A 283,385-nucleotide genomic window follows, 5' to 3' on the forward strand; every position below is an offset into this window, starting at 1 on the left:
AAGAGTTAAGCATGGAATGCCTGGAGCTGTTTTGCATCACCCCTCCATAGAACAAAAATATCATCAATGTACCGTTTCCAAATAGTAATGTTCGACAAACATTTTTGAGAGGATTGAGAATTGACTGTTTCTCCATGTAACCCATATTCACATTAGAACAGTTAGGAGCCATAGGGGATCCCATCGCAGTACCCTTCGTCTGAATAAATAAATAATTTAGAAACATGAAATAGTTGCGTGTGAGTACTATTTCAGCCAATGTTATAATGCATGCACTTGAAGGGTTCACGTTACAGAAAAAAATGTTTGATGGCTTCAATGTCACTCCCGTTGAATATTTGTGTATAACAACTCAACATCAAAAGTAACTAACAAAGTATTCTCAGGGAGAGGACTCCAATGCTACCCACAGTTGTGTCAAGTTGGCTGGATGTCCTTTGGGTGGTGGACCATTCTTGATAGACACGTGAAACTGTTGAGCATTAAAAAAACAGCAGCTTTGTAGTTCTTGACACAAACTGGTGCACCTGGCACCTACTACCATACCCTGTTCAAAAGCACGTAAATATTTTTTGTCTTGCCCATGCACCCTCTGAATGGCACACATACACAATCCATGTCTCAATTGTCTCAAGGCTTGTGACATCAAGAAGGGATCATAGCTTTCACCAGGATTCATATACACAGTGTATATTTCTCTCAAAACTGGAGGTCACAAATGTAGCCAAGTTCAAACTAACATGCCTCCAGTGTTTGTAGTTGCATTCCTCTTTCTCACCCTTGTGTCCTGCATCCCTCCTGCCAAAGATATCTCATGTAGTATGGCTTTGGCATTCAGATATTGAAAAGTTTTTTTCAGCTAGCTATCAGTTGATATTCAAATATTCATCAAATATTTCAAAATATAGATTCTGTCACGCCTTGGTCATTGTATTTTGTGTTTTCTTTAATTATTTGGTCAGGCAAGGGTGTGACATGGGTTTATGTTGTTGTATTTCGTATTGGGGTTTTTGTATTATTGGGATTGCGGCTGAGTAGGGGTGTTGTATGGGCTTGGCTGCCTGAGGCGGTACTCAATCAGAGTCAGGTGATTCTCGTTGTCTCTGATTGGGAACCGTATTTAGGTAGCCTGGTTTCGCTTTGTATTTCGTGGGTGATTGTTCCTGTCTCTGTGCAGTTTCACCAGATAGGCTGTAATTAGGTTTCACGTTCCGTTTGTTGTTTTGTATTTTGTTAGTTATTTCATGTGTCATTTTTTCTATTAAAGTCATGAGTAACCACTACGCAGCATTTCGGTCTGACTCTCTTTCTACAAACGAAGAACGACGTTACAGAATTACCCACCAAACTCGGACCGAGCAGCGTGTTAACAGGCAGCGACAGCTTGAACAGCGAAGGGAGGACGTTATGGACAGCAGAGGAATGGAGTATACGACGTGGGAAGAAATAGACAGGTGGGCGGTCGACCCAGAGAGAGTACCGGAGCCCGCCTGGGATTCGCTGGAGCAATGCGAAGAGGGCTATAGGCGAATGGAGTCACAAAAAAGACACGGCAGCGCAGAGCGAAAACCGAAAGTCACCCCCAAATATTTATTGGGGGAGGGCTCAGAGAGAGAGTGGCTGAGTCAGGAGTCAGACCTGAGCCAACTCTCCCGGTTAATCGTGAAGAGCAGTTGCAGTGGGAGAGGCTGCACCACTTGGAGAATTGGACATGGGAGGAGGAACTGGACGGAAAAGGACCCTGGGCTCAGCCTGGTGAACATCGCCGCCCCAGGGAGGAAATAGAGGCGGACAAAGCGGAGAGGCGCTGGTATGAGGAGGCAGCACGGCGACGCGGATGGAAGCCCGAAAAGCAGCCCAAAAAAATTATTGGGGGGGGGGCTTAATGGGAGTATGGCTATGCCAGGTAGGAGACCTGCGCAAACTCCCTGTGCTCACCGGGGGGCTAGAGAGACCGGGCAGGCACCCTGTTATGCTATGGAGCGCACAGTGTTTCCAGTGCGGGTGCATAGCCAGGTGCAGCACATACCAGCCCTTCGTATTGGCCGGGCTAGAATGGGCATCGAGCCAGGTAAGCTTGGGCAGGCTCTGTGCTCAAGAGCTCCAGTGCGCCTGCACGGTCCGGTCTATCCAGAGCCACCTCCACACACCAGTCCTCTGGTAGCAGCTCCCCGCACCAGGCTTCCTGTGCGTGTCCTCGATCCTGTAGCACCAGTTCCAGCACCACGCACCAGGCCTTCTGTGCGCCTCGCCTGTTCAGCACAGCCAGAGCCTTCCTTCCCTCCTGCGCTGTTGGAGTCTCCCGCCTGTTCAGCACAGCCAGAGCCTTCCTTCCCTCCTGCACTGTCGGAGTCTCCCGCCTGTTCAGCGCTATCAGAGCCTTCCTCCTCTACAGCGCTGCCGGAGCTTCCTGCCTGTTTGGAGCAGCCTGAGCTGCCAGTCTGCAGGGAGCTGTCAGTCTGCAAGGAGCTGTCAGTCTGCAAGGAGCTGTCAGTCTGCAAGGAGCTGTCAGTCTGCATGGAGCAGTCAGAGCTGTCAGTCTGCATGAAGCAGCCAGAGCTGTCAGTCTGCATAAAGCAGCCAGAGCTGCCAGTCTGCAAAGAGCTGTCAGTCTGCAAGGAGCTGTCAGCCTGCATAGAGCAGCTAGATTCACCAGTCAGCCATGATCTTCTAGATCCGCCAGTCAGCCATGATCTTCTAGATCTGCCAGTCAACCAGATTCTTCTAGATCTGCCAGAACCAGTCTCTTCCAGATCTGCCAGTCTGCATAGAGCAGCTAGATCTGCCAGTCATCCATGATCTTCTAGATCTGCCAGTCAACCAGATTCTACCAGATCTGCCAGTCAACCTGAATCTTCCAGATCCGCCAGCCAGCCAGGATCTACCGGAGCCTACTACCTACCTGAGCTTCATCTCAGTACTGGGCTTCCTCTCAGTACTGGGCTTCCTCTCAATACTGGGCTTTCTCTCAGTACTGGGCTTCCCCTCAGTTCCGGGCTGCCCCTCAGTTCCGGGCTGCCCCTCAGTCCCGAGCTGCCCCTCAGTCCCGAGCTGCCCCTCAGTCCCGAGCTGCCCCTCAGTCCCGAGCTTCCCCTCAGTCCCGAGCTGCCCCTCAGTTCCGAGCTGCCCCTCAGTCCCGAGCTGTCCCTCAGTCCCGAGCTGTCCCTCAGTCCCGAGCTGCCCCTCAGTCACGAGCTGCTCCTCAGTTCAGTGGGGTTCTGGGTGAGGACTATTGGGCCATGGTCGGCGGCGAGGGTGGATTTTCCCAGGACGCGAAGGGGAGGAACTATGACTTTAATGGAGTGGGGTCCACGTCCCAAGCCGGAACCGCCACCATGGACAGACGCCCACCCGGACCCTCCCTATGGTTTTGAGGTGCGTCCGGGAGTCTGCACCTTGGGGGGGGGGGGGTTCTGTCACGCCTTGGTCATTGTATTTTGTGTTTTCTTTAATTATTTGGTCAGGCCAGGGTGTGACATGGGTTTATGTTGTTGTATTTCGTATTGGGATTTTTGTATTATTGGGATTGAGGCTGACTAGGGGTGTTGTATGGGCTTGGCTGCCTGAGGCGGTACTCAATCAGAGTCAGGAGATTCTCGTTGTCTCTGATTGGGAACCGTATTTAGGTAGCCTGGTTTCGCTTTGTATTTCGTGGGTGATTGTTCCTGTCTCTGTGTAGTTTCACCAGATAGGCTGTAATTAGGTTTCACGTTCCGTTTGTTGTTTTGTATTTTGTTAGTTATTTCATGTGTCATTTTTTCTATTAAAGTCATGAGTAACTACCACGCTGCATTTCGGTCCGACTCTCTTTCTACAAACGAAGAAGGACGTTACAGATTCACCTGGTCAGATATGTCATGGAAAGAGCAGGTGTCCTTAAGGCATATACACTCAGTGTACAAAACATTATCTCACAATCAATTGGGGTTCCCAAATTTAGTACGTTGTGAAAGAGACCCTGGTCTCAATGGTGACTCCCTGTTTAAATAAAGATCAAATAAAAATTCTAAATGTTCGCTGTGACAGAACGTTTTCTTTCAGAGAACCTTGTGATTTAGCTCTACCTCGCTCTCCCTGAGTGAGAGAGGTGCACACTGTGACAGGCAGTCTAACTGAGTCAGACAGGTTTAGGTACTTTAACAAATTTCCCCTTTAAAGCTGCTGTCATAAACACACACATCAAATGATAGTCGAAAACATTCACACATGCAGGATGAACAAACCTTCTACACAAATGTCAGATTCTCTCACTCTCTCACACACGCACTCACACACTCACACACTGACCTCTCCTCTCAGGGTGTGGAATGTAGGGCAGGGTGTGTGATGTTGGGCAGGGTGGTGTGGGTGGGGATAGTGAGATCAGCCCTAACATTTGACTTCTTGGCCTTCTGGGCTCTGACACCCCTTTGCTCCTGGTACCGCTCAGCATAACCCTTACACACTGCCCGGCATCTGGTTACACACACACACAGAGAGACACACATTAACACACACACACACAGAGACATTAAATAACACACACTAACACATTTCTTATTGGTTACTCACGTCTTCCTGCGAGGTAGAAGTGCTCCAGGGGCAGGACCTATGTGCTGCGGCCCAGTCTGGGTGCTCTCTGCTGGGTCTCGGCCAACTTGCTGTGGGGGTCCGTCCTGGATAGGGGGCAGCACTACCTGAGGAGGGAAGAGGGGCAGATGTGTTACAGAGAGGACAAGTTAAAGGCCTGTGTGCATGTTTGCTATGCCATACTGTAAAGAGCAATGTTCTCACCTGAATTCTCATTGGTGGATGTGGACCAGTCATTTCCTGGTAAGGTGTAGCCTTGTAAACATCCTTCTCAGTTATTCCATATCCCTGCCTCTGCCCCTGGCCCTGGGATAACATAAGAAGCAGTTGCTTGTCATATAAAACCTTTCACATATACATACTAATCAGAGCTGTCCTATTGCTTTTATAGAGATCTCACTCTGCAATATTTACAAGGATTCAGCTCCCCACATTTAAAGCGAGCATGTAGTTTGGCGGTTTTTAAACTCACGTTGAGGCCACTCTCAGAGGAGCAGCCACAGCAGTACAGGACAGGGTGCCAGGGGTAACCCATCGTTGGGTCCTACAGAAAACAAACAACAGGTAAGGTTTCCTACCTACACACACAGGCCTTAGTTTATCCTTTACAGGATATCATTGCTTTAGTCTAATAGTGTGAGATTTCTTGTACTTATAGAGAGATATAAAAGTCAAGTCGGGGTGTTTGTAAGCATGCCGTTTGTGTACATACAGTCAATTATAAAGGGCATTGGAGATTAGAGGGTAGTGAAGTGTTTACTCTACTCACAGGCATGTTGTTGTATCTGCAGGGATAGGGCACAGGGTGGTGGTTGGCCCCACCCCAGGCACCATGCATGGACAGACCAGAGTTACTACTGCTGTTAGTGTGGGGAGAGCTAGAGATCACCCTGCCATGGAGAAGGAGAAGAAGAAGCCAGACAACCATTGTTCTGAAGTGATGTTTGTTCTACGTTGTTGTATCTTTATGATGGTACACTTTTAGTGCTACAGTATCTAGAACCTAAAAGGGTTATTTGGCTGTTACCACAGAAGAACTCTGAATAATAAGTTTAGTTCCAAGTAGAACCATTTTGAGTTTCATGTAGAACCCTTAACACAGACTGTTCTACATGGAACCAAAAAGGGTTCTACCCGGAACCAAAAAGGGTTCTACCAGGAACCAAAAAGGGTTATCCTATGGGGACAGCCGATGAACCCTTTTGGAACCCTTTTTCAAAGAGTGAAAATAGCCTACCTCTCCAGATCTTCTAGTTTTCTCAGCAGGCGGTTGTTCTCATTGAAAAGTTGTGCTCTCTGCTGATTAAAACTCTCCTGGCTGTCCAACAGAGCCAGCTTATCTCGCCTAAAGAGGCACACAACACAGTCACACCCTAACTCCGTGTAGCATGTCGTTGTGTGTTCTGGACTCACTCTGTCTTGTCAATTTGTGTTTTGTGTTCTGGACTCACTGTAGCTTGTCATTCTGTGTTCTAGATGGGTTCTAGACTGTTGCCATAATAACATGTTCTAGACTAACTGTAGCTAGCCAGCTAGCTAACGTCCACTGATTAGCTGCACTGGAGAAACTATTACACTCAACTGAACGACTTGATTAGTGTAGTGTTAGCTAGCTACATAGCTGTCTTTGCTGTCTTCGTATCTTCGTATCCAAGATAATTGTGTAGTTTAGGTTTAGAGTGTGTAGTCTTAGAGTGATTATCTTAATTTACCGAGGTTAGCTAGCCAGCTATTTGTCGTCCTTAACGTTGGAGACTCTGCTAGCTAGCCAACAGCTAGCCAACAGCTAGCCGACAGCTAGCCAACGTCTACCGAATAGACTCACAACCCGGTCGCATTCACAGGTAGTATCACATTTTCATTTCATTTCATTACAGTACAACGGTTTGATTTGTTTGATCGTAGCTAGCTACATAGCTAGCTACATAGCCGTCTTTGTATCAAAGATAATTGTGTAGTCTAGAGCGATTTTCTAGGTTAGCTAGCCAGCTATTGACGTTCTTTTAACGCAATGTAACGTAAACAACACTACTAGCTAGCCAGCTAGCCCCCGAATAGCAGCACTGCAGAAACTATTACACTCAACGGAACGACTTGATTAGTGTAGTGTCAACAATGCACCCACTGCCAGCTAGCCTACTTCAGCAGTACTGTATCATTTTAATCATTTTAGTCAATAAGATTCTTGCAACGTAAGCTTAACTTTCTGAACTTTCGAGACGTGTAGTCCACTTGTCATTCCAATCTCCTTTGCATTAGCGTAGCCTCTTCTGTAGCCTGTCAACTATGTGTCTGTCTATCCCTGTTCTCTCCTCTCTGCACAGACCATACAAACGCTCCACACCGCGTGGCCGCGGCCACCCTAATCTGGTGGTCCCAGTGCGCACGACCCACGTGGAGTTCCAGGTCTCCGGTAGCCTCTGGAACTGCCGATCTGCGGTCAACAAGGCAGAGTTCATCTCAGCCTATGCCTCCCTCCAGTCCCTCGACTTCTTGGCACTGACGGAAACATGGATCACCACAGACAACACTGCTACTCCTACTGCTCTCTCTTCGTCCGCCCAGGTGTTCGCGCACACCCCGAGAGCTTCTGGTCAGCGGGGTGGTGGCACCGGGATCGTCATCTCTCCCAAGTGGTCATTCTCTCTTTCTCCCCTTACCCATCTGTCTATCGCCTCCTTTGAATTCCATGCTGTCACAGTTACCAGCCCTTTCAAGCTTAACATCCTTATCATTTATCGCCCTCCAGGTTCCCTCAGAGAGTTCATCAATGAGCTTGATGCCTTGATAAGCTCCTTTCCTGAGGACGGCTCACCTCTCACAGTTCTGGGTGACTTTAACCTCCCCACGTCTACCTTTGACTCATTCCTCTCTGCCTCCTTCTTTCCACTCCTCTCCTCTTTTGACCTCACCCTCTCACCTTCCCCCCCTACTCACAAGGCAGGCAATACGCTCGACCTCATCTTTACTAGATGCTGTTCTTCCACTAACCTCATTGCAACTCCCCTCCAAGTCTCCGACCACTACCTTGTATCCTTTTCCCTCTCGCTCTCATCCAACACCTCCCACACTGCCCCTACTCGGATGGTATCGCGCCGTCCCAACCTTCGCTCTCTCTCCCCCGCTACTCTCTCCTCTTCCATCCTATCATCTCTTCCCTCTGCTCAAACCTTCGCCAACCTATCTCCTGATTCTGCCTCCTCAACCCTCCTCTCCTCCCTCTCTGCATCCTTTGACTCTCTATGTCCCCTATCCTCCAGGCCGGCTCGGTCCTCCCCCCCGCTCCGTGGCTCGATGACTCATTGCGAGCTCACAGAACAGGGCTCCGGGCAGCCGAGCGGAAATGGAGGAAAACTCGCCTCCCTGCGGACCTGGCATCCTTTCACTCCCTCCTCCCTACATTTTCCTCCTCTGTCTCTGCTGCTAAAGCCACTTTCTACCACGCTAAATTTCAAGCATCTGCCTCTAACCCTAGGAAGCTCTTTGCCACCTTCTCCTCCCTCCTGAATCCTCCCCCCCCTCCTCCCTCTCTGCAGATGACTTCGTCAACCATTTTGAAAAGAAGGTCGACAACATCCGATCCTCGTTTGCTAAGTCAAACGACACCGCTGGTTCTGCTCACACTGCCCTACCCTGTGCTCTGACCTCTCTCTCCCCTCTCTCTCCAGATGAAATCTTGCGTCTTGTGACGGCCGGCCGCCCAACAACCTGCCCGTTTGACCCTATCCCCTCCTCTCTTCTCCAGACCATTTCCGGAGACCTTCTCCCTTACCTCACCTCGCTCATCAACTCATCCCTGACCGCTGGCTACGTCCCTTCCGTCTTCAAGAGAGCGAGAGTTGCACCCCTTCTGAAAAAACCTACACTCGATCCCTCCGATGTCAACAATTACAGACCAGTATCCCTTCTTTCTTTTCTCTCCAAAACTCTTGAACGTGCCGTCCATGGCCAGCTCTCCCGCTATCTCTCTCTAAATGACCTTCTTGATCCAAATCAGTCAGGTTTCAAGACTAGTCATTCAACTGAGACTGCTCTCCTCTGTATCACGGAGGCGCTCCGCACTGCTAAAGCTAACTCTCTCTCCTCTGCTCTCATCCTTCTAGATCTATCGGCTGCCTTCGATACTGTGAACCATCAGATCCTCCTCTCCACCCTCTCCGAGTTGGGCATCTCCGGCGCGGCCCACGCTTGGATTGCGTCCTACCTGACAGATCGCTCCTACCAGGTGGCGTGGCGAGAATCTGTCTCCTCACCACGCGCTCTCACCACTGGTGTCCCCCAGGGCTCTGTTCTAGGCCCTCTCCTATTCTCGCTATACACCAAGTCACTTGGCTCTGTCATAACCTCACATGGTGTCTCCTATCATTGCTATGCAGACGACACACAATTAATCTTCTCCTTTCCCCCTTCTGATGACCAGGTGGTGAATCGCATCTCTGCATGTCTGGCAGACATATCAGTGTGGATGACGGATCACCACCTCAAGCTGAACCTTGGCAAGACGGAGCTGCTCTTCCTCCCGGGGAAGGACTGTCCGTTCCATGATCTCGCCATCACGGTTGACAACTCCATTGTGTCCTCCTCCCAGAGCGCTAAGAACCTTGGCGTGATCCTGGACAACACCCTGTCATTCTCAACCAACATCAAGGCGGTGGCCCGTTCCTGTAGGTTCATGCTCTACAACATCCGCAGAGTACGACCCTGCCTCACACAGGAAGCGGCGCAGGTCCTAATCCAGGCACTTGTCATCTCCCGTCTGGATTACTGCAACTCGCTGTTGGCTGGGCTCCCTGCCTGTGCCATTAAACCCCTTCAACTCATCCAGAACGCCGCAGCCCGTCTGGTGTTCAACCTTCCCAAGTTCTCTCACGTCACCCCGCTCCTCCGTTCTCTCCACTGGCTTCCAGTTGAAGCTCGCATCCGCTACAAGACCATGGTGCTTGCCTACGGAGCTGTGAGGGGAACGGCACCTCAGTACCTCCAGGCTCTGATCAGGCCCTACACCCAAACAAGGGCACTGCGTTCATCCACCTCTGGCCTGCTCGCCTCCCTACCACTGAGGAAGTACAGCTCCCGCTCAGCCCAGTCAAAACTGTTCGCTGCTCTGGCCAACCAATGGTGGAACAAACTCCCTCACGACGCCAGGACAGCGGAGTCAATCACCACCTTCCGGAGACACCTGAAACCCCACCTCTTTAAGGAATACCTAGGATAGGATAAGTAATCCCTCTCACCCCCCCCCTTTAAGATTTAGATGCACTATTGTAAAGTGACTGTTCCACTGGAAGTCATAAGGTGAATGCACCAATTTGTAAGTCGCTCTGGATAAGAGCGTCTGCTAAATGACTTAAATGTAAATGTAAATGTTGTGGCTCTATGTTATATGGTCTAAACTCACTATAGCTTGTTGTTCTATGTTCTAAATTCACTGTTGCTTGACATTCTATTTTCTGTGTTCTAGATGCACTGTAGCTGTCGTTCTACACTGAGTGTACAAAACATTAAGAATACCTGTTCTTTCCATGACATGCAGTGCATTCGGAAAGTATTCGGACCCCTTGACTTTTTCCACATTTTGCTACGTTACAGCCTTATTCTAAAATGGATTAAATAAAACAAATTCCACAACCATATACACACACAATACCACATAATGACAAAGTGTAAACATGTTTTTGGAAATGTCTTAAAATGTATTAAAAATAAAAAACAGATACCTTATTTACATAGGAATTCAGTCCCTTTGCTATGAGACTCGAATTTGAGCTCAGTTGCATCCTGTTTCACTTGATTATCCTTGAGATGTTTCTACAGCTTTATTGGAGTTCAGCTGTGGTAAATTCAATTGATTGGACATGATTTGGAAAGGCACACACCTGTCTATATAAGGTCCCACAGTTGACAGTGTATGTCAGAGCAAAAACCAAGCCATGAGGTCGAAGGAATTGTACGTAGTACTACGTAGAACCACAGGATTTTTGAAGAAGTTTGGAACCACCAAGACTCTTCCTAGAGCTGGCCTCCCGGCCAACTGAGCAATCGGGGGAGAAGGGCCTTGGTCAGGCAGGTTGACCAAGAACCTGATGGTCAATCTCACAAAAAAGTTAACTTGGAAAGACCATGGTAACACTGCAAAAAGACTAGAAATCATGGTGAATAGCAATTAACACAGGATGCAGTCGAAATAGCAATAGCCTTCAATTCCTTCTTTATTGACTCTGTCAGGGTACTGACACAGAACTCCTCCACTGGTTTCTTGGGGTCAGTGCTAGTAAATGACGCTCAACCTGTCTTCATCATAAGGGAGGTTTCTGAGTCAAAGGTGAATAGCTCACTAAAGAACTCTAAAGCCAAAGATGTGTTTGGGCTGGACTCTATCTTTCTTAAAAACTACAAAGAGTCACTCATTGGCCCCATTACTAAGGTCATCAACACATCTATTGGTCTCTGGGTGTTTCCAGGGGTACGGAAGTCGGCCATAATAATGGCCATCTTTAAATCAGGCGACCCTGCTGACATGAGTAACTACAGGCCCATTAGTAGAGAAACCTGTGCTTTCAAAGCATGTTGAAAAGTGTGTAGCAGAACAACTGATTGCCCACCTCAACAACAGCCCCTTCACATTACACTCCATGCAGTTTGGCTTCAGAGCGAAACACTCCACAGAAACGGCCAACCACTTTCTTCTGGAAAATGTGAAGTCCAAGATGGACAAAGGGGGCATTGTTGGGGCTGTGTTTCTGGACCTAAGGAAGGCTTTTGATACTGTTAACCATGAGATTCTCATCACAAAATTGTCCAAGTTCAACTTTTCCCCCGATGCCTTGAGATGGATGAAATCATACCTTGAAGGCAGAACTCAGTGTGTCAGAGTGAGCAATGAGCTGTTGCCTACTCTTAGCTATGATGTGGGCATGCCCAAAGGGTCAATACTGGGGCCCCTCCTGTTCAGCCTGTACATTAAAGATTTGCCTTCTGTCTGTACTGGGTCTGAAGTTCAAATGTATGCAGATGATATAGTATATATGTGCATGCAAAGAGCAAACAACAAGCTGCACAAGAACTCTCTAATGTAATGGCTAAGTTACAAAGTGGATAAGTGACTCGTGTTTGCATCTCAATGTAAAAAAAACTGTTTGCATGTTCTTCACAAAGAGGGCAACAGATGCTACTGAGCCAGATGTCTATGTGTCAGGGGAAATTTTAAGTACCTTGGCATCATAGTTGATTCCAACCTCTCTTTTAAAAAGCATGTGAAAAAGGTCATTCAAATAACCAAATTCAACCTAGCTAATTTCCGATTTATACGAAATTGTTTGACTACAGAGGTAGCAAAACTGTACTTTTAATCTATGATACTCCCCCACTTAAAATACTGCTTGACTAGTTGGGCCCAAGCTTGCTGTACAGCATTAAAATCTATTCAGTCTGTCTACAAACAGGCTCTCAAAGTGCTTGATAGGAAGCCCATAAGCCATCATCACTGTTACATCCTCAGACAGCATGAGCTCCTGAGTTGGGAAAATCTTGTGCAATACACCGACGCATGTCTTGTATTCAAGATCCTAAATGGCCTGGCTCCCCCTCCACTCAGTATTTTTGTTAAACAGAAAACCCAAACATATGGCAGCAGATCCACAAGGTCTGCCATGAGAGGTGACTGTATAGTTCCCTTAAGGAAAGGCACCTTCAGTAAATCCGCTTTCTCTGTGAGAGCTTCCCATGTCTGGAATACACTGCCATCAGACACACATAACTGCACCACACATCACACATCCATAAAATGCATGAAGACATGGCTAAAGGTCAATCAGATTTGCGATCATAATCCCCAGCTGTGTATTGCCGTTTTCCATGTTGTCTGGAGCTTGTAAGGTGTGGAAACACTTGGTTGCTTTTATGAATTTTGTCTTGCTGCTTTTTGTTCTATGTTGCTCTGTCTGTATGCTATGTCTTGCTTGTCCTATGTTGCTCTGCATGTGCTCACTGCTCAATGATTGTCTATATTGTAATTGTTTTTAATAACCTGCCCAGGGACTGCGGTTGAATATTAGCCGGCTAGCTAAAACCGGCACTTTTACTGAAACGTTGATTAATGTGCACTGTCCCTGTAAAAATTTAAAAAATAAACTCAACTCAGCTCCAGAGTTCCTTTGTGGAGATGGGAGAACCTTCCAGGCCTTTATGTTAGATTGACCATGCGGAAACCACTCCTCAGTAAAAGGCACATGACAGCCCGCTTGGAGTTTGCCAAAAATGCACCTAAGGGACTCTCAGACCATGAAAAACAAGATTCTCTGGTCTGATGAAACCAAGACTGAAGTCTTTGGCCTGAATGCTAAGCGTCACACCTGGAGGAAACCTGGCACCATCCCTATGGTGAAGCATGGTGGAGGCAGCATCATGCTATGGGGATGTGTTTCAGTGGCAGGGACTGGGAGATTAGTCAGGATCGAGGCAAAGATTCATGGGTGGGGGGGGGTGCAACTCAGTATTAACTTCCGGACTTGTCTCAGTGCTGTTTGTTGTTACTTGGCTATAATATAATAATAATATATGCCATTTAGCAGACGCTTTTATCCAAAGCGACTTACAGTAATGTGTGCATACATTCTACGTATGGGTGGTCCCGGGGATCAAACCCACTACCCTGGCGTTACAAGCGCCATGCTCTACCAACTGAGCTACACAGGACCACGCTATCTGACAAACTTTTCAGTTTTTACTTTTAAAACATTCCTCACTCAACTTTTTTCATTCAACTTTTTAAGCCCGGATGTTTTATCTGGACATGGTTCTACAGGACCTACACCAGCCGAAGCTAAGTAGTAACATTAAGACTATGCCATCTAATTGCAGTCGCTTTATTCAAAATATACAGGATAACTATCGCCTTATGATGAGGATAGCTTCAGATGCAATTGTTAGGCAAGGGCAATTTAAGTGCAGGAAAAGATGAAACAATGTCTGTGCCACCAGTAAGTACAGATAGTAGTATAAATCCCCCGCACAGTTCCTTTTTCTAATGGCTTCTGGAAAGAAATGATGTCGGGAAACTCAACCGGTGTCGCTCATTCAGCCGACAGAAACTTTCAACCAGTTTTCCCCATTAAGCAACGAGTCGGAGCCAGAGGCCAAGCCTTTCTCAGGTCTCTCCTCCACCTGTTACGGGGTCTGAGCTGCCAAAGCCTCTCACCATTAGCTCTGACCAATTTAAAACCCTAGTCATTGGCAACTCCATTACCCACAATATTAGACAAAAAATAATTATCCAAAAAATAATTATCCACGGTTTACCAGGGCGCAGGGCTACCGACGTAAAGGCTACGTAAAGGCTGACTAAGGCTAAAACTGGCGAGTGCAGAGAGTAAAGGGATATTGTTATCCACGTCAGCACCAACGATGTTGGGATGAAACAGTCAGAGGTCGCCAAGCTTCAGTGTGTAAATCATCTAGAAAGATGTGCTGGCATCGAGTAATTGTCTCTGGCCACCTCCCAGTTAGGGGGAGTGATGAGCTCTACAGCAGATTCTCACAACTCAATTGCTGGTTGAAAACTGTTTTCTGCCCCTCCCAAAAGATAGAATTTGTAGATAATTGGCCCTCTTTCTGGGATTTACCCACAACCAGGACCAAGCCTGGCCTGCTGAGGAGGGACAGACTCCATCCTAGCTGAAATGATGCTCTCATCTTATCTATGAACTAAGACAGGGCTCCAACTCCCCTAGCTCCACAATGGAATAGGGTGCAGGCAAGGCAGCAGACTGTTAGCCAGCCTGCCAGCTTAGTGAAGTCTGCCACTAGCACAGTCAGTGTAGTCAGCTCAGCTATCTCCAGTGTCTGTGCCTCAATTTATGTTGAGCAAAACAAAACATGGCGGTGCTCACCTTAGCAATCTCCCTCCTCCGTTCCTGCCATTATTGAAAGATCTCATATTAGGGTTACTTAATGTTAGATCCCTCACTTCCAAGGCAGTCATAGTCAATGAACTAATCACTGAACATAATCTTGATATATGATTGGCCTGACTGAAACATGTCAAGACTGATGAATTTACTGTGTTAATTGAGGCCTCTCCTCCTGGTGACTCTAGTGACCATATCCCCCGTGAATTCTGCAAAGTAGGAGGTGATGCTAACATTTATGACAGCAAATTTCAATTTACAAAAAAATAAATAAAAGACTGTGTTTTTGTCTTTTGAGACATGAAATCTATGCAGCCTACGTAATCACTTTTAATAGCTACTGGTTACAGGCCTCCTGGGTTGTATACAGCGTTCCTCACTGAATTCCCTGAATTCCTATCGGACCTTGTAGCCATGGCAGATCATATTCACATTTTTGGTGACTTTAATATTCACACGGAAAAGTCCACAGACCCACTCCAAAAGGCTTTCGGAGCCATCATGGACTCAGTGGGTTTTGTCCAACATGTCTCTGGACCTACTCACTGCCACAGTCATACCCTGGACCTAGTTTTTTCCATGGAATAAAGATTGTGGATCTAAATGTTTTTCCTCATAATCCTGGACTATCGGACCACCATTGTATTACATTTGTAATCGCAACAAATAATCTGTTCAGACCCCAACCAAGGAGCATCAAAGGTCGTGCTAGAAATTTTCAGACAACCCAAAGACTCCTAGATGCCCTTCCAGACTCCCTCCACCTACCAATGGATGTCGGAATACAAAAATCAGTTAACCACCTAACTGAGGATGTTAACTTAATCTTGCGTAATACCTAAGATGCAGTCGCACCCATAAAAACGGAACATTTGTCACAAGACATTTGCTCCCATACAGAATATACCCGGGCCCTGAAGCAACCTTCAGAAATTTGGAACGGAAATTTCCGACTAGCTTGGAAAGACACTATCGTAAACTGGCTGGCTCACTTCTCTCCACTGGGATTCTCTGCTTCTGACCCTATTCAAATCAAATGTTATTTGTCACATGTGCTGAATACAACAGGTGAAATGCTTACACACAAGTCCTTAACCAACAATGCAGTTTTAAGAAAAATAAGTGTTAATTAACTTTTTAAAAAATAGATAAGTAAAACATTTAAAATAAAAGTAACACATATTTAAACAGCAGCAGTAAAATAATATTATTGAGGCTATATACAGTGTGTACCGATACAGAGTCAATGTGCGGGGGCACCAGTTAGTCAAGGTAATTGTGGTAATATGCACATGTAGGCAGAGTTAAAGTGACTATGCATAGATAATAAACAGAGAGTAGAAGCAGCGTAAGAGAGGTGGGGGGGAGCAATGCAAATAGTCTGGGTAGCCCTTTGATTAGCTTATGGCTTCGGGATAGAAGCTCTTAAGAAGCCTTTTGGACCTAGACTTGGCACTCCGGGGCCGCTTGCTCGCTTTAGGTCAGGAGTATCGTCAGACACAGTGTCCTCCAACCCACCCCTGTCTCAGTCGCCAGTATCTATGCTGCCGGGGGTTAGGGTCAGTCTGTTATATCTGGTATAATTTTCCTGTCTTATCTGGTGTCCTTTGTGAATTTAAGTATGCTCTGTCTAATTCAGTCTCTCTCCCGCTCTCATTCCACTCCCGGAGGACTTGAGCCCTAAGATCATGCCTCAAGACTACCTGGCCTGATCATGCCTAGCTGTCCCCAGTCCGCTTGGTCATTCTGCTCCTCCAGTTTCAACTGTTCCGCATGCGGCTAGGGAACCCTGACCTGTTCACTGGACGTGCTACCTTGTCCTGGACCTGCTGTTTCCGATTCTCTCTCTACCGCACCTGATGTCTCAACCTCTGAATGCCTGGCTATGAAAAGCCAACTGACATTTACTCCTGAGGTACTGAATTGTTGCACCCTCTACAACCACTGTGATTATTATTTGATCCTGCTGGTCATCTATGAACGTTTGAACATCTTGAAGAACAATCTGGCCTTAAATAGCAATGTACTCTTATAATCTCCACCAGGCACAGCCAGAAGAGGACTGGCCACCCCTCAGAGCCTGGTTCCTCTCTAGGTTTTTTCCTAGGTTCCTACCATCATGCTTCTACATCTGCATTGCTTGCTGTTTGTGGTTTTAGGCTGGGTTTCTGTACAGCACTTTGTGACATCTAATCTAATGTAAAAAGGGCTTTATAAATACATTTGATTGATTGATTAATGTTTTGTACACTCGGTGTATGTTCTGTGTTCTAGATTCACTATAGCATGTTGTTCTACGTTGAAGACTCACTGTAAAATTGTATTTTTATGTTCCAGTAACTGTAGCTTGTCGTTCTACGTTCTGTGTTCTAGACTCACTGTAGCTTGTCGTTCTACGTTCTGTGTTCTATACTCACTGTAGCTTGTCATTCTATGTTTTTGTTCTAGAGACTCACTGTAGCTTGTCATTATGTTTTATGTTCTACACTCACTTTAGCTTGGAGTTCTATGTTTTGTGTTCTAGACTAACTGTATCTTGTCATTCTATGTTCTGTGTTCTAGACTCACTGTAGCTTGTCGTTCTCTCTCATCAGCTCCTGCAACAGGCTCCTGAGGCTGGTCTCAGAGCAGGAGGAGCCTGTCCTGACCCCGTCCAAGTCTTTTGCATGCTGAGGAGAAGAACTCATATTCCCAGGGAACTTTGTCTCCAGCCCAGAACCCCCTGCCCCAGCCTTGTGGGCTGAGGAGAGGTGCTGCTGTAGCAACAGGTTCTCCTGGCGCAGCCGGCAGATCTCTCTCTGGAGGCTGACCACCAACTTCTCACGCAGGTCCTGGTGTAGAAATATGATGAGTAGAATGGATATTATATAAATGGAATGGATTTCCTAGAATCAATATTCTAGAATGGCAAGAATGGATATTCTAGGATGGGTAGAATGGATATTCTAGAATGGGTAGAAGGGAACTTGTAGAATGTACTAAAATAAATAGAAAGGATTTTCGAGAATGGGTAGAAAGGATGTTTTAAAACTAAAATGTTAAGTTACCCTCTTGACCATGGGTCTATTCTTGATCCGTTTGGCTCTGCTGGAGTATCGAAGTGTGTTCAGGGTCTCCTGGAGATTTCCCAGGGTGGGAGACACACACGCAATCTAGGACAACATATACACCAGATTATTTTGGGGACAAGCCCACAGACATAAAGATTATTTTTAATACACACACAAACTATAGATCTACAATACCATGAGAGTGATACCAGATCCTCCCAGCGAATCAGAGAGCAGCTTGGTGAGTTTACTGTCGCGGTAGGGAATATGGCCATTCCTCTTAATAGGATCCACCAGAGACGAGATACACTTCCCTGTAGAACACACACGTGCAGACACACACACACACACACACACACACACACACACACACACACACACACACACACACACACACACACACACACACACACACACACACACACACACACACACACACACACACACACACACACACACACACACACACACACACACATTCAAATGTTTGGGGTCACTTAGAAATGTCCTTGTTTTTGAAAGAAAAGACAATTTTTTGTCCATTAAAAATAACATCTGGAGCATCAGCAATTGTGGGTTCGATTACAGGCTCAAAATGGCCAGAAACAAAGACTTTCTTCTGAAACTCGTCAGTCTATTCTTGTTCTGAGAAATTAAGGCTATTCCATGTGAGAAATTGGCAAGAAACTGAAGATCTTGTACAACTTGGATTAGCTAACACAACGTGCCATTGGAACACAGGAGTGATGGTTGCTGATAATGGGCCTCTGTACGCCTATGTAGATAATACATACAAAAATCCGCCGTTTCCAACTACAATAGTCATTTACAACATTAACAATATCTACACTGTGTTTCTGATCAATTTCATGTTATTTTAAATGGGCTTTTCTTTCAAAAACAAGGACATTTCTAAGTGACCCCAAACCTTGAACGGTAGTGTACATGCATACATACATAACATTACACACAGACAACAATACGCATTCAAACACACACACAAAAACAACGATGCTCAAACACACATTGACACACACAACAGTAACATTGGTACCCAGAGTGAGCAGACTGCGGTTGATGTTGCCTGTCTCTTCCAATAATTCCTCTATAGAGTCTCCCTCTCTCACCCTCTCACTGCCTGCCAGGTCTACTACGCACAGCTTCCCCTGGGTTGACATGCCCTGGCAGAGAGAAGGAGGGGGAGAGAGAGAAAGAGAAGTGAGGAAGAAAGGGGTAACTCTCTCCACCCAGCCTTGCTAGATCTACCATAGAGACAGAGGGAGTGTGTGTGTGTGTGTGTGTGTGTGTGTGTGTGTGTGTGTGTGTGTGTGTGTGTGTGTGTGTGTGTGTGTGTGTGTGTGTGTGTGTGTGTGTGTGTGTGTGTGTGTGTGTGTGTGTGTGTGTGTGTGTGTGTGTGTGTGTGTGTGTGTGTGTGTGTGTGTGTGTGTGTGTGTGACTGGTGTGAAATGGCTAGCTATTTAGTGGTGCGCGCTAGTAGCGTTTCAATTGGTGATGTCACTCGCTCTGAGACCTTGAAGTCGTTGTTCCCCTTGCTCAGTGGAGGCAGATGTTGATGTGTTCAAAGGGTCCCTGGTTTGAACCCAGGTTTGTGCAAGGAGATGGACGAATAACAAGACTGTTACATTGGTGCTGTGACCTTGATCAATCAGTTGGAATCTGCCCAGCTGATGGGGTTGCTGCAGAGAAGGAGGAGATCTAATGGGGCTGAGTGTAACTGGTGTGAAAAAGCTAACTAATTAGCGGTGCGCACTAGTAGAGTTTCAGTCGGTGACGTCACTGACTCTGAGACCTTGAAATAGTTGTTTCCTTTGCACTGCAAAGGCTGCAGCTTTTGTGGAGCTATAGGTGACAATGCTTTGTGGGAGGCAAGTGTTGTGTTCAGAGGGTCTCTGGTTTGAGGCAAGGAGAGGGACGGAAGACTGTGTGCGTGTACCTTGATGTGGACAGTTAGGATGGAGTGACTACGGCTGGAATGTTCATTCTGGGAGTGAGAGGAGCTCTGTCTGTTCTGCATCCCTAAGGGAGAGAGATGGGGGGTTACAAATTAACAATTACACTGAGGGAGAGAGATGGGGGTACAAATGAACTATTACACTGAGGGAGAGAGATGGGGGTGCAAATTAACTATTACATTAAGGGAGAGAGATGGGGGTAAAATGTAACTGTTACACTAAGGGAGAGAGATGGGGGTACAAATTAAATGTTACACTAAGGGAGAGAGATGGGGGTACAAATGAACTATTGCATCAAGGGAGAGAGATGGGGGTACAAATGAACTATTACACAAAGGGAGAGTGATGGGGGGGGGTACAAATGAACTATTACACTGAGGGAGAGAGATGAGGGGTACAAATGAAAAATTGCATCAAGGGAGAGAGATGGGGGTAAAATGAAATGTTACACTAAGGGAGAGAGATGGGGGTCAAATGAAATGTGTGTGCTGTTACATTGTTACATTAAGGGAGAGAGATGGGGTTAAAAATTAACTGTTACACTGAGGTAGAGAAATGGGGGCGGTAAAAATTAACTGTTACACTTAAGGGAGAGAGATGGGGGGTTTAACTGTTATCCTAAGGGAGAGAAATGGGGGTGTACAAATGAACTGTTACACTGAGGGAGAGAGATGGGGGTACAAAAAACTGCTACATCAAGGGAGAAAGATGGGGGTAGAAATGAACGGTTACACCGAGGGTGAACTTGTTATCCTGAGGGAGAGAGATGGGGGTACCAATTAACTATTACACTAAGGGAGATAGATGGGGGTACAAATTAACTGTTACACTGAGGGAGAGAGATGGAGGGGTACACATGAACAATTACACTAAGGGAGAGAGATGGGGGGGTAAAAATAAACTCTTACACTAAGGGAGAGAGATGGGGGGTACAAATTAACTGTTATCCTGGGGGAGAGAGATGGGGGTACAAATGAGCTGTTATCCTGAGGGAGAGAGATAGAGGGGTACAAATTAACTATTACACTGAGGGAGAGAGATGGGGGGGTTGAAATAAACCATTACACTAAGGGAGATAGATGGGGGTACAAATTAACTGTTATCCTGAGGGGGAGAGAGATGGGGGTACAAATTAGCTGTTATCCTGAGGGAGAGAGATAGAGGGTTACAAATTAACTATTACACTGAGGGAGAGAGATGGGGGAGGTTCAAATGAACCATTACACTAAGGGAGAGACATTGGGGGTACAAATGAACTGTTACACTAAGGGAGAGAGATGGGAGGGTACAAATGAACTGTTATCCTGAGGGAGAGAGATGGGGGGTACAAATTAATTGTTATACTGAGGGAGAGAGATGGGAGGGTACAAATTAATTGTTACACTGAGGGAGAGAGATGGGGGGTACAAATTAATTGTTACACTGAGGGAGAGAGATGGGGGGGGTACAAATTAATTGTTACACTAAGGGAGAGAGATGGGGGTTACAAAGTAACTGTTACACTAAGGGAGAGAGATGGGGGTACAAATTAATTGTTACACTAAGGGAGAGAGATGGGGGGGGTACAAATTAAATGTTACACCGAGGGAGAGAGATGGGGGGTTACAAATTAACTGTTACACTAAGGGAGAGAGATAATAATAATAATAATATATGCCATTTAGCAGATGCTTTTATCCAAAGCGACTTACAGTCATGTGTGCATACATTCTACGTATGGGTGGTCCCAGGAATCGAACCCACTACCCTTGCGTTACAAGCACCATGCTCTACCAACTGAGCTACAGAAGGACCAGATGGGGGTACAAATTAACTATTACACTAAGGGAGAAAGATGGGGGGTTACAAATTAACAATTACACTGAGGGAGAGAGATGGGGGTACAAATGAACTATTACACTGAGGGAGAGAGATGGGGGGTGCAAATTAACTGTTACACCGAGGGTGAGAGATGGGGGTAAAATGTAACTGTTACACTAAGGGAGAGAGATGGGGGTACAAATTAAATGTTACACTAAGGGAGAGAGATGGGGGTACAAATGAACTATTGCATCAAGGGAGAGAGATGGGGGTACAAATGAACTATTACACAAAGGGAGAGTGATGGGGGGGGGTACAAATGAACTATTACACTGAGGGAGAGAGATGAGGGGGTACAAATGAAAAATTGCATCAAGGGAGAGAGATGGGGGTAAAATGAAATGTTACACTAAGGGAGAGAGATGGGGGTCAAATGAAATGTGTGTGCTGTTACATTGTTACATTAAGGGAGAGAGATGGGGGTTAAAAATTAACTGTTACACTGAGGTAGAGAAATGGGGGCGGTAAAAATTAACTGTTACACTTAAGGGAGAGAGATGGGGGGGTTTAACTGTTATCCTAAGGGAGAGAAATGGGGGTGTACAAATGAACTGTTACACTGAGGGAGAGAGATGGGGGTACAAAAAACTGCTACATCAAGGGAGAAAGATGGGGGTAGAAATGAACGGTTACACCGAGGGTGAACTTGTTATCCTGAGGGAGAGAGATGGGGGTACCAATTAACTATTACACTAAGGGAGAGAGATGGGGGTACAAATTAACTGTTACACTGAGGGAGAGAGATGGAGGGGTACACATGAACAATTACCTGAGGGAGAGAGATGGGGGTACAAATGAACTGTTACACTAAGGGGAGAGAGATGGGATGGGGGTACAAATAAACTGTTATCCTGAGGGAGAGAGATGGGGGGTACAAATTAACTGTTACACTGAGGGAGAGAGATGGGGGGTACAAATAAACTGTTACACTAAGGGAGAGAGATGGGGGGTACAAATAAACTGTTATCCTGAGGGAGAGAGATGGGGGGTACAAATTAATTGTTACACTGAGGGAGAGAGATGGGGGGGTTCAAATGAACAAATTAATTGTTACAAATGAACTGTTACACTGAGGAGAGAGATGGGGGTTACAAATTAACTGTTACACTAAGGGAGAGAGATGGGGGTACAAATTAATTGTTACACTAAGGGAGAGAGATGGGGGTACAAATTAATTGTTACACTAAGGGAGAGAGATGGGAGGGTACAAATTAACTGATCCTGAGGGGGAGAGAACTGTTACACTAAGGGAGAGAGATGGGAGGGTACAAATAAAGATGGGGAGGTTACAAATTAACTGTTACACTAAGGGAGAGAGAGATGGGGGTTACAAAGGGGGTACAAATTAATGTTACACTAAGGGAGAGAGATGGGGGTACAAATTAATTGTTATACACCGAGGAGAGAGATGGGGGTTACAAATTAACTGTTACACTAAGGGAGAGAGATGGGGGTACAAATTAACTATTACACTAAGGGAGAAAGATGGGGGTTACAAATTAACTGTTACACCGAGGGAGAGAGATAGAGGGTTACAAATTAACTATTACACTGAGGGAGAGAGATGGGGGGGTTCAAATGAACCATTACACTGAGGGAGAGACATTGGGGGTACAAATGAACTGTTACACTAAGGGAGAGAGATGGGAGGGTACAAATGAACTGTTATCCGGAGGGAGAGAGATGGGGGTACAAATTAATTGTTATACTGAGGGAGAGAGATGGGAGGGTACAAATTAATTGTTACACTGAGGGAGAGACATTGGGGGTACAAATGAACTGTTACACTAAGGGAGAGAGATGGGAGGGAACAAATGAACTGTTATCCTGAGGGAGAGAGATGGGGGTACAAATTAATTGTTACACTGAGGGAGAGGGATGGGGGTACAAATTAATTGTTACACTAAGGGAGAGAGATGGGGGTTACAAAGTAACTGTTACACTAAGGGAGAGAGATGGGGGTACAAATTAATTGTTACACTAAGGGAGAGAGATGGGGGTACAAATTAAATGTTACACCGAGGGAGAGAGATGGGGGTTACAAATTAACTGTTACACTAAGGGAGAGAGATGGGGGTACAAATGAACTATTACACTAAGGGAGAAAGATGGGGGTTATAAATTAACTGTTACACCGAGGGAGAGAGATGAGGGGTTACAAATGAACTGTTACACCGAGGGAGAGAGATGGGGAGTTACAAATTAACTGTTACACCGAGGGTGAGAGATGGGGGTAAAAATTAACTGTTACACTAAGGGAGAGAGATGGGGGGTACAAATTAACTATTACACTGGGGGAGAGAGATGGGGGGTACACATGAACTATTACACTAAGGGAGAGAGATAAGGGGTACAAATATGGGGGGGGTACACATGAACTGTTACACTAAGGGAGAGAGATAAGGGGGTACAAATATGGGGGGTACACATGAACTATTACACTAAGGGAGAGAGATAAGGGGGTACAAATATGGGGGGTACACATGAACTGTTACACCGAGTGAAAGAGATGGTGGGTACAACTAAACTGTTACACTGAGGGAGGGAGATGGGGGGTACAAATGAAATATTGCATCAAGGGATAGAGATGGGGGTAAAATGAAATGTTACACTAAGGGAGAGAGATGGGGGTCAAATGAAATGTTACACTGAGCGAGAGAGATGGGGGTACACATTAACTGTTACACTGAGGGAGAGAGATGGGGGTACAAATGAACTATTACACCAAGGGAGAGTGATGGGGGTAAAAATTAACTATTACAATAAGGGAGAGAGATGGGGGTAGATATTAACTGTTACACTGAGGGAGAGAGATGGGGGTAAAAATTAACTGTTACACGGAGGGAGATGGGTGGGGTCCAAATTAACTGTTACATTAAGGGAGAGAGATGGGGGTTAAAAATGAACTGTTACACTGAGGTAGAGAAATGGGGGCGGTAAAAATTAACTGTTACACTTAAGGGAGAGAGATGGGGGGGAATTAACTGTTATCCTAAGGGAGAGAAATGGGGGTGTACAAATGAACTGTTACACTGAGGGAGAGAGATGAGGGGGTACAAATGAAATATTGCATCAAGGGAGAGAGATCGGGGTAAAATGAAATGTTACACTAAGGGAGAGAGATGGGGGTCAAATGAAATGTTACACTGAGCGAGAGAGATGGGGGTACACTTTAACTGTTACACTGAGGGAGAGAGATGGGGGTACAAATGAACTATTACACTAAGGGAGAGTGATGGGGGTTACAAATTAACTGTTACACCGAGGGAGAGAGATGAGGGTTTACAAATGAACTGTTACACCGAGGAGAGAGATGGGGAGTTACAAATTAACTGTTACACCGAGGGTGAGAGATGGGGGTAAAAATTAACTGTTACACTAAGGAGAGAGAGGGGGGGTACAAATTAACTATTACACTGGGGGAGAGAGATGGGGGTACACATGAACTATTACACTAAGGGAGAGAGATAAGGGGGTACAAATATGGGGGTACACATGAACTGTTACACTAAGGGAGAGAGATAAGGGGGTACAAATATGGGGGTACACATGAACTGTTACACTAAGGGAGAGAGATGGGGAGGTACAAATGAACTGTTACACTGAGTGAGAGAGATGGTGGGTACAACTAAACTGTTACACTGAGGGAGGGAGATGGGGGGTACAAATGAACTATTACACTGAGGGAGAGAGATGAGGGGGTACAAATGAAATATTGCATCAAGGGAGAGAGATGGGGGTAAAATGAAATGTTACACTAAGGGAGAGAGATGGGGGTCAAATGAAATGTTACACTGAGCGAGAGAGATGGGGGTACACATTAACTGTTACACTGAGGGAGAGGGATGGGGGTACAAATGAACTATTACACTAAGGGAGAGTGATGGGGGTAAAAATGAACTATTACAATAAGGGAGAGAGATGGGGGTAGAAATTAACTGTTACACTGAGGGAGAGAGATGGGGGTAAAAATTAACTGTTACACGGAGGGAGATGGGTGGGGTCCAAATTAACTGTTACATTAAGGGAGAGAGATGGGGGTTAAAAATTAACTGTTACACTGAGGTAGAGAAATGGGGGCGGTAAAAATTAACTGTTACACTTAAGGGAGAGAGATGGGGGAAATTAACTGTTATCCTAAGGGAGAGAAATGGGGGTGTACAAATGAACTGTTACACTGAGGGAGAGAGATGGGGGTACAAAAAACTGCTACATCAAGGGAGAAAGATGGGGGTAGAAATGAACGGTTACACCGAGGGTGAACTTGTTATCCTGAGGGAGAGAGATGGGGGTACCAATTAACTATTACACTAAGGGAGATAGATGGGGGTACAAATTAACTGTTACACTGAGGGAGAGAGATGGAGGGGTACACATGAACAATTACACTAAGGGAGAGAGATGGGGGGTACAAATAAACTCTTACACTAAGGGAGAGAGATGGGGGTACAAATTAACTGTTATCCTGAGGAGAGAGATGGGGGTACAAATGAGCTGTTATCCTGAGGGAGAGAGATAGAGGGGTACAAATTAACTATTACACTGAGGGAGAGAGATGGGGGGAGGTTGAAATAAACCATTACACTAAGGGAGAGACATTGGGGGTACAAATGAACTGTTACACTAAGGGAGAGAGATGGGAGGGTACAAATGAACTGTTATCCTGAGGGAGAGAGATGGGGGTACAAATGAACTGTTACACTAAACTGTTATCCTGAGGGGGAGAGAGATGGGAGGGTACAAAAATAAACTGTTATCCTGAGGGAGAGAGATGGGGGTACAAATTAATTGTTACACCGAGGGAGAGAGATGGGGGTTACAAATTAACTGTTACACTAAGGGAGAGAGATGGGGGTACAAATTAACTATTACACTAAGGGAGAAAGATGGGGGTTACAAATTAACTGTTACACCGAGGGAGAGAGATAGAGGGTTACAAATTAACTATTACACTGAGGGAGAGAGATGGGGGGTTCAAATGAACCATTACACTAAGGGAGAGACATTGGGGGTACAAATGAACTGTTACACTAAGGGAGAGAGATGGGAGGGTACAAATGAACTGTTACCCGGAGGGAGAGAGATGGGGGGGTACAAATTAATTGTTATACTGAGGGAGAGAGATGGGAGGGTACAAATTAATTGTTACACTGAGGGAGAGACATTGGGGGGTACAAATGAACTGTTACACTAAGGGAGAGAGATGGGAGGGTACAAATTAATTGTTACACTGAGGGAGAGACATTGGGGGTACAAATGAACTGTTACACTAAGGGAGAGAGATGGGAGGGTACAAATGAACTGTTATCCTGAGGGAGAGAGATGGGGGTACAAATTAATTGTTACACTGAGGGAGAGGGATGGGGGTACAAATTAATTGTTACACTAAGGGAGAGAGATGGGGGTTACAAAGTAACTGTTACACTAAGGGAGAGAGATGGGGGTACAAATTAATTGTTACACTAAGGGAGAGAGATGGGGGTACAAATTAAATGTTACACCGAGGGAGAGAGATGGGGGTTACAAATTAACTGTTACACTAAGGGAGAGAGATGGGGGTACAAATGAACTATTACACTAAGGGAGAAAGATGGGGGGTTACAAATTAACTGTTACACCGAGGGAGAGAGATGAGGGGTTACAAATGAACTGTTACACCGAGGGAGAGAGATGGGGAGTTACAAATTAACTGTTACACCGAGGGTGAGAGATGGGGGTAAAAATTAACTGTTACACTAAGGGAGAGAGATGGGGGTGGTACAAATTAACTATTACACTGGGGAGAGAGATGGGGGTACACATGAACTATTACACTAAGGGAGAGAGATAGGGGGTACAAATATGGGGGTACACATGAACTGTTACACTAAGGGAGAGAGATAAGGGGTACAAATATGGGGGTTACACATGAACTATTACACTAAGGGAGAGAGATAAGGGGGTACAAATATGGGGGTACACATGAACTGTTACACCGAGTGAAAGAGATGGTGGGTACAACTAAACTGTTACACTGAGGGAGGGAGATGGGGGTACAAATGAAATATTGCATCAAGGGAGAGAGATGGGGGTAAAATGAAATGTTACACTAAGGGAGAGAGATGGGGGTCAAATGAAATGTTACACTGAGCGAGAGAGATGGGGGTACACATTAACTGTTACACTGAGGGAGAGAGATGGGGGTACAAATGAACTATTACACCAAGGGAGAGTGATGGGGGGGTAAAAATTAACTATTACAATAAGGGAGAGAGATGGGGGTAGATATTAACTGTTACACTGAGGGAGAGAGATGGGGGTAAAAATTAACTGTTACACGGAGGGAGATGGGTGGGGTCCAAATTAACTGTTACATTAAGGGAGAGAGATGGGGTTAAAAATGAACTGTTACACTGAGGTAGAGAAATGGGGGCGGTAAAAATTTACTGTTACACTTAAGGGAGAGAGATGGGGGAATTAACTGTTATCCTAAGGGAGAGAAATGGGGGTGTACAAATGAACTGTTACACTGAGGGAGAGAGATGGGGGGTACAAAAACTGCTACATCAAGGGAGAAAGATGGGGGTAGAAATGAACGGTTACACCGAGGGTGAACTTGTTATCCTGAGGGAGAGAGATGGGGGTACCAATTAACTATTACACTAAGGGAGATAGATGGGGGTACAAATTAACTGTTACACTGAGGGAGAGAGATGGAGGGGTACACATGAACAATTACACTAAGGGAGAGAGATGGGGGGTACAAATAAACTCTTACACTAAGGGAGAGAGATGGGGGTACAAATTAACTGTTATCCTGAGGGAGAGAGATGGGGGTACAAATGAGCTGTTATCCTGAGGGAGAGAGATAGAGGGGTACAAATTAACTATTACACTGAGGGAGAGAGATGGGGGGGTTGAAATAAACCATTACACTAAGGGAGATAGATGGGGGTACAAATGAACTGTTATCCTGAGGGGGAGAGAGATGGGGGTACAAATTAGCTGTTATCCTGAGGGAGAGAGATAGAGGGTTACAAATTAACTATTACACTGAGGGAGAGAGATGGGGGGTTCAAATGAACCATTACACTAAGGGAGAGACATTGGGGGTACAAATGAACTGTTACACTAAGGGAGAGAGATGGGAGGGTACAAATGAACTGTTATCCTGAGGGAGAGAGATGGGGGTACAAATTAATTGTTATACTGAGGGAGAGAGATGGGAGGGTACAAATTAATTGTTACACTGAGGGAGAGAGATGGGGGTACAAATTAATTGTTACACTAAGGGAGAGAGATGGGGGTTACAAAGTAACTGTTACACTAAGGGAGAGAGATGGGGGTACAAATTAATTGTTACACTAAGGGAGAGAGATGGGGGGTACAAATTAAATGTTACACCGAGGGAGAGAGATGGGGGTTACAAATTAACTGTTACACTAAGGGAGAGAGATGGGGGTACAAATTAACTATTACACTAAGGGAGAAAGATGGGGGGTTACAAATTAACTGTTACACCGAGGGAGAGAGATGAGGGGTTACAAATGAACTGTTACACCGAGGGAGAGAGATGGGGAGTTACAAATTAGCTGTTACACCGAGGGTGAGAGATGGGGGTAAAAATTAACTGTTACACTAAGGGAGAGAGATGGGGGGTACAAATTAACTATTACACTGGGGAGAGAGATGGGGGGTACGCATGAACTATTACACTAAGGGAGAGAGATAAGGGGTACAAATATGGGGGGGTACACATGAACTATTACACTAAGGGAGAGAGATGGGGGTACAAATTAATTGTTACACTAAGGGAGAGAGATGGGGGTACAAATTAAATGTTACACCGAGGGAGAGAGATGGGGGTTACAAATTAACTGTTACACTAAGGGAGAGAGATGGGGGTACAAATTAACTATTACACTAAGGGAGAAAGATGGGGGTTACAAATTAACTGTTACACCGAGGGAGAGAGATGAGGGGTTACAAATGAACTGTTACACCGAGGGAGAGAGATGGGGAGTTACAAATTAGCTGTTACACCGAGGGTGAGAGATGGGGGTAAAAATTAACTGTTACACTAAGGGAGAGAGATGGGGGTACAAATTAACTATTACACTGGGGGAGAGAGATGGGGGTACGCATGAACTATTACACTAAGGGAGAGAGATAAGGGGGTACAAATATGGGGGTACACATGAACTGTTACACTAAGGGAGAGAGATAAGGGGTACAAATATGGGGGTACACATGAACTATTACACTAAGGGAGAGAGATAAGGGGGTACAAATATGGGGGGTACACATGAACTGTTACACTAAGGGAGAGAGATGGGGGAGGTACAAATGAACTGTTACACCGAGTGAGAGAGATGGTGGGTACAACTAAACTGTTACACTGAGGGAGGGAGATGGGGGTACAAATGAACTATTACACTGAGGGAGAGAGATGAGGGGTACAAATGAAATATTGCATCAAGGGAGAGAGTTGGGGGTAAAATGAAATGTTACACTAAGGGAGAGAGATGGGGGTCAAATGAAATGTTACACTGAGCGAGAGAGATGGGGGTACACATTAACTGTTACACTGAGGGAGAGAGATGGGGGTACAAATGAACTATTACACTAAGGGAGAGTGATGGGGGGTAAAAATTAACTATTACAATAAGGGAGAGAGATGGGGGGTAGAAATTAACTGTTACACTGAGGGAGAGAGATGGGGGTAAAAATTAACTGTTACACGGAGGGAGATGGGTGGGGTCCAAATTAACTGTTACACTAAGGGAGAGAGATGGGGGTTAAAAATTAACTGTTACACTGAGGTAGAGAAATGGGGGGTGGTAAAAATTAACTGTTACACTTAAGGGAGAGAGATGGGGGGGAAATTAACTGTTATCCTAAGGGAGAGAAATGGGGGTGTACAAATGAACTGTTACACTGAGGGAGAGAGATGGGGGGTACAAAAAACTGCTACATCAAGGGAGAAAGATGGGGGTAGAAATGAACGGTTACACCGAGGGTGAACTTGTTATCCTGAGGGAGAGAGATGGAGGGGTACACATGAACAATTACACTAAGGGAGAGAGATGGGGGGGTACAAATAAACTCTTACACTAAGGGAGAGAGATGGGGGGTACAAATTAACTGTTATCCTGAGGGAGAGAGATGGGGGGTACAAATGAGCTGTTATCCTGAGGGAGAGAGATAGAGGGGGTTGAAATAAACCATTACACTAAGGGAGAGACATTGGGGGTACAAATTAACTGTTACACTAAGGGAGAGAGATGGGAGGGTACAAATGAACTGTTATCCTGAGGGAGAGAGATGGGGGTACAAATTAATTGTTATACTGAGGGAGAGAGATGGGAGGGTACAAATTAATTGTTACACTGAGGGAGAGACATTGGGGGTACAAATGAACTGTTACACTAAGGGAGAGAGATGGGAGGGTACAAATAAACTGTTATCCTGAGGGAGAGAGATGGGGGTACAAATTAATTGTTACACCGAGGGAGAGAGATGGGGGTTACAAATTAACTGTTACACTAAGGGAGAGAGATGGGGGTACAAATTAACTATTACACTAAGGGAGAAAGATGGGGGTTACAAATTAACTGTTACACCGAGGGAGAGAGATGGGGGTTACAAATTAACTGTTACACCGAGGGAGAGAGATGGGGGTTACAAATGAACTGTTACACCGAGGGAGAGAGATGGGGAGTTACAAATTAACTGTTACACCGAGGGTGAGAGATGGGGGTAAAAATTAACTGTTACACTAAGGGAGAGAGATGGGGGGGTACAAATTAACTATTACACTGGGGGAGAGAGATGGGGGTACACATGAACTATTACACTAAGGGAGAGAGATAAGGGGGTACAAATATGGGGGGTACACATGAACTGTTACACTAAGGGAGAGAGATAAGGGGGTACAAATATGGGGGGGTACACATGAACTATTACACTAAGGGAGAGAGATAAGGGGGGGACAAATGACATCTTTACACGGGAGATAAGAAGATTTTGCAATTTTACAGATTCTGCACGTTTCCATGGGATGGAGAAACATTTTGGCCATGTTAATATGATCTGTGAGAATGACTAACAAAATCAATGTGGCCCGTCTAAGCAGTCGCTTATGTCGCTTTTGCCTCGGCCGCCTCTGAGCACACACACCAGGACAAAAAGTCTTAGTGGCGCAGGCAGAGACAGAAAAATAACATTATTTTTGTGGTGTTGCAATGGAGAAAATAATCAAATAAATGTATCTCCCTCACCTCCCTCCAGTATTCTCATGAAGCTGTCCAGGTTGTGGAACTCTACTACTGACAGGTTCTCTACGTAGAACCCTTGGGTTCTGCTGCCGCGCACTGCCAACGAGTACGGCAGACATGGGTTCAGCAGGTCATGCACCTAGATAGATACACACAAGTGGATTTTGAACACACAGTTACTATTGTGTGTGTGTGTTTGTGTGTAACTCTTGTGTGTGTGTGTGTGTGTGTGTGTGTGTGTGTGTGTGTGTGTGTGTGTGTGTGTGTGTGTGTGTGTGTGTGTGTGTGTGTGTGTGTGTGTGTGTGTGTGTGTGTGTGTGTGTGTGTGTGTGTGTGTGTGTGTGTGTGTGTGTGTGTGTGTGTGTGTGTGTGTGTGTGTGTGTGTGTGTGTGTGTGTGTGTGTGTGTGTGCGTCTACCATACCATACATACCTGTTCATTATAGATCTCCAGGTATGAGGCATAGAGGTGAAAGCCCTCCTCTGATTGGCCAGCCAGCTGAAGAAGGTATGACAGAGAACGCTGCATTAGACCTGCCAGCAAGGCGTCATGAGAGCCCTCCAAGAACTGGAGGAGAGGAAGCCAGGAAAGGGTGAGAGGTCAAGTACAGACGTAAGGAAATAGGGAAGGATGCATTTCTTTAAGAAGTTTAAAAGATCCTCTGAAGACAGGAGTCATGCTTCACCTCAGAGTCTCTGTCCTTTTTTTAACGATCAACTGTTTAATATAATTGTATTTTTGTTTAAACAAAAGGACGAATGTAGACAAGACTCTGTCTTTGTCCTTATTAACTACTGGATGAACAGGGGTATTACTGACCCTTGTTCAGAGCCGACTTAGCTAGTATGAGGAAGCTACCTCTTAGTACTGACCAGAGAGTGTGGCCCAGTGATGGTGTATGTTTTTCCTGACCCTGTCTGTCCAAAGGCAAACACAGTACAGCAGAACCTGCCATAGAGAACAACAGATGAACAGATGAAGATGATGGTGTACCTAGTCATTCAACTGTTGTTTCTGTATTGTGTAGCAAAATGAGATGTTGAACTAGCTTGCAAGTGAGTGACTCCAAAGACTAGAAGTAGCGTGTGTCGCCTCCGGCAAAGTTGCACTACAAAATCATTTAGATTTTTATTTGATATATTCTTAGACCTTCTCTGAAGGCTTTGAAGGCCCTGACGGTATGCAACCGCTACCAACTCACAAGCTATGATGTGTGTTTGACTACAACATTTTCTCCTGAACAACTACCCATGAGCCCCCTGACTGTCTCTCACCCCTGGACCGCCATGTCTATGAGACGAGTCATGCCACACTCTTGAAACATGGCATGCTGGGAACTCTCCGGGCCCAGGACCACATCAAACACAAACGCCCTCTCCTGCCCCGACGCACCCACCTGGGAGAAAGGATGTGTGATTGAGGGATGACTGAGTGAAAGGAGAGCCAAGGGAGAGAGGGTGTGTGAGAGAGAAGGATGAGAGAGAGAAGATGATGTGTGAGAGAGAAGGGAGAGAGAGAAGAGGATGTGAGAGAGAGAAGAGGATGTGAGATAGAGAAGAGGATGTGAGAGAGAAGGATGAGAGACATAAGAGGATGTGAGAGAGAAGAGGATGTGAGAGAGAAGGATGAGAGACATAAGAGGATGTGAGAGAGAAGAGGATGTGAGAGAGAAGGATGAGAGACAGAAGAGGATGTGGGAAAGAGGATGTGAGAGAGAGAAGATGATGTGAGAGAGAGAGAGAAGAGGATGTGAGAGAGAGAAGGATGTGAGAGAGAGAAGGATGTGAGAGAGAAGAGGATGTGAGAGAGAAGGATGAGAGAAGAGGATGTGAGAGAGAGAAGGATGAGAGAGAGAAGAGGATATGCGAGAGAGAAGGATGAGAGACATAAGAGGATGTGAGAGAGAGAAGAGGAAGTGAGAGAGAAGGATGAGAGAGAGAAGAGGATGTGAGAGAGAGAAGAGGATGTGAGAGAGAGAAGGATGAGAGAGAAGAGGATGTGAGAGAGAAGAGGATGTGAGAGAGAGAAGAGGATGTGAGAGAGAGAAGAGGATGTGAGAGAGAAGGATGAGAGAGAGAAGAGGATGTGAGAGAGAGAAGGATAAGAGAGAGAAGAGGATGTGTGAGAGAGAAGACGGTGTGTGAGAGAGAAGGATGAGAGAGAGAAGAGGGTGTGTGAGAGAAAGGATGAGAGAGAGAAGAGGATGTGCGAGAGAGAAGGATGAGAGACAAAAGAGGGCATGATGTGTGTTCATGTGCTTTTCGGCATCACCAGTAGACTGTGTTGGTCTGGACAGTAGACGATGGTCTCATCTCCCCTGTTATGCTCATCTTCAGTCAGAGGCCTTACCCTGTAAACACACACAAACAGACACAATAGCTCACCAATAGCTCATCACTACACATATACAGTAGTGATGAATAATAAGATACCTGACGGCCACGATAACGTTGGACTCCACCTGTATCTCGGTCCTCTGCTTCTCTCTTTCTGGCACCTGGCTGGAGAAGGAGCGTTACATTATACTAAACATTTTCCCCATCCCCCTCTTCATTTAGCTTTAGCTGATGTTCTTACATAGACTTAGCAATACCTATGTTGTTGTGCTTTGGAAAGTGCAATTGTCAAAATATAAACAACTGCAGTGCAAACTCTGGAATGCTAAATGTGGGCCACATTCTAGTAGAATGGGCTACATAGTGGTTCAATTGCATCAGACTGATCTACAACATGTAATAATCCTTTTACAGCCAATGGAAGGAAGGAGTGGTCAGAATCAGACTAGACTTGTCCCAGTCCACTACAAACCGGTTCTTACTGGTTGGTTTGGTGTTGGTGAAGTGGGTTAGCCCCAGGTTGGATACAGTCCTGACCTGCTGGTCTCCTCCTCCTGCCCCTCATATCCCCCTGAGACACAGAAACTCTTCTGTCTCTCTGTTTTCTACTTCCAAACATCTTATGTGACATCACAATCTCATGATAGAATACTAAACACAAAGGAAGGATAGCACAGTAGAATTAGAATGCATTTATAATTTGTATCTAGAATTGTGGAGTAGAATTAACTTCACTAGACTCACTAATTTACAGAACCATTTAAATCATTGCCCAGCCTTTCTGCTCAGTGCTTTCTGATGTCTTTGCTCAGCTGAAGTCAGAAGTGATGAGGAAATAGATCAACTCTTGAAGGGCAATGGAAGCTGATAAAAGATATTCTTTCAAAATAACTGCTTCTGTACGATTGTGGCTAGATGGAGTAAAGCATTTTAGCTAAGCCTAACCTATTTCCTAACCTTAACATAATTTTCATAACCTGCTACATTAATTATCCTAACCTGCTATGTCAATTCTCCTAACCTGCTACGTTCATTCTCCATCTAGCCACAACCGTAGCAGCCTTTAGTTCTGAGAAAGCATCACCACACCGGTTTAAAGATCGAAGATTGAAGGAGGATTTTATATTATGGGATATTGGCATAGAGAATGATAGAGATATCACCTTTATATATGTCCCATTATGGTGTCTGTGAGCGCACGGGCAGTGCCATTGAGCCAATCGCCATTTTGAAGTCGTCAATTTTCGTCTTTTAATATTTCCATGAGTTGGCAAACAAACTGAAACAAACTGCATACTGCCACCTAGAGTGTGTTGTTTAAACAGGTATAAAGACAAGGTTGGGAATGTACTGCCACCTACAGTTCTGGAACATTTGCTCACAAGTATAATTCATTGGCTGATCCCTCCTGATGACTATGGACTCATGTGATCCTTTCTTAACCCATAGAAAGTCCAACCCAGTTGACTACTTTAAAATGGTGGTTGCCCTCAATGGAAATGTCCATGCCAAAACGTTTTTTATTATCCATCGAGAGTCCTCTAACTCTATGGATATTGGTAAATGAGTTAGACATAGGTCCCATTCAACTGCTTAGAAGTTGCATGCATCAACCAATGGTTGCGTGCCATGTCATCAACTGTGTCATGGATAGTCTGATTGCTATAACATATGATGTGGTTAGCTGATATGTAAACTACCTATCCAGGTGTTGTCAGATCTTGTAACATCTAAACAGTGGAACGCGACCATAGACACCAATTAGGTTTGGTTTTATAGCCTAATCCCATTGTGATTACGTCATATGGGTCCAGGGACCATTTTGAACCTGATTTTGCTAAGTGGGATGGAAAAGTCGAAGTGGGTTCCTTTGGACGTCCAACGCTGACATCATCTCACTGAAGTTGAAATTTAAAATGGTAAATTCTAAGTGGGATCCTTGGGACGACCATTCCCTAAACCCTAACCCTTACCCTTAACCTAAACCCAACCATAAATCTTACCTAACCTTAATCCGTACCCTGTTTTACATTTCAACTTCAAAGAGGTGATATCAGATTTGGGTCGTCCAAAGCATCCCACTTCGGTAGATGCCACAATAATTACTTAAGTTCCTCTCTTCACTTCAGTTTGTCCTAAATTCATGAAGAGTGAGGTAACGACAGTGCTCCCTTCCATTTTCTCAGTTTGAGCTTGAGTCAGAGCACAGATAGAACAGTGAGCCACATGTTTCAGCAGATGTATTAATCTGAAGCATCTGGTTGGCATTTCCACTCACCACCAAATATGGTTATGAGAGGAAGCCCAGTGGCTGGCAGTGGGAGAAGATCAAGCAAGATAGATTTTGGCTGACATTATGCTAATTTCCTCATCAATGAAACGTTTGATCACTATACAGTTTTCTGTTTCCTAAACTAAACTCAGCAAAAAAAGAAATGTCCTCTCACTGTCAACGGAATACATTTTCAGTAAACTTAACATGTGTAAATATTTGTATTAACATAACAAGATTCAACAACTGAGACATAAACTGAACAAGTTCCACAGACATGTGACTAACAGAAATGGAATAACGTGTCCCTGAACAAAGGGGGGGGGCGGTAAAATCAAAAGTCAGTATCTGGTGTGGCCACCAGCTGCATTGTCATGCTGTAGGGTCATGTCAGGATGAGCCTGCAGGAAGGGTACCACATGAGGGAGGAGGATGTCTTCCCTGTAACACACAGCGTTGAGATTGCCTGCAATGACAACAAGCTCAGTCCGATGATGCTGTGACACACCGCCCCAGACCATGACGGACCCTCCACCTCCAAATCGATCCCGCTCCAGAGTACAGGCTCTTTTCTTAGGTCTTGCTTCCTGTATCCTTGGCCTGTGGAACAACTCCAATACGACCTCTGCCGCTGTTTGTTGTTTTAACAAAAATAAAACAAATAAACAAGAACTTGTGAGTATTGATTCAATGAACAATTCTTTCTAATCACTTTATATGCTAATATATACCGAACTTCCTTCTGAAGTGTTTTCTTACCAACATTCGGAGAAAGGTTACTAGAGACCTGTGGGTGCTGGGTAGGCTGTGGGGTGGAAGTTGTGGCAAGGGTAGAGATCACGGTGGGAGTGAAGCCAACAGCTCGAGCCAGAATGGTTGCTTATGGAATACGGATGGATAATTCTGGGTGGTGTTTATTTGTAAAGGACCACATGAGGCGGCCGGTAGCTGGGTCAGGGGCAGACAGATGGTCATACACAGGGGGTCAAAAAAGGCAACAGTACAGGTTGATGATAGGAAATCCGATAGGCTCTGTTGCCGCGACCGGGAAGGCCCAGGGGGCGACGCACAGTTAGCCTAACGTCGTCGGGTTAGGGAGGGTTTGGCCGGTAGGGATATCCTTGTCTCATCGCGCTCCAGCGGCTTCCGGGTTGGATACACGCTGTGTTAAGAAGCGGTGCGGCTTGGTTGGGTTGTGTTTCGGAGGAAGCATGGCTTTCGACCTTCGTCTCTACCGAACCCGTACGGGAGTTGTAGCGATGAGACAAGATAGTAACTACTAACAATTGGATACCACGAAATTGGGGAGGAAAGGGGTTCAAATTAAATAAATAAATAAATCAATTAAATTAAATTAAAATAAAGTACATTACAATGATATATTTCACTCTATGCGGACTGAATGCTGAGTTAAGGCTCCCAGGCTTGCAAGGACAGACCAGATACAAATTCTATTAGCACCAATGTGTGAAGTTAAAGGTGTCGAGGCCATTGGGCCCAACAAGTGGCAGGAGTCTTTGAACAGCAGGAGGGGGCTTGAGAGGACGCTTCAAAGACCATTCAGTGGCATTTTCTACAAGAAATCTGGCACCAGAAATAAAAGCTTCTCCCAAGTGTGTGACACCTAGTCCCGTTGCCTGCTGCAGTGCTGCTTGGATTCCACCTGGCGATATGATCACAATCTGCTCTGGTCTGTCTCCCCCTGTCTGGTACAGGTACCTCCACCACACTCACCCCTCACTCCAAGCTTTCGCTCGCCTCCAGCACACATGCACTGTTGGGGCGAGTGACTCTGAACCTACAATGGCCAAGTTGTTATATATATTTTTTTTTCTTGTGCATTTTGCTATTTCTCTCATGACTCCTGAATACTTTGTTGACTACAAAATTTCCCCCAACCGTGGGACAGACATTTGGGACTCTGACTCTCTATTGGTTACACTGACTTTTGGCCTCACATCTTATTCTAACCACCTCTCGCCAGCTTTGCATTCATGTTACCAGATGAAATATGACTATGGCGTTGGAAACCGGGAACTCCTAGAAGTTAAGATGGCTCTGCAGGAGTGGAAGCACTGGCTGGAACATCCCTTTTTGGTTTGGACTGACCATAAGAATTTAGAATACCTCCACACTGCCAAGCGCCTTAACTCAAGGCAAGCCCGTTGGGCCCTGTTATTTATCTCCTACTGCCCAGGGTCCAAAAATGTGAAACCGGACTCCCTTTCCCGCCTGTACAGTTCTGCTGCCACACCCTCTGAATCAGAGACCATCCTCCCTGCCTCATGTTTGGCGGCTTCGGTTGTCTGGGGTATTGAGGCGCTGATCCGCAAAGCACAACGTTCCCAGCCGGACCCTGGGGGACCGGATGTTCATTCCTGATTCGGCACGGCCTCAAGTCCTAGAATGGCTCACTCCTCCAGCCTTACCTGTCATCCTGGTGCTCGTCGTACCCTGGCTTTCCTCCAACAATGCTTCTGGTGGCCTACCATGGCTCCTGATGTCTCGGCATTAGTCGTCGCTTGCATGGTGTGTGCTCAAAGCAAAGCTCTGTCTGGCCTCCTTCAGCCACTCCCTGTTCCTCATTGCCCCTTGTCCCATATTTCCCTTTTTGCTAGTCCTCCCTGTTTTGACCCCTGCCAGCCTCTACTCTGAACCCGCCTGCCTGACCACACTGCCTGTCCTGACCTCGAGCCTGCCTGCCACCCTGTACTTCCTGGACTCTGATCTTTTTATGATAATTTGCCTGTCCACGACCATTCTCTGTCCTGCTGCCCCTTGGATTATAATAAATATCAGAGACTCTAACCATCTGCCTCCCATGTCTGCATCTGGGTCTCGCCCTGTGCCCTTATAATGTTGTTGTCTTATAGGTCTCTCTTTATGTAGTGTTGTGTTGTCTCTCTTGTTGTGATGTGTGTTGTCTCTCTTGTTGTGATGTGTGTTTTGTCTTATATTTATATTGTATTTTTCATTTTTAAACTGCAGGCCCCCATCCTCGCAGGGGGCCTTTTGGTAGGCCGTCATTGTAAATAAAAATGTGTCCTCAACTGACTTGCCTAGTTAAATGAATTGTTAAATAAAGGTTATAAAAATAGTGAGGTTGCTCGTTAGCTACCTGGACTAGCCAGTGCCTAAATTACGGCTAGAGACAAATGATCAGCAATTGGAGGGAGGCATCTTTCCCAGAACATATTACTACTTAGATCAAAAACAACAACAAACATTTCTAAACAAGCTTAAGGCTTTCCTACATGTATATAAAACATAAAATAATGGATCAAACTTTATTGGACTATATCTAACAAAATTTAGAAATGTCAAATTTGATACATTTATCTTAAAATGATTTTGATGGAATGACTTTATGATACAGATTCAACTTCTCGCCCCATAGTACCCTAATGTTAGCTGCACATGAAGATATTGACTAATAAAACTCTATGTAGTAGGTTTTTGTAAATTAAACAAATATACAGTACCAGTCAAAAGTTTGGACACACCTATTTATTCCAGGATCTTTCTTTATTTGTATTATTTTCTACATTGTAGAATAATAGTGAACACATCCAAACTATGAAATAACACATATGGAATCATGTATTAACCAAAAAAGTGTTAAGAGCTTCTGGTCAGCGGGGTGGTGGCACCGGGCACCGGGATCCTCATCTCTCCCAAGTGGTCATTCTCTCTTTCTCCCCTTACCCATCTGTCTATCGCCTCCTTTGAATTCCATGCTGTCACAGTTACCAGCCCTTTCAAGCTTAACATCCTTATCATTTATCGCCCTCCAGGTTCCCTCAGAGAGTTCATCAATGAGCTTGATGCCTTGATAAGCTCCTTTCCTGAGGACGGCTCACCTCTCACAGTTCTGGGCGACTTTAACCTCCCCACGTCTACCTTTGACTCATTCCTCTCTGCCTCCTTCTTTCCACTCCTCTCCTCTTTTGACCTCACCCTCTCACCTTCCCCCTACTCACAAGGCAGGCAATACGCTCGACCTCATCTTTACTAGATGCTGTTCTTCCACTAACCTCATTGCAACTCCCCTCCAAGTCTCCGACCACTACCTTGTATCCTTTTCCCTCTCGCTCTCATCCAACACCTCCCACACTGCCCCTACTCGGATGGTATCGCGCCGTCCCAACCTTCGCTCTCTCTCCCCCGCTACTCTCTCCTCTTCCATCCTATCATCTCTTCCCTCTGCTCAAACCTTCGCCAACCTATCTCCTGATTCTGCCTCCTCAACCCTCCTCTCCTCCCTCTCTGCATCCTTTGACTCTCTATGTCCCCTATCCTCCAGGCCGGCTCGGTCCTCCCCTCCCGCTCCGTGGCTCGATGACTCATTGCGAGCTCACAGAACAGGACTCCGGGCAGCCGAGCGGAAATGAAGGAAAACTCGCCTCCCTGCGGACCTGGCATCCTTTCACTCCCTCCTCTCTACATTTTCCTCCTCTGTCTCTGCTGCTAAAGCCACTTTCTACCACGCTAAATTCCAAGCATCTGCCTCTAACCCTAGGAAGCTCTTTGCCACCTTCTCCTCCCTCCTGAATCCTCCCCCCCCCTCCTCCCTCTCTGCAGATGACTTCGTCAACCATTTTGAAAAGAAGGTCGACGACATCCGATCCTCGTTTGCTAAGTCAAACGACACCGCTGGTTCTGCTCACACTGCCCTACCCTGTGCTCTGACCTCTTTCTCCCCTCTCTCTCCAGATGAAATCTTGCGTCTTGTGACGGCCGGCCGCTGGCTACGTCCCTTCCGTTTTCAAGAGAGCGAGAGTTGCACCCCTTCTGAAAAAACCTACACTCGATCCCTCTGATGTCAACAATTACAGACCAGTATCCCTTCTTTCTTTTCTCTCCAAAACTCTTGAACGTGCCGTCCTTGGCTAGCTCTCCCGCTATCTCTCTCTGAATGACCTTCTTGATCCAAATCAGTCAGGTTTCAAGACTAGACATTCAACTGAGACTGCTCTCCTCTGTATCACGGAGGCGCTCCGCACTGCTAAAGCTAACTCTCTCTCATCTGCTCTCATCCTTCTAGATCTATCGGCTGCCTTCGATACTGTGAACCATCAGATCCTCCTCTCCACCCTCTCCGAGTTGGGCATCTCCGGCGCGGCCCACGCTTGGATTGCATCCTACCTGACAGGTCGCTCCTACCAGGTGGCATGGCGAGAATCTGTCTCCTCACCACGCGCTCTCACCACTGGTGTCCCCCAGGACTCTGTTCTAGGCCCTCTCCTATTCTCGCTATACACCAAGTCACTTGGCTCTGTCATAACCTCACATGGTCTCTCCTATCATTGCTATGCAGACAACACACAATTAATCTTCTCCTTTCCCCCTTCTGATGACCAGGTGGCGAATCGCATCTCTGCATGTCTGGCAGACATATCAGTGTGGATGACGGATCACCACCTCAAGCTGAACCTCGGCAAGACGGAGCTGCTCTTCCTCCCGGGGAAGGACTGCCCGTTCCATGATCTCGCCATCACGGTTGACAACTCCATTGTGTCCTCCTCCCAGAGCGCTAAGAACCTTGGCGTGATCCTGGACAACACCCTGTCGTTCTCAACCAACATCAAGGCGGTGGCCCGTTCCTGTAGGTTCATGCTCTACAACATCCGCAGAAAACATGCCTCACACAGGAAGCGGCGCAGGTCCTAATCCAGGCACTTGTCATCTCCCGTCTGGATTACTGCAACTCGCTGTTGGCTGGGCTCCCTGCCTGTGCCATTAAACCCCTTCAACTCATCCAGAACGCCGCAGCCCGTCTGGTGTTCAACCTTCCCAAGTTCTCTCACGTCACCCCGCTCCTCCGTTCTCTCCACTGGCTTCCAGTTGAAGTTCGCATCCGCTACAAGACCATGGTGCTTGCCTACGGAGCTGTGAGGGGAACGGCACCTCAGTACCTCCAGGCTCTGATCAGGCCCTACACCCAAACAAGGGCACTGCGTTCATCCACCTCTGGCCTGCTCGCCTCCCTACCACTGAGGAAGTACAGCTCCCGCTCAGCCCAGTCAAAACTGTTCGCTGCTTTGGCCCCCCAATGGTGGAACAAACTCCCTCACGACGCCAGGACAGCGGAGTCAATCACCACCTTCCGGAGACACCTGAAACCCCACCTCTTTAAGGAATACCTAGGATAGGATAAGTAATCCCTCTCACCCCCCCCTTTATAAGATTTAGATGCACTATTGTAAAGTGACTGTTCCACTCGATGTCATAAGGTGAATGCACCAATTTGTAAGTCGCTCTGGACAAGAGCGTCTGCTAAATGACTTAAATGTAAATGTAATGTAAATGTAAACAAATCAAAATATATTTTATATTTGAGATTCTTCAAAGTAGCCACCCTTTGCCTTTATGACAACTTTGCTCTTTGTATTCTGTCTACCAACTTCATGAGGTAATCACCTGGAAAGCATTTCTTTAACATGTGTGCCTTAAACATTCATTTGTGGAATTTCTTTCCTTTTTAATGTGTTTGAGGCAAATAGTTGTGTTGTGACAATGTAGGAGTGGTATATGGAAGATAGCCCTATTTGGTAAACGACAAAGTCCATGTTATGGCAGGAACAGCTCAAATAAGCAAAGAGAAATGACAGTCCATCATTACTTTAAGAAATGAAGGTCAGTCAATCCGGAACATTTCAAGAACTTTGAAAGTTTCTTCAAGTGCAGTCACAAAAACCATCAAGCGCTATGATGAATCTGGCTCTCATGATCACCACCACAGGAAAGGAAGACCCAGAGTTACCTTTGCTTCAGAGGATAAGTTCATTAGAGTTAACTGCACCTCAGATTTCAGCCCAAATGAATGCTTCACGGAGTTCAAGTAAAAGACACATCTCAACATCAACTGTTCAGAGGAGACTGCCTGAAGCAGGCCTTCATAATAAAATTGCTGCAAAGAAACCACAACTAAAGGACACCAATAATAAGAAGAGACTTGCTAGGGCCATGAAACACAAGCAATGGATATTAGCCTGATGGAAATCTGTCCTTTGGTCTGATGAGTCCTATTTTGTTATTGTTGGTTCCATCCGCCGTGTCTATGTGAGACGCAGAGTAGGTGATTGATTTAGAATTCAAGGCACACTTAACCAGCATGGCTACCACAGCATACTGCAGCGATACCCCATTCCATTTAGTTTGGATTAGTGGGACTATCATTTGTTTTTCAACAGGACAATGACACAACACACCTCCAGGCTGTGTAAGGGCTATTTGACCAAAAAAGGAAAGTGATGGAGTGCTGCATCAGATGACCTGGCCTCCACAATCACTCGACCTAAACCCATTTGGGATCGTTTGGTGTCACGCCCTGATGTGTTTCACCTGTCTTGTGCTTGTCTCCCTATTATCCCCTGTGTACTTATACCTGTCTTCTCTGTTTGTCTGTTGCCAGTTTGTTTTGTTCATCAAACCTACCAGCATTTTCCCCTTGCTCCTGTCTTGTCTATAGTTTCTATTTCTAGTTTTCCCGGTTTTGACCTTTCTGCCTGCCCTGACCCTGAGCCTACCTGCTGTCCTGTACCTTTGCCCCACTACTCTGGATTACCGAACTCTGCCTGACCTGACCCTGAGCCCGCCTGTACCTTTGCCTGCCTGTGTTCGATTTAATAAACTTTTGTTACTTCAACACTGTCTGCACCTGGGTTTTACCTTCAAACCTGATCGTTTGGGATGAGTTGGACCGCAGAGTGAAGGACAAGTAGCCAACAAGTGCTCAACTTACGTGGGAACTCCTTAAAAAAAGCATTCCAGGTGAAGCTGTTTGAGTGAATGCCAAGAGTGAGTGTGCAACGCTGTCATCAAGGCAAAGGGTTGGCTACTTTGAAGAATCTAAAATCTAAAATATATTTTGATTTGTTTAACTCTTATTTGAGTACAACATGATTCCATGTGTGTTTTTTCATAATTTTGATGTCTTCACTATTATTCTACAATGTTGAAAATAAAGAGAAACATTGAATAAGTCAGTGTGCCCAAACTTTTGACTGGTACTTTATGATGATCGATTAAGGATAAATACATCTTCATAATCCCGACCTCAGTGGTTACAGCCTACAATCTATTATCCCACGCGTTAGTGGGTGAGAGGCTGTAAACACAAAATATGTCTATCACTCAAGATTTCTTAGTCTTATTTCAGTTCGTATAATGTTAAATATCACTGTGTGACTTATTACTATTAAGGCTCTAATGGGATTCAAACTCATGGTCTCCCGTTTACTAGACAGCCAATTTAAGCAACTAAGTCATAGCACCACTGAATCCAAGATGGCGTAGCAGTCGAACGTCTTGTCGTGTCGTATCCCTTGTATATATCGTTTTTTAAATTTTTTAACATATTTTTCTTCGCATATCTTTTAAAACATTTTGTTAAACCTCAACTTCTAAATACTCTCCTGCAACCCGCCTCACCCAATGTAACTAATTTTTCTAAAGTATTTATATCTACTTTGGATCCGGAACCTCTCAACTGAAGCTAGCCAGCTATCAGTCAGCAAACCATTGCTAGCGGTCTTCAGCTAACTAACTTTCTAGCCCTTGCTATCTCCTTGCTTGCTAATTCGGCCTGCTAACTGCTAGCTTGTTTAGCCCCGGTCCGCTAACTGCTACCTTGTTTAGCCCTGGCCTACTAACCATCTGAATAGCCGCGTCCCAAACACTCACTGGACCCATATTTACTTTCTATCTCTTTTCGATTTTTAATTTGTTAATACCTTCCGGTAACCTGCATCACCCAATGTGATACGGAATCACCATTATTTTTAATTTTTAGAACACACTCAAGAACCTCCAGAAGCTAACCAGCTAACTAGCTACAAGATATTTAGTCATTGTTAGCCACTGCTAGCGGCTTTTACCTTTTGCACAGCCAGACAGTTTTCTAAACCTGGATAACACTCGCCAGTCCAGCTTCCCTGCCCCATCCACCGCTGCCCCCCTGGACACTGATCACTTGGCTACATAGCTGATGCATGCTAGACTGTCCATTAATCACGGTACTCCATTCTGCTTGTTTATGTTTTATCTGTCGGCCCCAGCCGCACTCAGGCTCTGTGTGTAGTTAATCCGACCCTCCCTCCCTGCCTAGCCAACGCCATTTTACCTGCTGTTGTTGTGCTAGCTGATTAGCTGTTGGTTTCTCACCTACTGTTTTAGCTACTGTTTTAGCTAGCTCTCCCAATTCAACACCTGTGATTACTGTATGTCTCTCTCAAATGTCAATATGCCTTGTATACTGTTGTTCAGGTTAGTTATCATTGTTTTAGTTTACAATGGAGCCCCTAGTTCCACTCTTCATACCCCTGATACCTCCTTTGTCCCACCTCCCACACATGCGGTGACCTCACCCATTACAACCAGCATGTCCAGAGATACAACCTCTCTCATCATCACCCAGTGCCTGGACATACCTCCGCTGTACCCGCACCCCACCATACCCCTGTCTGCGCATTATGCCCTGAATATATTCTACCATGCCCAGAAATCTGCTCCTTTCATTCTCTGTCCCCAACGCTCTAGGCGACCAGTTTTGATAGCCTTTAGCCGCACCCTCATACTACTCCTCCTCTGTTCCGCGGGTGATGTGGAGGTAAACCCAGGCCCTGCATGTCCCCAGGCACCCTCATTTGTTGACTTCTGTGATCGAAAAAGCCTTGGTTTCATGCATGTCAACATCAGAAGACACCTCGCTAAGTTTGTTTTACTCACTGCTTTAGCACACTCTGCTAACCCTGATGTCCTTGCCGTGTCTGAATCCTGGCTCAGGAAGGCCACCAAAAATTCTGAGATTTCCATACCCAACTATAACATCTTCCGTCAAGATAGAACTGCCAAAGGGGGAGGAGTTGCAGTCTACTGCAGAGATAGCCTGCAAAGTAATGTCATACTTTCCAGGTCCATAACCAAACAGTTCAAACTACTAATCTTGAAAATTACTCTCTCCAGACATGTCTCTCACTGTTGCCGCCTGCTACCGAACCCCCTCAGCACCCAGCTGCCCTGGACACCATTTGTGAATTGTGAATTGAAAGGAACCCACCAGGTACAACCCTAACTCTATAAACAAGGGCACCCTCATAGACGTCATCCTGACCAACTGGCCCTCCAAATACACCTCTGCTGTCTTCAACCAGGATCTCAGTGATCACTGCCTCATTGCCTGTATCCGCTACGGAGCCGCAGTCAAACGACCACCCCTCATCACTGTCAAACGCTCCCTAAAACACTTCTGTGAGCAGGCTTTTCTAATCGACCTGGCCCGGGAATCCTGGAAGGACATTGACCTCATCCCGTCAGTTGAGGATGCCTGGTCATTCTTTAAAAGTAACTTCCTCACCATTTTAGATAAGCATGCTCCGTTCAAAAAATGCAAGCCCAAGCCTCTCCAGGTTCTCCTTTACCCAAATCCAGATAGCAGATGTTCTGAAAGAGCTGCAAAACCTGGACCCGTACAAATCAGCTGGGCTTGACAATTTGGACCCTCTATTTCTGAAACTATCCGCCGCCATTGTCGCAACCCCTATTACCAGCCTGTTCAACCTCTCTTTCATATTGTCTGAGATCCCCAAGGATTGGAAAGCTGCCGCAGTCATCCCCCTCTTCAAAGGGGGAGACACCCTGGACCCAAACTTTTACAGACATATATCCAGCCTGCCCTGCCTATCTAAGGTCTTCGAAAGCCAAGTCAACAAACAGGTCACTGACCATCTGGAATCCCACCGTACCTTCGCCGCCGTGCAATCTGGTTTCCGAGCCAGTCATGGATGGTTTCCCGTCCTTGGACACTGTGCTATCTAACTTCCAAACGAGCTTCAATGCCATACAACACTCCTTCCGTGGCCTCCAACTGCTCTTAAACGCTAGTAAAACCAAATGCATGCTTTTCAACCGTTCGCTGCCGGCACCCGCACGCCTGACCAGCATCACCACCCTGGATGGTTCCAACCTTGAATATGTGAACATCTATAGGTACCTAGGTGTCTGGCTAGACTGTAAACTCTCCTTCCAGACTCATATCAAACATCTCCAATCGAAAATCAAATCAAGAGTCGGCTTTCTATTCCGCAACAAAGCCTCCTTCACTCACGCCGCCAAACTTACCCTAGTAAAACTGACTATCCTACCGATCCTCGACTTCGGCGATGTCATCTACAAAATTGCTTCCAACACTCTACTCAGCAAACTGGATGCAATTTATCACAGTGCCATCCGTTTTGTCACTAAAGCACCTTATACCACCCACCACTGCGACTTACATTTACATTTAAGTCATTTAGCAGATGCTCTTATCCAGAGCGACTTACAAATTGTATGCTCTAGTCGGCTGGCCCTCGCTACATATTCGTCTCCAGACCCACTGGCTCCAGGTCATCTACAAGTCCATGCTAGGTAATGCTCCGCCTTATCTCAGTTCACTGGTCACAATGGCAACACCCATTTGTAGCACGCGCTCCAACAGGTGTATCTCACTGATCATCCCGAAAGCCAACACCTCATTTGGCCGCCTTTCGTTCCAGTTCTCTGCTGCCTGTGACTGGAACAATTGCAAAAATCGCTGAAGTTGGAGACTTTTATCTCCCTCACCAACTTCAAACATCTGCTATCTGAGCAGCTAACCGATCGCTGCAGCTGTACATAGTCTATCGGCAAATAGCCCAGCCATTTTTACCTACCTCATCCCCATACTGTTTTTATTTATTTACTTTTCTGCTCTTTTGCACACCAATATCTCTACCTGTACATGACCATCTGATCATTTATCACTCCAGTGTTAATCTGCAAAATTGTAATTATTCGCCTAGCTCATGCCTTTTGCACACAATGTATATAGACTCCCCTTTTCTTTCTTTTTTTTCTACTGTGTTACTGACTTGTTAATTGTTTACTCCATGTGTAACTTTGTGTTATCTGTTCACACTGCTATGCTTTATCTTGGCCAGGTCGCAGTTGCAAATGAGAACTTGTTCTCAAATAGCCTACCTGGTTAAATAAAGGTGAAATAAATCAAATAAATAAATATAACAGCATATGTAGCATATGTATCATGCACTACGAGTTTACAGATTCGTTATAATTTTATTTGTAGGCTAGTTTGGGATCTAATATTTATACAATCAAATCAATACTATGGAAAATTATTTGATTGAATAAAATACAATAGCGTAATCATAAACTGCTTGTATATAAAACAATTGCTAGCTAATAGGCCAGGAATGTGTGTTCATGTCTCCATAGACCTCTATTCACATATGATAATAATTCTTACATCAATTCTACATCAACAACAATGTTTGAAAATATAACTATTTTAGACTATTTCACTTTGTAAGAGCCATAACCTGTCATTTTTAAGTAAATGGTCTTACCTCTGCAGGAGTCCTGTGCGTAATCCGTGTTGTTGTTGGTGGTATCCACGTAGGAAGTTGACCAGTTATGGCCAGTGTAAAACGCGCTCATCTCGCTGGCACAACTCACGTAATCTTCACCAAATGACATCGCTCCAATATTATTCTACAGACGGGAGGGAACTTGCTGCAACGACATGGAATGGTGTGACCTGAGTATTTAAAGACACGACACCTCGATATCCAAGGACAATGAGACCATGGTCGGAATATCAGTTTTTTATACCATGGGAGGGAGAGATCTACCTGTTCTCATAACCTCCACCTCCCATCCTCGGCCTCCCCAGAGGTGGGGAGCTGTGCGTGCCTATGAAGCGCACACGCTCCTAAAAGTCGTTAACTCTAGCCGGCTAATAAGGTGTCCTTTTTGAAGTCCAATGAGCTTGTAATGGGCCCGTTTACGCCACTGAGCCAGATGGACACATTGCCAGCCCTGACACGATCAGGGAAAACAGTGATCACCCCCTGACACATTTTGTTCAGAGAGATGTGGAGGGGATAGTGTCATAGGGAAGTGAGTATGTCTGCGCATAATCTTTCCATCTAGACCAGACCACCAAAAGACAATATAGGCTAGGGTAGACTACCACCAGAGAAACGTCCCACTGGGCCAAACACTAGTTGAATTATCGTTGTTTCCACATCATTTCAACAAAAACATATTTTAATGGGATGTGGAAAACTGATTGGATTCGCAAAAAGTAATCGATATAAGGGCATTTTGTCACCCAACTTTTAACATAAATCCAATGAAATTGTGACATCTTTGGGTGATTTCACTTTGAGTTCACATCAGTTGACTACTAAAACAAATTAAAATAAAACAAATAGACGTTGAACTGATGTCTGTGCCCAGTGACTAAAGTGTATATTGAGAAGCCCTGGAGTGTCGGATCAGTTAGGTCTGAGTGGATGTGGCAGGTCGGGATACTAGTCGTTGTTTTGGCTACTTGGTCGGGTTCTTTTCCATCGATTTGAGATCAAACCGTCGGATAACGCAGGTTGTTAGTGATTCTGGACTTTCACAACAAGTCTATGGCTGTAACAGTGCCGGACACACACTGTAGAATAGCCCCTGTTCTGAGCCCTGACCATCTAATGATTATTGAAGATGAAATATGACAACAAAACCGCAGATATTTCTATGTAATGCATACATTTATGCTGTAGTCCACTGACCATGATAGTATGTACATTCGTAAAATGTAAATGTTGGTGTACATTTATAGGCTAGGCTCACTGTTATTCTTGCTATTCAAAATGAATGAAATGTTTGCTTTCATCTTGAGACAGGGCCCTCCAGTAGCCTATGAAACAGTCCAATGAATTATGTCTCCTTAAAGAAAACAGCCGAACGAATTGTATATAGCCCTATGTCTCCTAAAAGCACTGTATTTATGTTTCATTGTTGTAGGCTAATTACGCAACATTCGAGGAAGACACTGAGGAATAATAATATTGTATACTTCTTATTGCTATAAATCGGTGCAACATGATACATCTGAACAAAACAAAAAACTTTTATTTGTATTTTAGTTTGTTGGTTACAAACTGAATTAGTCACAAAACGTCTACAGGCATATTAAAGAACATGGGAAATTAACTTTATTAAATCAAGTTGGATTAAATTTACATCACATTCTCATTTGGAGCCTCACGTGATAAACCAGAGTATCGTTAATCCCTCACATGACCGAATTATAATGGCTCTGTCATTCATAATCTACATCGAAACCATTTAGGCCTATCGAAACTTCCATCCGAGACTGGGCCCATGTCACCCCTCTGTAAAGAGGACTCTCGTGTTCAGGCAGGTCCAAATTAAAGTGGATAATTAGGAACAATATGCGTTCAGTCCCCATCAATTCATAATTATAATGCTGGCTAAATTATCAATCTACAATATGGTCTACTGTATAACCGTGTATCAATCTTTATACAATGGCATTGTTGAATACTCGGCTTGAAGGGCATTCTAGATAGTGCATTATTTCCCTATAAGCAGACTTGTAGAATACAATGGTTATAGTTCATTCTTACATGTTTGATCTGCTTTTAAAAAACAAAAGTCGAATTGAAAATGTTGTTGGCATTGTTGAATTCGATTCCCATAATAGTAAAATAGGACTGACTGGTTTGGTGAGCGAAACCAACGGTAAATGTGTTCAATTATAGCCATGTTAAAAATGAATTACTCAACTCGAAGCTCTATGTGTTCTATGGAAAATAATGCAACTCAGTTGACGGTTATTTATTTATTTTATTTTTTACCTTTATTCAACTAGGCAAGTCAGTTAAGAACAAATTCTTAACGCGTCGTGAAACACACCTTCCACATCATTAATTATTCTCCAGCGAACGCATGGCCCCTCATGATTATCCCTTATATCAGTCTATAATATTACATCATAATCACATCACTGAGAATAGGCTATACCGGTCTTGAAATTCACATTCCAATTTCATATGAGTGACACCTGTCTACCGCTAGCTATTGGACTAGCTATGAGCTATAGTTACAAACTCCGACAGTTCATGTTTAAAAACTGGTGGCAAAAATGTGACAATCCGATTATGTAATTGGAATATGCCTACATTTCAATGGATCATAGAACTTGTTATTTTAGGGATAGTGGTTTGGTATGAATGCCAGGCTTATTTGTTCATATTTTAGCCACTGTGCCATCTAATAGAATAATTAAATAATGTTATGATTTCAGATACGTACCTGAAAAGGGGTTTTAGACATTTCGAGAGTTTGGGACTATAAGGTTGTATTGGCAAAAATAGGATTCTGAGACAATTGTTTAAAATGGTGTTATTTTGTATTCTTTTGAATAAAAAAAACAGGAACTGGGGTATTTAGAGTATTATTTAGTTGGAGAATATTGAACAAAACGAGGCTTTGGCATTAACTCAATTTAGGCAAAAATGCAGATAGAACCAACGTTCCCGATGTATCATAAGGTTGTGTCTACAAAGGGTTTGGAATGTCTCAACTGGCACTTTTAATAACATAGCATTACATTTCTTAAAAGACAACATTAGGGTTGGATCAAGGCTTGTCTTGAATAGAAGCCTACTGCTTCTCACTTTCCAGGTCATCATTGTAAATAAGAATTTGTTCTTCATTGACCTGCCTGGTAAAAAGTAAAGGTTGAATAAATAAATACAAATCTAAATGTAAAAGGGAAATCTGTGATTGCTACATCCATGTTTGGAGTTGAAAAACAGTTATATATAGCTCACCCACTGATTCTTAAAGAATAAAGTACAAATGCCTTGTGAGCTTTAGTTCATCTGTCGTACCGTGTCAGAACCCAAAATATAAGATCATTTGAAAACAATGCCAGTGTAAACAAACACTGTATTTCCACAAAACATTGTTACAACTTTAATATTGATGTTATGAATAGGTCAGTCCTTGCATCTCTGTCTATGAATTTGAAAGTTATCAAATGTTTCCAGCCTAGTCCCTCAGCTGTTTACCAAAACAGCAGCAGATTGACAGCTGTATTGTTTGAATGCAGATTGCCCCTTTAAAGCTCCTTCATAGATTCACAACTTCAATTCCACCTGTGCTCTCATGGCCCCAGCACGTAGCGAGGTAAATGGATTAGCTGTTAAGGTTTTCTGTCGAAGGAGAGGAGGACCAAAATGCAGCGTGGTTATCTTTATACATCTTTAATAAAGATGATAACGAACAATACAAAAACAAAAACGTAACGTGAAAAACTGAAACAGCCCTATCTGGTGCAAACAAACACAGAGACAGGAACAATCACCCACAAAATACCTAAAGAATATGGCTGCCTAAATATGGTTCCCAATCAGAGACAACGATAAACACCTGCCTCTGATTGAGAACCACTCTAGGCAACCATAGACTTTTCTAGACAACTCCACTAACCACAATCCCATTACCTACAAAAAAAACCTAGACAAAACCAACACATAATTCACCCATGTCACACCCTGGCCTGACCAAAATAATAAAGACTACACAAAATACTAAGGCAAGGGCGTGACAGTACCCCCCCCAAAAAGGTGCGGACCCCCGGCCGCACACCTAAACCCATAGGGGAGGGTCTGGGTGGGCATCCGTCCACGGTTGTGGCTCTGGCGCGGGACTTGGACCCCACTCCAACATAGTCTTAGTCCGCGTCCTTAGATTGGCGATCCTCGCCGCCGACCTTGGCCTAGTAACCCTAACAAAGGGCCCCACTGGACTGAGGGGCAGCTCCGGACTGAGGGACAGCTCGGGACTGAGGGATAGCTTGGGACTGAGGGGTAGCTCGGGACTGAGGGGTAGCTCGGGACTGAGGGATAGCTCGGGACTGAGGGATAGCTCAGGACTGAGGGATAGCTCAAGACTGAGAGGAAGCTCAAGACTGAGAGGAAGCTCAAGACTGAGAGGAAGCTCAAGACTGAGAGGAAGCTCAGGACTGAGAGGAAGCTCAGGACTGAGAGGAAGCTCAGGCAGGTTGATGGCTCTGGCAGATCCTGTCTGACTGGTGGCTCTGGCAGATCCTGGCTGACTGGCGGCTCTGGCAGATCCTGGCTGACTGGCGGCTCTGGCAGATCCTGGCTGAATGGCGGATCCTGGCTGAATGGCGGATCCTGGCGGCTCTGGAAGATCCTGGCTGACTGGCGGCTCTGGCGGATCCTGGCAGACTGGCGGCTCTGGCGGATCCTTGCAGACTGGCGGATCCTGGCAGACTGGCGGCTCTGGATGCTCCATGCTGACTGGCGGCTCTGGCTGCTCCACGCTGACTGGCGGCTCTGGCTGCTCCATGCTAACTGGCGGCTCTGGCTGCTCCATGCTGACTGGCGGCTCTGGCTGCTCCATGCAGACTGGCGGCTCTGGCTGCTCCATGCAGACTGGCGGCTCTGGCTGCTCCATGCAGACTGGCGGCTCTGGCGGCTCCATGCAGACTGGCGGCTTTGGCTGCTCCATGCAGACTGGCGGCTCTGGCTGCTCCATGCAGACTGGCGGCTCTTGCGGCTCCTTGCAGACTGGCAGCTCTGGCAGCGCTGGACAGGCGGGAGACTCCGGCAGCGCTGGACAGGCGGGAGACTCCAGCAGCGCTGGAGAGGAGGAAGGCTCTGGCAGTGCTGGACAGGCGAGGCACACTGTAGGCCTGATGCGTGGTGCTGGCACTGGTAGTACTGGGCCGAGGACACGCACAGGAAGCCTGGTGCGGGGAGCTGCCACCGGAGGGCTGGTGCGTGGAGGTGTTACTGGATAGACCGGACCGTGCAGGTGCACTGGAGCTCTTGAGCACCGAGCCTGCCCAACCTTACCTGGTTGAATGCTCCCGGTTGGCCTGCCAGTGCGGCGAGGTGGAATAGCCCGCACTGGGCTATGCAGGCGAACCGGGGACACCGTGCGCAAGGCTGGTGCCATGTAAGCCGGCCCAAGGAGACGCACTGGAGACCAGATGCGTAGAGCCGGCTTCATGACACTTGGCTCGATGCCCACTCTAACCCGGCCGATACGAGGAGCTGGTATGTACCGCACCGGGCTATGCACCCGCACTGGAGACACTGTGCACTCCATAGCATAACACGATGCCTGCCCTGTCTCTCTAGCCCTCCGGTAAGCACAGGAAGTTGGCGCAGGGCTCCTACCTGGCGTCGCCATACTCCCTGTGTGCCACCCCCCCCCAAGACATTTTTGGGGCTGACTCTCGGGCTTCCATCCACGCCGCCGTGCTCGTCTCTCCAACTCCAACTCCATTCTCCTATAACCCTCCTCACACTGTTCCAGTGAATCCCAGGCGGGCTCTGGCACTCTCCCTGGGTCGACCGCCCACCTGTCTATTTCCTCCCAAGTCGTATAGTCCATACTTCGCTGCTCCTACTGCCGCTGCCTGTCACCACGCCGCTTGGTCCTGTTGTGGTGGGTGATTCTGTTAAGGTTTTCTTCCATCGTAAGAGAGGAGGATCAAAATGCAGCGTGGTTATCTTTATACATCTTTAATAAAGATGATAACGAACAATGCAAAAACAATAAACGTAATGTGAAAAACCGAAACAGCCCTATCTGGTGCAAATAAACACAGAGACAGGAACAATCACCCAAAAAATACCTAAAGAATATGGCTGCCTAAATATGGTACCCAATCAGAGACAACGATAAACACCTGCATCTGATTGAGAACCACTCTAGGCAACCATAGACTTTTCTAGACAACTCCACTAACCACAATCTCATTACCTACAAAAAAACCCTAGACAAAACCAACACATAATTCACCCATGTCACACCCTGGCCTGACCAAAATAATAATGACAACATAAAATACTAAGGCCAGGGTGTGACAGTACCCCCCCCCCCCCAAAGATGCGGACCCCTGGCCGCACACCTAAACCCATAGGGGAGGGTCTGGGTGGGCGTCCGTGGCTCTGGCGCGGGACTTGGACCCCACTCCAGCATAGTCTTAGTCCGCGTCCTTAGATTGGCGATCCTCGCCGCCGACCTTGGCCTAGTAACCCTAACAAAGGACCCACTGGACTGAGGGGCAGCTCCGGACTGAGAGACAGCTCGGGACTGAGGGATAGCTCGGGACTGAGGGGTAGCTCGGGACTGAGGGGTAGCTCGGGACTGAGGGGTAGCTCGGGACTGAGGGATAGCTCGGGACTGAGCGATAGCTCGGGACTGAGGGATAGCTCGGGACTGAGGGATAGCTCAAGACTGAGAGGAAGCTCAAGACTGAGAGGAAGCTCAAGACTGAGAGGAAGCTCAGGACTGAGAGGAAGCTCAGGACTGAGAGGAAGCTCAGGCAGGTTGATGGCTCTGGCAGATCCTGTCTGACTGGTTGCTCTGGCAGATCCTGACTGACTGGCGGCTCTGGCAGATCCTGGCTGACTGGCGGCTCTGGCAGATCCTGGCTGAATGGCGGATCCTGGCTGAATGGCGGATCCTGGCGGCTCTGGAAGATCCTGGCTGACTGGCGGCTCTGGCGGATCCTGGCAGACTGGTGGCTCTGGCGGATCCTTGCAGACTGGCGGCTCTGGCTGCTCCATGCAGACTGGCGGCTCTGACGGCTCCATGCAGACTGGCGGCTTTGGCTGCTCCATGCAGACTGGCGGCTCTGACAGCTCCTTGCAGACTGGCGGCTCTTGCGGCTCCTTGCAGACTGGCAGCTCTGGCAGCGCTGGACAGGCGGGAGACTCCAGCAGCGCTGGACAGGCGGGAGACTCCAGCAGCGCTGGAGAGGAGGAAGGCTCTGGCAGTGCTGGACAGGCGAGGTACACTGTAGGCCTGATGCGTGGTGCTGGCACTGGTGGTACTGGGCCGAGGACACGCACAGGAAGCCTGGTGCGGGGAGCTGCCACCGGAGGGCTGGTGCGTGGAGGTGGTACTGGATAGACCGGACCGTGCAGGTGCACTGGAGCTCTTGAGCACCGAGCCTGTCCAACCTTACCTGGTTGAATGCTCCCGGTTGGCCTGCCAGTGCGGCGAGGTGGAATAGCCCGCACTGGGCTATGCAGGTCGTATAGTCCATACTTCGCTGCTCCTACTGCCGCTGCCTGTCACCACGCCGCTTGGTCCCGTTGTGGTGGGTGATTCTGTTAAGGTTTTCTTCCGTCGTAAGAGAGGAGGACCAAAATGCAGCGTGGTTATCTTTATACATCTTTAATAAAGATGATAACGAACAATGCAAAAACAATAAACGTGTAACGTGAAAAACCGAAACAGCCCTATCTGGTGCAAACAAACACAGAGACAGGAACAATCACCCACAAAATACCTAAATAATATGGCTGCCTAAATATGGTTCCCAATCAGAGACAACGATAAACACCTGCATCTGATTGAGAACCACTCTAGGCAACCATAGACTTTTCTAGACAACTCCACTAACCACAATCTCATTACCTACAAAAAAACCTAGACAAAACCAACACATAATTCACCCATGTCACACCCTGGCCTGACCAAAATAATAAAGACAACACAAAATACTCAGGCCAGGGCGTGACATTAGCCATGGTTTCGCCACTAGATGGAATCAGATGCACATGCATGCGCGCGCACACACACACACACTATCCTCGTGGAGAACTCACATTTAATTTCCATTCAAAATCTTATTTCCCTAACCCTAAACACAACCCTAATTCCTATTGTAACCTTAACCATAACCACTAACCCCCCCCACACACACACACACATACACATCTCCTCACAAGCCAAGACCCACAGCCCAATAACAATCACAGGTGTGCAAACACAGCTAATGAAAACAAACCTACTAACAAACAGACAGCAACAAGTTGAAAACACTGAAACACAATGGTACAATGGTATGGTTTTGTCTCTGTTTGTGTATCGATTGTAGTTTGCTGAACCTTGCTTGAGACCCGAACACTAGGCTTTTGCTCAGCAGCTCAACAACCTTGTTGCACACAGGAAACCCGGTTGGAATACAGTCGGTCACATTTGACTGAAGTTGAAGTAGAAGAGTCCAGAGCCAGAGCCTTGTATTGAGAATATAAAGCTATTTTGAGTGATATAAATCAGAGATTAACTTCTGGATGAAGGGTCTACTGTGTAATAACAAATAGTTTTTTTTATTCATGACGTTCCTGATGATTTAGATATTTTTTGCTTTCAGAGGGCATAGAGAGAGTAATGAGTTGAGCCATCTCAAACATTACACAACAAAACCACCAGTGTTTGTCACCAGTGAAAGTGGATCCTCAGGTGTGATTGACGTTCCCCCTCCTCTTCTCCTCCTTCCCTTTCCCCCCTTCCCCAATACACAAACACCCCTCCTCTCCTCTGCGTTTGATGTGGAATCTCCATCCATATTTCCTGTTATCCTGAGAGATTTTGAGGCCTAATTCGTGTGTGTGTGTTGAAGGGGAGAGTCCTGGCCTGCTACCAAAGCTTCAGAGAGCCTCTGTGGGCATCAATAGGGCCCCTGGAAACCCTGAGAGCCTGAGATCCAGAGCCTGAGTGTGATCCATCCCAACCTGGCTACAGATGAAAGGCAGAAACCAGGCATGGCATAGGAGATATACTGCAGAATGCCTAGGGGGATGACCCACATATGAATGGACTTGGTTTAAGCTTGAATCACAAACGTACTGTATGCTCTTTACGTATGTGTGATGAATTTAAAACCATAAAATGGTTTAAATAATTAGATATCAAGTGTAACTAAAACACAAAATATTTTTTCATGATTCCCACCTGGGTCAGGCAGAAAGTTGGCCTACCATAATGGAAATTAACCCTTAAGGAGCGCAGGGGAAGAATATATATTTAAATATATATATATTTTTTTATAATAAGAAAGTTTTTCTTGAAAAGTGAAATCACAAGACATGACAGTAAAACTACAATAGCAACATTCTCTGATGGTCACCTATTGCATGCACGCAAATCCTTCTAACTATGTCTGTTTTTTTTCTGTGGCTGAAACATGGGCTACTCACAGAATGAGGTTTGGCTCATTCTCGAATTAGATTCATGTGAAATCAATGTGGCTTTTATCAGCTCAATCATGGTTCACAGATTTTTGTAATAGTTCGGTCATACACCTTGGCCCAAACCCTTGAATCTCTAAATAGATGGTGCTTTCCAATCACATTATTTTGGGTCTGAGATTACGCAATTTTTCTAATGCAGTAGGCACCAACCCTGGTCATAAGGAGCTAAGCCTATAGTGTTGCATGGAAATGTGCATGCAAAGGACAATTGACATCACATTGTATTGCACAAAGCATGGGATTGTGGTAGCCACATTCAACATGATTTTGACAGTTGGCAACTTTGCAAAATATTGTAACATGATAACATGTCACTCAGCTACTAAAGCATTGTTTTTTTTGTTCTTAAATTCTTAATGGAAATAAGAACTTGTTGGCCTATATTTTTAGATTCCTACAGCACCCGTTGTCACAGGAAGACCAGAAAGATCATGAAGTACAACAACCACCCAAGCCACTGCCTGTTCACTCTGCTTACCATCCAGAAGGCGAGGTCAGTACAGGTGCATCAAAGCTTGGACCGAGAGACTGATAAACAGCTTCTATCTCAAGGCCATCAGACTGTTAAACAGCAATCACTAACACAGAGAGGCTGCTGCCTACATACAGACCTGAAATCATTGGCAACTCTAACAAATGGATCACTAGTCACTTTATTAATGCCACTTTAATAATGATGTTTACATATTAATGTAAACATACTAATGATGTTTACATACTCATCCTAGATGTATACACTCTATTTTATACCTGTATTGCATCTTGCCTATGCCGCTCTGTCATTGCTCATCCATATATTTATATATATATATATATATATATATTCTTATTCCATTCCTTTACTTAGATTTGTGTGTATTAGGTATCTGTTGTGGTATATTTAGATTACATGTTAGATATTGCTGCACTGTCGGAACGAGAAGCACAAGCATTTCGTGTCACGAGAATTTTCAATTACAATTATAATAACAATCAATCAATAACTCTGACCAATCCCTGATATCTGTAAGACCACGGGTTTAATAATAATTAGTCAAAGACTCAGCTTATGAAAAAAGATAGTACCGTTTATTCAGAGAACGTTCTAAAGTCAAGAATACAAAAACATCCATTTTATAGCTGCGCACATACTTCCACACAAGCAGTAGGTATCCTATGCACATACATACACACAAACAGCAGGTGAGTTTTTACCTTCTCCACAGGTCGCACCACTTTGTATTACTACCCAGCCCACAGTTCCATTCCCCCAAGATTAGGGAGACCTTGAGAAGTACTCAAAAAAAAAAAGTAAAGTACTCACTGTCCTCTCCCAAGTCTCTCAAGAGGCCAAGCCAGGTCGGCCCAAACACAGTTTTAATTGTTCTTCGGTATTTTACTAGGCACACACACACACAAGTTCAAATCCTAAACTACGCCTTGCTCAGACAGTCTGTGTTTTCCCATTATACAGATACACATCATCAGATTATAATTTTATTATTCTAATCAATTTAATACAGTTATAAAGTTTCAGAGTGCAATTATTTGTATCATTATCTTTCACATATACATATACATTTTTAATTTCGCTACACTCCCAATTACATCTGCTAACTGTGTGTATGTGCCCAATAAAATTGGATTTGATGTATTAATCATTAGGCTATAGAAGCATTGGTCTCTCGAGTGGCACAGCAGTCTAAAGCACTGCATCTCAGTGCTAAAGACGTCACTACAGACCCTGGTTCGATTTCAGGATGTATCACAACCAGCAGTGATTGGGAGTTCCATAGGGCTGCGCACAATTGGCCCAACGTTGTCGCTAACCAGGGTAGGCCGTCATTGAAAATATTACGTAGTTCTTTAACTTACTTGCCTAGTTAAATAAAGTTTTTTTTTTAAATGTGCTTTATTCGCAATAGGCCTAGCATTCTGCAGTGCAAAAAGTTTGGAAAACAAAACAATATCATAAAATAAAGATCAAGTAAGGGATTATGCGTCACCGCCAGGTAATAACCATGTAGGAAAACATAGTTATAATATCATTGTGCATGGACTTCTGACGCTTGAGTGACAGGCAAACTAACCATTAACTACCCAACCAGTGTCCACCAATAGCAGAGGGGCAGAATTAACGGAGATCCACCCTTAGCAGCAGTGGAAAAGGGATGTTTATGATTTTCAGGGATTCAGTCATTTCAACCTAACTTCGCTTTTCCACTGTAAAACAGAAGTAGGTACTCCGCTCACGCGTCTTTCTTTGGGTGCCACATTAACTGAATGGAGATCCGTATTTCATGTTTACTCTATAGTGGTTCGGACTGAGTTTGCGGATCATTTCTAACGTCGTTGATTCGGCATTTAGCAATTTTACGAATAACCTGAGTGAGATTTGGAATAACAGCCCGTCAGGTAAGAGTTGTGTTTGCGAGTAACATATTAATTAAATTAGTGATAACCAAGAAACGTTACAGAATGGCCTGCTGCAGGCCAGTACAACGTTACTGTGTTAAAGGTTGTGGTCAACCCTTTTCTACATGTTGACTCAGCAGAATAGAATCATGAACACCTTCTCTCAAACGGATTTGTTTTTGCCATAACGGAGAGCTGTCAATCAAACTCAAAGCTACCATGTAATTTAACGGCTCAGAATGATTCTATGATTTGATCTCTCATGGAGCCAGTGTTGTTACATAGCCTACAATGCGCTGTTCTTTAGTTCACAGGTAGTTACGCCGTTGTAATGGGATAATACAAGTCATTTACTTTGTCTTGTCTTGTTTTAGCCTTTTGACAGCATTTCATCATAGCTGTTATTGCCGACAACACTAAAGCAGGCAATGTCGGTTGACCAAGGCAAACAGAGCAACCTAGTAATTTGTGGATGTCCAAAATCAATTTATCAATTTCGTATGATATGTTACAAATTGCAATTCGTACAATATGTTACGAATCTAATTTGCAAACGTATGATACGTTATTAATTCCAATTTGTGGTGGCTAACGTTTGCTTGTTGCCTAGGTGGCACCGAGTACCTACTTCCGTTTTACAGTTAGCTAGGCTAGGGGTTAGGGCAGAGCTGCCAACTCCCGAATTTGCGACGAGACATCCGCATTTGACCCTCTTCTCACGCTCTCACGGCATACCTCTCACAATATATCTCACACGCATTGAAAAGTACGGCTTTTATTTGTCTAATTAGTCAGCGCGTTAACTTTTCAACTGTGCTCCAAATCGATGATACGAAACCCAGGACTCACTGGAAAACAGTGGTAATTGTTACTGAGTGGACTATCCTGGCTAAATAAATGATCGCATATTTAAAATAGGAGCACCTGAGTCTCCAATTTAACACCATGAGCGGAACCTTTATCATTGTCCTGTCCTACCACAGCACTGTCAACCGCGGCATATGATTGGTCTAGTTATGTAGGGTATCAAGGGGATTGGACGCATGTTTTAAAGAAACGCCCCTCAAGATTAGAGTGAAGTTGAATGGAGAGAAACAACGACATCGATTTAATCCGCACCTGCATTAGTCCCCTTGTTTGGTGATGATTTGCATTTAGGCTGTGACAAGGAACAGGCAGCAGACAGAGAAACTATGAAAATAATTTTGTCTAAAAGATTGTGAACCCAAAGCGTACATTTGATTCTAGAGGGGGGACAATAAATATAACAGTTATTTGATTCGGAAGTGGGGGCAGATTAAAGGCATTTTGTCTTCAGGAGATTTGATTTTTTATTTACTTATTTTAGTCGGATCATTCTTAACAATTGGCTAAAATATAGGGTAATTAGTGTGCTTGTCAGCAAGAACACTACTGCTATTCCCCAATTTTGTCACATTAGTCATTTGAAATCTGATATACCTACCTTTGTCTTTGAAAATGAATTATATGAGGCTATGTAATTATCTGAAAAAAGTGCCCGCACTTCAAATGTCATCCCTCAAAATCTAAAAATAACCATTTTGAGTTTAATGTTTAATATTTCATTTAATGTTCAAAGCATCCTGAATACACCTGACTTGTGGTTTTTATTAGGGTTAGAGGTTAAGGTTAGGGTTAGGAGTTAGGATTAGGGGAAAAGTTAGCTAACATGCTAAGTAGTTGCAAAACAGCAAAAATGTACTAAGTAGTTGTAAAGTTGCTGTTTAGCTAAAAAGCTAAAGTTGTCTAAGACGTGATTCAAACGCACAACTTTTGGGTTGCTAGAAGTTTGCGTTATACACCCACCCATCCTCCCTGACCAAGCTCCCCTCCTTTTGTTTTTGGCTTAAGTAACCTTCAGTCTTATGTAACTATAACATATAACATACGTAACATATTGACTAATTTGAGTGTCCCAGATTTACATTTACGTCTTCGAGCCCAGAATGAACATAGTTAGCCTACTCATATCAGTATGTTGACTATTTAATATTATAGCCAATAGATGAAATCATCCCTCCCTGATACACGACCTTGTCGTCATCAACACAGCATGACTCAGGAGTATAAAATATAAAATGGTTGTGAGTAGTGCCGCTCGTTTACAGTAGAAACATTTATGTTATTTTGTGGGCGTGTTTGTAACATCCAGCCATCCATCACCTCTTGTAGAATGTCCCGTGAGCAGAAGGCGGTGGAGCGCGCGAGGAAAGCGTTCCTCACTGGGAGGTCGAAGCCCTTAGAACACCGGATCCGCCAGCTGAAGAACCTCCAGAGATTCCTCTTGGAGAGAGAGAAGGAGATAGCTGAGGCGATCAAGAAAGACCTGAACAAGGTAGAGAGACAAACAGACAGACACAGAGTGAGTGAGAGAGGAGTATGTGTGTGTGTGTGTGTGTGAGCATGTGCATAAATATATTTGTGTTTGTCTTTGCAGCGTATGTTTGCACAAGCACTAGTGTGTCTGTGTGCATGTATCTATCCTCATCTATGTCCATATCCATCTTCTATCCTCCATTCATCCAGAGTGAGGCAGGCACCCAGCTGTATGAGACACTGGGCCTGGAAGGGGAGATTGTCCTTGCAGTGAAGAAGCTGGCAGAGTGGGTTGCCCCCCGGCCTGTTGAGAAGAACCTCCTGACCATCTCAGACACTGTTTACATCCAGCCTGAACCGCTGGGAGTGGTGCTCATCATAGGAGCATGGAACTACCCCTGGGCCGTCACCATACAGCCACTTATAGGGGCTATCGCTGCAGGTAGGGGGGAGTGGGGGGGTTGGGTAGTGTGTGTCTGTGTGTGTTTTTGTGTGACCTATCCCCAGACCATTCATCCATCTTTGCTTCTCTCAGGTCAGGTCCTTTTAATCAGTATTACACAATTGTCCTCTCAGCCTCTTACCTATCAAAGACAGGTTCAAAGTTCCTTGATTGTTATTCATTTGTGTGTGTGTGTTTGTGTGTGCTTGCATGCATGCATGCGAACTCTGAGCACTGCCACCATCAGGGACTTTATCCTCCAAGGGTGAGACTCCGTCCTTGTATTGTGTCAGTCATGATCGTCTAGCCCTCCATCTTTCCCCCTTCCAAGATGGCCACCAGTGAATGTACTTCTGAATTATTTACATTTATGTTTTATTCACGTTTGTCTGTTTTAAAAGCTTGTTGCCAATGATCACTCTGTTGTTTGTATACAAGCAGCACCACAGTAAACACCTGAGAGGTATACTACAATGTTAGCCAGCTAACGTTGATAAACAACCAGAAATAACCACACATTTTCTGGTTAATTAAGAAAGCTTCACTTAGACATGTGTCTTTGTACTCCCTGACGAATGATATGCTACCGAAACGGGTCAGAGTTTTAAAATCGTTGTTCCATTGAATGAAGGCATTTTAATTATATGAAGAGTGCCTTGGTCCTCCATTCTTTTTGATGACCAATTTATCCCAATTTATGACCAATTTACACCTTCTACCTACAAAGACCTAGCAGGGTTATAATCATCCAATATCATACACAGCACATCCAATATCATACACATCAACCTACTCAGATTTACGACACACATAATATCTTGACCCAATTTTCTAACATCTGTGGCATTGGCTCACAGGCAAATAGGCAAGGGAATAAAACACATATTGCTAGAACCTGTTTCTTTAGTTCTAAACATCAGACATTTGAAATCTCTAATCTTGACCGTAATACCTCTTATGGCAGTAACTTTACAAGCACTAATTATGGTCAACTTAGACTGAGAATAGTATCTAGTTATGATAAGGGGTGAAATAAGTATAGCCAGTTATAATTGTAATGGTTTATCAGATTATAAAAAAAGATGATCAGTCTTTACGTGGCTAAAAGAAAAGGAATATAACATATACTATTTACAGGAAACTTACTCTACATCCTTAGATGAAGTTGCGTGGAAAAAGGAAAGGGGTGGTGAAATAATTTTCTGTCATGAACAAAGGAAATCAAAAGGTGTGATGATTTTAATTAACAAAAAATTGGATCTGAATGTGCAAATAGTCAAGAATGATTCGCAAGGAAGGTGAATCTTTTTGAATATGAAAGTGGACAAAAAAGTGATTTGGCTCATTCATCTATGTGGTCCAAATTAGGATGATCCATACTTATTCAAAAATATTTATACCAATTTATTGAATTTACAGGCAACAAATGATCAAATCATTATGAGAGGAGACTATAACTATCATAAGGAAATTACAAATATTATGGACACCTTTAGAAATAGTGGATATTTGGAGACTAAAAAACCCTGACCACGTGAGATATACATGGAGGAGACTTAATCAAGCTAGTCGCGTTGACTACTTTTTTTGTCTCTTTCTCTCTTGCATCAAAGGTTAAAAAGGTTTTAATCGGAGACAGAATGTGATCGGATCATCATCTAATTGGCCTTCACATAACTCTTATAGAATTACCATGTGGATAGGATATTGGAAATTGAATCAATGTTTACTGGAGAACCATTTATTTTTAACTAAGACAAAATAATTTATAACTGAATTTTTCCAGTATAATATAGATTCAGCAAATCGCCTTATTGTTTGGGATACCTTTAAATGAGGTCATTCAATTCGATATTCATCAATAATAAAAAAGCAGTTTCTGGCTAAAGAGACCAGACTAACAAGGGAAATATATGAACTAATTGTACAGGTAGATAGCAATAAAAACAATACTACAGAGATACAAAATAAGTTAGAGGAAAAAGAAAAAGAACTGGAGGAACCTATTCAAAAACAATCTAATGTAATCTATTACGAAAATAAAGCAAACTGGATGGAATATGGAGAAAAATGCACCAAATTCTTCCTAAATCTCCAACACAGGAACGCTAACAAAAATAATTTGCAGAAACTCGTTACTGAAGACGGAGTCATCTATGATTTTCCTCAAATTATATTTTAAAAGAGGAAGCTAAGTAATTTAAGCAGATGTTCTCTTTTCCTTCTCATCCTCACCCACTGAATGACTATTATTGTAAGGAAATCTTTCCAAATATTACAAAAATGGAGGGTGAACAGATTTTTACCTTGTCAGCTTGGGGATTTGAACTTGCAACCTTCCGGTTACTAGTTCAACGCTCTAACCACTAGGCTACCCTGCCGCCCAATTTCCAACAATGCAGTAATAACCAACGAGTAATCTAACCTAACAATTCCACAACTGCGACCTTATACACACAAGTGTAAAGGGATAAAGAATATGTACATAAAGATATATGAATGAGTGATGGTACAGAATGGCATAGGCAAGATGGTATAGAGTACAATATATACATATGAGATGAGTAATGTAGGGTATGTAAACATTATACTAAGTGGCAGGGTAGCCTCGTGGTTAGAGCATTGGACTAGTAACTGAAAGGTTGCAAGTTCAAATCCCTGAGCTGACAAGGTACAAAATCTGTCTTTCTGCCCCTGAACAGGCAGTTAACCCACTGTTCCTAGGCTGTAATTGAAAATAAGAATTTGTTCTTAACTGACTTGCCTAGTAAAATAAAGGTAAAATAAAATTGTTTATAGTGGCTAGTGATACATTTTTACATCAATTTCCATTCATTTCCATTATTAAAGTGAGCTGGAGTTGAGTCAGTATGTTGGCAGCAGCCACTCAATGTTAGTGGTGGCTGTTTAACAGTCTGATGGCCTTGAGATAGACTGAAAAACAGCTTCTCTCTCTGTACTGACCTCGCCTTCTGGATGATAGCGGGGTGAACAGGCAGTGGCTTGGGTGGTTGCTGTCCTTGATGATCTTTATGGCCTTCCTGTGACATCGGGTGGTGTAGGTGTCCTGGAGGGCAGGTAGTTTGCCCCCGGTGATACGTTGTGCAAGAGCTCACTACCCTCTTGAGAGCCTTGCGGTTATGGGCGGAGCAGTTGCCGTACCAGGCGGTGATACAGCCCGACAGGATGCTCTCGATTGTGCATCTGTAGAAGTTTGTGAGTGCTTTTGGTGACAAGCCAAATTTCTTCAGCCTCCTGAGGTTGAAGAGGCACTGCTTCTCCTTCTTCACCACGCTGTCTGTGTGGGTGGACCAATTCAGTTCGTCCGTGATGTGTACTCCGAGGAACTTAAAACTTACTACCCTCTCCACTACTGTCCCGTCGATGTGGATAGGGGGGTGCTGTGTTGTTGTTTGTGTCGCACTGCATTGCTTTATCTTGGCCAGGTCGCAGTTGTAAATGAGAACTTGTTCTCAACCGGCCTACCTGGTTAAATAAGGGTGAAATCCTATATTTTTTTAACCAGTCTTACAATTGGAAGAGAGCGGTGGGTCTATGTAGCATCTAGATCTTTGGAGTTTAAGTGGTTTGGCCCACATCCAATTATCTTTATTTCTCTGGTTAAGCCTTAATTGAGACGTAACAGTTGAGTCTTCCAGTAACAAGTTCCCATTCTGATTGGATTGGTAGTGGAAACACTTTGAGGAAACATCTTTTCTGATTTTCTTTCGTCCTAGTTCCTCCTGGTTCTTGTAATGGAGAAATGGCACAATATATTTAACAGACATTTAGCATTCAGCCAAGTAAATAGCTGTTGGCATTGAGCTTGGACTGTTATTGATTAATGTCTGTGTGTTGGGCTGGACTTTATTCTCTAACCCTGCTATCAGTTACCAGAGGCAAGGTTATGGCCGTTCACTCGGTGAGAGTTCTGCATTGCCTTACAGAAGGCCCTTTGCACACACACACCAGTCATCCCGGTGGATGGTGGCTGCAGAGGGACATATAGTACTGTAATATCATATGTGATAAATATATTTTGTAAAGTGGTCTATTGCAATGACTGTGGTATGTGGTTGTTTTCCATACTAAACTTCTTAAATACACTTAAGAGTGTCTGCCAACTCAGAGTTTCCCAAACTTGTCATAGCCCCCCCCCAACTGAATAAAATGTAAATGTAATGTCATAATGGCTCTGCAGGTGTGAACTAAACATTGGATTAGACTCAATAAGAGATAAGTAAACATATAAATAGAATAAGGATCTCTTTTTATGCCAGTAAATGCCAACACATTCTGTCTGTCCGACTCATAAGGTATCACTCCAACTCCAACTTTGTTTGTCTGCCCCAAGACTTATTACCCAGTGCTAACCAATAACTCCATTGGTTGTCTTAGCATTCTTAAGCTAATGCTAATGACAACTGTACTATTCTCTGTGACAGGAAACGCTGCTGTGGTGAAGCCATCTGAGGTGTGTGTCCACACTGCCAAGGTTATGGGGGACCTGCTGCCCGCCTACATAGACAAGGTAACACACATGCACACGCAGTCACATACTAGGGGGTTGAACGTTTAAACATCTTAATGCTAAGAAAAATCCCAAATAGAAAAAATATCTTTATTTCCCTCCCCCCATAAAATTCAAATCACAGTGCAGCTGGCTCACCTGTGCTTTCTCAGTCTTTGGTCTGTTGCGTGTAGAATATTCTAGCCTTCATTGATGATAGGCCCAAGAAATTGCAAAATACAGCATTCCATTGCGATATGTAGCTTTTGATTGCCAATAGATAGGCCTAGTGCATGGTTTTGACTCTGTCTGCCTGGTGGCCTACCTGCCTATACTGTGCCCCTTTCTCTCCGTCCCTCGCTAGCTCGCTATGAAAAACGTTTGTGTTCTCGGGAGTACAGCAACTAATCAGTCATCTCCGTTCCAAAAATACTGAATCTTAGGAGTCGATTCCAAGCGGAAGATGTGTTTTCTTTCTACTAAATGTCTTGGTAAGACATGGCATTTAACTAACTTTAAAGTACTTTTTTTTAGGAGAGAGTGGTCTGACTCTGCATGCAGGCAGGCTGTCTACAAGCAGCTCGAGATTATTTGATTGACATTTCTGTTTGCCTAGTGATTGACGTATGAGTCCCATTTCAGAAATGGCATTCCTTTATAGACAAGTAAAATGCCTGTTCAATTGCGCTTCGAAAGTTTCTTGAGAGAAGGATTAGTGTCGGCATTTAAAAATCCGTATTGTACCCTTACCGCTGTAGGGGTGGCAGATAGCCTAGCGATAAAGAGTGTTTTGCGAGTATCCGTAAGGTCGCTGAGCCTACTAGGTGACAAATCTGTTGATGTATAAACAGTGTGTATCTACTGCCCTGTTGTGGTGGCAAGTAGCCTAGCGGGAAAGAGTGTTGGGCCAGTACCTGAAAGGTAGCTAGTTCAAATCCCCTCAGTGACATGTCTGTTGATGTGTCCTTGAGCAAGGTACTTATCCCTAATTGCTCCTGTAAGTTCTTCTGGACAATAGCATCTGCTAAATGATCTGTTATGTAATCTGTATATAGCATAATGTGTTGTAAATAACAATGTGTTTTTCCCTGCACCTCTAGGAGTTGTACCCAGTGGTGACAGGGGGTGTATCAGAGACCCAGGAGTTGCTGCGTCAGCGGTTCGACCATGTGTTCTACACAGGGAACAGCATGGTGGGGAAACTGGTGATGGAGGCAGCAGCCAAACACCTCACCCCCGTTACCTTGGAGCTGGGGGGCAAGAGCCCCTGTTACATCGACAAGAACTGTGACATCCCCATCGCCTGCCGGTAAGAGAACAGATACAGAAACGGACAGACCAATACAACTTTCTAAATCTCTTCTGTTCCTCATCTTGTCCCTCCCTCTCTTCCCTCTTCTCTCTCCTGTAGTCGTGTGACATGGGGGAAGTATTCTAACTGTGGGCAGACGTGTATCGCTCCAGACTACATCCTGTGTGAGCCCAGCATCCAGGACCGCGTGCTGGAGGAGATCAAGAAGTCCATCAAAGTACAACTCACTATGTTGGGAGTATAAAAAGGAGTATATATCTGGCTTCACTAACTAAGCATTGAGTAACAACCATAAAGGATACTGACAGTTTTTGTTGGAGTGAAAACGGAGGCCTTTTCCCTGAAGTTTTTTTCCCACAAAACCAGTGCTCTCACAAGCTTATTATAATTATAGACAGGTGGGTGGTTTAGCAACAAAAACGTTGGTTTAAAATCAAAAGGAAATCAACTATATTTCATCTCCAAATGTTTATTGAAAACATAAATACATTTGCACAATGAGCACTTGTTATCGCTCAAATACATTGTTACTAGGGATGCACCAACTTTATTTAACCAGGTAGGCTAGTTGAGAACAAGTTCTCATTTGTAACTGTGACCTGGCCAAGATAAAGCAAAGCAGTTCAACACAAACAACACAGAGTTACACATGGAGTAAACAAACATACGATCAATAATACAGTAGAAAATCTATATACAGCATGTCCAATGAGGTAGGGTAAGAGAATAAATAGGCCATAGTGGTGAAGTAATTAAACACTGGAATGGTAGAATGTGCAAGAAGAGATACTGGGGTGCAAAGGAGCAAGATAAATAAATACAGTATGGGGATGAGGTAGATTGGATGGGCTATTCACAGATGGGCTATGTACATGTGCAGTGATCTGTGAGCTGCTCTGACAGCTGGTTCTTAAAGCTAGTGAGGGAGGTAAGAGTCCAGCTTTAGTGATTTTTGCAGTTCGTTCCAGTCATTGGCAGCAGAGAACTGGAATGAGAGGCGGCCAAAGGAAGAATTGGCTTTGGGGGTGACCAGTGAGATATACCTGCTGGAGCGTGTGCTACGGGTGGGTGCTGCTATGGTTACCAGTGAGCTGAGATAAGGCGGGGCTTTACCTAGCAAAGACTTGTAGATGACCTGGAGCCAGTGGGTTTGGTGACGAGTATGAAGCGAGGGCCAGCCAACGAGAGCGTACAGGTCGCAGTGGTGGGTAGTATATGGGGCTTTGGTGACAAAACGGATGGCACTGTGATAGACTGCATCCAATTTGTTTAGTAGAGTGTTGGAGGCTATTTTGTAAAAGATATCTTTGAAGTCGAGGATCGGTAGTTTTGGCTGATACCGATATCCAATATTTTCCTTGCCAAAAAACCTGATACCTATACCCGATATTTACAATTTTAGCGACCTTTTAAGCATTCTAGTACAGTTAAATAGTTGAAACACACACACACACACACTTACCAAAAAAAAGTTATTTTGTTGGCATTTATGTCCCGATTACCAGTAAAACACAATCAAAGCCTATTTCTTTCACTTACTTGCTGTGCTGTTTCGATTTCATCATACATCAAGCAGTGAGGTTTCAGCTCTGTCTGTCTGTGGCCTCTCTTCCTCGGTGCGCACTGTCACTGTGTCCTTTTTCCATCTTGTCCAGCTGTGTCTAACATTTCACGTAAACCCTGTTTCTTGTCTGCATCGAAGTAGCGGTCCTTGTACCTTGCATAGAGCATGGTGGTGACACAGTAAAGAGGCTCAGAGAGAATTAAACCAAATTGCTTGTTCACAGCCTCTAGTGGAGTACTTTTCTAAGTTAACCCAACGGTCTGTGTTGGCAGTTTCAATGGTTTCAATGCCATGACAGAGGGTATCACGTCTGCTGCAGACGCAGTTGATGAGCTTATTTCTCCAGTCAGTTGATCGAATGGCGCTAGGAGTGTGTTCATGTTTCCAAGTTTCAAACATGTTCTCAAATGCCATTGAAATGGCAGCAGCGGTATGAGAACCAGCACATTCTGGAGCATGCAATACGGCTTTCCTTAGTACAAAATTCTTTGTCGACCACTGTGCTGTCAAGCTAATAGCAGCGACGCCCATAGCAAGTAGCTCGTGGATGTACGTTTAAGCAATACTGTGTAACTCTGGTAGGGCAACATCTGAAAAATAATTCCTACTTGGTATTGTGTACCAGGGATAGAGGTGCTTGACCAGTCATCGAAAGCCAACATCATCCACAATAGAGAAAGGTTAATTGTCAAGGGCAGTGAATTCCATTATCTTGAATGGATTTCGCCTTTGAGTTGTCTCGCTGAAATGTTCTTCCTCTTTCAAATGACTGCTCGACTTGTTGACTGCTCGATCCACACAGCAGACATTGTGGGCTAGGTTAGGAATGCTGTGTTGCACGTGTAGTGCTATAATATTCGTGGCGCCATTACGTCATCTAACTACGTTATGTAGGTATGCACGTCAGCTTTGACATCAATTTTGCACATCAGCGTTAAACTAGACATCAGGCCGATGCAGATGTTTGTATTTTTAGCAGATTACAGTATGCTTACCGATATATCGTGCATCCCTAATTGTTACAGTTGTTAGTTAGTGATCCAATTTTTGACATAATGGCACATAAGTCAAGATACCATGTCTTGTTTTCAGGTGTTAAGAACAAGATGAAACTAGCTAAAATATTACAACCTACGATTTCCCACATTACAGCTTCTTGGCATAATTTTCACATCATCATTTTCATGACTTTGTCAGGCAACCTATATATTATGTAATGTACAATTGGTCAATTGTGTACATGTATTTTCCTTTCAGGCCTTCTACACAGAGGACCCCAAGACCTGCCCCGACTACGGACGCATCATCAACCAGCGCCACTTCAAACGCATCATGGCCATGACAGAGGACAGCACCATCGCTATAGGAGGGGATAGTGATGAGTCAACGTGCTACATAGGTACTACTTATGACAAGCATAATGCTACATAGATACTGTACTACTTATGATAGGCAAAGTTACCTAAAATGGCGCCAGAGAAGAAGGCTGACGTTTTATGTGCCCCCAACCAGTTGTGTTTTTTGTTAGTTTCTTTGCATTGTTGTTTTTTAAAACTTATTTTGTACATAATGTTGCCACTACAGTCTCTTATGACCGAAAATAACTTCTGGACATCAGGACTGTGATTACTCACCACGGACTGGCAGAAACCTTTTTTCCCTTTAACGACTCTGACGAGCCCGACTTGAATGATATACTGCTCTCCCAGGAACAGGCCCAGATCACCATGATTTGCGTGAAGAGAAAAAGTGACCAAAGGGCGGGCTGCCTTCTGAGAATTCTGAGAATCAAATGAACCCCCATTTCCTTCCATTCTGCTAGCAAACGTGCAATCTTTGGAAAATAAAATAGAAGACCTACGTGGAAGATTAAACTCTCGAGCTATTGCTAGCCTGAGGTAGAGTATCTCATGATAAGCTGTAGACCACACTATCTACCTAGAGAGTTTTCATCTGTATTTTTCGTAGCTGTTTACATACAACCACAGACTGAGGCCTGGCACTAAGATAGCATTGAATGAGCTGTATTCCGCCCTAAGCAAACAAGAAAATGCTCACCGAGAGGCGGCACTCCTAGTAGCTGGGGACTTTAATGCAGGGAAACTTAAATCCTTTTTCTATCAGCATGTTAAATGTGCAACCAGACGGGGAAAAACACTCTGGACCACCTTTACTCCACACACAGAGATGCATACAAAGCTCTCCCTCGCCCTCCATTTGGCAATCTGACCATAATTCTATCCTCCTGATTCTTGCTTACAAGCAAAAATGAAAGCAGGAAGCACCAGTGACTTGATCAATAAAATAGTGGTCAGATGAAGCAGATGTTAAACTACAGGACTGTTTTGCTAGCACAGATTGGAATATGTTCCGGGATTCCTCCAATGGCATTGAGGAGTACACCACATCAGTCATTGGCTTCATCAATAAGTGAATCGATGATGTCGTCCCCACAGTGATTGCACGTAGATACCCCAACCAGAAGCCATGGATTGCAGGCAACATCCACACTGAGCTAACAGCTAGAGCTGCTGCTGTCAAGGAGCGGGAAACTTATAAGACATCCCGCTATGCCCTCCGACGAACCATCAAACAGGCAAAACGTCAACACAGGACTAAGATTGAATTGTACTACACTGGCTCTGACGGTCGTCGGATGTGACAGGGCATGCAAACCATTACAGACTACAAAGGGAAGCACAGCCGAGAGCTGCCCAGTGACATGAGCCTACCACATGAGCTAAACTACTTCTATGCTCACTTCGAGGCAAATAACACTAAAACATGCATGAGAGCAGCAGCTGTCCCGGAAGACTCTGATCACGCTCTCCGCAGCCGATGTGAGTAAGACTTTTAACAAGTCAACATTCACAAGGCCGCAGGGCCAGACGTGTACTGCGAGCATGCGCTGACCAACTGGCAAGTCTCTTCACTGACATTTTCAACCTCTCCCTGTCCGAGTCTGTAATACCAACATGTTTTAAGCAGACCACCATAGTCCCTGTGCCCAAGAAAACTAAGGTAACCTGCCTAAATGACTACCGACCCGTAGCACTCACATCTGTAGCCATAAAGTGCTTTGAAAGGCTCGTCATGGCTTACATCAACACCATTATACCAGAAACCCTAGACCAACTCCAATTTGCATACCGCCCCAACAGATCCAGAGATGACGCAATCTCTATTGCACTCCACACTGGCCTTTTCCACCTGCACAAAAGGAACACCTATGTGATAATGCAATTGATTGACTACAGCTCAGCGTTCAACAACATAGCGCCCTCAAAGCTCATCAATAAGCTAAGGACCCTGGGACTAAACACCTCCCTCTGCAACTGGATCCTGGACTAACTGACGGGCCGCCCCCAGGTGGTAAGGGTAGGTAACAAGACTTCTGCCACACTGATCCTCAACACAGGGGCCCCTCAGGGGTGCATGCTCAGTTCCCTTCTGTACTCCTTGTTCACTCATGCCTGCACGGTCAGGCACGATTCCAACACCATCATTAAGTTTGCCGATGACACAACAGTGGTAGGCCTGATCACCGACAACGACGAGACAGCCTATAGGGAGGAGATCTGGCCATGTGGTGCCATGACAACAACCTCTCCCTCAACGTGATCAAGACAAAAGAGATGATTGTGGACTACAGGAAAAAGAGGACCGTGCACGACCCCATTCTCATTGAAGGGGTTGTAGTGGAGCAGGTTGAGAGCTTCAAATTCCTTGGTGTCCACATCACGAACAAACTAACATGGTCCAAGCTAGAGGTCGACCGATTATGATTTTTTTCAGCGCCGATACCGATTATTGGGGGACCAAAAAAGCTGATGCCGATTAAAAAAGAAAATGTATTTGTAATAATGACAATTACAACAATACTGAATGAACACTTATTTTAACTTAATATAATACATCAATAAAATCAATTTAGCCTCAAATAAATAATGAAACGTTCAATTTGGTTTAAATCATTAAAAAACAAAGTGTTGGAGAATAAAGTAAAAGTGCCATGTAAGAAAGCTAACGTATAAGTTCCTTGCTCAGAACATGAGAACATATGAAAGCTGGTGGTTCCTTTTAACATGAGTCTTCAATATTCCCAGGTAAGACGTTTTAGGTTGTAGGTATTATAGGAATTATATGACTATTTCCCTCTATACCATTTGTATTTCATTAACCTTTGACTATTGGATGTTCTTATAGGCACTTTAGTATTGCCAGTGTAACAGTGTAGCTTCCGTCCCTCTCCTAGCTCCTCCATGGGCTCAAACCAGGAACGACAACAGCCACCCTCGACGCAGCGTTACCCATGCAGAGCAAGGGAAACAACCACAGGCTCAGAGCGAGTGACGTTTGAAACGCTATTAGCACACGCTAACTCGCCAGCCATTTCACTTTGGTTCCACCAGCCTCATCTTGGGAATTGATATGCTTGAAGTCACAAACAGCTCAATGCTTGACGCACAACGAAGAGCTGCTGGCAAAACGCACGAAAGTGCTGTTTGATTTAATGTTTACATGCCTGCTTCTGCCTACCACCGCTCAGTCAGATACTTAGATACTTGTATGTTCAGTCAGATTATATGCAATGCAGGACACGCTAGATAATATCTAGTAATATCATCAACCATGTGGAGTTAACTAGTGATTATTGTTTTCATAAGATAAGTTTAATGCTAGCTAGCAACTTACCTTGGCTTACTGCATTCGCGTAACAGGCAGTCTCCTTGTGGAGTGCACAATGACTAGTTAACTGTAAGGTTGCAAGATTGGATCCCCCGAGCTGACAAAGTGAAAATCTGTCGTTCTGCCCCTGAACGAGGCAGTTAACCCACCGTTCCTAGGCCGTCATTTAAAATAAGAATGTGTTCTTAACTGACTTGCCTATTTAAATAAAGATGAAATAATGGTGTAAAAAATAATAATAAATTGGTGTCCAAAAATACCGATTTCCGATTGTTATGAAAAAGAACTTGAACTTGAAATCTTCCCTAATTAATCGGCCATTCCGATTAATCGGTCGACCTCTAATCCAAGCACACCAAGACAGTCGTGAGAGGGCACGACAACACCTATTCCCCCTCAGTAGACCGAAAAGATTTGGCATGGGTCCTCAGATCCTCAAACGGTTCTATAGCTGCACCATCGAGAGCATCCTGACTTGTTGCATCACTGCCTGGTATGGCAACTGCTCGGCCTCCGACCGCAAGGCACTACAGAGGGTAATGCGAATGGCCCAGTACATCACTGAGGCCAAGCTTCCTGCCATCCAGGACCTACCACTATACCAGGCGGTGTCAGAGGAAGGCCCTAAAAATTGTCAAGGACTCCTGCTCCCCCTTCACCGCTGCTGCTCTCTGTTGTTATTCTTTATTTATTCTTTAATAACTCTAACTACATGTACATATGACCTAAACTAACCGGTGCCCCCGCACATTGACTCTGTACCGGTACCCCCCTGTATATAGTCTCGCTATTGTTATTTATTGCTGTTCTTTAATTACTTGTTAGTTTTATTTTGATTCTTGTCCTTATTTTTTAAAACTGCACTGTTGGTTAGGGGCTCGTAAATAAACATTTCACTGTAAGGTGAAATGTTGTATTCACCTGTTGGTTTCCCATGTGACTAATAAAATTTGATTTGATTTGATGATACATACTTGTAGGTTTCACTTTTCCTATCAAAACTGCCTCAACTCCTTCCAACATTCATAGCTGGCTAGAGACACTATTCAATCTCCATTTTTACAATTTGTTGATTGTTTGTTTTGCCTTTTGTTTTCCTTTGAAATTCTTTCTGTAATACAAGTTGAATAACGTATTTGTATTATATGACTGTCATAGGACTCCATAGGTATCACATACATTACAGGCCCATGGTTATTATATACACAAACAAATCCCACTACATTATTTAGTACCAAGCAGTTAGTGTTAAGCCCTTATTTGTATATCCAGTTGATGTATATCTATGCTCAGGGCATCACATACCCAACAGTTGGTTACCCTGACACATCTAGTTGTGTATCTATGCTCCCCTCCTCAGCTCCTACAGTACTGCTATGGGGTTAAAGTTGGTGTCCCATCTAGTTGATGTATATCTATGTTCTGCCCACTACATGCCCTGCGTTTGGTTACCCTGACACATCTAGTTGTGTATCTATGCTCCCCTCCTCAGCTCCTACAGTACTGATATGGGGTTAAAGTTGGTTTCCCATCTAGTTGATGTATATCTATGTTCTGGCCACCACATACCCTGCTGTTGGTTACCCTGACACATCTAGTTGTGTATCTATGCTCCCCTCCTCAGCTCCTACAGTACTGATATGGGGTTAAAGTTGGTTTCCCATCTAGTTGATGTATATCTATGTTCTGGCCACCACATACCCTGCTGTTGGTTACCCTGACACATCTAGTTGTGTATCTATGCTCCCCTCCTCAGCTCCTACAGTACTGCTATGGGGTTAAAGTTAGTTTCCCATCTAGTTGATGTATATCTATGCTCTGGCCAGACCATACAGTGCTGCTACTGGTTTCCCTGACACATCTAGTTAATCCATATCTGTCCTCCCTCCTTCTCAGCTCCTACAGTACTGAAGGACGTGCAGGTGAACTCCAAGGTGATGCAGGAGGAGATTTTTGGTCCCCTGCTCCCCATCCTGACGGTCAGTGGAGTGGACGAGGCCATCAACTTCATCAACAAGGGAGAGAAACCCCTCGCCCTCTATATCTTCTCACCTGATGACAAGGTAACTACTCACACATGCACACATATAGAGAACACACAAGCACATGCTCAGCAACTATTTCTCTTTAAAACAATGGTGGGCAGTTTTTTTCATTAAAATGTCTCATTCTCTCTCACTCCTCTCACCCCTTCTACTCAACCCTCCCTCCCTTGCTCTTCTCTCTCTGCATCCCCCTTCTCTCTCTCTCTCTCTCTCTCTCTCTCATCCCATCTCTCTCTTTAGGTGATAAAGAAAGTGATAGCAGAGACCTCCAGTGGAGGAGTGTTGGCTAATGACTGTCTTGTGCACTACTCTGTCAGTGCACTGCCCTTTGGTGGAGTGGGTAAGTAAGGTTCACTATATAACACATCAACAAAAAATTGCAGTTTCACACGGAGTCAAATGAGAAGAGATATGTGTTCTTCATGTTTCCCCCTGTAGGTAACAGTGGAATGGGCAGCTACCACGGAAAGTTCAGCTTTGACAACCTGAGCCACCTGAGGGGCTGTCTTATCAAGCAGCTGAAGATGGAGGGGGTTAACGACATGCGCTACCCTCCCCATACTGCCAAGAAACTGTTCTGGGCACGCTTCTTCATCCTCAAAAATCCAGACCTGGGGTGGTTAGGACGCATGACGCTGCTCGCTATCATCGCTGTGGTGGCTGCTGTGGTGCTACAGGTTAGGGGGAAGGAGGAAACTGTGTGTGTGTTAGGGGGGGGGGTAAGAAACGATTTGGGAATTGTAGATTGAGTTTCACTGATTGGTGGATGTTTGTGTTTCTGTGTGTTTCTTCAGAGATATCTTCAGTGAGATCAAACAAGTCTACCCGTACTTCTGGCCTGATGTTACTCTGGTGACCCGCTGGACCCTGGAACAGAGTTGGGTCTAAAAGTGCTAAATGAACTTTGACGCGGTTAAGATTCTGTCTGCTTCAAGATAATAATCATCCGTAACTATAGTAATGTCAGGTTGAACCTTTAACCCCTCCCCAATAACCCCTATCAGAATTACGCAATTCTGCATGAAGCCATTTCAGAAGGATTACCTTGCTAATGCTTACTAACATTAGCTAGCCGCAACAGATTTTATGAATGTGATTTTTTATCTGATTTATAGCACTTTAATCAGTGTAATATTATGTGAATTTGTTAGTTAAACCTGTCCGCTTTTTATTTTAAGCCTTAAAACTTTGAAATGTTTGCTGCTTAGTAACATTTTGGAAAATGTATCAAAATAAACAATGCATACCTCTTATAAAAGGTTATAACTGGTCATATCGCTGCGCTATGAAGAAGCATAGCTGACCTATATGCAAGGTTCTCTAAGGATTGCATAAATTCCTTTCATATGAATGAATAATCATGAAGTATTGTGTGTTAATATTGTACTACTATTACACATGCTTGTATGTTTCAGTCAGCCTCAGAGAAGCACAACTCTAGTTCTGTTATCATTTCAGTTTTTAATTTCAACCTTTAGAAAGAGATTGCAATGGAGATGTATTTTATTTGAAGTAGAACTTTAACATTCCCTGTCAGTGATTTACCATGCTTTACCAGGGCAATTGTTCTGATTGTTGCATTGTATTTTTTATGTTTCACATTCACACTATGTGCCTGAAACAAAACCAAATAACCAATCAAGTACCTTTAGAGAATTACACCTTCCATTTCACCACAGAGTTCTTAAAATATTTGCCTGAAGAACTTGTATTCAATAGCTCAGGGTGTAACAAAGTATGACAACTACTATGCCTGAGCAACAATGAAGGAGTAACAGCGTATAATTTCAATGTTTTGGTATTGCCTTCAGAGCATTCCCATGGCATTGATTGTAATTAATTTGTAATAAATCCGTTTTTATGTCCTTCACTTATTGATTGCGGTTGTGTTATTGATAGGGAATGAGAGGAATATCCAGTGGTGATTTTAGCATGTAAATCTTGGCGGGGCAAACTCCCCCCAAATTTTTTTAAGGCATGCCAGCAAAGGCACTACACAACACAAGACTAAACAATACATGGATTGCACTATAACGGTGACAAACGGTGCCCACAAACGGTTAGGGCCTACATAAAGCTGTCCCAAGAGCAGAGCTTTCTTTTCAGCACCATTGAGTGAATCTTTACCACCGCTACACCTGGCTTTCAGCGGAACCTTGTCTGGAAGCGAAAGAGTTCATTCAGCCTCATTTACTGCCTTTTAAAAACACTCATTTGATATGGCTGACTTGCTTAAACAAATGTGGTTTCTACTGCAATTGATATGTACAAACTATGGCATAAGGGAACAATGAGTGGAGAGGAAATCCCTAATTTTGATTACGACATTAATGAGCGAGCTAAGACGGACGTAGTCGTAACAATTTGTTCAGCACTTTTTAAATGTAAAGTGACAGAATTCAGAACATGGGCCGTTCTTACAGTATTCTCCCTGTACACCAAGTCAGAACTGTAGGATAAGTAAAGGGGGCATAAAAGCAGACAATGAAAGCTCTTAAGAGTATTCGATGATGACATTTCTCTAAAACAGGCTACATGTAAACCACCAAGTCAGAAAAGATGGCTAAGTAATGAGGGGGAAAGGAACCAAATTATTATGGTGAGGCACATGGGCTACTAACAGCTTACAACACAACATATACTTATAATTACTTTCTTAGCTACATTATACCTATCTCACTGGCATATTACATCATTTTTGCAAGCAGCATTCAAGACATTTTTGGACTCACCTTGTTGTGCTGTCCTCACTTGAACAGGAAGGTGGCGCAGTGGTCCTTTTTGTGGCACATTTTGTCATAGAACTTTCAATACAACTAGGAACTCTGAAAAAAATCAAGGTTGAATCATGTCAGAGATCTTCGGGTCGGAGTTCTAGAAAGAGGCCCGAGTTCCCAACTTCAAATTCACAGGCTTGGACAACATACCCTCTCCACCGAATAGCAGGCTAGTGCTTATGCACCGAATAGCAGGCTAGTTAGCCACTGATTCCTTCCAAATCACATATTTTTGAATTTGAACTTGTCTAATGTTTATGTCCAATGGCCGAAGGAGCACCAATATGTTTCATCTATAATTTTTCTTCATATTACATTTACATTTACATTTAAGTCATTTAGCAGACGCTCTTATCCAGAGCGACTTACAAATTGGTGCATTCACCTTATGACATCCAGTGGAACAACCACTTTACAATAGTGCATCTAAATATTTTAGGGGGGGGTGAGAAGGATTACTTTATCCTATCCTAGGTATTCCTTAAAGAGGTGGGGTTTCAGGTGTCTCCGGAAGGTGGTGATTGACTCCGCTGTCCTGGCGTCGTGAGGGAGTTTGTTCCACCATTGGGGAGCCAGAGCAGCGAACAGTTTTGACTGAGCTGAGCGGGAACTGTACTTCCTCAGTGGTAGGGAGGCGAGCAGGCCAGAGGTGGATGAACGCAGTGCCCTTATTTGGGTGTAGGGCCTGATCAGAGCCTGGAGGTACTGAGGTGCCGTTCCCCTCACAGCTCCGTAGGCAAGCACCATGGTCTTGTAGCGGATGCGAGCTTCAACTGGAAGCCAGTGGAGAGAGCGGAGGAGCGGGGTGACGTGAGAGAACTTGGGAAGGTTGAACACTAGACGGGCTGCGGCGTTCTGGATGAGTTGTAGGGGTTTAATGGCACAGGCAGGGAGCCCAGCCAACAGCGAGTTGCAGTAATCCAGACGGGAGATGACAAGTGCCTGGATTAGGACCTGCGCCGCTTCCTGTGTGAGGCAGGGTCGTACTCTGCGGATGTTGTAGAGCATGAACCTACAGGAACGGGCCACCGCCTTGATGTTAGTTGAGAACGACAGTTTGTTGTCCAGGATCACGCCAAGGTTCTTAGCGCTCTGGGAGGAGGACACAATGGAGTTGTCAACCGTGATGGCGAGATCATGGAACGGGCAGTCCTTCCCCGGGAGGAAGAGCAGCTCCGTCTTGCCGAAGTTCAGCTTGAGGTGGTGATCCGTCATCCACACTGATATGTCTGCCAGACATGCAGAGATGCGATTCGCCACCTGGTCATCAGAAGGGGGAAAGGAGAAGATTAATTGTGTGTCGTCTGCATAGCAATGATAGGAGAGACCATGTGAGGTTATGACAGAGCCAAGTGACTTGGTGTATAGCGAGAATAGGAGAGGGCCTAGAACAGAGCCCTGGGGGACACCAGTGGTGAGAGCGCGTGGTGAGGAGACAGATTCTCGCCACGCCACCTGGTAGGAGCGACCTGTCAGGTAGGACGCAATCCAAGCGTGGGCCGCGCCGGAGATGCCCAACTCGGAGAGGGTGGAGAGGAGGATCTGATGGTTCACAGTATCGAAGGCAGCCGATAGGTCTAGAAGGATGAGAGCAGAGGAGAGAGAGTTAGCTTTAGCGGTGCGGAGCGCCTCCGTGATACAGAGAAGAGCAGTCTCAGTTGAATGACTAGTCTTGAAACCTGACTGATTTGGATCAAGAAGGTCATTCTGAGAGAGATAGCGGGAGAGCTGACCAAGGACGGCACGTTCAAGAGTTTTGGAGAGAAAAGAAAGAAGGGATACTGGTCTGTAGTTGTTGACATCGGATGGATCGAGTGTAGGTTTTTTCAGAAGGGGTGCAACTCTCGCTCTCTTGAAGACGGAAGGGACGTAGCCAGCGGTCAGGGATAAGTTGATGAGCGAGGTGAGGTAAGGGAGAAGGTCTCCGGAAATGGTCTGGAGAAGAGAGGAGGGGATAGGGTCGAGCGGGCAGGTTGTTGGGCGGCCGGCCGTCACAAGACGCGAGATTTCATCTGGAGAGAGAGGGGAGAAAGAGGTCAGAGCACAGGGTAGGGCAGTGTGAGCAGAACCAGCGGTGTTGTTTGACTTAGCAAACGAGGATCGGATGTCGTCGATCTTCTTTTCAAAATGGTTGACGAAGTCATCTGCAGAGAGGGAGGAGGGGGGAGGAGGATTCAGGAGGGAGGAGAATGTGGCAAAGAGCTTCCTAGGGTTAGAGGCAGATGCTTGGAATTTAGAGTGGTAGAAAGTGGCTTTAGCAGCAGAGACAGAGGAGGAAAATGTAGAGAGGAGGGAGTGAAAGGATGCCAGGTCCGCAGGGAGGCGAGTTTTCCTCCATTTCCGCTCGGCCTTCCGGAGCCCTGTTCTGTGAGCTCGCATTGAGTCGTCAAGCCACGGAGCGGGAGGGGAGGACCGAGCCGGCCTGGAAGATAGGGGACATAGAGAGTCAAAGGATGCAGAAAGGGAGGAGAGGAGGGTTGAGGAGGCAGAATCAGGAGATAGGTTGGAGAAGGTTTGAGCAGAGGGAAGAGATGATAGGATGGAAGAGGAGAGAGTAGCGGGGGAGAGAGAGCGAAGGTTGGGATGGCGCGATACCATCCGAGTAGGGGCAGTGTGGGAAGTGTTGGATGAGAGCGAGAGGGAAAAGGATACAAGGTAGTGGTCGGAGACTTGGAGGGGAGTTGCAATGAGGTTAGTGGAAGAACAGCATCTAGTAAAGATGAGGTCGAGCGTATTGCCTGCCTTGTGAGTAGGGGGGAAGGTGAGAGGGTGAGGTCAAAAGAGGAGAGGAGTGGGAAGAAGGAGGCAGAGAGGAATGAGTCAAAGGTAGACGTGGGGAGGTTAAAGTCGCCCAGAACTGTGAGAGGTGAGCCGTCCTCAGGAAAGGAGCTTATCAAGGCATCAAGCTCATTGATGAACTCTCCGAGGGGACCTGGAGGGCGATAAATGATAAGGATGTTAAGCTTGAAAGGGCTGGTAACTGTGACAGCATGAAATTCAAAGGAGGCGATAGACAGATGGGTAAGGGGAGAAAGAGAGAATGACCACATGGGAGAGATAAGGATCCCTATGCCACCACCCCGCTGACCAGAAGCTCTCGGGGTGTGCGAGAACACGTGGGCGGACGAAGAGAGAGCAGTAGGAGTAGCAGTGTTATCTGTGGTGATCCATGTTTCTGTCAGTGCCAAGAAGTCGAGGGACTGGAGGGAGGCATAGGCTGAGATGAACTCTGCCTTGTTGGCTGCAGATCGGCAGTTCCAGAGGCTACCGGAGACCTGGAACTCCACGTGGGTCGTGCGCGCTGGGACCACCAGATTAGGGTGGCAGCGGCCACGCGGTGTGGAGCGTTTGTATGGTCTGTGCAGAGAGGAGAGAACAGGGATAGACAGACACATAGTTGACAGGCTACAGAAGAGGCTACGCTAATGCAAGGAGATTGGAATGACAAGTGGACTACACGTCTCGAATGTTCAGAAAGTTAAGCTTACGTAGCAAGAATCTTATTGACTAAAATTATTAAAAATGATACAGTACTGCTGAAGTAGGCTAGCTGGCAGTGGCTGCGTTGTTGACTTTGTAGGCTAGCTGACAGTGGCTGCGTTGTTGACACTACACTAATCAAGTCGTTCCGTTGAGTGTAGTAGTTTCTACAGTGCTGCTATTCATATGACAAGGATTGAAAAGGATTTGCAAGAGATTGTCGACTTGATTCATGAAGACTGCTTGTCTAGCTTGCTAGCTAAGATTTTGAAAGTATGATGTTGACATGATCAGTCCAATCAAAGCTCCAGTACATAAAACATGATTTGACATCATTTAATCTGTGGCCAATGACCTTGAGCCTTCTTGGATGTGCACTTCTAATGTAAACCTATGGCAACAACCAAGTGGCTTGAACTTTCTAGCTGTCCCTGTTGATTTGGCAGTGACGCAGTGTCCCTATGAGTGAGAGAACACTGAGCCAATAACGGTGCAACTTGAGAACATTATCAACCATTATGCTCTGTATTTTCTGCTGGCTGCCCCACCACCAAAGAAGGCACTGAGCTAGGCTGAAACAACTGCATTTTGGAGCTGCCTTACTCAAGAAAGCAAGAAAAGAGACTATGTTTGCATGCAGCTTTATTAACTCAATCAGTTTGCCAACTGATATGTGATACATATTATTTTAATGTATTTATTTATTTGCTTAATGGGGGGCTCTGCCCCACCTGCCTTGAATGACGGGTCGCCACTGGGAATATCAGATGATCAGGTTTCTAAATAGATCCACAATGTCAGTAGGACATTCCATTTGTGGGGTTTGCTATGATAAATATGGCCAGTAGGTGTTGCTCTAACTACTTGACTACAACTTTGAAGAAACCTGCAAGTAGTTATTTTCTACACCTTCTCTGTCTCTCTACCTCCCTCTCTCTCTCCCCATCTCTCCCTCCCTCACTATCATTCCCTTTCTTCATCTCTCAGGTGGAGGGTCAGAGTGTGTGTGTGTGTGTGTGTGTGTGTGTGTGTGTGTGTGTGTGTGTGTGTGTGTGTGTGTGTGTGTGTGTGTGTGTGTGTGTGTGTGTGTGTGTGTGTGTGTGTGTGTGTGTGTGTGTGTGTGTGTGTGTGTGTGTGTGTGTGTGTGTGTGTGTGCGTCAGAGTGTGTGTTTTCATTAATGTATGCATCTATCTGGCTCCTGGGAGTGTGTGCAAGTGGTAGTCATGGATTTTCCTCTTTACCTCTCCAGTCTCCTCTCTGTTTTCATCCACTGCTCAGGTAAGACATTTGAGGTTTTTGTGATTGTGTATTTCTGAAATAATCCAAACTTGGAAAATGGCGCAGAAGAGGATGGCTGTAGTTTTACATGCCCGTAATCAATTGTGCTATTTTGTTTTTTTTTTCATTGTTCGTAACTTATTTTTGAACTTATTTTGTACATAATGTTGCTGTTACCATCTCTTATGACCAAAAATAACTTCTGGACATCAGAACATGGATTACTCACCACAGACTGGAAGAAGCTTTTTCCTTTAACGAGTCCGGGGAGAAAGATATACTGCTCTCTCGGGAACAGGCCCAGAGCCACGTCATTTGTGTGAAGAAAAGACAGAGGAAAAGAGGATGCAGATCAGGCTGCCTTTTGAGAATCTGTAGGCGAGCGAGTAAACTCCCACTGCCATCAATTCTACTTGCTAAAATGCAATCATTGTAAAATAAAATGGATGACCTACAATTACGATTATCCTACCAACAGGACATTAAGAACTGCAATGTCCAATGTTTCACCGTTTTGTGGCTGAAAGACGACACGAACAATTTATGCTAGAAGGATTTTCAATGCATCAGCAGAACAGAGAAGGTACGTCTGGGAAGACGAGGGGTGGGTGTGTGTCTTTTTGTCAATAAGAGCTGGTGTGCGATGTATATGTTAAAGAAGTTTCGAGGTATTGCGCGCCTGAGGTTGAGTACGTTATGACGAGCTGTAGACAACACAATCTACAAAGAAAGTTCTCATCTATATTATTCGTAGCCATCTATTTACCACCACAGACCGATGCTGGCACTAAGACCGCTCTATAAGGCCATAAGCAAACAAGAAAATGCTCACCCAGAAGCAGCGCTCCTGGTGGCCGGGGACTTCAATGCAGACAAAATTTAAATCAGATATACACAATTTTTACCATCACGTCACATGTGCAACCAGAGGAAATAAAACTCTAGACCACCTTTACTCCACAAACAGAGATTCATACAAAGCTCTCCCTCACCCTCCATTTGTCAAATCTGACCATAATTATATCCTCCTGATTCCTGCTTACAAGCGAAAACTAAAGCAGGAAGTACCAGTGACTCGCTCAATACGGAAATGGTCAGATGGCGCGGATGCTACTCTACAAGACTGTTTTGCTAGGACAGACTGGAATATGTTCCGGGATTCATCCACTGGCATTGAGGAGTATTCGACCTCAGTCATCAGCTTAATCAATAAGTGCATTGACGACGTCGTTCCCAAAGTGACAGTATGTACATACAGTATAGCAACCAGAAGCCATGGATTACAGGCAACATCCGCATCAAGCTAAAGGCTAGAGCTGCTGCTTTCAAGGAGCGGGACACAAATCCGGACGCTTATTAGAAATCCTGCTATGCCCTTAGACGAACCATCAAACAAGCAAAGCATCAATACAGGACTAAGATTGAATCCTACTACACTGGCTCTGATGCTCGTTGGATGTGGCAGGGCTTGAAAACTATTAAGGACAACAAAGGGAAACCCAGACACTAGCTGCCCAGTGACGCGAGCCTACCAGATGAGCTAAATGGCTTTTATGCTCGCTTCGAGGCAAGCAACACTGAAGTCCCTGTGCCCAAGGAAGCGAAGGAAACTTGCCTCAATGATTACTGCCCCGCAGCACTCACGTCAGTAGCCATGAAGTGCTTTGAAAGGCTGGTCATGGCTCACATCAACACCATTATCCTAGAAACCCTAGACCCACTCCGATTCGCATACCACCCCAACAGGTCCACAGATGACACAATCTCAATCGCACTCCACACTGCCCTTTCCCACCTGGACAAAAGGAACATGTATGTACGAATGCTGTTCAATGACTACAGCTCAGCATTCAACACCATAGTGCCCAAAAAGTTCATCACTAAGCTAAGGACCCTGGGACTAAACATCTCCCTCTGCAACTGGATCCTGGACTTCCTTGGGGCCGCCCCCCAGGTGGTGAGGGTAGGTGACAACACGTCTGCCACGCTGATCCCCAACACTGGGGCCCCTCAGGGGTGTGTACTTAGTCCCCTCCTGTACTCCCTGTTCACCCACGACTGCATGGCCAAACCTGACTCCAACACCATCATTAAGTTTGCCGACGACACCACAGTGGTAGGCCTGATCACGAACAACAATGAGACAGCGTATAGGGAGGAGGTCAGAGCACTGGTAGTGTGGTGCCAGGACAACAACCTCTCCCACAATGTGAGCAAGACAAAGGAGCTGATCGTGGTCTACAGGCAAAGCTGGTCCGAACAGGCCCCCATTAACATCAACGGGGCTGTAGTGGAGCAGGTCGAGAGTTTCAAGTTCCTTGGTGTCCACATCACCAATGATCTATCATGATCCAAACACACCAAGACAGTTGTGAAAAGGGCACTACAAAGGTCCCGAGATCCTCAAAAAGTTCTACGGCTACACCATCGAGAGTCTGGTTCTGGTATGGCAACTGCTTCGGCATCTGACCGTCATTTATATAATGGCCACCGGACTATTTACATTGGCTATGTTGAGAGGTATCTTGCAAGTAAGCATTTCATTGCACTGTTTACACCCTCTGTATTCTGTATATATGATATATTTGACAGTAAGGATGCTTGCCATTTCAGGAGGCATAGTTCCTGAAAAAGAGTAAAAGAGAGTACACCAGGGATATATCTCAGGATAAATTTGTCCAGGATGGCTGTAGTGCTCCAAGCAACAAGGCGCACTTGTTGGGGCAACACGAGATGCAGTTCAGCCTTTAGAGGAAGCAGAGCTTCAAGTAGGTTGTTGAAAATTTTCTCTGGTATGCTGGGTGTTTGGTGGTATAGATGAAGAGTGACGCAAAAAAACATGCTGTCAATCAGATGACTTTGACTTTGAAAGAGTACCTGCAGGTCCAACCCCACCATTCAGCATCCAGTCCACACATCTACCCGCATCAGTCCTCCGCTCCTGTATGGACTACTCTACCACCAGCTGGGCCTCTATCCATGGCCATGACACCAGTGCCCGGCTGGGCCTCTGTTCATGATATCCACACCTATGCTCGGCTGTCCCTCGGTTAGACCGATCCTCTGCTCCTTACAGGCTAGGCATTATGATAGAGCCAGCGATCAGTCGCTCTCCATTTTCAGTTAATTATATATAATTGTAATTATTTGTGTTCAATTGTTTGTCCCTGTGGTGTTTATTTAACTGTATATACAGCATCATACTCAAGTATTCTCCCCTTCCTCTTAATTCACACTGTAATTACATTTCACCCAATTATGGCAGTCTTTGAATGGTGTATAAACTATTTAATGTTCCTGCTTGTGTGCTATGTGCACTGATTTCAAACAATTAAGATTATGTTTATCATTCTCAGTCTTCCTCCAATTCTGTCTTCAATTACTTCCTTGATTTACAATCAAAACAACTTAGCTAACAAAGAGACAGGTTTTCATAATAAAAAGTTATGGATGATGATGATGACAGATTTACAGGCTGAGAGGAACGAGGATTGGAAAAGAAAGCAATAAAACTGATTCAAGGCTAAATACAGCAGCCGTGTTGGGATCAAATAAAATAAAATGTATTTATAAAGCCCTTCTTACATCAGCTGATGTCACAAAGTGCTGTACAGAAACCCAGCCTAAAACCCCAAACAGCAAGCAATGCAGGTGTAGAAGCACGTTGGCTAGGAAAAACTCCCTTAGAAAAGCCAGAACCAAAGAATAAACCTAGAGAGGAACCAGGCTATGAGGGGTGGCCAGTCCTCTTCTGGCTGTGCCGGGGTGGAGATTATAACAGAACATGGCCAAGATGTTCAAATGTTCAAAGATGACCAGCGTTGTCTAATAATAATCACAGTGGTCGTCGAGGATGCAACAGGTCAGCACCTCAGGAGTAAATGTCAGTTGGCTTTTCATAGACGATTATTCAGAGTATCTCTACCGCTCCTGCTGTCTCTAGAGAGTTGAAAACAGCAGATCTGGGACAGGTAGCACGTCCGGTGAACAGGTCAGGGTTCCATAGCCGCAGGCAGAACAGTTGAAACTGAAGCAGCAGCACGGCTAGGTGGACTGGGGACAGCTAGGAGTCATCAGGCCAGGTAGTCCTGAGGCATGGTCCTAGGGCTCAGGTCCTCCGAGAGAGAGAAAGAAAAAAAGAGAAAAAGAGAATTAGAGAGCGCATACTTCAATTCACACAGGACACCGGATAAGACAGGAGAAATACTCCAGATAAAACAGACTGACCCTAGCCCCCCGACATAAACAACTGCAGCATGAATACTGGAGGCTGAGACAGGAGGGGTCGGGAGACACTGTGGCCCCATCCAATGACACCCCCGGACAGGGCCAAACAGGCAGGATATAACCCCACCCACATTGCAAAAGCACAGCTCCCACACCACTAGAGGGATATCTTCAACAACCAACTTACCATCCTGAGACAAGGCCGAGTATATCCCACAAAGATCTCCGCCACGGCACAACCCAAGGGGGGACACCAACCCGGACAGGAAGATCACGTCAGTGACTCAACCCACTCAAGTGACACACCCCTCCTAGGGACGGCATGGAAGAGCACCAGTAAACCAGTGACTCAGCCCCTGTAATAGGGTTAGAGGCAGAGAATCCCAGTGGAGAGAGGGGAACTGGGCAGGCAGAGACAGCAAGGGTGATTCGTTGTTCCAGTGGCTTTCCGTTCACCTTCACATTCCTGGGCCAGACTACACTAAATAATAGGACCTACTGAAGAGATGAGTTTTCAATAAAGACTTAAAGTTTGAGGCCGAGTCTGTCTCTCACATTGGTATGCAGACCATTCCATAAAAATGGAGCTGTACAGAAGAAAACCCTGCCTCCAGCTGTTAGCTTAGAAATTCTAGGGACAGTAAGGAGAGCTGCGTCTTGTGACTGTAGCATACATGTAGGTATGTAAGGCAGGACCAAATCGGAAAGATAGATAGGAGCAAGCCCATGTATTGCTTTGTAGTTTAGCAGTAAAACCTTGAAATCAGCCCTTGCCTTAACAGGAAGCCAGTGTAGAGAGGTTAGCACTGGAGTAATATGATCACATTTTTGGGGGATCTAGTCAAGATTCTAGCAGCAGTATTTAGCACTACCAGAAGTTTATTTAGTGCTTTATCCGGGTAGCCGGAAAGTAGAGCATTGCAGTCGTCTAACCTAGAAGTGACTAAAGCATGGATTAATTTTTCTGCATCATTTTTGGACAGAAAGTTTCAGATTTTTGCAATGTCTTGATATGTTCGTCAAAAGAGAGATTAGGGTCCAGAGTAACACCGAGATCCTTCACAGTTTTATTTGAGACGATTGTACAACAATCAAGATTTATTGTCAGATACAATAGAAGATCTCTTTGTTTCTTGGGACCTAGAACAAGCAACTCTGTTTTGTCCCAGTTTAAAAGTAAATTTACATTTGTAGCCATCCCCTTCCTTATGTCTGAAACATAGGCTTCCAGGGAGGGCAATTTTGGGGCTTCACCATGTTTCATCGAAATGTACAGCTGTGTGTCAACTGCATAGCAGTGAAAGTTAACATTATGTTTCAGAATGACATCACCAAGAGGTAAAATATATAGTGAAAACAATAGTGGTCCTAAAACAGAAGGTTGAGGAACACCGAAATGTACAGTTGATTTGTCAGAGGACAAACCATCCACAGACACAAACATATCTTTCTGACAGATTAGATCTAAATCAGGCCAGAACTTGTCCGTGTAGACCAATTTGGGTTTCTAATCTCTCCAAAAGAATGTGGTGATCAATGGTATCAAAAGCAGCACTAAGGTCTAGGAGCATGAGGACAGATGCGGAGCCTCGGTCTGACGACATTAAAAGGTAATTTACCACCTTCACAAGTGCAGTCTCAGTGCTGTGATGGGGTCTAAAACCAGACTGAAGCGTTTCGTATACATTGTTAGTCTTCAGGAAGCAGTGAGTTGCTGCGCAACAGCCTTTTCAAAATTATTTGAGAGGAATGGGAGATTCGATATAGGCCGATAGTTTCTAATATTTTCTGGGTCAAGGTTTGGCTTTTTCAAGAGGCTTTATCACTGCCACTTTTAGTGAGTTTGGTACACATCTGGTCAATAGAGAGCCGTTTATTATGTTCAACATAAGAGGGTCAAGCACAGGAAGCAGCTCTTTCAGTAGTTTAGTTGGAATAGGGTCCAGTAGGCAGCTTGATGGTTTAGAGGCCATGATTATTTTCATCAATGTGTCAAGAGATATAGTGCTAAAAAAACTTGAGTGTCTCCCTTGATCCTAGGTCCTGGCACAGTTGTGCAGACTCAGGACAACTGAGCTTTGAGATTGAGATTAAAAGAGGAGTCCGTAATTTGATTTAAAGAGGAGTCCGTAATTTGCTTTCTAACGATCATGATCTTATCCTCACAGAAGTTCATGAATTTATCACTGCTGAAGTGAAATCCATCCTCTCTTTAGGAATGCAGCTTTTTAGTTAGCTTTGCGACAGTATCACAAATACATGTTGGATTGTTCTTATTTTCCCCAAATAAATTGGAAAAATAGGATGATCGAGCAGCAGTGAGGGCTCTAACAGCCTGCTGCCTGGCCTGCACCCTATTCCATTGTGGAGCTAGGGGAGTTAGAGCCCTGTCTATGTTCATAGATAAGATGAGAGCACCCCTCCAGCTAGGATGGAGTCCGTTACTCCTCAACAGGTCAGGCTTGGTCCTGTTTGTGGGTGAGTCACAGAAAGAGGGCCAATTATCTACAAGTTCTATCTTTTGGGAGAGGCAGAAAAAAGTTTTCAACCAGCGATTGAGTTGTGTGACTCTGCTGTAGAACTCATCACTCCCCCTAACTGGGAGGGGGCCAGAGACAATTACTCGATGCCGACATATCTTTCTAGCTAATTTACAAGCTGAAGCTATGTTGCGCTTGGTGACCTCTGACTGTTTCATCCTAACATCGTTGGTAACAATATCCCTATACTCTCTAATATCCCTATACTCTCTACATTCGCCAGTTTTAGCTTTAGCCAGCACCATCTTCAGCCTTAATGTCGGTAGCCCTGCCCCCTGGTAAACAGTGTATGATCGCTGGATGATTCGTTTTTAAGTCTAATACTGCGGGTAATGAAGTCGTCAATGACTAGGGTTTTCAATTTGTCAGAGCTAATGGTGGGAGTTTTCGGCGCCTCAGACCCCGTAACGGGAGGAGTAGAGACTAGAGAAGGCTAGGCCTCTGACTCCGACTCACTGCTTAATGGGGAGAACCGGTTGAAAGTTGAATGAGCGACACTGGTTGAGCATTCCTACAGCATTTCCTTCCAGAAGCCATGAGAAAGTTGTCCGGCTGCGGGGACTGTGCGAGGGAATTTATACTACTATCTGTACTTACTGGTGGCACAGACGCTGTTTCATCCTTTCCTTCACTGAAATTACCCTTGCCTAATGATTGCATCTGAAGCTGGGCTTGCAGCACAGCTATCCTCACCGTAATGTGAGTATACTCAACAGTGAGTATGTTCATTCTTGGTAGAAATTGCATCCCGAATTCGCTACACTTGTTAATTGCTGGTGGCACAACCTCGACTAACTTGTTGGACGACGGCTTCTTGAATATATCCTCTGTAAATTTACCCCGAATTAGCCTGGTAAAGGTACTGCTTTTTTCTCCATTCCTTTTCACTTCATATATTTATCGTCAATGTTTGAATAATCTTCATTGTTAAAGTTAGCACCACACCCTGGTGGTCTAGTGGTTAGGATTTGACGCTTTCACCCCTGTAATCTGGGTTCGATTCCTGGTTAGGGAATTATATTTTTGCCTCTCGGCGTAATGTTTTTGATGGTGATGAGTAGAAGACTGCTACATAGGCTACAACAAAAAATGTCATATCTTTTTTTTGTCTCAATGGGAGAATTACATCCTAATGAATAGCCAGCTTGCTCTGGTTCATGACATTGGTGGGACCTACAGATTCTCAGACTACCCATCCATCACCTTCCATCCAAAGACAACCATTTTATTTTCCTATTTCAGAGGAAATTATATAATAACTCAATGCATTCATGCAACACTGAGATGAAACCTGGCAGCCCTTGCCTTAACAGTGCCCTTTGCGTGTTTATTACAGCCTGAGCATGTGTGTGAAAGGGGCTGATGAATTGTGATATCCACTTTATCTAGACCAATAGTCAGATTCAGACTCTCTCATAATAAAGAGGAAAGAAATATTTCTGACTAGGCTACTGTTGGTGCTCAGCTCACCCCTTCCCTCTCTGTCTTATTTATTCTGTCTTTCTTCCCCTTGCAGAGATGGATTGCGTGCCTTGGCTGAGCTGCGCAGCTGCTGCAGAGATCTCACGGCGGCGCAGATGAAAGTATCGGTCTGGGCTTTGTCGCAGCACCGAGAGCTCGCCCCTTCGGCCCCGTCTCGTGATCATCATCACATCCATCGCCAAAAACGCCGTGCCGTGCACACCCACGACAACCAACATTCGAGCGGATGATAAGAGAAAAGCCGATAGGTCGATAAATAGCCTAAATATGGCGTCTATAACCGCATTATAACCGTAAACATCGACTGACGGTAGGGACTATTGCCTCGATAACCTAACCGCGCAACAGAAGAGGAGGAAAGACGCACTTGTTCAGGAACATCATTGTGTAGGTCGGGTCGGAAGATGTATGCAGCAATGCAGACTTTACTCAATTAAGCTTGTCAATGAATCGAGGCTATATCAATCTGCATGCCCCTCTGTCCATCGCGCTCTCTCTTTCTGTTCTGATTAGGTCCGTCCATTGAGGTTTGTCTGTCTGTCTGTCTGTGTTTCCATACAGAGGCTGCTCACTGGCCCAAAGAGACATGAGACAACTGCAGGAGGCAGGTAACTAGGCAACAATAGAAACACTGCACGCGCCACGGCGGGATAACATGGGGTACAAGGTAAGCGCGAGACCCCCCCCCCCCCCCCCCACTGCATCCTATAATGACTAGTTGTCTTTGATTCAACATGCATCTAACGTGCTTTGAATATATATGTTGTTATGGAACAGTGCCTTATTGTATATTATGGAAGGAAAGTAGGTAGGTAACCAACTACTGGAAATGTACCAGTGTTGATGGAAATGATGTTTTTTCATGTTGAAAAGCAGGGCTATGTTGGTATATTGGATTTGATAGCTAACGGTTAATCGTTTTCAGGGTTTCAGGTGTGACTTAACACTTCGGTTTTTTTGTGCGGTGGTGGTGAATGAGTTTGGTCCCAGATCTGTTGGTCCTCTTGCCAACTCCATTGCTCATTATCAATCCAAACATCATTGGCATGACAATGAGTAACAAGGAGTTGGCATGATAGCAAAAACAAACTGGTATTCAGGTTAGTACATGAGAGCATTATGAGGCATACCCAAATCCACGAGAGGGCAAGTTGAAACTTGCCCGTTTTAGTTTTATGTCCCTATGTAAAAATAGCAAAAAAGCTCTAAATGATTGAGTGACAGTTTGGCGCAAAATCTGTATCTTCGCTGAGCTGTGTCAGCACCATGGACAGAGCGTTCAGCTGTATGTGTAAGGGGGCTGTGGAGAGCCACTTGGGCGGTTAGGTATGACTCTTTGGGTTTCCATAAAACGTGGGAAAATCTCATCTGTGGTAGGCTAAGTGAATAAATGATAGGCCTCAGTCTGTAATATCTGATTTTCATTTATTAGGGCAAGGTCAAGTTTACTCTTGAAGCTGCTTCACTCAACTCTGCCTCACGCCCCACCATTACAGAGTTTAGTTAGCTTCTTAGCTAGCTGTAAAAATTGTTAGTGTTATTAACCTTAGCCTATTTAGCTAGCGCGAACCAGCTAATCTGCCACTACCATGTTAGAAATCAGAAATTGGCTTCGCAAAGTACTCAAACAAAGCCAAAAGAGAGCGATGAGCAGCAGCATCAAACCACCTAGCCCAGCATCTAAGCTCTAGCTATTTCTGAGTGCAGAGCCTTCCCCCTCTTCCACAAGCGCCGCCAGGATAACAGCTCCACAGCCCCCTCCACCTCCAACTGTTCCTGACGATCATGGAACAGAGGTACCAGCCCAGGTTAGCCTAGAATCCTACCATAGCCACAGGTTTTCTGTCCCAAAACGTTCATTAAATAGCATTTGGAATGGCATCAAACACATGGACATCATGTGTTTGATGTATTTGATACAATTCCACTCATCCCGCTCCAGCCATTACCATAAGCCTGTCCTCCCCAATTAAGGTGCCAACAACTGAAAAGGTAAGAAAAGGTAAGAAAGAATCTAGCTGTTTTTAAACATATTTTTAATCTGCTTTAGTTTGTAGTGCTCTGTCCATGGTGCTGCTAGAGAGCAGCTGAGATTTCGCGCCAACCTGTTACTTCTTTGGTCAAATGCATTTAAACTTTTATGTTTATTGTGGAATAGTGTGATATAAACAGAATACGTTTTTTGTGGTATAGTGTGATGTAAGCAGAATTCAATATAATTCCAATGCAAAATTCCAAATGACGCCCCTGGGTATAGCTACATATATAAGGAGGTCCTACATATGCTGAGCACTAGTTGGCTGCTTTTACTTCAATCTGCGGTCCAACTCATCCCAAACCATCTCAATTCGGTTGAGTTTGGGTGATTGTGGAGGTCAGGTCCTGGATGCCTGGTCAACAGCTCCCCCCTCCCCCCCCCCCCCGCAGCTACTCGCCCAAGCCCCCCCCAGCTTCTCCTTTACCCAAATCCAGATAGCAGATGTTCTGAGAGAGCTGCAAAACATGGACCCATACAAGTCAGCTGGGCTTGACAATCTGGACCCTCTATTTCTGAAACTATCCGCCGCCATTGTCGCAACCCCTATTACCAGCCTGTTCAACCTCTTTTTCGTATCGTCTGAGATCCCCAAGGATTGGGAAAGCTGCCGCGGTCATCCCCCTCTTCAAAGCGGGAGACACCCTGGACCCAAACTGTTACAGACCTATATCCATCCTGAACCTGCCTATCTCAGGTCTTCGAAAGCTAAGTTAACAAACAGATCACTGACCATCTCGAATCCCACCGTACCTTCTCCGCTGTGCAATGCGGTTTCCGAGCCGGTCACGGGTGCACCTCAGCAAAGCTCAAGATACTAAACGATAGCTGTTAATGCAATATAGATTGTTTCATACCTTTATCAACCTGATATTTTTTTTACTAGGCCTACTACTTGGTACCGCTGTTTTGTTCTGTTAACATTCATTAATTCACATTTGCAGTTGTGTCGGTATTCTAAGCCAAACTGCTGTCTGGAAATTCTTACACAGGGACACTCAAAGTCAGTTAAATTAATACTTGTTTATTGTCAGTGCACTGGAGAGGTTCCAACCAACTCAATGCACTATAGTACACATGTCAATCAGGACCTCTGCCTGGGCAGACCCAGCAGTTGTCTTATATATGGCTATACACAGACAAATTATATTTACATGATTTAGCATAATTAATCAGTCATTATCATTTTGTTTCATAACATGTGACAGACCAACACCTCACGAGGCTTTTTCTCTCTAAGCTGAGACCTTGAAACTGAGATATCTTTAGTTCCTTCTCAAAACATGGTCTAGGTGTACTGCCAAATTGCAACTACTGATAGTGGGTATTTGTACAGTCAGCCACTTGCATGAACACAGAAATTGGTTATTAGAACAGCACATGAATAGAAGACAGAAGTTAGTTATACGAAAAGCACAAACATTAACATTTCCTTTACACTGCTATTCAGTATTTTTTTTTTGCATGCATGAGTAACTAGGCTGTTACTTTAAGCATACAGTTTGCATTATTTTGTTAAGACAGCTGTATGTTTGGCTGCATTCACTGTTCTTGTAGCCTATGTTCATTACTAAAATAGCATTGTTTTAAAACCTCTTGGGGCTAGGGGGCAGAATTTTCACTTTTGGATAAATAGCGTGCCTAATTTCAACTTCCTGCTACTCATGCCAAGAATATAAGATATGCATATTATTCATAGATTTGGATAGAAAACTCTCTGAAGTTTCTAAAGTTTCATGTCTGTGAGTACAACAGAAGTTATGTAGCAGGCAAAACCCCGAGAACTAACCGTTCAGAATATATTTTTTGGGAGGTCTCTGTCTGTTCAGTGATTTCTCGTTGGCAAACAATATTTCTTAAGAACTGGTTTTCAGTTCCTACCGCTTCCACTGGATGTCACCAATCTTTGGAATTTGGTTGAGGTTATTCCTTTGTGCAATGAAGAAGTAGGCCAACTAGGAACTTGGAAACACTGTTGAGAGTTGCGCAAGAAGTGAAAAGTAGCGCTGGTTTGTTGTCTTCCTGTATTGAACAACAGATAGACCCGTCTACAATTTGATCGATTATTAATGTTTAAAAATACCTAAAGTTGTATTACAAAAGTAGTTTGAAATATTTTGGCAAAGTTTATAGGCAACTTTTGAAATATTTTGTAGTGACGTTGCGTGTTTTGGAAGCTGTTTTTTTCTGGATCAAAGGTGCTTTATAAATTGACATTTGGATATATATGGTCGGAATTACTCAAACAAAAGGACCAATTGTGATGTTTATGGGACATATTGGAGTGCCAACAAAAGAAGCTCGTCAAAGGTAAGGCATGTTTTATATTTTATTTCTGCGTTTTGTGTAGCTCCTGCAGTGTTGAAATATGCTACCCTCTTTGTTTGCTGGTTGTGCTATCATCAGATAATAGCTTCTTGTGCTTTCGCCGAAAAGCCTTTTTAAAATCTGACATGTTGGCTGGATTCACAACGAGTATAGCTTTAATTGAGTATCTTACATGTGTGATTTAATGATAGTTTGATTTTATATCATTAAAAAAAAATTTGCCGCGCTGCATTTTCCCTGTTTTTTGCCCAAGTGGGACGCGACTGTCCCGCCTATCCGTAAGAAATTTTAATGTCCATTGTGCTGATACAGATTTCGTGTGGAACGCTGTTTGGGTCTTTGCGTGTCAAATAAGCTTGTTGACCAATCAGGTCCTGAATATGACTGCACGTCACATAATAATTTAACGCGTTCCTAAATTTTTTACATAGTTATTACACATTGATTACACTATCACTCGTATTTCATATGTCACAACGATTCATCGATACGTATGCTATGATGCTGGTAAAGTTGTCTTGCGCACCTACAGTGCTGGTCATAAAAGAAAGCAAGCTAGCTCATGGATGCAAACAATGTTCTTCCCCAAAAACATAGCAACATCTGTTTTAGTAGCTATAGTAGTTTTAGTAGTTCTCATTTGATTAATGGTGGTCTGACCCATATATGTGAAGCTAGCCACAATAGTGGACTTTGCAGTTAGCTTTCAAAATAAAAGTATGTAATTGACAATGATACAAATAGAATTATGCCAAAATTGAATAGTTCTCAACGAGGTTGAAATGTTGTTATATGAAATCAACAAAAGACAATTTGTTGAAATCACACTGGATGTATTAGACTTTAGAATTGCATTGGGTGCATACTTATTTCACTGTACAGCCTTACCTATGGATTGTGGATCAAGGGTATCAGTCTACTCAGTGACACCCAGAGAAACATTAGCGTCATAGCTCTTATTGCGGGACTCTGAAACAACTGTGAATTGAGCCACATTTATTGTCAAGCCATGTGTATTGAACACTATTCCAGAGGAAAAATGATGTTTCGGAGTGGGAAAAAATATCTTGGGTATTGAGTAGACTGATACACCATTTCATTGATCCCCAATACTTAGGTAAAGCTGTACAGTGCGATATGAATGTCAATACATAAAATAGGCTGACTGGGGAGGTGATTTCACATGGTCACAGTCCTGCGATAAGAGCTACAACGCTAATATTTGCGTAAACTCTTCACAGTTGTGTTCTGCGGGTGTCACCGAGTAGACTGGTAACCCATTTCATTGCTTCACATTCCAACCATGTTTAACATTATCTAGTCTAAACATGGCATAATTCCACCAATTGTAACCTTCTGCGTCACTTTCAGAGGTTGTTTTATTTTGAAGGAAAACCGCAAATTCCACTTGTGCCTAATCCTTACTTTTTCCAATTTCACAACACATAACCCAGTCAGGTCAAGCCTCATTAGCCAGATTAAACTAGCTGGCTGTTTATAATGTTAGCTTTGGGCAACAGGATTAAGTAGCTGGCTAGCGAATTATTTTAATAACTGAAGTTCAATTTCAATAGGCGAACAACAAGTGGCTAACTAGCTAATATTTACTCACAAGGATTCCTAAATCATTGTTAAGGACAATGAAAATGACGGCAGTTTCTACTGGTCATTGTTTTTTAGGCTTGATGTATTGGTGCAAGCTAGGTACCAAGAAGTTAGCTAACCCAGAAGTTGCGGTCGAACAAATAATGCTTTATTACCAATGCGTATTGTAAACACATCATTCGTGGCTGGTGTTTGCCTGTTTGCAGACTTTTTTGTACTGTTTTGACAGTGCTACTGATAGTTGTGGCGCTTGGCTTGCATGTGCAAATTCATCACACACAACATTCTAATAGAATTGTTATTTGACAAGTCAAATTGGAAGCTTATTTGACGTGTCAAATAGTGTAATTTGACGTGAATTGTTTTGACACGTAAAGACCCAAACGGCGTTCCATAATTTCGAGACAACTGTCACTTGAAAAGCACTCAATGGTCTCTATGTCTCGACATTTGAACATGTTTATTGTGGTATAGTGTGATATAAGCAGAATTACAAATAATTCCAATGCAAGAACCCCAGAAAATGTATCAATTTTAACTTCCCCTTTAGTCACTTTATCCTGGTGCTGGGTCTGTTATAAGGGTGAGATCATGTGTGATGCCTCCTCTTGGCACCATGGTGCTGGTGGTGCCATTTACATAACTACTTCCTTTAAACCATATTATGCAATTTCACTAAATCGTTTAAAGGGGAATAATGTCAAAGTTTGAAAATGTGTCTAAATTCCTAAACCCCTCTGACTTGTAGGTTCGCAGTGTATGTACACTATGTCTGTTAACAAAACAATTTCTGGACTCAAAGATTTCCAACCAAGACCACAATTCTCACTCTCATGGATGATAATTAACCAAAATTCAGAAATCCTGAAACCTCAGCGTCAGCAGTGGACAGTATTATTAGCTTCTTCAGGATCTCTAGAACAAAATATGTACAGTTGAAGTCGGAAGTTTACATACACCTTAGCCAAATACATTTAAACTCGGTTTTTCACAATTCCTGACTTTTAATCCCTGATTTAGGTCAATTAGGATCACCACTTTATTTTAAGAATGTGAAATGTCAGAATAATAGTAGAGAATGATTTATTTCATCTTTTATTTATTTCATCACATTCCCAGTGGGTCAGAAGTTTACATACACTCAATTAGTATTTGGTAGCATTGCCTTTAAATTGATTAACTTGGGTCAAACGTTTCGGGTAGCCTTCCACAAGTTTCCCACAATAAGTTGGGTGAATTTTGTCCCATTCCTCATGACAGAGCTGGCGTAACTGAGTCAGGTTTTCAGGCCTCCTTGATCACATACGCTTTTTCAGTTCTGCCCACAAATTCTTTATTGGATTGAGGTCAGGGCTTTGTGATGGCCACTCCAATACCAAGACTTTATTGTCCTTAAGCCATTTTACCACAACTTTGGAAGTATGCTTGGGGTCATTGTCCATTTGGAAGACCCATTTGCGACCAAGCTTTAACTTCCTGACTGATGTCTTGAGATGTTTCTTCAATATATCCACGGAATTTTCCTAACTCATGATGCCATCTATTTTGTGAAGTGCATCTCCTTCCTGCAGCAAATCACCCCCACAACATGATGCTGCCACCACCGTGCTTCATGGTTAGTGTCATGTTTTGTCTTATATTGTCTTGTCATTTTGCTTTTCCTTCTGTTCGTTTTCCCCCTGCTGGTCTTTTTAGGTTCGTTCCCCTTTTTTCTCTCTCCCTCCCTCTCTCTCTTCTCTCTATCGTTCCGTTCCTGCTCCCAGCTGTTCCTATTCCCCTAATCAATCATTTAGTCTTCCCACACCTGTTCCCTATCTTTTCCCCTGATTAGAGTCCCTATTTCTCCCCTTGTTTTCCGTTCCTGTCCTGTCGGATCCTTGTATATTGTTCACCGTGCTGTGTCTTTGTATCGCCCTGTCGTGTCGTGTTTCCCTCAGATGCTGCGTGGTGAGCAGGTGTCTGAGTCTGCTACGGTCAAGTGCCTTCCCGAGGCAACCTGCAGTTTAGGATCGAGTCTCCAGTCTGTTCTCGTCATTACAAGTGGAATTGTTCTTTATGCTTTATTTACCGCTCCGAATTGTCTAGGAGTATTGAATATTTACTTTACTGGATTAAAGACTCTGTTTTCGCCAAGTCGCTTTTGGGTCCTCATTCACCTGCATAACAGAAGGATCCGACCAAAGAATGGACCCAGCGACTACAGACGCTCGTAACACTGCCGTCGAGATCCAAGGAGCCATGCTCGGCAGACACGAGTAGGAATTGTCTGCTGCTCGTCATGCCATGGAGAACCTGGCCGCTCAGGTTTCCGACCTCTCTGGACAGTTCCAGAGTCTTCGTCTCGTGCCACCTGTTACTTCCTGGTCTGCCGAGCCTCCGGAACCTAGGGTTAATAACCCACCTTGCTACTCCGGGCAGCCCAAGGAGTGCCGCTCCTTTCTCACCAGTGTGATATTGTGTTCTCTCTCCAACCCAACACATACTCTAGAGAGAGAGCTCGGGTTGCTTAAGTCATTTCACTCCTTACTGGCCGGGCTCGAGAGTGGGGCACAGCTATCTGGGAGGCAAGGGCTGATTGTTCAAACAATTACCAGAACTTTAAAGAGGAGATGATTCGGGTTTTTGACCGTTCAGTTTTTGGTAGGGAGGCTTCTAGGGCCCTGGCTTCCCTATGCCAAGGTGATCGATCCATAACGGATTACTCTATTGAGTTTCGCACTCTTGCTGCCTCTAGTGACTGGAACGAGCCGGCGCTGCTCGCTCGTTTTCTGGAGGGACTCCACGCAGTGGTTAAAGATGAGATTCTCTCCCGGGAGGTTCCTTCCAGTGTGGACTCTTTGATTGCTCTCGCCATCCGCATAGAACGACGGGTAGATCTTCGTCACCAAGCTTGTGGAAGAGAGCTCGCGTCAACGGTGTTTCCCTGCTCCGCATCGCAACCATCTCCCTCCTCTGGCTCAGAGACTGAGCCCATGCAGCTGGGAGGTATTCGCATCTCGACTAAGGAGAGGGAACGGAGGATCACCAACCGCCTGTGCCTCTATTGCGGATTTGATGGACATTTTGTCAATTCATGTCCAGTAAAAGCCAGAGCTCACCAGTAAGCGGAGGGCTACTGGTGAGCGCTACTACTCAGGTCTCTCCATCTAGATCCTGTACTACTATGTCGGTCCATCTACGCTGGACCGGTTCGGGTGCTACATGCAGTGCCTTGATAGACTCTGGGGCTGAGGGTTGTTTCATGGACGAAGCATGGGCTCGGAAACATGACATTCCTTTCAGACAGTTAGACAAGCCTACGCCCATGTTCGCCTTAGATGGTAGTCATCTTCCCTGTATCAGATTTGAGACACTACCTTTAACCCTCACAGTATCTGGTAACCACAGTGAGACTATTTCTTTTTTGATTTTTTGTTCACCTTTTACACCTGTTGTTTTGGGTCATCCCTGGCTAGTATGTCATAATCCTTCTATTAATTGGTCTAGTAATTATATCCTATCCTGGAACGTTTCTTGTCATGTGAAGTGTTTAATGTCTGCCATCCCTCCCATTTCTTCTGTCCCCACTTCTCAGGAGGAACCTGGCGATTTGACAGGAGTGCCGGAGGAATATCATGATCTGCGCACGGTCTTCAGTCGGTCGCGAGCCAACTCCCTTCCTCCTCACCGGTCGTATGATTGTAGTATTGATCTCCTTCCGGGGACCACTCCTCCTCGGGGTAGACTATACTCTCTGTCGGCTCCCGAACGTAAGGCTCTCGAGGATTATTTGTCTGTGTCTCTTGACGCCGGTACCATAGTGCCTTCTTCCTCTCTGGCCGGGCGGGGTTTTTTTGTTAAGAAAAAGGACGGTACTCTGCGCCCCTGCATGGATTATCGAGGGCTGAATGACATAACGGTTAAGAATCGTTATCCGCTTCCCCTTATGTCATCAGCCTTCGAGATTCTGCAGGGAGCCAGATGCTTTACTAAGTTGGACCTTCGTAACGCTTACCATCTCGTGCGCATCAGAGAGGGGGACGAGTGGAAAACGGCGTTTAACACTCCGTTAGGGCATTTTGAGTACCGGGTTCTGCCGTTTGGTCTCGCCAATGCGCCAGCTGTTTTTCAGGCATTAGTTAATGATGTTCTGAGAGACATGCTGAACATCTTTGTTTTTGTCTACCTTGACGATATCCTGATTTTTTCACCGTCACTCGAGATTCATGTTCAGCACGTTCGACGTGTTCTCCAGCGCCTTTTAGAGAATTGTCTCTACGTGAAGGCTGAGAAGTGCTCTTTTCATGTCTCCTCCGTTACTTTTCTCGGTTCCGTTATTTCCGCTGAAGGCATTCAGATGGATTCCGCTAAGGTCCAAGCTGTCAGTGAGTGGCCCGTTCCAAGGTCACGTGTCGAGTTGCAGCGCTTTCTAGGTTTCGCTAATTTCTATCGGCGTTTCATTCGTAATTTCGGTCAAGTTGCTGCCCCTCTCACAGCTCTTACTTCTGTCAAGACGTGTTTTAAGTGGTCCGGTTCCGCCCAGGGAGCTTTTGATCTTCTAAAAGAACGTTTTACGTCCGCTCCTATCCTCGTTACTCCTGACGTCACTAGACAATTCATTGTCGAGGTTGACGCTTCAGAGGTAGGCGTGGGAGCCATTCTATCCCAGCGCTTCCAGTCTGACGATAAGGTTCATCCTTGCGCTTATTTTTCTCATCGCCTGTCGCCATCTGAACGCAACTATGATGTGGGTAACCGCGAACTGCTCGCCATCCGCTTAGCCCTAGGCGAATGGCGACAGTGGTTGGAGGGGGCAACCGTTCCTTTTGTCGTTTGGACAGACCATAAGAACCTTGAGTACATCCGTTCTGCCAAACGACTTAATGCTCGTCAAGCTCGTTGGGCGTTATTTTTCGCTCGTTTCGAGTTTGTGATTTCTTACCGTCCGGGTAGCAAGAACACCAAGCCTGATGCCTTATCCCGTCTTTTTAGTTCTTCTGTGGCTTCTACTGATCCCGAGGGATTCTTCCTTATGGGCGTGTTGTCGGGTTGACAGTCTGGGGAATTGAAAGACAGGTTAAGCAAGCACTCACGCACACTGCGTCGCCGCGCGCTTGTCCTAGTAACCTTCTTTTCGTTCCTGTTTCCACTCGTCTGGCTGTTCTTCAGTGGGCTCACTCTGCCAAGTTAGCTGGTCATCCCGGTGTTCGAGGCACTCTTGCTTCTATTCGCCAGCGCTTTTGGTGGCCGACTCAGGAGCGTGACACGCGCCGTTTCGTGGCTGCTTGTTCGGACTGCGCGCAGACTAAGTCAGGTAACTCTCCTCCTGCCGGTCGTCTCAGACCGCTCCCCATTCCTTCTCGACCATGGTCTCACATCGCCCTAGACTTCATTACCGGTCTGCCTTTGTCTGCGGGGAAGACTGTGATTCTTACGGTTGTCGATAGGTTCTCTAAGGCGGCACATTTCATTCCTCTCGCTAAACTTCCTTCCGCTAAGGAGACGGCACAAATCATCATCGAGAATGTGTTCAGAATTCATGGCCTCCCGTTAGACGCCGTTTCAGACAGAGGTCCGCAATTCACGTCACAGTTTTGGAGGGAGTTCTGTCGTTTGATTGGTGCGTCCGTCAGTCTCTCTTCCGGGTTTCATCCCCAGTCTAACGGTCAAGCAGAGAGGGCCAATCAGACGATTGGTCGCATACTACGCAGCCTTTCTTTCAGAAACCCTGCGTCTTGGGCAGAACAGCTCCCCTGGGCAGAATACGCTCACAACTCGCTTCCTTCATCTGCTACCGGGTTATCTCCGTTTCAGAGTAGTCTGGGTTACCAGCCTCCTCTGTTCTCATCCCAGCTTGCCGAGTCCAGCGTTCCCTCCGCTCAAGCGTTTGTCCAACGTTGTGAGCGCACCTGGAGGAGGGTGAGGTCTGCACTTTGCCGTTACAGGGCACAGACTGTGAGAGCCGCCAATAAACGTAGGATTAAGAGTCCAAGGTATTGTTGCGGCCAGAGAGTGTGGCTTTCCACTCGCAACCTTCCTCTTACGACAGCTTCTCGTAAGTTGACTCCGCGGTTCATTGGTCCGTTCCGTGTCTCCCAGGTCGTCAATCCTGTCGCCGTGCGACTGCTTCTTCCGCGACATCTTCGTCGCGTCCATCCTGTCTTCCATGTCTCCTGTGTCAAGCCCTTTCTTCGCACCCCCGTTCGTCTTCCCTCCCCCCCCTCCCGTCCTTGTCGAGAGCGCACCTATTTACAAGGTACGTAGGATCATGGACATGCGTTCTCGGGGACAGGGTCACCAATACTTAGTGGATTGGGAGGGTTACGGTCCTGAGGAGAGGAGTTGGGTTCCGTCTCGGGACGTGCTGGACCGTTCACTGATTGATGATTTCCTCCGTTGCCGCCAGGATTCCTCCTCGAGTGCGCCAGGAGGCGCTTGGTGAGTGGGGGGGTACTGTCATGTTTTGTCTTATATTGTCTTGTCATTTTGCTTTTCCTTCTGTTCGTTTTCCCCCTGCTGGTCTTTTTAGGTTCGTTCCCCTTTTTTTCTCTCTCCCTCCCTCTCTCTCTTCTCTCTATCGTTCCGTTCCTGCTCCCAGCTGTTCCTATTCCCCTAATCAATCATTTAGTCTTCCCACACCTGTTCCCTATCTTTTCCCCTGATTAGAGTCCCTATTTCTCCCCTTGTTTTCCGTTCCTGTCCTGTCGGATCCTTGTATATTGTTCACCGTGCTGTGTCTTTGTATCGCCCTGTCGTGTCGTGTTTCCCTCAGATGCTGCGTGGTGAGCAGGTGTCTGAGTCTGCTACGGTCAAGTGCCTTCCCGAGGCAACCTGCAGTTTAGGATCGAGTCTCCAGTCTGTTCTCGTCATTACAAGTGGAATTGTTCTTTATGCTTTATTTACCACTCCGAATTGTCTAGGAGTATTGAATATTTACTTTACTGGATTAAAGACTCTGTTTTCGCCAAGTCGCTTTTGGGTCCTCATTCACCTGCATAACAGTTAGGATGGTTTTCTCTGGCTTGCAAGCCTCCCCCTTTTCCTCCTAACATAATGATGGTCATTATGGCCAAACAGTTACATTTTTGTTTCATCAGACCAGAGGACATTTCTACAAAAAGTATGATCTTTGTCCCCATGTGCAGTTGCAAGCCGGAGTCTGGCTTTTTTATGGCGGTTTTGGAGCAGTGGCTTCTTCCTTGCTGAGCGGCCTTTCAGGTTATGTCGATACAGGACTTGTTTTACTGTAGATATAGATACTTTTGTACCTGTTTCCTCCAGCACTCCAGCATTTCCACAAAGATCCTTTGCTGTTGTTCTGGCATTGATTTGCACATTTCGCACCAAAGTACGTTCATCTCTTTTCATTTTCCCATAATGTCAAGCAAAGAGGCACTGAGTTTGAAGGTAGGCCTTGAAATACATCCACAGGCACACCTCCAATAGACTCCAATTATGTAAATTAGCCTATCAGAAGCTTCTAATGCCATGACATACTTTTCGGGAATTTTCCAAGCTGTTTAAAGGCACAGTCAACCTAGTGTATGTAAACTTCTGACCCACTGGAATTGTAGACAATTGTTGGAAAAATGACTTGTGTCATGCACAAAGTAGATGTCCTAACCGACTTGCCAAAACTATAGTTTGTTTACAAGAAATTTGTGGAGTGGTTGAAAAATGAGTTTTAATAACTCCAAACTAAGTGTACAGTGGGGAGAACAAGTATTTGATACACTGCAGATTTTGCAGGTTTTCCTACTTACAAAGCATGTAGAGGTCTGTAATTTTTTATCATAGGTACACTTCAACTGTGAGAGACGGAATCTAAAACAAAAATCCAGAAAATCACATTGTATGATTTTAATTCATTTGCATTTTATTGCATGACATAAGTATTTGATCACCTACCAACCAGTAAGAATTCCGGCTCTCACAGACCTGTTAGTTTTTCTTTAAGAATCCCTCCTGTTCTCCACTCATTACCTGTATTAACTGCACTTGTTTGAACTTGTTACCTGTATAAAAGACACCTGTCCACACACTCAATCAAACAGACTCCAACCTCTCCACAATAACCAAGACCAGAGAGCTGTGTAAGGACATCAGGGATAACATTGTAGACCTGCACAAGGCTGGGATGGGCTACAGGACAATAGGCAAGCAGCTTGGTAAGAAGGCAACAACCGCAATTATTAGAAAATGGAAGAAGTTCAAGATGACGGTCAATCACCCTCGGTTTGGGGCTCCATGCAAGATCTCACCTCGTGGGGCATCAATGATAATGAGGAAGATGAGGGATCAGCCCAGAACTACACGGCAGGACCTGGTCAATGACCTGAAGAGAGCTGGGACCACAGTCTCAAAGAAAACCATGAGTAACACATTACGCCGTCATGGATTAAAATCCTGCAGCACAAGCAAGGTCCCCCTGCTCAAGCCAGCGCATGTCCAGGCCCGTCTGAAGTTTGCCAATGACCATCTGGAGGATCCGGAGGAGGAATGGGAGAAGGTCATGTGGTCTGATGAGACAAAAATAGAGCCTTTTGGTCTAAACCCCACTCGCCGTGTTTGGAGGAAGAAGAGGGATGAGTACAACCCCAAGAACACCATCCCAACCGTGAAGCATGGAGGGGGAAACATTAGTCTTTGGGGATGCTTTTCTGCAAAGGGGACAGGACGACTGCACCGCATTGAGGGGAGGATGGATGGGGCCATGTATCGCGAGATCTTGGCCAACAACCTCCTTCCCTCAGTAAGAGCATTGAAGATGGGTCGTGGCTGGGTCTTCCAGCATGACAACGACCCGAAACACACAGCCAGGGCAACTACGGAGTGGCTCCGTAAGAAGCAGCTCAAGGTCGTGGAGTGGCCTAGCCAGTCTCCAGACCTGAACCCAATAGAAAATCTTTGGTGGGAGCTGAACGTCCGTATTGCCCTGCGACAGCCCCGAAACCTGAAGGATCTGGAGAAGGTCTGTATGGAGGAGTGGAGCAAAATCCCTGCTGCTGTGTGTGCAAACCTGATCAAGAACTACAGGAAACATATGATTTCTGTAATTGCAAACAAAGGTTTCTGTACCAAATATTAAGTTCTGGTTTTCTGATGTATAAAATACTTATGTCATGCAATAAAATGCTAATTAATTACTTAAAAATCATACAATGTGATTTTCTGGATTCTTGTTTTAGACACCGTCTCTCACATTTGAAGTGTAGCTATGATAACAATTACAGACCTCTACATGCTTTGTAAGTAGGAAAACCTGCAAAATCGGCAGTGTATCAAATACTTGTTCTCCCCACTGTATGTAAACTTCTGACTTCAACTGTATTTGTTCTAGACACTGTCTTCCTGAAGAGAGACAAATACTCTCTTATTGCCCCTATTGTACATCTAGTTAATCTGTCAATGAAATATGGGTTATTCCCCAATGCTTGGAAGTCTGCTGCAGTGATACCTGTTTAAAATCTGGTGACCCAACACTGGTGGATAATTACTGACCTGTAAGCATTATTACAGTGCTATCAAAAGTAGCTGAAAGATGGTTGGCTGATCATCCTACTGATCACCTCAATCAGGGCAACGCCATACATCAAATGCAATTTGGATTCAGAACTAACCATTCTACTGAAACAGCCAATTGCTTTTTTCTGGAGTGCATTAAATCTAACCTGGACATAGGTGGTGAAGTCAGCACAGTCTTTTTGGAACTTAAAAATGCATTTGATACTGTGAATCATGAGGTCTTCCCAGTGCTTAATTCAGGGGTGTCAAACTCAAATACCCAGTGGGCTAAATGTAAAACCTGAACAAAGTCACGGGCCAACATTGAACAAATTAACCTTTTAATATGGACCCAAACAAGTTTTGCTTTAACATTGAATATGGAACAAGCATCGCTTATTACCATACAATATATAATTTAATAGTGGAGACATGCAAAATCGAATTTCAAATGAAAAAACACATCAATGGCATTCATTTATTAAATAAATACAATTTAAATAAAAATTGTATGCCTCTTTTCTATTTGCAGCCTTCTGATTTAAATACCAAAATAAACTTTTTCCACTGGCTAATAATTTTACAAATAAAATGATAATAAATCAATCAACCATTCAAGCCCATGCCTTGTAGCAAGAAAAAGTGCATAAAGAAAACGTTAATTATTGCACACTGGTCTAATCTGATGTGCCCAAGCCAGATACCTGGCATCTCTTCTTGGATGCTAGTTCATCAATGTCTGGGCTCAAGCTCTGAGCTGAAGAAATCCTCAGTATCGAGCGAAGATGTTCATCAGTCAGACGTCTCCTGTGAGTTGTTTTGGTCATCTTCATCGAGGAGAAATGTTGCTCACATAGATAAGTGCTGCCGAACATGGAGAGCATCTGAGCAGCTTGGGTGCGGAGCTGAGGCATTGTGTTAGGGATGAACCGTGGAAACTGTGCGGCGCCCACAACATCATACTTTGACTTCAGCGTGTCGTTGCACTGGAGTTCAATCAGCTCCATTTGGATGTTGGTTGGTGCATTTTCCACATCAACTGCGAAGGGATTACTAAGCAGTTCAAACTTGCATTTCTGGGCATCGAAGTCGGCAAATCGCCGGCTAAACTCAGCGGCGAGAACACTGAGTTTTTCAGCAAACTGTGCGCATGGGAACACGGCGGTAGAGATGTGCGCTTTTATGGATTGGCAGCAGGGAAAATGGCAAGGGTTTCCTTGCAGCATCTGATTCTCCCACAGGCACAGTTTAGTTTTGAAGGCCCTCACTGCAGCGTACATGTCTGTGATGATGCGCCCCCGCCCCTGAAGCTGCAGGTTCAGCGCATCGAGATGGCTCGAGATGTCACAGAGAAAGGCCAGCTCACACAGGAACTTTTGCTCCCGGAGCTCTGCTGTATCCTTCCCTTTGGTTTCCATGAATTGACATATTTCCTCACGCAGCTCGAAACATCTGTTCAGTACTTTTCCTCTGCTTAGCCATCTCACCTCTGTGTGATACGGCACGTCTGCGTATTCCGAACCACACTCCTCCAGAAAAGATTTAAACTGGCGGTGATTTAGACCTTTGGCTCTTATAAAGTTAACTACCTGTGTTACTGTGGTCATAACATGTTCCATCTTTAGGGCTTTGGCACACAGTGCTTCCTGATGTATGATGCAGTGGTAAACAGTTAGCTCACCTACACAGTTCTCTTCCCGCATCTTCTCCCAAACCATGCCCACAAGTCCACTCTTTTTACCGCACATCGCTGGCGCACCATCTGTCGTTAGTCCAACGAGTTTATCCCACGGCAGCTTTATTTCAGTTACACATTTGGAAACCTCAAAGATTTCCTTTCCTGTGGTTGTGCCATGCATTGATTTGAATCCTAATAGCTCCTCCGTAACACACAGATTTGAGTCCACTCCACGGATGAAGACTGACAGCTGAGCAGTATCAGATGCGTCGCAGCTCTCATCCACAGCGAGGGAGAACGCAACAAAATCTTTTCCCTTTTCCATCAGCTGGTCATACAGATTGGTGGCAAGATCACATGTGCGATCAGCTACTGTGTTCCTGCTCAGGCTCACGTTTGAAAATGCTTGTTTTTTCTCTGGACATACGAGGTCACAAACCTTCATCATGCACTTTTTCATGAACTCTCCCTCATTAAAGGGCCGGGCTGATTGTGCGATCTCTGCTGCCACTATATAACTAGCCTTTACAGCAGCCTCGCTTTGTGATGTGGCTTTTTTAAACATATTCTGTTGTGAAACCAAACTTCTTTTCATCTCCTCTACTTTCTGGCTCCTTTGAGTCATGTCCACGTCCGTGTATTTGTCATGGTGTTTCGTTTCATAGTGTCGTCTAATGTTGTACTCCTTACTTACAGCCACGTTGACTCCACAAACAAGACAAACAGGTTTGTCTTTTACATATGTAAACAGATTTTCTGCCTCCCACTTGTCCAGAAAGCTCCTGTTTTCTGCCTTTCTTTTCGCCATTTTTGGGAAGGGTTAGCTCGCTGACAGTTGTAGCGTCTATGTTGCTATGACTACTGTCACAGAGGAGAGAGCGTTTCTGGGTCCTGTCCTGATTGGCGTGCGAAAACAGCAGAGCATTATGGGATTCGTAGTATTAGTGGTGAATGCGCTGTATAATACCGGCGGGCCAGCTCTAGTAGTAATTTGGTATTGTCTCGCGGGCCAAATATAATTACCCCGCGGGCCAAATTTGGCCCACGGGCCAGAGTTTGACACCCATGGCTTAATTTGTCAATTGGGAGGTGCCAGAACAAAAAGTGAGCCTGAGAGGGGGGTGACCTGGATGGCTCTGAGGTACTTGAACGCATGAAAGAAAAAGGCACTCTTATAATAAAGCATTACATGCATTATCATCTATTTTGCGTACTGGCATGGAGTAGTAGAGTAGAGAGAGGCCTTTGCTGAAGTTACACACGTGGACATTTTTAGTGGCCTAGGGTCCGGGGAAAAAATTGGCCTTCATAAAAGCATTTCACACAATTCTACCTAATTTTAGATGACTGGAGGAGACTTTAGCAAAATCTTTTTTAATACCTCACAAATTATCGAGATGACAGGCTATACTTTGCAACTGACAAACTGAGAATCTGAGATCAATGAAAACGACTTTGTCTTGAATCTATCAATAGTCCAGACCTAGCTGTTTGGAGACACATATTGTACAATATGAGGAGGGAATTATAGTCCTAAAAAAGCTTTTGTTTCATTGACTCAACTCAATAATGTACAGCTCACTCATCAGCGATGGCCGTTGCGCTTGAGCCAAAAGCTCTCTTGTTTTACTTTGAAAAACAATGCTGTTCGCTCAGTAAGTCTATTTGGAAGTTGATAACATGGTAGCCTACAGAGAAACTAGTCTTCTCTTTTCAGCAGGATCCATTTGCTTTCCAACCTGTGTTTTCCAGTGAGTGAATTTGAAATATCCTGAATATTCCTGAATAGTCACAATGAATGAAAGATTACATGTAAAGACATTGTACATTTTCCCCCTTTTTGTCCCCCTTCAACCTCTCCCAGAATGCCACCAAACACATTTACAAAGAACGTCATTGAGTTACATATCAGAGAACCAAACAAAAGTATACAACAATGTTACTTCAATACAAGCAAAAATGTAATAGCCTAACAATTTCAGGTGATTAGGTGATCCTATAGCAGTAATCTCAAGGGGTGGGGGTGGGGCCAAGAGCACTAATCTGGAGGAAGTGTTTGGAGGATAGGATATCATCGGGTCCCAGGTGGAATAAAATTAGTTATACTTATTTTTTTCTAATTTTAGGAACAGCATCAGATCTTTGAGCCAAAGAGAGGCTAAGGATAGGATTGATAGATTTACAATCCAACAAAATCCTTCTGTGAGCCAACAGGGTGGCAAAAGCATCTAGTTGTCTATTGGTCAGAGAACGATTGTTGTTTGCTACTCCAAAAATAGCCATTTCTGCACTAGGCTGCAACTTTATATCAAATGCTTCAGAAAGTGTTTTTAATGTAGTGGACCAATAATCTGCCTTTACACATGTCACATCAATATGTGGGTAGAATTTGGATAATCTGGCCTTGCTTAAATGGATACGGTGAAGTACCTTAAACTGTATTAAGGCTGAGCCGGGCACAAGAGGAGATTCCATTTACCCTAAGTAAGGCACCATTCCAGACTTCATCAGTGATCTCTCCACAAAGTTTCCTTTCCTACTCAGATCGGATTTTATTGAATGATGGCTTATCAAGGGACATGATTATCTCAAAAATACGGGATATGAGTCCCTTTAGTTGAAAAGGTATTTGCAAAATGGCACCCAGACCCGATCTGGGTGATAGAATTGGAAAGGTTAGGCTTTGAGTCCGAATAAACAGGTTCATTTGGAAATACCTAGATAAACCTGAATGGGTTAGATTCAATTTGATAGCGAGGTCTTCGAAATTGGCAAAGGTGCCATCAATATAAAGGTCATGAAACTTAGTGAGGCCATTCCTCTGTCATAGCCTGAAAGCTGAATCCAGTTTGCCTGGAAGGAAGAGGTATTACATATAGGACCTTGAAAATGTTAAATGTTGACGGAATTGAGTCAAAAAGTATTGACATCAATTGGAATGGATGTGTAGCGCAACGCTGAAAGGGGGAGATTGGGGGTGACTAAGGCTGACAAAGAGGAGTTGGCTTCTGTTTGACAGTAGTCAGTTTCTGGGTTGTGCCCCTTGATAATGGGAAATACTGTGAACAAAGTACTGATGCCTTGGGTGATGAGTACAACAGTAAGACCCAGGAAATGAAGTTTTCACCAAAGCCACATTTTCCCAGTACAGAGAATACATTTTCCTATTCTACCCTGTCAAATGCCTTCTCTGCATCTAACGACATAAACACTTCAAGAACGTCCGAAGGTGCAGGAGAGTGTATGACATTAAGCAGATGTCGAATGTTAGAAAAGGAGTGGCAAGCCTTAATAAACCCTGTCTGATCCGTCGATATGATGTCGGTCATAATGGTTTCTATTCGAAAGGCAAGCATTTGCAAAAAAATGTACATCTGCATTTAAAATTGAGGTCGGTCTGTATGAGCCACACTCACATTTTAACAAAGGAGGGCAGCTAGTTTGGCAGAAGACCTTTGTAGAATTCGATTGGGTAGCCATATGGACCAGGGAATTACCCACTTTGATTGCTGTAATTGAATAAATAAACTCCTCTAACCGCAAAGGTTGATCAATTTCATCTCACTTCTCTGTACTAATGGTAGGAGTTTCCAAATTGTAAAGAAAATCATTCAGAACTGAATTGTCTTCAGGTGGTTCTGACATGTGAAGAGCTGAATAAATGTTTTTGAAAGTATTTTTTATTTCAGTAGGGCTAACTGTTAAGACACCTGAGGTGTTGTGAATTTGAGGGATCAGCTGTGAGGCAGATTTACACTTGAGTTGATGAGCTAGAAGTCGACCAGCCTTTTCTCCATGTTCGTAAACAAAACCATGTGAGCGGAGTAGCTGCTGCTCAGCATTATCTGTGGATCGTAAAATTGTACTGAGTTTGAAGACTCAGCCTTTCTTTGTAAAGTTCTGGTGATGGAGAGGCAGAATGTTTTTGGTCTGATTTCAGAATAGCGTCGATCAGCTGTTGTTGTTGTTTAATATTCCGTTGTTTATTGAGAGGAGAGGAATAGGAGATTATTTTGCCTCTAAGAACAACTTTAGTGTTTACCAAAGTGTAGATGGAGAGATCGATTCTGTTTTATTTTTCTCAATGAAGACATCAATTGCATACAATAGAATGGTGCAGAATGAATTGTTTGAAAGTAAAGATGAGTTAAGTCTCCATGGGGGCGATTTGTATAGTTCAATGAGAATGAGAGGTCGAGCAACAGAGGAGCATGGTCACTAATAACAATGGCAGAGTATTCCACTTTCTTAACAGAGGGGAGAAGGGCTTTATCTATTAAAAAGTTGTCTATGTCACACCCTGATCTGTTTCACCTGTTTTGTGATTGTCTCCACCCCCTCCAGGTGTCGCTTATTATCCTTGTGTTTCCTGTCTCTCTGTGCTAAGTTTGTCTTGTATGTTTTTCAAGTCAACCAAAGTTTTTACTCCTGCTTCTATTCTCTTTTGCTAGTCCTCCCGGTTTTTGACACTTGCCTGTTTTCTGGACTCTGTACCTGCCTGCCTGACCATTCTGACTGTCCTGACCTCGAACCTGCCTGCCACCCTGTACCTCTTGGACCCTGAACTGGTTTTGAACTTTTGCCTGTCCACGACCATTCTCTTGCCTACCCCTTTTGGATTGTTTAATAAATATCAAGACTCAAATCATCTACCTCCCGTGTCTGTTTCTGGGTCTCGCCTTTTGCCCTTATAGTACGAACTGGCCATGACAGACCCAGCAGACTTGGACCAGCTCCGCCATACTGTCTCCCTGCAGGGAGCCACCATTGTGAGGCATGAAGAGTTTCTGCAGGATCTTTTGGAAGGACTTCGACCGCGACCAAGGGTTTAAGTCTATTATGGAGAAAATCAGGGAGTTAGCTCATAGGCAGCCTGCCACCTCTGAGAACCCCCAACCACCCACTAACTTTTTCCCTATTAGTGCTGAGTTCGTACAGCCTACCTCGGCTCCGCAAGAACCCCGCTTACCTCCTCTGGAGCGAAATTCTGTGGATCCTGGTACCTGCCAGGGTTTTCTTTCTCAGTGCTCTGTTATTTTAGAGCTACAGCCATCTTCGTTTCCTTCGGACCGATCGAAGATAGCGTATATTATTACGCTATTGTCGGGAAGGGCGCTCTCCTGGGCTACGGCAGTTTGAGCACAACAATCCGACATTTGTCATAATCTGGAGGATTTCATGGCAGAGGTGAGGAAGGTATTCGATTCTTCGGTATCCGGGAGAGGTGGCCCGAAAATATTTTGAATTACATCTAGACTCCCGTAGTGTGGCAGACTACACTGTTGACTTTCGCACATTGGCCGCCGAGAGTGCCTGGAATCCAGAGTTTCTTTTCTTCAAGGTTTATCTCAGATGGTGAAAGATGAGCTAGCTGCTCGGAAATTACTGGTGGACCTCGATTCCCTCATCGCCTTCACCATTAGAATTGATGGACGTCTAAGGGAATGCAGGAGTGGGAGGAGGTCTGGCCTATGTCACACTCGTACATCCGCTGCGGCTCGCTCACCTCTGAAGGAATCCGGAAGTCGCCGAAAGCTGTTTTTCCGAGAGAATCCAAAGCCACCCGAGGTCCCTCCAGAATCATCGGCGATGGGTGAGTCAGATACTCCGAACCTATGCAACTAGGCAGAGCTAGGTTATTGCCTAGGTAACGTTCAAGTAGGCTAAGTTCCAACAGTTGTCTGTACTGTGGGGCTGCGGGACATTATATAACCACTTGCCCAGTTAAGAGACCTATTTCTGTAGTAGGTGCAAGTACTCTGGTAGCCAGACTGGGAATCCTCTAAATCCCATCAAGCACACTTCTATTTTTTGTGATACTGCTGTGGGCCTCCTCAGGGCTTAAGTCAAGTCTCGGATTTCTCTGCCGTCCCCACAGAGTTCCACGACCTCCTGGAGGTCTTCAGCAAGGCACGGACTACTTTTCTTCCCCCGCACCATCCTTATGATTGTGTCATTGATCTCCTTCCAGGCACCACACCACCTTGTGGTAGGCTATATTCTCTATTCGGGCCGGAGACTAAGGCCATGGAGGAGTACATAGAGTCTCTGGCTACTGGGGCCGTCCGACTGTCTGCATCTCCTGCTGGCGCAGGGGTTTTTTTTGTGGAGAAGAAGGACAAGAACCTGCGTCCGTGCATTGACTACCGGGGTCTAAATTACATTACGGTTAAGACTCGTTACCCCCTACCACTCCTCTCCCCGGCTTTTTAACCTTTCCAGGGGACCACCATTTTTTCCAAGCTGGACCTTCGGTTCAGATACGCAAAAGAGATGAGTGGAAGACAGCATTCAACACAGCCAGCAAATATTGAGTACCAGGTCATGTCGATTGGATTCACCTAACGGCAACTGTCTTCCAGGCTCTGGTAAACGATGTGCTTCGGGACATGCTAAACCATTTTCTGTTTGTCTACCTTGACAACATTCTGTTTTTCCCCGTCTGCCCAAGAACATGTTCTTCATGTCAGACAGGTCCTTCAGAGCCTCTGGGAGAACCAATTGCTCTTGAAAGCCAAGAAGTGTGAGTTCCACCGTTCTACAATCTCCTTTCTGGGATATGTCATCTCCGAGGGAAATGTCCAGATGGATCCTGGAAAGGTGAAAGCAGTGGTGGATTGGCCTCAACCTTCATCCAGGGTGCAGTTGCAATGTATCCTGGGCTTCTAAATTGCTTCTACCGCCATTTAATTTAGGGTTACGGCACCCTGGTAGCTCACCTCTCCCAAAGTATCGTTCGGCATGGCTGTTAACCTCTCTAGGGTATGTGGGACTCTAGCGTCCGACCTGGCCAACATCCAGTGAGATTGCAGAGCGCCAAATTCAAATACAGAAATACTCATGGTAAAAATTCAGAAAAGATACAACCATTTTACATAGGTTTAAAGATTAACTTCTTGTGTCAGATTTTGATGCATACCTTACAATTATTTGAGAACATAGCCCAGCAGACAAATTATTACAAACAGTAACCAGCCAAGAAGAAGAGTTACACAAGTCAGAAATAGAGATAAAATTATTAACTTACCTTTGATGATCTTCATATGGTTGCACTCAGAAGACGTTAATTTATGCAACAAATGTTCCTTTTGTTTGGTAAAGTCTCTCTTTATATCCTAAAACCTCTGTTTTGTTTGCGTGTTTTCTTCAGTAATCCACAGGCTCAAACGCAATCTCAACAGGCAGACAAAAAAATCCAAATTGTATCCGTAAAGTTCATAGAAACATGTCAAACGATATTTATATTCAATCCTCAGGTTGTTTTTAGCCTAAATTATCGATAATATTTAAACCGGACAATAACGTTGTCAATATAAAAGGTAAACAAGAAAGGCACTCTCTCGGTCGCGCACATGAAAAAGCACTGTGACACGCAGGGTCCACTCATTCAGACTGCACTTACTCCCTCATTTTTTAGAATACAAGCCTGGAACCATTTCTAAAGACTGACATCTAGTGGAAGGCATAGGAACTGCAATTTGAGTCCTAAGTCAATGGATATTGTAATGGCATTGAATAGAAGACAAAAAAAACATCCTACTTCCCGAATGGAGTTTTCTCAGGTTTTCGCCTGCCAAATCAGTTCTGTTATACTCACAGCCATTATTGTAACAGTTCTGGAACCTTTAGAGTGTCTTCTATCGAAATTGACTAATTATATGCACATCCTATCTTCTGGGCCTGAGTAGAAGGCAGTTTAACTTCTTACGACTAGGGGGCAGTATTTACATTTTTGGATAGAAAACACTCTGACGTTTCCAAAACTGCAAAGATATTGCCTGTGAGTGCAACATAACTGATGTTACAGGCGAAACCCAAATAAAAATCCAATCAGGAAGTTCCGCATTTTTTGAAACCACCTCATGCCAATGACTCCTTATATGGCTATGAATGAGCTACGAATGAGCTTACGTTTTCTACGTATTCCCCAAGGTGTCTACAGCATTGTGACGTCGCTTTACACATTTATGTTGAAGGATAGCCATAAGCAAGTGGTCATCACATTTAGCAAGTGGTCACATTACACATGATGTCTCCCGCAGAAAATCTTGCGTAAAGTACTGAGGTAGCCATTTTTCCAATCGCTTCTTATGAGAAACCAATTGTCTCGACGGATATATTATCGAATAGATATGTTAAAAACACCTTGAGGATTGATTCTAAACAACGTTTCCCATGTTTCTGTCGATATTATGGAGCTAATTTGGAAAAAAGCTTGGAGTTGTAGTGACCGCATTTTCCGGTCGATTTCTCAGCCAAATGTGACGAACAAACGGGAGCTATTTCGCCTACAAAAATAATATTTTTGGAAAAAAGGAACATTTGCTATCTAACTGGGAGTCTCCTGAGTGAAAACATCTGAAGTTCTTCAAAGGTAAATTATTTCATTTGATTGCTTTTCTTATTGTCGTGAAAATGTTGCCTGCTGCCAGCAGAGCCTAGGATAGCATGATCAACTTAGCATAGCATGATAAACTTACACAAATGCTTGTCTAGCGTTGGCTGTAAAGCATATTTTGAAAATCTGAGATGACAGTGTGATTAACAAAAGGCTAAACTGTGTCTCAATATATTTCATTTGTGATTTTCATGAATAGGAAGATTTTGTAGGAAGATTTATGTCTGCTGCGTTATGCTAATTAGTTTGAAGCGATGATTACGCTCCCGGATCCGGGATGTGTAGATCAGAGAGGTTAATTTGGGCACACTTTTCATCCAAAATTCCAAATGCTGCCCCCTACCCTAGAGAAGTTAACAGAGCCTTTTTGGATCTGAAGGATCGGTTCACCACAGCACCCATCCTCATCCGTCCCGTCAATTTGTGGTAGAGGTTGATGCTTCTGATGTTGGAGTGGGGGCCATCCTGTCCAAGCGATCTGTCCAGGACCACAAGCTTCATCCCTGTGCCTCCCTGTCCCATCGTCTCAATCCTGCAGAGAGGAACTACGATGTAGGCAACTGAGAACTCCTGGCGGTCAAGATGGCATTGGAAGAGTGGAGGCACTGGTTGGAAGGAGCAGAACAGTCATTCCTGGTCTGGACCGACCATACAAATGTTGAATATCTCCGTACAGCAAAGCGCCTTAACTCCAGGCAGGCCCGTTGGGCTCTCTTGTTTACAAGATTTAACTTCACAATTTCCTACTGCCCAGGGTCCAAGAATGTGAAGCCTGATGCCCTCTCCTGCCTATACAGTTCCTCTGCCAAACCCTCAGTCTCCGAAACCATTCTCCCTACCTCATGCCTTGCAGCCTCAGCAGGTTGGGGTATTGAGACCCTGGTTCACAAGGCACAACATTCCCAGCCTGGACCTGAAGGGGGACCAGCTAACCTGCTGTTTGTCCCTAACTCTTTCCGGTCCTGGCTCCTGGAATGGGCTCATTCCTCCAGGCTGACCTGTCACTACCTGGAGCCGACAGCTGGTCTGGGTGACGTATGCCCGGAACACCCTTACCTGTTCAGCCATGGTACTCCCCCTTTTGAGTATTCCATTGGCTAGCAACCTACACTCTTTCTAGGACAAGAATTGGAAGTCTACGTACCCTTGGCCCAGACGTTCGTCTGCCACTGTCGACGTACCTGGAGAATTGCTCGGGTAGCACTTCTCAAGACCAATTCCAGGTATCGTCAACAAGTGGACGGCCGCCGGACTCCAGCTCCCGCTACCGCATTGGCTGTCCGTATGGCTGCCCACCCTGGACCTGCCCCTTCTGGTAGAGTCCCTGTAAATTGTCCCCTCATTTTATTGGTCTGTTTCCCATCTCTAGAGTCCTTAGTTCCACTGCTGTTCATCACTTTTTACCCCGTACCCTCCGTATTCACCCTACATTCCATATGTCTAGCCCATGTCTCACAGTCCTTTGTTTTCTGTCCCCAGGCCCCCCTCCCCGTGTCATTGATGGCCATCCGGCATACACAGTGAAACGTCTCCTGGGTGTTTGACCACTGGGCAGGGGTTTCCAGTATCTGGTTGACTGGGAGGGTTACGGCCCGGAGGAGAGGTGCTGGGTTCCCACTAGAGACATCCTGGATCCAGCCCTCATCGCCGACTTCCACCGCCGACACCCCGGTCAACCAGGTATGCGCCCAGGTAGGACGCCAGGTGGTGCCCCTACAGGGGGGGCACTGTCACACCCTGATCTGTTTCACCTGTTTGTGATGGTCTCCACCCATTCCAGGTGTCACTTATTATCCCTGTGTTTCCTGCACTTATTATCCCTGTGTTTCCTGTCTCTCTGTGCCAGTTCGTCTTGTATGTTTTTCAAGTCAACCAGTGTTTTCCACTATACTCTTGCTTCTATTCTCTCTTGCTAGTCCTCCCGGTTTTTGACCCTTGCCTGTTTTCTGGACTCGCCTGCCCGACCATTCTGACTGCCCTGACCTCGAGCCTGCCTGCCACTCTGTACCTGGACTCTGAACTGGTTTTGACCTTTTGCCTGTCCACAACCATTCTCTTGCCTACCCCTTTTGGATTGTTAAATAAATATCAAAACTTAAACCCTCTGCCTCCCTTGTCTGAACCTGGGTCTCGCATTGTGCCCTTATAGTCTATTCTAGAATAGGAGTGGTGTACATGTGAAAAGAAAGATAATTATTTTGTTACTGGGAAAGATGAATCCATGGATCTACACATTCTGCCTGGCTCATAAATGCAGACAAAGTGCTGGACATTTTTGAAGGAGATAATGATCTAGGGTTTGAGCGGTCCAAGACTGGGTTGATCACACAATTCCAGTCCCCTCCAAAAATTAAATAGTGTGAGTTGAGATTGGGCAGCAAATAAATACGTTTGTTAATAAAAATCAACATCATCCCAATTGGAAGCATAAACATTTACAAGCAAAACAGAAGTGTGAAAGAGAGAACCAGATACCAAAACAAAGTGCCCCTGTGGATCCGAGATGATGTCAGCAGTGGTAAATTGTACTTTCTTATGAATAAGTATTGCTGTTCCCCTTGCCTTAGCATTGGATTTTTAATGGAATATTTGCCCTACCCAAGCTTTACGGAGACTACCATGATCTGCTGCACACAGATGTGTTTCTTCTAAGAATGCAATATCAGTTTTTACATTCTTAAGATGAGCAAATACTCTAGCCCGTTTAACCAGGCCCTTCATTGCCTTGACGTTCCAGCTTGTAAACCTAATAGCTGACCCCCCAACTCCCACCCCAATATCTGAATTGTCAGTCATTAAAAAATGAGATTACTAAATAAAAACTGGAATAGACATGAACACCCTGTATAAGACCACCGATCATATCTTGTGACAAAGGAAAAAGCATGTACTGAAAAGTTAGGCAAAATACTGTTGAAGTAGAATATGTAACAATCAAATGGTTAATGAAGGCAAACAACCTCCCCCTACCCCCTGACATAAAAACCCTCAAAATAGCACAACAAAATAAACACAGAACAAAATAACACTGTCCTATGCTCGTCTCTAAGGCTCATCGCAGGGTTCCCCAAATAGAGTCAATCTCCCGGTTAACTACCTGACACTTAACTTACCCTACAAGAGGGCTCCCAATTGTTAACAGAATGATGTACAACAACAGTTTTAAATTGTATAAACTCAGATTTTGACGGTTCACTCAATAGTCAATCAGTTACATCCTTCATTGGCTTTAACAACCGCAAATAGACAAATAAAATGCTTCTGTTGGTCAAGACTTCGGCCAATGGGTTGTGTTAGGGGTGCGTTCCACGCTCCCAAAGCCGCACCGCGCAACTGCATCCACAGGTAGTAAAATATGATACTCAGGCGCAGTGCGACCACAAGGACTACAGCAGGGAATGCACCACACAAACATGAATGCCAAAATATTCCAACGTCAATGAATCTCCGTAGAGGCGAAAGCTATATATATCCAAACACCCACTCAAACAAATAAAGGCATTACAGTCACATGAAAGCAAATGCAAACAAGAAAGTAACCCGAGTCAAACTCTGAGATTGTAGCATTAGCAAATAACATTAGTCTTTAGGAAGGTAACGTTAAATGAATAGCTAATGCCAATTTAGTTCAAACAAAAACAAACTCACGTTAGATATTTAAAATGTGTTACTAGTACCAGCTAAGCTAGTCAGTCAGCCAATGTTACATACATGGATACAGGTCTTCAGGTCTTCATTCAGTAGATTTTAGATGTAGCTAGCTAGGTAGTTGTCCATATGTCAAGCTATATCTCAGCTAGCTAGCCACTAGAAATGGTGGAGAAGTGCCTAGCTAAATCCACCGCCACATTCAAATAGCCCAGTCAGTGCTTGAGCGTAGCTAGCCATGCTAGCAAGTCAGCCCAATGTTCCTGTTGTCTGAAATCTTCACAGCCAAGTACAGATGTAATACAGATATCCCTGGGTGCTCCTGGAGTTAAGCATTAATCTTGTTGTCATGTAAATATACATACAAAAAATTGTGTTAGCTAGCCAGCCAGATAGTAAACAGTCAAATGTGTCAAGCCAGCTCCCGCAAGCCAGCCAATTTTATTGTGATGTATTAGCTAACGTTGCCACTAATCTCAGTCAGATTAAACTAAATAAAATAAAGATGTCATCGGGTGCTCCCGGAATTAGAAAGAAAAAAACATTTATTTGATGTGAAAAGTATTATCCAAGTGGGTGTCATGAAAATCAGTCAGTTCCCAGCTAGAAAATTATCCAGCCACATATTCCTTCCGCCATGGCCAGCCAACCGGGCCTCTTCCTCTATCAACTTTACTCTATGCATCAGAAGTTTCTAAAGCCATGACATAATTTTTGGGAATTTTCTGAGCTGTTTAAAGGCACAGTCAACTTAGTGTAAACTTCTGACCCACTGGAATTGTGATACAGTGAGTTATATGTGGAATAATCTGTCTGTAAACAATTGTTGGAAATACTTGTCATGCCCAAAGTAGATGTCCAAACTGACATGCCAAAACTATAGTTTGTTTACAAGAAATTTGTGGAGTGGTTGAAAAACAAGTTTTAATGACTTCAACCTAAGTGAATGTAAACTTCCGACTTTAACTGTATGTGAGAATGCTATTCATTGACTACAGCTCAGCGTTCAACACCATAGTGCCCTCAAAGCTCATCACTAAGCTAGGGACCCTGGGACTAAACATCTCCCTCTGCAACTAAACTTCCTGACGGGGTGCCCCCAGGTGGTAAGGGTAGGTAACAACACATCAGCCACACTGATCCTCATTACAGGGGCCCATCAGGGGTGTGTGCTCAGTCCCCTCCTGTACTCCCTGTTCACTCATGACTGCACGGCCAGGCACGACTCCAACACCATCATTAAGTTTGCCGATGACACAACAGTGGCCTGATCACCGACAATGACGAGACAGCCTATAAGGAGGAGGATAGAGACCTGGCCATGTGCTGTCAGGACAACAACCTCTCCCTCAATGTGATCAAGACAAAGGATATGATTGTGCACTACAGGAAAAAGAGGAACGAGCACGCCCCCATTACCATCAACGGAGCTGCAGTGGAGCAGTTTGAGAGCTTCAAGTTCCTTGGTGTCCACATCACCAACAAACTAACATGGTTCAAACACACCAAGCGGTACCGCAGCACCAAGTCTAGGTCCAAGAAGCTTCTAAACAGCTTCTACCCCCAAGCCATTAGACTCCTGAACACCTAATCAAATGGCTACTCAGACTATTTGCATTGCCCCCCACCCCCCTTTTACACTGCTGCTACTCTTTGTTGTTATCATCTATTATTTATATTTTTTATTTTACCCCCTTTTCTCCCCAATTTCATGGTATCCAATTGTAGTAGTTACTATGTTGTCTCATCGCTACAACAAGAGACGAAGGTCGAAAGCCATGCGTCCTCCGAAACACAACCCTGCTTCTTAACACAGCGCACATCCAACCCGGAAGCCAGCAGCACCAATGTGTCAGAGGAAACACCATGCACCTGGCGACCTGGTTAGCGTGCACTGCGGCCTGCCACAGGAGTCGCTAGTGCGCGATGAGACAAGGATATCCCTACCGGCCAAACCCTACCTAACCCGACGACGCTAGGCCAATTGTGCTTCGCCCCATAGTCACTTTAATAACTCTACCCACATGTGCATATTACCTCAACTAACCGGTGCCCCCGCACAGTGACTCTGTACCGGTACCCCCCTGTATATTGTCTCGCTATTGTTATTTTGCTGCTGCTCTTTAATTACTTGTCACTTGTATTTCTTATTCTTAAACTGCATTGTTGGTTAGGGGCTCGTAAGTAAAGTACACCTGTTGTATTCGGCGCATGTGAGTAATACAATTTGATTTGATTTGAATTGAAATCATTGGCCACTTTAATAATGCCACTTTAATATTGTTGGCATATCTTGCATTACTCACCTCATATGTACAGTATATACTGTATTCTATACCATTTATTGCATCTTAGCCTATGCTGCTTTGTTATTGCTCATACATATATTTCTATATTCTTATTCCATTCCTTTACTTAGATTTGTGTGTATTACATATCTGTTGTGGAATTGTTAGACATTACTGTTGGAACTAGAAGCACAAGCATTTCGCTACACTCGCAATTACATATGCTAACCATGTGTATGTGACAAAAACAATTTGATTTTACATGCAGATGTATGCAGACGATACACTCAAAATGTATGTTCACTCAAAAAATAGGCAACAAGTTGTTAACAAGTTAACTGAAGCTACACTGTGGTACACATTTCTAAGTGGATGACTGATTCTTGCCTGTGTTTAAATATCGACAAGACTGTTTGTACAGTGCCTTGCGAAAGTATTCGGCCCCCTTGAACTTTGCGACCTTTTGCCACATTTCAGGCTTCAAACATAAAGATATTAAACTGTATTTTTTTGTGAAGAATCAACATCAAGTGGGACACAATCATGAAGTGGAACGACATTTATTGGATATTTCAAACTTTTTTAACAAATCAAAAACTGAAAAATTAGGCGCACAAAATTATTCAGCCCCTTTACTTTCAGTGCAGCAAACTCTCTCCAGAAGTTCAGTGAGGATCTCTGAATGATCCAATGTTGACCTAAATGACTAATGATGATAAATACAGTCCACCTGTGTGTAATCAAGTCTCCGTATAAATGCACCTGCACTGTGATAGTCTCAGAGGTCCGTTAAAAGCACAGAGAGCATCATGAAGAACAAGGAACACACCAGGCAGGTCCGAGATACTGTTGTGAAGAGGTTTAAAGCCGGATTTGGATACAAAAAGATTTCCCAAGCTTTAAAAATCCCAAGGAGCACTATGCAAGCGATACTATTGAAATGGAAGGAGTATCAGACCACTGCAAATCTACCAAGACCTGGCCGTCCATAGGACAACAATCAGTCGTATATTGCACAAATCTGGCCTTTATGGAAGAGTGGCAAGAAGAAAGCCATTTCTTAAAGATATCCATAAAAAGTGTTGTTTAAAGTTTGCCACAAGCCACCTGGGAGACACACCAAACATGTGGAAGAAGGTGCTCTGGTCAGATGAAACCAAAATTGAACTTTTTGGCAACAATGCAAAACGTTATGTTTGGCGTAAAAGCAACACAGCTCATCACCCTGAACACACCATCCCCACTGTCAAACATGGTGGTGGCAGCATCATGGTTTGGGCCTGCTTTTCTTCAGCAGGGACAGGGAAGATGGTTACAATTGATGGGAAGATGGATGGAGCCAAATACAGGACCATTCTGGAAGAAAACCTGATGGAGTCTGCAAAAGACCTGAGACTGGGACGGAGATTTGTCTTCCAACAAGACAATGATCCAAAACCTAAAGCAAAATCTACAATGGAATAGTTCAAAAATAAACATATCCAGGTGTTAGAATGGCCAAGTCAAAGTCCAGACCTGAATCCAATCGAGAATCTGTGGAAAGAACTGAAAACTGCTGTTCACAAATGCTCTCCATCCAACCTCACTGAGCTCGAGCTGTTTTGCAAGGAGGAATAGGAAACAATTTCAGTCTCTCTGATAGAGACTTAGCCCAAGTGACTTACAGGTGTAATCGCAGCAAAAGGTGTCGCTACAAAGTATTAACTTAAGGGGGCTGAATACTTTTGCACACCCAATTTTCCTGTTTTTGATTTGTTAAAAAAGTTTGAAATATCCAATAAATGTCGTTCCACTTCATGATTGTGTCCCACTTGTTGTTGATTCTTCACAAAAAATACAGTTCTATATCTTTATGTTTGAAGCCTGAAATGTGGCAAAAGGTCGCAAAGTTCAAGGGGGCCGAATACTTTCGCAAGGCACTGTATGTACTTCTCTAAGAAATCAATTGATTCTTCGCAACCAGCTGTTCTTGTTAATTGGGAGAATCTGAAAATTGTGTCTAACTTCAAGTATCTCTGCATAATTTTGGACTCCAACTTGACATTGAAGAAACGGGTGAAGAAGGTGGTTAACATTGTCAAGTTTACGCCATCCAACTTTTGGTTTATAAGACCTTACCTTCCTCTGGAATGCATGTTATGATCAATATATGCATGTTATGATCTTCTTACGTCTGAGATATTGCCTCACATGCTGGTCACAAGCAGGAGCTACTACTCTGAAACCCATTGAATCACTCTACAAACAAACCAAACAGTTACCACCATTGTCACATCATTCACAAAAATCATTGATATCATCTGGATAGCTTTAAGCAGTATGTAGATGCAAGCTTTTTCTTTAGGATCTTGCATGGTCTTACCCCTCCACCCCTATGCCGGCATAGCATGCTCATGGAAAGCCCCTCCAGGATAACAAGTGCAGCAACTAGAGGGGATTGTGTTGTCCCTTTTCAACACAGTAAAATCGGTCAATCGGCCTTCTCTGTTAGAACTACAATATACTGGAATGTAATGCCCATGGACTTGAGAAGCTGCACTGATTATTGTACTTTTAAATGTAAATTGAAAACATGGCTCAAATCCATCCAAACCTATACACACCTATATACACCTATACACTATATCTGTGGTTACTCATAGGTAAGACAACAGTTGATGATATTTTTTTTTATTATGAATAAGTTGTTGTTAGAATGATATATTATTGGATGTAATGTTTTTGTATTGCTTTGGTGAGTATTTGCATTGTGGCTGTGTAATTGCCGTTACCTGCCCAGGGGCTATTGGTGCAAATTAGCTTTTGGCTAACCCCGGCACATTTACATGGATGTTGCATTATTGTAAATTGATGTTGATTAATGTGCATTGTCCCCTATAAATAAATACATTTAGAACAATAGTGTAATAATTAAGAATTGTGGGCATTGTGGGCGGTCTAATTATTTTATAATGAAAGGCTAGAAATGGTTAAAAATATTCCCCTCAGAGAGCCAAATAAGACACTGAGTACAACACTATGTGTGTAGTTCACAATGACAAGCCAAACTAAATGCTGAGGAAATTTAGATGAGTTGGAGTCGGATGGAGGATCAGACATTGAGCTTGAAATCAACGTTGTAAACAGATGAAAGAGCATGGATGTGGAGTCATTTTGGTCTGATGGGTATGGGATGGACCTTCAGAGAAATTATGCAACACCTGCGGCAGGTGTACAGGAAAAAAGCCTATGAAACCTGTGTGCAGTGCAACTGATTTGTTTGTAGGGCTTGCTCACACAAAGCCCCAAAGCTGTGTGCTGACTGTGGACCCAAGCATAAAGAGAAGACGAGATCGATTAATGCGTAAAGGCACTGGTATAAGGGCACAATTATCCCATACAATCAACAAATGCCAGTTGTTATATCTTGCCATTAATATTTTCCCACTAATATTTCTTTATGCAATTCATCCTTTACAATTGTCCAGGTGCTTTTGTTTAGGAATAAAGCAAATAATTTCACCTGTGACCTGGCTGGTTATATTATTATTATCTTTTAAGTTTCTACTTTGTCAAAAGAAGCTGTAACTGGGCTTTATTAATTACTATAACTATATTACTAATCGAATCTACAAATAAAGTTGATCAAATGGATTACACTCTAATGTTTTTATTGTAAGGGAAAACGAAAATAGGATATAGGCCTGCATTTATTCTAGGACTTTGTAGAATTATACAAAACATATCATTGACTCTATCTAAACAAACAACCTTTGTTGTTCATTTTTTAAATGTATAGATTTCCACAAATATTTCTTCATCCAATTCATCCTTTATGATAGTTTATGCACTATTTATCAAGTGCTAGTGCTTATGTTTGCTGTATCTTGCGGATTGATATGCATCTGATGCATAAGCTAAAGGGACGCCTGGCAAAGTTCTCAACATTCTCTAACGGGTACTTATTGGCTGAAAGCCCAGGCGGTTCTAGTGTTAAAGGCCAAGTCACAGCTACCACTCCCCCATCTCTCAGACTGTATTCTCTCTTTCTCTCTGTCTGGTCCTGCTCTACTTTCTCTCTCCGTCACTACATCTCGTTTCTGTTTAGATTTTTCCTATTGGTCAGTCTGAAGCATTGTTAGCTAAACCTTTGTCTTCTTTGTGCCATTTCGCTTCCTTGTGCCATTTTTAAAGTACTGTTAGAGAATAGGAAGCCATTACACAGCTATAGCCATTAAGCCTGTAGCTGTGTTACCAGGCCAGTGGGTTGGCTGGAGTAGGCCTATACACTGGATGTACATTGTACATTGTGAATGTGAGGATGGCTGAGAGAGTGTGACCACTATTAGCTACTGGACTTGCATCCCAAATGACACTCTATTCCCTATTTAGTGCACTACTTTTGAGCTCGGCCCATATGGTGCAATTTGTGATGCAGGCCTACTAAGCCTGTGGCTCTGCTCTGGGCAAGGTTGCCTGTTCACTACAGCAGATAAATAATGTAACATGAACATATTGATTTCAAAGGTTCCCTACAGTTCCATGTAGCTTTAGCTCAGCCAACGTGTCTGTGTAAGTTAACAAGCAAGCAGGAAGTTCCATGATGGTACAAACACACAATGTTAAACATTTAACATTACATTTAAGTCATTTAAAATAATAATAAAAATAAAAATAGACGCTCTTATCCAGAGCGACTTACAAATTGGTGCATTCACCTTATGACATCCAGTGGAACAGTCACTTTACAATAGTGCATCTAAATCTTAAAGGGGGGTGAGAGGGAATACTTATCCTATCCTAGGTATTCCTTAAAGAGGTGGGGTTTCAGGTGTCTCCGGAAGGTGGTGATTGACTCCGCTGTCCTGGCGTCGTGAGGGAGTTTGTTCCACCATTGGGGGGCCAGAGCAGCGAACAGTTTTGACTGGGCTGAGCGGGAGCTGTACTTCCTCAGTGGTAGGGAGGCGAGCAGGCCAGAGGTGGATGAACGCAGTGCCCTTGTTTGGGTGTAGGGCCTGATCAGAGCCTGGAGGTACTGAGGTGCCGTTCCCCTCACAGCTCCGTAGGCAAGCACCATGGTCTTGTAGCGGATGCGAGCTTCAACTGGAAGCCAGTGGAGAGAATGGAGGAGCGGGGTGACGTGAGAGAACTTGGGAAGGTTGAACACCAGACGGGCTGCGGCGTTCTGGATGAGTTGAAGGGGTTTAATGGCACAGGCAGTAATCCAGACGGGAGATGACAAGTGCCTGGATTAGGACCTGCGCCGCTTCCTGTGTGAGGCAGGGTCGTACTCTGCGGATGTTGTAGAGCATGAACCTACAGGAACGGGCCACCGCCTTGATGTTGGTTGAGAACGACAGGGTGTTGTCCAGGATCAAGCCAAGGTTCTTAGCGCTCTGGGAGGAGGACACAATGGAGTTGTCAACCGTGATGGCGAGATCATGGAACGGGCAGTCCTTCCCCGGGAGGAAGAGCAGCTCCGTCTTGCCGAGGTTCAGCTTGAGGTGGTGATCCGTCATCCACACTGATATGTCTGCCAGACATGCAGAGATGCGATTCGCCACCTGGTCATCAGAAGGGGGAAAGGAGAAGATTAGTTGTGTGTCGTCTGCATAGCAATGATAGGAGAGACCATGTGAGGTTATGACAGAGCCAAGTGACTTGGTGTATAGCGAGAATAGGAGAGGGCCTAGAACAGAGCCCTGGGGGACACCAGTGGTGAGAGCGCGTGGTGAGGAGACAGATTCTCGCCACGCCACCTGGTAGGAGCGACCTGTCAGGTAGGACGCAATCCAAGCGTGGGCCGCGCCGGAGATGCCCAACTCGGAGAGGGTGGAGAGGAGGATCTGATGGTTCACAGTATCGAAGGCAGCCGATAGATCTAGAAGGATGAGAGCAGAGGAGAGAGAGTTAGATTTAGCAGTGCGGAGCGCCTCCGTGATACAGAGGAGAGCAGTCTCAGTTGAATGACTAGTCTTGAAACCTGACTGATTTGGATCAAGAAGGTCATTCAGAGAGAGATAGCGGGAGAGCTGGCCAAGGACGGCACGTTCAAGAGTTTTGGAGAGAAAAGAAAGAAGGGATACTGGTCTGTAATTGTTGACATCGGAGGGATCGAGTGTAGGTTTTTTCAGAAGGGGTGCAACTCTCGCTCTCTTGAAGACGGAAGGGACGTAGCCAGCGGTCAGGGATGAGTTGATGAGCGAGGTGAGGTAAGGGAGAAGGTCTCCGGAAATGGTCTGGAGAAGAGGGGAGGGGATAGGGTCAAGCGGGCAGGTTGTTGGGCGGCCGGCCGTCACAAGACGCGAGATTTTATCTGGAGAGAGAGGGGCTCACCATCGATCTCCACCTGCTCCCATTTCATTAACTCTTTAATTAGTCTCTCCCTGTCTCTCTCTCTCTCTCATATATATATTTATACTCTAACACAGATTGATTTATGCAGGGCTGCAGTTTTGCCAATGATTTTCTCTGAGACGCTTGTGTCCATACTAATCCAGATTCTCAGAATTGCTTTCCAACCAGCCTCTCCTCTGGTGCCATTAAATGTGTGAGTGTGTGTGTGTGCTTGTCAAAAATCTAATGCTATTCTGATTGTGTGTGGGATCTTCTCTTAAAGTCTAGTCCAGCTTTGACCGAGTAACAACAACCATTCGTCTCCTCAGCTCTCTGTCTCTCTCGTTCTTTCGCCCTCACTGTTTCCTTCTCCCTCTCGCTCTCTCTGATGAAAGATCAGATTTACATTATATGAGTTCAAGAAACAGCCTGGGAGAGTTTAAACAGGGCTACTGCAACATTGTCTCTTTAATAAAATGTTCAGCAGCACTATTCAAAAAAGATAATTCAATAAATATAATAAATTACATTTGTAAAGCTCTTTTCATTATACAAAAATAATTTAAATACTTAAAAATAAAAATAGAGAAATAGTAAAACATATACAGTTGAAGTTGGAAGTTTAAATACACTTTAGCCAAATACATTTAAACTCAGTGTTTCACAATTCCTGCCATTTAATCCTAGTAAAAATTAGCTGGTTTAGGTCAGGTAGGACCACCACTTTATTTTAAGAATGTGAAATGTCATAAAAATAGTAGAGAATGATTTATTTCAGCTTTTATTTCTTTAAATCACATTCCCAGTTGGTCAGAAGTTTACATACACTCAATTAGTATTTGGTAGCATTGGCTATACAGACAGCGACAGGACGACCTGGGAGACACTCAATTAGTATTTGCCACAGCTTGGACGTTTAGGATAACGGCAAAGTGACCTCACCTCCTCGTAAGACACGGAACGGACCAATGAAGGCTTGTTTAACATGGGTCAAACATTTCAGGTAGCCTTCCACAATACGTTGGGTACATTTTGGCCCATTTCTCCTGACAGAGCTGGTGTAACTGGTTTGTAGGCCTCCTTGCTCGCATATTTTCAGGGCTTTGTGATGGCCACTCCAATACCTTAACTTTGTTGCCCTTAAGCCATTTTTTGGAAGTATACTTGGGGTCATTGTCCATTTGGAAGACCCATTTGTGACCGAGCTTTAACTTCCTGACATGTCTTGAGATGTTGCTTCAATATATGCACATAATTTTTCCCTCCTGCAGCAAAGCACCCCCACAACATGATGCTGCCACCCCCATGCTTCACGGTTGGGATGGTGTTCTTCAGATTGCAAGCATCCCCCTTTTTCCTCCAAACATAACAATGGTCATTATGGCCAAACAGTTCTATTTTTGTTTCAATCAGACCAGAGGACATTTCTCCAAAAGTACGATCTTTGTCCCCATGTGCAGTTGCCTCACTGCGGGTGTCCTGCCAGAGCTGGAGTAGCCTCCGGGCAGCCTCTCCCCCGGAAAATGTGGCATCAAACACCATCTTGAATCAGTATGCAGCCCCTCTCTCCCCCTCTGTCCTGTCTTTCAGAGAGTGAAATGCAGTTTTCCTCCTTCTCTGGGTCCAGTCCAGCTTCTTCACTTGTTTAAAGGTCAACTCCCCCCATCTCTCGGACTGTATTCTCTCTTTGTTACTGTCTTGCCCTTACTCTCTCCCCCCATCATTCCATCTCATCTCAGATTTTTGTCTGAATCAAGCTCTTTCTCTTTTACTCACTGGCCATTCCCTCTCTCTCCCTCCTTCCTTCAACCCGCATCTCTCTGTAGATCAGCCTCTACTACCTCCACCCTCCCTCTCCAGTGTCCTCTCCTCGCTTGGCCCGATTGGCTATAGGCAGTCTTAGTGACGAGGCTCTACTTCTTTCATCGCTGCACCTCATTGTTATCCTCCTTTCTATTCTGACCCTTCTTTCCTCTCTCATCCCTCTTTTCTGTATCAACCTAACTCACAGGATTTAACAGAAAACATGTCTGTCAGCACTGTGTAGAAAGGGCAGGCCCACTCTTGTACTGTAGATGAAAACGGAGAGTTCCAAATGTGTTTTCCCGTACAGTGTGAATATACAGCATACTATGGGTGAAAAGGGGTGAGTCATCAAAATATGCATTTTGTCCATGTAGATACAGCATTCTGTAGTTGTATTTCTGCTTGTCTGATCTTTTGATGTTATCCTCCTGTGATACAGTATTGTCTTGTTAGCATTGCCATGGGATGTTTAAAGTAAGCAATTTGTCGTCGGAAGGCTCATACTGTCATCTCATCACTCTAAACCCCCACCCTCTCCCCCTTCTCTCCTCTCTCCCTACCTCTTTGCTGTTCTCTTTCCAACCCTCAATCCCTCACTTTCTCACCCCTTCTCTCTACCTCTCCTTCGGCACCCCTTTCTCTCTTACCTCTCCCCCTCTCTCCATCGAACCCCCTGCATCCTCTCCACCTCTTCCTCCCCCCTCTACATTCACCCAACCGCCTCTCCAGTACCCCGGGGCAGCGATGGACCGCGTCAGCTTGCTGTGGCGTCTACGTCGCCGGGCTCGTCGCGGGGCGCTGTGTATGGGCCTCTTCTGCATCTCCATGGCAATGCTCTATGCCCTCTGCGCCGAGAACAGCGTACCCGTCACCGATGCTATCTTCGGGGGTGCGGGCACGGACCCGCGCCCAGCCCCGGGCACACTCCATCATCAAGGTCTGTTTGTCTGTCTAGAGTGGTCACGGAGCATCATCAGCAGAACATGAGCATGTCCAAAATGGCCTATTCCCAATTTAGTGCACTACTTTTAAACCCATCGGACATACTCATAGCCATAGGCTCATGAATCCTCACACTGTATAATACAATAGAATCTATCCATTCTTCTATTTCATGTAATCTTCTTCTTCCACAGGTGCTGAGAGGTGGGGCCAAGCCCATGTACCTCGACCCCCAGAAGCTCCCCGGCGTCGTCCCTGGCAACGCCCACCGTCCAATCCCAGTCCTCTCCTCCCCAAACCACACACAGGAAATCACAGCTAAGGAGACAAACACCCCAAGAGAGAGCGAGAGTCATCGGGATTCTTCACCTGGCTCTTGCCGCGCCCCTTCAGTCGGGCCATGGAGACCCTGTTTGGGGGCCGTCGTCGCGGGGAGCTTAGTGGAACAGTCGGGGACGCAGATTTTTTTGGTCCTCACAGAGCTCTGGGGGAGGTCTGGGACGACGAGATGTCCAGTAGCATGCTGGGGAAGAGGCTGAGGAAAGTGGTGCAGAACTATCAGGTGAGGGAGATAGAGAAGAGAGAAAGAGTCCAGATAGCACATAGCGTGTATTACTTTAACAGAACATTTCCTAAAAGGAACTTAAAACCGATCAGAATTCTGAAGGAATGTCAATGTCATGCTGGAAAATGTTTTTGCCGAGGACGCCCCGCAAAAATAGCCTATAAACCAGCCTTTTCCCTATAATGTAAACTCCAACAGAAATAACTTCAAATTAAACAAAGGTTGCTAGCCAACCAGCCTGCTAATGTTAACCCTACTACCCTGCGAATTGTAGCACTACCAGCCTGCGAACGTTACTTGATTGCGTAAATCAACCAGTTGCTAACAACACTTAGCTGACAGCCAAAGTTCGAGAAACGAAATGCCATCTAACCAGTTATCAAATAATGTTACCAGCATATGCAGTTATCTTAGCCAACAAGCAAGCCAGCTAAAGTTTGTTATTTTAGCCTGCTAGATAGCCTAGCCAGTTAACTAGCCTAGCTAGCCAACCACCAGGGTTGACATACAGTATATAACAAAATTGAGTACACCCCTCACATTTTTGTAAATATTTGAGTATATCTTTTCATGAGACAACACTGAAGAAATGACACTTTGCTACAATGTAAAGTAGTGAGTGTACAGCTTGTATAACAGTGTAAATTTGCTGTCCCCTCAAAATAACTCAACACACAGCCATTAATGTCTAAACCGCTGGCAACAAAAGTGAGTACTGTAATTTCTGGACTATTAAGCGCACCTGAATATAAACCGCACCCACTGAATTATAAAAAAATATGTATTTTGTACATAAATAAGCAGCACATGTCTATAAGCCGCAGGTGCCTACCGGTACATTGAAACAGATTAACTTTACACAGCCTTTAAACGAAACATGTCTTGTAACAAAAATAAATAGGCTTTAACGAAACACGGCTTGTAACAAAAATAAATAGGCTTTAACGAAACACGGCTTGTAACAAAAATTTAAAAAATTGCAGTAAACAGTAGCCTACCAAGAAAGTCATTGGTCACTATCTTCCTCCTCCTGTGCAATGAAACCACTGAAGTCATCTCCTTCGGTGTCGGAGTTGAATAGCCTCAGAATTGCTTCATCCGATGTTGGATCATTTTCATTGTCGCTCTCGTCACTTTCATCCGGAGGGAAATTCCCTGCTGAGCTCATGCTGCCCCTTCAACACGCAGCAGTCCAGCCTTTCGAAACCCGTTGATGATAGTGAATTTTTTGACAATGCTCCACGCTGTCAGGACCCACTGGCAGACTTGACCATAAGTTGCTCTTCGCATGCGGCCCGTTTTAGTGAAGGATTTCTCCCCACTTGTCATCCAAGCCTCCCACTGAACACGGAGCACCACCTTAAATGCACAATTTACACTGATGTCGAGTGGCTGCAAATACTTTGGGCCATCTGCTTTTCTTCCGTCTGAAAGCTTTTGTTGTTTTTGAGTCAGTTCCTCACGCTGCTCTTTCCAACGTCTTATCATCGACTCATTAAGGCCAAGCTCCCGTGCAGCATCTCTATTTTCTTTTTCAACAGCCAGATCGATCGCCTTCAACTTGAAAGCTGCATCATATGCATTTCTCCGTGTCTTTGCCATGATGAGGGTGACAAAATTACTACCGTAATCAGAATGATGGGAAGTTTGAGCGCGCTCGATTTACGTCACATTATGTGACGGTGCTCAGTTTTTTGGCGGCATGAATCTTGTGAAAGCGGGAAAAATCCATAAATTAGCCGCGTCATCGTATAAACCGCGAGGTTCAAAGCGTGGGAATAAAGTAGCGGCTTATAGTCTGGAAATTACGGTACACCCCTAAGTGAAAATGTCCAAATTGGGCCCAATTAGCCATTTTCCCTCCCCGGTGTCATGTGACTCGTTAGTGTTACAAGGTCTCAGGTGTAAATGGGGAGCAGGTGTGTTAAATTTGGTGTCATCGCTCTCACACTCCCTCATACTGACTGGTCGCTGGAAGTTCAACATTCAACACTCTTCTAAAGATGATGCACAAGAAAGCCCGCAAACAGTTTGCTGAAGACAAGCAGACTAAGGACATGGATTACTGGAACCATGTCCTGTGGTCTGATGAGACCAAGATAAACGTATTTGGTTCAGATGGTGTCAAGCGTGTGTGGCGGCAACCAGGTGAGGAGTACAAAGACAAGTGTGTCTTGCCTACAGTCAAGCATGGTGGTGGGAGTGTCATGGTCTGGGGCTGCATGAGTACTGCCGGCACTGTGGAGCTACAGTTCATTGTGGGAACCATGAATGCCAACGTACTGAGACATACTGAAGCAGAGCATGATCCTCTCATTTTGGAGACTGGGCCGCAGGGCAGTATTCCAACATGATAACGACCCCAAACACACCTCCAAGATGACCACTGCCTTGCTAAAGAAGCTGAGGGTAAAGGTAATGTACTGGCCAAGCATGTCTCCAGACCTAAACCCTATTGAGCATCTGTGGAGCAACCTCAAACGGAAGGTGGAGGAGTGCAAGGTCTCTAACATCCACCAGCTCCGTGATGTCGTCATGGAGGAAGTGGAAGAGGACTCCAGTGGCAACCTGTGAAGCTCTGGTGAACTCCATGCCCAAGAGGGTTAAGGCAGTGCTGGAAAATGATGGTGGCCACACAAAATATTGACACTTTGGAAACCCAATTTGGACATTATCACTTAGGGGTGTACTCACTTTTGTTGCTAGCGGTATAGACATTAATGGCTGTGTGTTTGAGTTATTTTGAGGGGACAGCAAATTGACACTGTTATACAAGTGTTGTCACATGAAAAGATATACTCAAATATTTACAAAAATGTGAGGGATGTACTCACTTTTGTGATATAGCTAAGTAGTAAGCCAGATAATAACACCAACTAGTCTACAGGGGCAGGAACAACAGAACACAAAAAAATGCCAGCAGATATAAAGTAGAGAGAGCAGAGACTTACCGATTGACGGCTAAGTTAGCTACCAAAGAAGGGCCAAGAAGTGGCACTTCAGAGGGAGAGGATATTCCAACGGCCGAGGGAGAGTCAGCTAATCCTATAGCAATATAGTGAGGTAAATCCAAAGTCGATAGATTCCAGAGGCAATAATCCAGAGGTGGCATTGGGTACAGGAGATGAGGGGAAGAGTGAACAATAAGACAGTGATCGGAAGAAGGCTCCAGCAGATGGAAATGATCACAGCAGCACAGTCAGTCAACTACTGTACCACGCTAGTACTAAGCCAGGGTTGGAAAACGCTGGTAGCCTACTTCAAAAGAGAACAGGATGAAAAGTTGAGCAAACAAATTAGAGGACGAAAAACAACTAAGAACAGGTGAGGTACTAAGCAATTAGAGCAGGTAGATTTTCCACTTTTCTTTTGATCCACAAGCAAGTCTGCCGGTGGTGCAGGAGAAGTCAGAGCTGCCAGGAGATACCGACTCTACCATCAGGCTTGTTTAAAACGGTAATTTTTGTCCTCATGCTAGCTAGAAGTAGTCACTACAGCTAAGTTTGACCACACTGAGTTGTTACTTTGGTAAAAAAGCAGGGTTCAAACTCATTCCAGGAAGGGCCGACTGTCTGCGGGTTTTCGCTCCACCCTTGTACTTGATTGATGAATTAAGTTCACTAATTAGTAAGGAACTCCCCTCCCCTGGTTGTCTAGGTCTTAATTCAAAGGAAAAAACAAAAACCCACACTCGTCCCTCGGTGGAATGAGTTTGACACCTCTGCTTTAAAGTCATATTCTCAAATTGTTCAATTTTTTAAAATAAAAAACACTCTTCTGTGGGAATTTCAGTACTTCAGCATAACGTTTCGTACAGGTTTCATCATGGTTCTTTTTAAAGAGGCAATCTGCAGTAGCTACATACATTTTTGAACATTTTTGGCCAATTGAGTTATGAAGATTATAATTTATAAATGCCTCATGAGCTTAGTTCAACTGTCGTACCCCATCAGAACCCCAAATATAAGCTTGTTTTACTCCAATGTTTGCAAATAAAGTAAATGTAAACACACACTGTATAGCCTCAAAACATGGTTAAAATTGTAATGTTGGTACAGTGGTTCTTCCTGTAAAAGTTGTGTTGTACTGCAGCACACCTTGTGGGCTGCCGCAGATTTCTATAGCACGATATTTAATTGTCAGCCATTGTTACCATTAATGCTAGTTAGTGCTAGTTTGATCACCATAGGGCATCTCTGAGAAGCATTTGATAGCCTTCAATATTGGCTGTTTCCGTCAGGAAAATATGGCCCTGTACAACATGACAGTTGGGAGTAGGCTACTGTAGTCTAACCAATACCCAAACGGAGATTCAGTGAAAATAAAAATCTCATTGACTTATTAAAACCAGTCCCCATGCTTGTCTCAGAGGACCGCAAAACAGTGCTGAAATAGTTGACCATGGCGGGTAGACTATTGTTTCAAATCCTATTGCTTCTAACTTCAACATGCTTTAAATGTCACAATGTCACAAATAATTGAACACACTCAATTCTTAAAACTCTGAGAAGGGTAATAAGAGGTGGTCTGCACTGCATATTAAACTGACATTCTTATTGCTTTATTGCACGTGTTACTGTGTGTGTTTCGATCCTCTCTCTCTCACACACATACGCTCTTGCTGTCTTGACCTCTGAATGGTCGGCTATGAAAAGCCAACTGGCATTTACTCCTAAGGTCCTGACCTGTTGCAGCCTCTATAACCACTCTTTATATTATTTGACCATGCTGGTCATCTATGAATGTTTGAACAGCTTGAAAAATGATCTAGCCTTTATGGCCATGTACTCTTCTAATCTCCAACCAGTTTGGATATAAGTATAACTTTTGTATGATTGAAGCCTTTAGTGAGAGGAATGCTTTAATATTTAATCATATTCATTATATAAATAGGGCCATGTGGACCTTGATATTGGGGATGCGCCCTGTGGCCGTGCCTAACGGGAAAGGGGGTGCGTGGGCGTGGGCCCCCTACCCTACCCAGTCCTCAGAGAGGCATAGATCCTCCCGCCGTTTACCCCATGCTTCATTGGTCTGTTTTGCTTGATGGCCTTCCGTTCTGCACTTGTTAGATGGCCCTCCGACCTGCAACCGTTTTCTACGGTTATATATGCGTTCCCATTCTTGTAGTGTATCTTATTGCCCGTTTTACTATCGTCCTTGGCTTATAGATCGAGTCAATCCTTCATCAGATGAACCACAACATGTTGGCTAAAGCGATTTAATTCATGAGTGCGTTTGAAAGTTTTTAATATTGTGATAGTGAAGAGAAAATTCGCTTGAGAGGAATTTAACATTACATTTACACCAACTGGTAGGCTAATCACACAACTGTACAGCCCCCACTGTACAGCCCCCACTGGTGAAGAAAGTTACCCTCTACATACACATTCCCCGGAATCTCTGAAGGAAAATACTGGCAGATCCATAAAACGTCCTTGTACAGTAGTATACCCAATAAAAATTTGGATGATTCTAAATTAATATCTAAAGGGCTTTTATACAATTAAAATGCAAGGTTAATACAATTTATTTTTAAATGTATGTTTATTAAGAGGGCCTCCCGGGTGGCGCAGTGGTTAAGAGCGCTGTACTGCAGCGCCAGCTGCGCCACCAGAGACTCTGGGTTCGTGCCCAGCCTCTGTCGCAACCGTCCGCGACCAGGAGGTCTGTGGGGCGACGCACAATTGGTCTAGCATCATCCAGGTTAGGGAGGGTTTTGCCGGTAGGGATATCCTTGTCTCATCGCGCTCCAGCGACTCCTGTGGCGGGCTAACCAAGGTTGCCAGGTGCACGGTGTTTCCTCTGACACATTGGTGCAGATGGCTTCCGGGTTGGATGCGTGCTTTGTTAAGAAGCAGTGCGGCTTGGTTGGGTTGTGTATCGGAGGACGCATGACTTTCAACTTTTGTCTCTCCCGAGCCCGTACGGGAGTTGTAGCGATGAGACAAGATAGTAACTACTAAAACATTTGGATACCACGAAATTGGGGAGAAAAAGGGCTAAACCCCCCAAAAGTATGTTAATTAAGTAGTCTTGCTTGTCTAAAAGTAGCGCAAAACGGTTCTGAAATAGTTGATAATTGTCACATCCTGACCATATAGAGCTGTTTATTCTCTGTGTTGGTTGGGGAGTGACAGTAACTAGGGTGGGTTATTTAGGTAAATGATATATCTATGTTGGCCTGGTATGGTTCCCAATCAGAGGCAGCTGTTTTTCATTGTCTCTGATTAGGGATCATATTTAGGTAGCCATTTCCCCATTGTGCTTTGTGGGATCTTGTCTTGGTATAGTTGCCTGCGAGCACTACTTTGAGCTTCACGTTTCGTTTTACGCTTTATTGTTTTTGTCTTTGAGTTTCTCTTCCTAAAACAAAGAGGATGGAAACACACCACGCTGCATCTTGGTCCACTCCTTATAACGATCGTGATAGAAGATCCCACCACGACTGGACCAAGCAGCATGCCCGGGAGGAGATGGCATCCTGGTCTTTAGAGGAGGTTGAGGAGAGAATATCCTGGACTTGGGAGGAAGTCTTGGAGAGATACGAAGGCCTGCCATGGAAGCAGACGGAAGCAGCGAAGGAGGATCAACGACGACTCCGGGGTTCGCAACCACGACACAAGCACGAGAGGCAGCCCCCAAATTTGTTTTGGTGGGGAGCAACGGGGTGGTTGGCGGAACCAGGTTTCAGACAGGAGCCAACTCCACACACTCGCTTTAAGGAGTGAATGCTATGCAATAACACATTCACGTTTTTTTTAAAGAAAATGCACTGAAACCAAAATACCTTTGGTTTTGGTGATCCTCTCGCTCCGGCTCATTTTCAAGTCCTCCGGTGGTTACAGTCCTAACCGTGGAACGGATAGCACCATAGAAAGAAGCTGGCTTGATGAAAACTGTCTGTAAGCTGGAAAAGGGTCTGCTCGGAACATAACACACGGCCACCTGGGTTTGCATTGCAAATGAGTAATAAACTGGGTCAAGATGCCAGCAAAGTAGACCTTTATGTAGTAAAATAAAGGTCAAATTAATGCCTACGGTAGGCCTACAGTATATCTACAAATATTTTTTGAATCTCTACATGATTTAAATCCGATCCAACTTGTTTGTTAAATCCGATGGAACTCGTTTGGCATCAACTGAAAACATTCATCCCTAACTCTGCCAAGCCTCCAGTACAAGCAAATATGAACTGGTGAAGGCCATCAATATATTTTGGCTTGAGATATTGACGATACAATTCTCCCCCTACCCTCCTCCTTGGAAAGAGTCTATTGTCCTGCTAATGACCATAATGGATGGATGGCTTCTTTTGTATTCCAATATATCGAATTAATGTATTAATTACAGTCATTTATGAATTTCAAGTCCTTGTTTAAAGAAAATATATATTTGACATATTATTTCATTTTCAAATAACCTAAAATGAGCAGTTATAATCTGAATAAAGGGAAAAGGCTATAGACAATATCAAATCAAATTGATTTATAAAGCCCTTATTACATCAGCTGATATCTCAAAGTGCTGTACAGAAAACCAGCCTAAAATGCCAAACAGCAAGCAATGCAGGTGTAGAAGAAGACAATATGCCCTTTTAATTTAGTCTGGCTTGCCATTCCAACTAAAATTGAATATTTGTTTCTCAAATGATTTAAACAGGTCGCTCTCCGCCTGACTCTGCGCTTATTTTAGTTAATCGCTCTTCACAGACCGTGCTTATTTGAGACCAAAACTAGTGATCAATTGTAGAGTCGTGACTTTGATAATCACTTCTATTTTCTATTTTTCACTGCCAGACAATCAGGAAGAATGTTGGTACTTATTTTGATCCAAAGCCATGAATGAGTGAGTCACTCAGCTTCATGTAGGTGCCGAGGCTATATGCCTGCGCCATCAACTTGATCATTTTGCAGACACCACTTGCTGCTTATATTCAGTCAACACATACTGTATATCATGGAATATAATGGAACATTTTCATTTTTCTTAGAATAAAAACCTTAGTGTAACAACAAGTTTTAGTAAGTAATATGCTACAGTCCAGTTACAGCTCCTTCTGACCAAGTAGAAACAAGTGTTTTTTTCGGGTGTGTGTGCAGAACAAAGGAATAGCAATTCTTACACTATATTGTTCTATATTCAATCACCTTCATCCTCATCATTCAGTTCAATAAAATTACATTTTGAAGTAGTGAACAATTTAGTGAACAATTTCTTTCTAGACAGTAGTTTTGGAATTGTTAGTTAGATTACTTGTTGGTTATCACTGCATTGTCGGAACTAGAAGCACAAGCATTTCGCTACACTCGCATTAACATCTGCTAACCATGTGTATGTGACAAATAAAATTTGATTTGATTTGATTTGATTTGATTTGATTTAGTGAACAAATTTCTATTTGGTTTATATCTCCCAATTCATTGTCAGGTAGAGACACATTTAGTGCCTTAGGACCCAAATGCACAATCAGTGCTCTAACTCCCCCTTGTGGTGTTATGGAGCAATGAAGCAGTGATGCAGGGTAATGTACAAAACCACAAAGTCCTGAGGCATAATTTCAAAACATGTAATTGAGGAACCACTGTATCTTGGATAGTCAGTCCTTGGTCATGGATAGCTCTTGTCTATGAATTTGATAGTTCCATTTTACGAGTTTTTTAGTTTTTTAGAGAAACAGTGGCGGGAAGTTTGTTATTTATTTTAAATTTCACCTTTATTTAACCAGGTAGGCTCGTTGAGAACACGTTCTCATTTACAACTGCGACCTGGCCAAGATAAAGCAAAGCAATGTGACACAGACAACAACACAGAGTTACACATGGAATAAACAATAAACAAGCCAATATCACAATAAACAAGTCAATGACACAGTAGAAAAAAATAAGTCTATATACAGTGTGTGTAAAAGGCATGAGGAGGTAGGCCATAGTAGCGAAGAATTACTATTTAGCAGATTAACACTGGAGTTATAAATGAGCAGATGATGATGTGCAAGTAGAGATACTGGTGTGCAAAAGAGCAGAACAGTAAATTAAAACAGTATGGGGATGAGGTAGGTAGATTGGGTGGGCTATTTACAAATGGACTATGTACAGCTGCAGCGATCGGTTAGCTGCTCAGATAGCTGATGTTTAAAGTTGGTGAGGGAAATATAAGTCTCCAGCATCAGCGATTTTTGCAATTCGTTCCCATCACTGGCAGCAGAAAACTGGAAGGAAAGGCGGCCAAATGAGGTGTTGGCTTTGGGGATGATCAGTGATGATTTGGGGATGATGTTATCATGACTAGTGAACTGAGATAAGGCGGAGCTTTACCTAGCATAGACTTATAGATGACCTGGAGCCAGTGGGTTTGGCGACGAATGTGTAGCAAGGGCCAGCCGACTAGAGCATACAGGTCGCAGTGGTGGGTGGTATAAGTTGATTTGGTAACAAAACAGATGGCACTGTGATAGACTGCATCGAGTTTGCTGAGTAGAGTATTGGAAGCTATCATAAAATGCAAATTAATGACTTAAAAATCATACAATGTGATTTTCTGGATTTTTGTTTTAGATTCCGTCTCTCACAGTTGAAGTGTACGTATGATAAAAATTACAGACCTCTACATGCATTGTAAGTCGGAAAACCTGCAAAATCGGCAGTGTATCAAATACTTGTTCTCCCCACTGTATACAGAGAAAGGAGTCTGCCTGAGAATTTAACCCTGTGGTACCCCCATAGGGACTAACAGAGGTCCGGACAACAGGCCCTCTGATTTGACACACTGAACTCTGTCTGCAAAGTAGTTGGTGACCCAGGCGAGGCAGTCATTAGAGAAACCAAGGCTATTGAGTCTTCCGATAATAAATCGGTAATTGACAGAGTCGAAAGCCTTGGCCAGGTCGATGAAGATGGCTGCACAGTTCTGTCTTTTATTGATGGCGGTTATGATGTCATTTAGTACCTTGATCGTGGCTGAGGTGTACCCATCACCGGCTCGGACACCGGATTGCACAGGTGGGATTCGAAAGAGTCAGTGATCTATTTATTAACTTGGCTTTCGAAGATTTAGAGAGGCAGGGCAGGATAGAAATAGGTCTATAGCAGTTTGGGTCTTTGAAGAGGGGGATAACCGCGGCAGCTTTCCAATCTTTAGGGATCTCGGACGATATGAAAGAGGTTGAACAGGCTGGTAATTGGGGTTGCAACATTGGCGGCGGATAGTTTTAGAAAGAGAAGGTCCAGATTGTCTAGCCCAGCTGATTTGTATGGGTCCAGGTTTTGCAGCTCTTTCAAAACATCTCCTATCTGTATTTTGGTGAAGGAGAAGGAGGCTCAGGTGAGTAGCTGTGGGGCGGGGGGGGGGTGGAGCTTTTGACTGGGGTTGGAGTATCCAGGAGGTAGGCATGGCCAGTCGTAGAGAAATGCTTGTTGTCAATTATCATGGATTTATCGGTGGTGACCGTGTTACCTAGCGCTCTTGTTCTCCATGGACTAAAGTGTCCCAAACCTTTTTGGAGTTAGAGCTACAGGATGCAAATTTCTGCTTGAAAAATCTAGCTTTTGCTTTCGTGACTGACTGAGTGTATTGATTCCTGACTTCCCTGAACAGTTGTATATCGGGGGGGACTATTCGATGCTATAGCAATACGCCACAGGATGTTTTTGTGCTGGTCAAGGGCATTCAGGTCTGGAGTGAACCACGGGCTATATCTGTTCTTAGTTCTGCATTTTTTGAAAGGGGCATGCTTATCTAAGATGGGGAGGAAATTACTTTTAAAGAACGACCAGGCATCCTCGACTGACGGGATGAGGTCAAGATCCTTCCAGGATACCCGGGCAAGATCGATTAGAAAGGCCTGCTCGCAGAAGTGTTTTAGGGAGCATTTGACAGTGATGAGGGGTGGTTGTTTGACCGCGGACCCATAGCGTATACAGGCAATGAGGCAGTGATCGCTGAGATCCTGATTGAAAACCACAGAGGTGTATTTGGAGGGCAGGATAATGTCTATGAGGGTGCCCATGTTTACGGATTTAGGGTTGTACCTGGTGGGTTCCTTGTTGATTTGTGTGAGATTGAGGGCATCTAGCTTAGATTGTAGGACATCCGTGGTGTTAAGCATGTCCCAGTTTAGGTCACCTAACAGATCGAACTCTGAAGCTAGATGGGGGCGATCTATTCAGATATGGTGTCTATTGCACAGCTGGGAGTGGAGGGGGGTCGATAACAGGCAGCAACAGTGAGAGACTTATTTCTGAAGAGATACATTTTGTGTTTGGGTATAGACCTGGAAAGTATGACAGAAATTTGCAGGCTCTGCAGTAGATTGCAACTCCTCCCTCTTTGGCAGTTCTATCTTGATGGAAAATGTTGTAGTTAGGGTATGGAAATCTCCACATTTTTGGTGGCCTTCCTAAGCCAGGATTCAGACACAGCAAGGACATCAGGGTTGGCGGAGTAAGTGAGTAAAACAAACTTAGGGAGGAGGCTTCTGATGTTAACGTGCATGAAACTAAGGCTTTTTTGATCACAGAAGTCAACAAATGAGGGTGCCTGGGTGCCTGGGGACACGCAGGGCCTGGGTTTACCTCCACATCACCCGAGGAACAGAGGAGGAGGATAATGGTACGGCTAAAGGCTATCAAAACTGGTCTTCTAGAGCGTTGGGGACAAAGAATAAAAGGAGCAGATTTCTGGGCATGGTAAAATAGATTCAGGCATTATGTGCAGACAGGGGTATGGTGGGGTGCCGTACAGCGGATGTAAGCTCAGGCACTGAGGGATGATAAGAGAGGTTGCATCTCTGGACATGCTGGTTATAATGGGTGAGTTCACCACATGTGTTGGAGGTGGGACAAAGGAGAGAGGTATGATGAGTGGAACTAGAGGGTCCATTGTATTTTTTATTTTATTTTACCTTTATTTAACCAGGCAAGTCAGTTAAGAACACATTCTTATTTTCAATGACAGCCTGGGAACAGTGGGTTAACTGCCTGTTCAGGGGCAGAACAACAGATTTGTACCTTGTCAGCTCGGGGGTTTGAACTCACAACCTTCCGGGTGCGAGTCCAACGCTCTAACCACTAGGCTACACTACCACCCCACTAACTTAAACACTGATAACTAGGGCTGTGGGCCTGGCCTGGCTCAGGGATAGCTTTGGTACTGGGTCACTCGGTGGCAGCTAGCTAGCTGTGAAGACCAGGAGTAATGGTCCAGGGTTTACGGCAGGAATCCGGCGTTGTAGTGGAGAAACAGTCTGGTAGGCTGGCGAGTATTATCCAGGCTAAAAAAGGGAAGAAGGTAAAGACCGCTAGCAGTGGCTAACAATGACTAAATAGCTTGTAGCTAATTAGCTGGTTAGCTTCTGGTTATAAGGTCTAAAAAATTAATAATAATAGCGGTTCCGTATCACATCGGGTGAGGCAGGTTACGGGAAGGTATAAGAGATTGAAATATATACAAAAAAGGACGAAAATACAAAAGTACACGAGAGGACGAACAAAACACATCTGCACTGCTACACCATCTTGGACTCTATCAAGTACAATTTGTTATTGTTTCAACTGTCGATTGCAGTTTGAAAGTCACGTAATCAAACTGCTCCGAGAACGTTAAGAAAACGTTACATAAAAACCATAAGAAAACTTTTGTAACGTACAAAAAACGTTCTAAGAATGTTATTTAAAAACATTTAGATTCCGTTCTTATCATCATCAAAAAGAAAATATATCCTTTAACTTGTTAAGTGTGTTCAGGTGTGTTGGCCGCACCCACTAATTGGCCACACCTGATATTAATGAGTGCTTGTTTCCTTTTGAAATGGGCTCTGTTTGAATAGACTAAAATGAAAAATGTTGTATTTGTGAATGAAAAAGGGCATGCTAGCTCCATCATGGTGGCGCAGTGGACTAACTCCATGGATAGGGAACATAATAGTAAAGGTTTGAATGCCGTGTTACAATAAAAAATACATGTTTTTGCATGATGAATGCCTGTGTAAAAAAAAGTTAACAGAAATAAACAAGCAGTGTTGAAACATTCAGTGAAGTTATTCAAAAATCTCCAAATAACCTAGAATTTAAATTTTCAGAGCGTTAATAAATCCTCCCAGAAAATTTTGAAGGATGCAGAATAAAACTAACCCTCCAAACTATGAATAAACATTCCTAGAACAGGCAACCTTTTCACTTCTGTTCTCGGAACGTCAGGAAACATAGGGCTTTGTTCCCACAACCAATGTGAAACCAAAAACATACGTTTCCACAACTTACAGAGAAAGATGGAAACAGAAAACTGGATTTATTTCATATTTTTTGTCCAAAGTTATCTTTTCTCTTTTGTCCCTCTTTCCGTCCCTTTTTCCAACTGCCTCTCTTCTTCTCCATCTCCCCCATCTTCTTCTCCATCGACATTACCGTTCCCTCTCACCATAATATCTCTCTCTCTCTCAGGCGATGAATAAGTATGGTGTGGAGTTCTCTGGTCCTGGGGGAGTGGCCACTCGTCCTAAAGTGAGCGGCTCAGAGTTGCTGTGCCAGCTGAAGTACAAGGTAGACGTTGCGACCCTGACCCCTGACCTCGAGCCCTTCTCCTCTCTGCCCTGGGCATACCAGCTGCCCCTACAACCCATAACCTCTGACCTTGGACCCTACAAGAGCTGTGCAGTGGTATCATCGGCTGGGTCACTACGCTACTCTGGACTGGGCAAGGAGATTGGTAAGTGTTGTTGTACTAAACACATTAAAGTTGTATAGAAGTTGTGTTATCGTACTATTAAAAGTCACCTAAGTGTACATCTAGGTACTAAAATCACCCCACTTAAAGTATACTACTGTAAGTGTACTTGTAAGACATCATTTGAAATGTACTCTATACACACTTAAAATATACTTTTACTGACACTGAAAGCTATTGTCAAGTAGTATGGAACCAACATTTTTGGTTACACCAATAGTAAAACCACCCTAATCTGTGAGGTGTAAGGCTAGTTGAGGGCTCCATGTACATGATTATGCCTAACATTTTTAGAAACATTAGACCAGAAATTTGATACTGTTTGACGTCAAAATTTGAACATTAGTCATGAAGATTAGGCTATATTGGATTTATTTTGCATCAGAAGTGTGTTAATAATGTCAGTAGCATATCCCATTTACACTAAAAGTGCACTTTAATTCTCTTTGGAGCACTCTTTTAGATGCAAAACAATTGTACATGGTAAACATCTTTTATTTACATCTAATCAGACACTCTTATCTAGAGCAATTTACAGATTGCCTACATTTTCATACTGGTCCCCCATGGGAATCAAACTCACAATCCTGACGTGACAAGCACCATGCTCTACCAACTGAGCCACACGTGACTATATGTACACATATTTTTATATTTCTAATGTACTAACACTGGGATTGACGTTAGCGCTTGTCCGTTTGCCTGGGGCAAGTATGTCGGACAAGCAGATTATAGATTTAAGTTGTCCAAATGGAAAAGTAATTTTAAAAAATCACAATATCAAACAATTAGCCTACTCCGAACAGAATTGTATCAGTGTCCCCTGTCTGCGATGTGTTGAGCACTGTCCTCACAATTTTTACAGAGCGCATTGCAGTATAATTATTGTAGGTCTGCATTGACAGGCATGAGCGGTCTTTCAATCATGCAGTCTCGAGCTGCGTTTTAGAGATAAAAGTGAGCGTTTGCACTTTTGTTGATATTCATTGCTAGTTAGTGAGTTATTTGCCCAGTTATAGCAAATATTTGGTCAGCAATGAAAATTCTGGAAATGTCATGGTGTGTGCATCACATGCATGCGTGCCAGTATTTCACTTGTTATCTCGCTATTTAACTATTTAGCTATTAGCATGTATTAATGTCATTGTCATGTCCAATGCCATAAACAACTTTCCACCGGCACTCATGAACAGCCTTAAATGGCCGTCACAAAGTTGATACGGGTGCACAGTTGATAAAACCAATGCATATCTAACTCCCTTCATCTGAATAAATCTGAGGAGGTTCTCCCAGCCATGTGGACGTTTGAAAACAGGGCAGCAAAATGTGTTTGTCACCAGAGCGGTTTAAAGCGTATTACTATTTGACACGTGGAAGAGGGCGAGGAACGAGATGGGAGTAACAATCCAGGCTATTTGCCCTGTGACCGGCATAATAATGTAATGAAACAAGCAGGGAGCAGGTTTCGAACCATCAACATTCTAGCCTGATGTCCAGCACGCAATAGACTGTTCCCAAATGTATTAATTGGGGTTGGGGCCGATTGTGGCTAAAAAAAACGTTATAATTTGGAATCTTTAACATGTGGAAAGGGGAAAAAGTATTATTATTAGTTTTTCACAAGCGTAGCAGGATGGGCTATTACCTGAACAAAAGACTATTCAACCTTTACAAAATAATTGTCTAATAGCCAAGCTAGATGTGAAACCCCTCCTCCACAGCTTGCAAACAAATATTTTTTTCTACCTTTCCACATCTACCTACACAGGGTTAATGTTCTGATTTTTTTATATATATATATATATATATATATATATATATATATTGGTCATGGCTCCCGAGTGGCGCAGCGGTCTACAGTCCCTGGTTCGAATACAGAACTGCATCACATCTGACCGTGATTGGGTGTGCCATATGGCGAGGCACAATTGGCCCAGCGTCATCCGGGTTTGACTGGGGTAGGCCGTGATGTAAATAAGAATTTGTTCTTGCCTAGTTAAATATAGGAAAAATGTTTTAAAAAACAACTAGCGGGAAACACAGCACAATCAGGTGGCTGGTGCTGAAAATATAGCTATCTTGTTATGCAAGTGTTGCATACCAACAGATGGAGAAAACCTACACCAGAGGAGCAATTCATTTCAACAATAATCTTCATTTTAATTTGACTTTACAAACAACAAGAGGGATTAATTGGAGTCTTTCTTCAGTGCCTAGGCCCATATAAAATAGCTTAACTGGCTGAGGTCGGCTATGAGGCTTAACAGCCTAATAGAAGTAGGATTTTTTTATTAGGTCTACTTACAATTGCAACTGGTCAAAAATGTAGCATCCTTCATAAGACAATCATTTAAAGAAAAAAGTCTGCACGTTCGACCTAAAACAATGCAACTAATAATGAAAAGCTAACATTTGTAAATCCCAAACTCTAAAAGTAATTGGAAAGGTAGATACAAAGTATTTGTGACATTGTGGGTACAATAAAGAATGTAAACAAGATGCTGTGTTTTTATTTAGGGCAGTGATGGACAACTGGAGGCATTTTGAAAAAGGTTTTCAAACACTTTTCACAAGTGTACTGTAGCATGTGTAGCCCATCATGCTAATTTTTCCTATTAGCAGGACAATAGACTTTTTATAGCCCAGCTACCGGAGTGAAAATCCCCCAACTTCCAATGTATTCGATGCTTAAGTACTCTAAAGTGTTACATTTCTAACTAAAAACAACAGTACAGTATTTCTTCACCAACATCTTTTATGCTTTTGCTAATAAAATAACGAGAATACATTAAAATGCGGATGTTTATTTAAACTCCATTTTAGTCGCACTTCCACCCAGCTCCACGACCACAGGTAAAACCTTGCTGGGATGATCAATGTATTTGTTGCATGTTGTTTCATCAATTTCTCTAGGCAAAACATTTTGATGGCCTTGACCAGTTCATCTTTGCTTGTCAGAGCTACGGATTAATGTTTTCAGTTGATGCCAAACAAGTTAGATCGGGTTTAAATCAGGAGGCCTACAAGTAGAGATTAACAAATATTTGTAGATATACTGTAGGCCTACCGAAGGTGTTGTAGGTCTTTTATTTATGTATTTTATTGAACCTTTATTTTACTACATAAATGTCTACTTACTCTGCTGGCGTCTTGACCCAGTTTATGCCCTCATTTGCAATGCAAACCCGGGTGGCAGTGTGTTCTGGGTCATTGTCTGCATTTGGAGAAGAAAAAAATACATTTAGCCTAACAGCCAACATTAGGTACAATAATAGAAATAGACATGTAAATAGGCATAAAAGGTAACAAAATATTGCTATAATCCTACCTTGAAATAAACAATGTGGTCCCAGAAAATCGATTTTTTTGGGGGGTTGTTGTGGAAATTTCCTCTATTTACCAAATCATGGGAGCAAACCACACACACAAGTCAGAGTTAGTTATCAAAGTCCATCTTTAATTATATGAGCTCTATCACAATCCTGGGACTCTCAGGTAATTCAGTGTCTCTCAGTGAATTCTCTGAGAGCCCCTCCTGCATTGCAACTGCGATCCTTTAATAGCAAAGAACACACATAGTCAGACAGCATAGACATAATAAATCGTTCAGCTTTGTCTCCTTACTCAAACCCCAGAACCATAAACCAATCCTCCATATCAACAGGCATATATCAAATTGTCATTTAGATACAACCAATTCTAAATACAACCAATCCTGGACAAACTCACGGAGAGGAGCATGATTGCTATAGGTTAAGATAGGGACAACATTGGAGGGAGCATAGAATGATTCCAGACACTGCCACCCTCCTTTCCCCACTGGGAAAAGTAGGGAGTGACTCCACACAGACAGTGGAGCAAAATATATGTTTACACATGATGACACTTTGACCTCTCCCCTCTCTGCAGACCATGCAACTTAGTCTTGACATAGAACAGTTAACTGCAACCTCGCCACAGTATTATACAAAAATACCATTCTGATGAGAAGTAACTTACAAACATATGATGAATATAAAACATCTTACCTATGTTACCAACAAATTCTGATTATTTCCACAACATTCCCCTCTCAAGGGACTCAGTCCCTTCTGAAAAATCAGAATATTAATTACATACTCAATATTTAAAAATTCAAATCCCCTCAATGTTAAATACCTTAGCTTATATGTAAGCTTTCTCCCTTCTGAAACTAAGTTTACAACCTTTATTCTACAAGACAAACTTGCACATGTTTAATAACACAGAATAATCCATTTGAGGAAAGTAAAAACATAACATATTTATGCTCTTTAAGTTACATGAGAACCAGTGTCTAAAGACAGGCCTCCTCACAACATATAGGACAGACATCCCTCTAAGTACTCATGCTCAGAAATATACGCAGGAATTTATTTTATTTTATTTTACCTTTATTTAACCAGGCAAGTCAGTTAAGAACATATTCTTATTTTCAATGACGGCCTGGGAACAGTGGGTTAACTGCCTGTTCAAGGGCAGAACGACAGATTTGTACCTTGTCAGCTCGGGGGTTTGAACTCGCAACCTTGCGGTTACTAGTCCAACGCTCTAACCACTAGGCTACGCTGCCGGAATAGAGCATATGGCAGTGAAATCATTCATATTCCAAATCATAAGTAACAACCCAACTATTTATCAAACCAATATTTAGAATAGCATTCCTCAGTGATTCAAATTTGTCTTATCACTCAAAGTAAAAACCTCAATTTAACACACATCAATATTAGCAGATTTACATACAGTATAATTATTCCATAATTCTACTATTAACTTTTTTAATCATTGTCCTGCTCGAAGGTGAACCTCCATCCCAGTCTCAAATCTCTTGAAGACAAACAGGTTTCCCTCAAGAATTTCCCTGTGTTTAGCGCCATCCATCATTCCTTCAACTTTGACCAGTTTTCCAGTCCCTGCCGATAAAAAACATCTCCACAGCATGATGCTTCCACCACCATGCTTTGCTGTGTGGATGGTGTTCTCGGGGTGATGAGCTAAATGTATCATCTAACCAGAGTACCTTCTTTCATATGTTTGGGGAGTCTCCCACATGCCTTTTGGCGAACGCCAAACTTGTTTGTTGCTTTTTTTTAAGCAATGGCTTTTTTTTCTGGCCAATCTTCTGTAAAGAGTAGCTATGTGGAGTGTACGGCTTAAAGTGGTCCTATGGGAAGATACTCCAATCTCCGCTGTGGAGCTTTGCAGCTCCTTCAGGGTTATCTTTGTTGCCTCTCTGATTAATGCCCTCCTTGCCTGGTTCGTGAGTTTTGGTGGGTGGCCCTCTCTTGGCAGGTTTGTTGTTTGCCATATTCTTTCCCTTTTTTAAATAATGGATTTAATGGATGTTCAAAGTTTCAGATATTTTTTTATAACCCAACCCTGATCTGTACTTCTCCACAGCTTTGTCCATGACCTGTTTGGAGAGCTCCTTGGTCTTCAAGATGCCGCTTGCTTGGTGGTGTGCCTTGCTATTTCTCGGAATAGAAATACCATAATATTTATCAAATGAATTATGCCAAATTTCTTAAAATTAATCCCATATACTATGTTATTACAAAAACATGTTTTAATTATCTGGTAATGCCAATATGGAAGGATATCAAATTATTCTCAAAGATGCCCTCTGGTGGTCAAACTAGCACTAACTTGCATTAACAGAAAAAATGGTTGTCAATTCAATAACGTGCCTTAGAATGCTGTAGCAGCCCGCAAGGTGTGCTGCAGTATGATGCAACTTTAAAAAATATAAGGAAACACTGTATTTAGCTTGGTTTTGGTCACAAGTCCAGGAATGGCTGAAGAATTGCAACATTTACCTGGAGCTAACTCTGCAAATAGCACTGCTGGGTGATTTGAAAAGTCATAGTCAATCCATCAATAATACAGTATAATAATACCTTTAGCAAATATGTTATGTACAATCCGTGGAAACTATAAGAATAGAAAGGTTCAGCAATTTTGTGAAACATCACAGCACAGGTGAAAAATATGGAAAATAGTCATCAAAATGGATTGTGCTGAGATAGATGGGAGGAGTTGAGTGGAACTGAAGGGTGGGACTAAAAACACCACGATAGCGAATGTAAAATATACTGTATCCGTAAAATGTATATAGGTTCAGAACTTTTGTGAAACAGCAGAGTTAAAAATATATGGCAAATTGAAATCAAACTGGATGGTCTTCAGAGATGGAGCGGCTGTTATTTAAGTCCCGCCGTGGGACTATGCTGGTGATGTATACTTTAGTTGCATTGTGGCCACTTCTCCCAGGGCCCATACAACAGCTGCAATGGCTCAAGAGAACCCATGTAGACCTCTCTGCAATCTGCCTGGGTCGTCAAGAGCACTTGGAATGGACCAGTCCAGCGCTGTTGGTGCCAAGTCTTTCTGTGGAGTTCCTTGATGACCAACCAATCTCCTGGTTGAAGATTTGTGGAGCTGTCCTCCCTTTGGTTCAGGCAAAGCTGCTTCAACTCTGGGGAAAATAGACTTCAAAGCATTGTTAAGTGCAGCACAGAGCATAGTAACTTACCATTCCAGCTGAGTACTTAAACAGTTCATCATTATGCAATCGTTGATTCAATCATTCTGTTATTGTTTGCGTCAAATCAAATTGTATTGGTCACATACACATGGTTAGCATATGTTATTGCGAGTGTAGCGAAATGCTTGTGCTTCTGGGTCCGACAGCGCAGCAATATCTAACAAGTAATCTAACAATTTCACAACTGCCTAATACACACAAATCTAAGTAAAGTGATAGAATAAGAATATATACATATACATTTATGATGAGCAATGAACGAGTGGCATAGGCAAGATGCAATAGATGGTATAAAATACAGTATATATGGGGCGGCAGGTAGCATAGTGGTTAGAGCGTTGGGCCAGTAACCGAAAGGTTGCTAGATGTAAACCCTGAGCTAACCAGGTAAAATTCTGTCGTTCTGACCCTGAACAAAGGTAGTTAACACACTCTTCCTAGGCCGTCATTGTAAATAAGAATTTGTTCTTAACTGACTTGCCTAGTTATATAAAGGTTAAATAAAAAAATACATTTGGGATGTGTAATGCAAGATATGTAAACATCATTATTAAAGTGACTAGTAATCCATTTGTTAGTGGCCAATGAGGCAGCAGCCTCTCTGTGTTAGTGATGGCTGTTTAACAGTCTGATGGCCATAAGACATAAGCTATTTTTCAGTCTCTCGGTCCCAACTTTGATGCACCTGTACTGACCTCGCCTTCTGTTTGATAGCGGGGTGAACAGGCAGTGGCTCGGGTGGTTGTTGTCCTTGATGATCTTATTGGCCTTCCTGTGACATTGAGTGCTGTAGGTGTCCTGGAGGGCAGGTAGTTTGCCTCCGGTGATGCGTTGTGTAGACCACACAACCCTCTGGAGAGCCCTGCAGTTGTGGGGGGTGCAGTTGTCATACCAGGCGGTGATACAGCCCGACAGGATGCTCTCAATTGTGCCAAATTACTTCAGCCTCCTGAGGTTGAAGAGGCACTGTTGCGCCTTCTTCACCACACTATCTGTGTGGGTGGACCATTTCAGTTTGTCCGTGAAATGTACACAGAAGAACTTAACTTTCCACCTTCTCCACTACTGTCCTGTCAATGTGGATAGGGGGGGTACTCCCTCTGCTGTTTCCTGAAATCCACGAGCATCTCTTTTGTTTTGTTGACGTTGAGTGAGAGGTTGTTTTTCTGACACCCCACTCAGAGTGGCCTCACCTACCTGTATTATCCTCAAAGCGGGCAAAGAAGGTGTTTATTTTGTCTGGAAGCAAGACAGTGTCTGTGACGTGGCTGGTTTTCTTTTTGTAGTCCGTGATTGTCTGTAGGCCCTGCCACAAGTCTTTGTGTCTGAGCCGTTGAATTGCGACTCCACTTTGTCCATATACTGACATTTTTCTTGTTTGATTGCATTGCGGAGGGAATAACTAAACTGTTTGTATTCGGCCATTTTCCCAGTCACCTTTCCATGGTTAAATTCAGTAGTTTTCAGTTTTGCACGAATGCTGCCATCTATCCAAGGTTTCTGGTTAGGGTAGGTTTTGTCTCAACATCGCCTATGCACTTCTGTATAAACGCACTCACCGAATTAGCGTATAAATCTATATAATTATCTGAGGCTACCCAGTCCGCGTGATCAAAACAATCTCGAAGCGTGGATTCCGATTAGTCAGACCAGCGTTGAATAGTCCTTGTCACGTGTATATCCTGTTTGAGTTTCTGCCTATAGGACAGGAGAAGAGAAATGGAGTCTTCGTCAGATTTGCTGAAAGGAAGGCGGGGGAGGGCCTTGTATGCATCGCGGAACTTAGAGCAGCATTGATCCAGTGTTTTGCCAGCCCGGGTACGACAATCAATATGCGTCCACACATTAAACAAATAGGGAGGAGTCCAAATCAAAATCAAATCAAATTTATTTATATAGCCCTTCGTACATCAGCTGATATCTCAAAGTGCTGTACAGAAACCCAGCCTAAAACCCCAAACAGCAAACAATGCAGGTGTTAAGCACGGTGGCTAGGAAAAACTCCCTAGAAAGGCCAAAACCTAGGAAGAAACCTAGAGAGGAACCAGGCTATGTGGGGTGACCAGTCCTCTTCTGGCTGTGCCGGGTAGAGATTATAACAGAACATGACCAAGATGTTCAAATGGTCATAAATGACCAGCATGGTTGAATAATAGTAAGGCAGAACAGTTGAAACTGGAGCAGCAGCATGGCCAGGTGGACTGGGGACAGCAAGGAGTCATCATGTCAGGTAGTCCTGGGGCATGGTCCTAGGGCTCAGGTCCTCCGAGAGAGAGAAAGAAAGAGAGAAGGAGAGAATTAGAGAACGCACAGAGTCTCACAACTCAATCGCTGGTTGAAAACTGTTTTCTGCCCCTCCCAAAAGATAGAATTTGTAGATAATAGGCCCTCTTTCTGGGACTCACCCACAAACAGGACCAAGCCTGACCTGCTGAGGAGTGACGGACTCCATCCTAGCTGGAGGGGTGCTCTCATCTTATCTACCAACATAGACAGGGCTCTAACTCCTCTAGCTCCACAATGAAATAGGGTGCAGGCCAGGCAGCAGGCTATTAGCCAGCCTGCCAGCATAGTGGAGTCTGCCACTAGCATAGTCAGTGTAGTCAGCTCAGCCGAATCACCATTGAGACCGTAGCTGTGCCTCGACCTAGGTTGGGCAAAACTAAACATGGCGGTGTTCGCCTTAGCAATCTCACTAGGATAAAGACCACCTCCATTCCTGTCATTACTGAAAGAGATCATGATACCTCACATCTCAAAATAGGGCTACTTAATGTTAGATCCCTTACTTCAAAGGCAATTATAGTCAATGAACTAATCACTGATCATAATCTTGATGTGATTGGCCTGACTGAAACATGGCTTAAGCCTGATGAATTTACTGTGTTAAATGAGGCCTCACCTCCTGGCTACACTAGTGACCATATCCCCCGTGCATCCCGCAAAGGCGGAGGTGTTGCTAACATTTACGATAGCAAATTTCAATTTACAAAAAAAAAAAAAAAAAAAAAGACGTTTTCGTCTTTTGAGCTTCTAATCATGAAATCTATGCAGCCTACTCAATCACTTTTTATAGCTACTGTTTACAGGCCTCCTGGGCCATATACAGCGTTTCTCACTGTATTAATTAGTTATTTAACGGTATCTACATTTCTTAATAGCAGTCAACTCTTAGATCAATCAGTTAACTCATACCAGGCCTTTTATTACATAATGTTTTTTTACACTTGAATTCAATTTCAATGTCAAAATGCATGCTCTAGTGAGAGCAAACAATTCTGCAGCTTGGGCAGACAGATGTGGTGGTAATTTAACAATCTCTAGGGTAGTGACAGTTACAGCATAAGCCACAAATGGTTCTTCTGGAGTCCCCCTGGAGTCCAGGCTCTTCAATAGTGTCAACATATGGGGTTTTGTAACTGGCTGTGGTACAGAGATTTCCAGCCACACACTCTCGACCCAATTTCCTACCATTTGGTGTAATATCATGTAAACCAAACAGAAGCATCCTAAAAATATAAATTACAGCCGGTTCTTTAGACATCTTAATACTAAGAGCACAAAACAAAACTGAGGCCCACTATTATCTGAAGGTTGAGAGTATCACTGCATTGTAAGCTTTCTCTCAGACAATTTTTTTTTCAGAAATCTCTCAAGGTGTAAATCTCTCTTCAATGGTGAGAAATGGGTGGTGCAATGTAGGTCTGTCTGTGGCATAAAACTGCCTTTTTTCCCCAACAGCTACGGGCCGTTGAGAAAATCTCTTCAATTGGGTCAATGTCCTGTATGTCCCATGCATATTAACAATCACACATTTGGATAAAATAATATGAATTCCTAATTTACAGAGAAGATCTCTTCCTGCCAAATTTGCAGGGCAACATGCAGAGGCAATACATTGATGTGTCCTGCACATATCCATTTTAACTGGCAGGGGCATTGTGAGTAACTCTTTCATAATTTCTCCCAAGGCCCCCACAGTGCTGACCAGTTCATTTGACATGGGAGGATTGGACATAGTTTTAGAATTTATGACAGACATTGCAGTGCCAGTATCTACTAGAGAATTGATTGACTCACCATTGACGAAGAGACAAAACATTGCCTCCTCACGGGAGCTTGAAAAATCTTTAAACACTGTCCAAGAGTGTCAACTGTCTCAACCTCGCGTCAGTCTGTGTGTGGGTTGTAGACGGTTGTTTTTGGTGTCGGTCCTGTTCTCCAGTTACCCCCCCCTCGCCCGACCCCGCCCGATCCAACAGCAAAATATCCATTCTTTCCACAATTAGAGCAGGCAAAGTTCCTACGCTGTGGTTGCTGTTGTCCAGCCCGTCCATGTGCACTGTCTCCCTCTACTTCTTCCTTTTCCTTTCTGTTCGTCGTTTTGAGGTCCTCCCTGAGCCTGCCACTGCTGGCCCGGTCCTTGAGAACGCTAGCTGGGCAGCTTGTAGTTTCACACCATCCCTTTTCATTCTCTGGTTTCGTCTTTTCTTCTCGAGACAGTTGCTGCCTCTCAGCGTGTTTACAGTGTTCAGTGACTGTTTGTAGGGCAATAGTTTCCCAGCAGATGTAGGTAATCTTTAACATGAGGCAAAAGTCCATTCATCAGGACAGCCTTCAAGACGCTCTTGTAGTTATCGGTTGCTGGTCTGATGCCATATTATTTGTGGAAACAGTTCTCCAATCGATGCCTGTAGTCCTCCAGTGAAACTGTAGTCATTATAGGCGGTGTGTAGAACAGGCTCTTACTGCTCCGGCCAGAGTCTGTTGATCCTGCAGTCATATCCGGTCTTGTTGGGGGGTAGAGCTGCGGCGGGGGAGGTGGATGAGCGGGCTGCTGGTGTATTGAATACAGGGATATAATAGGGAGGTGAAAAGTCATTGTTGTCAGAGTAGAGTTCCACATATTAATGATAGTGTAACTTCCAAAACAAAACAAAACAAAAATGGACACACTAAGTATGATCCCCAATTAGAGGTAACGATTATCAGCTGCCTCCAAATGGGAACCATACATACACACCAACATAGAAATATAATACCTAGAAACCCCCCTAGATAGGGCGTGACAATTGTTTCTCCTTCTTTTCTTATCATTCACTATTATTCCTTTAATTTTATTTTCTGCCCTTCTCTCCGATTCTTTTTCCCACTTCCTAAAATCATCCCAGTCTATTATACTTCCCTTGCCTTTCCTGGTTCTTCAAAGTCCTGTAACTTATTTCTACATTCTGCTAATAAAACTTCACTTAATGTGCCTTTTAAGGGAAAATCGGCTACCTTGTGCCAGAGGAGAACCTGTTCCAGAATGTCCCTGTGCCACTTATCCACCATTACCTTCACCTGTCCGGTCAGTGGGTTGGGCAGACGGTTCCCCCCTGGTGCTCTTGGCTCCCATTGAGAAAATCCATTTACACACACACACTCAGAGAGAAACGAAAACAAACACACAAAACAAAACAGTATTTAGTTAGGAAAATATTCCTTTCTTAAAATGTATTATGGGTTAACTCAAAAATAAATTGATCATGGGTTAACTCAAAAGGGAGTGTTTCTTTGCCATCAAAAATATTTTAAATTTAGAATTCTGTACCCATACAGTATTTCTCCCTGTACAAAATGTGTGTTTTATGCACGTAACCAATTACTAATTATTTCCCAAGTATATCCAATTCTCCAACGGCTCCATGGGTCAAACTGCGGCCTTCTAAAATAATATTTTCTTACTTCTATCTCAGGACCCTGTCCTGGAATCATGTAGCTCATGCTTTTACATCTGACGATTGCAAACCATGGCATATCAATTCATATTAATTTAGTACCCGGGAATACCTCTGTTATAAAACAAGGTTGTCTTTGCTTCAACAAAGACCTAATGTGCAGAAAATTTCCCAGAACAGGATTTTCTATGATGTTTGAAAGAAAATCACCCTTCATTTATTTTGCCTGTTCGGGATGGTATATCCGTCCACTGACGCTCCCTGCCGGGTGCGAGAAGGGTCACTGTGGAGTGTGGGCTCCCTGAGCCACGCCTAATGTAACCACTGTGCACAGTTAACCTTGGTGTCCCCTGCAACGATCAGCAAGCAGAGCTAGCCATCCCATCCTTGTCGCCAGGAATTGTAGTGGAAATTCTAATCAGAAAGGAAGAGAGACTGCAGATTCTTCAAAACAGCTACTTTTTATTATATACGATTTGCGATTTTCAGAAATCCCAAATGATAGAAAAACGAACATAGACAACCGACCCAACTCAGGCCCTGACCATACTAAAACAAAGATATAATAACTGACCATACTAAAACAAAGATATAATAACTGAACTAAGGTCAGAACGTGACAATAATATGGACTTGGTATTTTACCAAATAGGGCTGTAATCTTCTGTATACCACCCCTACCTTGTCACAGCACAACTTGTCACATGCGCCAAATACAACAGATGTAGACCTTACAGTGAAGTGCTTCCTTTACGAGCCCTTAACCATCAATGCAGTTAAGAAAAATAAGTGTTAACTTCTTATGGCCAACATCTGGTGAAATTGCAGAGCGCAAAATTCAAATGACAGAAATATAAATATTTAACATTCATGAAACTACAAGTTTCTTACATTAAAATAAAGCTTAACTTCTTGTTAATCCGTACGCTGTGTCAGATTTCAGAAAGGCTTTACCGCGAAAACACACCATGTGATTATCTGAGGACATCGCCCCGCATACAAAAACATGAAAACATATTTCATCCAGGTAGGTGCGCCACGAAAGTCAGAAATAGAGATATAATAAATGCCTTACCTTTGAAGATCTTCTTCTGTTAGCACTGTAACGGCTCTCTTCTATCTCCTCTTCTGACGAAGAGGTAGAACCGGAATCGGACCAAAATGAAGCGTGATGATGATTCATGTACACAAGAGGGAGGCTCCGGCAGCGCTAAACAGGTGGGAGACTCCGACAGCACTGGAGAGGAGAAAGGCTCTGGCTGCGCTGAACAGGCGAGGCGCACTGAAGGCCTGGTGTGTGGTGCTGGAACTGGTGGTACTGGACCGAGGACACGCACAGGAAGCCTGGTGCGGGGAGCTGCCACCGGAGGACTGGTGTGTGAAGGTGGCACAGGATGGACCGGACCGTGAAGGTGTACTGGAGAGCCTGAGAGCAGGGCTGGCACAGGATGTGCAAGGCTAGGTAGGTACACAGGAGGCCTAGTGCGTGATGCTGGCACAATTTTCACCAGCCGACTAACATGCACCTCAGGACGAGTATGGAGCGCTGACCCAGGTGCCATCAAATCCCCGACAGGATCCGTCAGACCAATATCGTACCTAAAGCACCAAGCTAGCAACTCCCTCATTACTCTCTCCTCCACTTTCCCCATTAACTCCTTCACAGTCTCTGCTTCGCTCACCTCTAACACCGGCTCTGGTTCTGGTCTCCTCCTTGGCTCCTCACGATAAACAGGGAGAGTTGGCTCAGGTCTGACTCCTGACTCTGCCACACTCTCCCTGAGCCACCCCCCAATACATTTTTGGGGCTGACTCTTGGGCTTCCTTCTGCGCCGCCGTGCTTGTCTCTCCAACTCCATTCTCCTATAACCCTCTTCGCACTGCTCCAGCGAATCCCAGGCGGGCTCCGGCACTCTCTCTCTGGGTCGACCGCCCACCTGTCTATTTCCCCCCAAGTAGTGTAGTCCCGATATTGTTGCTCCTGCTGCCGCTGTTGCTTCTCCTCATACCAGCGCCTCTCTGCTCTCCAGTTCTTCTTTGGGGCGGCGATATTCTCCAGGCTGATCCCAGGGTCCTTCTCCGAACAATTCATCCTCCCATGTCCGTTCCTCCTTTCGCTGCTTCTGCTGTCGCTGCCTGTTACCACGCTGCTTGGTCCGGGTGTGGTGGGTGATTCTGTAATGGCTCTCTTCTATCTCCTCCTCTGACGAAGAGGTAGAACAAGGATCGGACCAAAATGCAGCGTGATGATGATTCATGATATTTTAATGAAGGAAAAACTATACATACAGAAACTACAAAAATAACTAAATGAAATAACGGAAACCGAAACAGCCCTATCTGGTGCAATCACAAAGACAGGAACAGTCCCCCACAAACACACAGTGAAACCCAGGCTACCTAAATATGGTTCCCGATCAGAGACAACGAGAATCACCTGACTCTGATTGAGAACCGCCTCAGGCAGCCATAGACTATGCTCGACAACCCTACTCAACCACAATCCCAATACCTACTAAACCCCAATACAAAAACACACCACAAAATAAACCCATGTCACACCCTGGCCTGACCAAATAAATAACGAAAACACAAAATACTAAGACCAAGGCGTGACAAGCACTCCAAAAGTCCCCAGCTACATCACAAATGGTCCTTTTGTTCGATAATGTCCTTCTTTGTGTCCCCAAAAACTCGCTGGTGCGCTTCAGTCAATAATCCACCGGTTTCCCTCCTTCAAAATGCATACAAAATGAATCCCAAACGTTACCAATAAACTAATCCAAACAAGTCAAACAATGTTTATAATCAAACCTCAGGTGCCCTAATACGTAAATAAACAATCAAATTTAAGACGGAGAATCGTTAGTCTTTACCGGAGATAAACAACGAATTACGCGCTCTCATCCATGCGCATGAAAATACTAAGCCGAAATTGGAGCCACTTAGAAAAACTACAAATTCCAGCACAATTTTCAAAAAACAAGCCTGAAACTCTTTCTAAAGACTGTTGACGTCTAGTGGAAGCCCTAGGAACTACAATCTGGATGACTTCGCCTCATAATAAACATGACAGTCATTGGAAACAGTGGTAGGCTGAAATTATTATTTTTTTGGATGGTTTGTCCTCAGGGTTTTGCCGGCCATATCATTTCTGTTTTACTCACATCATTTTAGTTTTAGAAACGTTAGAGTGTTTTCTTTCCAAATCTAACAATTACATGCATATCCTAGCTTCTGGACATGAGTAACAGGCAGTTTAGTTTGGACACGCTTTTAATCCGGACGTCAAAATCCTGCCCCCCTACCCCAGAGTGGCTTATAAGGATCGGTGTCCTGCTAGCGGGACAACTTCCGGTGAAACTGAAGTGCGTGCAATTCAAGTAAATAATCATAAATATTATGGATTCTAAACATTTAGGTACATAAGTGTCTTATATCGGCTGAAAACTTAAATTATTGTTAATCTAACTGCACTTTGTGATTTACAGTAACTATTACAGCAAAAACATGCCATGCGATTGGTTGAGGACGGCACTCCACATCAAAATATTTTTCCACTGGCACAGGTTTCATACATATAACGAATAAATATTCACTTACTTTTTGAAAATTGTCCTCTGATTTGTCATCCAAAGGGTCCCAGCAATAACATGTAGTGTCATTTGGTAGAACTGATTTACGTTTCCCTCCATTAAAGTCTCCGGCCACTAGGAGTGCCGCCTCTGGGTGAGTGGTACAATGTTTGCTTATTTCCTTATACAGCTGACTGAGTGCGGTCTTAGTGCCAGCATCTGTCTGTGGTGGTAAATAAACAGCCATGAAAAGTATAGCTGAAACCTCTCTAGGCAAGTAGTGTGGCCTGCAATTTATCACGATATACTCTACTTCAGGCAGGCAAAATCTAGAGACTTCCTTAGATTTCTTGCACCAGCTGTTGTTTACACATATGCACAGACCCCCCCCCCCCCTCGTCTTACCCGAATGTGCTGTTCTATCCTGCTGGTGTAGTGTATATCCCGCTAGATAGGATATTACAGTTTTTGATGTCCCGTTGGTAGGATATTCGTGATCGTACCTCATCTAATTTATTGTCCAATGATTGCATGTTGGCGAGTAGTATTGACGGTAATGGCAGCTTTCCCGCTCGCCTTCTCCGGGTCTTCACAAAGCATCCGGGTCTTTGTCCTCTGTACCTGAGTCGCTTCCTCTTGCAAATAACGGGGATGTCGGCCCTGTTGGGTGTTTGGAGAATGTCCTGTGCTTCCTGCTTGTTGTCGAAAAAATCTTTATCTAATCCGAGGTGAGTGATCGCCGTCCTGATATTCAGAAGCTGTTTTGTGCCGTAAGATACGGTTGCAGAAACATTATGTACAAAATAAGTTACAAATATCATGCAAAAAAACACAATAGCACAATGGGTTGGGTACCCGAAAAACTGCTGCCATTTCTTCCAGCGCCATTTTTTCAGACTTTGATTGGGAGTCCCATAGGGAGGTGCACAACTGGCACAGTGTTGTCCAGGTTTGGTGGGGGTAGGCCGTCATTGTAAATAATAATTTGTTCTTAAACTGACTTGTGTAGTTAAATAAAGTTGACATTGTTGCCAATACAATAATGCCGCAAATACTTCACAAACCTTAACATAAACCATTAGTCAAATTGACCCCAGAATTAGTATATAAATGATTTTGCCGTGTTTTATATACAGTGCCTTCGGAAAGTACCCCTTTACTTTTTCCACATTTTGTTGGTTTACAGTGTTATTCTAAAATATATATATTTAATCCCTCAATCTACACACAACCCCCCCATAATGACAAAGCAAACCTTTAAAAAAAATAAAAAACTGAAATAGTGACATTTCCATAAGTATTCAGACACTTTATTCAGTACTTTGTTGAAACACCTCTGGAAGCGATTACAGCCTCATGTCTTCTTGGGTATGACGTTGCAAGCTTGGCAAACCTGTATTTGTGGAGTTTCTCCCATTCTTCTCTGCAGATCCTCTCAAGATTTGTCAGGTTGGATGGGGAGCGTTGCTGCACTGCTATTTTCAGGTCTCTCCAGCGATCGGGCTCAGGCTGGGCCATTCAAGGACATTCAAAGACTTCCCAAAGCCGTCCCAAAGCCTCTCCTGCATTGTCTTGGCTGTGTGCTTGGAGTCGTTGTCCTGTTGGAAGGTGAACCTTCGCCTCAGTCTGAGGTCCTGAGCTCTCTGGAGCAGGTTTTCATCAAGGATCTCTCTACACTTTGCTCCATTCATCTTTCCCTCGGTCCTGACTAGACTCCCAGTCCCTGCTGCTGAAATACACCGCCACAGCATGATGCTGCCATCATGCTTCCCCGTAGGGATGGTGGTAGGTTTCCTCCAGACATGACGGTTGACATTTAGGCCAAAGACTTTCATCAGACCAGAGAATCTTGTTTCTTGTGGTCTGAGAGTCTTTAGGTGACTTTTGGCAAACTCCAAGCGGGCTGTCATGTGTCTTTGTTGAGGAGTGGCTTCCACCTGGCCACTAGGGAAAGGGGGATACCTAGTCAGTTGTACAACTGAATGCCTTCAACTGAAGTGTGTGCCTTTCCAAATCATGTCCAATCAATCAATTGAATTTACCACAGGTGGACTCCAATCAAGTTGTAGAAATATCTCAATGATGATCAATGGAAACAGAATTCACCTGAGCTCAATTTCGAGTCTCATAGCAAATGGTCTGAATACGTATGTAAATAAGGTAATTATGTTTTTTGTTTCTAAATAACCTTTTTTCGCTTTGCCATTATGGGGTTTTGTGTGTAAATTGTTGAGGAAATTGATTTAATTAATACAATTTTGTAATAAGTCTAATGTAACCAAATGTGGAAAAAGTCAAGTGTCTGAATACTTTACGAAGGCACCGTATATTTCCACACTGAGGCTGGAATAATACTGTAAAATTGTGAAAATTATGATAATGCCCTTTAGTTTAAGAGCTGTTTAAAAATACCACCTGACATTTCAGCCTGTTTTTGTGGTATGGAGTTTTGGCCTGCCTTGGTGACATCAGCAGGTGGTAAATTATTTAGACTAATAAGAAAGAGTGTTCCAAACCTCTCTGCCAATAACAGCCAGTTTTCAGTTTTCCCCTCCCCACCCAGACCACTCCCAGACAGTCCTAGCTAAATTCTTACTTCAGAATTGTCTCTTTGCTAAGAAGATATTTTTGTTTATTTCTTGACCATTTTAATTGAAAACAATCACAGTAAGGTATTTAATTGTTACCCAGAAATTTGATATTGATATAAAAACAGCTGCAATGGACCTTTAAGTAATTGCTACTAATAATAATAGTAACGTTTACCTGCTGCATTCAAAGATAACCAACCTACAGTACTAGACCAATCTTCACTTGTGTCATGCTTGTTGTATTGAGTGATACACATGGTAATGCATTCAAAGGAAGATACTTTTGTATATATATTGTATTTGCACACCCCTTCAAATTAGTGGATTTGGCTATTTCAGCCACACCCATTGCTGACGTGTATAAAATCGACCACACAGCTATGCAAGCTCCATATACAAACATTGGCAGTAGAATGGCCTTACTGAAGAGCTCAGTGACTTTCAACGTGGCACCGTCATAAGACTCCACCTTTACAACAAGTCAGTTCATCAAATTTCTGCCCTGCTAGAGCTGACGGTGACAGAGCTAGAGCGGTGTTTGTCAGAACATCCCAAAAATCGGTCTTCTCACAAAAACGTCTGTAGTGTTTAAAGGTCTTACTCGCATCGGCTACAGAGAGTGTGATCACATAGTCATCCAGAACAGCTAGTGCTCTCATGCGTGGTTCAGTGTTGGTTGCCATGAAGTGTGCATGGAAGGCATTTCGCTCATCTGATAGGCCCGCTTCTGTATTGAGCGCATTTGGACACTACAGACGTTTTTGTGAGAAGACCAATTTTTGGGATGTTCTGACAAACACCGCTCTAGCTCTGTCCACCACAGATGTGGAAGTACAACACTGGCAGATGCGGTGGACTGAGACGCATCCAATGTGTCCCGTTTGGCTCAGTTGGTAGAGTATGGTGCTTGCAATGCCAGGGTTGTTGGTTTGATTCCCATGGGGGACAATGTGTGAAAATGTATGCACTCACTACTGTAAACCACTATTTACAAGAGTGTCTACTAAAATGTAATGCAAAAAACCTGATATCTCTAGCTTGAACTGACACAGGGGGTTAATTAAGAAATAAGGCCCAAGGGGGTGTGGTATATTGGTCATTATAAACACAATACAATATACAACGATACACTCCACCTGAATCTAAATACAGATTCGGATGCAAAACTGAAATATGTGGGCATCTCAGAAATGCATTCAAAAAAGCTTATAAGCCCACTTTAGTACAGCATCTGTAGCTTCAATGATCCCAAATGAATGATGTATATATAAATACTGTACTTATTTATCATTGTCCAACCACAGACTCCCATGATGCAGTGCTGCGGTTCAACGCAGCGCCCACCGTGGGGTACGAGAAAGATGTCGGCTCCAAGACCACAGTCCGCCTCCTTAACTCCCAGGTAACACACACACACACACGCCTAGTATCTACGTTTAACCACACACCTACACAGTCATTTGTTGTTGTTGTTGAGTCAACTTAAAACAATCAAGGCAAACAGCTGCAATTCAATTTGTACTGAACTGAGTCATGGCGCTGGAGGGAATAGCAGCCATTTTACGGGCGCCTAACCAATTGTTCTATTTATTTATTTTTTTAGATGATCTTAACTTTTTTTGTACACAATATTTCCGCCATCGTTTCCTATGGCCGAAAAGAGCTTCTGGACATCAGAACAGCGATCATTAACCTCAATTTGGATGACGATTTCTACTTCAGTGAGTCAGAGGAGAATGACATACCGCTCATCCTGGACCAGGCCCAAATCCCAGACACCTGAAAAAGGAAGAGGCGCCGTTATAGAGGCCCGCGTGCGGGATACCTGACGAGACTATGTCTGAAAGTGGATAAACTGCCTCGACAATCACTGGAGAATTAACTGGACGAGCTCCATTGGAGACTATGCTATCAACGTGATCTGAAGAACTATAATATCCTATGTTTCTACGAGTCGTGGCTGAAAAAGGACATGGAACATTTTAATCTAGCTTTTTTTCTGGTCAACGATACCTTAAAAAAGTAAGGGCATGGAAAACCAATCAGTATCTGGTGTAACCGCCATTTGCCTCATGCAGCACGACACATCTTCTTCACAAAGAGTTGATCAGGCTGTTGATTGTGGCCTGTGGAATGTTGTCCCACTCCTCTTCAATGGCTGTGCGAAGTTGCTGGATATTGGCGGGAACTGGGACATGCTGTTGAACACGTCTATCCAGAGCATCCCAAACATGCTTAATGGGTGACATGTCTGGTGAGTATGCAGGCCATGGAAGAATTGGGACATTTTCAGTTTCCAGGAATTGTGTATAGATCCTTACGACATGGGGCCGTGGATTATCATGCTGAATTATGAGGTGATGGCGGCAGATGAATGGCACGACAATGGGGCTCAGGATCTTGTCACGGTATCTCTGTGCATTCAAATCGCCATCGATAAAATGCAATTGTGTACGTTGTCTGTAGCTTATGCCTTTCCATACCATAACCCAAACTCCACCATAGGGCACTCTGTTCACAATGTTGACATCAGCAAACCGCTCTCCCACACATGGTCTGTGGTTGTGAGGCCAGTTGGACATAATTCCAAATTCTCTAACATAACATTAGAGGCAGCTTATTGTGTTGGGTGACAAAACTGCACATTTTGTTGTCCCCAGCGCAAGGTGCACCTTTGTAATGATCTTTTATTTCAACTCATGAAAAATGGGACCAACACGTTACATGTTGCATTTATATTTTTGATCAGTGTATTTACCAAAAGAGTTTAAATGTATATTTTTCGTACCCGTCTTCTTACCACCACAAACCAATTGCTGGCACGAATATCACACTCAACAAGCTATATAGGGCCATAAGCAAACAAGAAAATGCTCACCCAGAGGGGGCGCTTCTAGTGTACGGTTATTTTAATGCAGGAAAACTGAAATCCATCTTACCTCATTTCTTCCAGCATGTCATCTGTGCAGTAGAGGTGAAAAAACTATAGATTAACTTTACTCCACACACAGAGATGCATACAAAGCTAAGTCTATCCTCCTGAATCCTGCTTACAAGCAAAACAAACAGGAGTACCAGTGATGCGCTCAATACGGTAGCGAGCACCAGCTGTTCTGGATGACTGTGTGATCACGCTCTCTGTAGCCGATGCGAGTAAGACCTTTAAACAGGCTAACATTCATAAAACAGATTACCAGGACGTGTACTTAGAGCATGCATGCACTCTCCCTGACCCAGACTGTAATACCTACATGTTTCAAGCAGACCACCATAGTCCCTGTGCCAAAGAATGCCAAGGTAACCTGTCTAAATGACTATTGCTACATAGCACTCACATATTTAGCCATGAAATGCTTTGAAAGGCTGGTCATGGCTCACAACACCATCATCCCGGACATCCTGGACCCACTCCCAATTCGCATACCTCCCAAACAGATCCACAGATGACGCAATCACTAATGCACTCCACACTGACCTTTCCCACCTGGACAAAAGGAACACCTACGCGAGAATGCTTTTCATTGACTACAGCTCAACATTCAACACCATAGTCCTCTAGCCCCCTACAGTACTCCCTGTTCATTCATGACTGTGTGGCCACACACGATTCCAACACCATCATTAAGTTTGTCCATGACACGATGGGGGTATGCATGATCACGGACGATGATGAGACAGCCTATAGGGAGGAGGTCAGAGACCTGGCAGTGGTGCCGGGACAATAACCTCTTCCTCAATGTCAGAAAGACAAAGGAGCTGATCGTGGACTTACAGGAAAGGGAGGGTTGAGCATGCCCCCATTTAGAGTTGGAGTCATTAAAACTCCACAAATTTCTTGTCAAACTATAGTTTTGGCAAGTCGGTTAGGACATCTACTTTGTGCATGACACAAGTAGTTTTTCCATCGATTGTTTACAGACAGATTATTTCACTTATAATTCACTGTATTACAATTCCAGTGGGTCAGAAGTTTACATACAATAAGTTGACTGTGCATTTAAACAGCTTGGAAAATTCCAGAAAATTATTGTCACGGTTCATGAATCCACTGCCTCTCTCTCTCTCTCTCTCTCTCTCTCTCTCTCTCTCTCTCTCTCTCTCTCTCTCTCTCTCTCTCTCTCTCTCTCTCTCTCTCGTGTTTGTGTGGGCGTGGTTCCCAATCTCGGCCTGATTGTCTGCGCCAGCTGGAACCACTTATCTTCCCTTTATATGTTCTGTAACCAGTGTTTCTTGTTGTCAGATCGTTGTTACTTCCCTGAGGTTGTGTCGTGTGTCTGTGCTCTTCTCTCGCCGCCCTTGTGTGGATTATCTGCTGTGCTCCTTCCTACCCATCCGGACACACTCCCCTGGATTTCTCAGCACGCTATCATTGGAAGATGCGCCCTAGTTCCTGGGTCGGATTCCGTCTGAGTACAGTCTGTCTGTCCTGTTGCTGTTGTAAACTGTATTCATTAAACCATCGTTGCTTGCATCTTGCATCCGCCTCTGTATTGTCACAATTATGTCATTGCTTCCGATAGGCTAATTGACATAATTTGAGTCAATTGGAGGTGTACCTGTGGATATTTCAAGGCCAACCTTCAAACTCAGTGCCTCTTTGCTTGACATCATCGTAAAATCAAAAGATATCAGCCAAGACATCAGAAAAAAAATTGTAGACCTCCACAAGTCTGGTTCATCCTTGGGAGCAATTTCCAAACGCCTGAAGGTACCACGTTCATCTGTACAAACAATAGTTTGCAAGTATAAACACCATAGGACCACGCAGCCGCCATACCGCTCAGGAAGGAGACGTATTCTGTCTCCTAGAGATAGATTAACGTACTTTGGTGCAAAAAGTGCAAATCAATCCCAGAACAACAGCAAAGGACCTTGCGAAGATGCTAGAGGAAACAGGTACAAAAGTATCCAAATCCACGTTTAAACGAGTCCTATATCGACATAACCTGAAAAGCCTCTCAGCAAGGAAGAAGCCACTGCTCCAAAACCGCCATAAAAATGCCAGAATACAGTTTGCAACTGCACATGGGGACAAAGATCTTACATTTTGAGAAATGTCCTCTCAAAAATAGAACTGTTTGACCACAATGAACATTGTTATTTTTGGAGGAAAAAGGGGGATGCTTGCAAGCCAAAGAACACCATTCCAACCATGAAGCACGGGGGTGGCAGCATCATGTTGTGGGGGTGCTTTGCTGCAGGAGGGACTGGTGCACTTCACAAAATAGATGGCATAATGAGGATAGAAAATTATGTGCATATATTGAAGCAACATCTCAAGACATCAGTCAGGAAGTTAAAGCTTGGTTCCAAATGGGTCTTCTAAATCGACAATGACCCCAAGAATACTTCCAAAGTTGTGGCAAAATTGCTTAAGGACAACAAAGGCAATGTGTTGGAGTGGCCATCACAAACCCCTGACATCAATCCTATAGAAAATGTGTGGGCAGAACTGAAAAAGCGTATGTGAGCAAAGAGGCCTACAAACCTGAATCCGTTCCACCAGCTCTGTCAGAAGGAATGGGACAAAATTCACCCAACTTGTTGTGGGAAGCTTGTGGAAGGCTACCCAAAATGTTTGACCTAAGTTAAACTATTTAAAAGGCAATGCTACCAAATACTAATTAAGTGCATGTAAACATCTGACCCACTGGGAATATGATGAAATAAATAAAAGCTGAAATAAATCACTCTCTACTATTATTCTCACATTTCACTTTCTTAAAATAAAGTGGTGATCCTAACTGACCTAAGACAGGGAATTTGTACGATTAAATGTCAGGAATTGGGAAAAACTGAGTTTAAATGTATTTGGCTCAGGTGTATGTAAACTTCCGACTTCAACTGTATCAATGATGTCGCTATTGCTGCTGGTGATTCTCTGAACCACCTCTACGCAGACAACACCATTTTGTATACATCTGACCCTTCTTTGGACAAACGAGCTTCAATGCCATACAACACTTCTTCTGTGGCCTCCAACTGCTCTTAAATGCTAGTAAATCTAAATGCATGCTCTTCAACCGATCGCTGCCTGCACCTGCCCGCCCGCCTGACTAGCATCACTACTCTGGACGGTTCTGATTTCGAATATGTGGTCAACTACAAATACCTAGGTGTCTGCTTAAACTGTAAACTCTCCTTCCAGACTCATATTAAACATCTCCAATCCAAAATAAAATCTAGAATCAGCTTCCTATTTCGCACCAAAGCCTCCTTCACTCATGCTGCCAAACATACCCTTGTAAAACTGACTATCCTACGATCCTTGACTTCGGCAATGTCATCTACGAAATTACCTCCAACACTCTTGACGTAGTCTATCACAGTGCCCTCGCTTCATATTTGTCGCCAAAACCACTGGCTCCAGGTCATCTATAAGTCTTTGCTTGGTAAAGCCCCGCCTTATCTGAGATCACTAGTCATCCTTGGAACACCCACCAGTAGCACCAGCTTCAGCAGGTATATTTCACTGGTCATCCCCAAAGCCATCACCTCCTTTGAAAGCCCTTCCTTCCAGTTCTCTGCTGCCAATGACTGGTATGAATTGCTAAAATCACTGAAGCTGGAGTCTTAAATCTCCCTCACTAACTTTAAGCATCAGCTGTCAGAGCAGCTTACCGATCACAGCACCTGTACACAGCCCATCTGTAAATAGTCCACCCAAATACCTCATCCCCATATTGTTATTCGTTTTGCTCTTTTGCACCCCTGTATCTCTACTTGCACATCATCATCTGCACATCTATCACGCCAGTGTTAATGCTAAATTGTAATTATTTCGCCATTATGCCCTATTTATTGCCTTACCTCCCTAATCTTACTACATTTGTACTTTTGTTTATCCCATGTGTCCCATGTGTTGTTGTTTTTGTCGCACTGCTTTGCTTTATCTTGGCCAGGTTGCAGTTGTAAATGAGAACTTGTTCTCAACTGGCCTACCTGGTTAAATAAAGGTGAATTAAATGTTTAAAAAAACAAAACAATTTCAATTGTCTCAAGGCTTAAAACTCCTACTTTAACCTGTCTCCTCCCCTTCATCTACACTGATTTTAAGTGGATTTAACAAGTGACATCAATAACGGATCATAGCTTTTGCCTGGTCAGTCTGTCATGGAAAGAGCAGATGTCCAATGTTTTGTACACTCAATGGCTGTCTCTCTCTCTCAGATAGATTCAATTTGAATGTAATTGATGGAGAGAGAGACTATTTCAGAGTGCTCGTGTGCACACTGATTTAAAGCAACGATATTCAGGTGATATGCTGATTTAAAAATGCAGCTGAAATTTAAACAATCATAATCTTTACAATAAAATAAAAGGTGACCCCAGAAAGCCAGATGGAAATGTGTAAATTAGATGTGCATTCAGTCCTTATATTACTGTACCATATGCTGCAGCAACTAGGAACCACAATGGAAATAAGTCCCTGACTTTATTGTGCAATCTCGGTCACTTTTAAAATTGTGTATATATATATACTGTTGTTTTTTTACTGACAAATAAAATCAATCAATAAATCCAAGCTGTGCACCAGCAATTTGATGAATGGAGAAAACACCAAAATGTTTAATGACATTCAGAGATTGTCAAGCCATGCCTTCGATACTCGGTAAGCCTACAAGGTAGGAAGGGGTGTGTTTTCTGTTAGTCAAGATTGACATCGTCTATTCATTCTGGTGTTGAAAACGCAAACCATGATACTGAAGTGCCCGAAGTCTGTATGTTTTTAGTTTATTGGTTGTGTGGTGGCACAGAAACCTATTGGTGGGGGAAAATGGCAATATGTTATGTAATTATAAATATGGCATCAAATGGTTGAAAATCAGATTTCTCCCTAGCTGATCATTGTCTGCAACCGGCTCTGATAGTGAAGTAATGAAACAGGCAGTGAGATTCTAGTCCATGGTGGTCAGCAAACCATTAACCTTCTGGCCCGTAGGCATGCATGGCACATAGATATATGTTTATAAACAGGGTTGCTACAGTTATTGTGATTATAATCATTATTTTGAGTTCATTCTATGAGGGGGGAGGGTGTTCAATGTATTTTACAGTACAAGAGGAGGGTCATGTAAAAATATTTGTAAAGTTGGGGAGGGGGTGCATTTTGTACTGGGCAGATGGCGGACAGCGTGTATGGCATCGTGTGGGCAAACGGTTTGCTGATGTAATTTATGTGAACAGAGTGCTCCATGGTGGAGGTGCGGTTATGGAATGGGCAAGCATAAGCTAGGGACAACAAACACAATTGCATTTTATCAATGGCAATTTTAATGCACAGAGATACCGTGACGAGATCCTGAGGCCCCTTATCGTGCCATTCATCCGACGCCCTCCTCTCATGTTTAAGCATGATGATGCACGACCCCATGTTGCAAAAATCTGTACACAATTCCTGGAAGCTGGAAATGTCCCAGTTCCTCCATGGCCTGCATGCTCACCAGAGTGCCACATATTGATCATGTTTGGGATTCTCTGGGTCGACATGTACGATAGCGTGTTCCAATTCCCACCAGAGAGGAACCAGCGGTATGTGGGAACACGGCTGGCAAGGAAGCCCGAGAGGCAGCCCCCCAAATGTTTTAGGGGGGGGCACACGGGGAGTGTGGCAGAGTCAGGAAGCAGACCTGAGTCAACTCCCCGTGCTTACCGTGGCGAGCATGGGACTGGTCAGACCCCGTGCTATGGGGTGATGGGCACGGTACCGAGACAGAGTATTCACAGGCCGGTATGCTCGGTGCCAGCGTCCCGCATTTGCCGGGGGAAGCTGGCATCCAGCCAGAATCGAGACCACCAATGCGCCTCCACGGCCCTGTGTATCCAGCGCCTCCACTACGCATCAGGTCTCCGGTGGCAGCCCCATGCACCAGGCTGTCTCTGTCTCCTCCTGTCCGGTGCTGCCAGAGCCGCCCTCCTGTCCGGAGCCCCTCAGTCCAGAGGCGCCTCCTCTCAGTCCAGAGGCGCCGCCCCTCAGTCCAGAGGCGCAGCCCCTCAATCCCTTTTCCCCCACCTGTTTTGCGGGAAGTTAATTTTGTCTTTGTTCAGGGCACATAGCCCAAAGCTTCACGGTTTGGTTGTTATGTAGACTAGGGGGTGGATCTTTGTTTTGTCGGCGTCATTTTCAATAAAGTGAGAATGTACGCTTACCATGCTGCACCTTGGTCCAGTCCTTCAGCCAACCGTGACACCAGCCCATACTTTTTTTGAACAGATGCATATCTGCATGCCCGCCATTATTTCAATTGACTGATTTCCTTGTGAACTAACTTGTTGCAGGTGCATTTAGATTTTTTTTAGTGTAGATTAACACAAAGTTCAAATGTCATAGGCCTATGTATGTTTTTATGTTATCACTTATCATAATTACATACCTTGTGAAATATGTCATACCTAGGGCTGTTGCGTTGACTATATTACCGCCACACCAGCAGTCATGTCTGCAGTAAAATTCCACGTGACCGTTGAGTCACGGTAATCTCCTCATATGCACTATGGACATTCATTGGTCAAAAGCAAGTTTGGGTAACCATCAGGTCCTAATGGTCTGGTACTCAGGGCTCTATTGTCCCTCCACCAGATTTGAATGGTTTGGTACTCAGGGCTCTATTGTCCCTCCACCAGGTCCTAATGGTCTGGTACTCAGGACTCTATTGTCCATCCACCAGGTCCTAACTGTCTGGTACTCAGGGCTCTATCTCAGGGCTCAATTGAAACATTCTAAGGTTTGTATCAATCACAACTAAATTTGCTAAATAATTCTAAATCTAGCATATAGGGCCTGTTTCAAGTCAATATAGCCACTTCATATTGCACACTCGTTTCAGAAGGCACAGGTCTACGAGTACATGTTCTGCACGTGATAATACCAGTGTATTTATTTGTATTCTTATCTGTATAGGTGATATACAATACCAGTCTAAAGTTTGGACACACCTACTCATTCAAGGGGTTTTCTTTATTTGTACTATTTTCTGTAAAATAATAGTGAAGAAATAAAAACAATGAAATAACACATATGGAATTATGTAGTAACCAAAAAAGTGTTAAACAAATCAAAATATATTTTAGATTCTTAAAAGTAGCCAACCTTTGCACACCTGTTAATTGAAATGCATTCCAGGTGACTACCTCATGAAGCTGGTTGAGAGAATGCCAAGAGTGTGCAAAGCTGTCATCAAGGCAAGGGGTGGCTACTTTGAAGAATCTCAAATATAAAATATATTTGGATTTGTTTAACACTTTTTTTGGTTGCTACATGATTCCAAATGTGTTATTTCATAGTTTTGATGTCCCCAGTCCTCACTATTATTCTACAATGTAGAAAATAGTAAAAATAAAGAAAGACTCTGGAATGAGTTAGTCTGTCCAAACTTTTGACTGGTACTGTGAATTTGTGTTACCAACATGTATATTGATTATATAAAGCTCTGACCTTACCTGTATAGGTGATATAAAGCTGTGTTGTTACCTACAGTGTATTTGGAAAGTATTCACACCCCTTGACCTTTTCCAAATGTTGTTATGTTACAGCTTTATTCTAAAATGGATTAAATCGATTTTCCCCATCATCAATCTACACACAATACACAAAATGTTTGCATTTTTTTTAAATGATACAACATTTACATAAGTATTAAGACTCTTTACTCAGTACTTTGTTGAAACACCTTTGGCAGCAATTACAGCCTTGAGTCTTCTTGGGTATGACCCTACAAGCTTGGCACACCTGTATTTGGGGAGTTTCTCCCATTCTTCTCTGCAGAACCTCTCAAGCTCTGTCAGGTTGGATGGGGAGCGTTGCTGCACAGCTATTTTCGGGTTCTCCAGAGATGTTCGGGCTCTGGCTCTGGCTGGGCCAGTCAAGGACATTCAGAGACTTGTCCCGAAGCCATTCCTGTGTTGTCTTGGCTGTGTGCTTAGGGTTGTCCTGTTGGAAGGTGAACCTTTGTCCCAATCAGAGGTCCTGAGTGCTCTGGAGCAGGTTTTCATCAAGGATCTCTCTGTACTTTGCTCCGTTCATCTTTCCGTCAACCTGACTAGTCACTCAGTCCCTGCTGCTGAAAAACGCCACCACCATGTTTCACTGTAGGGATGGTAACAGGTTTCCTCCAGAGTTGAGGCTTGGCATTCAGGCCAAAGAGTTCAATCTTGGTTTTATCAGACCAGTGAATCTTGTTTCTCATTGTCGGAGAGTCTTTAGGTGACTTTTGGTAAACTCCAAGTGGGCTGTCATGTGTCTTTTACTGACGAGTGGTGTGGTGGTTAATTTCTGGATTATCAAATGAGGAGAGAAATTTATCACACAAGTCAGCGTTATACCTAAACTGAATCTTTATTAGCGAGAGCTTTGCAATAGCGGTGGCTGGTTGACGAATCAACCTCAGATGATCCATTGAGAGCCACCTCACAAAGGCTACTGAGATCTTTTATAGCAAAGATCCACCCCCTAGTCTACATAACAAACCACAGATGTTTAGAACGTGTCACAAGGTGAGACTTTTTAAATGAGAAAGGAGCATCCCGTAGCCAGATAGCCTTCGCTATAAATTATTGTTCAGTTTGGCCCCTAAGACGAGGTTCCGATCTCATTCCTGGTACTGAGGTTGATTCGTCAACCAGCACAAAAATACAAAAATACCAACTCATCCAATGGCATAAATCAATTGTCAACTCCAGATACTCCCATCTAAAGTAAAACCCCTTCTTGACAACACTCCTCGACAAGCTCACCGAGGGGAGTGAGCCTCTAGGTCAAACACTATCCCAGGATAAGTGCAACATCAGAGATGACATACAATGGTTCCAGACACTACCACACACATCCCCCAATGCCAAAGGAGGGAGTGACTGGACAGACATTGTGGAGACAAGTAATAGGTTCCCCATGAATCGCGCCATCCCTTCACATGGGTAAAGACATGGGTATAGGAAAAGACACATTCACATATGAAGACAATGTTCCCCCCTGTCCTCTTCCCTTTCTGATATTCTGCATATCACCAGGGACATGTGAAAGACAAACCTGACCTCTCCCCTCTCTGGGTCCCAGGTGACTGAAGAAGTGCAACTGCCAACACCAGAGTTCGAAAGGATCCGTTCTAATAACAAGTATATCACATAAGCATATTATGCAGATAAGACATCTTAATTATCTATGTTACCCAACTAATTCTGATTCTTCCACCACAGTGGCTTCCATTTGGACACTCTACCATAGAGACCTGATTGGTGGAGTGCTGCAGAGATGGTTGTCCTTCTGGAAGTTTCTCTCATCTCCACAGAGGAACTCTGGAGCTCTGTCAGAGTGACCAACGGGTTCTTGGTCACCTCCCTGACCAAGGCCCTTCTCCCCTGATTGCTCAGTTTGGCCGGGTGGCCAGCACTAGGAAGAGTCTTGTTGGTTCAAAACTTCTTCCATTAAAGAATGATGGAGGCCACTGTGTTCTTGGGGACCTTCACTACTGCAGAAATGTTTTGGTACCCTTCCCCAGATCTGTGCCTCGATACAATCCTGTCTCGGAGCACTATGGACAATTCCTTCTACCTTATGGCTTGGTTATTGCTCTGACATGCACTGTCAACTGTGGGACCTTATATAGACAGGTGTGTGTGCCTTTCCAAATCATGTCCAATACATTGAATTTACCACAGGTAAATGGCAACAGGATGCACCTGAGCTTAATTTTGAGTCTCATAACAAAGAGTCTGAATACTTATTGTTGAGTTTACATACACCTTAGCCAAATACATTTCAACTCAGTTCTACACAATTCCAGATATTTAATGCTAGTAAAAATTCCCTGTCTTAGGTCAGTTAGGATCACCACTTTATTTTAAGAATGTGAAATGTCAGAATAATAATAGAGGGAATGATTTATTTCAGCTTTTATTTATTTATTCACATTCCCAGTGGATCAGAAGTTTACATACACTCAATTAGTATTTGGTAGCATTGCCTTTAAATAGTTTAACTTGGGTCAAACGTTTTTGGTAGCCTTCCACAAGCTTCCCACAACTTGCTGGCCTATTGCTCCTTGCTCTCACATGCCTTTTCAGTTCTGTCCACACATTTTCAATAGGATTGAGGTCAGGGTTTGTGGCCACTCCAATACCTTGACTTTGTTGTCCTTATGCCATTTTTCCACAACTTTGGAAGTATGCTTGGGGTCATTGTCCATTTGGAAAACCCATTTTCAACCAAGCTTTATTTAATTCCTGACTGATGTTTTGAGATGTTGCTTCAATATATCTACATGATTTTCCCTCCTCATTATGCCATCTATTTTGTGAAGAGCACCAGTCCCTCCTGCAGCAAAGCACCCCCATGACATGATGCTGCCACCCCCGTGCTTCACGGTTGGGATGATGTTCTTCGGCTTGCAAGCCCTGCCCCCCCTTTGTCCTCCAAATATAACGATGGTAATTATGGCCAAACAGTTCTATTTTTGTTTTATCAGACCAGAGGAAAAAGTACGATCTTTGTCCCCATGTGCAGTGGAATACCGTAGTCTGGCTTTTTTATGGCAGTTTTTAAGCAGGGGCTTCTTTCTTGCTGAGCTGCCTTTCAGGTTATGTCGATATAGGACTCGTTTTACTGTGGATATAGATACTTTTGTTTCTGTTTCCTCCAGCATCTTCACATGGTCCTGTGCTGTTGTTCTGGGATTGATTTGCACTTTTTGCGCTAAAGTACATTTATCTTTAGGAGACAGAACGTGTATATTTCCTGAGCGGTATGACGGCTGCATGGTCCTATGGTGTTTATACTTTTGTATGATTGTTTGTACAGATTAATGTGTTACCTTCAGGCATTTGGAAATTGCACCCAAGGATGAACCAAACTTGTGGAGGTCTACAGTTTTTTTCTTTTGATTTTCCCATGATGTCAAGCAAAGAGGCACTGAGTTTGAAGGTAGGCCTTGAAATACATCCAGAGATATACCTCCAATTGAGTAAAATTACGTACATTAGCCTATCAGAAGCTCCTAAAGCCGTGACATAATTTTCTGGAATTTTCCAAGCTGCTTAAAGGCACAGTCAACTTAGTGTATGTAAACTTCTGACCCACTGGAATTGTGATACAGTGAATAAGTGAAAAAGTCTGTCTGTACAAAATTGTTGGGAAAATTACTTGTGTCATACACAAAGTAGATGTCCTAGCCGACTTGCCAAAACTATAGTTTGACAAGAAATTTGTGGAGTGGTTGAAAAATTAGTTTTATGGCTTCCAACCTAAGTGTATGTAAACTTCCTACTTCGACTCTATGTGAGTCAGGTATTTAAAAAAAATACAAAATAAAAATTGCAAATATTAAAAATAAAATAAAAAGTTTTCGCTTTGTCATTATGGGGTATTGAGTAGATTGAGGACAGTTTTTATTTAATCAATTTTAGAAAAAGGCTGTAACTTAACAAAATGTGGAAAAAGTCAGGGTTCTGAATACTTTCCGAATGCAAGGTAAGTCGCCCTGGATTAGAGTTTCTGCTAAATGACTCAAATGTAAATTTATATAAAGCATAAACCTGTGCTGTTACCTATATATGTTGTATAAAGCTGTGTTCTTACCTGTAATAGGTGATACAACGTTGTGTTGTTACCTGTCCCGCAGGTGATGGCATCAGACGACCACCGCTTCCTGTCTAGCTCTCTGTACAGCACAGGTGTTCTGGTGGCCTGGGACCCTTCCCCCTTTTCTGCTGACCTCAGCCAGGTATGACTTGGGGAGAGTAAATACCAGTAGTGATCATTAGAGGCCAGTAAATACTGCTCAAGAACAATAAAAACTTTTCAAAACCAGTAAAGATTGAGTGTAAAGACCAGTCAAGACTAGTAAAGAACAATCAAGACCAGTAAAGATCATTAACCCCCTAGAGTTGATGTCCATGCCCCCGCAGAAATCTATTTAGCTTAATAAAAACATCCCCGTCAAATTCCGTCTGTTTAAGCAACAAAAATGTGTTGTTTTGCAACGACTCAATCCACAGCATCCACCGATGTCGGCCTTTCGATCATAGAGTCATCTCTCAGTGGTGTAAAGTACTTAAGTAAAAAATTATTTAAAGCACTAGTTAAGTAGTTTCTAGGGGTATTTGTACTTTACTATTTATATTTTAGAACATTTTTACTACACTACATTCCTAAAGAAAATAATGTACCTTTAACTCTATACATTTACTCTGACACCCAAAAGTTCTCGTTACATTTCGAATGCTTAGCAGGACAGGAAAATTGTCCAATTCACTTAAATCCCTGCCTCTGATCTGGTGAACTCACTTAAAAGAAATGCTTGGTTTATAAATTGTGACTGACCGGCTCAAATCAGTCTTATGTAACAGAATTTGAAATGGTATTATTTACTTTGGATAAAGTAGAGACTCAGAGCTACAAAATGGTATAACATACACTGCATTTGAGAAACAATGGGAAAGTCATTTTTCTTTGAAAGTTGATAAACTTGTGATCTCAATTTTGAGAAAATGGCCTTTGAATATTTTGGTACTACTACTGGAGAGCCCTTCTTTAACTACACTCATTCAGCATCGTTCACACCCTCTGAAGCTTTAGCCCCACACAACTCTTTAAGGGTTGATCCGAGCGTTCTGTACTAACAACAGCAATCAAGCACCCCTGTAAAGTTCTTTATTATACACAGATTCAAACAAATGTGTATTTATACACTATTGATAACACAATTGATAACAAATATGTATTTATATGGACCCTGATGTAACTTTCATTGTTAATTTGTTTATTTTTCATGGCAGATTTATCCATAAAATGATGTGGGCAGAGAACAAACCCCTCTTCACATTCTTTAAGATAGAATTGAAATATTATTTTGAAATTATCAGTAAGTGTAAAAACAAAAAAGCAATACATTCCAGAAAACTTTTTGACAAATTGAAAATACATCTCGATATGTAATACCTCTACGTCTGTTAATTTTATGTACTCTTGTTTGCATATTCCTGTTTTTGTTTTGTTCATAATAATATTAACTTCTCATGGGCAGGTGGGACGGTATTATAAATATTTAACTTCCATAAAATCAATAGTGTAATACATCAAAATAAAGCTTCACTTCTTGTTAAACCAGCAGCTGTGTCAGATTTCAAAAAGGCTTTACGGCGAAAGCAAACCATGTGATTATCTGAGGACAGCGCCCCGCATACAAACGCATGAAAAACATATATTTCAACCAGGCAGGTGCGACACGAAAGTCAGAAATAGCGATATAAAAATGCCTTACCTTTGATGATCTTCTTCTGGTTGCACTCCAAAAGGTCCCTGTTACCCTGTTAATGGTCCTTTTGTTCGATAATGTTCTTCTTTATATACATAAACACTCAGTTTAGCTGGCGCACTTCAGTCAATAATCCACCCATAGCCAAGTCCTCCCAGATTGCAGTTCCAGGCTGGTTTTTGGAAAAATAAGCCAGAAACTGTCATTTTTCTAGGTGGCTCCCAATTTGGCGCCCCCCTAGCAATTAAACACTGGAGTGATAGATGTGCAGAAGCGGAATGTGCAAGTAAAGATACTGAGGTGTAAAGGAGCAAAAAAATAAATAACAATATGGGGATGAGGTAGTTGGATGGGCTATGTACAGGTGAATGATCTGTGAGCTGCTCTGACAGCTGGTGCTTAAAGTTAGTAAGGGAGATATGTGTCTCCAGCTTCAGTGATTCTTGCAATTCGTTCCAGTCATTGGCAGGAGAGAAATGGAAGGGAAGAAGGCCAAAGGAGGAATTGGCTTTGGGGCTGATCAGTGAAATATACCTGCTGGAGCGCGTGCTACGGGTGGGTGCTGCTATGGTGACCAGTGAGCCGAGATAAGGTGGGCTTTACCTAGCAAATACTTAAAGATGACCTGGAGCCAGTAGGTTTGGCAACGAATATGAAGGGAGGGCCAGCCAACGAGAACATACAGGTCGCTTTGGTGGATAGTATATGGGGCTTTGGTGACAAAACAGATGGCACTGTGATACACTGCATCCAATTTGCTGAGTAGAGTGTTGGAGGCTATTTTGTAAATGACATTGCCAAAGTCAAGGATCGGTAGGATAGTCAGTTTTACGAGGGTATTCTTGGCAGCATGGCAGAATGTTGTCATCTGCGTTGATCAGAGAATCAGATAATCAACAGCAGCAAGAGCAACATCATTGATGTATACAGAGAAAAGATTCGGCCCATGAATTTAACTCTGTGGCACCCCCATAGAGACTGCCAGAGCGGAGAAAGTATGGTGGGATTCAAAATGTTCGGTGATCTGTTAATTAACTTGGCTTTTGAAGACCTTAGAAAGGCAGGGTAGGATAGATATAGTTCTGTAACAGTTTGTCTAGAGTGTCTCCCCCCTTTGAAGAAGGGGATGACCGTGGCAGTTTTCCAATCTTTGGGGATCTCAGACGATACGAAAGAGAGGTTGAACAGGCTAGTAATAGGGGTTGTAACAATTGCGTCAGATAATTTTAGAAAAAGAGTGTCCAGATTGTCTAGCCCAGCTTATTTGTAAGGGGCCAGATTTTTCAGCTCTTTCAGAACATCAGCTATCTGGATTTGACATGGTCCATAGCCTCCAACATGCCTGAAACAGTCTGTTTCCTAAGCTGCAGGGAGGTGTTCAGGCACTCCAAATCCCCCATCAGTTCTTCAGTCATTATAAGGCCAAGCACAGTGTCCCCTTTTAGAAATCTTCCATGAAGATCATTAGCCTTAGTTGAAGTATCAGATGAGCTGCATGATGCTATTTCTTCAAGGACTGTCAGCACTGACTCCTATTGGCTGAGACCTGAACGGATGGCAGGGGTGCGAACGGTCCACCTGGTGGGACAAAGGTTTGCACGAGGTGAAACCATGTGGACCACAGTGATAATATGTAGCCAGTGGTTGTTCTTTCCTTAAAATGGCTTGCACCCCCTGCAATCGTCGAGCCATGTTTGTAGCACCGTCATCGTTTGGTTGTAGATCTGCATCTACAAAGCGCAAACATATTGACTCCTGATCAACTCCTGATATATACTGGGTGCATTCAAACATATTGACTCCTGATCAACTCCTGATATATACTGGGTGCATTTAAACATATTGACTCCTGCTCAACTCCTGATATATCCTGGGTGCATTCAAACATATTGACTCCTGCTCAACTCCTGATATATCATTGGTGCCATCAAACATATTGACTCCTGATCAACTCCTGATATATCCTAGGTGCATTTAAACATATTGACTCCTGATCAACTCCTGATATATCCTAGGTGCATCTAAACATATTGACTCCTGATCAACTCCTGATATATCATTGGTGCCATCAAACATATTGACTCCTGATCAACTCCTGATAATCATTGGTGCCATCAAACATATTGACTCCTGATCAACTCCTGATATATCATTGGTTCCATCAAACATATTGACTCCTGATCAACTCCTGATATATCCTAGGTGAATTTAAACATGTTGACTCCTCATCAACTCCTGATATATCCTGGGTGCCATCAAACATATTGACTCCTGATCAACTCCTGATATATCCTGGGTGCCATCAAACATATTGACTCTTGATCAACTCCTGATATATCCTGGGTGCCATCAATGCCAAGTGTGAACTGGACCACTGGCATTGATGTTATTTCTGACAATTTATTTGACGATTGTAATGCCCACCAGCTTCAATTATTTTTTTGCATTTGGGGACTGGTGAAATCAAAGTGACATTTCAGCCAGGTGGTCAGCTCTGCATCATCCTCTGCCTCGTGCTTTAGAAGCTGGCTGAAATTCCCACTCTCCTTATCAATGCCTCGAAAATCCTGACCTTGCCGCACCAAGCACTTCACACCCCCAACAATTTTCATAAGATTTATCTTCGCTCGTTGCTGCTGTTTTTCAAGCTCACGTGAAAGTTGTAATTAACAGGCTTTGGCTCCTGAATCCGAGTCATCATAGCTAATTTGTGACACTAATTTGGCTGTCTTTATGCGCACTTAATTTCTCCAGTGCCTTCTTCCAATTTTGAAAGCCAGTCTTGACAAAAGGTGAACTTGGACTTTTGTGTTACAAAGTATTTAGCACGATAGAAACAGAGGACCCCCTTTAAGGAGGGGCTGTAATGGAGCCAAGTATAATCTTTAAAACATTTCTCCTGAAAATAGAGTGTCCTATTTGATCGGGTTTGAGTAGGTATGACATTCACATTTGGCCGATCATCTTCGCATGACTGTCTGCTCTCTCTCTCTCTTTCTCTCTCTGTATGTCATTGTCTCAAAGTCACTCTCCCTGCTTGATTGTATTATCTGAAATGCACATGAGAAGCCATACTTAGAGGAATATCACAGATTAAATTAACTTTAGGATTAGACTGTTGTGATGTCATTATTCAGTCTTAACCATCAATATTTGCTCCTTCTCTCACTCACCTCCATGTCACCTGCTGCACATTGAGTCCACTCTGCACGTTGATGCTTTTATTCCTGAGGCGGCCGCGGTGCTTGCGGAAGTGTCTGAAGGACAAGAGAAGTTCATCTTGGCAACAGTATCCCATGACTCCAAGGAGGAGGGAAGTTGCTCACACACAGAAACTGCTGGCTCAAAATCATGAAAAGAATAGTCATTCAGGTTTGCTGATTGAATGTGAATATCTGCTTGAGTCAGATTCTGCACCGAGATGTGTCGAAACGTCTTTTTCTCCAGGGGTCCTTTCAACAGATACTCCGTGTGGATGACTGTGTTGCAGCCAGCATTAGGAGAAGACAGTGTGGTCGGTGGCGACGGCGCGGTTACCTGTGACCACAATTGGTTGTTTTTACAATCCATCAGTGGGACGAAACGATCCATCAAGTCTGCGCAAAGTAGCAGATATTCAGTTTCGGGGCTGCTAACATACACAGGGTGAACAAGCGATACGTTCTGGGAGTGTAGTTTCAGCATGAGTAGCATTGTGAGAGGCGAGGTAGTCTGAGTGAAACCTTGAAGTTTAGTGTCACGTCGCTCCTTTTTTAACCAACATTTAGCTGGCTTCAAAGCCCTTTTGAGATCATTGAACAACATTTGAGAGATGAGCGATATTGTTGAACCCAAATCAATTAGCTCATCACAGGTTAAGCAGTCCTCCAGGAATGTGTTGAGGTATGGCGTCTGAGTTTTGTGGTCATATTCCCCACAAAGTGGAGTGATTGTTCACAATGGTGTGATGTGTAATTTGACTTAGAGTTTGAGTGGAATTGGCTATTGCGATGTGATTGACATCGGAATGGATCGCATGCAGCGACCCAAGGAAACGACTCCGAAAAAGAGGGAAACGCGGCGGTGTTCTGGTCAGACTCCGGAGACGGGCACATCGCGCACCACTTCCCAGCATTCTTCTTGCCAATGTCCAGTCTCTCGACAACAAGGTTGATGAAATCCGAGCAAGGGTGGCATTCCAGAGGGACATCAGAGACTGCAACGTTCTCTGCTTTACGGAAACATGGCTTACTGGGAAGACGCTATCCAGGGCGGTGCAGCCAACGGGTTTCTCCACGCATCGCGCCGACAGAAACATACATCTCTCTGGTAAGAAGAGTGGCGGGGGCGTATGCCTCATGACTAACGGGACATGGTGTGATGAAGGAAACATACAGGAACTCAAATCCTTCTGTTCACCTGATTTAGAATTCCTCACAATCAAATGTAGACCGCATTATCTACCAAGAGAATTCTCTTCGATTATAATCACAGCCGTATATATATCCCCCCCAAGCAGACACATCGATGGCTCTGAACGAACTTTATTTAACTCTTTGCAAACTGGAAACCATTTATCCGGAGGCTGCATTCATTGTAGCTGGGGATTTTAACAAAGCTAATCTGAAAACAAGACTCCCTAAATTTTATCAGCATATCGATTGCGCAACCAGGGGTGGTAAAAGCTTGGATCATTGTTACTCTAACTTCCGCGACGCATATAAGGCCCTGCCTCACCCCCCTTTCGGAAAAGCTGACCACGACTCCATTTTGCTGATCCCTGCCTACAGGCAGAAATTAAAACAAGAGGCTCCCACGCTGAGGTCTGTCCAACGCTGGTCAGAACAAGCTGACTCTACACTCCAAGACTGCTTCCATCACGTGGACTGGGACATGTTTCGTATTGCGTCAGATGGAAATATTGACGAATACGCTGATTCGGTGTGCGAGTTCATTAGAACGTGCGTCGAAGATGTCGTTCCCATAGCAACGATACAAACATTCCCAAACCAGAAACCATGGATTGATGGCAGCATTCGCATGAAACTGAAAGCGCGAACCACTGCTTTTAATCAGGGCAAGGTGTCTGGTAACATGTCCGAATATAAACAATGCAGCTATTCCCTCCGCAAGGCTATTAAACAAGCTAAGCGTCAGTACAGAGACAAAGTGGAATCTCAATTCAATGGCTCAGACACAAGAGGCATGTGGCAGGGTCTACAGTCAATCACGGACTACAAGAAGGAACCCAGCCCAGTCACGGACCAGGATGTCTTGCTCCCAGGCAGACTAAATAACTTTTTTGCCCGCTTTGAGGACAACACAGTGCCCCTGACACGGCCTGCAACGAAAACATGTGGTCTCTCCTTCACTGCAGCCGAGGTGAGTAAGACATTTAAACGTGTTAACCCTCGCAAGGCTGCAGGCCCAGGCGGCATCCCCAGCCGCGCCCTCAGAGCATGCGCAGACCAGCTGGCCGGTGTGTTTACGGACATATTCAATCAATCCCTATACCAGTCTGCTGTTCCCACATGCTTCAAGAGGGCCACCATTGGTCCTGTTCCCAAGAAAGCTAAGGTAACTGAGCTAAACGACTACCGCCCCATAGCACTCACTTCCGTCATCATGAAGTGCTTTGAGAGACTAGTCAAGGACCATATCACCTCCACCCTACCTGACACCCTAGACCCACTCCAATTTGCTTACCGCCCAAATAGGTCCACAGACGATGCAATCTCAACCACACTGCACACTGCCCTAACCCAACTGGACAAAAGGAATACCTATGTGAGAATGCTGTTCATCGACTACAGCTCGGCATTCAACACCATAGTACCCTCCAAGCTCGTCATCAAGCTCGAGACCCTGGGCCTCGACCCCGCCCTGTGCAACTGGGTACTGGACTTCCTGACGGGCCGCCCCCAGGTGGTGAGGGTAGGCAACAACATATCCTCCCCGCTGATCCTCAACACGGGGGCCCCACAAGGGTGCGTTCTGAGCCCTCTCCTGTACTCCCTGTTCACCCACGACTGCGTGGCCACGCACACCTCCAACTCAATCATCAAGTTTGCGGACGACACAACAGTGGTAGGCTTGATTACCAACAACGACGAGACGGCCTACAGGGAGGAGGTGAGGGCCCTCGGAGTGTGGTGTCAGGAAAATAACCTCACACTCAACGTCAACAAAACTAAGGAGATGATTGTGGACTTCAGGAAACAGCAGAGGGAACTCCCCCCTATCCACATCGATGGAACAGTAGTGGAGAGGGTAGCTAGTTTTAAGTTCCTCGGCATACACATCACAGACAAACTGAATTGGTCTACTCACACTGACAGCATCGTGAAGAAGGCGCAGCAGCGCCTATTCAACCTCAGGAGGCTGAAGAAATTCGGCTTGTCACCAAAAGCACTCACAAACTTCTACAGATGCACAATCGAGAGCATCCTGGCGGGCTGTATCACCGCCTCGTACGGCAACTGCTCCGCCCTCAACCGTAAGGCTCTCCAGAGGGTAGTGAGGACTGCACAACGCATCACCGGGGGCAAACTACCTGCCCTCCAGGACACCTACACCACCCGTTGTTACAGGAAGGCCATAAAGATCATCAAGGACATCAACCACCCGAACCACTGCCTGTTCACCCCGCTATCATCCAGAAGGCGAGGTCAGTACAGGTGCATCAAAGCTGAGACCGAGAGACTGAAAAACAGCTTCTATCTCAAGGCTATCAGACTGTTAAACAGCCACCACTAACATTGAGTGGCTGCTGCCAACACACTGTCATTGACACTGAACCAACTCCAGCCATTTTAATAATGGGAATTGATGGGAAATGATGTAAATATATCACTAGCCACATTAAACAATGCTACCTTATATAATGTTACTTACCCTACATTATTCATCTCATATGCATATGTATATACTGTACTCTACATCCTCGACTGCATCCTTATGTAATACATGTATCACAAGCCACTTTAACTATGCCACTTTGTTTACTTTGTCTACACACTCATCTCATATGTATATACTGTACTCGATACCATCTACTGTATGCTGCTCTGTACCATCACTCATTCATATATCCTTATGTACATATTCCTTATCCCCTTACACTGTGTATAAGACAGTAGTTTTGGAATTGTTAGTTAGATTACTTGTTGGTTATCACTGCATTGTCGGAACTAGAAGCACAAGCATTTCGCTACACTCGCATTAACATCTGCTAACCATGTGTATGTGACAAATAAAATTTGATTTGATTTGATTTTTTGACATTGTGCGTCGCAACATTTGTATCTGAGTCTGTAGTCAAAGCCAGGGGGCCTGTTCCTTGATCAAGCAGGGTCTCGTTTGAGAGCGGGATTAAGTTGATTGTTTACGCAAATGGTGTTAATTTTGGCGGACCTGTTGTCCGGCAAAGCCACGCCTAGTCATGGTGATATTTTTCCTATTTGTGAAATTTTTGGCGCTTCTGTAGTTCTCTTAGCAGAGCTTTTAGAGAACATCGGTCTACGATTTGATCATCATTGAACCCTTTGTTACCCTTGTGCTCTGATATTTTGTGTGGGTTGGGGGCAGGAACGTAGTAATCAGGTTGATTGTAGCGGTAGTCGTTTCGCTGGCGATGTACTTTATAGTTATTTTGACCACTGTGGTTATTGGTATCATGTTTTCGTGGTACATGCCTTTGTTGTGCGTTATTCCTGATAACGCACCCTCTAACTGGAGTGAGTGCTCCTGTTCAAATCTTCAAAACCAAGATGTCCAGGCTCTTAGCGCCCCTCACTGTTGATGCCTCAAAGGCTGTGCTCGCAAGCTCTTTGAGTTCTGAGATTGGCAAACCAACGTGGGCTGAAGGGCCACAGTAGTTAATGAAGTTGGGATACATTGCATTCCTGTTTCAGTGAGTAGCCAAAGTAAGCTGAACAAAGCCTATGATAGTATGCTTGTGGGTCTTCCTGCCGAGCTTGTTTGACAGTGAGCTGTCGTGTTTGCGTGTCACAGAAGCACTGAATTCTATTTTCAAAGCCATGGCAAATTTCGAGTAGTCTTTCTGCACCTGTTTCTGTTGTAGACGGATTAACCTTGTCATATGTCTATTCGACATTCACTTCAAGAGGTAAAGTCTGTCAGTACCTGTAGCATTCGGATAGCCATCCAAGGCATCCTCTATGTCTGCTAAGAGTGTCACAGTGTCGTTTGTTTTTTTAGAGTATCTCTACCTCGCCTGCTGTCTCTAGAGAGTTGAAAACAGCAGGTCTGGGAGAGGTAGCACGTCCAGTGAACAGGTCAGGGTTCCATAGCCATAGACAGAACAGTTGAAACTGGAGCAGCAGCATGGCCAGGTGGACTGGGGACAGAAAGGAGTCATCATGCCAGTTAGTCCTGAGGCATGGTCCTAGGGCTTAGGTCCTCCGAGAGAGAGAAAGAAAGAGAGAATTAGAGAGAGCATACTTAAATTCAAACAGAACACCGGATAAGACAGGAGAAGTACTCCAGATATAACAGACTGACCCTAGCCCCCCGACACAAACTACTGCAGCATAAATACTGGAGGCTGAGACAGGAGGGGTCAGGAGACACAGTGGCCCCATCCGATGACACCCCCGGACAGGGCCAAACAGGCAGGATATAACCCCAAAGCACAGCGCCCACACCACTGGAGGGATATCTTCAACCACCAACTTACCATCCTGAGACAAGGCTGAGTATAGCCCACAAAGATCTCCGCCACGGCACAACCCAAGGGGGGGGCGTCAACCCAGACAGGAAGATCACATCAGTGACTCAACCCACTCAAGTGACGCACCCCTCCTAGGGACGGCATGGAAGACCACCAGTAAACCAGTGACTCAGCCCCTGTAATAGGGTTAGAGGCAGAGAATCCCAGTGGAGAGAGGGGAACCGGCTAGGCAAAGACAGCAAGGGCGGTTCGTTGCTCCAGAGCCTTTCCGTTCACCTTCACACTCCTGGGCCAGACTACACTCAATCATAGGACCTACTGAAGGGATGAATCTTCAGTAAAGACTTAAAGGTTGAGACCGAGTCTGTCTCTCACGGGTAGGCAGACCATTCCATAAAAATGGAGCTCTATAGGAGAACGCCCTGCCTCCAGCTGTTTGCTTAGAAATTCTAGGGACAATTAAGAGGCCTGCGTCTTGTGACCGTAGCGTACGTGTAGGTATGTACGGCAGGACCAAATCGGAAATATAGGTAGGAGCAAGCCCATGTAATGCTTTGTAGGTTAGCAGTAAAACCTTGAAATCAGCCCTTGCCTTAACAGGAAAGGATGCAAGGAAGGGAGGCTGGCACTGGAGTAATTTGATCAAATTTTGGGGTTCTAGTCTGGATTCTAGCAGCCGTATTTAGCACTACCTGAAGTTTATTTTGTGCTTTATCCGGGTAGCCAGAAAGTAGAGCTTTGCAGTAGTCGAACCTAGAAGTAACAAAAGCATGGATTAATTTTTCTGCATCATCCTTGAAACAGTCTTGAAATGTTCGTCAAAAGAGAGATCAGGGTCCAGAGTAACGCCGAGGTCTTTCAGAGTTTTATTTGAGACGACTACAACCATCAAGATTTATCAAATTCAACATAAGATCTCTTTGTTTCTTGCGACCTAGAATAAGCATCTATGTTTTGTCCGAGTTTAAAAGTAGAATATTTGCAGCCATCCACTTCCTTATGTCTGAAACACAGGCTTCTAGCGAGGACAATTTTAGGGCTTCACCATGTTTCATTGAAATGTACAGCTGTGTGTCATCCGCATAACAGTGAAAGTTAACATTATGTTTTCGAATGACATCCCCAAGATGTAAAATATATAGTGAAAACAATAGTGGTCCTAAACGGAACCTTGAGGAACACCGAAATTTACAGTTGATTTGTCAGAGGACAAACCACAGAGAAAAACTGATATCTTTCTGACAGATAAGATCTAAACCTGGCCAGAACTTGTCCGTGTAGACCAATTTGAGTTTCCAATCTCTCCAAAAGAATGTGGTGTTCGAAGGTATCAAAAGCAGCACTAAGTTCTAGGAGCACGAAGACAGATGCAGAGCCCCGGTCTTACGCCATTAAAAGGTCATTTACCACCTTCACACCTGCAGTCTCAGTGCTGTGATGGGGTCTAAAACCAGGCTGAAGCATTTTGTATACATTGTTTGTCTTCAGGAAGGCAGTGAGTTGCTGTGCAAAAGATTTTTCAATTTATTTTAAAAGGAATGGAAGATTCGATATAGGCCGATCATTTTTTATATTTTCTGAGTTAAGGTTTGGCTTTTCAAGAGAGGCTTTATTACTGCCACTTCTAGTGAGTTTGGTACACATCCGGTGGATAGAAAGCCGTTTATTATGTTCAACATATGAGGGCCAAGCACAGGAAGCAGCTCTTTCAGTAGTTTAGTTGGAATAGAGTCCAGTATGCAGCTTGAAGGTTTAGAGGCCATGATTATTTTCATCATTGTCTCAAGAGATATAGTACTAAAACACTTGAGTGTCTCTCTTGATCCTAGGTCCTGGCAGAGTTGTGCAGACTGAGGACAACTGACCTTTGGAGGAGAGCGTCTGCTAAATGACTTAAATGTAAATGTAAATGTAATTTAATACGTTGAGTCTGTCATTTGCTTTCTAATGATAATGATATTTTCCTCAAAGAAGTTCATGAATTTATTACTGCTGAAGTGAAAGCCATCCTCTCTTGGGGAATGCTGCTTTTTAGTTAGCTTTACGACAGTATCAAAAATAATTTTTCCTCAATTAAGTTGGGGGCTCTTTGATACTGCACGGTACTGTCTTTCCAAGCTAGTCGTTAAACTTCCCGTTTGGTGTCTCGCCATTTCCATTCCAATTTTCTGGAAGCCTGCTTCAGAGCTCGGGTATTTTCTGTATACCAGGGAGCTAGTTTCTTATGACAAATGTTTTTAGTTCTTAGGGGTGCAACTCCATCTAGGGTATTTCGCAAGGTTAAATTGAGTTCCTCCCCAACTAGAGAAACAAAAGTTCACAGCATGGCTGGGTGATAACATACAAACACAGAGCAAAGAACTGAGGAACACTAAGGGTTTAAATACATTCAAGGGAAATGAGGCACAGGTGCAACTAATGACTTGAACAAGGGAAAACAAAAGGGTCAAAAAAGCGCAATGGGGGCATCTAGTGACCAAAACCTGAACAATCCTGGCCAAATCCTGACAATATCCATGGGATAAGATGCAGTTTATAGGTGTGTTTCTTGTTTGTGCTGTTCTGGGACTGAGCGCCTGATCTCTACTTGGAATTTGGATCTGTTTACCCTGCAATTTGGTTGCTACAGTTGATTTGAACATTTTCAACAGTTTTTTTCTCAATGGTGGGATTTACAGGATAATGTATCTTGGTTTTGTCAATATCCACTGGGCAAATTAGTAGGCTTAGACCCATTGCTTTTTCCCCATTTACATTTCTCCTCTCCTGAATAGAGACTCAAGCAGCCCTTATTGTGGACAGTAAATATTCAGCCATAAATGTGTATTCACAAAGTTTGTTTTCAACTTAGAGAGCTCGTAGGTTTTAGTTTACACCAAGGTTAAGCTAGTAAGAGCAAGATGGAAAGTGAGCAAGAGCGTATCTCTACAAGTGTTTTCATGTTTGATTGTTGGGATTGTGGTTTATGTCCGACAATCGGCATGGGTGGGGTTTCTGTTTTTTTCAGTTAAATGTAATTTCCTTCTTAATTAATGAGACACAGGTCACTTCAGTGTTCAAACTAAAGTTGAAACATTACCTGACTATTTACATATGAGAAATTCCCAGTCGGTTGTATATTAGGAGCCCAGCCCATGCATAATTCACTAATATATGTCACATTCAAAGTAAAAGGTCTTAACAGCACAGTTTAGAGGAAAATAGTCTATACATACCGTATTAAGAAATTAAAGGCTGACATTGTGTTTTTGCAAGAAACAGATCTTACAGCCAGCGAACACAAGAAATTAACGAGGGAATGGGTAGGACAAGTATTCACATCCTCTTTTAACTTCAAAGCAAGAGGAACTGCAATTTTGATAAGTAAACACATTCCCTTCTGTGTCAGCAACATCATGTCTGATCCCTAAGGCAGGTTTGTTTTGGTGCAAAGGGAAATGTATTCGGAGTCTTGGACCCTATTGAATATTTATGCTCCTAACTTCAACTTCAGTTTATTCAGAATTTCTTCCTTCCTTCAGGTTGCTAAAGCACCATCAGTGTTAGATACTGAGTATCTCCCCAGATTGCTTTGTGACCATTCTCCTCTGGTATTATCAATCTCCATTCCTACTAAGGTAAATGGAGCATATACAGTACTGTGCAAAAGTTTTGGGCAGGTATGCAAAAACAAAATGCAAAGTGAGTGAACAGAAGAAAAATCTACATCAAATCAATATTTGGTGTGACCACCATTTGCCTTCAAAACAGCATCAATTCTTCTACAGTGGTGTGCGAAAGTATTCACCCCTTTGGCATTTTTCCTATTTTGTTGCCTTACAACCTGGAATTAAGATGTTTTTTTTGGGGGGGGGGGGGGGGGGTTGTATCATTTGATTTACACAACATGCCTACCACTTTGAAGATGTGACACTTATTTACACCCCCCCCCCCCCAAAAAAAAAAAAAGTCAATACTTTGTAGAGGCACCTTTTGAAGCAATTACAGCTGCAAGTTTCTTGGGGTATGTCTCTATAAGCTTGGCACATCTAGCCGCTGGGATTTTTTCCCATTCTTCATTTAAATGTTTCCCCTTAAACCACTTGAGTGTTGCTTAAGCAGTATGCTTAGGGTCATTGTCCTGCTGGAAGGTGAACCTCCGTCCCAGTCTCAAATCTCTGGAAGACTGAAACAGGTTTCCCTCAAGCATTTCCCTGTATTTAGCGCCATCCATCATTCCTTCAATTCTGACCAGTTTCCCAGTACCTGTCAATAAAGAACATCCCCACAGCATGATGCTGCCACCACCATTCTTCAATGTGGGGAAGCTATTCTTGGGGTGATGAGAGGTGTTGGGTTTGAGCCAGACATAGCTTTTTCCTTGATGGCCAAAAAGCTACATTTTTGTCTCTTCTTACCAGAATACCTTCTTCCATATGTTTGGGGAGTCTCCGACATGCCTTTTGACGACCACCACACGTTTGCTTATTTGTTTCTTAAGCAATGGCTTTTTTTCTGGCATATCTTCCATAAAGCCCAACTCTGTGGAGTGTACGGCTTAAAGTGGTCCTATACTCCAATCTCCACTGTGGAGCTTTGCAGCTCCTTCAGGGTTATCTTTGGTCTCTTTGTTGCCTCACTGATTAATGACCTCCATGCCTGGTCTGAGAGTTTTGGTGGGTGGCCCTCTCTTGGCAGGTTTGTTGTGGTACCATATTCTTTCCATTTTTTAATAATGGATTTAATGGTGCTCCGTGGAATGTTCAAAGTTTTCAATATTTTTTAATAACCCAACCCTGATCTGTACTTCTCCACAACTTTGTCCCTGACCTGTTTGGAGAGCTCCTTGGTCCTCATGGTACCCCTTGCTTAGTGGTGTTGAAGACTCTGGGGCCTTTCAGTACAGGCGTATATATACTAAGATCATGTGACAGATCATGTGACACTTAGATTGCACACAGGTGGACTTGATTTAAACTAATTGTGTGACTACTGAAGGTAAGCTACCCTGGGGCGGCAGGGTAGCCTAATGGCAGGGTAGCAGGGTAGCCTAGTGGTTAGAGCATTGGACTAGCAACTGAAAGGTTGCAAGTTTGAATCCCTCAGCTGACAAGGTACAAATCTGTTGTTCTGCCCCTGAACAGGCAGTTAACCCACTGTTCCTAGGCTGTCATTGAAAATAAGAATGTGTTCTTAACTGACTTGCCTAATAAAATGAAAGTAAAATACAATTTAAAAAATTGGTTGCACCAGATCTTATTTAGGTGCTTCTTTACAAAGGGGGTGAATACATATGTACGCAACACTTCTTTTTAATTTTTTTATTATTTTTTAACAAATCTTTTTTTTCATTTCACCAATTTGGACTATTTTGATTATGCCCATTACATGAAATCCAAATAAAAAATATATTTAAATTACAGGTTGTAATGCAACAAAATAGGAAAAACTCAAAGGGGGATGAATACTTTTGCAAGGCACTGTAGGTACACTTGTACACAGTTTTTGAAGGAACTCAGCAGGTAGGTTGGCCCAAACATCTTGGAGAACTAATCACAGTTGAATAACTGTGGATTTAGGCAGCCTCAGATGCTTCTATCTCTTTATGTAATCCCAGTAATACTCAATGATGTTGAGATCAGGGCTCTGTGGGGGCCATACCATCACTTCCAGGACTCCTTGTTCTTCTTTACGCTGAAGATAGTAATTAATGACTTTCGCTGTATGTTTGAGGTCATTGTCATGCTGCAGAATACATTTGGGGCCAATCAGATGCCTCCTTGATGGTATTGCATGATGGATAAGTATCTGCCTGTACTTCTCAGCATTGAGGAGACCATTAATTCTGACCAAATCCTGAACTCCACGTGCAGAAATGCAGTCCCAAACTTGCAAGGAACCTTCACCATGTTTCACTGTTGCCTGCAGACACTCATCCCTTTGTCTTATAGGTTCAAAACTATATGTTTTTAGTCAGGTACCTTATTGTCAGAAGCAACCCACTTGTAACACAGCCACCTAATGCAATCAATGGCTCAGTGTTCCAAAACTGTTCACCTGTTTCTATGTCAAAGAAGGAAATTGTATTTGTGTGTGTTTTATGGTGCAAGTGGGTCACAGCAGCATAGTGTAGCGACCAGCACAGACAGTTAGTTGTGTGTTATGTGTTAGGCTATTAGTTGGTTGTGTTGTACTTAACAGCACCCAGTGGTGGGGTCTGCCATGCCAATCAACCTGCTATCTGCCAATCACAGGAATGCCTGGAATGTTCTGATGCCGGCCATTCTGGTCATGGGTGGAGGGACTTAGGCAGGGGGATGGAGCATTGGAAGTTAAGACCAGGTTTAGCCATTGTTCTCTCACTTATGTCTGACTTTCACAAGGTCACGGTTGTTTTATAGGGTATCCTTCATTTATTTGGCGGGGGCTACGGCCAAACAGTGGCCGGTGTGAAGTTGGGTTAATAAACCGTCAATTCGTAAACTCAATCCTTTGTCTGGACAATTGTTCCTTTATGATCTAGTCAGGTCATTACATTGGTGTCAGAAGTAAAAAACGTTGATAAAAGTTACATGCTGACCAGACCGGACACATTGCATTGCATTCTCATTACCCGAGATGGCATAGCAGTTCAGACGTCTTTTGTCCTCGTCTTGTCGTGTCCTGTATATATATATATTTACAACTTTTTTTCACATACATTTTTTTTATTTTCCATCAACTCATCTTCAAAACACTCTCCTGCAACCCGCCTCACCAATTTATATTTATAAATAAGTATTATTTACCTCAAATCTGCAATCCTCCAAGAAGCTAGCCAGAAGCTAGCCAGAAACTCCAAGAAGCTAGCCAGAAGCTAGCCAGGAGCTAGCTAGAAGCTAATCAGAAGCTAGTTCAGAAGCTAGTTAGCTTCTTTACTGGCAAATCGTTAGTATTCAGCTAACCACGATTTGTGGTCATCAGCTATCCTTTAGCTTGAAAATCTATCGCCAGTTTTGTACGGCGCAGCGCGGCTCGGAACGGAACATACCGGACCAATTTTTCTCTCCATGTCCTTGGATTTCAACTGCTCTCTGGACATTCATTCCCGGATCTCACAGCTAGCCAGCTGCTATCCGTGTGTCTATCTGCTCTCGTCGATTCCGGAGCAAACATCAATTACTCCGGAGCTAGCCAGCTCCGTAAATCACTCCTGAGCTCCGTCAATCACTCCTGGGCTGCAGTCACCTATCCGGACCCGTTTTACTGCCTACGCGGAGCCCCACAGGGCCTTCACAACTGGACTGCCGACGTTGTCTACCCAAAGGAGATCCGGCTGGCTCCTCCGTCTCGACGTTACCTGAACGCCCATCTGCGGCCTGCTAACCGTTAGCTGTCTTACCGGCAGCTCTCAGAATAGACAATCGGACAATTTTTTTAAAATTTTTATTATTATTATGTTTATTCTTGGGCCTCTATAACTATATCTATTGTTTTTATTTTTATTTTTGTTGTTGTGTGATTTGGACTAATTCCCTCTACCACACGGAACCCCACTAATCTACTGACGGAACGCAAGAGGTGGCTAACAACAGACCCCCTTCCTATGCTAGCTTGCTACCGATGTCCTGGCTAGCTGTCTAAATCGCCTTGACCCCGAAACCAACCACTCCACTCTCTGGACTCTTTTGATCACTCGACTAAGGATGCCTCTCCTTAATGTCAATATGTCTTGTCCATTGCTGTTCTGGTTTGTGTTTATTGGCTTATTTCACTGTAGAGCCTCTAGTCCTGCTCACTATACATTATCCAATTTATTAGTTCCACCACCCACACATGCAATGACATCTCCTGGTTTCAATGATGTTTCTAGAGACAATATCTCTCTCTTCATCACTCAATACCTAGGTTTACCTCCACTGTATTCACATCCTACCATACCTCTGTCTGTACATTATACCTTGATGCTATTTTATCGCCCCCAGAAACCTCCTTTTACTCTCTGTTCCAGACGTTATAGACGACCAATTCTTATTGCTTTTAGCCGTACCCTTATTCTTCTCCTCCTATGTTCCTCTGGTGATGTACAGGTGAATCCAGGCCCTGCAATGCCTAGCTCCACTCCTATTCCCCAGGCGCTCTCTTTTGATGACTTCTGTAACCGTAATAGCCTTGGTTTCATGCATGTTAACATTAGAAGCCTCCTCCCTAAGTTTGTTCTATTCACTGCTTTAGCACACTCTGCCAACCCGGATGTTCTAGCTATGTCTGAATCCTGGCTTAGGAAGACCACCAAAAATTCTGAAATTTTAATTCCAAATTACAACATTTTCAGACAAGATAGAACTGCCAAAGGGGGCGGTGTTGCAATCTATTGCAAATATAGCCTGCAGAGTTCTGTCCTACTATCCAGGTCTGTACCCAAACAATTTGAACTTCTACTTCTAAAAATCCACCTCTCTAAAAACAAGTCTCTCACCGTTGCCGCCTGCTATAGACCACCCTCTGCCCCCAGCTGTGCTCTGGACACCATATGTGAACTGATTGCCCCCCATCTATCTTCAGAGCTCGTGCTGCTAGGCGACCTAAACTGGAACATGCTTAACACCCCAGCCATCCTACAATCTAAACTTGATGCCCTCAATCTCACTCAAATTATCAATGAACCTACCAGGTACCCCCCCAAAGCCTTAAACACGGGCACCCTCATAGATATCATCCTAACCAACTTCCCCTCTAAATTACACCTCTGCTGTCTTCAACCAAGATCTCCGCGATCACTGCCTCATTGCCTGCATCCGTAATGGGTCAGCGGTCAAACGACCTCCACTTATCACTATAAAACGCTCCCTGAAACACTTCAGCGAGCAGGCCTTTCTAATCGACCTGGCCGGGGTATCCTGGAAGGATATTGATCTCATCCCGTCAGTAGGGGATGCCTGGATATTTTTTTTAAATGCCTTCCTAACCATCTTAAATAAACATGCCCCATTCAAGAAATTTAGAACCAGGAACAGATATAGCCCTTGGTTCTCCCCAGACCTGACTGCCCTTAACCAACACAAAAACATCCTATGGCGTTCTGCATTAGCAGCGAACAGCCCCCGCGATATGCAGCTATTCAGGGAAGCTAGAAACCGTTATACACAGGCAGTTAGAAAAGCCAAGGCTAGCTTTTTCAAGCAGAAATTTGCTTCCTGCAACACTAACTCAAAAAAGTTCTGGGACACTGTAAAGTCCATGGAGAATAAGAACACCTCCTCCCAGCTGCCCACTGCACTGAAGATAGGAAACACTGTCACCACTGATAAATCCACCATAATTGAGAATTTCAATAAGCACTTTTCTACGGCTGGCCATGCTTTCCACCTGGCTACTCCTACCCCGGTCAACAGCACTGCACCCCCAACAGCAACTCGCCCAAGCCTTCCCCATTTCTCCTTCTCCCAAATCCATTCTGCTGATGTTCTGAAAGAGCTGAAAAATCTGGACCCCTACAAATCAGCCGGGCTAGACAATCTGGACCCTTTCTTTCTAAAATGATCTGCCGAAATTGTTGCCACCCCTATTACTAGCCTGTTCAACCTCTCTTTTGTGTCGTCTGAGATTCCCAAAGATTGGAAAGCAGCTGCGGTCATCCCCCTCTTCAAAGGGGAGGACACTCTTGACCCAAACTGCTACAGACCTATATCTATCCTACCATGCCTTTCTAAGGTCTTCGAAAGCCAAGTCAACAAACAGATTACCGAACATTTCGAATCTAACCATACCTTCTCTGCTATGCAATCTGGTTTCAGAGCTGGTCATGGGTGCACCTCAGCCACGCTCAAGGTCCTAAACGATATCTTAACCGCCATCGATAAGAAACATTACTGTGCAGCCGTATTCATTGATCTGGCCAAGGCTTTCGATTCTGTCAACCACCACATCCTCATCGGCAGACTCGACAGCCTTGGTTTCTCAAATGATTGCCTCGCCTGGTTCACCAACTACTTCTCTGATAGAGTTCAGTGTGTCAAATTGGAGGGTCTGCTGTCCGGACCTCTGGCAGTCTCTATGGGGGTGCCACAGGGTTCAATTCTTGGACCGACTCTCTTCTCTGTATACATCAATGAGGTCGCTCTTGCTGCTGGTGAGTCCCTGATCCACCTCTACGCAGACGACACCATTCTGTATACTTCCGGCCCTTCTTTGGACACTGTGTTAACAACCCTCCAGGCAAGCTTCAATGCCATACAACTCTCCTTCCGTGGCCTCCAATTGCTCTTAAATACAAGTAAAACTAAATCCATGCTCTTCAACCGATCGCTACCTGCACCTACCCGCCTGTCCAACATCACCACTCTGGACGGCTCTGACTTAGAATACGTGGACAACTACAAATACTTAGGTGTCTGGTTAGACTGTAAACTCTCCTTCCAGACCCATATCAAACATCTCCAATCCAAAGTTAAATCTAGAATTGGCTTCATATTTCGCAACAAAGCATCCTTCACTCATGCTGCCAAACATACCCTTGTAAAACTGACCATCCTACCAATCCTCGACTTTGGCGATGTCATTTACAAAATAGCCTCCAATACCCTACTCAACAAATTGGATGCAGTCTATCACAGTGCAATCCGTTTTGTCACCAAAGCCCCATATACTACCCACCATTGCGACCTGTACGCTCTCGTTGGCTGGCCCTCGCTTCATACTCGTCGCCAAAACCACTGGCTCCATGTCATCTACAAGACCCTGCTAGGTAAAGTCCCCCCTTATCTCAGCTCGCTGGTCACCATAGCATCTCCCACCTGTAGCACACGCTCCAGCAGGTATATCTCTCTGGTCACCCCCAAAACCAATTCTTTCTTTGGCCGCCTCTCCTTCCAGTTCTCTGCTGCCAGTGACTGGAACGAACTGCAAAAATATCTGAAACTGGAAACACTTATCTCCCTCACTAGCTTTAAGCACCAACTGTCAGAGCATCTTACAGATTACTGCACATGTACATAGCCCACCTATAATTTAGCCCAAACAACTACCTCTTTCCCAACTGTATTTAATTTATTTATTTATTTTGCTCCTTTGCACCCCATTATTTTTATGTCTACTTTGCACATTCTTCCATTGCAAAACTACCATTCCAGTGTTTTACTTGCTATATTGTATTTACTTTGCCACCATGGCCTTTTTTGCCTTTACCTCCCTTCTCACCTCATTTGCTCACATTGTATATAGACTTGTTTATACTGTATTATTGACTGTATGTTTGTTTTACTCCATGTGTAACTCTGTGTCGTTGTATCTGTCGATCTGCTTTGCTTTATCTTGGCCAGGTGGCAATTGTAAATGAGAACTTGTTCTCAACTTGCCTACCTGGTTAAATAAAGGTGAAATAAAAAAAATAAAAAAATAAAAATTGCGTTTGCGAGAGTCGCAAAATAAATGTTGAAATCCATGTTATTCAATTATGGCACTCACACTGCTCGCGCATTCCAACGAGCATCTGCGTTGCCAAGGGCTAAAACAGAATCAGTTATATTATATATATCAGTTATATTTCTGATGCAGATCGCGCTGCAAGTCCTGCCTCTCCCATCTCCTCATTGGTTTGTAGAAGCAGGTACCCACGTGCCATCTCCTCATTGGTTATACCCACGTCGGTGATTGAAAGACGAAATGTTTTGCATGTCGTCATGGTAATACTATGAAAGTTTAGAGATGATGTATAAGATGATGATGTATAAGATGATGTAATGATGTAAATATATCACTAGCCACTTAAACAATGCTACCTTATATAATGTTACTTACCCTACATTATTCATCTCATATGCATATGTATATACTGTTCTCTACATCATCGACTGCATCCTTATGTAATACATGTATCACTAGCCACTTTAACTATGCCACTTTGTTTACTTTGTCTACACACTCATCTCATATGTATATACTGTACTCGATACCATCTACTGTATGCTGCTCTGTACCATCACTCATTCATATATCCTTATGTACATATTCCTTATCCCCTTATACTGTGTATAAGACAGTAGTTTTGGAATTGTTAGTTAGATTACTCGTTGGTTATCACTACATTGTCGGAACTAGAAGCACAAGCATTTCGCTACACTCGCATTAACATCTGCTAACCATGTGTATGTGACAAATAAAATTTGATTTGATTTGATTTGATTAAGTTCAAATATGAAAAGGCCTGGAAGGAGGAGAGATAACTAGAAACAATTCGGTTGGCCATTTTATGTGTGGATTAATTGTGCATTTCAGGTAAAATAACAACTCAATATTAATATCCCAGGACAAATTAGCTAGCGATAGCAAGCTAGCTAAATAGGACAAATTAGCTAGCAAGTGCATGCTAACTAGCTAAATTGCCATACATGTTTAATGCTTTTCGACCTGTCCCCAAATTAATGTCATTGGTTCAAAGTTTGTTTTGATATTTTAACCTGCGTGTCATGATCACGTTTGGTGTAGGGGGACAAAAAACATGTATGCATGATAGCGCACGATGGCTCACGCGTGTAGCCGGTTTGGGTTCCGTGTTAGCCAGCTAGCTAGCTGACTTCCATGGTAAGCTAACGTACGTGAGAACGGGGGTTGGAAATGCTTAGAGGGAATCCCAATGTGAAGGTGGAGGTAGGGGACGATTAAGGAGGTGCGTGTGCATGGACGTCGTGGGATCTGGCTGAGGAGATCACCAGGGCGTCGGAGCACAGAGGCCGCTTGAGGGAGGACAAAAGAATGATGAAGCGGGCATGAGTGCTTCATCGACTGTGCTTCGTGCGGATTCTGGTGGGCGGACTGAAGGGGTGACGTCGACACGGTGGGATGAGGAATCTGGGGCTCCGGATGTAAACAAACATGGTGGCGCCCAGGTCCCGATTGCATCCGTATCTGTTAAAACTTCTCAGGCTCGTGTATGTTTTGTTCGATAAAGTTCATATTTATATTCAAAAATCTCAGTTTACATTGGCGCTTTATGGTCAGTAATGTTGTGCCTCGAAAACATACGGCAAATTTTCAGAGAGCCACATCAATTTACAGAAATACTCATAATAAACTTTGATAAAAGATACAACTATTATGCACAGAATTATAGATATACGGCGCTCAGACACAAAAACAAGACATGCAGATACCCGCCATGTTGTGGAGTCAGTAAAATAGTGTAATAAAAAATAGAAATAGTGTTATAATTATTCACTTACCTTTGATGATCTTCATCCAATATGCACTCCCAGGAATAACAGTTCCACAATAAATGTTTGTTTTGTTCGATAAAGTCCATAATTTATGTCCAAATACCTGTTTTTTTTCGCATTTGGTAAACAAATCCAAGCTCACGAGGTGCGGGCAAGTCCAGATGAAAGTGCAGATGAAAAGTTCAAAGTCATATTACAGTTCGTAGAAACATGTCAAACGAAGTATAGAATCAATCTTTAGGATGTTTTTAACATAAATCTTCAATAATGTTCCAACCGGAGAATTCCTTTGTCTTTAGAATTGCAATGGAATTGCAGGTCGCTCTCACGTGTGCGTGCGTGATCCGCTCATGGCACTCTGGCAGGCCTCTGGTTGAATCAGTTTTCATTTGCCCCCACTTCACAGTAGAAGCCTCAAACAATGTTCTAGTGGAAGCCTTAGGAAGTGCAATATGACCCCATAGACACTGTATATACGACAGGCAATGAGTTGAAAAACTACAAACCTCAGATTTCCCACTTCCTGGTTGGATATTTCTCAGGTTTTTGCCTGCCATGTGAGTTCTGTTATTATACTCACAGGCATCATTCAAACAGTTTTAGAAACTTCAGAGTGTTTTCTATCCAATACTACTAATAATATGCATATATTAGCTTCTTGGCCTGAGTAGCAGGAGGTTTCTGTGAAAATGCTGCCCCTTATCCCAAACAGGTTTTAAGACCCTGAAGTATTCTGGTAGGGCGGATTGGGAAGCTTTTCGTGCTCAGTTTGAACTGTTAGCTCATTTTGGGGGGTGGTCAAATGAAGATAGGGCACTGCAGTTGGCTTTGTGACTCACAGATGATGCTCTGGCCTGTTTGATATTGATTAGCCCCGACAGCCGTGATTTTTGGCCTTTAGTGGGAGCACTGAGGAGGCGCTTTGGACAGTGTGTACAGCCCGGGCTGCGTGCAGAGCGAGCTAGCACGGGACCAGTTCATACAGGCGCTCTCTCGAACGGAGCTGTGCATACAGGCCCAGCTGGCTCATCCTGAGTCATTGCAGATAGCCTTGGAGATGGCTATGGAGAGGGAGCTGGTGTGGGCTGGAGCTTCAACTGGGGCTTTGGTGGGAGTGCAGGGAGACAGACCCACTGTGTGGGCTGGGGGGCAGAGCAGCCCAGAGCCGGAAAAGCCTGCATTGTTGGCTGAAATGACTGAACTAATTTGTGCTGTGTCGCTACAGGCAACACGAAACACACGCCCTGGTCCCAGGGTCTGCTGGGGGTGTGGCCAGCCAGGCCATCTGCAGCAACTTTGCCCCATGTCCCCCAGAGCTCAGGGAATCGACATGAGGTCTGCATAGCCCGGGAAGTGCGGACCCCTGGCTCTCTTTCCCAACCACCAGGAGCCCACCGGCACAGATGTGGAAGCAAGGCTCCACTTCCCCCAGAAGCAGACAATGGCAAGCTGATGGAGCCTGTTGTGGTGGTAGGCTGGACCTGTGTTGGGGACTTTTGTCATGTCCTTGTTACTGTGAGGGGGGGGTTGCCCTGCTCTGCCCTGGTGGACACTGGGTCCACAGTAACCCTGGTGAGGCCAGATATTGTGCCAGGTTGGAGCCCACAACTGTGCAGCTCTGCACAGTCACAGGTTAGCTGGCACCCATGAAAGGGAAGGGAATGATGACTCTGACAGTACGGGGCAGGACTGTGCGTCATCCTGTGTGGGTGGCGGATGTGCAGGACCCTTGTATCCTGGGGTTGGACTTTATTAGGAGCACAGGCTGCCAGTTGGGGGCACACTGAGCTTCCAGAGAGGGCCAGCAGTCACCATGCCCCCCCATAATGTCACATTCACTCAACCCAACAAACCCTTTACTCCAGTTAAAGCCACATAGACTCATGGCTGCCCCCCCCCCCCTTTTCCCCAGCCTCTCTGTCAACTACGACTGTGTGTTACATTCCCCCAGCTACCTCCACGACACATCCCTCCGTGAGCCCGGCCGCGCCCCCCCAGCCCAGTTACCCCAGATGGGAGAGGAAAGGACACTGTCTGCATTGAGGGAGATATGGTGGAGGAACTGTGTTCATCTTGACCCCGAGCAGCAGGAATGGTTGTGGCAGTTGCTGTTTGAATTCAGAGACAGCTTTGCGCTGAGTGAGGAAGAGGTGGGTCAGACTCATCTGGTGCAGCATGAGATCGACACAGGTGATGTCCCGCTGACACGCCAGGAGGCGGCAGACAAGGCTGTGTTGGAGATGCAGCAGACAGACTTCATCGAGCCCTCAGACAGCCCCTGGGCGGCACCAATCGTCATGGTTCCTAAGAAGGGGGGCAAGCTGAGGTTCTGTACGGACTACAGGTGGCTGAATGAGGTAACCAGGAAGGATTCAAAACCCATACCACGTATCGATGATTCGCTGGACCTTGTTAGGGGGTCCTCCTGGTTCTCCTCACTAGACCTCGCAGTGGCTACTGGCAGGTGCCCCTCTCCCCAGAGGCCAGAACCAAAACTGTGTTCTCCACTAACAGAGGATACTGGCAGTTCAAGGTCCTGTGCTTCGGCCTGTGCAACGCTCCAGCTACTTTTGAGCGTTTGATGGACAGGGTGCTGGATGGCATCCCCCGACAGCAGTGTCTGGTATACCTCGATGACATCCTGGCCCATGGCAGTGCCTTCCAGTCAGCCCTTGTGGCGCTACAGCGTGTGCTGGAGTGGGTGGCTGCCGTAGGTCGCAGGTCTCAACACTCTGGAACGTGCACTGATCAAGGCCCTGTGCTCGCCCCCTGACCTCACCTTGCCCTTTATCCTGGACACAGATGCAAGCAATGTGGGCATGGGTGGGGTGCTGGCCCATGTGGAGCCAGAGGGTGAGAGAGTGGTGGCGTACTTCAGCAAAACATTTGACAAACATGAGTGCCGCTACTGTCACCCGGCGGGAGCTCTTGGCTGTTGTGGTATCCATCAACTTCAAGTACTACCTGGGTGGCCTGCCCTTTACTATAAGGACTGACCACTCTGCTCTTCAGTGGCTCATGTCTTTCAGGGAGCCAGAGGGGCAGGTGGCATGCTGGTTGGAGGAGCTTCAGCCGTACGACTTCACAGTTGTGCACAGGGCAGGGGCACGCCACTCCAACGCCGACAACCATGTCCCGTTGGTCCTGTATTGCAGACAGGTGCCACCACTGTGAGCTGAGAGAGGGACATAAGAGAGAGCTATGTGCAGAGGAGGGGGTCTGTGCCACGGTGTGTCGGGCGAGCGGGCCTGTGAGCTGCAGACTATCGAAGTGGCTGAATGGGGGCAGCAGCAGGGGCGCAGCTGACAAATTGTTGTGGTCAAAGTTTGAGAGACTGCGGCTGGCTGATGGCGTGCTACAGCGGGCATGGGAGAGGAGAGGGGGCAGGTGGTGGTCCCAAAAGCGCTGTGGGAGGCTGTGCTCCAGAGCACTCATTGAGGGGTGGGGACAGGACACTTTTGTGTCACAAAAACACTCCGCCGCCTCCGTCAGGCCTTTTACTGGGGGAAGCACAAGCATGTGGAGGACTTTTTCCGCCTCTGTGACAACTGCACAGTGAGAAAGGGTCCCCCAGGCTGCTCTCATGCTCAGCTCCAACAGTTCCCAGTGGGGGCTCCCATGGAGAGAGGTTGGGTGGATGTAGTTGGGCCGTTCCCCACCACAGACAGTGGAAACCGCTGGGTGCTCACAGCCATGGCCCGGGGCTTATGCTCTGCCTGACCAGGAGGAAGAGACCATCGTCGACGCCCTGATAGCGGGGATGTTCAGCAGGTTTGGAGCTGCGGAGTCCATCCACAGCAACCAAGGCAGAAACTTTGAGTCCCGTGTGTTCGCCACCATGTTTGAGAGGCTGGGTATGCAAAAGACCCGCACTACTCCTCTCAATCCTCAAATTGACGGAGCGCTTCAACAAAACGCTTGGACAGCAGCTGACCATTGTCTCTACCAAACACCAGCATGACTGGGACAAGCACCTGGCTATGGTCCTCATGGCATACCACTCCCCTGTCCAAGACTCCACCTCCTGCACACCTGCCCTCCTCATGCTGGGGAGAGAGATCCGCACCCCTGCGGAGATGGTGTTTGGTCGGCCCCTGGATAGCCCTCATGTGCCCCCGGAGCAAGAGTATGCCCGGAGACTCCAGGACCGCCTGGAGAAAGCCTACACCTTCACCAGAGAGCAGCTGGTGAATACAGATATGAGGCAGAAGAGGAACTATCATGTGCACACCCGGGGAAGGCACTTTGTGGCTGGGAAGCTGATCTGGGTCTACAGCCCCCTGAGAAAGAAAGGCAGATGCCCCAAGTTGGAGAGTCACTGGGTGGGACCTTACAGCATCCTGGAGAGGGTAGGGGAGGTGGTTTACCAGGTGCAGCTTTCTCCCCCTGGCAATTCACCTGGACAGGTTAGCCCCATACAGAGGGGCCTCTTCTCCCCAAACCCCAGGGACCCCCACAATTCCCCTCCCCTCTCATTCTCCATGCACCCACCCCCATGTTTTGCAGACAAGGCTCCAGACAGCCCACTCCCCCAGTCTCCCTCCCTGTGTCACCTCGTGGGTCCCAGGAGCCACAGACTGTATTCCCCGTTCCCGCATCCTTGTACCCTATGTCCCTGCCTTCATCCTCTGGGTTCCAGAGGGGCAGCCCCCGTCCATGGATGGAGCCCCCTGTTTCACATCTGGACAATCTGCGACCATCACGGCCATGCAGGCAAAGGAGACCTCCGGGTCGCTTCAGCGACTTTGTTTGTTCCCTTGGGGATGAGGAACTTTGTGATGGGGGGGGGGGGATGTGTAGCGACCAGCACAGACAGCTGTGTGTTATGTGTTAGGCTATTAGTTGGTTGTGTTGTACTTATCAATACCCAGTGTTCGCGGGGTCTGCCATGCCAATCAACCTGCTATCTGCCAATCACAGGAATACCTGGAATGTTCTGATGCCGGGCATCCTGGTGGTTGGCGGAGTGGCGTGGAAGTTGGGTTGGGCAGGGGGATTGAGTATTGGAATTTACGACCAGGTTTAACCATCTCTTACATCTGGCCTTCACAAGAGAAGGTCACGGTTGTTTACTAGGGTATTCTTCATTTATTTGGGGTGGGCTATGGCCAAACAGTAGCCTGTGTGAAGTTGGGTTAATAAACCGTCAATTCGTAAACTCAATCCTCTGTCTGGACAATTGTTCCTTTATGAACTAGTCAGGTCATTACAATATAATAGATTTTTATCTACAATTTCCACCCCAAAAGTGCTATTTCATATTGATACACACCTATATGTGCTACACATTATTGTTTGGGGGTGCTAATGTGAAACATGGCCTTTAAACTTTGAACACGTTCTGTCATACTGAATGCAGCCCAGTCAAATGAAATTGATCAATGAGCTGTGGCATTGATCTAGCAATGGTGTTTAGATACCACCCACATATGTTTGCTTGAAGCCCCTCATTATCATTTTGGAGGAAGAATTACAGAAATAATTTAAGAAATAATATTAATGAAAAAAATTAAAGAAAGTGGGATTCATTATTTAAATCATTGTTTATCTATTTATGTGTTTATTCTGTTTATCTCTTAATGTGTGGATTTATTTACATATTCATGTTTTTATCTATTTGTCTGCATTTATCTATTTATTCATTTCATTCTAATTATGGCAGCTTTGGTCCTCCATGTCATGCAGGGCTCATCTGTGAAAAAGACCAGGTTCAATAAATGAGTCCACCATTTTGTTTACAATGTTACTACCACTTTTCACATCCAAATAAATAAATGTGTGTTCTAAGGTATGTGAAAAACGAATATGAATATCAAATTAGGGGTGGCAGGTAGCCGAGTGTGTAGAGCGTTGGGCCAGTACTGAAAGGTTGCTAGATCGAATCCCTGAGCTGATAAGGTAAAGATCTGTTGTTCTGCCCCTGAAAAAGGCATTTAACTCACTGTTCCTAGACTGTCATTGTAAATAAGGAATTGTTCTTAACTGACTTGCCTAGATAAATAAAGGGAGGGAAAATATATATATCTATGTTGACTTGAACAGAATACAGCGTAGTGTGTACACAGTAGAATATAATGCTTAAAAGAGTAGGTCCCTGACTGGGAATGGAACCTGGCTGTGACAGTGAGTGCCGAATCCTAACTAGGCAGCGGTAGATGTTGTTGAATATTCAATTTAAATTACATGGACAGAAAGTACCAACACAAAAAACTTTTATTCTCTTCTCCACTTGATCCCTGTTGCTTTCTCATCTCCTCTCCTCCCCACCCATCCATTTCTCTCTCTTATATATCCCTTACCCCCACCTACTGCCCTTTCTCAGTGGTACAACAAGACTGACTACCCCATCTTCGCCCAGTACCAGCGGTACAGGAGGCTCCACCCCCTCCAGCCCTTCTACATCCTGCACCCCAGCTTTGAGTGGCAGCTCTGGCAGCGAATCCAGGACAACATGGCCGAGCCCATCCAGAAGAACCCGCCCTCCTCCGGACTGCTGGGTAAACTATACAGTGAATTCTACTAACCTTTTTGGTTACCATATAGAGATCAAGGCACATCAGGGGTAGAACTCAATAGTCTATCATATCAAATTGTATTTGTCACGTGCTTCATAAACAAGAGGTGTAGACTGCTTACTGATGGGCCCTTCCAAACATTACAGAGGGAAAATATACATGGGGTACCAGTAAAAGTGCAGGGATATAAGGTAATTGAGGTAGGTAGGGATAAAGTGACTAGGCAAAGAGATAACTAATTAACAGTAACAGCAGCGTATGTGATGAGTCAAAAGAGATTCGTGCAAAAAAGTCTATGCAGATATTCCGGGTAGCTTTTGGTGAACTATTTAACTAACTATTTAGCAGTTTTATAGCTTGGGGGTAGAAGCTGTTCAGGGTCCTGTTGGTTCCAGACTAGATGCATCGGTACTGCTTGCCATGCGGTAGTAGAAATCTTTATCACAGGGTCTCACCGTTGCTGCCTTATACCTCAGTGGCTCGACACTCTTAACTTTACTCTCCCACCTTGTCTCAGTCCATATCTTCAAAGTGATATCCACATGTTTTTTCAGGATGGCCCATCAGTGTGTGGAGGCTGAGAACAAGGTGTACAATTTGTGTAAGATGCCAATGTAACCTGTGGCATTGACATAACTTTTAGCAGCATTAGCCACAACCAGGTTCAATGTGTGAGCCCCACATGGCACAAATAGAGCTCTTGGATTCATTTCCATGAGTCTGGCATGGACACCTTTGTTTTTGGCTCTCATGTTGTCCCCATTATCATAAGACTGTCCTCTGCGGTCCTTTTTAGCTCCTCTAATCTTTTGAGAATCAGGGATGCCAAATGTTGGCCTGTGGACTCCTCTGCCTCCAGAAACCCATATAATGTTCCATTGTGAGTGACTCCTCCTGCAGTGACACAATTATAATCACAATTGACAACTGTTCAGTGTGGCTGACATCTGAAGTGCAATCTAGAATTGAAGGAATGATATGGATGGCGCAAAATACAGGGAAATTCTTGAGGGAAACCTGTTTCAGCCATCCAGAGATTTGAGACTGTGACGGAGGTTCACCTTCCAGCAGGACAATGACCCTGAGCATACTGCTAAAGAAACACTTGAGTGGTTTAAGGGGAAACATTTAAATGTCTTGAAATGGCCTAGTCAAAGCCCAGACCTCAATCTAACCGATAATCTGTGATATGACTTAAAGATTGCTGTACACCAGCGAAACCCATCCAACTTGCAGGAGCTGAAACAGTTTTGCCTTGAAGAATGGACAAACACCCAAGTGGCTAGATGTGGCAAGTTTACAGAGACATACCCCAAGAGACTTGCAGCTGTAATTGCTGCAAAAGGTGGCTCTACAAAGTATTGACTTTGGGGGGGTGAATAGTTATACACAGTCAAGTTATAATTTGTGGGTCTTATTTCTTGTTTGTTTCACAAGAAAATATATTTTGCATCTTCAAAGTGGTATGCATGTTGTGTAAATCAAATAATACAAACCCCCCCCAAAAATCAATTTAATTCCAGGTTGTAAGGCCACAAAATAGGAAAAAATGGCAAGGAGGTGAATACTTTCGCAAGCCACTGTATATTAGGCCATATATGCCCATATATTACTTTTCCATATGGGTATCCAGCGCTATCCTGATGTAAAGTGTCAGGCTCATTAAGCATAGATAGCAGAGACCTAATTCCTATCCCTTCCTCATCGGGGGTCTTCAACTCCTCATTGCATCATTGACCGATGCACAATAGCGGCAATATACTACCTGAGGCTAACCTAGATTACAATCCAACCGGGACATTTTTTCTTTATGGGCCTTTGAGCCAGATTAGACCCAGTTTACATTCAACTAAACCCCCTCCCTCTCCCCTTCCTCCAGGTACGGTTTTGATGATGTCCCTGTGTGAGGTAGTACACGTGTATGAGTTCCTGCCATCTCAGAGGAAGACAGAACTGTGTCACTACTACCAGCGCTTCTACGACGCAGCCTGCACTCTGGGTGCCTACCACCCCCTGCTCTACGAGAAGAACCTGGTCAAGAGGATGAACCAGGGGCTCGACAGGGACATCTACACCCACGGACGGGTCACCCTGCCTGGGTTCAGCACTCTCAACTGCACCCGGAGGCCTGAAATTGTACCAGCAAGCGCTGACTGAGATAATAAGAGAGATCAAATTACAGTCAGAAACACACACAGGTGGTAAATACAGAAACACAATCATATTCACAAGCACAGCATGTATAACAATATGACTGACTACTTTATCATGTGCAATCCCTTCAGACAATCTCTAAATCATGGACTGATGGACATTGACAGACATGTATACATGTTTGACACTGCCATAACTAAATGGAATCTTGCAACTAATGTAAATACCCTTTACTCGCTCAAACACGCACAGGTGCACAGAATTCCTTGTGACAGCACATACAAGAATTCACACACATACATCATACAATGGACTGTCTGCAAAAAAAAACACAAACTCACAGTTTTGCCGATATCCCTCTTTCCCTATGTGAATATAAGCTATAAGCGTAGTCATTCCACTGTGAGGCGCTGTTGTCCTGTCTCTGTCTCAGGTTGTGACTGAGGGACAGAGAGAAGAGAGCAGCTCCTCTCTCATTACTGAAGATTGTCTCTGCATGCCTGCCTTCAACTGCACTACCACACACACATATACACACCGAACCTGTACCCTATGTGGACTAGTTGAAAATGGACTTGAAGAGAAACTGAGGAGACTGCATGAAGCTCTGACAAGAAGAGTGGCACCTCTTGGATATGCTATATAATTGACCATAGACCTGATGGAGATAAATCCCTGAGTGAAATGTGAAGGAAGCAACTGGAGTTCATAGCATGATGCGTGACATCTAAGGGCGACCCAGAGATGACCTCATCAAGACATGGACCAGATTACATTGGGTCACAGAGGTTGTGCGGTGACACACACACACACACACACACACACACACACACACACACACACACACACACACACACACACACACACACACACACACACACACACACACACACACACACACACACACACACACACACACACACACACACCAGCCAGACTAGCAGTCTTCTCACTCATGAATGAACCAACCATCCAGCCCACCATGGACCAATGAGAACTGAGAACAGTTGTTCTGGACTGGCTGAGGATTTCGTGGGCATCTAATGCCCCTTTGTGGGTGAACAAAATAACTGGATTATTGTATTTCCTTCCAGGAAGAAAAAATGGAAGTTTGTTAAAAGTAGAAGTTTGTTTTGGCAAATAAAAACCATGGTCTGCATCCAAAATGGCAACCCTGATCTAATCAAATGAAGAAAGGATTTCTAGGACTGCACTGATCTACCGACTCTACGAGAACCAAATAATGCTTTATTTGTCATTTTTACTGAGATGCATAATGACTTTATAATTTACACCTCCAAGGGGGCTTTATAGATTTAGAATCATCGATGTCATAATATTGAAAATATAAGTAGAATGACAGTCAAACCCCTTGTTGTTGCACTTCTGTCCATGTTTGCCAGCCTTTCTCCCCTACCCTGCCTGTTATGTGTCAAATGTCATAGCATCTCGTCATTCTGCACTCATAAGCTAATTCTATACCATCCTGCTCAGACAACCCCAGTCTTCATAGCAAACCACTGCTCACCTCGGTAACACTGCCCACACGTTAGCCGCCCCTACGTTACAAAACGCTTTTACCCAATATTGCACAAAATGGTTGCTAACATTGCCAATATGGTAGGGTTGCTGATACATTTTCAATAGTAAGAATGATCCGAATAATGTAATTGACTTTGAATTTGTGTTCAGATCATTTGTTAAACCAACTGAATGAATGAATGTGCTTCTGGAGTGTGCATTGTTGCACTGCCTATACATACATCCACCATTTCCCAATCAGCACAGAACATTCTCCTAATGTTGCCACAACATTGGGAAAGTAAGGCTGTTTATGTTATTTTTAGACCATGGCTAGGGGTGTTTTTAGAATGTTTACAGATGTTGTTTCCTTGGTTTCTTTGGGACTTCTGTCACCCTGATATCAATGTGTACCACTGAACAGAAATATTAATGCAATGTTTAAAGTGTTGGTCCCATGTTTCATGATCTGAAATAAAAGATCCCAGAAATTTTCCATACGCACCAAAAGCTTATTTCTCTCAAATGTTGGCCACAAATTAGTTTGCATCCCTGTTAGTGAGCATTTCTCCTTTGCCAAGATAATCCATCCACCTGACAGGTGTGTCATATCAAGAAGCTGTTTAAACATTACACCTTTGCACCTTGTGCTGGGGACAATAAAAGGCCACTCTGAAATCTGCAGTTTTGTCACACAACAAAATGCCACAGATGACTCAAGTTTTGAGGGAGCGTGTAATTGACATGCTGACTGCAGGAATGACCACCTGAGCTGTTGCCAAATAATTTTATGTTAATTTCTCTACCATAAGCCGCCTCCATCGCAGTTTTAGAGAATTTGGCAATATGTCCAACCGGCCTCACAGCCGCAGACCACGTGTGTGGCGCCATGTGGGCGTGCGGTTTGCTTATTTCACTGTTGTGAACAGAGTGCCCCATGGTGGTGATGGGGTTATGGTATGGGCAAGGATAAGCTACGAACAGCGAACACAATTGCATTTTGAATGCACAGAAATACCGTGACGAGATCCTGAGGCCCATTGTGAGGCCCATTTATTTTAAAAACCAAGCAAGGATATGCATTTTCTTAATACTATTTATTTGAAAGGAAACTCTTTAAAGTTTGTGGAAATGTGAAATTAATGTTGGAGAATATAACACATTAGATCTGGTAAAAGATAATGCAAAGCAAAAAACATGCTTTTTACATTTTTGTTTGTTTGTTGAACACATTTTTTACACATTTTAAGTTGATTGAACAAGTTTGTGCATTCAGAGGTGAATTTATCAAACCAGTTGCCGTGATAAAGATTTTTTGATGTTGAGCACTCTCCTCAAACAATAGCATGGTATTTTGTCACTGTAATAGCTACTGTAAATTGGACAGTGGAGTTAGATTAACAAGAATTTAAGCTTTCTGCCCATATAAGACATGTCTATGTCCTGGGAAATGTTCTTGTTACTTACAACGTCATGCTAATCACATTAGTGCACCTTAGCTCAACCGTCCCATTGAGGTTTTAAGGTATCTGTGAACAACAGGCAACTGTATTCCCAGTCATGTGAAATCCATAGATTAGAGCCTAACGTATTTCTTTCAATTGACTGACTTCATCATATGAACTGTAACTCAGTAAAATCTGTAAAATTGTTGTGTTTATCAAAGTGAACAGATTTTTAAATAACAAATTGTTATGTGAACCTTTGCAAATCAAATAGAAAAAAAGCTTAGTTTGCTGGGACCACACTTTCCGCAAACTGTATTTCGCAGTTCAGTTAAAACATACCACAGAGACTGAAATATTATGCTTAAAAAATTTGATGGGTGCTTATATTTGTATAAGTGTATGAAATGAAAACTTGTATTTTGCATATCCCAAGGCCCCCTCCCCTGAGACACCCTTGAAGAGTGGGGCCACTGGCCAGGGTCAGCCATTAACAATGGCATCCTTCGAGCAATTACGGTTAAGTACCATGCTCAAGGACACATCGGCAGATATTTCAGCTTGTCGGCTCAGGGATTTGAACTAGCGACGGTCTCAACGTTCTAAACACTAGACTACCTAACGCCCTCAGATTGTTGTACACGTTTGTATGGTCCTTGGTTTGTCAGTACAGATTTGACCAGTCCATTCCTTGGATCATGACAAACTAAAAAGGTGTCGAAAGGGACTTACATCATTAATGTACTTGTCTTCAAATATTTAAATTAAAAAATAATTTCCATATGAACAAATTGTTTACACATTTTAAGTTGATTGAACTTCTCCCAAACTTGCCTATTTAGCTAAGTTTCCTTCCAATTTGTGACAGATTTTCATGTGAATATTCAAAACTCTGCATTAAACAATATGCACATTTTCCCACCAGAGATGTTTCCATCAAAGTTGCTTTTTTTGCGGTTAAAAGACTGTGTGTGATGACGTAGTGCACATAAAAATTACTTTTATGTACCAAATGAAAAATATAAGTGAAATTGATTCCCATCGCATTTCCAACTCTACTGATGGTTTTCACAAACACTGTTGCGTTGTATAGCAAATGTACCCACTCTGGTCTTGGCCCATACGCTCTAGCCAACAGCTAGCAGATGCAGTTTGGGTAGGTTACCTACAGTACATTGAGATTATTATGGATAAGAGCGATATTATTTGTATTGTCAAACGGCAGCCAAGCATCGATCATCATGTCACCAGAATAAGACCCTCAATATTTATTGGAACAGAGCATCAAACTCAACTCCTTTCTTATTCACCAAGCTGTGAAGTCCATAAAGGTTTTTCATCTGTAGCCTAATAAACTGCATGGTCTTCCACCAAGGTAAAGTAGGTTCTATATCAGACATTCAACAGAAAGTCACTGTTTCCATTCCTCTCTGATTACTATGAAGGACAGATAAAGTCAAGTGTTGATTTGATAGAAATAATCAAATCACATAAAAATGCATTTAGGCCTCCTGAGTGGCGCAGTGGTCTAAGGCACTGCACTGCAGTGCTAGCTGTGCCACTAGAGATTCTGGGTTGAAGTCCAGGCTTTGTCACAGCTGGCTGCGAATCCATGGGGGGGCCCAGCGTTGTCTCGGGAAGGGTTTGGCTGGCAGGGATGTCCTTGTCCCATTGCGCACTAGTTACTTCTGTGGCGGGCCAGGCGCAATGCACGCTGACACAGTTGCCAGGTGTACGGTGTTTCCTCTGACAAATTGGTGCATCTGGCTTCCGTGTTAAGTGGGCATTGTGTCAAGAAGCAGTGCGGCTTGGTTGGGTTGTGTTTCAGAGGATGCACGGCTCTCGACCTTCGCCTCTCTGAGTCTGTATGGGAGTTGCAGCGATGAGACAAGACTGTAACTACCAATTGGATACCATGAAAATTGGGGGTGAAAAAATCTATCTTGTTCGCAATTATGGTCTAAAAACATCTGACCTACTTTTACAACCGTTGATTTGATAGAAATAATCTGGTTATATAATATTGAATTTAAACTCTTATCCTCAATACATTTTTCATGGATTGTAAATCCAAATGAATCAAAACCAGATCCTCAATGGAATTGACGCAAGCCAACACCGCCAAGTTTCGGCTTTACAAATGGTGTTACAGAATGACCTGACGGTGACTCTTAGCACACCATCTCACAGCCCTCTATCAAGAGACAAAATATGTAACTGGCCCTTCACAACTCTGGCCATAACCAAACTGTTTTGTTGTTAGGGACCAGGTTGTCAGATGCCTTATCACACTGTGGGGTCAGCCAATATCAGGCAGTCATCATAGATTACAGATCCCCAATTCCTGCCACCCCCTCTGTCTTCAAGGTTTTTTATTGATTGAAAAGGGGAATTTAGAAGAAAGATGTGAGTCGGATAGTCGGAAATGGCATTGAGTGGTGAGGACAAGATGGAGGAAACGAACATAAAGTTGTTGAAGCAACAGCTGTGCTGGAATGTGAACAATATTGGTGTCAGTTCTGATAGTATGGAGCAGGAGGATGAGGGTCAAGGTTGGTAGTGAAAAGACAAAGGAAGAAGAGAGCTCATGATACAGAAAGCATTGGATCGTCTAGTAAAGAAAGCATAAAGATGGCCAAGGTAGGAAGCAAGGGTAATGATGTATTGGAGTGGAAAGTGGTGAGGGTTTTCATGAGACCACAGGGCCTCACTTACACCCTAACTGACTAACTAAAGCCTTAGAGAAAGAGGTAGGTGAAGTCAAATTAGCTTGGTTCATTGGAAATGGTAGACTGTTAAAATGTTGTGGTAGCCAGGCTCAGCAAGAGCAGATTCTGAAAATGGAAAAGCTTAAATGGGAAAAAGATTGAAAGCCATGTCCCTGGTAATAATGCTAAATTGAGGGGAGTCATCAATATCTATGTCCATAGACGATAAAGAAAATGTGAAGGAAGGCAGAGTGATTGTGGCCAAAATGTTGATCAGTAGGAAAGTAGGTCAAAGAGGTGAAAGCCTGTCAATGATGCTGAGGTTTGGGAAAGTTTTGCCTGGAAATGTGCAGATAGAATGTCTTAGTTTCAGTGATAGAGAATTTGTCCCATATGCACTGCAGTGTTTTAAATGACAAAGAATGGGACACGTAGAGTAGCTGCTCAGTGTAAAAGAAAGAATCAAATCAAATTATATTTGTCACGTTGTCACGTTCTGACCATCGTTCGCGTGTGTTTTCCTTGTTTTAGTGTTGGTCAGGACGTGAGCTGGGTGGGCATTCTATGTTGTGTGTCTGGTTTGTCTATTTCCGTGTGGTGCATCGTCGTTGCACCACACGGTCAGATCTCTGTCCTCCTCCCTATAGGCTGTCTCATCGTTGTCGGTGATCAGGTCTACCACTGTTGTGTCGTCAGCAAACTTAATGATGGTGTTGGAGTCGTGTTTGGCCACGCAGTCGTGGGTGAACAGGGAGTACAGGAGGGACCTAAGTACACACCCCGAGTGGCCCCAGTGTTGACGATCAGCGTGGCAGACATGTTGTTGTCTACCCTTACCACTTGGGGGCGGCCCGTCAGGAAGTCCAGGATCCAGTTGCAGAGGAAGGTGTTTAGTCCCAAGGTCCTTAGCTTAATGATGACCTTTGAGGGTACTATGGTGTTGAACGCTGAGCTGTAGTCAATGAATAGTATTCTCACATAGGTGTTCCTTTTGTCCAGGTGTGAGAATGCAGTGTGGAGTGCAATAGAGATTGCATCATCTGTGGATCCATTGGATCGGTTGGGGCGGTATGCAAGCTCTCGGCTGTGCTTCCGTTTGAAGTCTGTAATAGTTTGCAAGCCCTGCCACGTCTGAAGAGCGTCGGAGCCGGTGTCGTACGATTCGATCTTAGTCCTGTATTGACGCTTTGTCTGTTTGATGGTTCATGTGAGGGCATAGTGGGATTTCTTATAAGCTTCCATGTTAGAGTCCCGCTCCTTGAAAACATCAGCTCTACTCTTTAGCTCAGTGCGAATGTTGCCTGTAGTCCATGGCTTCTGGTTGGGGTATGTACGTACAGTCACTGTGGGGACGACATCATCGATGCCTTTATTGTAGAAGCCAGTGACTGATGCAGTGTACTCCTCAATGTCATCGTAAGAATCCCAAGAAGATATTCCAGTCTGTGCTAGCAAAACAGTCCTATAGCTTAGAATCTGCTTCATCTGACCACTTTTTTATGGATCTAATCACTGGTGCTTTCTGCTTTAATTTAAGCAGTTATCCCCTGCCTCTTATACTCACTGTGATCGAACAGATGCACAGTGTTCAGTACTTTACCAAATTGGATTTATGCAGTGCCTACAACCTGGTGCACATCAGGGAGGGGGAAGAATGGAAGGCCGCCTTCATTACCAGCACTGGGCACTAAGAATACAGGGTAATGCCCTACGGCCTGACAAATGCACCCTCTGTGTTTCAATCCTTCATTAACAAGGCGTTTAGAGATATGTTGGGTTGCTGTGTAGTGGTATACATAGACAACCTCTAGGTGTACTCCACTATACGCGAGTAACATGTCTCTCATGTCAGGTCCATTTTGGAGAAGCTGATAGGGCATCACCTGTACACCAAGGCGGAGAAGTGCCTTTTATTCCAGCAGGCGGTCTCCTTCTTGGGCTATCAGATATCCACCGCGGAAGTGGAGATGGAAGAGCAGAGGGTCAGTGCAGTATGGTCTTGGCCTGTTCCATCCAACATAAAGGCTGTGCAGCGCTTCCTAGGTTTATTTAATGCAGTTCATTAGGGGTTTCAGCACAATGGTGTCCCCTCTTAACTTCCTCCTGAAGGGAGGCCTCGACAGCTGCGCTGGACTGAGGAGGCCAATAAAGCATTCCGTACGCTCAAGGAACGTTTTACGAACGCACCTGTTCTGGCTCATCCTGACCTGTCTTTGACCTTCAATATGGAGGTGGATGCATCCGAGGTTGGAGTAGGGGCCGTTCTTTCCCAACGCACTGGATCGCCGCCTGAACTTCATCCATGTGCCTTTTACTCGCGGAAGCTTTGTGAGTTGCTGGCCGTCAAGAAGGCGCTGAAAACATGGCGGCACTGGCTGGAGGGTGCTCAACACCCATTCCTGGTTTGGACAGACCACCGGAACCTAGAGTATATTCAAGCAGCAAAGAGGCTGAACCCACGTCAGGCCAGGTGGGCCCAATTCTTCGCCATGTTTGACTTTACCCTCTGCTATCGGCCGGGATTAAAGAACGTCCTGAGGAGGACTCCTCACCTACCCAGACTCCCGAGGGGCGTACCTACGTCTTGAAGGCCTTCATGGAATGACTGGGGGTCGCGGGCGGCCTCACCTCCGGGTACCATCCCCAAGCAAATGGGCAGGTGGAAAGGGTAAATCAGGAACTGAGTAGGTACCTTCATAGTTACTGTCAGGACCGGCCGGGGGAGAGGACTGAGTTTCTGCCTCCGTCACTCCTCCACTAACCTCACACATTTACATTTACATTTAAGTCATTTAGCAGACGCTCTTATCCAGAGCGACTTACAAATTGGTGCATTCACCTTATGACATCCAGTGGGACAGTCACTTAACAATAGTGCATCTAAAACTTAGGGGGGGGGGGGTGAGAGGGATTACTTACCCTTTCAGTGTGTTCTAGGCTCCTGGCACCAGAGTCAGATAGAGGCTCCTGCAGTAGACGATTGGTTCCAGCATGCCAAGGAGGTATGGAACACAGCGCACATCCGTCTCCAGCGCATTGTCCTTCAGCAGAAGGAGCAGGCCGATCGTCACCGCATTATGGCCCCGGTCTTTCACACTGGTGATAGGGTCTGGCTTTCTACGAAGGACCTGCCCCTACACCAGCCCTGACGGAAGCTGAACCTGTGGTTTGTGGGGCATTTCAAAGTCCTGAGGAGAGTCAATGAGGTGATATAAAGATTACAGCTCCCCGTCAATTACCTTATTTCACCCTCATTTCATGTACAGTGGTTCCACCTTTAAAAGTTGCGTAATACTGCGGAACACCTTGCGGGCTGCTGCAGTATTCTGTGGCACGTTATATAATTGTCAGTGAATTTTTTTCTGTTAATGCAAGTTATTGCTAGTTTGACCACCAGAGGATATCTTTGAGATGCATTTGATAGTCTTCCATATTGCAGGCACGTGGGAGACCAGGGATCAATTCCCCGATGGGGAGGAAGGAATAGGCTGTCCTTTTAAATAATCATTTGCTCATAACTGATTCCATATATGTTATTTCACAGTTTGGAAAAATAGTAAAAATATAGAATGAGTAGGTGTGTCCAAACATTTGACTCATACTTCCTTATTTCATTTGATTAATACTATTCCATGAAAAACAAAAAACCCTTTGGGTAAATTGAGACAGTTTCGCTCTCGGAGCGCACCCTGGATGTTTGGGTTTATTTGAGAGTTCTGGCCTTACAATGGCAGTCAAGCACCCAAGCTAACATTGGATAGCTTGCTAGCTACTTCCAGACACAAATGAGACCACTCTGACCATTTTACTCGCCCTAGCAGAGCTCGTTAGGCAGTTCGTGTTAACCAGAGTGTTGGTGACTGTAACTGTGCTGCTGGAAACAATTTAATTACGCTTTTTTGCTGACGTTTACTGACACCGGCCATATTCAATGGGTTTTGAGCACTTGTAAATTCATTATTCAGTGCTCTGGTACACTCAGACAAGAGTGCTCTGAAATCAGAGTAAATGCCAGAGCGAATTTACGAAAGAACCCAAATGTCTATTGAGAACACACAACAAATATACCATTTAGCTAAGCTAAGAATGACAGGAATTATCAAGTCAATAAACATTGGGTAGTTAGCCTATATTTAATATACTGTCAAGTTTGATGTATAACTACTAATGTTAGGTAGATAGCTAACATACCGGTACATACTCCTGTCATGATATGCTACATGGTTCGTAAGGACAGCGTAGATAACAAATTGTCAGCCAACACAACGTGTAAGGTTACTTATTTGAAAAGTCATTACTTTATTACATTGAGTAGTAAGCTATCATGAGGACGCACTCTATCGACTCTGCTGCTTGAGCATGCTTTTGGTGCATAGTCCTGCTCCTTGCTTGTTTCATTGCAAGTCATGCACAATTATCAGTTTATTATTTGGTTTATATTGCCCATTCATTGGCAGTTAGTGCATTGGGACCCAAAAGCATAATCGGTACTCTAACTCCCCCTTGGTCGTTATGGGGTATATCTGGTCTGTGATAGGACAGGGTTTTTTCATACTTAGCTCGGCTATTAGACTATTCTTTAGTAAAGGTTGAATAGTCTATTGTTCAGCTATTAGCCCCCCTCCCCAACCTGCAACAAATGTATGTATTTTTTATTTTTTATTTTCAATCAACAAAATAATTCTGAAAGTAAAAACGAGCAATCAAATATTTTATAATAGAGCGCAAAACTTTATGCATTTAATTTCCCAAAAATATTTTTTGAACAAAAAATGTATTTGAAAACAAAACTCAATTTCATTTTGCTGTCAACCACCCTCCATTTTGGCCATTTTTTGAGTGTCAGTTTGGCTACAACCGATACTGTTCAGCCTTGCTTTCCGACACAAAGGAAGTCAAAGCGGACACCTACGACACCTACCAACTTCTGCATAGCTAGTAATTAGCTCCTACTATTCAGTGTCGGTTCTGTCACATGGTATGACGCTGGAGAGACGAAGCAAGTACGGGTAGTCAAACAATTAATATAGAACAGACATGGAACGAGAGAGGAACAGCGTCAGCAAAAGAGTAACACAAACAAACAACTTAATGCATTAATGCAGCAGCGGAGAACAGAGCAAGGGAACTGACAATAATAGGGGAGGAAATAAACAGATGAGTGAGTCCAGGTGAGTCCAATATCACTGATGTGTGTGATGAGGGAAGGCAGGTGTGCGTAATGGATGGAAGGAGTGCGTGATGCAGGGCAGCCTGGTGCCCTCAATCGCCGGGGGGGGGAGCGGGAGCAAACGTGACAGGTTCATAACATTCTAATATATTACATAGATACATACATACCGTAGAATGATAAATCATGCAATTACTATTCTCAAGCTAACCAAAAACATTTCGCTACGAACGCCTGTTCTCGCCATTGTCTGTTGAATTCATCTAACTTTCTTTCATGGCAACTCATAAGCAGGCCATGTCCTATTTGTTTCATAGTCGATATATAATCATATTTCATGACAGTGTAATGGTAAGCTATTTTTTTACAGGAGTATGAAAGAACACAATATGTCTGTCAAGGAATGCTGGTCTGATATGTCAGATGAAGAGTTAGACCAGAAAGTCAGGGCTTTTTTTCAAGATACAATACAACATTGTCATCTTTGGCGGTATAGATGGATTTTCAAGGAAGGTAAGTATATCATTTTGTATGCATATTGCATATTTCCCATCACCTAATGAACAACCACAATACCAGTCTGGTGTTAAGCTTTCTGTGCTGTATTGATGTATCCTGAAAATGACATTTGCTGCTTTAGATTGAACGGTCATATCTCAGTTATTGTTTTCATATTAAAAAAAAGTTATTTTCAAGGGGTCGAAAATGTAGATATTGCCAGATCTTCACAGTCTGAGGAACAGGCCGTGGAAGCTTTATTGCTGGCAAAAGTGTCCACATCCAGAGGTAATTAAACTGTTCTGTGTTCTTTTTCTCTCTTCCTCTCTGCCTTTCTTGTTGTACATGGAACCTGTCTCACATGCATTCATTTAAAAAACCTTAAGATGTCAGCTGTTAATTTTAAGATTTACACCACATAAACACTCAGCCATTTTCACTGGACTATCAAGCTCCTGTTGCTGCCAAATGTATCATCACTAATACAGATTTGTTTCTTTTGAGCGTTCCAGATTCAGCAGGTATCCAGGTCACACTCTTTCAAATATTATGGATTTACTGAGCACAATGGTGTGAAATTATTGGCGTACAGTACAGTTCAATGTTTGGGGTAATTTATAAATGTCCTCGTTTTTGAAAGAAAAGCATTTTTTTGTCCATTAAAATAACATCAAATTGATCAGAAATACAGTGTAGACATGGTTCATGTTGTAAATTACTATTGTAGCTGGAAATGGCTGATTTTCTATGGAATATCTACATAGGCGTACAGAGGCCCATTATCAGAAACCATCTCTCCTGAGTTCCAATGGCACGTTGTGTTAGCTAATCCAAGTTTATAATTTGAAAGGCTAATTGATCATTAGAAAACCCATTTGCCATTATGTTAGCACAGCAGAAATCTGTTGTCCTGATTAAAGAAGCAATAAAACTGGCCTTCTTTAGACAAGTTGAGTATTTGGAGTATCAGCATTTGTGAGTTTGATTATAGGCTCAAAATGGCCAGAAACAAATAACTTTCTTCTGAAACTCATCAGTCTATGTTTGTTCTGAGAAATGAAGGCTTTTCCATGCGATAAATTGCCAAGAAACTAAAGATCTTGTACAACACTGTGAACTACTCCCTTTACAGAACAGTGCAAACTGTCTCTAACCAGAATAGAAAGAGGAGTGGCAGGCCACGGTGCACAACTGAGCAAGAGGACAGGAGCGTGTCTAGGTTGAGAAACAGATGCCTCACAAGTCCTCAACTGGAAGCTTCATGAAATAGTACCTGCAAAACACCAGTCTCAACGTCAACATTGAAGAGACGACTCCGGGATGCTGGCCTTCTAGGCAGAGTTCCTCTGTCCAGTGTCTGTGTTGTTTTGACCATGTTAATCTTTTCTTTTTTTGGCCAGTCTGAGACATGGCTTTTTCTCTGCAACTCTGCCTAGAAGGCCAGCATCCCGAAGTTGCCTCTTCACTGTTGATGGTAGTGTACATAACTTTTGAACGGTAGTGTACATATTTACATGATGTATAGGTCCCTTGTCTGTCCAGTGTCCTGACCACTGTTTGTTTCAAGGTAATAATGGAGACAACACTGACTGACCTGTTTCTGCCAAAACAACATTACAACTCTGAAGACCTCCACCTTGCTGCCACATTGAAGCTAGCTCAGAATAAGCTGCAGTAAGCACACAGATGGCAGCATACTTTTGATCTTTCCAATCACCTCGGTTGATTAAACTTAAATATAGGATTGATTAAAATAGCCAGAGTGGAGCATTTAGTAGGTGATGAATTTGCGCTTTGGAGCAGTCTCACAGCCATCAGGGGGAAAGAAACAAATAATCAGAGAAGCAAAGTGAACCCAAGATGGAGCCCTTTATAAAAAATCACTGAATTTATGAAATAAATCAGAGGCCCACTGGGGGAGTTTGGAAATGATCTCAAGAGCTTCAGATCAGAGACAGAAAACACACATGATGAACTGAGTAAGGACATAAGAGATAAAGCAAGGCCTAAATGCCATCATGGAGAGCTTGAAGGAGGCGGAGGAGAGATTGGCCTGGTGCGAGGAGAGCGACCCTGCTTTATGAGGCAGTTAAAAAAAAAATTGAAAGATATATCCAGCAAAACTAACTACCTAGAAAATAAATAAAAGATAAAATAACATTAGAATACACAACATGAAGGAGAGGGCAGAAAAAGATGACATTGCCACATTTGTGGAAGAACTGTGTGATGTTATATTCTAATCAAGTGAGAGAGACTTTGTCATTTCATCAATAGCTATTCAATATCAATTCATTGTTGCAATAAGGAAACAGTCGACACCACAATCCGAAGTGTGTGTTGCCGAGTGCTTTAAATCAATCGGGGGGAGGGGTATTTTACTCCTCCAGGCTAAATTTCCCAGATGCAAACCCAGATGGACACTGTTTTTCTGCAAAGGGACAAGGACGACTGATCCGTGTAAAGGAAAGAATGAATGGGGCCATGTATCGTGAGATTTTGAGTGAAAACCTCCTTCCATCAGCAAGGGCATTGCAGATGAAACGTGGCTGGGTCTTTCAGCATGACAATGATCCCAAACACACCGTCCGGGCAACGAAGGAGTGGCTTCGTAAGAAGCATTTCAAGGTCCTGGAGTGGCCTAGCCAGTCTCCAGATCTCAACCCCATAGAAAATCTTTGGAGGGAGTTGAAAGTCTGTGTTGCCCAGCAACAGCCCCAGAACATCACTGCTCTAGAGGAGATCTGTATGGAGGAATGGGCCAGAATACCAGCAACAGTGTGTGAAAACCTTGTAAATACTTCCAGAAAACATTTTTGGGGCGGCAGCGTAGCCTAGTGGTCAGAGCGTTGGACAAGTAACCGGAAGGTTGCGAGTTCAAACCCCCGAGCTGACAAAATGTCGTTCTGCCCCTGAACAGGCAGTTAACCCACTGTTCCCAGGCCGTCATTGAAAATAAGAATATGTTCTTAACTGACTTGCCTGGTTAAATAAAGATCAAATTTAAATAAATAAAAAAATGTACCTCTGTCATTGCCAACAAAGGGTAATATAACAAAGTATTGAGATACACTTTTATTGACCAAATACTTATTTTCCACCATAATTTGCAAATAATTTCATTAAAAATCCTACAATGTGATTTTCTGGATTTTTTTCTCTCATTTTGTCTGTCATAGTTGAAGTGCACCTCTGATAAAAAAATTACAGGCCTCTCTCATATTTTTAAGTGGGAGAACTTGCACAATTGGTGGCTGACTATATACTTTTTGCCCCACTGTATATTTGGTCTAGATTAACAGGCTTGTGTCGCTGAATTTTTAAAATACACACATCCGCTATATAAGTATATAAACAACAAATATGATACGTGTTACAATTAAATGGTGTTCCAAACAAATAAAGTAAAATCTTAGACAGAGTTGTTTCTAGTTCTTCAGAATCATCCACAAGACGGGATACCAGTTGTGTCCATTGTAGACGCTTGCGCGTATGTCGTACATGATTCATGATTTGTTCCGTTTTCAGCACACTCTCTACATTATGCCCAGGCATTTTGGGTTGTGTAAAACGCTACATTGCTCACTTTATTTTCAATAATTTGATGCATAACATTTGTAAGTTCTCTCAAAAGAAAAAATGTATTTATTCTCTCTAAAATCGTATACACACAGTTGCCCATTGCTTTACATCTAAATAACAAATTGTCACTCGGTCTCTTGGGGTTTATTGAGCCAGAAAGTCATCACATCAGCCACCACATCTTCCCTGTATTTGTTGTCGTCCACCAGGGTGTGTCGGATTTCTTTGAGTTTCTCATGGATGTAGATTGCCTCGTTCAGTTCATGTAGGAAAGCCTCGGTTACCCCGTAAACTCTGGGAATAGACGGCACAAGACCCATAGACTCCAGGGCTCTGACCAGCGATGGTATAAACCTGCAGGACCAAAGTCTTTTCACCTGCGCCTCAAAATGGTTGAAGAAGTAGTATCTTGGGGGGTCATATAGGCACGGATGACAGCGCTAGCTGGGGTGATTGATCTCACCACCGATGCATTTTTCACGTAAATACTCTCCAATCACCACATCTAAAAGGGCTACAGAGGCTTTGATGGTGTCCACAAAAATAGTACTGACCACCCCATCAAACACATCCTCATGTAGGATTTGTCGCGAGTCTTGCCAGGGGCGAATAGAATGTTGGGCTGCGAGGCATAGAGTCCTTAGGGTCTGGCCCCCATGACGTTTCGGAGTCCTGGTATGTTGTATGAATATCCATGGTATATGCGGAAATGAAGAACTGGAGGCTTTAAGGGCACTCCTTTTATTGTTGAACCAGTCCTTTGGGTATCAGGGCGTGGTTAACACAGCCACGTACTTAGTTTTCTTCGTGGGCTGACCCTTCTGAGGATGACCGTTCTTGGGGCTCCTTTGAATCATCATCCTCAGGATTCGTATATATTATGCACTTCCTTACATGAACAAATGCTCTGCCGCTGTTGGCTCTGTACAAAAAGAGCGTCCAACAACTCTAACATTTTCAATTCCATTAAATCCCAACTTTTAAAAGGAATAATCATGCGCAACCTAAAATCCCCAGTCAGGCCACCATCACAAATGTTTTGGTTGGGTGTTTCCTCGTTGCTGATATAGAACTCCATGCAGCCATAATGGAAGTGCATTCTTTCTTTGTATTTTCACCCTGTGAAATATTCTTCCTGGGGAGTCAGGGGCACCTTCCCAACGGGTCTCGTAGCCTGTGAACAAGCTATACCCCTTGGTGATAAGTCTCAGTTCGGGACACACAACCTTGCGAAAAACCGTCCAGTCTTCAAGCCCGTAGTCCACTCCTAAAGTCTGGTCGGTATATTCTTCTCCTTCGGCTACTGTATAGGAGGTTCACTCTACAGGCCAGGTAAGCAAACTGATACCCCAATTGCTGTCCATTAGACATCAGCACTTGATCTTTCAGTGCAGTTGCAGGCGGTATTTGGGTTCTATACACACTTAGAAACCGCTTTTTTGGCGCATCGTATATTGTGGCGTTATACTTGGCCCTTACTCTATGTTTCAGCCACGGTCCTGCTTCCATTGTTACAGTCATCACAGCTTTGCCACTGATCACAAAATTTTGTTTAGTGTTCTGGGGCCGCATGTCTTGTTCTGGGCTTTATTTATAATGCGTCTGCCACACCCAATACCCCCGAACATTCCTGTTTCATAGACAACAGCCCTAAGGTCAATAAAACAGGGGGTTGGGGGGCCATACTCTTTGAAATGTTCAAACACATCCCCCCCAGTTCAAAGAGGTCCCTAGACATCAATCATCATGACAACTTCAAAGGAATAGATGCGATATATGCATAAATTTGCACACCCTGTCATGTTTTGTCTTAGATTGTCTTGTCATTTTGCTTTTTCCTCTGTTCATTTTCCCCCTGCTGGTCTTTTTAGGTTCGTTCCCCTTTTTCTCTCTCCCTTCCTCTCTCTCTTCTCTCTATCGTTCCGTTCCTGCTCCCAGCTGTTCCTATTCCCCTAATCAATCATTTAGTCTTCCCACACCTGTTCCTTATCTTTTCCCCTGATTAGAGTCCCTATTTCTTCCCTTGTTTTCCGTTCCTGTCCTGTCGGATCCTTGTCTATTGTTCACCGTGCTGTGTCTGTGTATCGCCCTGTCGTGTCGTGTTTCCCTCAGATGCTGCGTGGAGAGCAGGTGTCTGAGTCTGCTAGGTTCAAGTGCCTTCCCGAGGCAACCTGCAGTTCTTGATCGAGTCTCCAGTCTGTTCTCGTCATTACGAGTGGAATTATGTGTTATGTTTGTAGAATTACTTTACTGGATTAAAGACTCTGTTTTCGCCAAGTCGCTTTTGGGTCCTCATTCACCTGCATGACAGAAGGATCCGACCAAAGAATGGACCCAGCGACTACAGACGTTCGTAACACTGCCGTCGAGATCCAAGGAGCCATGCTCGGCAGACACGAGCAGGAATTGTCTGCTGCTCGCCATGCCGTGGAGAACCTGTCCGCTCAGGTTTCCGACCTCTCTGGACAGTTCCAGAGTCTTCGTCTCGTGCCACCTGTTACTTCCTGGCCTGCCGAGCCTCCGGAACCTAGGGTTAATAACCCACCTTGCTACTCCGGGCAGCCCACGGAGTGCCGCTCCTTTCTCACCCAGTGTGATATTGTGTTCTCTCTCCAACCCAACACATACTCTAGCGAGAGAGCTCGGGTTGCTTACGTCATTTCACTCCTTACTGGCCGGGCTCGAGAGTGGGGCACAGCTATCTGGGAGGCAAGGGCTGATTGTTCAAACAATTACCAGAACTTTAAAGAGGAGATGATTCGGGTTTTTGACCGTTCAGTTTTTGGTAGGGAGGCTTCTAGGGCCCTGGCTTCCCTATGCCAAGGTGATCGATCCATAACGGATTACTCTATAGAGTTTCGCACTCTTGCTGCCTCTAGTGACTGGAACGAGCCGGCGCTGCTCGCTCGTTTTCTGGAGGGACTCCACGCAGTGGTCAAGGATGAGATTCTCTCTCGGGAGGTTCCCTCCAGTGTGGACTCTTTGATTGCTCTCGCCATCCGCATAGAACGACGGGTAGATCTTCGTCACCAAGCTCGTGGAAGAGAGCTCGCGTCAACGGTGTTTCCCTGCTCCGCATCGCAACCATCTCCCTCCTCTGGCTCAGAGACTGAGCCCATGCAGCTGGGAGGTATTCGCATCTCGACTAAGGAGAGGGAACGGAGGATCACCAACCGCCTGTGCCTCTATTGCGGATTTGATGGACATTTTGTCAATTCATGTCCAGTAAAAGGCCAGAGCTCATCAGTAAGCGGAGGGCTACTGGTGAGCGCTACTACTCAGGTCTCTTCATCTAGATCCTGTACTACTATGTCGGTCCATCTACGCTGGACCGGTTCGGGTGCTACATGCAGTGCCTTGATTGACTCGGGGGCTGAGGGTTGTTTCATGGACGAAGCATGGGCTCGGAAACATGACATTCCTTTCAGACAGTTAGACAAGCCTACGCCCATGTTTGCCTTAGATGGTAGTCATCTTCCCAGTATCAGATTTGAGACACTACCTTTAACTCTCACAGTATCTGGTAACCACAGTGAGACTATTTCTTTTTTGATTTTTCGTTCACCTTTTACACCTGTTGTTTTGGGTCATCCCTGGCTAGTATGTCATAATCCTTCTATTAATTGGTCTAGTAATTCTATCCTATCCTGGAACGTTTCTTGTCATGTGAAGTGTTTAATGTCTGCCATCCCTCCCATTTCTTCTGTCCCCACTTCTCAGGAGGAACCTGGCGATTTGACAGGAGTGCCGGAGGAATATCATGATCTGCGCACGGTCTTCAGTCGGTCCCGAGCCAACTCCCTTCCTCCTCACCGGTCGTATGATTGTAGTATTGATCTCCTTCCGGGGACCACTCCTCCTCGGGGTAGACTATACTCTCTGTCGGCTCCCGAACGTAAGGCTCTCGAGGATTATTTGTCTGTGTCTCTTGACGCCGGTACCATAGTGCCTTCTTCCTCTCCGGCTAGGGGCGGGGGTTTTTTTTGTTAAGAAGAAGGACGGTACTCTGCGCCCCTGCGTGGATTATCGAGGGCTGAATGACATAACGGTTAAGAATCGTTATCCGCTTCCCCTTATGTCATCAGCCTTCGAGATTCTGCAGGGAGCCAGGTGCTTTACTAAGTTGGACCTTCGTAACGCTTACCATCTCGTGCGCATCAGAGAGGGGGACGAGTGGAAAACGGCGTTTAACACTCCGTTAGGGCATTTTGAGTACCGGGTTCTGCCGTTTGGTCTCGCCAATGCGCCAGCTGTTTTTCAGGCATTAGTTAATGATGTTCTGAGAGACATGCTGAACATCTTTGTTTTTGTCTATCTTGACGATATCCTGATTTTTTCACCGTCACTCGAGATTCATGTTCAGCACGTTCGACGTGTTCTACAGCGCCTTTTAGAGAATTGTCTCTACGTGAAGGCTGAGAAGTGCTCTTTTCATGTCTCCTCCGTTACTTTTCTCGGTTCCGTTATTTCCGCTGAAGGCATTCAGATGGATTCCGCTAAGGTCCAAGCTGTCAGTGATTGGCCCGTTCCAAGGTCACGTGTCGAGTTGCAGCGCTTTTTAGGTTTCGCTAAATTCTATCGGCGTTTCATTCGTAATTTCGGGCAAGTTGCTGCCCCTCTCACAGCTCTTACTTCTGTCAAGACGTGTTTTAAGTGGTCCGGTTCCGCCCAGGGAGCTTTTGATCTTCTAAAAGAACGTTTTACGTCCGCTCCTATCCTCGTTACTCCTGACGTCACTAGACAATTCATTGTCGAGGTTGACGCTTCAGAGGTAGGCGTGGGAGCCATTCTATCCCAGCGCTTCCAGTCTGACGATAAGGTTCATCCTTGCGCTTATTTTTCTCATCGCCTGTCGCCATCTGAACGCAACTATGATGTGGGTAACCGCGAACTGCTCGCCATCCGCTTAGCCCTAGGCGAATGGCGACAGTGGTTGGAGGGGGCGACCGTTCCTTTTGTCGTTTGGACAGACCATAAGAACCTTGAGTACATCCGTTCTGCCAAACGACTTAATGCCCGTCAAGCTCGTTGGGCGTTGTTTTTCGCTCGTTTCGAGTTTGTGATTTCTTACCGTCCGGGTAGCAAAAACACCAAGCCTGATGCCTTATCCCGTCTGTTTAGTTCTTCTGTGGCTTCTACTGATCCCGAGGGGATTCTTCCTTATGGGCGTGTTGTCGGGTTGACAGTCTGGGGAATTGAAAGACAGGTTAAGCAAGCACTCACGCACACTGCGTCGCCGCGCGCTTGTCCTAGTAACCTCCTTTTCATTCCTGTTTCCACTCGTCTGGCTGTTCTTCAGTGGGCTCACTCTGCCAAGTTAGCTGGTCATCCCGGTGTTCGAGGCACTCTTGCGTCTATTCGCCAGCGCTTTTGGTGGCCGACTCAGGAGCGTGACACGCGCCGTTTCCTGGCCGCTTGTTCGGACTGCGCGCAGACTAAGTCGGGTAACTCTCCTCCTGCCGGTCGTCTCAGACCGCTCCCCATTCCTTCTCGACCATGGTCTCACATCGCCCTAGACTTCATTACCGGTCTGCCTTTGTCTGCGGGGAAGACTGTGATTCTTACGGTTGTCGATAGGTTCTCTAAGGCGGCACATTTCATTCCCCTCGCTAAACTTCCTTCCGCTAAGGAGACGGCACAAATCATCATCGAGAATGTGTTCAGAATTCATGGCCTCCCGTTAGACGCCGTTTCAGACAGAGGCCCGCAATTCACGTCACAGTTTTGGAGGGAGTTCTGTCGTTTGATTGGTGCGTCCGTCAGTCTCTCTTCCTTCGTCTGCTACCGGGTTATCTCCGTTTCAGAGTAGTCTGGGTTACCAGCCTCCTCTGTTCTCTTCCCAGCTTGCCGAGTCCAGCGTTCCCTCCGCTCAAGCGTTTGTCCAACGTTGTGAGCGCACCTGGAGGAGGGTGAGGTCTGCACTTTGCCGTTACAGGGCACAGACTGTGAGAGCCGCCAATAAACGCAGGATTAAGAGTCCTAGGTATTGTTGCGGCCAGAGAGTGTGGCTTTCCACTCGCAACCTTCCTCTTACGACAGCTTCTCGTAAGTTGACTCCGCGGTTCATTGGTCCGTTCCGTGTCTCCCAGGTCGTCAATCCTGTCGCTGTGCGACTGCTTCTTCCGCGACATCTTCGTCGCGTCCATCCTGTCTTCCATGTCTCCTGTGTCAAGCCCTTTCTTCGCACCCCCGTTCGTCTTCCCTCCCCCCTCCCGTCCTTGTCGAGAGCGCACCTATTTACAAGGTACGTAGGATCATGGACATGCGTTCTCGGGGACGGGGTCACCAATACTTAGTGGATTGGGAGGGTTACGGTCCTGAGGAGAGGAGTTGGGTTCCGTCTCGGGACGTGCTGGACCGTTCACTGATTGATGATTTCCTCCGTTGCCGCCAGGATTCCTCCTCGAGTGCGCCAGGAGGCGCTCGGTGAGTGGGGGTACTGTCATGTTTTGTCTTAGATTGTCTTGTCATTTTGCTTTTTCCTCTGTTCATTTTCCCCCTGCTGGTCTTTTTAGGTTCGTTCCCCTTTTTCTCTCTCCCTTCCTCTCTCTCTTCTCTCTATCGTTCCGTTCCTGCTCCCAGCTGTTCCTATTCCCCTAATCAATCATTTAGTCTTCCCACACCTGTTCCTTATCTTTTCCCCTGATTAGAGTCCCTATTTCTTCCCTTGTTTTCCGTTCCTGTCCTGTCGGATCCTTGTCTATTGTTCACCGTGCTGTGTCTGTGTATCGCCCTGTCGTGTCGTGTTTCCCTCAGATGCTGCGTGGAGAGCAGGTGTCTGAGTCTGCTAGGTTCAAGTGCCTTCCCGAGGCAACCTGCAGTTCTTGATCGAGTCTCCAGTCTGTTCTCGTCATTACGAGTGGAATTATGTCTTATGTTTGTAGAATTACTTTACTGGATTAAAGACTCTGTTTTCGCCAAGTCGCTTTTGGGTCCTCATTCACCTGCATGACAACCCTCTAACGCGTGAGAACAGGATGCTAATATATGGGCATAAGCACGTGATAAGTTCCCGCCAGGATGTCCTGACAGGATGCCCAAATATGGGCACTCCCTAGAGCACGTGATCACTTACCGCCAGGATGTCCTGACAGGATGCCCAAATATGGGCATGCACACGGCATCCGGACATAGGGTCATGAATCAAACATTTGACGTGTGCCGTCTACTTTATTCTCTCTTCTGTGGATTGCCTTGTCGTTGAGACATCTCTGAAGCGTCCACCTCCACCACAAAGGATATCGTGGGATCTGTGTATTTGAGCAATGGGGCAGAGGTGAAATGTCACTTGACTAGACGGAAGGCCTTGTCAGTAGCTGGGCTCCACACCAACCTACAGGGACCACTCATGAGGAGGGAAGAACAGCAACAGAGCTGAAGTTCTAAATGAAACGGCAGTAGAAGTTGGCAAACCCCAAAAAACCTTGTAACCCCTTTATGGTGGTTCGGACTGGCCATGACCTGACCGCATCTACCTTCTTGACGCCCATTCTCACTCCCTGCAGACTGATTTGGTAGCCTAGGAAGGAGACAGCCTTCTGATGGAACTGGCACTTCTCAGCCTTGACGAATGGGTGGTTAGCCAGGAGAAATTCCAGGACTGCTCGAACGTGAGCGATGGGATCCTCCAGGGTAGCCGAGTAGACCAGGATGTCACATGTGCAACCAGAGGGGGAAAAACTCTAGCCCATCTTCACTCCACACACAGAGATGTACACAAAGCTCTCCCCCGCACTCCATTTGGCAAATCTGACCATAATTCTATCCTCCTGATTCCTTCTTACAAGTAAAAACTAAAGCAGGAAGTACCAGTGACTCTCTCAATACAGAAGTGGTCAGATGATGCGGATGCTATATTACAGGAATGTTTTGCGAGCACATACTGGAATATTTTCCGGGACTCATCAAATGGCTTTGAGGAGTATACCGCCTCAGTCATCAGCTTCATCAATAAGTGCATCGATGACGTCGTCCCCACAGTGAACGTACGTATAGCAGCATACCACTATGCAACCCAATGCTGACTTGCTTCTGAAGCTAAGCAGGGTTGATCCTGGTCGGGTCGGTCCCTGGATGGGAGACCATATGCTGCTGGAGGTGGTGTTGGAGGGCCATTAGCAAATTTGGTCCAAAGAAATATCCCAATGCCCTGTGTATGTTGTCGTCTTTCATATAGGACTTTAAAGGGGTGTCCTGACTCTCTGTGATCACTGAAAGATCCCATGGCACTTATCGTAAGAGTTGGGGTGTTACCCTCGGTGTCCTGGCTAAATTCCCAATCTGGCCCTCATACAGTGGCTTGCGAAAGTATTCACCCCCCTTGGCATTTTTCATATTTTGTTGCCTTACAAACCTGGAATTAAAATAAATTTTGGGGGGGTTTGTATCATTAGATTTATATAACATGCCTACCACTTTGAAGATACAAAATATGTTTTTTGAAACAAATACGGAAAAAAAAATGAACTTGAGCGTGCATAACTATTCAACCCCCAAAGTCAATACTTTGTAGCGCCACCTTTTGCAGCAATTTTTGCCCACTCTTCAAGGCAAAACTGCTCCAGCTCCTTCAAGTTGGATGGGTTCCGCTGGTGTACAGCAATCTTTAAGTCATACCACCTATTCTCAAATGGGTGGAGGTCTGGGCTTTGACTAGGCCATTCCAAGCCATTTAAATGTTTCCACTTAAACCACTCGAGTGTTGCTTTAGCAGTATGCTTAAGGTCATTGTCCTGCTGGAAGGTGAACCTCCGTCCCAGTCTCAAATCTCTGGATGACTGAAACAGGTTTCCCTCAAGAATGTCCCTGTATTTAGCGCCATCCATCATTCCTTCAATTCTAACCAGTTTCCCAGTCCCTGCCGATGAAAAACATCTCCACAGCATAATGCTGCCACCATCATGCTTCGCTGTGGGGATAGGGTTCTCGGGGTAATGAGAGGTGTTGGGTTTGCGCCAGACATAGCGTTTTCCTTGTTGGCACAAAAGCTCAATTTTAGTCTCATCTGACCAGAGTACCTTCTTCCATATGTTTGGAGAGTCTCCCACATGCCTTTGTGTGAACACCAAACATATTTGCCTAACCAATGGCTTTTTTTCTGTCCACTCTTCTGTAAAGCCCAGCTCTGTGGAGTGTACGGCTTAAAGTGGTCCTATGGACAGATACTCCAATCTCCAAAGCATTGTAGCTCTTTCAGGGTTATCTTTGGTCTCTTTGTTGACTCTCTGATTAATGCCCTCCTTGCCTGGACCATGAGTTTTGGCGGGTGGCCCTCTTTTGGCATGTTTGTTATGGTGCCATATTATTTCCATTTTTTAATAATGGATTTAAATGGTGCTCCGTCAGATGACCTAAGTTTAGGATATTTTTTTATAACCCAACCCTGATCTGTACTTCTCCACAAATTTGTCCCTGACCTGTTTGGAGAGCTCCTTGGTCTTCATGATGCCGCTTACTTGGTGGTGCTCCTTGCTTAGTGGTGTTGCAGACACTGGGGCCTTAAAGAACAGGTGTATATATACTGAGATCATGTGACACTTACACAGGTGGACTTTATTTAACTAATTATGTGACTTCTGAAGGTAATCGGTGCACCAGATCTTATTTCGGGGCTTTATAGCAAAGGGAGTGAATACATACTGTATGCACGCACCATTGTTTTATTTATTTTTATTTTTAAACAAGGAATTTTTTTAATTTCACTTCACCAATTTGGAATATTTTGTGTCTGTCCATTACATGAACTCAACATAAAAATCAATTTAAATTACAGGTTGTAATGCAACAAAATAGGAAAAACGTCAAGGGGGATGAATACTTTTGCAAGGCACTGTATCATCAAGGTCACCTAATCATCTCCAGCTTATAATTGGCTCAATCATCTCCCCTCCTCTCCCCTGTAAATTTTCCCCAGGTCGTTGCTGTAAATGAGAATGTGTTCTCAGTCAACTTACCTGGTAAAATAAGGTTAAAATAAACAACATATCCCAACCAAAAGCCATTTATTACAGGCAACATCTGCATTGAGCTAAAGGTTAAAGCTGCTGCTTTCAAGAAGTGGGACTCCTTGAAAGTCCGGTCGCTTATATGAAATCCCGCTATGCCCTCAGACAAACCATCAAGCTGCCCAGTGACGCGAGCCTACCAGTCGAGCTAAATGCCTTTATGCTCGCTTCGAGGCAAGCAACTCTGAAGCATGCAAGAGAGCACCAGCTGTTTTGGACAACTGTGTGATATGCTCTCAGTAGTATTGTGAATTTTCCAGTACGTATGTGGCAATTATTTATTTCAGAAGGAGTCAGTAAAACTAGTACTCTATATGTGCTCTAGGTCATTAGACACGATTAGATATGCACCTGTCGTTTATTCTTGTAACTGTTATGGCCAACTATGTACTGTTGCTATTGTTACACCTCTTGGGTCTTTTAGCATGATGACATGTATTGGTTATTCCTGTAGAGTGCCAAGGTTTGTTGCTATGGTCCTACATGCATGAAACTATTTCTGTGACTCTACACGTTGCATGTCCTAATATGAATGCAATATGATAACGGTGGCTAAATGTCATTAAGAGGAGTTACTATGAGTATGACTTAAGGAGGACAAAAGTATAAGAAGTCTGTGCCGAGACTGGAAAGCAGTGGTATTCATGATCCAGCTCGGCTTTTATTATGAAGTAATAAAAAGTCTATTTGAACTCACATGCTCCGGTATTTGTGAAATATGATTGACCAAATATTTGCACGACAGTAGCCGATGTAGGCAAGACCTTTAAGCAGGTCAACATTCACAAGGAAGCGACGCCAGATGGATTACCAGGACGTGTACTGAAAGCATGCACGGACCAACTGGCAAGTGTCTTCACTGACATTTTCAACCTCTCCCTGACCGAGTCTATAATACGTACATATTTCAAGCAGACCACCATAGTCCCTGTGCCCAAGGAAGCGAAAGTAACATGTTTAAATGATTACTACCCCGTAGCACTCACATCGGCAGCCATGAAGTGCTTTGAAAGGCTGGTCATGACTCACATCAACAGCATCATCCCGGATACCCAAGATCCACTCCAATTCGCATTCCACCCCAACAGGTCCCCAGATGACGCAATCTCAATCGCACTCCACACTGCCCTTTCCCACCTGGACAAAAGGAACACCTATCTGAGAATGCTGTTCATTGACTATAGCTCAGCGTTCAACACCATAGTGCCCACAAAGATCATCACTAAGCTAAGTACCCTGGAACTAAACACCTCCCTCTGCAACTGGATCCTGGACCTCCTGACGGGCCACCCCCAGGTGGTAAGGGTAGGCAACAACACGTCTGCCACGGGGCCAGTACAACAACCATTCCCTCAATGTGTGCAAGACAAAGGAGCTGATCGTGGACTACAGGAAAAGGCGGGCCGAACAGGCCCAACATTAACATCGACGGGGTTGTGGAGCGAACTAGTGTAGCCCACAGCCATATGGCATAGCCAGATCAGAGCCAAACTGTAATGGGGTGCGTGCTGGTGGCAGGGAAGTCAGGCGCAGGAGAATGAACTTGGTATAAACGGAGCTATTTAAGTATTCATAACCTCCGAAAACCAAAATGTACAAAATAAAATAAGAGGGTGCAAAATGCACACCAGAACATAACAAGCACACATACAACAAACAATCACGGACAAGGACATGAGGGGAAACAGAGGGTTAAATACACAACATGGAATTGATGGGATTGAAACCAGGTGTGATGGAAGACAAGACAAAACCAATGGAAAATTAAAAATGGATCAGTGATGGCTAGAAGGTCGGTGATGTCGACCGATGAACTTCAGCGGAAGTCTTGACACTAACATAAGTACAACTCGGAGTACACTATTCTGTTCTTCTTAAATAGAATACAATTTCTTCATATCATGTTTCTTTAGACATACCTACAATAACTAATGGGTTTATTGTGATGGTGTAGGCTATATAACATGGATTTATTAGACTTTTAAAAATGTAGATGTTCCAAAGGTCTGCATCAGTGTCTTGCAGGATATGCGTGGATGTTAATGAACGGTCAATTACGATGAGCCCGGCAGTCATTTGCTGACAATTTCATGACCACCAAAGCCCTACTCCTACCTGCCCATGATGCCAGACGGATATGTGATGCTTGTTGACAACGAGAGAGAGACATTGGTAGTACCCAACTTGCCAACAATCATCAGGTCGCTAATGGCCTGGTACTCAAGGCTCTATTGTCTCTCTAACCAGTAGTGGTGCGTGGCTAAAGGGGAAGTGTTGCGAAAATTGCGTTGTTTGCTCTATAACCTGTTCGTTTATATGCCTTGACACCCTGATATACAGGCCTAAGACCAAGACAATAAGAAGACACCATACATTCAACCATACATTTGTTTCATCCACAAAACATCTTTCATGTAACAAACAGTTACATGACCTACAGGATGGTCAAGGAAGGTTATGTTTCCGACATTTTCGGACTACTAAAAAACTATTGATTTAGAACCACGGAGTTACTGCAAGTTACAAAAGAAAACAGGAGCTGCCTTCACTGTTCCAGTACTGTTTCAACATATGCTAAATATGATGGCCATGGTACTGGTGTGTGTGTGGTATGTGCGTGCAAGTAGAAAACCATGTTGACTCACTCTACTGGTAGAGAAATGCCAATGCCATCCTCCTCTTTCATGTTGCCTAAATGGTCTATGACTTTACAGTATCCGCTTTTAGTTTTTGGCTAAAATGCTCGCTAGCCTAACTTACTTTCATTGGCAATGATACGCCAGGCCAGCTAGTTAACATTCACCTACTACATCTCTGTCAGGATTTGGCCAGGGTTGTTCCGGTTTTTGGTCACTAGATGCCCCCATTGTGCCTTTTGACCTTTTGTTTTCCCTTGATCCCCATTATTATTTGCACCTGTGCCTCGTTTCCCCTGATTGTATTTAAACCCTTTGTTTTCCTCAGTCCTTTGCTCTGTGTTTGTATGTTAGCACCCAGCCCTAGTACTCTGTGAACTCTTGTTGATCCCGGTGGACTCTCTTGTGGAATTCTGTTTTTTGTTCTTGTTTGTTTGTTTGTGAGTATTTTTTTAGGCTTTTTGTGCTATACCTTCCACCTTGTGGATTTACCTTTTTGTCTTGGAGGATTACCTTTGTTCTTGTGGAATTCCTTTTGAGGTTGTGGAGTTACATGTTTTCCTGAAGAACTTCATTTTTACTTCATTAAATACACTGTCTCAAGTACTGCTGTGTCTGCCTCATCTTCTGGGTTCTGCCAACTATTCGTGGCTCAGTTGGTTAAGTGACTGTTTCTCACTCCGGAGACCTGGGTTCGTAACCGGGTCCTGACAATCTAGCTACATGTTGAACTTCCATCCTCTCAGGGCAGGGGTACAATGTATGAATTTATGGTTGGATCAGAATCTCTGTTATAATCATTCGCCGGTACTGTCCAAATCGATGGCTAATTTAGGAAGGGACAATCTTTTGCTAATTGCTAGACACCAGAGGACAACAACATAATGAGATGCTTTTCAAGTTTTTTTCTCTGTTTATAATGACGTTTGGCTTGTGATGTGATTGGTCTGAGGCCAAATCCAAACTTGTTTGGTGCACCAGAACATTCATAGCTGAGCTCACACAGTTTAGCTCCACTCTGATTGGCTATTACTTTATACATTTTTTGTCAAGGGAGGCCTAAAGCCTGGCTTCCTTTGGCATCCATGAATACACGCCAGTGCCTCTAACCACGTAAATGCAAATGTCATCGAAAATCTTTTAAAACTCACCTCACTGTGATTAATTTGAAGAAAGATATATGAACAGGTTGAAACTGAATGGAAAACATGGTAGTTGTGGATCTTGTTTCAAAGCCTATAGAAGTGCATTCTAAGGTGATGGAGAAGATAGTTGCTCAACCGGACTCCTTATTTGGTAATCAACGAACGTATTTTGACATTATAACGCTTGCAGAGCTGGTGAATGGGAGTTTGCATCGGAGTTTTGTGGCCGTTAAAGTTAGATAACGTTAGCTGGTGTCCCAGTACATGCACATGTGTTAGCTACTTCTATGGTAGCTCCGAAACAACTAGCTCAGGATATATGTCTTTACATTTGTGTTTTTGGCATGTACTGACTTTATTAGCAACAGTAAAATAGATACTAGTTAGCTAACTATTTTGCCACTTGAAATGAACATCGCAAAGTGTATAGTCCCATTTGTAAGAGTTAACACTACGCAACATATTTTAAGGCATACCGGAACCAGAATTTCCAAGTGGTTCCATAGTGTAGCGGTTATCACGTCTGCTTTACACGCAGAAGGTCCTGGGTTCGAGCCCCAGTGGAACCATATTTTTAATTTACGTACATACGTTATGTGATACACTACAGTATTACTAATGCATGTGTCTATTTAGGTGGTGGCAGCCTACATTATTTTAATACAGAGTTTGCTGTTGATATCCCCGTAGGTTGCTGCTGCCAATAACTGGAACGAACAACAAAAATCTCTGAAACTGGAAACACTTATCACCCCCTAAGCACCAGCTGTCAGAGCAGCTCACAGATCACTGCACCTGTACATAGCCCATCTATAATTTAGACCAAACAACTACCTCTCCTCCTACTGTATTTATTTATTTATTTTCCTCCTTTGCACCCCATTTTTTCTATCTCTACTTTGCACATTCTTCCACTGCAAATCTACCATTCCAGTGTTTTACTTGCTATATTGTATTTACTTCACCACCATGGCCTTTTTTTTGCCTTTACCTCCCTTATCTCACCTCATTTGCTCGCATTGTATTTAGACATATTTTTCTACCGTATTATTGACTGTATGTTTGTTTTACTCCATGTGTAAACTCTGTGTTGTTGTATGTTTCGAACTGCTTTGCTTTATCTTGGCCAGATCACAATTGTAAATGAGAACTTGGTCTCAACTTGCCTACCTGGTTAAATAAAGGTGAAATAAATAAAAAATATTTAAAATAAAAAGGTTATTGTGAGCCACTGTCAACAAGTAGTTGACTGAGTTTAAGCCCAAAAGCCTGCAGATGGCGATATTGAGTCGTTTCATTCTACCATCCAAAGGGTTTCTATGCAGCCGGCTATACACTCGGATCGCTTGTGGACAGTTCATACATAAAACATTTCCATTCAGGCTGCAAATGCATCCGTTTCCTCCTTAACTCGGTTTAATTGCGAGAAGGCAAGAAAAAAGGTAAAATATGCATACCATAAAACTTCAATTAAATGCACCTCTGATCAGTGTTGGATTTGTTTTTATAATGTTTACACTGGTCATACTGGTCACAATATACAGTGTGGAATTATTTTCAACAATGTATTGAGCAAAAGCTGTGTGCATTAGGAAATAAACACTTGGTTCAAACAGAAACCTATCTCTAATAAGAGCCGGTTGTGTTCAGTGATTGAAGCAAATACATGCCTGGGCTATTAATTGTAGTTTTACAGTACTTTCTTTAAGAAACACAATTTTCCACAAAATAAAATTTGATTTGTCATGTGCCGAATACAAAGGGTGTAGGTAGACCTTACAGTGAAATGCTTCCTTAAAAGCCCTTAACCTCTTGCTCCTACCTGACACGCAGGCGTCCCATCTAGACATCTGGAAATGCAAATGCGATACGCTAAATGCTAATAGCACTCGTTAAAACGCAAACGTTCATTAAAATACACATGCAGGGTACTGAATTAAAGCTACACTCGTTGTGAATCCAGGCAACAAGTCAGATTTTAAAAATGCTTTTCGGCGAAAGCATGAGAAGCTATTATCTGATAGCATGTAACACCCCAAAAGACCCGCAGGGGACGTAAACAAAATAATTAGCATAGTCGGCGCTACACAAAACGCACAAATAAAATATAAAACATTCATTACCTTTGACCATCTTCTTTGTTGGCACTCCTAGATGTCCCATAAACATCACTATTGGGTCTTTTTTCCGATTAAATCGGTCCAAAAATCGGTCCATATATAGCCTAGATATAGCCTAGATATCGATCTATGATTTACACCTGCATTGTTTGCTGTTTGGGGTTTTAGGCTGGGTTTCTGTACAGCACTTTGAGATATCAGCTGATGTACGAAGGGCTATATAAATAAATTTGATTTGATTTGATATGAAGACTGTGTGATCAACGAAAAAAATTGCGTTTTATAACGTAACGTCATTTTTTTTAATTAAAAAAGTTGACGATAAACTTTCACAAAACACTTCGAAATACTTTTGTAATGCAACTTTAGGTATTAGTAAACGTTAATAAGCGATCAAATTGATCACGAGGCGATGTGTATTCTACAGCTGTACGTCTGGAAATAATGTCCGGGTAAATCTCAACCAAAATATCCGGTCGGAGACTGGAAGAACTGCGCTGCCTCGTGTCTGTTTGACCAAGAAACAAATTGTAGGCAAATGACACGACTGTTGACATCGTGTGGAAGCTGTAGGTATATTGCAGCCTCGGCCCCATTTAATGTGGTTCACCTTTAACAATGGGTTGAAGTGGCGCATGGATATATTTTCCCATTTTCAGTGATCAGATTTTCCTGCACTTTTCGATGAAACGCACGTTCTGTTATAGTCACAGCCGTGATTTAACCAGTTTTATAAACGTCTGAGTGTTTTCTATCCACACATACTAATCATATGCATATACTATATTCCTGGCATGAGTAGCAGGGCGCTGAAATGTTGCGCGATTTTTAACAGAATGTTCGAAAAAGTAGGGGGTAGGAGTAACAGGTTAATTAACCAACAATGCAGTTCAATAAATAGAGCTAAGAAAATATTTACTAAATAAACTAAAGTAAAAAATGAAATAAATAGTAACACAATAAAATAATAATAACGTGGCTAAATACAGGGGGTACCGTTACTGAGTCAATGTGCGGGAGTACAGGTTGGTCAAGGGGGGGGATCAATGTAAGTAGTCCGGGTGGCCATTTGATTAAATGTTCAGCAGTCTTATGGTTTGGGGTAAATGCTGCTAAGAAGCCATTTGGACCTAGACTTGGCGCCCTGGTACCACTTGCCGTGTGGTAGCAGAGAGAACAGCCTATGACTAGGGTGACTGGAGTCTTTGACAATTCTTTGGCCCTTGCTCTGACACCGCCTAGTATATAGGTCCTGGATGGCAGGCAGCTGTACTGGGCCATAAGCACTACCCTCGGCAGGGTACCCTAGTGGTTAGAGCATTGGGCTAGAAGGTTTCAAGTTCAAATCCCCGAGCTGACAAGGATTACAAATCTGTCGTTCTGCCCCTGAACAGGCAGTTAACCCACTGTTCCTAGGCCGTCATTGAAAATAAGAATTTGTTCTTAACTGACTTGCCTAGTAAAATAAAAATACCCTCTGTCGCGCCTTACGGTCGTGTGCCGAGCAGTTACTTTTGGAGGATCTGGGGACCCATGCAAAATCTTTTCAGTCTCCTGATGAAAAGGTGCTGTCATGCCCTCTTCATGACTGATTTGGTGTGTTTGGACCATGATAGTGTGTTGGTGATGTGGACACCAAGGAACTTGAAACTCTCGATCCGCCCTGTCAATGAGAATGGGGGCATGTTCGGCCCACCTTTCCCTGTAGTCCATGATCATCTCTTTTGTCTTGCTCACATTGAGGGATATGTTGTTTTCCTGGCACCACACAGCCAGGTCTCTGACCTCACTATAGGCCAGTGGTCACCAAACTACGGCCCGCGGGCCGGATACGGCCCGTCAGCACATTTGGCCCGGCCCTCTGAACAATACCAGAGACGCTATCGAATTATTTTCCTATTTGGCCTCCAGAAAAAAAATCCTAGGCCCGGCCCTGTCAAAGAGAGAACGGAATAATGGCGAAAAGGTTAGGTAAGAGAAAAATTGATTCAGAATGCAGGGTATTTAACCTGCAGTGGACAAACTATTATTTTTTTGTTCAATGCAAAGAAAAGGCCGTTTGTCTCATCTGTCAAGAGACGGTGGCGGTATTCAAAGAATACAATCTTCGCCGACACTATGAATCCCGTCACAAAGACAAGTACGATAGCTTGCAAGGCCAAATACGAGCAGACAAACTCTCAAAGCTAAAAAGTGGACTACTATCTCAGCAGAATACATTTGTACGCCAAGCTCAGCTGAACCAGGCATCCGTTCGGGCCAGCTTTCGGGTTGCTAAACTGATAGCAAGAAGCGGTAAGCCTTTCACTGACGGAGAGTTTGTTAAGAAATGTATGGATGCTGTCGCGGAGGAGGTGTGTCCCGAGAAGAAAGATGCATTTAATGCCGTAAGTCTGTCGGCGAGTACAATCACCAGACGCGTTGAAGAAATCGGGAGTAATGTATATGCCCAGCTGCAGCAGAAGACGAAAGAATTTGACTTTTTTTCATTAGCACTGGATGAGAGCACGGACGTGCAAGACACAGCGCAACTGCTCATTTTTATTCGTGGAGTTAGCGCAAACTTTGAGATATGCGAGGAGCTGGCAGCCCTCCAAAGTCTCAAAGGGACTACAACGGGAGAGGATATTTTTGACAAAGTGTGCCAAACCATGGAGAAGTTGGACCTGGACTGGTCAAAGCTAGCTAGCATCACGGCTGACGGGGCTCCTAGCATGGTGGGCGAAACTCGCGGTCTAATAGGACGCATGAACCGGGAGTTGGAATAAAGGGGTCTCACCGCCCCGCTACGAGTCCACTGCCTAATTCACCAGCAAGCACTGTGCTGCAAAGTGTTGACGTGGGATTCTGTAATGAAGGTTGTGGTGTCGTGCATAAACTTCATCAGAGCAAAGGGACTTAAACACAGGCAGTTCCTAGAATTCCTGTCTGAACTGGAGTCTACGCACGGAGATGTGCTGTACTACACAGAGGTCCGATGGCTGAGCTGGGGCAGTTTTGAGGCGTTTTTACGAGCTGCTACCCGAAATTAACGCATTTCTTCATTTAAAAGACAAAACGGTCCCAGAGCTGATCGACCCAGAATGGAAATGGCACCTCGCATTTTTAACAGACGTGACAGAAATACTTAACAGCCTTAACTTGCAGCTACAAGGCGAGGGGAAACTCATTTGCGACATGTATTCACACATAAAAGCATTTGAGGTGAAATTAGCGCTGCTTTTGGAACAAGTGAAAAAGCGCAACTTCGTCCATCTTCCTGCTACCCAAAACCTGTCGACAGAGAACCCAGCGGTCCCGTTCCCAGCTGAAAAGTGCGTGGAAGCACTGGAAATGCTGAAGGCGGAGTTCGGTGTGCGATTCAGTGAACTACATGTTCATGCAAAAGAAATCCGTCTTTTTCAGAACCCCTTTGTTGCCGACTTTGATGAAGCCCAGCCTTCATATCAGTTTGAGTTGGCTGAGTTACAGAACTGTGATGTTCTGAAAGACGCATTCAAGCCCAACAGTCTCATTGACTTCTATGCCGCCCTCCCAAACGACACATATCCAAACATCAAAAAACACGCAATGAAAATGTCCACAGTTTTTGGCAGCACGTATATCTGCGAGAAAACCTTTTCTCGCATGAAACTGCTGAAAACCCCGATGAGATCAAGATTGACAGATGAACATTTGCATCAGTGCTTGAGACTGGCTGTAACTAGAATGGAACCTGATATTCAACTTCTCACCAGCCAGATGCAGGCCCACAGTTCACACTGATGAACATACATAGGTAAGCTCACTTTTCTGACTTGAATGAGTCATTCTGAGCATAAACAAATATAATCATAATAAAATCTACTGGGATAAAATCCATCTTTACAACCATACTGGTAGTGAAATGTATTGTGCTGTGTAGGTGCTGTATCACTTAGTTCAGTTTCTCAACCTGCTTCTTTTGTGGTTTTCACAGGGAAGTTGATGAGCGAGAGCTGCAAACAGCGGTGTCTACAAGCCTACTGGAACCTACAAAAGGATTATAAGGAAGGAACACAAGAACTTTAAGAGACTGCTCATATGTGTCAGAGAGATTCTGCTCTGACAACTGAGCTGAACTTTTATCTGTTAAGATTGTGCATGGCACGACAGAAAGTTAATGTTCCATGGCTTTTTTTTCTATGAAGAACCCAGAGAGAGTTATTTAGTTATTATTTATTTCCTGTTTTTTCTGTGAAGAACTCAGAGAGGGTTATTTAGTTATTATTTATTTCATTAATAGTGTTATTATTTGTTTCCTGACTTTTTTTCTGTAAAGAACCTGGAAAGGGTTATTTGGTTATGTGTGGCTTTCTGGAAAACAATACATTTTTTAAGCTCCCCTACGATCGTCACACTTTTTCTGTTACAAACTGACACCGGCCCCCCATCAGAGAAGGGAAAAGTTATGTGGCCCTCACAGGAAAAAGTTTGGGGACCCCTGCTATAGGCTGTCTCATCTGTTCTCTCTGCTATCGCATGGCAAGCGGTACCGGTGCTCCAAGTCTAGGTCCAAAAGGCTTCTCAACAGTTTCCACCCCCAAGCCATAAGACTCCTGACGCCTTGCTAGTGTGGCTAAATGCTTTTCCCGGATGTTGCGTACCACTGCTTTGCTTTATCTACGCCAGGTCGCAGTTTGTTGATGAGAACTTGTTTTCAACTGGCCTACCTGTTTAAAAAAAAGGTGAAATAAAAAAGAATTAAACATAATCTTAGGAAAACATGGAGATGCCGGGGATTGAACCCGGGGCCTCATACATGCGAAGCATGCGCTCTACCACTGAGCTACATCCCCACGTGATACTGCTGATGTAAGTATTTAAGCTATTTAAACCTAGTTACTGCAATATTTCGGATTTTATGTAGTCGAAAGCGTCCCATTATCAGACCCTAGTAGCTTGTTAATCAGGTTGGTTGGTATGTGATTTATGCATTTAATCTTTAATTCTACATTCATTGCGATATCTGATGTCGACAACGCTTACAGTGGCGCACAACATTATGATGTTTACGTTAGCTTCATGATGGCTAACGTTAAGTTAGCTATGCTTGTAGCTAGATCAGCGATGTTTACTGATATTTGTGTCCGACAGTGCAATTGTTAATTAGTTAAATTAATATCCACGTTATGGATGGTAGCTTATAATCAAACAAGCTAGCCAAACTGCCTGGTTTTATAACGTTCCGTCGACGCCTAACAAGAATTGTTCATTATTTATAATATCATCTAAAACAAGCATAAGCTGCGATGGCCGAGTGGTTAAGGCGTTGGACTTGAAATCCAATGGGTTCTTCCCGCGCAGGTTCGAACCCTGCTCGCAGCGGAAAATGGTTATTTTGAATCAGTTATAACGGTGAGGATCATAACTAATAACCCCATTCACCATGAACCAGATTTTGTTAGGACATCCGTTTGCGCGATCAAACCTTATGCATGTGCTAAAATAGGCGATAGATTGATTGAAAGGTACACGAAATACACTAGCTGAGGAACCCTCAACTCCATTATCAATAAAACAAAAAATGTGATAGTCCGGCTCGATTCGGTCTTATGTGGCAACATTTGAAATAGTGTTTTTTTTACATTGGACATAAGTAGAGACTCAGCGCTAGAAAATTGTATACCATACACTACGGAACATTGGGAAAGTAATTCTGCATTGAAAGTTGATTAACTTCTAACCACAATTAATAATTTCTAATTTGAGAAAAAAATTATTTTGGTACGCCTTCTGAAGTATGGAACGCCGTTGGGGTCAAACCGTTATTTTTTAATGCTATGTGTTTAAAGTAAGCAGGTGCAGGCGCTAAATTAATGCGTGCACGCGTTAAATTAACATCTTCACATGCTAAATTAACGCCTCAAATAAGCACTTGCAAATGTGCTTGCAGGCGGTCCAACATGTGCTAAATAAACTGCTGCAAGTGGTCCTACACACGCTAACTTAATGCATTCTTTAATATGCTAATTTTACCAGGCAATTTCCCTAGCGCCTCCTTTCATTAAATCGGTGTACAGTCAGTTTGATGCAACAACACAACAATTGAAGATGGTGAGAAGGAACTTCCTTAGCCGCTGCAAACAGACCCTAAATGACTGCACTCGGCTTCTGCTCTTCGATAATCCTGGACTTGATGCCCTTCAGTCCACGTTAATCAAGGTTGATTCTTTTTAAATACTATTTTTTATTTATTTATATATATCCATACACGCATGCATACATATACACATATATACCTACACATACCTATATGGACATACATACTTTTTTTAATAATATACCTTTATTATTATTCCCAGCAAACCCTACCGCCGATCCCACAATTGGAGTAAACTAATAAACACTTCTGCTTTTACCTTCAATTTATACATCTTATACACATTTTACAGACACAGTCTACTTTACAATAGTTCTCTCTTGTTTGTTCTTAGTCCTTCCTCTATTTCTGATGTCCATCCAGTTTGATTTCTATTTGTAACTATTTCACAAAAGTTCCGAACCTATATACATTTTACAGATCCTGTATGCTTTACATTGTTACATAGTCCCACCCTTCAGCGCCATTCAACCTCTCCCATCTATCTCTCAACATCAGCCATTTCGGATTTCTATTTGCCATATATTTTTCAACTGTGCAGTGATGCTTTACAAAATGATTTAACCTTCCTATTCTCATAGCTTCTACAGATTGTACATTAAAAATAAAAATAAATGCTAAAATAATTATTATATTATTGATTGATTGACTATGGCTTTTCAAATCACCCAGTATTGCTATCTGTAGCGTTAGTTCTAGGCAAATGTTGCAATTCTTCAGCCATTCCTGGCCCTGTGACCAAAAACGAGCTACATATGGACAAACCAAAATAAATGATCTAATGACTCTGCCTCCTCACAGCAGAATCTGCAGAGCTGGGAAGATTGTATCCCCCATATATATAACATTCTATTAATTTGCAAGAATTTTGTATAGTAATTTATATTGAAAAATTTGAAGTTTTGAATCCGGCTTTGTTTTGAGTATAAATTCATAAACCATGTGCCATGGAATGGGTATATCGAAAATCTCTTCCCAACTATTTAGCAATTTATATCGCACAGCTGTCAGTTTTTTGGTCCTTAAATGAAATTGGTATATGTTTTTATTTATCACACTTTTCTTTAACCATTTATGTTCTTTAATACAGGGCCGACATACAAGTTCCTTACTTTTTTCCCTATCTACTTGCCTCTTCCATTTTTGTGGTAATGCTGCAATTAATTGGTTGTAATTTTGGGTAGAGCAGACATTTCCATGTCTGTGTTAGCTGCATGTGTGACATAACTCCACCAGTCCTATTTATGATATCATTCACTTAAATTATACCTTTTTTTTTATTATTCGATAACTAGTTTTTTTTTTATCAATTAGTATATTTGAATTTAACCACAATATTTGTTGTACTATTTGTTCCGTCCTTTTAGGTGGATTAAACTGAAATTGCAACCAACTTTCTAAGGCTTGTTTATAAAATAAAGATATTAATAAGATTATTTCCTTTTCAAACAACCGAAAGTGAGCAGGTGTAATCTGAATAAAGGGGAAAAGGCCCTTCCTGAATAAAGGATGATACATTCGTACCAATTGACCAGAGAACCAGTTTGGATTTAAGTATAACTTTTGTATGACTGATGCCTTTAGTGAGAGGTCTAATGCTTTAATATGTAATCATTTCTGCCCACCGAATTTATATTCGTTATATAAATAGGCCCTTTTAATTTTATCTGGCTTGCCGTTCTAAATAAAATGGAATATTTTTTGTTCATATAATTTAAAAAGCAGGTCACTAGGTGTAGGCAAAACCTTAAGCAAATAGGTAAACTGTGATGTAACTAAAGAGTTAATCAGGGTGATTATTCCACAAATAGACTGGTATTTTCCTTTCCATGGTAGCAAGATCTTATCTATTTTTGCTAACTTTCTATAAAATGTATTGGATGTAATTTCTTTCTTTTGGGATTTGTGTACCGAGTATGTCCACATCTCTGTCAGACCATATAATTGGTAAACTACATGGTAATGTAAAATGTGCATTTTTTTGTGATCCAATACGTAATATGGTACATTTATCATAATTTGGTTTTAATCCAGAGAGGATAGCAAAAAATATCTAGATCCTCTAAGAGGCAGTGGAGAGACTCTAATTGTGGTTTTAAAAGAAAACATGAATCATCAGCGTACAATGACACCTTAGTTTTTAAGACACGGATTTCTAATCCGTTAATATTATTGTTTGAACTAATCTTAGCAGCTAACATTTCGATGGCAATAATAAATAGATATGCCGATAGTGGACAACCTTGTTTTACTCCTCTAGATAGTTTTAAACTTTCTGAGATGTAGCCATTATTTACTATTTTACACCTAGGGTTACTATACATAACCTTAACCCATTTTATAAGGGATTCCCCAAAATTGAAATGTTCTAGGCATTTATATATAAACTCCAGTCGTACTTTATCAAAAGCCTTTTCAAAATCAGCTATGAAAACCAGGCCTGGTGTCCCCAATATTTCATAGTGTTCTATTGTTTCCAGTACTTGTCTTATATTATCTCCAATGCATTGTCCGTGTAAAAAACCTGTCTGATTAGGATGAATAATATCTGACAATACTTTTTTAATTCTGTGCCAAGCATTTTGCCAGGATTTTTGCATCACAACGCTGAAGTGTAAGAGGTCTCCAATTTTCTAAATGGACTGGATCTTTATATATACCACTTGGGTCCTGTTTCAGTAATAATGATATCAGACCTTGTTGCGTGTCTGATAATCTACCATTTATATAGGAGTGGTTAAAACAAGCCAATAATGGTCCTTTGAGTATACCAAAACAAGTTGTGTATACTTCCACGGGTATGCCATCCAGCCCTGGAGTTTTCCCATCCTTAAAGGCCCCAATTGCCTCAATCAGTTCCTCCTCTGTAATTTGGCCTTCACATGAGTCTTTCTGAACATATATTAATTTTACATTAATATTAGGAACAACATCCATACAATTAGTTTCAGTTAGTGGAGATGGAGGAGCCTGAAATGAAAACATATTCATAAAGTACTTTACTTCCTCTTTCAAAATATAATTTGGTGAATCCATCATTTGTAACAAGTTGTAATAAAACATTTTTGGTAGCATTTATATATTGAATATTGAAAAATAATTTCATGCATTTCTCCCCATATTCCATCCAGTTCGCTTTATTATTATAATATATTACTCTAGACCTTTCTTGAATAAGTTCCTCCATTTCTTTTTGTTTTTCCTCTAACTTATTCTGTGCCTCTATAGTACCATTTTTATTGCTATCTAACTGTACTGTTAGTCCTTCAATTTCCTTTGTTAATATGGACTCTTTTGATCTAAATTGCTTTTGTTTTATAGATGAGTACTGAATTGCATTCCCTCTAAAGGCACATTTAAAAGTGTCCCATACAGTAAGGGGATCTGCTGCACCTATGTTATGTCTGAAAAAGTCAGTTATAAATTATTCTGTCCTTGTTCTAAACAATTTATCATCTAGTAGGCTTTGATTAGATTTCCAATATCCTCGCCCACGTGGAAATTCTGTAAGAGTAATGTATATGCCAATTATGTGATGATCCGACAGAAATTCTGTCCCCTATCAACACTTTTTAAACTTTTGGTGCCAGAGAGAATGGTACAAGAAAGTAGTCAAGGCGACTCGCTTGATTAAGCCTCCGCCATGTATATCTCACTAGGTCAGGGTATTTAAGTCTCCATATATCCACTAATTCCAATATATCCATGACATTCATGATTTCCTGAAGTGCCTGAAGGTGATAGTTTGTAGTGTGATTTCCTTTCCGGTCCATAAAGGTATTTAAGACCATATTAAAATCTCCCACCATAATAATAGAGTCTAGTGTTGCTTGTAGAGTTGATAAATTCTTATATATATTTTCAAAGAAGCTTGGATCATCATTATTCGGACTGTATAGGTTAATAAGCCATATATGTTTATTGTCCAATAACATATTTAAAATAATCCATCTACCTTGAGGATCTGCTTGGACAATTTGCACATTTGGATCAAAGTTATTGTTAATTAAAACCATCACCCCTTTTGAATGTCTTTGCCCATGTGAGAAGTATATTTCGCCCCCCCAGTTCTTTTTCCACAAAACTTCATCTACTGTTGAATGGGTTTTCTGTAAACAATAGATATTATATTCCTTCTATTTTAGCCAGGTAAATACTGATTGTCTTTTTTTATTATCTGCTAGGCCATTACAATTGTAACTATACACCACCTATTATAATGAGACACAACTTTCAATTATTTTTATCAAAATATATGTTTGTAAACGTACCATTAAAAAGTAACATGATGATTGAGTGTCTATATACTGTAGCTGTACCATGATCTTTGCATTTCTACTAACTAAACCTCCAAGTGGTCCCTACTATTCCACCCGCTAAAAGCCCTCCTCATCCCGAGTTGGGTTGTCATCCCAATGCCCGGCAGACCACCTTCGACCCCCTGTATCCCATAACCCATAACCGATTGGGATCCATCCTTTGAAAAGAGCACACAGTGCCATTTTCCCGAATTGAAGTAGATTAACTGCCAAATGCATTTCCATCGCCCTTACCTCAATTTGTATTATATATAGCTGTGGATCATCCTCTATTGTCCCTAACATCTTTTACTTCTTCGCAACAGTTGTGGGATACACACATACACCCACACACACTCAACCCATAACCCCACACAACCATAAGCTCACTTACTCAACAATTGCACCACCCCAGAGCCCAACTCAAGATAGGTCTTGATTTACAAATGCACTTGCAGTTGCAGGTGCACGAGAAGGCCTGCAAGACCGCACAAAAATATGCAAAAATGTAGAGATTTTATTTATCATTGTCACATCCTAGATGATGGAGGTCAAATGTACACCTTTTCCCTGAAACACTCACAATACGGTCACCCGTATTGACCATATTCCCAAGCATCTCCATGCAGTCTGACTTTGATTCTGTGCCACTAGGGGCACAATAATATACCCCCTCTCTGAATGTCCGAGTGTGACCCCCTCCCCATGGGTTACTGTAGCTAGTGTTGCCAGCACTGCCACTGCCTGGGTTGGGGCGCCCCACCGGAATCCCCACCGGCTAGGTACAAGGTCATCAAGGTTCTCATTAGCAGCTTTGAGAATTTCCTTGTGTAGCTCTCCCTTTAGGGGGCTTTGGCTTTGCAGGACCAACCCTGCCAAGCAGGCTCAGAATCTTGGGGAATAATATTATTACTATTATTATTTAATCATAAAGTTGATCTGCTAGCTAACACAGAAAACAGATCTGTGTATGGCTATGCAGTTATATTGGAGGCTCAGACACTGAGACAGCAGTGCAAATAACTTAGGCCTATGGTTCGCTAATATTGATAAGGCCAAAGGAGTATTTTATATTTAGCTAGTATATGTAGTATATATATATATTGTTTTAATGAATGCTGGTATTTGGTTGGATTGCTAAATTAGTTACTAGTTAGCTTGCTAACGTTCCTTATCCGCACACCCCGGCCATAGCCACAGTGAACGGCGCCGTCTTGTAAAATTGTTACAGCCCTGCTAGCTACATAAAGGTGACTTATTATCGAGGAGTGCTGAAGTCAAACATGTTTTTGTATTATTTGGCAAAACAGCAACTGAAGGTCTAAAACTTCAGGCAGGCTTGCTGGCTAGCTATATTTTCAATGCTACCTAGCCTTAGCCGCGCTAGCTCGCGATTAGCATGAAAACATTTACAAAGCTCACAAAGCTCATTTGACCTAGGACAACCCTGTAAAAACGTTGCTAATATCTACAACATATCAGCTTTCCAACAGCACAGATATTACTTTTGAATACCCTTTGAAATATTAATATTTAATCTCAGCCTTTGATGTAGAAATTAACAACTTCAGACATAAACCAGGAACGTTAACGTTAGTACTTTGAACAGGAATCTCAGTCCCATCCATGGTCTCTATTTTCACCAAACTGTCATCTTGCAGAATGGAGACCATACAGAGGAGCCTTGAGTGGGCTAGGGGAGGCTGATAAATGTTGGGTGTGGTTGGGCTTACTGGTGATGTTTTTTTCACTCTTTGTTCTCCTGCTGCCCATTGTATTCGTTCTTGGTCAACATTTATATTTATGTCTTGACTTTAAAATCCAATATTATAAAAACATTACTTGGCCACAATTTGTGACAGTTACTATAATTTAAAAGTGTTTTTGGAATGAGGGGGGTGGGCTGTGTCACAATACATTAAGTAGCCTAAACACAGTGTTGTATTATTGTTACAGCCAGTTCCGGTACCGGGCTCCTCGGACTTGGAGAGGAGCTAGAGGTGCACCTTGTTATGCCATCACTCAAGAGCAACTGTGCTTTCAGTGTGTCTCAGATGGCAGATATTCTACATGTGTCCCGATCGACAGTCAAACGTCGTCTAAGGTCAGTTGTGATTGGGAGTAATGCTATAAACTACAGATGCATGGTTTCCAGTTTCTTACCAATCAAACAATTTAGAATGACTACAAACAAAACAGGACTTTAAAATGACTATGATGATATACATTACCTCATCCCTGTCCATTGTTACTCTTTTTTTTCCAGACACTTCAATCTGTCACATGCACCGTTATATTCTGACATGTCAGACTTGGCTTTGGATGAAAAGATTAAAGACTTGGTGGCTGGGAACGACAAACTTGGACGATGTTGGAGGATGTTCGAGCACAATTAAGGGCTCCGGGTGCAGAGATGCAGAGCGAGGGCTGCCCTCAGAGACATGTCGCAGAGGCTGCATAGAAGGTCATGCCGTGTTGCTGGACCAAACTCGTTATGGCATCTTGATGGAAACAACAAACTGATAAGGAAGATGTATTTGTCTGATAGACACAATTATCTACATCACTGCTGAGAAGTTGTACATTGTAACATCTCAAATTTTTCATCCTCAAATTGTTCATCAACAACTAACAGTTCAGTAAGCAATGGCCCTTGATTCCATATGTCACTCATGTGTATAATAACAGTTTTATTGTGTTTCTGCTACTTCTGTGATTGATAGAACATCTGCATCATGAAATTAACAAACATGCTTATATTGAGGACATATGGAGGCAAAAACAATTGGAGCAAAGTATTTGTGCCTAAGTGTGAACCACAGGAGAGTCTGTCCTCCTGACTCATCAAGATAAACGTGGTTATTTTTCCAATTGAAGTAGATATATTGTAATTACACATCTTCCACTGCAGGAAACAGTCAAGAACAAACCCTTGTTGTAGCCTTCAAAGGGCTAACGGAAGTACTTATAGATGTGATCCGCAGTAGATTGTTCATTAACATTGTTCCACATTTTGATGTTAATTTAATATTTGGTCTGCTGCTTTGTTATATACTGCAGGAACCTGATGCAGCATCTAAGTGGTAAAGGAGGATGGTGATGTTTGTATATTTAATGTGTCTTCAGCTTCTGTATCAAACAGTGCTGTATTTTCTGATTTAGGTAGAGGATAGTCATACATGGTGGCATTGATGGGTCCAGCCACCTCATTGTGTTTCTCCGTGCTTCCAGCAACAATCGCAGCAGTACTGTAATGGATTGCTTCATGTCACAGATCCCTCAGGAACTGTGTCATTACACACACCTGGTCCCCATTCCCACTGATTGTAATTGTATAAATGTGCCCTTTGGTTCACCATTGGGCTGTCGATGATTGTTACTATGTCCGTTGCCGTGTATGAGTACTTGTGTTTTGGCCTTTTGTGCCCTTGTGGATTGCACAGATGATTCCGGGTCTCATCCACTGTGTTAATCATTGTGCGCGTGTGTTATTTATTCAAGGTACTCCTCTCTCTTTTGTTTGGGTTTCAACCCTGTGTTTTTGTTACGTGTTTGGTCTTCGTCCCCGTGCCTTTACACGGCATGCCATAATTTGGGCTTAAATAAAAGAACATTACGCATTCCTGCACATGTCTCCCAAATCCATTCATACCAACGTGACACATGAATGCTGTCTCCAGATATGGTGTTCCCTCCAGAGTTAGGACGGACCGTGGAGGAGAAAACAGCACTGTCTGCTTTCCCCAATAAGACATATTGAAAATATGATTTTTTTAAATAGAGCTACATGCATCCTTGAAATGTCTTCTTGACCTACACATCGATTACATTATATAGTGAGTGATGCATGTAGCTACATGTTTTTCTGTAAATCATTTTCAGAACGCAATCACCTCATGTTTGACAGCTTTATTACTTTCTCCATGTTTTTGAAATGTATAAGCCTTTAAATGACCTTTTACCGACTACTTCTACAAACAAGGCTACACTTGTGGCAGAACCTATTCCTGTGCCTCCCCCCACATCTTCTGCACCACTTCCTGTGGCCCCCATCCACCATTCCCTGAGGCTTGTCGTCCACCTTCACAATGAGTACGTCATCCCTGTAAATAATTCAATGCCAAATTACAGATGAATTGTGGGAAGTATGTGAGCTTTGTTATTCTGAATGTCTCTTTTTTGTGTGTTGACCTCCAAACACTGCGGAAGTTAATGAGAAGCAAGATTGACTCTGCTTTTGTCCCTGATGCCAACCAAATTAACGTGATGAGGGACAACGTTTATGTTTGTGGAGTGAGAGGCTTTAAGAGAGCCCACTTTAAACCGGGGGAAAAAATAGACATGGTTTTTAGGGATGCTGTATGACTTGAGTAAGACACTTGATTTTTGCATGTTATTTAATGTGTCCTTTATTTACTGTTTGTCTTCTGTGTGACAGCACTCTATGATGGCGTATACAAGCAGGTGGGCCGCATGATTGCTATCTGGTACATGGGGGTGTAGAGCCGTAATTTTTCAGAGAGGCTATACAGGCAAGTGTGTGGCCTACAACCTCCTGTGCCAGAACTGAAAGAAATTGCGGAATATGACTTCAGAGAGAAGTTGGAGAAGGTAAGTAACTTTATACTGTGATGGATGTTACGTTACTGTTCATTTGCTGTTCATTTGCAGTTTGAAAAAAATATTAGGGTTGTGGTTGTTCATGAATACTTTTCCACGTGGATTTGGTTCCCTTTTGTTGGCAGGCAATCTTTTTTAAGGGTAGGGATATTCAGTTTATTGTTTTGCTAATTTGTTCCAAAGCACTGTTTATTGAACTAAGATCCAGTTAGCACAAGTTAGCACAGGAAGCGGTCATCTTGGGTTCAGTGCTATTCTTTTGTACATTGGAGAGGGATGCCCTGGTGGTGTCAGCCACAAAGTTCTACATCGAAAGCAGGCTACGGGATGATCTTGAGCAGTAAGTTTCCATAAACCTAAGGAATCTCATAAGGTTAGCTAATAACCATCATCATTGAAGTAACACAGCCCACATCAGTAAAACATATCACCTAATCACTCACAACTGTGGGACAGCATTTTATAGCCTTATTCTTCCATGGGCCCCATAAGAACATAATAGATATATTTAATCCCAAACGACTTTCAGTTAGAGTATCGTGTTCTTCAATGAGAGTTAGTTATGGACTTTAATGTCCCTTTAACCATGGAGAAGGTTTTAATTTTCACTTCGGGGGTTTCAGCATTTCTAGGCTGGGATTGCCAGTGGGATCCACAGCTACAGTTCTATCTGCTACTGCACGGTTAGCACCAAGTCTAGGTCCAAGAGGGTTCGAAAAGAGGGTTCGAAAAAGCTTCTACCCCCAAGCCATAAGACTACTGAACATCTCATCGAATGGCTATCAAGACTATTTGCTGCTACTCTATTATCTATGCATAGTCACTTGATCTCTACCTACATGTATATATTAACTCAACTAACCGGTGCCACCGCACATTGACTCTGTACCGGTATCCCCTGTATACAGCCTCTCTCTATTGTTATTTTACTGCTGCTCTTTAATTATTACTTTTATTTCAGAATTAAACAAATTAAACTGCCTTGTTGGTTAAAAGCTTAAAGGTGTGAGTGTTGACGAGGACAAGGATGGAGAACTCTCTGTCGTGCTGATTGAGTTCGAATAACAAACTGGAAGCTTCAAAAGGAGGGTGGTGCTTGGAATCATTGTTTTTCCACTGTCAATCATGGTTTCCTGCAAGGAAACACGTGCCGTCATCATTGCTTTGCACAAAAAGGGCTTCACAGGCAAGGATATTCCTGGTTGATTTAGGTGCAATCTTACTGGTAGCAATATGCTTGCCTGTGCCTCTCACTGGAGAGTGATCTCCAGCCTTGTCCTCGTCAACACTCACACCTGTGTTAACGAAGGAATCACTGACATGATGTCAGCTGGTCCTTTTGTGGCAGGGCTGAAATGCAGTAGAAATGTCTTTTTGGGATTCAGTTCATTTGCATGGCAAAGAGGGACTTTGCAATTAATCTGATCACTCTTCATAACGTTCTGGAGGAAATGCAAATTGCCATCATACAAACTGAGGCAGCAGACTTTGTGAAAATTTAAATTTGTGTCATTCTCAAAGCTTTTGGCCACGACTGTACAGTGGATGGGAGAATGGTCAAGTATCACCATCTACTTTGTTTTGCTTATGCTGAGACTGTTGTTCTATCACCTTTATGTCAGGTCCCACAGCTTCTTCATGTACTCATGATCACTGGGGATCAGGTGTACCATGGTAGTGTCGTCAGCATGTTTAGGTGTTGGTCCATTCTGGGATACACATTCTTGTGATAATGTTAAAAATCTAATTTGTTATTACAGGGTTTTCACCCAGAGCCCTGAGTCTGCTAACCAGTTTGTGGGTCAGGATGGTGTTGAAAGCAGAGCTATAAATGAAAATGCACTCCTACATATGTAAAAATGTATAATTGACATTTCTTTGGACTATAGGTAAACTGGAGTTGGTCCGGTGAAATCTTTGCTACCATGTGCTGCACGATATGTATTGTTCCAGTTGTTAAAATCGATATTGACTGGGCTACAGTGGGGATGGTAAGAAGCTTATATATCACGGGGACCTAACTTCTAATGTCCTTTCCTGGTACACCCACACAAACACTGCAGTCAAAAATCCAACCAGCTGCTCTCCACCCTACGGTGGCTGAAGACGTTTTGCCTGACGTCAAACATTAACAAGAGTGTCGGATTGAAGTGTCTGGAAAAAATGTAAACAGAACCATAAGAGCAGAGTCCTTATTTTTTTCATCATTACTGGCACAGTCATTTTAAAATAACTTCTAATTGTAGTCACTTTCAATTGATTCATTGACTCCAAGAACCATAGATTGTTTGTAAGTTCATAACATTAACACACAACTGACATTAAATGCCGCTTGACAGTAGCTTGGGATACATGTTTTAATAACATTGGATATTTGATTGGGCTTAATGATGCATACCTTGCTTGTGTTGTGCATGCCAACCAGGTGAGAATCACCAGAATTAACTGTGATACTTGATGAATCAGGTCTTCTCTGCTGTTTCATCAGCCTCCCCCTTTCCCACTCCAAGCTCCTCTTCATGGTTCCCTTCTGCAAGACACAATTGTGTGAAAATAAAGTGGAAGGAATGGGAACCCTATTCCTTTGAAGCAGTTCTATATAGTACTGGGTATATGCCTGAAGTTTATATTTTACCCTAATAAGCTTCGATGGAATATAAATGTTCCAAAACAAAGTGAAAGTGCACATTAAAGTCTACTCTGTTCAAAAGCTGACATGTAGATGTTAGAAAAGGTTTTTGTAATGGATCTCGTCCTCCTCTTCTGAGGAGGAGTAGCGAGAAGGATCGGAGGACCAATGCGCAGTGTGGTAAGTGGTCCATAATGTTTAATGAAAATGAACACTGAAATACAAAACAATAAACGTGAATCAACGACACAAACGAAACAGTCCCGTGTGGCACAAACACTGACACTGTCACGTTCTGACCATCGTTCGTGTGTGTTTTCCTTGTTTTAGTGTTGGTCAGGACGTGAGCTGGGTGGGCATTCTATGTTGTGTGTCTGGTTTGTCTATTTCTATGTGTGGCCTGATATGGATCTCAATCAGAGGCAGGTGTTAGTCATTGTCTCTGATTGGGAACCATATTTAGGTAGCCTGTTTTGTGTTGGGTTTTGTGGGTGATTGTTCCTGTCTTTGTGTTTGTGGCACCAGATAGGACTGTTTTGGTTTTTTCACATTTCTTGATTTGTAGATTGTTGTACTTTCATCTGTACTTTCAAAGCCGAGCTGGAGGCAGCGAAGGCAAAGAGGTGGCATTATGAGGAGCTAGCATGGCAGAGCGGCTGGAAGCCCGAGAGGCACCCCCAAAAATGTCTTGGGAGGGGGGGCACAGGGAGAGTGTGGCAGAGTCAGGAGCCAGACCTGAGCCAACTCCCCCTGCTTTACCGTAAGGCGCCATGGATGTTATCGGAGCTATCGGCGAAGCTGAGGGCTGAGTCTGAGAAGGTCGAGGAGTTATTGGACAGAATGGAGGGGAGTGAACGGATGGGAGATGAGGAGGATTACCAGCCCTTTCAAGCTTAACATCCTTATCATTTATCGCCCTCCAGGTTCCCTCGGAGAGTTCATCAATGAGCTTGATGCCTTGATAAGCTCCTTTCCTGAGGACGGCTCACCTCTCACAGTTCTGGGCGACTTTAACCTCCCCACGTCTACCTTTGACTCATTCCTCTCTGCCTCCTTCTTTCCACTCCTCTCCTCTTTTGACCTCACCCTCTCACCTTCCCCCCCTACTCACAAGGCAGGCAATACGCTCGACCTCATCTTTACTAGATGCTGTTCTTCCACTAACCTCATTGCAACTCCCCTCCAAGTCTCCGACCACTACCTTGTATCCTTTTCCCTCTCGCTCTCATCCAACACCTCCCACACTGCCCCTACTCGGATGGTATCGCGCCGTCCCAACCTTCGCTCTCTCTCCCCCGCTACTCTCTCCTCTTCCATCCTATCATCTCTTCCCTCTGCTCAAACCTTCTCCAACCTATCTCCTGATTCTGCCTCCTCAACCCTCCTCTCCTCCCTCTCTGCATCCTTTGACTCTCTATGTCCCCTATCCTCCAGGCCGGCTCGGTCATCCCCTCCCGCTCCGTGGCTCGATGACTCATTGCGAGCTCACAGAACAGGGCTCCGGGCAGCCGAGCGGAAATGGAGGAAAACTCGCCTCCCTGCGGACCTGGCATCCTTTCACTCCCTCCTCTCTACATTTTCCTCCTCTGTCTCTGCTGCTAAAGCCACTTTCTACCACTCTAAATTCCAAGCATCTGCCTCTAACCCTAGGAAGCTCTTTGCCACCTTCTCCTCCCTCCTGAATCCTCCCCCCCCCTCCTCCCTCTCTGCAGATGACTTCGTCAACCATTTTGAAAAGAAGGTCGACGACATCCGATCCTCGTTTGCTAAGTCAAACGACACCGCTGGTTCTGCTCACACTGCCCTACCCTGTGCTCTGACCTCTTTCTCCCCTCTCTCTCCAGATGAAATCTCGTGTCTTGTGACGGCCGGCCGCCCAACAACCTGCCCGCTTGACCCTATCCCCTCCTCTCTTCTCCAGACCATTTCCGGAGACCTTCTCCCTTACCTCACCTCGCTCATCAACTCATCCCTGACCGCTGGCTACGTCCCTTCCGTCTTCAAGAGAGCGAGAGTTGCACCCCTTCTGACAAAACCTACACTCGATCCCTCCGATGTCAACAACTACAGACCAGTATCCCTTCTTTCTTTTCTCTCCAAAACTCTTGAACGTGCCGTCCTTGGCCAGCTCTCCCGCTATCTCTCTCTGAATGACCTTCTTGATCCAAATCAGTCAGGTTTCAAGACTAGTCATTCAACTGAGACTGCTCTCCTCTGTATCACGGAGGCGCTCCGCACTGCTAAAGCTAACTCTCTCTCCTCTGCTCTCATCCTTCTAGATCTATCGGCTGCCTTCGATACTGTGAACCATCAGATCCTCCTCTCCACCCTCTCCGAGTTGGGCATCTCCGGCGCGGCCCACGCTTCGATTGCGTCCTACCTGACAGGTCGCTCCTACCAGGTGGCGAGGCGAGAATCTGTCTCCTCACCACCCGCTCTCACCACTGGTGTCCCCCAGGGCTCTGTTCTAGGCCCTCTCCTATTCTCGCTATACACCAAGTCACTTGGCTCTGTCATAACCTCACATGGTCTCTCCTATCATTGCTATGCAGACGACACACAATTAATCTTCTCCTTTCCCCCTTCTGATGACCAGGTGGCGAATCGCATCTCTGCATGTCTGGCAGACATATCAGTGTGGATGACGGATCACCACCTCAAGCTGAACCTCGGCAAGACGGAGCTGCTCTTCATCCCGGGGAAGGACTGCCCGTTCCATGATCTCGCCATCACGGTTGACAACTCCATTGTGTCCTCCTCCCAGAGGGCTAAGAACCTTGGCGTGATCCTGGACAACACCCTGTCGTTCTCAACTAACATCAAGGCGGTGGCCCGTTCCTGTAGGTTCATGCTCTACAACATCCGCAGAGTACGACCCTGCCTCACACAGGAAGCGGCGCAGGTCCTAATCCAGGCACTTGTCATCTCCCGTCTGGATTACTGCAACTCGCTGTTGGCTAGGCTCCCTGCCTGTGCCATTAAACCCCTACAACTCATCCAGAACGCCGCAGCCCGTCTGGTGTTCAACCTTCCCAAGTTCTCTCACGTCACCCCCCTCCTCCACTCTCTCCACTGGCTTCCAGTTGAAGCTCGCATCCGCTACAAGACCATGGTGCTTGCCTACGGAGCTGTGAGGGGAACGGCACCTCAGTACCTCCAGGCTCTGATCAGGCCCTACACCCAAACAAGGGCACTGCGTTCATCCACCTCTGGCCTGCTCGCCTCCCTACCACTGAGGAAGTACAGTTCCCGCTCAGCCCAGTCAAAACTGTTCGCTGCTCTGGCCCCCCAATGGTGGAACAAACTCCCTCACGACGCCAGGACAGCGGAGTCAATCACCACCTTCCGGAGACACCTGAAACCCCACCTCTTTAAGGAATACCTAGGATAGGATAAGTAATCCCTCTCACCACCCCCCCCCCCTTAAGATTTAGATGCACTATTGTAAAGTGACTGTTCCACTGGATGTCATAAGGTGAATGCACCAATTTGTAAGTCGCTCTGGATAAGAGCGTCTGCTAAATGACTTAAATGTAAATGTAAATGTAGGAGACACTCGAGGAGGTGTTAATAGAATTGGGGGAGTGTGAAGAGAGAGAGCAGTTGATTTGGCGTAGTATGCAAGGCATTCGCCCTGAGGTGTGTGTCCCCAGCCCGGTACCACCAGTACCGGCACCCCGCACCAGGCTGTCTCTCCGTCCCATCAACACAGGTGCTCCCGCCTGTCCGGCGCTACCAGAGTTTCCACCCCCAGTCCAGAGGCGCCAGAGCCCCCCAGTCCAGAGGCGCCAGAGCTTCTCTGTCCAGCGCTGCCAGAGTCTCCCGCCTGTCCGGCGCTGCCAGAGTCTCCCGCCTGTCCGGCGCTGCCAGAGTCTCCCGCCTGTCCGGCGCTGCCAGAGTCTCCCGCCTGTCCGGCGCTGCCAGAGTCTCCCGCTCCTCAGTCCAGAGGCACCAGAGCCCCTCAGTCCAGAGGCGCCAGAGCCCCTCAGTCCAGAGGCGCCAGAGCTTCTCTGTCCAGCGTGGCCAGAGCTCCCGCCCCTCATTCCAGAGGTGCCAGAGCCCCTCATTCCAGAGTCGCCTGAGCTCCTCAGTCCAGCACTGCCAGAGCCTTCCTCTCCAGCGCCGTCTGAGCTACCCATCTGCCCAGCGCCGTCTGAGCTACCCGTCTGCCCAGCGCCGTCTGAGCTACCCGTCTGCCCAGCGCCGTCTGAGCTACCCGTCTGCCCAGCGCCGCCAGTGCCGCCAGTCTGCCCAGCACCGCCAGTCTGCCCAGCGACGCCAGACTGCCCAGCGCCGCCAGTGCCGCCAGTCTGCCCAGCGCCGCCAGTGCCGCCAGTCTGCCCAGCGCCGCCAGTGCCGCCAGTTTGCACAGCGCCGCCAGTGCCGCCAGTCTGCCCAGCGCCGCCAGTGCCGCCAGTCTGCCCAGTGCTGCCAGTCTGCCAGTGCTGCCAGTCTGCCAGGATCCGCCATTCAGCCAGGATCCGCCATTCAGCCAGGATCCGCCAGTCTGCCAGGATCCGCCAGTCTGCCAGGATCCGCCAGTCTGCCAGTCAGCCAGGATCCGCCAGTCTGCCAGTCAGCCAGGATCCGCCAGTCTGCCAGGATCCGCCAGTCAGCCAGGATCTTCCAGTCAGCCAGGATCCACCAGTCAGCCAGGATCCGCCAGTCAGCCAGGATCCGCCAGGATCCGCCAGAACTGCCAGGATCCGCCAGAACTGCCAGTTAGCCAGGATCCGCCAGTCAGCCAGGATCCACCTGTCAGCCAGGATCTGCCGGAACCACCAGTCAGCCAGGATCTGCCGGAACCGCCAGTCAGCCAGGATCTGCTAGATTCATCAACCTTCCTGAGCTTCCTCTCAGTCCCGAGCTGCCCCTCAGTCCCGAGCTGCCCCTCAGTCCAGAGCTGCCCCTCAGTCCAGTGGGGCCCGTTGTTAGGGTTCCTAGGCCAAGGTTAGCAGCGAGGGTCGCCACTCAAGGGACGCTAAGGAGGTGGACTAAGACAATTATGGAGTAGGGTCCACATCCAGCGCCAGCACCAGAGCCGCCACCGCGGACAGATGCCCACCCAGACCCTCCCCTATAGGTTTAGGTTGTGCGTTCGGAGTCCGCACCTTGGGGGTACTGTCACGTTCTGACCATCGTTCGTGTGTGTTTTCCTTGTTTTAGTGTTGGTCAGGACGTGAGCTGGGTGGGCATTCTATGTTGTGTGTCTGGTTTGTCTATTTCTATGTTTGGCCTGATATGGTTCTCAATCAGAGGCAGGTGTTAGTCATTGTCTCTGATTGGGAACCATATTTAGGTAGCCTGTTTTCTGTTGGGTTTTGTGGGTGATTGTTCCTGTGTTTGTGGCACCAGATAGGACTGTTTTGGTTTTTTCACGTTTCTTGTTTTGTAGATTGTTTTACTTTCATCTTTATTAAAGATGCACAAAACTAACCACGCTGCATTTTGGTCCGCCTCTCTTTCCCCAGAAGTAAACCATTACGGACACGGAAAATAAACACCCACAACTCAAAAGTGAAACCAGGCTACCTAAGTATGATTCTCAATCAGGGACAATGATTGATGCTGCATATATTGTAGCTGGGGATTTCAACAAGATTAATCTGAAAACAAGGCTCCCTAAATTTTATCAGCATATCGAATGCACGACCCGAACTGGCAAAATTCTGGACCTTTGTTTCTCTAACTTCCGTGACACATACAAAGCCCTCCCTCGCTCTCCTTTCAGAAAATCTAACCACGACTCCATTTTGTTGGTCCCAGCCTATAGATATAAACTAAAACAGGAAACACCCGTGCTCAGGTCTGTTCAATGCTGGTCAGACCAATCTGATTCCACGCTTCAAGATTGCTTCGATCACGTGGACTGGGATATGTTCTGGACAGCGTCGAACAACATCAACATTGATGTATACGCTGATTCGGTGAGCGAGTTTATTAGCAAGTGCATCGGTGATGTTGTACCCACAGCGACCATTAAAACGTTCCCCAACCAGAAACCGTGGATTGATGGCAGCATTCGTGCAAAACTGAAAGTGCAACCCTTGCTTTTAATCAGGGTAAGGCGACCGAAACATGACCGAATACAAACAGTGTAGCTATTCCCTCCGCAAGGCAATCAAACAAGCTAAGCGTCAGTATAGAGACAAAGTAGAGTCGCAATTCAACGGCTCAGACACGAGAGGAATGTGGCAGGGTCTACAGTCAATCACGGACCACAAAAAGAAAACCAGCCCCGTCGCGGACCCCGATGTCTTGCTCCCAGACAAACTAAACAATTCTTTGCTCGCTTTGAGGACAATACAGTGCCACGAACACGGCCCGCTACCAAAACCTGTGGGCTCTCCTTCACCGCAGCCAACGTGAATAAAACATTTAAACGTGTTAACCCTTGCAAGGCTGCCGGCCCAGACAGCATCCCTAGCCATGTCCTCAGAGCATGCGCCGACCAGCTGGCTGGTGTGTTTACAGACATATTCCTATCCCAGTCTGCTGTTCCCACATGCTTCAAGAGGGCCACCATTGTTCCTGTTCCCAAGAAAGCTAAGGTAACTGAGCTAAACGACTATCGCCCCATAGCACTCACTTCTGTCATCATGAAGTGCTTTGAGAGACTAGTCAAGGATCATATCCCCTCCACCCTACCTGACACCCTAGACCCACTCCAATTTGCTTACCGCCCCAATAGGTCCAAAGACAATGCAATCGCAATCACACTGCACACTGCCCTAACCCATCTGGACAAGAGGACTACCTATGTAAAAATGCTGTTCATCGACTACAGCTCAGCATTTAACACCATAGTACCCTCCAAACTCGTCAATAAGCTTGAGACCCTGGGTCCCGACCTCGCACAGTGCAACTGCGTCCTGGACTTTCTGACGGGCCGCACCCAGGTGGTGAGGGTAGGAAACAACATCTCCACATTGATTGTCAAAACTGGGGCCCCACAAGGGTGCGTTCTCAGCCCTATCCTGTACTCCCTGTTCACCCATGACTGCGTGGCCATGCACGCCTCCAACTCAATCATCAAGTTTGCAGACGACACTACAGTGGTAGGCTTGATTACCAACAACAACGAGACGGTCTACAGGGAGGAGATGAGGGCTTTCTGAGTGTGGTGTCAGGAAAATAACCTCACACTCAATGTCAACAAAACAAAGGAGATGATCGTGGACTTCAGGAAACAGCAGAGGGAGCACCCCCCTATCCACATCGAAGGGACAGTAGTGGAGAAGGTGGAATGTTTTAAGTTTCCTCGTCGTACACATCACGGGCAAACTGAAATGGTCCACCCACACAGACAGCGTGGTGAAGAAGACGCAACAGCACCTCAGTAGGTTGAATAAATTTGGCTTGTCACCAACAACACTAACAAACTTTTACAGATGCACAATAGAGAGCATCCTGTCGGGCTGTATCACAGCCTGGTACGGCAACTGCTCCGCCCACAACCAGAAGGCTCTCCAGAGGGTTGTGAGGTCTGCACAATGCATCACCGGGGGCAAACTACCTGCCCTCCAGGACACCTATACCACCCGATATCACAGGAAGACCAAAAAGATCATCAAGGACAACAACCACCCGAGCCACTGCCTGTTCACCCTGCTATCATCCAGAAGGCAAGGTCTGTACAGGTGCATCAACGCTGGGACAGAGAGACTGAAAAACAGCTTCTATCTCAAAGCTATCAGACTGTTAAACAGCCATCACTAACATTGAGTGGCTGCTGCCAACACACTGACTCAAATCTCTAGCCACTTTAATAAATAAAAATTGGATTCACTGGTCACTTTAAACAATGCCACTTTATATAATGTTTACATACCCTACATTACTCATCTCATATGTATATACTGTACGCTATACCATCAACTGCATCTTGTCTATGCCATTCGGCCATCACTCATCCATATATTTATATGTACATATTCTTATTCATTCCTTTACACTCGCATTACCATCTGCTAACCATGTGTATGTGACCAATAAAATTTGATTTGATAAAGCAAAATAAAGATAATAGTACAAAAATCGAGAACTTCCAGGATTTTGAGAATCTCCGCTCTCTAATCTACTGTATGTATGCCTGGCCCTGCATTCAAGCAACAATCTTGCTAGTATGTAATTTACCTTGATAGTATTAACATAGTCCAATGTGTTTCCGTGGCTGTTATAGTTGTTTTTTCAACAGGGCTTTTAATAAAACACAAGATGGCACCGTTCACTGCGGCTAGCAGTATGACCGGTCAAAGTTTGAGACTAGCTATATGATATAATATGGCCGGGGTTTGAGGCTACTGACGTTATCTAAATTAGCTAGCAAGTATCGGATTTAGCTTATGCTAACCACTGCTGATGTCATGTTTGTCATTTATTATCATGTCTTGTCCCTGTGCTCCCCATGCTATTCGTTTCCCTCTGCTGGTCTTATTTGGTTCTTTCCCTCCTTCTATCCCTCTCTCTCCCCCTCCCTCTCTCACTCTCTCGCTCTCTCTTCTCTCTATCGTTCCGTTCCTGCTCCCAGCTGTTCCTATTTCCCTAATCATCATTTAGTCTTCCCACACCTGTTCCCGATCTTTTCCCCTGATTAGAGTCCCTATTTCTCCCCTTGTTTTCCGTTTCTGTCCTGTCGGATCCTTGTCTATTGTTCACCGTGCTGTGTCTTTGTATCGCCCTGTCGTGTCGTGTTTCCCTCAGATGCTGCGTGGTGAGCAGGTGTCTGAGTCTGCTACGGTCAAGTGCCTTCCCGAGGCAACCTGCAGTTTATTATCGAGTCTCCAGTCTGTTCTCGTGATTACGAGTGAAATTGTTTTTATGCTTTATTTACCGCTCCGATTTGTCTAGGAGTATTGCTATTTCCTTAAACTGGATTAAAGACTCTGTTTTCGCCAAGTCGCTTTTGGGTCCTCATTCACCTGCATAACAGTCCTCCCACTACTAAAGGGTGGAGATCCCTCAGATGCTAATAACTATCGTTCTATCTCTAAACTCCCTATCCTGGCCAAAGTCTATGGATCCCTAGTGAACTCTCAGTTAAAAAACATCTTAAATGAAAACAACATACTGAGCGGGGTTCAGTCTGGCTTTAGATCGGGGTACAGCACCACAACTGCAGCTATGGCAAATTACATCATAAATGCACTTAAAAAGCAACATTGTGCTGCTCTGTTTGTTGATTTATCAAAGGCCTTTGATTTAGTTGAACGTGATTGTTGCTAGCTAGACTCCGTAACATTGGTCTCAGTGAAGGGGCAGTAAATTGGTTTAGGAACTATCTTCTGACAGAACACAATGTGCATATGCTGACAATCACAAGTCTAGCTTTCTTGAGACTAATAGAGGTGTGCCCCAGGGTTCCACTTTAGCTCCTGTGTTGTTCTAAATTTTTATGAATGATCTGGGAAATGGTATGCAACCAGTGAAATTGCATCAATATGCAGATGATACAGTCATATGTTAATTTACTCCTTCTCTGTTTCAAGCTGTTGAAGAGCTCCATACTGCTTTTTAGTCACTGCAGCTCTGGTCTCAAACTGGTCTTGAATGTTAAAAAAAACTAAATTCATGACCTTTACCAGAGCTCGCACTCAGCCAGAAAAGGTTAGCATTGTCACATCTGGTGGATTATCCATTGAAAAAGTGTCATCCTACAAATACCTAGGTATTTGGTTGGATGACAACATGTCCTTTAAGGGTCATATGAATAATCTTGTGAGGAAGCTTGCCTTGAAATTGGATTTTATTTTTGTAATAAGGCTTGCTTCCCGCTTGTGACCTGTTTAGGCCACTTTTTTCTCTGTAATTGGTTATTGTTGACTTGTTGTATATGCATGCTCTGTCATACAGAGACTAGACTATGTTTATCATGAATCCTTGCACTTTATTACAAATGCCAAGTCACTCACCCACCATTGCACCTTGTACCAAATGTTGGGTTGGATCTCACTTTATATGTGCAGAAATCTACATTTATATGTGTTCATCTGGTCTCCTTCACCACAATCAGTTACCATACCCGGTCTGCTAGGTGGTTGCTACTTAAAGTCCCCAGGACATTTACAGTATTACATGCTGACCAGACCGGACACGTCGCGTGCGCGAGCGTCGCAAAATAAATTTCGAAATCCATGTTATTCAATTATTGCACCCACACTGCTCGCGCGCAGCCAACGAGCGTCTGTGTTACCAAGGGCTAAGTTCTGCCTCTCCCATCTCCTCATTGGTTTATAGAAGCAGGTACCTACGTGCCATCTCCTCATTGGTTATACCCACGTGGGTGATTGAAAGACGAGCTGTTTTGCCGGTAGTCGTGGTAATATTATGAAAGTTTTGATGTGATCACCATATAAATTCAACGATGAAAAAGCCTGGGAGGAGGAGAGATGACTAGAATCAATTCGGTTGGCCGTTTTATGTGTGGATTAATTTGTAGGAGTAGAGGACCTTGTGCATTTCAGGTAAAATAACAACTCAATGTTTATATCCCATGACAAATTAGCTAGCAACAGCAAGCTAGCTAAATAGGACAAATTAGCTAGCAAGTGCAAGCTAACTAGCTAAATTGCCATACATGTTTAATGCTTTTCGACCTGTCCCTAAATTAATGTCATTGGTTCAGAGTTTGTTTTGATATTTTAACCTGCGTGTCGTGATCGCGTTTGGTGTAGGGGGACAACATAAATTTATGCACGATAGCGTGCGATGGCACACGCTCGCAGCCGGTTTGGGCTCCGTGTTAGGCAAAACTGCCTTCTTGTCTTGTGCACCAGAGGCATGGAATAGTCTACAACCCATGCTTCATCTAGATATGTTAGGTCCACTGAATGAATTTAAAAATGTTGATGGGAGACTCTGTTGCAGAGGAGTGTAAATGTATTGTATTGTATTGTTGTATGTTTTAATTTTGTAATGTATTGATTGTTTCTGCCTTCTTGGCCAGGTCGCCATTGGGAAAGAGACTCTGGATCTCAGTGGGCTTTTCCTGGTTAAATAAAGGTTAAATTAATTAATTTTAAGGTCCTTCGGGTGATTCACAGTCATCGGACATCCTTAGACTGAAATGTAAGGTACAAATGTTTTTGCTTTCAGCCCTGTCATTGAATTCTTTGTAGCAGAAACTAGGTTCCCATCCAAGTGGCGACAGATTTTATGTGAATATTCTAAAATCTACAAAGAAAATATGCAGATTTTCCAGTGGTGGAAAAAGTACCCAATTGTCGTACTTGAGTAAAAGTAAAGATATTTTCTATTAAGGTGACTCAAGTAAATGGGAAAGTCCCCCAGTAAAATTCTACTTGAGTAAAAGTCCAAAAGTATTTGGTTTAAAATGTACTAAAGTATCAAAAGTAATGTTATTGCTAACATATACTTGGGTATCAAAGATAAAAATACACTGCTCAAAAAATAAAGGGAACACTTAAACAATCACACTTCTGTGAAATAAAACTGTCCACTTAGGAAGCAACACTGATTGACAATACATTTCACATGCAGTTGTGCAAATGGAATAGACAACAGGTGGAAATTATAGGCAATAAAGCAAGACACCACCAATAAAGGAGTGGTTCTGCAGGTGGTGACCACAGACCACTTCTCAGTTCCTATGCTTCCTGGCTCATGTTTTGGTCACTTTTGAATGCTGGCGGTGCTTTCACTCTAGTGGTAGCATGAGATGGAGTCTACAACCCACACAAGTGGCTCAGGTAGTGCAGCTCATCCAGGATGGCACATCAATGCGAGCTGTGGCAAGAAGGTTTGCTGTGTCTGTCAGCGTAGTGTCCAGAGCATGGAGGCGCTTACCAGGAGACAGGCCAGTACATCAGGAAAAGTGGAGGAGGCTGTAGGAGGGCAACAACCCAGCAGCAGGACCGCTACCTCCGCCTTTGTGCAAGGAGGAGCACTGCCAGAGCCCTGCAAAATGACCTCCAGCAGGACACAAATGTGCATGTGTCTGCTCAAACGGTCAGAAACAGACTCCATGAGGGTGGTATGAGGGCCCGATGTCCACAGGTGGGGGTTGTGCTTACAGGACGTTTGGCATTTGCCAGAGAACACCAAGATTGGAAAATTCGCTACTGGCGCCCTGTGCTCTTCACAGATGAAAGCAGGTTCACACTGAGCATGTGACAGACATGACAGAGTCTGGAGACATCGTGGAGAACTTTCTGCTGCCTGCAACATTCTCCAGCATGACCGGTTGTCAGTCCTGGTGTGGGGTGGCATTTCTTTGGGGGGGGGGCCGCACAGCTCTCCATGTGCTCGCCAGAGGTAGCCTGACTGCCATTAGGTACCGAGATGAGATCCTCAGACCCCTTGTGAGACCATATGCTGGTGCGGTTGGCCCTGGGTTCCTCCTAATGCAAGACAATGCTCAATCCTCATGTGGCTGGAGTGTGTCAGCAGTTCCTGCAAGAGGAAGGCCTTGATGCTATGGACTGGCCCGCCCATTCCCCAGACCTGAATCCAATTGAGCACATCTGGGACATCATGTCTCGCTCCATCCACCAACGCCACGTTGCACCACAGACTGTCCAGGAGTTGGCGGATGCTTTAGTCCAGGTCTGGGAGGAGATCCCTCAGGAGACCATCCGCCACCTCATCAGGAGCATGCCCAGGCGTTGTAGGGAGGTCATACAGGCAAGTGGAGGCCACACACACTACCAAGCCTCATTTTGACTTGTTTTAAGGACATTACATCAAAGTTGGATCAGCCTGTAGTGTGGTTTTCCACTTTAATTTATGAGGGTGACTCCAAATCCAGACCTCCATGGGTTGATAAATTTGATTTCCATTGATACCTTTTGTGTGATTTTATTTTCAGCACATTCAACTATGTAAAGAAAAAAGTATTTAATAAGAATATTTCATTCATTCAGATCTAGGATGTGTTATTTTAGTGTTCCCTTTATTTTTTGATGAAAAGAGTCCATGTTTGCAGTTGACCCTTCTTTTTCAAGACCTCTGCAATCCACCCTGGCATGCTGTCAATTAACTTCTGGGCCACATCCTGACTGATGGGAGCCCATTCTTGCATAATCAATGCTTGGAGTTTGCAGAATTTGTGGGGTTTTGTTTGTCCACCCACCTCTTGAGGATTGACCACAAGTTCTCAATGGGATTAAGGTCTGGGGAGTTTCCTGGCCATGGACCCAAAATATTGATGTTTTGTTCCCAGAGCCACTTATTTATTATCACTTGTGCCTTATGGCAAGATGCTCCATCATGCTGGAAAAGTCACCAAACTTGTCCTAGATGGTTGGGAGAAGTTGCTCTCGGAGGATGTGTTGGTACCATTCTTTATTCATGAGTGTGTTCTTAGGCAAAATTGTGAGTGAGCCCACTCCCTTGGTTGAGAAGCAACCCCACACATGAATGGTCTCAGGATGCTTTACTGTTGGCATAACACAGAACTGATGGTATGCTCACCTTGTCTTCTCCAGACAAGATTTTCTCCGGATGCCCCAAACAATCGGAAAGGTTATTCATCAGAGAAAATGACTTTACCCCAGTCCTCAGCAGTCCCTGTACCTTTTTCAGAATATCAGTCTGTCCCTGATGTTTTTCCTGGAGAGAAGTGGCTTCTTTGCTGCCCTTCTTGACACCAGGCCATCCTCCAAAAGTTTGCGCCTCACTGTGCGTGCAGATGCACTCACACCTGCCTGCTGCCATTCCTGAGCAAGCTCTGTACTGGTGGTGCCCCGATCCCACAGCTGAATCAACTTTAGGAGACGGTCCTGGTGCTTGCTGGACTTTCTTGGGCGCCCTGAAGCCTTCTTCACAACAATTGAACCGCTCTCCTTGAAGTTCTTGATGATCCAATAAATGGTTGATTTAGGTGCAATCTTATTGGCAGCAATATCCTTGCCTGTGAAGCCCTTTTTGTGCAAAGCAATTCATTGCAATTCATCTGATCACATTTCCTAACATTCTGGAATATATGCAAATTGCCATCATACAAACTGAGGCAGCAGACTTTGTGAAAATGTATATTTGTGTCATTCTCAAAACTTTTGGCCAAGACTGTAGTACTTTCAAGTATTTTTACTTCAGTGCTTTACACCACTGGCATTAGCCCACCAGTGGTGTGTATCCACCAGACTTCTTGGGGATAAAAACCAGTGTGTGATGGCATAGAGCACATAAAATGTATTTTTATTTGTCAAACAGCAGTTAAGCATCGATCATCATGTCACCAGAATAAGACCCTCAATATTTATTGGAAAGGAGCTTCAAGCTCATCACTGTGAATTTTCACCAACCTGTGAAGTTCATCATAACTTATTTAATCTGTAGCCTAATAAACTGCATTGTTTCCTGAGTCGTATGCTGCACTGTCCATTAATCACGGTACTCCATTCTGCTTGTTTATGTTTTATCTGTCGGCCCCTGCCGCACTCAGCCTCTGTGTGTAGGCAATCCGACACTCTCTGCCTATTCAACGCCATTTTACCTGCTGTTGTTGTGCTAGCTGATTAGCTGTTGTTGTCTCACCTACTGTTTTAGCTAGCTCTCCCAATCAACACCTGTGATTACTGTATGCCTCGCTGCATGTCTCTCTCAAATGTCAATATGCCTTGTATACTGTTGTTCAGGTTAGTTATCATTGTTTTAGTTTACAATGGAGGCCCTAGTTCCACTCTTCATACCCCTGATACCTCCTTTGTCCCACCTCCCACACATGCGGGGACCTCACCCATTACAACCAGCATGTCCAGAGATACAACCTCTCTTATCATCACCCAGTGCCTGGGATTACCTCCGCTGTACCCGCACCCCACCATACCCGTGTCTGCGCATTATGCCCTGAATATATTCTACCATGCCCAGAAATCTGCTCCTTTTATTCTTTGTCCCCAACGCTCTAGGCAACCAGTTTTGATAGCCTTTAGCCGCACCCTCATACTACTCCTTCTCTGTTCCGCGGGTGATATGGAGGTAAACCCAGGCCCTGCATGTGCCCAGGCACCATTATTTGTTGACTTCTGTGATCGAAAAAGCCTTGATTTCATGCATGTCAACATCAGAAGCCTCCTCCCTAAGTTTGTTTTAATCACTGCTTTAGAACACTCTGCTAACCCTGATGTCCTTGCCGTGTCTGAATCCTGGCTCAGGAAGGCCACCAATAATTCTGAGATTTCCATGCCCAACTATAACATTTTCCATCAAGATAGAATTGCCGAAGGGGGAGGAGTTGCAGTCTACTGTAGAGATTGTCATGTATTGTCATATATTGTCATGTCTTGTCCCTGTGCTTTCTCTTCTATTCGTTTCCCCCTGCTGGTCTTATTAGACTATGGTGCTTGCCTATGGAGCTGTGAGGGGAACGGCACCTCAGTACCTCCAGGCTCTGATCAGGCCCTACACCCAAACAAGGGCACTGCGTTCATCCACCTCTGGCCTGCTCGCCTCCCTACCACTGAGGAAGTACAGCTCCCGCTCAGCCCAGTCAAAACTGTTCGCTGCGCTGGCCCCCCAATGGTGGAACAAACTCCCTCACGACGCCAGGACAGCGGAGTCAATCACCACCTTCCGGAGACACCTGAAACCCCACCTCTTTAAGGAATACCTAGGATAGGATAAGTAATCCCTCTCACCCCCCCCCTTTAAGATTTAGATGCACTATTGTAAAGTGACTGTTCCACTGGATGTCATAAGGTGAATGCACCAATTTGTAAGTCGCTCTGGATAAGAGCGTCTGCTAAATGACTTAAATGTAAATGTAAATTAGGTTTCTTTCCCTCTCTCTATCCCTCTCTCTCTCTATCGTTCCGTTCCTGCTCCCAGCTGTTCCTCATTCTCCTAACGACCTCGTTTACTCTCTCACACCTGTCCCCTATTTTGCCCTCTGATTAGGTCTCTATTTCTCTCTCGGTTTCTGCCTCTGTCCTTGTCGGATTCTTGTTTGCTGTTTGCTGTGTCCTTGTTCCGTCCTGTCGTGTTTTGCCTTATCATCAGATGCTGCGTGTGAGCAGTTGTCTCTGTCCGCTACGTCCCGCGCCTACCCGAAGGGACCTGCAGTCTGTTGCCGCTTATCCTGCAATTCCCCTCAACAACTAAAGGATTTATGTTTTCCCCGTTTGGACATTTCCTGTAAAGGATTGAGGATTATGTTATCTCTGTTTGGACTTTAATAAACTCAGTTTCTGTTAAGTCGCTTTTGGGTCCTCACTCACCTGCATAACAGAAGAATCCGACCAAGAATGGACCCAGCGACTACGGATCCTCGCAACTCAGCCGTCGAGATCCAGGGAGCGATCCTCGGCAGACACGAGCAGGAATTGTCTGCTGCTCGTCATGCCGTTGAGACCCTGGCCGCTCAGGTCTCCGACCTCTCAAGACAGTTTCACAATCTCAGTCTCGATCCACCAGCTACTTCCTGGGCTTCCGAGTCTCCGGAACCCAGAATTAATAACCCACCGTGTTACTTTGGGCAGCCCACTGAATGCCGCTCGTTTCTCACCCAGTGTGATATTGTGTTCTCTCTCCAGCCCAACACATACTCAAGGGGTAGAGCTCGTATTGCCTACGTCATATCTCTCCTTACTGGACGGGCTCGTGAGTGGGGCACGGCAATCTGGGAGGCAAGGGCTGAGTGTACTAACGAGTATCAGAACTTTAAAGAGGAGATGATACGGGTTTTTGATCGTTCAGTTTTTGGGAAGGAGGCTTCCAGGGCCCTGGCTTCCCTATGTCAAGGTGATCGATCCATAACGGATTACTCTATAGAGTTTCGCACTCTTGCTGCCTCCAGTGACTGGAACGAGCCGGCGTTGCTCGCTCGTTATCTGGAGGGTCTCCACGCTGAGGTTAAGGATGAGATTCTCTCCCGGGAGGTTCCTTCCAGCGTGGATTCTTTGATTGAACTCGCCATCCGCATAGAACGACGGGTAGATCTTCGTCACCGAGCTCGTGGAAGAGAGCTCGCGTTAACAGTGTCCCCCCTCTCCGCATCACTACCATCTCCCCCCACTGGCTCAGGTGTTGAGCCCATGCAGCTGGGGGGTATTCGCATCTCGACTAAGGAGAGGGAACGGAGAATCACCAACCGCCTTTGTCTCTATTGCGGTTCCGCTGGACATTTTGTCATTTCATGTCCAGTAAAAGCCAGAGCTCATCAGTAAGCGGAGGGCTACTGGTGAGCGCTACTACTCAGGTCTCTCCGTCAAGATCCTGTACTACCTTGTCGGTCCATCTACGCTGGACCGGTTCGGCAGCTTCCTGCAGTGCCTTGATAGACTCTGGGGCTGAGGGCTGTTTTATGGACGAAGCCTGGGCTCGGGAACATGACATTCCTCTCAGACAGTTAGGGGAGCCCACGGCCATGTTCGCCTTGGATGGTAGTCCTCTCCCCAGTATATTATGTGAAACGCTACCTTTAACCCTCACTGTTTCTGGTAATCATAGTGAAACCATTTCTTTTTTGATTTTTCGTTCACCTTTTACACCTGTTGTTTTGGGTCATCCCTGGCTAGTGTGTCATAATCCTTCTATTAATTGGTCTAGTAATTCTATCCTATCCTGGAACGTTTCTTGTCATGTGAAATGTTTAATGTCTGCTATCCCTCCTGTTTCTTCTGCCCCCTCTTCACAGGAGGAGCCTGGTGATTTGACAGGGGTGCCGGAGGAATATCATGATCTGCGCACGGTCTTCAGTCGGTCCAGGGCCACCTCCCTTCCTCCTCACCGGTCGTATGATTGTAGTATTGATCTCCTTCCGGGGACCACTCCCCCCCGGGGTAGACTATACTCTCTGTCGGCTCCCGAACGTAAGGCTCTCGAAGATTATCTGTCTGTTGCTCTCGACGCCGGTACCGTAGTCCCTTCTTCCTCTCCCGCCGGAGCGGGGTTTTTTTTTGTTAAGTAAAAGGACGGTACCCTGCGCCCCTGCGTGGATTATCGAGGGCTGAATGACATAACGGTTAAGAATCGTTATCCGCTTCCCCTTATGTCGTCAGCCTTCGAGATTCTGCAGGGAGCCAGGTTCTTTACTTAGTTGGACCTTCGTAACGCTTACCATCTCGTGTGCATCAGGGAGGGGGACGAGTGGAAAACGGCGTTTAACACTCCGTTAGGGCATTTTGAATACCGGGTTCTGCCGTTCGGTCTCGCTAATGCTCCAGCTGTCTTTCAGGCATTAGTGAATGATGTACTGAGTGACATGCTGAACAACTTTGTTTTCGTTTACCTTGACGATATCCTGATTTTTTCACCGTCACTCCAGATTCATGTTCAGCACGTTCGACGTGTTCTCCAGCGCCTTTTAGAGAATTGTCTTTATGTGAAGGCTGAGAAGTGCGCTTTTCATGTCTCCTCCGTCACATTTCTCGGTTCTGTTATTTCCGCTGAAGGCATTCAGATGGATCCCGCTAAGGTCCATGCTGTCAGCGATTGGCCCGTCCCTAAGTCACGTGTCGAGCTGCAGCGCTTTCTCGGTTTCGCGAATTTCTATCGGCGTTTCATTCGTAATTTCGGTCAAGTGGCAGCCCCTCTCACAGCCCTTACTTCTGTAAGGGAATACCCCCCTGTATTGGACAAAAATGAATGGCAAGTCATTGGCATCGGACAAACCATATACACATTGGCCAATACCACCCAATTCGGCGTTGATTCATGCAAAGTGTATTGCAAATGCCATATGGCAATTGCCAGTTGTAACACTTTAAAAATTCAACAGGGGGCGAATGCGCTCCACCGGGGTTTTTCATATTGGAAATGTAACCCAAGTCAACGTCCAAAAGTAAAATTTTGAAAAAATGAAATTTTTGTCAAAAACTTATCACCCCTTAAAAAAGTGCTTTCTGGACCGTTTTTCGAAATTCTTTCAATTTTTTTGTCAATTACACATGTGTAAGAACTGTATGAATATACTTTTGTCCAATTTTATTATCATATTTTTTTTTTTTTTACTTGCGCATAAGGAATATGTTTTGTCCAATTTCAATATGATTTCATAGGAAGTCAAAAGTCAAAAGTCAAAAATGTCAAAATTTTGTAAAAAACTTCACACACCCTTAAAAAAGTGCATTCTGGACCGTTTTTTGAAATTCTTTCGATTTTTTTGTCAATTACACATGTGTAAGAACTGTATGAATATACTTTTGTCCAATTTTATTATCATATTTTTTTTTTTTTACATGCGCATAAGGAATATGTTTTGTCCAATTTCAATATGATTTCATAGGAAGTCAAAAGTCAAAAGTCAAAAATGTCAAAATTTTGTAAAAAACTTCACACACCCTTAAAAAAGTGCTTTCTGGACCGTTTTTTGAAATTCTTTCAATTTTTTTGTCAATTACACATGTGTAAGAACTGTATGAATATACTTTTGTCCAATTTTATTATCATATTTTTTTATATTTTTTTTTAAATTGTGCATAAGGAATTTTTTTGTGGGCCAAATGACGTAAGAAATTTGACATGCTCAAAAATCCTGCAGAAATGCAAAATTGACTGGCCTGATGAACTCGGGATGGCCGGGCAGTGATAGTTGTTCCTTTCCATCACTCGTTGTGTTGACTTCATCATGTCCATTTTGTGATGTTTTTTCACTATAGAATCATATTGCAAGTGCACATGCATTTGCAATATGGTTCAATGGACAATTACTATATGAAATTTGACATGCTCAAAAATCCTGCAGAAATGCAAAATTGACTGGTCTGATGAACACAGGATGGCCGAGCAGTGATAGTTGTACATTTCCATCACTCGTTGTGTTGATTTCATCATCTCCGTTAGGTGATGTTTTTTCAGTATAGAATCATATTGTAAGTGCACGTGCATTTGCAATATGTTTCAATGTGCATTTACCATATGAAATTTGACCTTGCTCAAAAATGCAAAATTGACTGGTCTGATGAACACAGGATGGCCGAGCAGTGATAGTTGTACATTTCCATCACTCGTTGTGTTGATTTCATCATGTCCATTAGGTGATGTTTTTTCACTATAGAATCATATTGTAAGTGCACGTGCATTTGCAATATGTTTCAATGTGCATTTACCATATGAAATTTGACATGCTCAAAAATGCAAAATTGACTGGTCTGATGAACACAGGATGGCTGAGCAGTGATAGTTGTACATTTCCATCACTCGTTGTGTTGATTTCATCATGTCCATTAGGTGATGTTTTTTCACTATAGAATCATATTGTAAGTGCACGTGCATTTGCAATATGTTTCAATGTGCATTTACCATATGAAATTTGACATGCTCAAAAATGCAAAATTGACTGGTCTGATGAACACAGGATGGCCAAGCAGTGATAGTTGTACATTTCCATCACTCGTTGTGTTGATTTCATCATCTCCGTTAGGTGATTTTTTTTCACTATAGAATCATATTGTAAGTGCACGTGCATTTGCAATATGTTTCAATGTGCATTTACCATATGAAATTTGACATGCTCAAAAATGCAAAATTGACTGGCCTGATGAACACAGGATGGCCGAGCAGTGATAGTTGTACATTTCCATCACTCGTTGTGTTGATTTCATCATGTCCATTTGTTTATGTTTTCTCACTTTTGCAAAGTCACTGTGCATTTGCAATATGGTTCAATGGGCAGGTACCATCACGAATTTGTCATGCTATAAAAATCCTGCAGGAATGTGAAATTGACTGGCCCGATGAACTCGGGATGGCTGGGCAGTGATTCTGGTTCATCTCAATGGCTCGTTAGGGTTGATTTCAGAATGTCACTTTTGGTGATGGTACCTCACTGTTTAAACATATTGCAAATGGACAAGAGTCACCAGCAAGTCACCGTCCATCAGTCAATTAGATATCATTCTGACACCAAACTGATACAAACTGACACTAAACCCACTTTTTCCAACCTGTTTAGTAGCCAACTATCACACACTTCAGAGCTGGCCCAAAATTCACAACGCCTTTGGTTCAAACCATGAAAAAACCATAAAACACATAGTTACGTTCTAGCTGCGGGTCCATTTCTTATGTTACGTGTAGGCCTAGCTGAGGCGACCCCGAATCCCAAGTTTCGGCTCGATCGGTCATTTGGTGTCCGAGCAAAACCCTAATTGGTGCTGAAAATCCACTTTTTTTCCATGACTTGCTATGGGGTCCTTGAATGAGCTATCGGACAGAAACGTTGGGGTCTGTCTATATGGGCCGACACGGTCGCAATGCACCCAGTCTTGTGTCTCTGAGACATTTCTAAATGTCGCCATTTTCGTAATGGTCAAAATGAATTGAAGTCATTGCAAATGTACGAAGCTGTTTCTCGGTCCGAGAACCATCTAGAGCCACGTAACTCACCACGCACTATCGACCTGAGGTCTAGAACAGGATTCTAAAGTTTCGGAACTCTAGGTCTGACGGTTCTTTTTTAGCTCGAACAAAGCTAACTATTGGAGGCACTGTCTGTCTCTACAAACCCCAATACGTCCCTCCTTCCAAGTTGTGTGTCTGTGTGATTTAGTTTTCCTTTGAAATTTTATGGGAAAAATGACTGATTTACAGTTCATGGGGGTTGCCTAATCACACATATGAAGTTTTGGACAGATCTGACTTTTTTAACCCCTCGAAACAGCCCCTGAGACACCAATTAAGGCACTTCCGGTTGGCACAGGAAGCTATAAGTCAACACATATCCTCACTGGGCTATGCTT

The 283,385-nt window shown here is 44.2% G+C and overlaps 2 protein-coding genes and 3 non-coding genes across 6 annotated transcripts; 4 read left to right on the plus strand and 1 right to left on the minus strand.

The window, feature by feature from the left end:
• The first annotated feature begins 60,217 nt into the window (after nucleotides 1-60,217).
• Nucleotides 60,218-79,312, plus strand: aldh3a2b (aldehyde dehydrogenase 3 family, member A2b). Of its 2 annotated transcripts, none has more exons than XM_046297770.1 (11): nucleotides 60,218-60,364; nucleotides 62,737-62,899; nucleotides 63,091-63,322; nucleotides 67,768-67,853; nucleotides 68,933-69,141; nucleotides 69,244-69,361; nucleotides 71,966-72,107; nucleotides 77,294-77,460; nucleotides 77,683-77,782; nucleotides 77,881-78,119; nucleotides 78,237-79,312. In XM_046297770.1, the coding sequence occupies exons 2-11, from the start codon at nucleotides 62,738-62,740 to the stop codon at nucleotides 78,249-78,251; spliced, it is 1,470 nt and encodes a 489-aa protein (XP_046153726.1). In that variant the 5' UTR covers nucleotides 60,218-60,364; nucleotide 62,737; the 3' UTR covers nucleotides 78,252-79,312. The 2 variants fall into 2 exon arrangements, with proteins under 2 accessions (XP_046153726.1, XP_046153725.1); XM_046297769.1 differs by having other exon boundaries at nucleotides 60,268-60,543.
• A 13,924-nt stretch (nucleotides 79,313-93,236) lies between these two features.
• st6gal1 (ST6 beta-galactosamide alpha-2,6-sialyltranferase 1) lies at nucleotides 93,237-215,264 on the plus strand. Its single transcript, XM_046297772.1, is given in 11 exon segments — nucleotides 93,237-93,614; nucleotides 93,789-93,894; nucleotides 133,541-133,696; nucleotides 133,698-133,748; nucleotides 133,948-134,077; nucleotides 134,080-134,315; nucleotides 147,758-148,022; nucleotides 167,793-167,890; nucleotides 181,101-181,202; nucleotides 210,901-211,075; nucleotides 212,973-215,264. Coding segments are annotated over 10 exon segments (1,503 nt in total). The 5' UTR covers nucleotides 93,237-93,614; nucleotides 93,789-93,882; the 3' UTR covers nucleotides 213,251-215,264.
• A 27,188-nt stretch (nucleotides 215,265-242,452) lies between these two features.
• On the plus strand, nucleotides 242,453-242,525 carry trnav-uac. The gene has a single exon. It is a non-coding gene; the product is annotated as a tRNA-Val (tRNA).
• A 6,296-nt stretch (nucleotides 242,526-248,821) lies between these two features.
• On the minus strand, nucleotides 248,822-248,893 carry trnaa-cgc. Its single transcript has one exon. It is a non-coding gene; the product is annotated as a tRNA-Ala (tRNA).
• Nucleotides 248,894-249,340: 447 nt separating this feature from the next.
• Nucleotides 249,341-249,422, plus strand: trnas-uga. Its single transcript has one exon. It is a non-coding gene; the product is annotated as a tRNA-Ser (tRNA).
• The last annotated feature ends 33,963 nt before the right edge of the window (nucleotides 249,423-283,385 follow it).

The sequence above is a fragment of the Oncorhynchus gorbuscha genome, linkage group LG14 (genome assembly GCF_021184085.1).
Source record: "Oncorhynchus gorbuscha isolate QuinsamMale2020 ecotype Even-year linkage group LG14, OgorEven_v1.0, whole genome shotgun sequence".
NCBI classification, from domain to species: domain Eukaryota; kingdom Metazoa; phylum Chordata; class Actinopteri; order Salmoniformes; family Salmonidae; genus Oncorhynchus; species Oncorhynchus gorbuscha.

Bases quoted from the DNA above. Each gene is read 5' to 3' on its own strand.
- aldh3a2b (XM_046297770.1), top strand. From the start codon at position 62,738: ATGTCCCGTGAGCAGAAGGCGGTGGAGCGCGCGAGGAAAGCGTTCCTC. The intron at 72,108-77,293 runs GTACTACTTATG...CCTCCTTCTCAG, and splicing joins TGAGTCAACGTGCTACATAG to CTCCTACAGTACTGAAGGAC. The intron at 77,461-77,682 runs GTAACTACTCAC...CTCTCTCTTTAG, and splicing joins TCTTCTCACCTGATGACAAG to GTGATAAAGAAAGTGATAGC.